General features: G+C 38.9%; 1 protein-coding gene and 1 pseudogene across 4 annotated transcripts; both read right to left on the bottom strand.

Moving 5' to 3' along the window:
* Positions 1–51,707: 51,707 nt before the first annotated feature.
* On the bottom strand, positions 51,708–265,069 carry CCDC192 (coiled-coil domain containing 192). 4 transcript variants are annotated; one of them, XM_047849899.1, is made up of 7 exons: positions 264,941–265,069; positions 260,040–260,091; positions 230,376–230,483; positions 205,665–205,796; positions 204,497–204,553; positions 120,983–121,115; positions 51,708–52,025 (listed from the first exon to the last, which is right to left on the bottom strand). In XM_047849899.1, the coding sequence occupies exons 1-7, from the start codon at positions 265,000–265,002 to the stop codon at positions 51,739–51,741; spliced, it is 831 nt and encodes a 276-aa protein (XP_047705855.1). In that variant the 5' UTR covers positions 265,003–265,069; the 3' UTR covers positions 51,708–51,738. The 4 variants fall into 4 exon arrangements, with proteins under 4 accessions (XP_047705855.1, XP_047705881.1, XP_047705873.1 ...); XM_047849925.1 differs by lacking the exon at positions 51,708–52,025 and adding an exon at positions 68,398–68,436; XM_047849917.1 differs by lacking the exon at positions 51,708–52,025 and adding an exon at positions 113,035–113,101.
* Positions 181,345–181,760, bottom strand: LOC125170568 (peptidyl-prolyl cis-trans isomerase FKBP1A-like; annotated as a pseudogene).
* Positions 265,070–288,358: the final 23,289 nt, after the last annotated feature.

The raw sequence follows: 288,358 nt of genomic DNA, 5'->3' as shown, positions 1-288,358 counted from the left end.
AAAGCAAATTTTCATGAGAGCTTCAAGAATTACAGCACTCTACAGTGTGAAACCCTTATTATATAGATGCAGACCAGCCCTGGAGAGGCTATATGAGTGGCTCAAAGTAAAAAACTCACTTGGTTGCATTGCCAGGATTAACATCCTGTTTATGCTTCTAATACCTTAATTGTGGCTTAAAGGTCAGAACGGCATAGCTTTGGGGGGCCTGAGCTCAGGCCTAGGCCAGAGAACTTCAGGCTCACTGCCCTGTCTGCAAATCAGCACCGATCCCTTTTCTACTGTGCCTTTGAATACCCCTTAGAAAAGAGTTGTGACCACTTTTCCCAGCCCCAAGCATTCTTAGAGCTAGCATTTAATCCAAGCACCAAGACAATGTGAGTTCCTCAGCTTTTTTCTATGGATGAGCCATTGCCCTGGTGACAGAAACCAATCCAAATTAGCTTATGCAGAAATATGTATTAGAATTATAAGATGTGCCTTGAGAGGTCTCCAAAAGACTAGACTAGAAGCACTTCACCTTTCATTAGAATTGTCTGTCTCTCATCTCTGATAGAGAAACATAGCATTGGCTTAATTCTCCAAACCATTCTCTAGGTGGTAGGGACATGGTTACCATAGCTCTAGATGAAGGATCTTACAGCTTTCTGGTTATGTGACACAATAAAGCTGGCTTCTGCTGTGTGCCCATCACTGTCAAGGGGAGTGGGGAGGTATTACCAGAGCCTGTTGTGGGGTAGTAGAGCAAAGAGGAGGATGGAAAAACCAACCATCCCTTTCTATAACAAAATTTTCTCTGACATAGAAAAGCCCAACCAACACCCCCTTCTGGATGAAAAACATAGCAACCTGCCTAGTGTTTAACATCACTTAAAATTTTACAAGAGCTTGTATTTGGCAATACAGGGGCAGTTGTTTACAAGCCATTTTACAAATGAGAACAGTTGGGATCTAGGTTGCCAGTGGTTACATATTTAACAGCTAATCAAACATAAACTAGTAGTGGGCCATTTTGTCTCATCAGAGATTATTTATACATATTTTTCTGAATCAAGGCAAGCAACAGTACTTACTGTTCTTCAGTTTATAGGGAAAAAAAGCATTAAATACAGTGTGCTAGGAACCTGGTTCCTTGAATGAATCAATACTTGTCGAATGAATGAATGTCTTGCCCATGTCAGAGAGCAAAGCCTTAACGAGGTGACAAATAGAAATGAAGGTCCATGCAACAAAGAAGCCCCACTCTGTTCCCTTGACATGTGTCCACCAGCGCTGGCAGTCTTGTTGAGTTGAATGCTGGCTGAGGGAAGTTTTTCCTTGTTTTCTTTCCTGATTCGGGTTGACAGATCCTTGTGTTTGACTTTAAATTGATTATGACAGCATGTCCTGTTTACTTGGATTAGTTCACAATTATTCTTTTTGTCTTCTGTTCTGTAACACAAGGGTTACTTTTTCATACCTGCTGGATGCTTAACATCTCCTTTCTGTGTTTGACTTTGTATAGTTCTCGCAAATATGTTTCATAACCATGTTTAATAACCCAATCAGTTCATAGGATTGGGAGGTGGGGGTAAGGATACTGAAGTTCTACAAGCTCTTTTGTTTGGCTGTTAAAGAAATGATTCATTCCATATTGTGTTACTCAAAACAGTTCTTAAAGAGATATAGTTTACTAAATAGATCAATCATGATGTCCTGAGAGTTTTGGTTTCCAAAATCCAAACTTGATGTAGTGAATAGGGACTGGAGAATACAGTTTTGCAAAGAAACTACTTCTGTTTCAAACCTGGGAAACTGCTGACCAAGTCACAGAGAAGTTAGAACATAAACCGTAGACTCCATAATTATCAGTGAAACCATTTTTTAAAATAATACCTCACCACCAAATAGCCAACAATGGAAGGATTTCATAACTGGCAGCAACTGACCCTTTTCAACTTTAATTGCGATAAGAGCGGAGATCAAATCTGTAGTTTTTCCTTTGAAGCTCCATGCTCTTTGTAAAGAAATGAATTTACTTTTCATGGAAATGAGGACTTGGCCCTAACTATACACTGTGGAAAATTTCCATGTGCCATCTTGTGGAGCTGTTGAATTAGTGCTGAGAGAATTCAGTATATATTCTTACCAGATCTATGACTGCTTATGTGGTTGACTCACTGTGCCACATTCCATTTTACCTAATTATGAATGCACCAGTTGGCTATATAAATACTTGCCTTGTACCTAAATGGAAAACAATTAGCTCTACACTTAGGATCTTATTTCTAGACTCTCACTCATTATCTTTTACCATACTAAATACATTTACATCTCTTGGATTGAGGAGTTTCCCCTTAAAATAGTATAATATCAATAGTTTTCTCAATGCATGTGTCATGTTTGGGGTACCTTTTTCTTTCTACCTTCCTTGTTCTCCTATATAATATTACCTTGCATTTCTTTCCTTGTTTTTTGTCAGTCTTTTTGAAAATGTCTCCTTTTTCTTTTTTCTTTCTTTAAGATTTTATTTTTAAGTAATCTCCACCCTCAACATGGGGCTCAAATTCACAACCCCAAGATCAAGAGTTACATGCTCTACTGGCTGAGTCAGCCAGGTACCCCACATGTATCTTTTGTATAAATTTTCTAGTGCTCTTGGTTCCTATCCATTCTTTTTTTTTTAATTTTATTTTTTTATTTTTTAAAATTTACATACAAATTAGTTAGCATACAGTGCAACAATGGTTTCAGGAGTAGATTCTTTAGTGCCCCTTACCCATTTAGCCCATCCCACCTCCCACAACCCCTCCAGTAACCCTCAGTTTGTTCCCCATATTTATGAGTCTCTTCTGTTTTGTCCCCCTCCCTGTTTTTATATTATTTTTGTTTCCCTTCCCTTATGCTCATCTGTTTTGTCTCTTAAAGTCCTCATATGAGTGAAGTCATATCATTTTTGTCTTTCTCTGACTCATTTCACTTAGCATAATAACTTCTAGTTCCATCCACATAGTTGCAAATGGCAAGATTTCATTGTTTTTGATTGCTGAGTAATACTCCATTGTATGTATATACCACATCTTCTTTATCCATTCATCCATTGATGGACATTTGGGCTCTTTCCATACTTTGGGTATTGTTGATAGTGCTGCTATAAACGTGGGGTACATGTGGCCCTTCGAAACAGCACACCTGTATCCCGTGGATAAATGCCTAGTAGTGCAATTGCTGGGTCATAGGGTAGTTCTATTTTTAGTTTTTTGAGGAAGCTCCATACTGTTTTCCAGAGTGGCTGTGCCAGGTTACATTCCCACCAAGAATACAAAAGAGATCCTCTTTCTCCACATCCTTGCCAATATCTGTTGTTGCTTGAGTTGTTAACATTAGACATTCTGACAGGTGTGAGGTGTTATCTCATTGTGGTTTTGATTTGTATTTCCCTGATGATGAGTGATGCTGAGCCTTTTTTCACGTGTCAGTTGGCCATCTGGATGTCTTCTTTGAAGAAGTGTCTATTCATGCCTTTTTCCCATTTCTTCACAGGATTTTTTGTTTTTTGGGTGTTGAGTTTGATAAGTTCTTTATAGATTTTGGATACTAACCCTTTATCTGATGTGTCATTTGCACATATCTTCTTGCATTCTGTCGGTTGCCTTTTAGTTTTGCTGATTGTTTCCTTCGCTGTGCACAAGCTTTTTATTTTGATGAGGTCCCAGGAGTTCATTTTTACTTTTGTTTTCCTTGCCTCTGGGGACATATTGAGTAAGAAGTTGCTGAGGGCAAGATCAAAGAAGTTTTTGTCTGCTTTCTCATCAAGGATTTTGATGACTTCCTGTCTTACATTGAGGTCTTTCATCCATTTTGAGTTTATTTTTGTGTATGGTGTAACAACGTGGTCCAGGTTCATTCTTCTTCATGTCGCTGTCCAGTTTTCCCAGCACCACTTGCTGAAGAGACTGTCTTTATTCCATTGGATATTCTTCCTGGTTTGTCAAAGATTAGTTGGGCATATGTTTGTGGGTCCATTTTTATGTTCTCTGTTCTGTTCCTCTATCCATTCTTTATAATCTTCTTCACTGAGTCTCCTGGTGTTTTTATTTTACATACTTATTTATTTTCACTCAGAGATTTTTCTTTTTAACTATTTTTTTAATGTTTATTTTTGAGAGAGAGAAAGAGTATGAGTGGGGGAGGGGCAGAGAGAAAGGGAGACAGAATCCACAGAGGATCCAGGCTCTGAGCTGCCAGTACAGAGTACAACATGAGGCTCGAACTCATGAACCATGAGATCATGACCTGAACCACAGTCGGATGTTTAACTGACTGAGCCACCCAGGTGCCCCTCTCTTTGGAATGACAAGTGGTGAAAAAAAAGAGGCATTTATTTGCAGTGGCACTGTGAGGTTTGACTTTTGATCTTCAGAGTCTTAACTTTTCTGGTAGCCGTTTTGATAAGACCTCTGAGTGTAGAGAAAACTTCTCTGTTTCAGGTGGTCCTACAAACAATTCTAAGTTGTATAAATCATGCCATTGTCCTGAAACTTCTAAGAATTAATATTTCCCCGTCATCCTAGATTTCATCCTGGACAAAGGAAAGACTTCCCTCCAGTCTTTGTTATCAAGCCTAGAGCTAACTTAGAGTAAGTGCTTTAGAAGTGGAAGATCCTAGTCATGGCCTGACTTGGGACCAAATAGATCATGTGTCTATTTGACTGCAAGCCACTATGGGTCTTGAACAACTCCAGGTATGGATATTCTGTAATGAAGGCATCTTCTCAAAATACTACTTAAAATAGGTCACTATCATCTAGGTCCTTTTTTTTTTTTTTTTTAATCCATGTTGGTTGAATTCTTCTGCATCTGGGTATTAAGTTAAAGCCATCTTTCCTTTATTCCTTGAAAACAATCTTTTGAACCCTTTCTGTGTTGTTTACCTCTTTTGTGTCTCCAAAAACACTGGGGAGCAAGGAAGAGGCAAGAATATGACTTTAATATCCTAGCAAGGAGAAAAAATGAATCTGATCAGCCCACATTTCCTCTGTCACATGATGTCATCGTTGAAGACTGCTCCCAGGGGAGATGGTGTTGGTTGTACTTATGATGGCTCTGTGGTTCTGTTCTAATCTAGACCTTGCCTAGGACTCTGAGTCCTTAGAAAGAGTCCACCTCTCTGAGTACTAAGTTTCGCTCCCACAGGTACCTTTCAGAGTATTAGTAGGCCTCAGGTGTGCAGGCTTGGTCTGGTCTGACATCTTGCCACTTAAAGCCCCACAACTATAGCTCCCTACTCTCCTTTGGATTCACTGAAAGAGTTTGATTTCCTCATACTAAGAACAATGCTCAACCTCTCTTCTGAGGATACCTCATTAACTCAAAGGTGTTTTATCCTCTAACAAGTTTTTAGAGTGATTCCAAGGTATGCATAGCTGAGGGAGGATCATTGTCCCCAGGACACAATCTCCAGTGATATTAAAGTTGATTTTTATGGCACTTTTCTAGATGACTTTATAGTTTAATTGGTTTCCTAAACTGGGACATTTCTGAAAGGGTACTATTAATAATTACATCAAGTCTTCAGTCATAGATAAGGCAAACTGGAATGTTTGGTCACTATAAACTTCTTTGAATATTGAGGAAAAGGAAAAAAAATCAATCTATGGTGGTCATTCTACTACAATTAACAAGAGTGTACTAAATTGTAAACCTCCACAGAAAAATGAGGGTTTGTCTTCAAACAGGAGTGGGTATTATACTCCTCAGACAAAGTCCCACAACTAAGTCTTCTTTATTTATGTAATCAACATTTACTGAGCAACAACTACTGCTAGGTCATACCAGCCACAGTGTGTGTGTATGCGGGGGGGGGGGGGGGGGTGATACATATATGAATAGATACAGTTCCTGTCTGCTATTTTGAATAAAAAATCATGTCAACTTCTACATCTGCTGTTTGTCCTGTGAAATTGCTGGTGTTGCTTACATTATATTAAAATTATGTTTGGTGCCTTAGTGAATTCTTTTTTTCTTCTTATTTTAAATTTCTTTTCACATAGACAGCAGTTGAAGTAACGGCTTGGACTGGGGATAGGCCAATGTTTTGTTCACCTTCAAAGAGAAGAATGTGAGGACACAGAAGAATGTGCCTCCTAGCTAGCATAACCTCCAGTTATTGGTTATTGTGGTTGCATTCAATGTAAATCTTGCCTAACATTCCATCTTAGAAGACAAAGTGTTCCTAGTTATATGTGACAGGACCTGGCGACTTAAGTTGTACCTCAGGCTGCTTCTGAGTAACTTGTGAACTGATAACCTTGTTCACATTGTAGATTCAATTGAGTATAAGTAGATTCAATTGAGTATAAAAAAATGTCTGGATTTAATTAATGAATTAATTAATTTGAGAATGAGCACCAGTGGGGGAGGGGCAGAGGGAAAGGGAGAGAGAGGATCTCAAACAGGCTCCATGCCCAACACGGGGCCTGAGGCAGGGCTGATCTCACAATCGTGGTCTCAGGACCTGAGCTGAAATCAAGATTAGGATGCGTAACTGACTGAGTCACCCAGGCACCCCCAAAATGTCTGGATTTATTATAACTCTTGTGAAGATTGATCAACAATGGAGGCCATTTTGTTGGCATTCCACAAAAGATGATTTTTTGTAAAGCTTGCTCTGCAGCAGAGATTTGGGGCTGCCTACCAAGATGACACAGCTCGGTGAATCAGTTACCTGGAAAATGATGTAAATTATTCTTACAATGGTAAGGTACAAGTAGGGACAACTAGCAAACAGGTCATTAGCATGCAGAAAAAGCCCTATCTATTAAGGTAGGCATTTAGGTCAACAGGTCATGCTGTGGAGGCAGAGTTATGAGCTTATACTAGTATGCATGTGTGTGAGGGTGTCATGTTCCATACTCCTCACAATGCCTTGACCATAGGCACTGACCACAACCTTAGCTCTGCTAGCTCTGGAGAGGGTGGAACAAGGTAAGTATAAATTTATGATCAATCCTAAAAAATAACTCCCAGCTCTCCAAATGCTAGGACATACCATGTGGCTAAACAGCTAAATTACATGCCGTGTCATGTTTTCCTTAACTTGTTCCACATAGGACAATATTTGGTTTCCAAATAGATAGTTAGAAGGCATCATTGGCGGCAAAACTTGGAATTGTGGGGAGCTCGTGTTACAGTCTTCCCTCCTCTCTCCTGGAATCCTCCACTATGCCCTGAGTCTCCCAGGCTTAATATCATTAGTTGCGTCCCCTTTCCTCTAGTAGGACACCAAACTCCGGCTTAGCCAGTATGACCTTTACAGTTAGGCACATCTGGTTAGAGTTTTACCTCAGTACGTACTGCATGACCGGTGGCAAGTTCGATGTCTCCTGTGTTTCCTCATCTGTATGAGGCTAAAATGACAGGGTGGTTGTGAGGATTAAGTCGAGTAAAGTATTGAAGTGTCTTATGCAACGCCTAGCGCAAGTTAACGGCAAAACAAATGCTACTCTCTTGTACCTCTCCTTCATGTAATGTTCTACCAGTAATTCTACCAGTAATATTCTACCAGCACAGCACGCTATACTCACTGGGGCTTTCCTTAGGCCAGCTGTCATAAATTTCATCTAGTAAATGAAAATGAAGTCTTCCTGGATATGAAAAGTCTTGAGACGACAAGTTTTCCCGGAGTATTCCACAGGGCCTCAAGTGCCTGGGGAGAAGCCTACAGCAATGCCCAAAAAGTAGCGGTGATGGGGCTCTCTGGCCCTTGACTTCCTTTGACCAGAGAAACCTTGTTTTCATCAGTTTTAAATAGTGACATTTTTGTAAGATTTCATTTTTTAGAAATTTTTTTTAATGTTGGTTTATTTTTGGCAGAGAGAGAGAGAGAGAGAGAGAGAGAAACAGAGATGAGTGTTGGAGGGGCAGAGAGGGAAGGAGACACAGAATCAGAAGCAGGCTCCAGGCTCTGAGCTGTCAGCACAGAGCCCGACACGGGGCTCAAACTCACGGACCGCGAGATCATGATCTGAGCCCAAGTCGGAGGATTAGTAGACTGAGCCACACAGACGCCATCATAAGTTTCATTTTTAGGATTTAAAAGTATTCAAGAGAAAGAAAGAGTTGACAAAGCTGCTTTGGCCAGTAACTTCATTTTGTAGGTAAGGAAAAGGGGACTCAGAGAGGCTAGAGATCACCACCCTGATCCGTGCACCCTGCGAAGTCACTGGACTCTCCCCACTGGACTTCTTCCTTTGGGCTTCTTTGATGCCACTTGACCAGACTCTATGTTGAACTGCGTTCATGGAATCCTTGTTCAGTCACGATTGATGAAATTTAAATTCCCTCAAAAGTTTGACAACTATCTAGCATTAAAACCCATCTATGAGTGTTCACATAATTCTTTGTAAGACATTGAGGATTATACCAGGACTCTAAGTGTCATTGATCATTATATTGAAATTTAAAAAGGCGAATGGATCTTTAAAATATTTTAAGAGAATTGCTGAAGTAATACATAAGTATACGTTATGAAACATTCAGACAATGTAGACATGTATAGAGTTAAAAAGTAAAAGTGCTTCTTTACCTCCAAGTCCCTACCTCACTGTTGAACCATTATTAAACATTTAACATACAGCTTACCAGATAGTATTCTATGTATCTACATACGGTCACATATAGTTTTATTCTGCTCCGCATAAAAAAGCCAGACTCCTCATAATATTTTATGACTTGATTTTCTCCCTCCTAACAACATCATAGAGATGTGTTCAAGCAAGTACATATATATCAATATCACTATTTATGTGCTCCTTATCTTTCTATTATATTTTATGATATGTCACTAAAAATGGGCAAGTAGATGGTTTCCTTTCTCCCCCCATTACAAATATTCTTGAAATGAATCTTATTTAAAATTTTTTAAGGAGTTTTTGTTTACTTTGAGAAAGACAGTGTGAGTGGGGGAGGGGCACCTAGAGGGAGAGAGAGAGGATCCCAAGTAAGCTCTGCACTGCCAGCACAGAGCTGGATGTGGGGCTTGAACCCTTGAAACCACCAGATCATGACCTGAGCAGAAACCAAGATTTGCACACCTAACTGACTGAGTCACCCAGGTGCCCTGAAATGAATCCTTTTTATCTCCATGTACACATTTGAAGGGGTATCTCTAAGAATTTTCCAGATACTTATTCAATTTACTTAATTAAGAAAATTAAAGCATGGATATGTTGCCCTCAAAATTTGCATATTTATTTATATTCCCACTTGTAGAGTATGAGAGTATGTATTTCCTCATAATCTCACCTATTACAGAAGAGATTTGCTTATTTTTCTTTTATTTTCAGTTTTACAACTTTACATTTTTTTCCAGTCAGAAAGACTAAAGTGATACTTTGTCTTTATTTATTTGTGGGGCTGAATATTTTGGCATATGTTATTACCCTTTCTAATTTACCCTATCTGTTTATAATGTAGCATATTTTTCTATTGGGTAGTTTATCTTTTTCTTACTGATGTATAGCTTCTTTATTTTGGATATTAATCTTTTTTATACACTCCAAATATATTTTATCTTAACCCTTTGTTGTATACGTTACACATATTTTCTCTTATCATTTAGCTTTTGATTTTGTTGATGGTCCCTTTGATATACAAGATTGACATTCTCATACAGCCACATCCATTGATCTTCTTCCCATGGATTCTTCTCCCAAATCCAAACCCTTCTCTTCATTTTTCTTTTTCCCATTCTTGCCTAAGACACTCTCCCCTCTTTCCAAACCAGGGAAGTAGTCCTGAGCAGCCAGCTTTCACTCTTGCCTCTCTGCAGCTCATTCTCCACACCTGTTCCATTTGAAAATGTGTGTCTGATATTACTCCTTTTCTTAAAATTCTTCAATTGCTTCACATTACATTTAGAATGAAACCCATGCTTAATACCACTCGTTACCTATAAGTCCATTCAACTACCTGTCCATTCATCTATTTAACTATCTGTTCACCTCTCTGTGTACTTATCCACTCATCCATCGCTCCATCTATCCATCCACCCTCCATCTGTCCACCTATCCCTCATTCCCTCTACCCCTCCATCTATCCATCCATTCATTTATTCATCCATCTCTTCTCTTGGACCATGTGACTAATATTTAAAAAATGTATTTACTGCAATTTAAGTGGGGTTTGGGGAAGGAGTAGAACCAAGTATATAGGATTCATTGTAGGATGGACAGATCATTCGTCATTCAAACCGGGGCACTTTGAGAGTAAAATTATAATTACACTGGTACAAGAGATGTAACCTGCAACTGTGTTAAGTATATACTTATCTAATTAACTATGAGTAGTTATTTTATTTAAATTACTGAAACTTCATAACTTTTTATATCTGGTATGCTTTTAATTCCTTTAGTCTTCATTTAATAAGGCTGTTGTCTATTCTAACACTTACATTCTTCATTTTGAACTTTACATTAATATTATTGAATTCATATAACTATGTTGAGCCTTTTTTAGTTGGAATTAAGTTAGATTTTTGGGAGAAAAAATATTGTTAAGAAACATGATGTATTGAATTTGCTCAGAAATGACACTATGAAGAACCACAACATTATATAGCTCCCTTTTATTTTAGCTATCAAGCACATTTCAGAATATTTAACGTTATCCTCATATGAATACTATATAATTAATAACTTTTATTTTAACTGATCTAAATTTGCCATATTTTTTCCACTTAATGTTTTTACCTATTATAGTTGATATGTAGGAAAACTCTTAATATTTGCTTATTTGTTTCATAATTATTTAGAGCCCCACTTCAGATATATTTGTCTTTCATCTCATGTTATTTGTGTAGAGAATATATTTGTGGTGACTGTGGAAGACGTTAGTTTTCACAGATGGCTACAATAGCATCTCCCATTCTGTGTACTCTTAAGAATGTGACCTTACCACTCTAAGAGTCCCATTCTATTGAATCTAGGCTTAATGACTCAGTTGGAACTAACAAAAAATGATGTGTACCATCTGAACCATTCAGCTTCTGACTAACTCTTTGACACACCCTTCTTCTGGATATTCCCTTTGGGGATGCTCATCAATGCATAGATGGTATGCTGTGAGGAAGCCAAACCACATGGAGAGGCCATGGTGTATAGATACTCTCATTTACAGTCTCAGGTGAGTGTTGTAGTTACGCTGCTAGCGTGAAGAAGCTTCTAGAGAATTCCAACCCCAGTGATTTTAGTCACTCCAGACATTCTTTCTAGTTGGGGCCCCAGACATTGAGGAGCAAAGACAGGTCATCCCCTGCTGTGCCCTGTCCATATTCCTGATGCTTTGAATCTATGAGCACTAAGTTTGGGGTTGTTTGTTATACAGCAATAAGTAAACAAAACACTCCTGAATCCGTGCATAGAATAAGAAGTTATAATACCTTTTTCACTTACTAGCCTTAAAACCTTCATCATATCAATTAAACTTTCTTGGAGTCCAGCATTCTTATCTGTAAACTAGGGACAGTGTTACCTGCCTTTCCAAAACCACAGAGAACTGGTGAGAATCAAGTGATAAAATGATGTCAAAGCACTCTGTAAAAATGGATGTGACAGTGTGAAGTGCTCTCCATAAACATGAAGAGATGCGTAAACATAAAGACTAACTTTGAGTCAACCATATAGATATTTTTTCTAAGCTCAAACAGGCTTACTGATTTCCCTGGGCACAGCTGGCCTAACAATATGGGACAGGAGACTTTGATCCCACGCAACTGCATGCTGTGTCTCCAAAACGTGAAAAGAGCTCTTCAGGGTATCAGTGAAACGCAGAAATTTCTTCCGAGAAAGTTAAGATTTGTGTGGGTCCACTGAGGATTGAAGAAATCCAGACATCTCAGACATGACCTGAGCTAAAACCAAAACTGCTAGAGAGACTGGAACCCGTGATGAGGTTTTTCTTGACAAACTAAGGTCACTGCATTAAAAAAAGGTCAAAACCACTTATCAGGTGAGCTGCTTACTGTTACTTCATGGCCAATCAAGGCCAGCCAGAATGGCTTGAATGTCTGACAGAAGTGCCAGACTGACAGAGCCATGCCCCCAAGGCGATCAGAGGTTCATAAAGAAAGCGTTTGACTTTTAGAAAAACAGTGAGAGAGGGATCTCCCACTTGGTTTGACTCCGTTTTCTTGTGAATCTAAGAAAGGACAGTGTTTACAAAAAGTACAAAGACTTGAACTTGCTGATTTTAATGCCTAGGTTGTTTTCAGGCCCCGATGTTAGTAACCCTCTTTTTGGTGCTATTAACCGTGCTATACCTAAAACGAATGGAGCAGGGCACCTGGGTGGCTCAGTCACTTATGCATCCCACTCTTGATTCTGACTCAGGTCTTGATGTCACAGTTCCTGAGATTGAGCCCCATATCCAGCTCCACAATAATAGCACAGAGGCGGCTTGGGATTCTCTCCCTCCCTATCTCTCTGTCCCTCCCCTATTCAAGTTCTCTCTCCCTCTCTCAAATGAATAAATACATAAATAAGTACTTTAAACAAATACTTTTAAAAAATTAAAAGGGAAAATGAATGGAGCATCCTTGCTAGTTGCTGGTTCATTTTAGAAATTTTCCAGCTGTGAATAGGCAAATGAAAAGGATTTAAGGCTTATAGGTGGTGTCACATACTGGAAAGGACATTTGCTTTTTAGCAAGACCTTGGTTCAGATCATATTGTACACACAGTAGCTTGAACTTCAGCTATCTGCCTAAACTCTTAGAAGCTCACAAATGTGGTAAACAGGGGTAATGTTTCCCTCCTCGTCCTACTGTGAGGATTAAATGGCGTCTTTCGTTTGGGGGGGCCAACTCATGTCAACATCTCTATTCCAACTTCACCGGATCAGGTCCTTTACAAACACTAGTGTTGAGTATTCTGATTGTCTCCTTCCTCTTTCTCGCTTTACTCTGGATATTTCTTGAATTTCTTGGGTGTTTGTACCTGTGCTCATGCGTCGATGTCAGGCCTCATAAAGTTGAGAAAAAAACAGTCTCTCAGCTTCAGCCTCTCAGACCATAGGCTTAAGGCTTAAGACTAGACATAATTTCCTCTCCATAATCCTATTTTCCTTTTCCTTCCTTGTTTACCTACATCCTCGTATTCATAACTCCCTCTTACTTGTATGCAAATCAATTCATGATATAGACTTGAGAATCACCAGACTTGCCAGTTCCTGAGCACAACCAGACCCTGAATCCTGACCTGGGCTTACTGGGACACCTGACACACAGATTCTCCCACATTGTCTCTTTTCACCCCAGAAAGGCCAAGTGACCCATCTAATATCGCAGTAATAATTCAAACTCCGGTCTTGGGATAACCACAAAGCCTCATTGATAGGCAGGGTTGGCTCTGGAGCTAGATTGCCTGGCATCAAAGCTGGGATCAGCCCTTCTGTCATCTGTGACTTAGGAAGAGTGTACTCTGTGTCAGTAGATTCTGAGTCTATTTTGAGGCTTAGCCTTGTAGCTGCCCTCCGTGATACTGACCTCTAAAGGTCACCCTGAAAAACCTGTGACACCTTCTTGGTAGGAAAAAAAAAATCACATCTTTATTTTTCAGTCTCGGCAAATATGTGAGTGTACTTTTCCTGAGTAAATAACCGTTCTTTGTGTTTGATTTCTATTGTGTATTCAGTTTCCGTTTATGGGCAGAGTCATGGCTTAAATTAAGCCGACCTCCTAGGATTTCATGTTCAATACTTTGCCTTTCCTCTTACGTGTTGTTAAAGTTGCTGGGATATTTCTGGGGAACGCTGGCAGAGAAGCTAAGTAGTGCTGTCACACACATCCATATAAAACCATCTGGTGATTTTTTTGACCCTCCCCCCAACCAAAGGAGCAGACCAGCTGGCTCCCAGATTAAGGTGCCAATGACATGGAGTTAGTGTTTGTAGGAGTTAGCTAGGAAGCCGGCTGACTCTCATGAACACTGCCCTGTAACTGGGGAAACTGACAGGTTGCAAATCAATAGAGCATTCCTTTCTAGTAAAGAAATTAGTAACTGTCAAACTGTCATAAGAGATGCAGAGTCAGTTAAAATAATCCTTGCAAGCCCCTCTTAGGCGGGAGATCTGCAGGCCTCCCCAAGTCTCGGGCAGATACTTTCTACCTCTGGAGGGTGTGGACCACAGGCAGCAGAAAACGACATGAAGCTGTTGGCTCTGTCCTGGGGACTTCGGAGAACTTAGTAAAAAATCTCACTTGTACTACTTTGTGTAAGAAGAAAGAGGATTCGTGTGAATGGAAAGACCATATAACTATTAAGTTATAACCAGGATGTTTATTATTAGGAATATTTGGTAGGAAATGTCTTCTGAAGAATTTATTTATTCCCTTCCTCATTTATATTAAGATGTCACTTAGTTTTTGATTCTTTTTAGACTTTTGGGCAGGAATTTAAACCAAACTGAAACTTGCATCAAAAACCCTAACTTGTGGGGCCCCTGGGTGGCTCAGTTGGGTGTCCACCTTTGGATCGGGTCACGATCTCAGGGTTCATGGATTCAAGTCCCGCATCGGGCTCTCTGCTGTCAACACGGAGCCTGCTTCAGATGCTCTGCCACTCTCTCTCTCCATTCCTCCCCTGCTTGCATTCATTCTCTCTCAACAATAAATAAAATATTAAAAAAAAAAAAAAGACCCAACATGACTACCAACAAACTTGCTAACCCTGAACCAAAGATAGATCGGTCAATCAATATTTGCTTCAGATACAGGTGAAATGAAAGGGTTTGTTTTAATTTTTTCTTTTGTTCAAGAACATCAAAATATTTTCAGAAATTAACTGAACAAAACACAGGGAGTTTTAAATCCAAGGTCTGTAATCACAAGGACAGATTGGAATCCCTGCTTAGGCTTTCAGAAAGATACATCCTATTACTGGGGACGGGGGAAGATTAGTAAGTTTTTTGTTGCCATGGCTCATTTCTTGCTAGTGCCCCAATTTCAGGAAGTTGCTTATCTGAAATTTGGATTGACTTCTACAACTCTCCTTGTGCTGTCTTGACTAGAAAATCCTTGGAATGGCTAGGAAAGTGTTAACCAATGAAATCATTGTTCTAAGCATTCCTTTTAGCTCCTGAAGCTTATAAAGGAGATTAGGTACAGCTCCGGCTTTCTGAAAAAAGAGAAAAAAAAGTCTCATTTCAAAAGGTATTATAGAAAAGCTCTCCCTCTTAATGCTTGCATTATTTAAAATAATTACTGTAACACCTGCACTTTGCTTTCTCTAAGGAGACTTCAATTTTTTGTACTAGGTAAAAATAAATCCCAGGTCCACTTTGTATGCTGAAATTTGCAGGGAAACGAGACTCTCCATTCAGCCTGACGTTTCCATTAGTGTTCAAATGAGTGATAGTCAAGCAGCTCACATTAGAGCCCTCCAGCCTCCACTAAATGTGATATGAAATTACCCCTGATACTTCAGGGGACAGTTGTTCTCTACCCCCTACCCATCTCTATATACTGGAAGTCCCACTGTGTCATCACCTGTGTTGATTTTGGTTCAATTTGTGCCAGAGATAAGAATTTCCATTTTAAAATAACGAGAATGACTGACATCAATTGAGTGCTTACTGTGTGCCTGTTATTACGGCAAATACTGTGTATATATATTAACTTACATAATCTTTCACAGAACCTCATGAGGGAGGTGACATTACTCCCATTTATTTCACACAAGGAGAAAATAGAGGCGTGTTTTAAATTCCTTGAGTATGCTAAGCTCTGTGAGAGCCTGACTTGTTTTGTTCCCTGCTGTACTCTTTCAACATCTAGAAGAATGCCTGCCTCATAGTAGATGTTCAATAAATATTGCAGAACATGTAGAGGAACAAATGAATGCACAAACTGCCCCAAGGTTGCATAGCTAACTAGGACCCAGATGCATCTGTCTGACCCAACACCTGTATCCTTTGCAGCCTCAGCACATGGTTTCAGGCAGTATGGCTGTCATGTGACCTTGTTCCGTTCAGAAGAAGAAAATGTGGCTACCTTCACACTGACATAGGCTTTTTGAAGTCACCAGCCAAAGCAAGAAGATTTAGGTCCTTAGGGCTGTCATTGCTACTTGTTTGGGTTTAATATAGCTAGGTGACCTGAAGAGATAACACCACATAGTGTGGTAGAATGAGATAGAACTCAACATCTCAATGTTACTGTCCCATCACCTGTAAAACAGAAATAAGTATATTTACTTCATATAGGTATTGTGAGGAATAAAAGGAAAAAAATGTAGACACAGTATCTAGCACCAATGTCCTGCACACAGCAAGCAGCCAGTAATAGTTTACTTCTTTCTTCTATGCAATGTGAGACTATGTCACCCAGTTTTGTGAGTAGGCAAGAAAATTGTCCGCTCTCTTCTTTTCAAGGAGAATATGGAGGGCAAATCCTGAACAAGGACAAGGGCCTTAGCTTATAGAGGAGCAAATGTACTCAATTTGTACTGACTGTTCTCCTGCAGGTATGAATGTTCCTTTGCAGATATTTCAGCCTGTGTGTAAAATATTCTGAGATAATGCTGGCATTCGTGTAGATGGAAAAAAGGCCAAGCTGACTGAGGGGTTGTGGATGCTGGATTAGAGCCTAATTAAATAGGTTATGAAACTTTGTAGGTGATGTACGAAGGCCCTCGCTGTTTTGAGTTAAGGAAGGCAGCCTTTTCAGAATTTTTATTAAGAGGGGGGATTATAATTAAACATTACAAAGGATTTGCATTTTAAGGACCTGGATTTTAAAAACTGTATTTATGGAGCTAAAAATACTTACCTGAAAATATACCTTACAGAAAAAAAAAGTGCTTCCTCAATTTAATGGAAAGGCTTTTGACCCTTTTCTTTGAAAACAACATGTGGCCTGTCTAGGACTGAAGAGGAAAGGAGAGGATTGTGGGGAAAAGAGTTAAGTGGGGAGTTCTTTGAAAGTGGGGTCACCTGTGTTGCCTAGTCCTGAGCCTGTCACCTGAGCTGAGCCCTGCAGTGTGAGCTGATTTGGGAAGTGATTTTGAAGACCTTAGTTGGGAAGAAAAGAAAAAGGATGCATGTGGAAGCGTAGACAGGGGCCCTGAAAGACCTGCTTATGAGCTGCTGCTCTGGCTCACGAGGGCGGTGCTCTGAGTTTGTATCGTGTTGCAGTCCAAATCCAGAAGAGAATGTTACATCCCCAAGAGGACACTCAGCCAGAACTGAAGCACACTTCCCCAGACTGGGAAACAAGCTATCCCCTCTTTTCCTGTTCCCTCCACTGTCGTCACCCAAAGACTCAGCACCGTTGCTGGATCTCTTAAACTGGCTTGGCGAATCCAACAGCTGAAAGAAGGCCTGTAGTGGAATGTTTTCCCCTTGAGATGACGGGTATTAAAGCCAGATTTAGGAATGGGATTTAGGAATGGGAAAAGGAAAGTAAACACAAAGTCCCATTTGTCTCCTATCTCCCACAGGATGACATCACGTAGCAGTATGAGGTGGGGGGGAATGTCTGCTGTGTTTGTGTCTCATTTCCATGGCTACTTTATGTGCTGTCCTTTTGGCTGCCATCTTCTTTTATTCTTTCCTTATCTCTGCCCCTTTTCCAGCTGTTTAAATTTCCATTCTTCTCTTTTTCCCTAATACATTCTTGCTAAACTTTCCAAGCTTGATAGTTTTAGTGATAGCCCTTTTCACCTCTCCCAAAGGGTTAAATGCAAGAGGTTTTTTTTTTTAGAGGTAATTTAAAAGAATACTTCTCTGAAAACTTTTTTTTTTCCATTGGAATCCTTTTTGAGATAAATTACTATGGATTGGGGTGTAGTAAAAGGAGGGCCTCTGCATCCGAACACTGGAGATCTTGGTAGATCCCAAGCAAGGTAAAGTAAGTTTGTCGTCAGTTGGTACTCTGATAGCCTTAGAGAAGATAGAAGTGTAACTTAGATGGGGCTGAACATGTTTTCTGTGAAGACAGCAGCTGAGTAAATTATCAACTTTGTGCCTTCATAATATAATTATCAAGTTTAATAAGAATTTGAAAGATCTCTATTCATGTCTTAGTCCCAGGTACCTAAAACGAACTTTAAATTATTCATGCATAGTTAAACCAAAGCATTTGGCATTCTCCTATCAGCAAGCCCTCATCTCCTTCTATGACATATTTAGGCAAAATCCTAATTATGTTGCCAAATCGATAATATAGTCTCCATAATACAACTGCACGTCTATTTATTATTTTATTGGCTGAGTAACTGTCTTTGGGGATTATACCCTTTTCTCTTTCCCAGTAACCTTGTTCACTTCTTTTTTCTACCCAACCTGACTTGTTCATTTATTTCACACATGCTAAATGCCTGCCAGCACATGGTGCTCTGTGCTGGGCATTAGTAATAGAGTGGTGAGCAGGCAGAAATGGCTAACATTGACGTGTTGCCTCCAGTGCATTGTTTCTTAAAGCATCTCACTGACTTCAAATTAAAAAAAGCTCATTCCTTGACTTGGATATCAAGACTTTCAGACAAAGCAATGCCATTCTGCCAAATTCAATGAATATTACTTGGAGGATGGAACAGTTTGGCTTGTGAGAATATACCTTGAAATCAATGATTTATCAAGCTTTGTAAAATATCTACAGAAAGGGTGCGAATCACTGATTATGGTAAGATACACCCCAAGTAAAATCCAGATACAATTTTAGGGGAATGTATGGCATATATATGTATGTATTTTTACTTTTTTTCTCCTTTTGAGTTAGTTTCATTTTGAAGTTTTTTTTTTAGAGATACAATTTACATACAACAAAATGGATAGATTTTAAGTTGTCATTTTGAATTTTGATAAATGCATATGGTTATGCAATGCCTACCTCTGTTAAGATAGAAAACATTTCCATCAATCCAGAAAGTTTCTTTCCTCAATCTAGTCAATCCTCTACCTTTTCCCAATCCTAGAAACTACCTCTGCTCCAAATTCTCTCACCATGGATTAGATTTATCTGTCCTTCAGCTTGATGTAAATAAAATCAAGACAGTATATACTTTTTTGGTTTCTGTTTTTTTCCTTTATATACTAAGTTTTTGAGATTCATCCATATCATTCAGTATATCAATATTTCTTTCTTCTGAGTAACTTTCCATTATTTGGATATACCACAGTTTGTTTATCCATCCAATTATTGATGGACATTGGTGTTGTCTTTAGTTATTACAGTAATGCTTCCTATCATATAAGTCTCTTTGTGGACTTTCTTTTTGTTTTGTTTTAATTTTTCTTGGGTAAAGGTGTAAAATGGGACTCCTGGGTCATAGAATAGGTTTCTGTTTAACTTTTTAAGAACCTGCCAAACGGTTTTTCAAAAGAGTTATTTCACATTACCATCAGCACTGTATGAAAACTCTAGTTGCTCCACATCTTCACCACGAATTTGTATGTCAATCTTTTTATGGCTGTTTTTATGAACACTTACATACCATGATTTAAGTCCTAAGTTGGAAATACTTACATGAACATTTTTTTCCCAGTCTGTGGCTTTTTCTCATTGGTGTTCTCCCAAATCTGTTGCTATGTGCTATTTATTTCTATGTTTCATCCTCAATTAATTTAGGTTTTTGAAATAGAGGAGCTAAGAATTCAATTTTTCTTTTTTGAAGATTGTTGTAACATCTGTCCTCTGAAGAAAATAAACATAAGATGCCTTTGCTAATTAAAATGAGGAAAGGCCAGGGAGTATAGAGCAATTAGGAGTTAAAATTTTTAATGTTTTCGTATCACATGGGGTTAGAAAATATTTTTTTAAAAAAGAGAATGGAAAGACCTATACACGGTTGTAGACAGAGAACAAAAAGAGAGTGATGGGAAAGACTCTTGAGAGAGATTCATGAGAGGTGAATGACTGATGGAGCCACGTGGATGAAGAAGTGGGAGGAGATGATCCAGGAGATAGAGATGGGGTTTATTTAGGAAAGATACCTGGCACTTGACCAGAGAAAGAGGTAGAGAAGGGAAAAGTGAAAATACAGAAATACATCGAAAGAGAAAAGGGAATTTGTAGGATATCCTGTCAAATGGCTCTGTAGTAAGTATAGGATAAGCCTTTGTAGAGACAGAAAAAAGCATAGTTGGACTAGGAACTTGAAGATGAGGTATTGCAACCGTAAGTCTGAAAGAGATGAGGGAAAGCACTGTCCATCAGAAATTAAGGGCAGTAATTTAAAAGGTGACCCATGGGTTCACTGGCCAGACCATGCATAATACTTCTTTTCAGATAAGGAGAAGGAAGGGGGTTAGTGTATATGTGAGCACTTAAACAGGTAGACAAAGTAGTATAGGACAAAATGGTGAGGAATATCAACTGTTGAAAAAAAAAACCAATAAAATGGCAGACAAAAAGTCTGACTGTATCCTGAGGAAAGAGAAGTTCAAGAGCAGAAGAAGTATACAAAGTTCCTAAGAGCAAATGTGTTAAATGATGTTAGAGTTAGTTTGATTATGGGCAACCATACGTCTTGAAGCCCTATTTCTTTTTTTATGGGAAATTTTATGTAGGTATGGCCGACTCAGACTTTATTATGGCATTGTGGACATTCTCTATTTCAAGAAGGGAATCAAAAATATATTTTTGGAAATAGAATAGAGAAATTTTGCTGTAGTCCTATGAGCTCCAAGTTTCTCTATAATCTTTTATATGTAGGTCTAATAATTATATAAAAATGCAGTCAAGTGAATCCAGAAAAGGACAAAAATCATTTTACACCATGACCCAATGGTACTTATCTCAGGTATGCAAGTCTGGTTCACCATTCAAAACTCAATTAATGTAATCCATCACATCAACAAACTAAAAAAAAAAAAAAAAAACTCACATGATTGTATTAATAGATGCAGAAAAATTAGATGAGTCCAACACCCATCATGATAGAAAGCTCTCAATAAACTAGAAATAGAGGTCTCTCAATCAAAAACTATCTACAAAAAAATGTAGATCACACTTACTGGTAAGAAATTCAAAGCTTTGCCACTAAGATCAGGTACAAGGCAAGTATATCTCCTTTTACAATTCCTTTTCAATTTGTGCTGGAAGTTACAGCTAATGCAAGAAGAAAAGAAAATACAGACTGGGAAAAATGACACAAAATTGCCTTTGTAGATGACATGATGGTCTATGTAGGAAATCCCAAAGAACTGACCAAAAAGAAAGCTACAAAACAAAAACCTAGAGCTAGTAAGTGATTTTGGCAAGGTTGAAGGATATAAGGTTAATATGCAAAAGTCAATTGCCAATCCTATATACCAGCAACAAAAAAGTGGTGTTTGAAATGAAAAGTACAATACCACTTATTTTAGCACCCCAAAATATGAAATATTTGTGTATAAATGTCACAAAATACATACAAGGTATGATGTATGAAATCAAAGAAGAACTAAATTCATGAAAAGATACTCCATGTTTATGATAGGAAGATTTAATGTTGTCAAAATGTCACTTCTTTTCAACTTAATCTATAGATTCAAAGAAATCTTAATCAAAATTCCAGCAAGTTATTTTACAGGTATGGGTTAACTGATTCCAAACTTTATGTGCAGAGGCGAAAGGCCCAGAACAATCAACACAGTTTTGAAGCTGGAGGTCTAATACATGGTACCTGACTTTAAGATTTAGTATAAAGCTACAGTAATCAAACCAGTGTGGTATTGATGAAAGAATAGACAAATACATAAGTGGAATAGAACAGAGAGGTCATAAATAGACCCCTATAAATATAATCAGCTGGTCTGTGACAAAGGAGTAAAGACAATATAACGTAGCAAAGATAATCTCTTCAAGTGGTGCTAGAACAATTGGATATCCATATGCAAAGAAATGAATCTAAAAGACATCATACATTTCAAAAAAAAAAAAAAAAAACCTCAAAATGGATCATAGACCTAAATGTAAGACATAAAACTGTAAAACTCTCAGAAGATAATATAGGGAAAAATCTAGATGATCTTGGGTACGGTAATGCCTTTTTTTTTTTTCAACGTTTATTTATTTTTGGGACAGAGAGAGACAGAGCATGAATGGGGAGGGGCAGAGAGAGAGGGAGACACAGAATCAGAAACAGGCTCCAGCCTCTGAGCCATCAGCCCAGAGCCCGACGCGGGGCTCGAACTCACGGACCACGAGTTTGTGACCTGGCTGAAGTCGGACGCTTAACCGACTGCACCACCCAGGCGCCCCGCGGTAATGCCTTTTTAGATGCAATACCAAAGACACTATCCGTGAAGGAAATATTTAAAAGCTGGACTTAATTAAAATTAAAAACTTTTGCTCCACAAAAGACAATATGAAGAGAACTAGAAGATAAGCCGTGCTCTTGGGAGTTCAGGGGAATGTGTTTTCTTTATCGTTCCAGTATGTCACCCCTGTGTTCAAGCCTCCTCTTTTTAGAAACAGCTTTAGTGGGATGCCTGGGTGGCTCATCTGGTTCAGTGTCTGACTTTGGTTCAGGTCATGATCTCATGGTCCATGGGTTGGAGCCCTGCATTGGGCTCTGTGCTGACAGCTCAGAGCTTGGAGCCTGCTTTAGTTTCTTTCAAAAAATAAACAACCTGATTAAAAAAGGGGCTGAAGACGTTAATAGACCACCTCACTGAGGAAGATAAACAGATGGCAAGTAAACATGAAAAGATGCTCAATGTAATACATCATTAGGGAAATACAAATCAAAATAACAATAAGGTCCAACTACATACCTACTAAAATAGCCAAAATCCAGAATACTCACACCAACAAATGCTGATGAGAACGTGGGACACAGGAGCTCTCACACTTTGCTGGTGGGAATGCAAGATAGTACAACCACTGTGAAAGACAGTTTGACAGTTTATTAGAAAACCAAACATACTCTTAGACCATACAATCCAACAATCATGCTCTTTGGAATTTACCCAAAGAAGTTGCAAACATATGTTCACATAAAACCTGCATATGGCTGTTTATAGCAGCTTTATTTATAATTGCCGAAACTTGGAAGCAACCAAGATGTCATTTAGTAGGCAAAGGTATAAATAAACTGTGGTGTATCCAGAGAACGGAATCCTTTTTGGCATTAAAAGGAGATGATCTATCAAGCCATAAAAAGACATGGACAAATGTTAAATGCATATTACTAAATGAAAGAAGCCAGTCTGAAGAGGCTACATATTGTATGATTCCAACTATATGATAGGCTGGTACAGAGAAAACTATGGAGACAGTCAAAGATGAGAGGCTGCTAGTGTAGGGGGAGGGGCAGGGAGATGACTAATTGGAACACTAGGATTTTTAGGGCAGCAAAAAATACTCTGTATGATAATATAGTGGTGTTTGCATGTCCTTATATATATGTCCAAACCCATAGAATTTACAACACCAAGAGTAGACCCTAAAGTAGACTATGATAAATCAGTGCAGGCTCATCCTTGGTTAAAAAAAATAAGTAACGTACTAATGAATGATACTGTTGATAATTGTTGATAATGGGAGAGGCTATGCCTATGTGGGGGCACTCAGTATATAGCAAATCTCTGTACCTCCTTATCAATTGAATTGTAAATCTATAAATAACTGCTCTAGAAAAAAATCGAGTCTTTAAAAAAGCCAAGTGTGCCTTCCTGAAAGTGGTTCTCTCTTGCTGGTCCTACCCTTTTGAACAATCTTTTCCCGCTGGTAATTCTGTTTTATATTTGGTGCTAGTGAGCTTGCATATTAAATTTCCTTTTGCTCAGCGGCACAGCTCCGTATGTCTTGTAGAAAATGAGATGCTAAAAATAGAGGGAGAAGAAAAGGGAAAGCAAGACATATGGGATCTTTATGGGGCTCTAGGTGAAACAACTTTGTTCATAATGAGGCCCTCCTGGAAGGTTGAGAAGGTTCCTTTAAAAACTTCTCATCTCTTGAACATTCTTCATGCATTCATGTCTTGAGTACAAATTTCTAACAGTCACTGAACAAATTTCATCATCTGCTTGCTGCTTTTAATTTTCTTCAATCTCACAGTAAATACACTTAATTATTTTGCCAAAACATAGTCCCCTGTGAAGATAAGAATAAAAGTGAAGGCAGGAAATTGAACGTACTTTAGCTCTGGCTTGGTTGCAGGAGAGCCTCAATCTGATTTTCCTCTAATACTAGCTGACTATGCTTATTCATTACAAAAAAATTAATAAACCTCTGAATCAGTGTTTGACATGATAATAACCCAGAAGATTCCTTGACTAAATGTTTCCATTCCTCAGTCAATGGTTATTGTTATATGAACCCATGTTTTCCATCCAATTTATGTTTGACCTAGGAGAAGTGGCTTGTCAGTTGTGTCTAATTTGAGAATTTTAGCATCTTTCTGGAGTCTGGTATTATTATCTATCTGTTATCTATTATTACCCCTCTGGAGTCGATTATTATGCTTCCAGCTTTAATTATTCTTTCTTTAGATTGTTTCAGACCAATGGACAAGTCTCCTCATCTCAAGGGAAGGACTTGGTCTTGGGATTTGATCCAGGGAGGCAATAAATTGCACTGTTCCCATTTAATAGTGAGGAGACATGCAAAGTCTGAAAATCTCAGTCTTCAAAGATGCAAGCATCTAGTTGGGAAGGCAAAACGCATGTGTGTGGAAAAAACAGCTAACCCATTAGGTTGTTAAGGACCTCACATTGGCTTTTACATATGTGCTGTAGAAATTTAAAAGCAAGAGAACTCAGTGACGGTTGGAGCATTCAAGAAAGATTTTGTGAAGAGATGAAGACTGGAGGACTGCAGTTCAGGTGGAAGGCATTCCACAAGTACGGCACAGAGAGGGAAAGGCATATGAGTACTTGGGAAATGATGACTGGAACATAAAAGCTAGAGAGGAGCACCTGGGTGGCTCGGCCGGTTGGGTGTCTGGCTCTTGATTTTGGCTCAGGTCATGATCTTGGGTGCATGATTTCAAGCCCTGCATCAGGCTCTGTGCTGACTCTGTGGAGCCTGCCTGGGATTCTCTGTTTTCATCTCTCTTTGCCCTCCCTATGCTGTACTCTTTCTCACTCTCTCTCTCAATATAAATAAATAAATAATTTTTTTTAAAAAAAAGAACAGAAAAGCTATATAGCAAGATCAGAAATTGGGAGGTGAGATTGAAAATCTGAAGTGAAATGAACAGTGGTGGATCTTGAATATTAATACTCCAGGGGATTTGGAGTTTGTTGTGTGAGATGTAGGAGGCTATTTTTAAGCAGGAGAGAAAATGATAAACTTAAACCCACTTTCTGTAGCATTCTCAGTGGACAAAAAATTGCTCTTTTGTCTTCTGTGTACTAAAATCTTCATTTCCTGCAACGTATTATTAAATTTTGTTTATCTGTTCCTAGAATTAGATGCATCTCTGAATCCATCTCGACTATTATTTTAAGGGTACATTCACCGTAATGAGAGCCTTGAGAAGGCATTATATTTATTGTTGTGCAGCTGGAGGTGTTTATGTAAGAACATCTGAGTCAAAAGGCGCTTGGGTGGCTCAGTCGGTTAAGCGTCTGACTTCTGCTCAGGTCCTGATCTCGAGGTTCATGAGTTCACCCATCAGGCTCTGTGCTAATAGCTCAGAGCCTGGAGCCTGCTTTGAATTCTGGGTCTTCCTCTCTCTCTGCCCCTCCCCCACCCATGCTCTGTCTCTCTCTCAAACATTAAAAAATTTAAAAAAAAGAACATTTGACTCAACCGTCAATTATTAAGCTGATTCAATAAGTCAGTGTCCCTGAGGCATGAACCATAGGATCCTAATGCCTGGTATTTAGTTTTATTTTACTATTGTTTTGTTATAAAGAAAGCTTTTTAAAAATTTTTTTTGATGTTTATTTATTTCTGAGAGAGAGACAGTGTGAGTGAGGGAGTGGCAGAGAGAGAGGGAGACACAGAATCTGAGGCTCCAGGCTATGAGCTGTCAGCACAGAGCCCGATGCAGGGCTCAAACCCACGAACCTAGAGGTCATGACCTGAGCCTAAGTCGGATGCTCAACTGACTGATCCCCCATGGGAGCCTATTCTATAGAAAGCTTTTTAAGGGGGTGCCTGGGGGCTCAGTCTGTTGAGTGTTTGTCTTTGGCTCAGGTCATGATCTCACAGTTCCTGAGTTCAAGCCCCACATCAGGCTCTGTGCTGATAGCTTAGAAACTGGAGCTGCTTCAGTGTCTGTGACTTCCTCTGTCTCTGCCCCTCCCCCACTCACACTCTGTCTCTGTCTCTCAAAAAATAAATAGGTGTTAAAAAAAATAAAATAGAAAAAGGAAAGCTTTTTGAAGATTTGGTGAACTCTTCATTGGAAAGTAACAAATCAGTTTTCTTTGGTTGCTGTGAAATCCTCCCATATTGATGATACTAGTGAATCTCAGATGGCCCAACTGAAAACTTCTTGTGTCTCAGAAGAACAGAATTGTCTGAAAGCAGTTGTTCATGGGAAGGGGGGCAGGGAAACAAGGGCATACACTCTTTTGGACCTGCTATCTTTTGCAGTGACTCAATACTGGCAGTCGCAGAGATAAGCAACCTCTTGGTCTTAGCTAGAGAAAACTTCCTTTTTATTTGACCAGCCCTGTACTAACCAGGTCACTGCATCCTGTATTCATGGCTTCACAAAGCCCTGCTTTCATTCTTACTGTAGGCTGATCTCTATTCAGGACCTTTGTTGTTGATGACCACCGAAAGAAAGAACAGAAATCTGATGTTGGCCAGGCCAGTACCATCAAGTGGAAGCCTCTTGGTTTCAAAATGTGCCCTCTCCCAGCCCAAGCATTGCCTCTTGCTTCTACATCTAGTTTCTCCTAAGCTTCAGGTTCTAGAATAACGTTAACCCTGCTCTGTTTGATAGTGAAGCTATAACCCATCTATGTAATTTTGTTGAACTGATGCTCAGTGATTTAAAAATGTCTTCTACATTGGGGTTGCCTCTGTGGTTCAGTCTGTTGAGCGTCTGAATTTGGCTTGACTCATTATCTGACGGTTTGTGAGTTTGAGCCCCACATCAGGCTCACTGGTGTCAGTGCATAGCCTGTTTTGGATCCTCTGTCCCCCCTCTCTCTGCCCCTCCCCTGCTCACATTCTGTCTCAAAAATAAATAAAATATTAAAGTTTTTAAAAAAAGTGTTCTATGGCAGAGGCTGTATATTTGAATAGATTGCTCTTTTGCTGCAGGGAAGACTGTATCATGCAAGCAGCCTCCTTTTTTTTGGGCATGTATAATTTACCTGTCTTTTGACATTTTAGACCTGACAGACTTTATAGGTCATTGATTCTAGTCATCACAACTATTGTGGTGACCAACCAACCATTATGATTTGCCCTCAGCTGCAATGCATTCAAATGCCAAAACTGGGGAAGTCTCAGGCCAATGGGGAGAAGTTGGCTATCCCAACAACCAAGTAACGAACTTAAAATATCAGAGCAATTGTTGATACACTATAGAATAAAATCCAAGATCTCTAACTTCTGATATACAGTCTTTCCCATGACAGCCTAATGCAATAAAAATACTTCCTCATTCATGAGAAACTTATTAAGATTCTGGAATATAATGATCAATTTTACTTTATGTTCTAGGATATTTAGGAAAGATTTCTCCCACTTCTGATTTGGACCATCTCATCCCTAAGAACTCAGCATTAGCACATACATTTTTAACCTAATTTAAATTTAATAAGGATAGTAGGCTATTTCTGTCGTTAGTGGATGGAGAAAAAAAAAATCAATGAAGCATATTAAGGATAGCCAAAGGAAGCATTTGTCCTGGAAATTCATTTAGGCCTATAGTTATGGGATCTAAAATATACAAGGCTTGGATAAAAGGCAGAAGACAATGGATAAGAGTTCTTCATTAATAAAAATGAGGACAATTAACCCCAGTGCTGTTACTAACAATTCTTCCAGCTCAAATTCTTGTGGATGTAGATATAAGTAGTGAAGGCGGTTGATACATGCACCTTTCAGATCACCTCCTGCAACTCTTGTGGCTCTTTGTGATAAGGATGGATGAAATGCTTCAAAACCCTTTCATAAAATGGTTGTTAAAACTTGCTAACCTATGTGAACGCCTTCTTTCATTCCTCCTTAACTATTGGTGATCGGTTGGAGTCCTCTTAACCACCATTTTCTTCTCATGCTACGTGCTGTCTGGGGCGCGACTCATCTTCACCCGTGACTTCAACTACCATTTATAACACGGTGAGTGAGTGCACAACCTGCTTGCTACCACATGTTTATCCTGGCCCATGGCACCCATGGTGATCGCTCCTCATACCCATTCCTGCTCAACCTTGACTTGGTCTCATTGTCCGTTCAAGTGTTTGCCTTCAGCCTGAAACACTACAGACTGCTCAGAATGGGCATTAAATAGAATCTTGGACCACAGTTAATCTTACACCCAGAATACACTAAACTTGTTTATCTAACTGAGACCTCCTCCACGCTGTGTATCTCAATGTTCAACAGCCCATCTCTGCCTGGATGACTCAAGAGTATCTCAATTCCAACATGCCCAAACATGAAATCCTCATTTTTACCGGCAAACCTGCTTCTCGTCTGTCTCCCTTACACCTACCTTCCAATTAGTCATCAAAGCCTGCACTTTATTCATTCTTGAATCTTTTGTGACTCCTGCTACTTTCTATCCCAATTGTCATTGCTTTATTCAGGTTCCTACAAAACTTGCTTGGCTGCCATCTCTGACTTCATTTTCATTTTCCTATTTTCTTTGCACATTGCTGTATGAGGGATTTCTCTCAAACCGCAAATCTGACCCAGTCATTCCTCTCCTTACAAATCCCTATAGTGACTCTCCCATTGCCTTCAAAATACATGTCAGACCTCTTAGGTCAGCATGAAGATTCTTGTCATTCATCGGTGCCTGTCTTTCGAGAGGTGTTGACATGTTACTCATTTTTGTATTTGCTGCGGTTTTCACTAATTGGCCTTTCAGAAAGACAACAGTGATTTATTTTACTACTCAAGTCTTCTTTTACTAATTTGCAGTTTTGTATTTTATAACTATCTTCTTACATTCCTAATTTATTTGTATTTTTCCTCTAATAATTTTCTAAACATGATACTTAGATAATTTATTTTCAGTTTTAATGTTATAAATATTTTCAAGGCTCTGGATTCTCTTGTGCACGTTGCTTTGGCCACATCCTACAGGTCATTGGCATTCAGCTCTGACTTGTTTATACCTTTGAGTTTTACTTTGGTTTTACTCAGGATTTTTTATAGAAAGATACTTTTTTTTTCCTTTTTTGCTCTTCTTTTGTTGTTCATTTGCTATGCGTTAGGGTTAAAAAATGCACCTGAAATTCTCCATTTTGAAATGTATTAAATAGTATATGTGTGTATGTCAACTTAATACATGACCAATTTTTTAAAATATTCCATGAAACTTAAAAAGAATGTATTTTCTCTTACTGTTAAGGATATTGTTCTCTCCACCACACCTTTCTCCTGTGCCCATTCATGGTGATATTCAGATACTGTTTTAGAAAGAGTTTGTTCAATGGTACCTTTTCTGAGTAGGAATACAAGTGCATGCTTCCCAAAAATGTACCTTGTTCTTACCTTTCTGTGAGACCTAGGTTAGGTATGGACTTCTAGGTTCAGTTGGCTTTCAGAATTCTGATGATATTCTTCCTTTGTTTTCCAGCAACCCTATATTCAGATAAATTCAGTATTAATCTGATTCTGTCATCTTACTGATATGCTTTACGTCTCTCTGAAGTGTTTCCAGATAATATCTTTATTTTTGGGTGCTGAAATTTGAGTAGGTTTGAGGCTAGTAAGTTTTGCCATTGTTTTAATTTGGGGCTTTTCCTCTGAAGATTTGGTAAGTATATTTTTATTCTTGTTATTTTTATTGTTTCTTCCCATCCATTCTCACTCTTCTGAGTTGGTTTGTAAATTTAGAATTACTACTAAATGGTTGATTGTTCTTCCAAATCTCTTCTTCTTCATGTTCCTTAGGTTTCCCCCCATGTTACCCACCTCTCTATTTTTTTCCACACTACATGGATGGGCAATCACTTGTCTCTACCACTGATTTTTGACTCTTGAGCTATGTACCTTTTACTATTTGGGCCATCCTATTTTGATCATATTTTCAGAGATCTCCTTCATTGCTTTTTCAATTCAATCTATTCTTTTGAACATAATATCCCTTCCAACCAATTTGAGGAAATTAATTATGTTTATTTTGCAGTTTGATTTCCTGTGTATATATAATTATAGTTTAATTTGCTGCAATTCCATCATTTCCCCAAGGTTCATTCTCCTACTTGTTGAGTTCAGAACTTTGTGATTATTATTATTTTTAAAAATTATGTTTGATGTCTTTTCTGTTGGTCTTCCTCAAACATGTAGACATTCAGGCTGTCTGTTCCCAGCTGTAAAAGTGAGTCCTAACTAGAATGAAAATCACTGCTTATGTAGCAATGAAACAGGTTCTGATTACAGGAGCCTAGCTCCGGCAGTGTTGGTGGAATGGTGGGGAAGCGTGTGTGGGATCTTAGTGCCAGGAGCCCCCATCCCTCCAGTAACCACAGGCTGACTGGAGTATTGCTCTGCTTCTCCAGTCTCTGCTACTCTGGAATTTCCTATGCCTCAACTTGAATCTGCAGACCAGTCAAGAGTCTGTAGCTCTAAGAAGTAACCACTCCCTTCATGACAACAGGGACGTGGGTGGATACTGATGTAAATGTTTTGTCATTCTTAATTAGTCACCTTACCAACTGCCTTCATCCTGCTCTTTCCCCTAGTTCCCACTGTTACTGCTCTTTGGATTATTTTGGGGCACAGTTAGGAAAAACACATGGCGTTTGACCTTTTCTTCCATAGGAGGCTGTGACTTCCTTAATTCTCAAGTTTTACTTTCAACCTGATCTGAAGTGCTGGGTGGGGATCTTCCAAAAATAGAGATGATGGTATCTCTTTCAAATCTATCAATCGAAGAACTATTCTTTTTATATGTACACATGTTTTTCTGTCATTTTAATGAGATTTTTTTTTAATGAGAGTAAACCTAGCATTTAGTTAGCCGTCTTGAACCTGAAAGCCAACTCTGTTTAAGCCTTTAGTATGTAACCACCATTTTCCATTTTATTGTTCCCTCTGTAGAAGACTTTATAACAAATGTCTCAAGGTCATGTCAGAATTATTTTGGGTTTGCTCCTGAATCTCTTCCCTGGTCTTGATCACTCAGAGTCCCTTCTGAGGCACATTTTAGATGTCTTCCTCCTCAGGGTGAGAATTTGGAGACCTACATTATTTCACCATTTAAGGAATATGATTACAAAGGCTCAAATTCAGAAAATGTCTGAAAATCTACGTCACATTTATCTCAGGAAGTTTCAAGACCTTTATACAGCAAGGATTCCTGGTTATCTTTTCATCCCAGAGTTTCCGAGGAGGCTATACAGATCATGTCCCCTTACTTCACTTCTGCTTGTGGAACACTTGTCACTTTGTCTGGACTTCCACAATGATATGTCATTCAAGCATTTTGACACATTTTCTCCATAGACATGGAATATTATCATTTAGCACATAAGGAAATTGATTCAGGCAAGTTATTCCCTAAATTAGACAAAAATGAGGATTCTGTCCTCAAATTGAAATTCTTTTTAAAAACATTTTTTAATGTTTATTTATTTTTGATTGAGAGAGAGCAGGGGAGGGGCAGAGAGAGAGGAAGTCAAAGACTTCAAAGCAGGCTCCAGTCTCTGAGCTGTCAGCACAGAGCCTGACACAGGGCTCAATCTTGCTAAGTACGAGATCATGACCTGAGCCAAAGTCAGATGCTTAACTGACTGAGCCACCCAGGCACCCCAAACACTGAAATTCTTTGCTTGAGTCCTCCTCATGTTGATTTCTTTAATGACCAAGATGAGACCAGGACCCTTAGACAAAAACTGATTTCAAGTCTAGATAAGTATTCTTTAGGCTAGATGGAAATTAAACTAGACTGTAGGGGTTGAATTCAATATTTATTGAGAGCAATGTGTCTGATTATGACAGATTAGGTTTTTATATTATTCTAAAGAATCATAGAACCAATTATTCCTTAAAAATCTCCCCTGAGAAAAACAATTTCAAGCATGACTATAGGAATTATTTTAAGATGTTCAATTAAGTTCATATTTCTGTTCTTTTTCCCTCTATTGAGTGTATCAGTTATTTATTGTTGTTTTTAAATGACTTTTTAAAGTTTATTTATTTATTTTGAGAAAGAGCACAAGCAGGGGAGGGGAGAGAGAGGGAGAGAGAGGGAGGGACAGAAGCCCAAGCAGGTGCCATGTGGGGCTTGATTTCACAAACTCAGACATCATGACCTGAGCCCAAATCAAGAGTCAGATGCTTAACACACTGAGCCACCCAGGTGTCCCTACTGTTGTTTTTAAAGCTTTTAAAGTTTTTAAACCCCTCAAGGTTTGTGGCTTAAGACAACCACCATTTACTCTTGCTCCGGAGCCTAACCGTTTCCGCGGGGCACTTCTGCTGACGTGTCTAAGCTCAGCTGATCTTAGCTGGGCTGGCTGTGGTGTCTTTGTTGAGCTTGAGTGTTGATTGTGAGCTGGCTGCTCCCCTCACGTGACTGGCGACGGGCTGGCAGGCTGTTGGCTGGAGCAGCGTCTTTAATTCTTTGGGCCTTCACAGTCTTGTTCGCGAGGTGGCATCAGCATTGCTACAGAGCCTGTGGAAGCTCACCGGGCTTCCTCAGCCTTAGGATTAGAACTAGCGCAGTGTCACTTCCACTATATTTTGTTGGTCGAAATAAGCCCGAAAGCCAGTCCAGATAGACAGGGTGGAGAGCTGCAAAGTCATATTGAAAGGAGCGCGGACGCAGAAGCGCGGACGCAGAGAGGAAAGTAACTTCTTGCAAGCAAAAACAGAACATTTGTATGCAACCTGCTCTCCCCAGCCATGGTACCAGTGCCTCTGCTGCTGAAGGCCTGCAGATGCCTCTCCTTTTCTGGAGAATTGCCTTCGGCTGAGGGTCTGCCTCCTTCTACCGATTATGCCCCATTTTTCACTGGAGGGGAAGGAGATGTGGTCCTCAGCAAATGACTGATGGGCATTGGAACACAAAAGGCCAACCCCTTCACCTCACGCTGCAAATACTCTGTAGTGTGATGTAAGCTTCAGAAGCTCCCTGTAGAGGCAAGACTAGACTTGACCTGAGACCGTATTTTTGCTCTGCTTTTACCCTTTCCCTGTCGTACTTTCTTCATCCCTTGGCATATTTCTCATGAAGAGTACTCACTCGGTTTATCACAGTCTCCCAGTTCCCTGACTCAGGCCCTGCATCTAGGGGGTCCCTCCCAGGATAGATGTTAATAAAACATGATAATATTAATAAAATACAATAATAAAAGACAGCCGACCTTCACCATCAATACATATTTATAAACGAAGGTGCATGCATATTTTTAGTTTAGTGGCACTCTCGAAGAGATCAAAATGCCCTCTTACACTTTGGGGAAAGAGTAGCAGCTAATGTTTGTAGAGTGCTTATGATGTACTAGGCTTTGTGCTAGGTATGTAATATATATGATGTCATTTAATCTTTACCATGACCATATGAAAGGGCTGCTATTATCAGTTACTATACTTGGAGTTTTTTTGAAATCATTTCATGTCTGAGATTGTGTTGTACTATTCTTTACTCTAGGAACAAAAGACTTCTGAGCCTGCATAAATATAGCCTTTGACACATGACATAAGGAAACACCTGATAACTGTCACAAACCAGAAAGACAAACTTGACTCTCCCTCACCTGGGAGTATCAGGCTTCTCTGGTTCATCATTGAACAGTATTGATAGGAAAACCTGATAGGCAAGGGAACATCCCCGTTCACAACACTAAATCATTTTGTTAAAGTCATTTGATCATTTGCTGTGCAATATTGATGTTGCAGAGTATTTTGCTAAATCATGCATTTGTGGGTCCAAGAGTGTTCGTCTTAGTTTTAAAAAACTTACGTGCTGTCACATTTCCATTAAGTAAGTTCTGTTTACCAATAACAAGTATTTACTAAGTTTTCACCACGTTAAGTATTTTCTCTCTATTTACATTTGTCTATAGATATCTACATAGATAGGTATAGGTAAATATATACACAGGTACATATAACATATGTATAATATATATAACATGCAAGTAAAAATATTAAAAAATGTATAAATATATAAAATAAGTATTGTGGATGTCACAGGAAGATGAGAAATGAGTCAATAGTAACCATTCATGTCAGTGGACCGCTAATTTCAGCAGCTGCAGCAGGAAATAGGAAATCTTATAAAGGGAGGGTCAAGGAACAGGCATTAATTCTTTGCTAGTTGCGTGGCAATGCTTTGTCTTTCTCAGTTTGGGTGGAAATGGCCTCTGACTCCAAGGGAAAACCCAGAGAGGAAGACCAGATAAGACTGTTTGCCATGGTACTAAGCCAGAAACAAAGCCTCGGAGACGTAAAAAGAACCATCCCCTTAGTCACACAGGTAGCAAGTGGTGCCGTCGAGATTTGAACCTGGCTGCTCTGTTGTCTGCCGAAATAGCAGGAAATGAAAGAGTTGGGCTAGGTGCTGTTGTGTGGGGGCGCCTTCTGGAGAGCCACTCATGCGGTGTGGTTTCTTCTATAGTAGTAACAGCGAAGAAGACAGCAACAGGTACCATCCCACGTAGCTGTTGTCATTCCACCAACCCGAACCATGCCTCTGCAAGTTTCATTTTTGAGAGATTTCAACTGGATTTAAAAGTTAACCATTAAAAAAAAAGTTAACCATACTAGTTACTCAGAAGCAGAACAGATACTCCAAGAGAAAGAGAGCTTGAGAGACAGAACTGAATAACGAATGTGTCTCTGAGTCTGGCTCATGTGAAATGTCTGTGAAAACTGACAAGAAACTTCTAAGAAGCTTACACTTTGGAACTTTGGTAAAGAAAGCTTCTCTGGAAAGTGCTGTGAGGACAAAACTCTTTCAGTGAAAACAGCAGAGCCTAATTGAGCAGGATCTTGCTTACCTTGCTCTGTAGGGGACCAGAGCTTAGAAGCTGCCACTGGGACTCCCTGGTGTTGAGCCCATGAGGGGCCCACTGGTTTGCGCACCACACAGGAAGGATCCACAGGAAGAACTCAAGTTTCCAAACACCAGTTGTTTCATCTAAGAGAAACACAGGTCTCTGTGCAGGTCGCTTCTATTACCTAACATGCAGGAGGAACCTGAAAGAGAAAAATGAGAAAAGAAGTGAGAGCATGAGGCAAAAGGACTGGAAAAGATCAAAAAAGAACAATAGGGGCCTGGTGAGCAATCCTTGGCAGGATGCCCAGAGCAGCTTCAGGAGAGGGACAGAACTCAGAAAGAGCATTTCCTGCTCTGGGTTAAAAAAATAAACCCAACCATCCTCTAAGAGGTGGTCTATTCATCCTGGGCAGCATTAGGTCATGAATTTGAAAACTGCAGGTAGTAATAAAAACAGCAGTCGGTTTAACACCTCTGTGAATGGCTTTCTCCCTGTATCACCCTCTGCACACCTGGGTTATTTTAATATTACCTTGTGTGTGAGCAGTTTCCCCAGAAAGTTTCAGTCTTGGTGACAGCCTGAACAGCCTGTTGCTTTCTCTAAAACCTCTCCTATGTTTCCTATCTTTTATTTTTCCCAGCCTACCCTTATCTTTGATAGAAAAGAAAGGGTAATCACTGCAAAGGCTAGGGAGCAGCAATTGTTTATGACCACGATTATTGCTGGATTTAGCAAAATCATAAGTCTGCTTTTGTCACAGAACCCAAAAATGACTTCATGTTTTCCCTGCTCTTTAAAGTTCATCAGTCTCTCTCATCAGCAGTACTTTGGAAGTTTACAAAAACGCTTCACCCTGTCAGTCTCAATGGCTTTCCTTCAGGAAGCTGGTAGGACTGGCTTTCTCTTTCCAGTTTGTCAGACCAAGAAAGAAAACTTGGACTTGGGGAGAGGATTTGCCTTCGACCTCCAAGTTTGTTACTATGAACCATTTTCCACGTAAAATTCCCCTGATGCTTATACAAACCTGTATAAGACCACAGTCCTTTGAACTCTGAGCAGGTGTATGGTTTTACAGCGCAATATTTTAAGATAGAATTTGTTTTAATCTCCCAGTTAAGCCTCTTTATGCAAACAGAACTGCCAAGAGAACAAATACAATTCACTTACAAGTTGTTTGTCTAGTTAACAGTAAGTACGCAAATCAGTTTCCTGTTCAGACAAAGGATTTTCTTGTGTTTGAAATCTTTGACCAAGGGGACATTGGCTTGGATTTTTATAGGGAATTCGCAATGTTAATGATCTATAGTACTCTGTGCACCGGGATGTGAGGTGACTTAGCAAGCAGCTGGTTAGCACCAAACAAATATGTTGCTTGAACTTCTGAAAAGGACCTTTGTGTGTGTGGTGCAAAGGCATCACAAAGGGTCTACATGGAAATAGAGGTTCAGTGCACAGTGAAAGATGTCAGGAAGTTGGAGGACAGCACAGACGAAAGGAAAAGGAAAGTCTTACTGTCAAGATAAAATTAAGACAAGGGTTTGCAAATGGCCCATTTCCCTCAGGGTTTGTGTTCAAGGTTTTCCTCTTTTTTTTTTTTCCACATGTATTTCTTCCTTTCTCTTCAAGAAGCATGAAAACATTCACATTCATAGGTATTTCAAAGAGTCTCTTCTGTCTTGAGGTTCCTGGCAGGGTTAGATTATTCTTGAAAGACAAACTGTATACAGCATTCACAGCTGAAGACCTGCCTGCTTTCAGAGGGATGGTGTCTTGGGAGCGCTGCTGAGTTATACCCTTGATACGATACAGTGCTACTTTATTGGTGTGATCCTCACCCACCAATGCATTAATTGATGTACTTTGTCCTTTTTGCTAGGTTCTTTAAATCTCTTCACTTGTCGACTCAAACATATTCCCCTTCAGCCCAGATAAGTTAGAAATAAGGTGCCTATTGCCTTGGGGAAAGGAAGATATATAGAACCTGAAAAACAAAGGTAACATATTCTTATTTCTTATATTCAAAACTGCTGGTTTGATGGAAAATGGAAAAATTTACAAGCATCCATGTAGAACCAGTTTCTCTTGAGACCAACTCTAGGTGGATACAGACATGAAGGAACCACTTATAAATGTGCAGTTTGGAAAGTAGAGACTTACAACCAGGATTCGGACCAGGAAACAGAAATTGTCAGGGCAGTGACACTTTCCCCCAACCATGCCATTTTCATGTGACAGCTGGCAGGTATCGGTGAAAACTGGCAGCACAGCAGATTTGGGTAGGAGCGGGGGCATGGTGGGGACAGTTTCCTCAGTTTTAGGTGCACTTGAAGTTGTGGATGAAGATACTCAAAGTACCCCAAATCTCCAGAGGAGATCACTGTTGTAAGCTGAGGGGAGCCCTTAGGTTCTGTAGGTCTAATGGCAGGAATGAGAGGTCATTTCATTACCAGGAGATTGAGGCCACAGTTAGCAGATAGATGCCAGGTTGCTATGTGGGAGCCAGATCAACATTTGCAGCCCCTCTAAGCCCCATGGAAATAAGATAGGGTGAGCAGGAAGCCAGGCCGGATGGGCCTGACACAGAAGTAGAAGCCTATTGCCTCCTGCTGCTTACATCCTCTCAGGGCTCATTAGCATCTGCCCCAGGAGGAGGATAAAGAAGAAACCATCCAGAGTAGACTGAGGTTTTTTCCTGTTAAATTTTTTATCTGAGATAATTGAAGATTCACATGTGATTATAAAAAATAATACAGAGAGATCTTGTATATCTTCTACGCAATCTCTCCAGTGGTAACAGGTTGCAAAGCTAGTATAATGTCACAACCAGGATGTTGACATTGGTACAGCAAAGGTGCAGAACATTTCCGTCACCATAAGGATTTTCATGTTGCCTTTTTGTAACTATCCCGACTTTCCTGTCCCATCCTTAACATCTGGCAACCGCTAATCTGTTCTTCATTTCTATGATTTTGCTATTTTTCCACCTTTCAGAATAATATTGCTGATATAAAATGCTAGGTTGGAAACTTGTTTCTTTCAACAGTTTAAACATTGCACTCTATTCTCTTCTTGCTTGTGTGGTTTCTATTGAGGAGCCCAGTGTAATTCTACTTGTTTCTCTGTAGGTAAGGTGTTTCTTTGTTTGTTTGTTTGTTTTTGTTTTTGTTTTTTTACTCTGGCTTCACTCAATGTTTTGTCTTTTTTTTTTTTTTGCAGTTTGATATGATGTGTGTGTGTGTGTGTGTGTGTGTGTGCGCGCACATGTGCATGCATGCACATGTGTATGTTTTACATTTATCTTGGTTGGCATACTCAGATCTTACTGCACTTGTGATATGGTGTCTCTTGTTAATTTTGGAAACTTCTTGCCCATTGTTACTTCAGTCATTTTCAAATGGTTCCAGTTCCTTTCCCTTTACATATTTTAGAACAATCTTTTCTTTCTTTCTTTCTTTCTTTCTTTCTTTCTTTCTTTCTTTCTTTCTTTCTTTCTTTAAATGTTTATTTATTTATTTTGAGAGAGATACTGCACATGCAAGCAGTGTAGGGGCCAAGAGAGAGAGAGAGAGGGAGAATCCCAAACAGACTCCATGCTTCCAGCACGGCATCCAACACGGGGCTCGATCTCATGAACCATGGGATCATGACCTGGGTCAAAATCAAGAGCTCAATGCTTAACTGACTGAGACACTCAGAGGCCCCTAAAACAATCTTTTCTATATATCCAAAAAATCTTGCTAAGTTTTGATCAAAATTGCATTAAACCTGTATATCATTTTGGGGAGAGTTGGTGTCTTTACTATGTTGAATCTTCCAATCCATAAGCACAGTGTGTCTCTCCATTTATTTAGATCTTCTTTGATTTGTTTTCTCAGCATTTTGGTTTTCGCATATAAGTGTTATACATGTTTTGTTAGATTTACATGTAGAAATTTTAAAAAAATTAAGTAATTTTTTTCGATTTTTATCTTGTATCCTGAAACCTTGCTGAACCCAGGAATTAGTCATGGGACTTTTCTACACATCTGCCCTAAGGACAGTTTTATTTCTTTCTTTCCAGTCTATAGGTCTTATATTTCCTTTCCTTGCCTTATTATACTGGCTATAACTTCCAGCACTATGTTAAATAATAGTGGTGAGACTGGACAGTCTTGTCTTGTTCCCAATCTTAGGGGAAAAATGTCCAGTTTCTCATGACTAAATATAAAGTTACCTATAAGTTTTTTTTTGTAGATGCTCTTAATCAAGAGAATAAATTCTTCATAAGAGAACAAGTTGAAAAGTTACCCTCTAGCACTATATCTCTGAGAGTTTTTAATTGTGAATGGGTATTAAGTTTTCCAAATGTTTTTTCTACATTGGTTAATATGGTTGTGTAGTTTTCTCTTTGGCTTATTAATATGGTGGATTACACTGATGGAGTTTTCAATACTGTATCAGTTTTGAATCCTTGGAATAAATCTCACTAGGTCATGGCATAATTATTATTCATTATTGCTAAATACTGCATTGCCAATATTTTGTAAGAGTTTTCGAGTCATTATTTATAATGGCTATTGGTCATAGTTTTCTTTGGTTTTGACGTTTTCATATAAGTATGAACTTTATAAAATGAATTGGAAAGTGTTCCTCCTTGTGATCATTAATTTCCTATGTCAATGTGGCTAGTCCACAGCACTCTGGTATTTGGTCAAATATTATCTGAGAAGTTTCATTGGAAGTGTTTTAAAACTTAGATTAACATTAGGGTGCCTGGGTGGCTCAGTCAGTTGAGTGTCCGACTTCAGCTCAGGTCATGATCTCGCGGTTTGTGAGTTTGAGCCCCGCGTCGGGCTCTGTGCTGACAGTTCGGAGTCTGGAGCCTGCTTCAGATTCTGTGTCTCCCTCTCTCTTTGCCCCTCCCTGCTTGCTCTTTTACTCTTTCAAAAATAAATAAACATTTAAAAAACTGAGATTAACATTTAAATCTATAGACTTTGAGAAAGCAGATTATTCTCCATAATATGGGTGGTGGGCCTCATTCAAACAGTTAAAGGCCTTAATGAAAGAATATTGACCGTCTTTAAAGGATGTGGAGTTTTGCTAGTAGACTGCCTTTGAACTTTAGTTGCAACATTAACTCTTCCTGGGTCTCCTGATTGCCAGCCTACACTGCAGATTTTGGACTTGCCATCCTCTTTAGTCACATAACTGAGTTCCTTAGAATAAATCCCTCCACCTACACACACACACACACACACACACACACACACACACACACACCCTGTGAGTTCTATTTCTCTGGAGAACTCTGATACACTCCTGTATTCTGGAAGAGATTGCATAAATTGGTGTTGATACTTCTTTAAATATTTGATAGAATTTGCTGGTGAACACTTTGGCACTCCTCTGTTTTCTTTCTCTTGCTTTCCTTTGGGTTATTTGAACATTTTTTAGAATTCCATTTTGATTGATCTGTACGAATTTGAGTATACCTCTTTGCATAGCTTTTTTAGTGGTCACTCTACATATTACATTATATATATAACTTAACAAATTCTTTTGTTTGAAGGGGGGAAAGTATTGCACATTATCAAATGCATTTTAGATGATAGTTCTCTGAATCATGTGTGGATTATTTTCAAAGTGAGAAGTATGAGTGCCATTTCATTATTGAACCCATTGTGGGTTCAAAATTCTTTCAAAGAAATTTTATCCATTGTGATTCTCTAAAATTCTTTCGAAGAAATGAAACAGAATGAAGACTCTCTTACTTCAACTGGAAGGAAAGTTAAGTTGTTTATTTTATAAAGCTTCCATAATACTTTTTTAATTTCAATAAAACTGAGGTCACCAGGAAGAATGAAAAAGCATCTGTGATGACCTAACATATATAAGACATGTTCTTTCTCAAGTTGTCTCACTTTATGGAAAATTCTAATTCACTTTACTCTGGGGAAAAATTCCACCAAATTCTTCTTACAGCAAACCTCACTATTACTAGCGTTGGCTGCGAGTGATATAAAACATGAAGTTTTCTCTTTCCCTGTAAGTGGGGAAGGGCTAAGAAGTTCAGATTGGCAGTTGCCTGTCCAGTCTTTAGCTATCATGCTTAATTATGCATATTCAAGACACATCTGAAAGACCCATAACTTAATCAAACATATAGATGGCTAACTATGGTAGTGCCATTGGCTCGGAATTGGGGGGACTTATATCTCAATTTGTCCTTTAGTAACCTAGAATTTCTCATTTCATCTAAGGACTTATTACTCCTACAGAATGTTCATTAAAGCAATAGAAAGTTTGTGGGGACTTAAAACTCTTACAGATTTGCCACACATTTTCTTGGGGGAAAAATAACACAAATACTCCAACCTGTTAACGGTTAACACTAGTACAAAAGAGAACAGGATTTTGGGGGAGGGGGTTCATCCTCTGAAAGGGCTTTCCATCCTTGGTTTGTAATTCAAGTATTTTTTTTTCCAATTTTCATTACTAAAGAAAAGAAATTTCAATATAGACACAGGCTTACTTTTTAAATCTAATTCTCTTTTCTTAGTATGTGTTGAGTTCTCCAATTCTTACTAAAAAAGTTAACAGATGGGAATTTGTTCCCTGAAGTTATACATCACTCCAGAGGCCTATTCAATTTCAATGTTTGATTAGGTCCCAAGGATCTGTCAATATTCTCTGATGCTTGAAACAGTTCCCACCATTACAGATACCCCCTTCTCTGAGCCTGAGCTCCTGATTCTGGTATTTTAGGAGATAACTGCTGTGTTCCAAAATTGTAAAGTGAATAACAAGATGGAAAAAAAAATTTTTCTTTCTTAGGATATCCGTTTGTTACAGTTCTTAGCAAAAAGCAATCTAGAAAAACAACTGCATGGAATGGGTCTAAGTTTCTATGGTAAAATAGTAGGATTGATTATCCTCCCAGAGGATAATCAGATTAATTTAAATTCTTGGCATCTTTTTGAGGTTGGAGGTAAAGTGAACAAAGGGAACCACATCCCTTCTCCATCTGGAGACTTTCCTGTAAGCTTCTGAATCTGTAATCTAGTTCAGATTGCACATGGCCTGCCTCTCTGAAGGTCGTTCACTCCTGCAAAGGAGCATTCATCCGCTCAAGAAAGTCCATGGAGGGTTTAAAAAAATACCTCCCACGAATTTCAAATGTATTTAGAAAAGGAACTGTGGCAGAGGAAACCTGCCCCTCTCCTGATTTCTTTTTACCAGCCATTTCTTGAACTTATTATTTAACAAACTTAACAGGTACAGCAAATGCCTCTGAAGCAGTAATAAGCTCTGTATTTTTCTGTATATATTTGGGCTAAATCTACACATCTGATATGACTGATCGAGCATACAACAAGGACAAGTTCATAAAAAGCATGCAGTAAGTGTCTGTTGAGGAAGGGAAAATATACTTTGGATATTAATCTATTAAAAAGTGGGAAATTTTACCAAAAATGAAATGTGGGGAGAAGATTTTGACAGAGCAGTGGTATTGCTCTGTATCGTCTTCTAAATGGGAGAAGATGGTATGGCAGAGAAAGAGACTTTGTTTTACTATAAAAAACCCCATCTAAATTAGCAGCTGCATTTCTAGTGTTAGAATTTTAGTTCATCTTCGGAGAATCCTTCCTGTATATTAGAAAAATCACAAAAAGGCCCTTTAATTATAGGAATGTAAAGCCAATACCCAGTCTTCTTTTTTGAGGATCAAGTCACTGTATCTATGACTATAGATGTGCAGGCTAAGATATGTAGCATTTTATGAAGTAGTGTATATATTTTTTTACATTTTTAATGTTTACTTATTTTTGAGAGAGAAACAGAGTGTGAAAAGGCAAGGGGCAGAAAGAGAGGGAGGCACAGAATTGTAAGTAGGCTCCAGGCTCTGAGTTGTCAGCACAGAACCTGATGCAGGGCTTGAACCCATGAGCCGTGAGATCATGATCTAAACTGAAGTCCGACGCTTAACCGACTGAGCCACTCAGGCGCCCCTGTAAAGTAGTGTACATTGAGAACATGTCCTCAGGTATAGAAAGTTATAAGCCTGTCGGTATCCCACAGAGAGTGTTATTTAAGCTTGAATAACTCAGGTTCTAGGACATACGGTTGGAGTCCTTGGAGTCAGACCACACCTTGTAGGTGGATGGAGTTATGTCCAGAAGAAGAATATTGTCACAATTAATCATCCTGGGATTCCAAATGAACAGCTTTGGGTTGGGTGAACTGGTGACCTGCTCCTCTCCCTGAGGAAGGAACAGAATGTCTGTAGTAAAATGCCAACAGTAGTAGCAAAGCTGATGTCCACCACTTGGAAAGAACATAGCAAGAACTTGAACTAACAGTGTAGTATTTTGCACCATGTTTTGGTTATTCCCAAGAATTTAATGAAGTTTTGTTAAATACCCCAGCCTAATATATTTGTTTATGTTTTGGAGAGTTGAGGAAGGTGCTTCTCTTTGAGGCCTGAGCCCAACCCGGTACCAGTGGAGGCCTGGGGGCAGGAGGCAGGCAGTCATAACATGGCAGGGGGTGACAGCCGTTCTCTGAAACAGCACAGGTTCAGGGTGAGGATGACAGACTGAGGTGTTGAGAATGGTGGGATCTTCATAAATTGTTAGGGGAACAGAACTCAATGGAATGTTGACTCCAGCAGGAATTTTTGGATAGATATATGGAGGCTTTGTGATTTGAATTTTTAATGGGGACTTTTAATAGTATGGCTCATGTGAATCTCAGTCTGCAAACTCATGTCTGGACTAGTTCCTTTTCTTTCTTTTCTATAAATTATTGGAATGTTGACTCTAAGTCCTTAACCCACTAGGGAGGCAGGAAGTTTAACCTCAGTCATTTTACTATTTTTTTTTAATGTTTATTTATTTTTGAGGCAGAGAGTGGGGAAGGGGCAGAGAGAGAGGCAGATACAGAATCTGAAGCAGCCTCCAGGATCTAAACTGTGAACACAGAGCCTGTGCTTGAACTCATGAACCACGAGATCATGACCTGAGCCAAAGTCAGATGCTTAACCGACTGAGCCACCCAGGTGCCCCCCAACCTCAGTCATTTTGAATCTTCCATTTTCCTGGCCCTATGCCAGGATTCTTGGTTCTGAGATCATTCTCTGTCACCTGATGATATGAGTTCCCTGTCTTCTCAGTCAGCTTGGTCTCCTCAGGTCTACTGCTTGGTCATATCCAAGGCACACACTGGTATGGGCGCTTAGCAGGGCCTAGCATCCTGGGCCTTCAGAACCCAACCTCCTTGGTCCTTCTGAGATTCTGCTACATCCCTAAAGCAATGTCCCAGAGCAGGGTCAGGCTCCTGCTGCTGCTGAGACACACATAACTCTCTTGTTCTCCTTTCAGCAGTGACAAGAACTGCCTTCCCTGTCTCCCAACTTCCTGTCAGAGGCAAATTTTCAGTCATTCTTTCTTCAGTGGGCTTAGTCTTTGGAAAGAAAAATCTAGAAAGGAAGTATCTCAAGGTCAGCTTCTCCTTATACTCTGCTACTTTTACACAGAGCTTCTGGGTCCTAGGCAAGTTCACACAGAGCAAGCTACCTGTCTATTGTGGGAATAAAATAGATCCATACTTGGAGAAAAATGTATTAATAATCTGAAAAGGCTTTCTGCTACAGGACAATAAAAGACATATGAGCCTATATTTTTAGCCATAGTCTAGTGAGATTTGAGGACTCCTGGGTGCATACAGACACAGACACACACACACACACACACACACACACACACACACACACACATATATATATACACTGTATGTGTGTATGTGTGTGTGTGTGTACACATTTTTTATAAAGCCAAGTTGAGAATGAATCTGTGTAAAAGCATTAGTACTCTGATCACAAAGAATACTCCAACTGGAGTGAGAAAATCAGACTCAAGCCTCATTCTGAAACTTACTAGCTATATGACTTGGAGTATTTATTTAAATTTACCTTATTTTTATTATAAAGTCTCAGATATTTAGGCTTGCTGGCCATAGGTCTCTATCGTAACTACTCAACTTTGCCACTATAGCAGAAAAAGAACCAAAACAATATTTAAATGAATGAACATGACTGTTTTCTAGTAAAATTTATGGACAGCAAAAATTGAACATCATAGAATTTTTGTTCCACAAATCTTACTCTTTGATTTTTTGTTGTTGTTCAATCATTGAAAGATACAAAAACTATTCTGAACTCACTGGCCCTGCTAACAAAGGTGGGAAACTGTATTAGGCATGCTGACTTCTGTTGTAGACTCTAAGATTGTAATTCTAAAGTCTAGAGTTGTGTTTCCCACTTGTAAATGAGAAACCCATAACTCACAGGGTTGTCAGGATAAACAGAAGCATAATTTTTTACTTTGATTTATAAATTTAAGGCATAATTGCTAAATATGCTAAATGTGCTGAGGAGACCTAAAGCCTACCTTTTTGTCGAAGAAGGAGACAAAAGCAGGTAGAGCTACAACCAATAATCTTTGCAGATGTCACTGAACTGATTTTCTTTCTTTCTCCATGTACCATAGAATCCATGCCAGTGAGTTGAAGGGAGAATTTTGTTGTTTTAAAGAGTAGACTGTCTAGGGGCACCTGGGTGCTTCAGTTGGTTAAGTGTCCACCTCTTGATTTCAGCTCAGGTCATGATCTCACAGTTTGTGAGTTTGAGCCCTGCATTGGGCTCTACACTGACATCACTGAACCTGCTTAGGATTCTCTCTCTCTTCCTCTCTCTCTATGTCTGTCTGCCTGTCTCTCTCTCAAAATGAAATAAACTTTAAAGAAAAAAAAGCAAGTAGACTGTCTATGTGTGGGATTCCTTCCTTTAGAAAATTTCAGTTCTGATAATCATTTACCTACTTACTTGTGTTGGTGGTGTGGACAAGGTGACTTTTTACCATCAGTATTTCCTTTATCTATACAGCACACACATCAAAACAGAAAGATTCAGAAACTGTCTTGACCTCATGAGGAAAATGCAGTGGACTCTGGGTTAGTTACTTTCTTTAGGTCTTTGTTGTGTTGTCTCTGTTATGCAGAGGAGAACAAGCCTTAACACTGGAAGTGGGATATAAAATACTTTGAATGTATATATTAGATTATAAATCAAAAGATCAAGATGCTGTAATTTTTGGTGGCAACCACAAATTACAAAATTCACCTGGTATACACACTGTAGTTTGGGTAGGAATTCTAAACCCATTTACTTATAGGCCAGGTAGGTAAGATAAAGATGTTAAGCAGCCTTAAGGTATGTGACAACTAGAAATGGTGAGGCCTAGTGGGGTCTGTAGAAGGCAGCCTCATCTTCTTAAAAGCATTTACTTTAAAAGAAACAAAGAGGGACACTTGGGTGGCTCAGTCAGTTAAGCATCTGACTCTTGATCTCAGCTCAGGTCTTGATGTCATGCCCTGCGTTGGGCTCCATTTTGTGTGTGAAGCCTAATTAAAAAAAAAAATGGAAGGGAGGAAGGAAAGAAGGAAGGAAGAGAGAGAGAAAGAGAAAGAAAAAGAAAGAAAGGAAGAAAGAAAAAGAGAAACAAAGGAAGGAAGGAAGGGGGAGGGAGAGAAAGAAGGAAAGGAAATGAGCAAACAAAACTCAAAACCCTGTTCTGGCTAAACCCAGTAAGTAGGTCAGTTGAATACAGACAGCTTTTTGACTCTTTGTGTGGAATAAACCTGAGAAAGAAGGTACCTGTAGAAAATTCTTTTTCCTATAAATGGAAATGAAGACTGACCTGGGAAAGAGGTATAGATGGTGAATGTGTTTGTTTCTGTAACTACACAGAGATGGTGAGTGTTGGGAAAGTTCTGCGGTCCTGGGGGCCACAGGTCTTTGTTCTGACATCACCTAGTTGTAAATTTGAGATTATTTAGCTAAAACCTACCTCATGAAGATTAAATAAAATCATCCTTTTGAAAATACTTTAACTATAAATTGTAATGTAAATGTTAGGTATATTCCTATACACATAATGGATGGCTAGTAAATGCAGATCCCTAACAAGACAGTAGGGCTTCCACTGTTTGTGGTTTCTTTCATACCAATTTGATTTAAATAGCAGCTAGGTGTTAAGACATACCTTGTTATTATAAGATCAACACTTTTGTTAACAGCTTTTTTTTTCCTTTTCTTTCTTTTTTTTAAAGTTTATTTATTTTGAGAGAGAGAGAGTGTGCACATGTGCACACTCAGGGGTGAGTGAGCAAAGGAGGGGCAGAGAGAGAGAGAGAGAGAGAGAGAGAGAGAGAGAGAGAGAGAGGGAGGTAGAGAAAAATCCCAAACAGGCTCCGGACTGTCAGTGTGGAGCCCCACCAGGGGCTGATCCCACGAGATCAAGAGTCTGACATTCAACTAAGTCAACTACCCAGGCACCCCAGCTTGTTTTGTTTTCTTTTAACAAGAACTCACTGTTACCATTGTTTGCACCCCATGTGACAAAGAGTTAGTGCTAGGATAAGTCTTTCCTCTCCTATTCTATCATCCTTTGCCTATGCTAGCATCATACTGTGGAAAAGGTGATACCAGCTAGTAAACTTTTGGCGAGACTTATTTGTGAGATTTAGGAAAAGGGATTAAGGAGTTATTAGATAATATGTCATGTGATTTTCCCATACAGGAATAAAGAATTGGGTGTTTTGGGATTTGAGTCCCAAAGGTCCTTCTTGGTTAAACAAAAAACAAATGAATATAAACCTTATAGGTGAAAATGATCAGACAATTAAATGTCGTTTTGCTGCAGGTTCATATTCCTTCTTGGTTAAACAAAAAGCAAATGAATATAAACCTTATAGGTGAAAATGATCAGACAATTAAGTGTCGTTTTGCTGCAGGTTCATGTTGGGAATGTATAGAGGATCTGACTCCAGATGTTCATTTTCTTTGGGAAGCTGGGAATAAGAACTGTTTTTGGTTTTGTTTTGTTTTACCATAAAAGTTCTCATTTCATTAGGTAAGGAAAATGTCATGGCCAGCCCTATCTTCGGCTGTGAACTTTATCCCAGTGTGCTAGTGCTTTTATTTTAAAAAGGTTATTTCCTACTTGAACTGGATTCTCCTCTGTTAAGCAAAAAGGTCTCTTGTGTCTGGGAAATCTTAATAAAAGATGTTTTTGTCCTAGCAGGGGAAATTGTTCATAAAGATTTACTCTTTACAATTTCCTTTTCCCTTTTTTTTTCCTCTAATTTTTTTCAAATTTTAAGAGTCACACTTAATCAATCTCAGCTGGTTGATTTACCAAGTCCTTTAAAAATAGTTTTCTTCTATCTTTTGGGATAGTTTTGTCCCTGAATCCCTATACTTGATAATTGCCAATAAATATTAATTTGACTTAATCTGCAACATTCATCAACACTTCTCTACTTGCTGCATTAAACCAAAAATTCTTTGAAGAATTCTAGAAGAAAATGATTGGATTTGGGGATAAGCAGGGCAGAGTGTAAGAGACAATGAAAACTTGATTCAATTCATTCTTTGCCAGAAATACATTTAGGGAGAAAGCATTATCATTTCTTTGCTTTTGCTGAACTTCATTGAATCCAAGGGTCCCGCCTTCACATTTCTGGGCTGGTTTCTCCGATGGCTTGCCCTCTTGATAGTCCTTAACAAGTCCTTTGCTGTAACTGCAGCTGACCATGAAAGTATTTGGGAGCACACCCACATAATAATGACACTAAATTATGAAAGCCAACATTTATTTAAATTAGACATGCCACACATTCAGTTGTACTTTCTCTCTGAGAAAAGTTAATGACTGGTGGAAAAAAGAGCTAAAACTATGCATACATTTCCATGAATGTCTTTAGAATGTTAGAGAATGGCTTGAGTTACTTGTTAAATGTTTTAATTTTTTTGAAATCTAGAAAATTACTTTTTCAAGCAGGTATGTTACCTGATGATTCATCACATTTCCATTAAGGAAAAAGGTCCTCAGCATGCTACTTGTCTCATGATATTTACACCAGATATTTGAAAGATTATCAGGCTATTTCAGCAACTTAGCATGTTTGTAAGCAAATAGACTTTGCTCCAGTGTAGGGGTATAATCTGATACTTAGTTCATCTGAACCAGGGGTTGGCTATTTGGAGGAATGGCAGAAAATGGAAATGAACTCTGAGGGCATACACTGGTGTAAATATCCAGCTAGGAATATGAATTTTTTACTTAGGAATGCATCAGAAGCCAGCAATACCCCATCTTAAAATACCCCTTCCCCCAGCCATCCCCATACCACCCCATAAAATTTGGATATTTAAAGAATCCTTGTTACTAAGATGTCACTAGTAGAGATTAGTCTTTTCATCTTTGGGTGGAATCTTCTCCCCACTTCAGATTTGGACATCCCCTGGATCTGAGTCTAGGTAACCCAGATCAGCTTCTTGAAAGGATGGTTTTGCCAGGGAATGGGAGCCTTGATGCTTTCTTCTTCATTGACTTGTCTTAGATATTTAGAGGGGACAGGCTCAATTAATTATTAACAGAAGTTCCAGTTCCATCTATTATTTTATCTCCACTATCAGTCTGCTTTCATACTGATGGCTAGCCAGGGCATTAGCCATGGGAAATTTACCTAGACGTTAATATCTGCCTATCTGGGATGTGATGGGATTTTCTTTTCTCTCTTTCCATATTTTCCTTCTATGTTACACCCCCACCCCACCCCCCATATCCCTTGGGATTAAGACAATCTCTGGTAAAATAAAGGGATGGAAACTTGATTATGATAACAGATCAAAATTATGGAGATAGTGGTTTACCTTCGAGACAGTCCACTCTTTAGAAACTGAAAGGTTTAAAGCTTTCTTACAGAAATACACAGTGAGGACTTGCCAACTGTCAGCCATGTTGTAAACAACAATGGGCACAACCTCAAGGCTGGAAAAGAGAGATCTAGTCAGGGCCAGATACATAGATCAAAGAGATCTTGGGGTGGAGGAGATGAAAAGGAGAAGGGAGCAGAGAAAAGGGATTTCTGAAATGAATTTGGTAAGTGCTGAAGCACACTCTCTGGAAAAGGTTCTTTTGGGACCATGGAAAAGTGCCTTGAGTCACTTTTTGGGGGAGGTGTGTATTCATGATCTGGGAGTTGTAAATTGCTTTTATTTCTGATCATGGAGTGCACCTGTACATACTTGCTGACCTTGCATGTGAAACTCTGAGATTACATACAAATATAGGAAGATTCTAGCTTTGTATGAATCTATGTTTTGTTTTGTTTTGTTTTGTTTTTTTTTTTCAGTGAACATCTAGAGTCAATATCATAAAGCTATTAGGAGCCCAAAACTCAATTACTTCCTTTTTCTTTTTTTGAAGTCACATTTGGAATCTTTGTTTTGTTGATAGTCAGATCCATAATTAGATTATGGGCTGGTTGCATTTGGTAAGAGACTCCTCCCACTGGTTTGCAAGGAAAAATCTCCTTCCGGGATTACCAAAGACTGGGAATATGAATTTTTAGTGATTACTCACTAAATTTGAGGACTTTTACTAAAGCAGTGCTAATCAGGTTTACTCTGTGTTCACCCACATTCCCTCTTCCATTTCATAACTCCCTTACATTTGAGGAGACTCTTGTGTGTCTATAAACTCTTGGATGATAAAGATGGTGATTCTCATATTTGCTATGATATTTCTAACATCTATTGTTGTCTCTTGTAGATAGAAGGGTTTCAGGGAGTATTTGTTGAACTGGTTGAATTAAATCAAGAAATAGTGATACAGTCAGATTCACGGGAGAGCTGGAGCTATTTGTCTGAATCATACAGTTCCAGAACAGTAAGAATTAAGTACCAAAGTCTTCCCCAAAGTTAGTGCCTAGCTGCTCCCTTTGTGTGGGAAAGTTTATTTGAGGGGGCTGCATAAAAGAGGAATATGGTTTGATTTCTTGCAGTCCGTTAATTATAGGGTAGCTTTCCTTTGCCCATCCTCTATTTTTCCTGACATGATTTTGTACTGTCCACACCTCCTTGTTATGATAATAACAGAACAGTATATTTTGCTTTGGTCTTAGTTTTGATCCAACAGGAAAAATCAGTGTTGTCTCTTTTCCCAAGGAGATGTCCCAGGACAATTTTCCCAAAGGACCACAGTACTGATTCATCCATTCTTTATTTATTTTTATTGCTTTGATTTTATGTCATTTCTACTCTTGCTAAATGTTAATAAATTACATGCCATGAAGAAATATATTCTAGAGGACATGAAAAAACAGACCTCATGGCTGTTTACTCTCTTGGCAATGATTCCACTCTTCATTACCCTAACATTCCCCAGTTTCCCAGTTGCAAGCTTGCCTTCCATGACAGTTTTCTGTTCACGATGAGCCACTTACAGATACAGGATTGGTGGTACCTTGCAGTGTGACAAACCTCTGGTAAGAAAATGATAACTATGTTCTTTAGCCATCTGTCTACTTGTGTGTTTTTCTCTCTCTCCTACAGTTATCTGGGATGTCTAAAAATGTAGTATTCCACAACTATGTGGGTTACCTGACTGCTAATGTCTGAAGGGGAAACATTCAGGCATTGGTTCTGAAAAGTTCCCTTTGTTTTCCAATAGGCACATTATAGGATACATTCAAACCCATCATCTTGAAGTTGAGTTCGACAATGACGAGACTAGCTGGGTTCTGGACTTCACACACGTGACCCTTAATAAGCATTTATTATTTTCTTAATGGGAATCCTTACATATCCTCAGGAGAGACCACAGGGGTGACATTATTGTTAAAGAAAATTGGGGCTTCTTGTAAACATTCTGGAGACTCCTCAACTTCTTGGAAAGGATGGGATCCCCGCTCAGCTTCCAGCTGCTGAATCTTCCTTTCCTTCTCCTCTAAAACTTCTTCCAGCTGGGTGATCTTTTCAGTCTGAAGGGAAACCTGCATCGACAACTCCATAATCAGGTTAATTTTTTGATCACCTTCTTCCACAGGCGGGAGACCGCCACAGGACTCTTCCCGAGGGTTGTCTTCTAAAGCAAACAAGAAAAACAAAATCTGAGCAGTTTTAATTGGATTTCCCAGAACTCAAAGACAGGGAAGATGGAAAAGCTTTATTTCTCACGTTCTTAAAAGGGAACACAGATGTTGCGTCATCTGGTCAGATAGACCAAGAATGGAATCCGGGTCCGGTGAGGGAAAAGATTCTGGGTGCTCATGAAAAAAGAACTTGGAAACCTCTAGAGAGGGAGGAGAATCAGTCTTTGCCAACTCTTTTTTGTACACATTTAACTTTTAATTAACCATGGGAATGAAGCGTCCTTGAAAATCAAATCTGTAAACAACAGCATCCGAAGTTTCATGGTATCCTTTTGCCTAAGAATCTCACAAGAGTGACAATCAAGAAGAAATGGCCTTTAAACTGAATTTTAACTCAAATAGGAAAAAAAAAGTTGTCATTGCCCCTTCTGGGGGAAGTGATGAAAAAAGACATGTTACTTAACCCAAGTCAGCTTTAAAGTTGGCAGAGGTATAATTTGAGGGGATCTAGGAAAATTTTTAGCCTAATATCTTCCATAGAGATTCATTCTCTCTCTCTCTCTCTTCTCTCTCTCTCTCTTTTTCTTTCTTTCTCTTTGTCTTTATGTCTGAAGGGTTTATAGCATTTCTTTCATAAAATCTCAAATATCCCCTGTATATAAAAGTTTATGCTTTATAATTTCTGACCCTTCAGATAAGGATAAAAGCCTGAATAAGGAAAGAGAGAGGCTTCAACAAAGAGATAAAATATTAGTGGCTGAAAGCAGGGAATCCTTAAAAAAAATTCTGGTAGACCATCACAAAATTTACCTGCTCAAAGAAGCAGGTAAATCCTATTAGACTTAAGCAAGACCACCCTCCTTACCACTCTCACCCAGAGAGTGAGATTTCCACCATAAAATCATTTCTCTGAGTTATATAGAGGGAAGACGTGAACTATAAAAGGGATGTCAACGACTTGGGTATCACTGTAGGAATACTCGAACTAATGGTGTATGAATTAATGGTATTGACAGTTAATCAGTATAATTAAAGGTTCAGCATTTACTCAGTCCTCAGTGTAAACCAACCGCACAGCTGCACCCAAAGGCAACATAACTGCCAGTCCAGGATACAAATGCCTGCTACTATTGTATACCTATACACCTGCTAAAGATAGGGCACCTGTGCTGTGATTTTCCATGTAGGTGGGGAATCACCCCCTTCTCAGCAAATAAAACTAATTTGCAGGGTTTTTTTTTTTTGTAATTTTCCCAAATGATCATGAGACAAAAGCTTGAGCATGTAATTACACAGTGGGCAGGATAGTTTTGGCCTCACAAAAGTGATAAGAGGAAAGATGAGATGTTTTCTGCTCTTAGAAATTGTTATTAGCAATATACTACATTTCAAGATTCCATGGGGATGTTTTTGTTCTGAATATTGAACTTTTACCATAATATTGACGGAGATGGTAGTTGATGTACCTTTCTCTAAAAACAATGAAAAACATCTCCATGTCTCAAAGGAGCATTTAGTTTGTTGCCTCTGCAATAGGCTTGTGCTTTTAGGCCCAGGAGAGTTAGTCCATTTGGCAGGAGGCCTTCATTATCTGCCGTTACACCAGGGCCTCACCTTTCGTTTCATCTGACCAGAGCTATGCTGTCCGATACAGTAGTCACTAGCCACATGTGGCATTAAGCAATTAAATGTGGCTATATGAAATGAGATGTACTGGAAGTATAAAATACACATTTGAAGGGATCCTGGGTGGCTCAGTCAGTTAAACATCTGACTTTGGCTCAGGTTATGACCTCATGACTCATAGGTCAAGCCCCACATTGGGCTCTGTGCTGACGGCTTGGAGCCTGGATCCTGATTCAGATTCCGTGTCTCCCTCTCTCTCTCTGCCATCCCCTCTCACACTCTGTCTCTCTCTCTCTCAAAAACAAAATAAACATGACAAAAAATAAAATGCACATTTGATTTTGAAGACTTAATTTGAAAGAAATGTGAAATATCCCATTATATTTTAAAAATTGGCTATATATTAAAGCAATAATATTTTGGGGATATATTGTGTTAAACAAAGTTTATCTTATTTTTCAGAGAGAGAAAGAGCACAAGTGGGGGAGAGGAGCCGAGAGACGGGGGAAAGAGAGAGAGAGAGAGAGAGAGAGAGAGAGAGAGAGAGAGAATGAGAATGAGAATGAATCTTAAGTAATGTGAAACCTGATGTGGAGCTCAATCCCATGACCCTGGGATCATGACCTCACCTGAAATCAAGAGTCACATGTTTAACTGACAGAGCTATGCAGGTGCCCTAATAAAATATATTTTAAAACAATATTCACTCATTTATTTTTACTTTTTAAAAAATGTGACTACTAGAGAATTTAAAATACCAGTATCAAATGTGGCAGGCATTTGTGGCTCTCATATTTCTGTTGATTAGTGTTGGGCTAGAGTTTCTTTTGGAGGAACACTTTCTAAAACCCACATAGATGGGTTCCTCATAGATGGTCCTGTTTAACATGTACAGTTGTTATTTGGGAGTGAGGGCTGTTGAGGCTTTCAACCATTAGCATACAGATCATTTCTCTGTTACCATTGAAGGTGGATGCATGGAAATCTGGGCTGGGAGAATACATTCTTAGGGGTTGAGGTGAGTTCCTACAGAACAGGAAAGAAAAGACAGGAAGCGGAAGTAATAGACAGTGAGAAGACAGGAAGGAAAGGAACAGTGAGCAGTATAGGGAAGGCTGGGCATTGGTGAGGCTCAGGGATGGAGAAGGTAATCAGGAGCCTCCCTCCCTGATATATGTGCCTGTCCCCTTTCTCTTTGACCTCTTCTTCATTCATTTCTTGCTCTAGTTGTTCCTCTGTTTTCCAGAAGAGTTATTTTCCACCAATTTGCATAATAAAGAAAGGAGTTTAGTGCCATTACAAAAGGCAAACTGGTCAAAAGTGCCTGTCTTGTTTTGTTTTGTTTTTTAATAATGCAATATAGGTGGAATAATGTGTTCATCTAATTTCAGTGATAAAGGGGTAAAAATGCAACAGGATGCCATTACATAGGCCATCACTGTTACTAAGTCTATATCCTCTGTCTCTGCCCTCCCAGGAGAGAATAGTGTAGACAGAAGGTAGAAAGAGAAGCAGGGTGTCTTGGTCAGCCTAGGCTGCCATAACACAGAACCACACCATTAACTTGGTGGCTTAAATGACAGAGATTTATTTTCTCACAGTTCTGGAGGCTGATGGTTTGAGATCAGGGTGCCAGCATTGTTGGGTTCTGGTGAGAACTCTGCCTGGTTTACAAAGAGCCACCTTCCCACTGTGTTCTCACTTGGTACTGAGAGAGACCATAAGCACTCTGATGTTTTCTTTTAAAGGCACTAATCTCATGACCCCACCCTTATGACCTCATTGAAACCTATTTACTCCCAAAGGCACCATATCTCCAAATCCTATTACATTGAGGTTAGGGCTTCGACATATGAATTTTGTTGGGGATACAATTCATACTGTAGCACAGAGAAAAGACAACCGAAAAAAGAGAGAGAACCTGAGGGCTTTGATTCCCTCTGTATTGTTTTCATGCATTACGTGAAAATGCTGATAAGGAGATAAGCCAAAGTACATATATACACCAGCTCCTTTAGATTCCACATTTAAGTGATATCATGTAGTATTTGCCTTTCTCTATCTGACATATTTTACCAAGAATAATGTACATAAGAGCTGAACTCATAGAAAAAAAGTTGAGTGGGGGTTACTAACAGGATGGGGAGTGGAGGAAATGGAGAGGTGTTGGTTAAAGTGTGCAAATTTCTAGTTAGAAGCTTCTGAGTATCTATTGTGTTGTGTAATGATTATAATTAATAATACAGTATGGCATACTTGAAAGCTGCTGGGAGAATAGATCTCAAATATTCACTCCACACAATGGAAATGGTAATTATGTGATGGGTTGGTGTCCTTAGCTAACACTATGGTGGCAGTCATTTTGCAAAATACACATGTATCCAGTGAACACATGGTACATTTTAAACTACACAATGTTCTATGTCAATTATATCTCAATAAAACTGGGATGGGGGGGCGCCTGGGTGGCGCAGTCAGTTGAGCGTCCAACTTCAGCCAGGTCACGATCTCGCGGTCCGTGAGTTCGAGCCCCGCGTCGGGCTCTGGGCTGATGGCTCAGAGCCTGGAGCCTGTTTCCGACTCTGTGTCTCCCTCTCTCTCTGCCCCTCCCCCGTTCATGCTCTGTCTCTCTCTCTCTGTCCCAGAAATAAATAAACGTTGGAAAAAAAAAAACTGGGATGGGGGGTAAGTATATATACCAAGAAGGGAATTTCTCATACAGCTGTATTTTACCATTCAGTATTTTATCATTTAATGACCTCTTCACACATAGAATAAAAATATTTTTGTTCCATTTTAAACACATTACAAATCACAAAAGTGTTTAAAACCTCTTCAGTAAAGTGGGGGTCTCCAGGAGTCTCACATCCTGTTTGTAGTGGAAATAGCCCAAGACCACCAGTGATTTGTCCAGAGTCCACCACTAACCTTTGCATGATCTGACCTGCTCTGTTCTCCTGCAGTCCAGGCTCCCTTATCTGAAAGCTCCCCACAGCTCTACACGTCCCCACATCTCGAACACTGGTGGTCTTTCCAAGATTTTCACTAGCAGATCAGATAGTCTTGCCAAGGTTGGGTCTGCCTGAAGCATGGAAGGTTCTGTCACCTGACCAGATAATCGAAGGTTTATCCCCATACCCAAGGGTTCCATGAGACAGAGAGCAAAGATAAATTCTTCTGCCAAAGGGAGGGAACAAACCTGATTAGCCACAGTCAGGGTATGAAATCATAATTGCTATAGTTGTAGAGGTTTTTACCAGCACATGCCATTTTTCATGATTTCCCGTTTTTCTGCTTCAACTTAAAGTAAGTATGAATAAGGATGATGGCTTAGGGTCATGGCAAAGAGGAGGCCAGAGAAAAGATGGTGACAGTTGTGCGTGCTTAAAAAGGTTCAGAAAGAAGACCGACAACAGGAGCATTCTTCTTTCCAGAGCTGGGGCAGACTGTGCTCACTATTTTTTCTTTTTTTCTTAAAATTTGATATAAATCCAAGCTAGTTAAGATAGAGTGGAGTAATGGTTTCAGGAGTAGAATTTACTGATTCATCACTTACGTGTGACACCCAGTGCTCATCCCAACAAGTGCCCTCCTTCATGCCCATCACCCATTTAGCCCATCCCCCCACCTACCTCCCCTCCAGCAACGCTCAGTTTGTTCTCTGTACTTAAGAGTCTGTAATGGTTTGCCTCCCTCTGTGTTATCTTATTTTTCCATTCTTTCCCCTGTGTGGATCTGTTTTGTTTCTTAAATTCCACATATATATGTTCACTTTTCCACGTAGCCTTGAAAAGACAAAAGGCCCAGAAGAAAATGTGACATTTGCCTTTGGCTATTTCCAACTTCTCCTTTTTAATACCCTTAAAATTTTCATGCTCTTAGCAAAGTGCCACATGACAAGTTATGTCAAAAATACTAATAACTAGGGGCGCCTGGTTGGCTCAGTCAGTTAAGCATCTGACTTTGGCTCAGGTCATGATCTCACTGTTCATGGGTTCGAGCCCCACATCAGGATCTGTGCTGACATGACAGCTCGGAGCCTGGAGCCTGCTTGGGATTCTGGGTTTCCCTCTCACTCTCTGCCCCTCCCCCGCTCACACTCTGTCTCTTTGCTCTCAAAAATAAATAAACATTAAAAAAAATTTTTTAAATGATAATAACTAAATAGATAACAGCAGAGGTATTAATTCTGTAGTTTGGGTAGCTTAGAAACTTAGACTTCTCTTAGAATGTGTATTTTGGGTCCATCTGATCTCACCTGTATAGGCATTATATCTGCAGTATCCCTAATGTATGCTTTTCTAAGGGAGTGGCTCTCAGGCATTGGGGTCCCTCAAGCTCTTTGTAGGTCAGCTGCCACTTGTAATCAATGAGCAAAATTTGCATTTTACCTTCAGTGCAGCTGCACGTTGGTAGAGAAATATCTGGTGGGTAGAAAGCTGTAATGGACAGACTGGAGAAGAACAGGATACAGCTCATTAATTAGAGAAAGGACATGGGGTGTAACGCTAGGATGGAAGACCTCCATCATGTGAAAACGTGGCTTCGTGCGTCTGGGAAGTTAATAGTCTCATGTCAACAGTGATAAATTATTGAAGGTTGACCCAGTGAATGTCTGGGAGGCTGTTTTTAGATTTTCTAAATACTTGTATCTAAAAAGGGATGTTCGCCTTTCGATCCCTTTGCTAATGCCACCGCCCAAAAGCATTCAATGAACACAGAAATGCTAAGAACCACTGATCTAGTTTCTTTTTTCTTTTTCTTTTCTTTATTTATTTTGAGACAGAGAAAGAGAGTGAGAGAGAATCCCAAGCGGGCTCGGTGCTGTTAGCACAGAGTCTGATGTAGGGTTCTATCTCACAAACCGTGAGACCATTACCTAATCCAAAATCAGGAGTCAGGGGCGCCTGGGTGGCGCAGTCGGTTAAGCGTCCGACTTCAGCCAGGTCACGATCTCGCGGTCCGTGAGTTCGAGCCCCGCGTCGGGCTCTGGGCTGATGGCTCAGAGCCTGGAGCCTGTTTCCGATTCTGTGTCTCCCTCTCTCTCTGCCCCTCCCCCGTTCATGCTCTGTCTCTCTCTGTCCCAAAAGTAAATAAACGTTGAAAAAAAAAATTAAAAAAAAAAAAAAAACAACCAAAATCAGGAGTCAGACGCTCAACTGACTGAACCACCTAGGCACCCCTGACCTGGTTTCTGCTTCACATGCCTCGAACAATGGGAAGCACACTTCTCCCTGGTCGGATACCCATGGTCATTTTAAACATTAATTCACCTGTAATTAGTCTCTGGGACCCTGCACATAGAGAATGAGTCAGATGTGTTGTTGACTCCTGTAATCACCATTCCATGGCTGGGTAGGGGAGAGGCGGCTAGGAGTTAGGCCCAAAAGGACATTCAGGATTTAGCCTAAACAAACATCTCCGCTGGATACTACCACGTGTACGTTTACTTTTCTCTCTGCTTTTCAAGCTAATGACCAAAGCTGCCAAGTATTTACTCAATAAGAGAGACTCTTCCCAGTGAGGTGATTAAATACCTTATTTCATCAGAGCCACCCAGGATTACTGTTTGGCCTAAAAGACTATGTCAGCTTCCTCCTCTGTACAAATGCCCATCACTCTGACTCACCTTCATGTGGTTTTGGAAGCTGTATATATTTCTCAGTAACCACACGGGAGTCCAGTTTCATCTATTGCCATACTTGGACTTGCAAACTGGCTCATCCTTGTAAATATATTTCTATCATTACTTGAATAATAAACAAAACTTCAACCATAACCTTCATAGTTTTCTGTCCTTCTGTAGATGTTCACAGTTATCATCTGAGAATAGTAAGTCTCTAAAATAAAGGATTCCCGCCACCTTTTTTTTTTTTTTTTTGCATTCTTATAGGACATGTTTTTATGTCTTAAAAATCAGATTAGTCTTGGGGCACCTGGGTGGCCCAGTCAGTTAAGCATCCAACTCTTGATTTCAGGTCATGATCCCAGGGTCCTGGGAACAAGCCCTGCATCAGAGTGAAGACTGCTTGGGATTCTAGCTCTCTCCCTCTGTCCCTCTCCCCTGCTTGCATGCTTTCTCTCTCTCTCTAAAATAAATAAAAAATAAATCAGGTTAGTCTTACTACTTGACGTTTCCTCTCTTCAGTGTTTTTATTTATACATGAGATCATGATCTGAGCCTAAATCAAGAGTCAAATGCTTAACCAACTGAGCCACCCAGGCACCCCTGCCCATCTTAGTGTTTACTGAAATGGTTAATTCTCTCTTGCCCAGCACCATGTACTACAGTTTAAGTATTGCAATAGCTTTATGTCTGGTCAGACTGCCTCTGCTACTTGCCCTTTCAATTTGGTTTCTTCTCTGCTCAGAGAGGTCTCATTGAAATACAAGTTGGGTCTTAATAGTCTTTCATCTAAAATCTTCCAATGATTTTTCATCTCATATAGACTCAAAACCCACCTGCTTATATACACTATATAATCTGGTCCTCTTTTGCCTCACTGACACATCTGTCCTTCCTTTCATCGTTCCTAGCAGACCAGGCATGTTTCTACCCAGGGCCTTTATATTTGCTATTTCCTCAGTCTGGATAATTGTACCTTTGATGCATACATGACTAGCTTCCTCAATTCCTTCCAGTCTCTCTTCTCCAAAGTCAACTTCACCCAATAAAGCCAAATTCAAACCCAGCCCCCACTACTGGACAAGTCAAATCCCTGTTCCCTGCTTTGTTTTTTTCTGACATGCTAGATCTGTTTCATTTTTATCTTCTTGGTCATATCTCCCTACCTCACGAGAACAAGAGCTCCATGAAGGCAGAATTCTTTGACTGCTTTGTTTACTACTGTAATTTCTGTACCTAAAGCAGTGCCTGGCACATGTGTTAGGTCATTTGTTAAGTGAATAAATGAATGAAAGTTAAGTGTATATATGATATAAAACCATTGTAGGAATGGCCAGTCCAAATGTTTCCACTGGTGCATCACTAGGATGCTTCCTAGATTTCCTCCCCAGGTACCTATTTTCTTCACACAAAGCTTTTCACAACTGCATTTTCCCCAGATAATAAACTTTTGTCATTGGACAACATTGCACTTAACACCTATGAATTTAAGTTTTTGTTTAAATAGAAAGTTGGAAAAGTTAGAATAGATCTCTTCCAGATCTGACTTAGCTTCTCTGAGCTATAAAAATGGTTCTCCATGCTGGCACCTAGGGACTTGCATCAATACAGAGAAGCCAAAGTCTCACTGCTGAAATTCTGCTTGAGCAAATCTAGGAGGGTGTCTGGGAATCTGTGGCTTTACAGGGCGCCCTAGGTGATTCTGATGATCGGCCAGGTTTTGACAGTTGAATTTCTGCTGACCTGTAATAGGCATGGCAAACTAAATTTTTGGCTAAATCCTAAAAGGTAAGTCGGAAATCTCCCAGGCATGCCTCTTCTTGACAAGGTTGCAGTACACACAACAGAAGAGCAATCACATCTTTTATACTCTCACTGCCTCTCCCTTGTTACCTGACAAGGCTCTGCCTGTGAATGTTACCAGCTGACAGGCTGTATCCGTGGTCCTCCCCTCCCTCCCCCCACAATTTGCTTAAATCTCAGCAACATCTTGCCAGTTCTCACTCGGCTGAGTCATCTCCAGAATCCAGAGAAAATGATGAATGTTTGGAAGTTTGTTTGTATTTGTTTTTGCTTTTGTTTCTGTTTCTCAGTGGATAGATGGATGTATTTCTTCAAAAATTGACCTGGAAAGGAAAAGTCTCTCTTAGGAGATTTCTCTGCTTGAGAGATCTTCCCTTGGGGGCAAGTAAAGTGAGTCACAAACTTTCATAAGAGTTTAACATTTGCAACCACCACAGAGGGGGGCAAGCGAAATCCCCTTCTCTAGATCTGAATCCAGGATTTTCTTCCTGGAACTTGATGGAGTCAATTGATAATGCCCAAGAAGACTTAGAGAGAGAGAGATGAAGGTACTAGCTTGGGAGGTGGGAGGAACTTGTTGGTGTGGAAAAGCAAGTGAGGACATCTCAAAGATGATGCCACAAAATGAACATAGGCTGCTACGTGATGGGAGATGGGGGAAACACCCAGTGGCCAGATGTTGGATGGTAGGCATAGTGCCGCTCTGTGTCTCACTTTCCGTCTATACCACTAGGGTAAATTGTTATATCCGGGTAAAGGTAGGACAATGTAGGACAACTTAGTCCATTGCTGCCTTTCAGGGCAGGTTGCCTTCCCACCCTCTTCAGGGTCTCAGATCATACCAGATTATTCTACAAGAAGGAGTTCTTCAACACGATTGGGGAAACAACAGAAACACTGTTAGCATCACAATGCATGTGAGTTATGCCAACAGGTAGTCAATCTAAGTAGAAGGAAGGTTTTTTTGGAACCTCTTTTACCTTTTCCTACAAGTAGGATCTGAAGTTCCCTCCTATAAATCTGCCTCCTTTGAAGAGGATAGTGGGTTAAGCACAATGACCGGCAGCCTGGCTAGAGGCCCAAAAGTGAAAATGGATCCTGATAGGAGAAAAGGAAATTCACAGGAGGGAGATATGTAGGAGAGTATGAGAAAAGAAGAAAAAGAAGAGATAATATTTGAAGGACTATTTCTGTGCTTATCTGCAGGATAATCAGTATGGACTCGAAGTTAATTGGAGGAATCAGTGTAAAGATGATTATATATCATTTGGACTACATTGTTGCACTAGGGTCTAACAGTGAGACTCTTCCCTACTTTTCTTCTTGATGCACAGAGGTTATATGAGGCTAATTCTATAGAATGAAGAATGCCAATTTAGTAGTTTATATTGATTTTCAAATAGTTCTTTGTTATAGTTTCTGGTATTGCATGGTTTTGGAATTTATATGGTGACATAGTAAGGATAGTATTGGCAGTATTATTCTTAGAAAATGACAATAAAAATTGGTGATTTTTTATGGAGAAAGATAGGATAAATAATTCTTCATTTCTGCAGATCAGGATTTTGCTTGTATAAACTATGCAGAAGAATGGGTTTTGTGGACAGGAGGTGCAAGTCATTTTGATAGAGTTGACGGTGCCATTAAATGTCCCTCACAAAAGGACACTTGGATGCAGTCATTTTTCTGTAAAATTTTGAGTAACATGGCAGCTAGACCTCATAACATAATGGCTTCTTCTCTTCCTTAAGTTTTATTGTGGCCCTCATTTTCTTCCTTTTTTTTTTAGCCCTGGAATGATCATAATTGCATCACTGAATTTTACCAGCCTCCTAGGTCTAGACTCAGCCCTTGTTGGATGAAGGTAAGAAATGTATGCTTAAGAGGTAATAAATTGCAAAAAATACTATAGTGACAAAGACTCTATTGACCAAACTTTGTTTAGGTTCTTCTGATCCCTTTTCTCTATTATTCCTCATCCTTAAACCTTGTCTTCAAGAGCCGGTGGCAGAGAGAATTCTGCTAAATCACTTTATCGAGAATCCCCACCCTTTGTGTCTGATCATCCTCCATATCTGATCAAATTCCTCATCCTTCACCACAGCCCAGGTGACATCCCGTCGCCTTGGCCTGCCTTCCCTCACATTCATTTCCTCTCAACACCATGCCACCCCTCTGCTATAAATCCCAACTTGTGCTTGTCATATTCAGCATCCTCTCTCCTCCTATTGTGTTATTCTCAACACTAATTTCAGTAGTCCTCAATAAAGTCTTCCTTATTTTTTTTAACAAATGTCAGGATAGTTTTTTTTTCCCCCTTAAAAAATACCAGTTGAAGGATCACACAGGATTGATTTAAATTGTTGATTTATTTCACCCTGGAACACTAAAAATGATAAAATCACCTGCTGCTGGTACTGGCCAGGTTGAATCTTTACATCATGCAGAATAGTTCTCCAAGTGGTGAATGTTCCTTCATTAGAGAATAACATTGATGAGTTTAATTACTGAGATTTTTAATTATGTAAAGCATCAACCAGAGGAAGCTCTTAGGGCTCCATCCATAATTCTCAGCAAGCTTGTCAGAGTACTTTAGAAATAGGGAGATATGGTAGTCAGAATAGTGCCCTCCCCCCAACAAAGGTGTCCACAAAGTTATACAGAATAAGTGACCCCAAAGATGTCCCCCAAACTGTGAATATGCTATCTTACATGACAAAAGGGACTTTACAGATGTGTATAAGTCAAAGATTTTGAGATGGGAAAATTATTCTAGATTATCTGGGAGGATCTTACATAATCACAAAGTTCCTTAGAGGAAGGAGGTAGAAAGTCAGAGACAAAGAAATTCCTGAAGATGTTACTGCTGACTTTGAAGACAGAGAAAGGAACCACATGCTAAGGGATGCAAGTGGCCTATAGAAGCTGGAAAAGGCAAAGAAACAGGTTCTACCTTAGAGCTGCTGTAAGGAACACAGTCTGTTGATGCCTTGATTTTAACCTAGTAACATCTGTTTTGGACTTGTGATCTCCAGAATTATAAAATAATAAACTTGGGTTGTTATAAGACACTAAACTTGTGGTAGTTTGTTACAGCAGTAATAGGAAGCAAATATAGAAGGGAAAACTAACAAGTATCTGAGTAATGAGAAAAATCTATCCATTATAGGATTCCCAGAAAGCTCATTTAGGTGTAAAGTCACCAAAGACTTGGATGTCCACAAAGGGCAACTGAAGGTGTCCAAACACCCAGAGAGTTCTGGATTCCAGACCTTCTTGCATCCTCCGGAATCCTATACCATTGTTATTCTCTCTTCCTTAGAAATGTCAACCTTCCTACTGGCTCCAAGCCATTATCGCTTAAATGTACTCATCTGGTACCATCTTAAAAAGGAAATAAAACCCTTTCAGTGCTTAATGCCCTTTCATCTATTGCTCTATCACTATTGTCCCCTTTACTGTCAGAGAGTTGTCTATACTCTGACTCCCTTTCCGCATACCTTTCTCATTGTTAACCCAGTGCACTCTAGCTTTTGTTTTCCATTACATTATTCACTTTGGCCTTGCTGAGTCTACTGGTGTTACAGAATCCATCGGACTTGCTTTAATGTTCATCTTGAATGGCCTCTGAACATTTGCAATTGTTGACAGCCTCCCATAACACTCTTCCCTTGACTTCTGTAATAGGACACTCTGTTTTCCTCCAAACTTTCTGGCTACTCCTTTAGTCTCATTTTGTGGGTTCCTCTTCAGAGTAATTACTGCTTGGAGATCCTTGAACTCTTGGTCTTAAGCTTTATGGTCTTAAGCTCTCTATGGGTGTTCTCTGTGGCCTTGGTTGCAATCTATTTGTGTGAATGCTGCCCCAATTTACAACATGAGGTGAGACCTGAGCTCTGAACTGGGGCTCCCTCCATTGAACTCATTATGTTACTTCCAAAATTAATTTCATTTCTGTATTCCCTAGCTGAGTAAAATGGCAACATCACACATCTTCCACTAAAATCAGAAATCTGAGCATTATTTTGGATTTCTCCCTTACTCTTATCCTCTTCCATCTCTCTTGTCACTAAGTCCTCTTGATTCATATGTCTAAATAGCTCTTAACTTTGTCTAATTGTCTCCATACTCATTAGATAAGGCAATATACGCTTGTAACATCCTTCAGCTTGTCCTTGTCATTCAAAAACTGTGTTCTTAATTTCCATAGAGTACTCTTTTATGAAGAACTTTCCTAGACTCCATTATTTCTTCATGTTAGTCACTTTATGGAAATATAATAGATGGCCATAAGGAAATAACGGTTGGTGGTACTCACTTTTCAGATGATACAAATGGACTTTACAGTGACACACCTGAGAATTTGGACTTCTATTGTTGGGATCTCCAAGGTCCAGCTCAGAAGAGATCAGGAAAAATGTGGGTTTTAGAGAAGAAGTCCTGTAGTTAGTTGAAGTGCATGAGAGACAATGGCAGAGTTGAAGTGCGTAGGAAAATATCAAAGTGCATCCTTGAGAGGAATAGTTCACAGAAACAGGCACTGCTTATCAATCTTACCTCCTGTACAAGTGTAACTTCTTTTTAATTGTTTTTTTACTTTTATGCAACTTGCCTTTGGTTTACATTTCACAGTAAGAAGATAGCAGTAAGAAATGGACTCAGGGAAGGGTGAATGCCCAGGGATGTCTCTGCTAAGGTAAATTAGAAGCATAAAAAAGCTCTGTTCTTGGGGCACCTGGGTGGCTCAGTCAATTAAGCATTTGCCTTCAGCTCAGGTCATGATCTCACAGTTCATGGGTTTGAGCCCTGCCTTGGGCTTTGTGCTGGTATTTCTGTGCTGGCAGCTTGGGACCTGGAGCCTGCTTTGGTTTCTGTCTGTCTGTCTGTCTGTCTGTCTCTCTCTCTCTCTCTCTCACTCTCCCCCCTCCTTGGCACTCTGTCTCTCTCTCAAAAATGAATAAACATTAAAAAAAAATCTCTGTTCTTGATGACAGTGTATGGAACGAGGTTCTTTCAATTCCTCCTAATGGAATGCCATTCCAATTTTATCAGCTTGATTTTATTTTTTTAAATGTCAAGATGTAATTTCATCTTCAAATTACAAAACATAATTCAAAAGTGATGGAGAAATTCCCCATGAGGGAATTCAAACAAACTTTTCTTTATTAGGAAATCTTTTGATATTTGGTACAAATGTTAATTTTCATAGATATTTTCCCCACTAGTTACCTCTTTCATCACATAATTTATATGCCTTCAAAACATTATCAAAGCTAATGGCAAAGGAGTTATTTTCAGGGCGGGCTTAAACTGAAAGCACTATAGAGAAGCACAAAAAGATGCCTAGGCAACTATTGAAATTCTTAGCAAAATGCTTCTATTCTGATACTGGAAAGTTTTGTAATATTTTTTAAATGTATTATATGTTAGTATTTGAAAAATAATATATATAATTTTTAGAGGTGTCAAATAACTTACATAACTATGATTTCACTTTGTCTCCTCTTTCCATATCACTCCATTTCATAATTGTAAGAAATGAGGGAAAGAGAGAGAAAAGGTAAGTGAGAAAGAAAATAAACATTTACATAGCACCTACTGTGTCACTTTACTAAGAACTTGCTCGGCAAATCACACAAAGCACAATAAATGTTTATATCTGGGTTTCATTATTACAACCAATACCACCACAATTCTTGGATAGGCCATGGGTATGAAATACATTGGCCACTTTTTGTCCTCATCGACCCACCTACCCTTACCATCAGGTACCCATGCAAGCCCAATGTAAGCCCTGTCCCATTGGCATCTCCTCCAGGTCTGGAGTCACAACTTATCCTTTGGGAAATATTCTGAGCATTTCTCAGTTGTTTATGGAATATTCCTGGCTTTGAAATAAGAAAGCAATAGGCTGGGTGTCTCATTCATTTTTGTTTCCATCTATTATTAATTTCTGATCCAGAAAAATGCTAAGATAATAGGAATGCTAGGAACTGGCAGCAGGATTACCATTAAGACTTGTGGGCATTTATTCTGGCTACTTTCCAAGATGGCCCTCCCAGTGTCTTCTGGTTCTAACCACCTGGATAAATAAAAGCTTAGGGGCACATTAGTTTTCATCAGGGTAAGTTCTCATTTTGTCTCTAGCTTAAGATATATCATTTAATTATTATTTAAATTATTTAATGTGAACTAATTAGTCAGCTCTTTTCTTCACACCACTTGAAGTGAATCTTCAAGTGGCAAAGTATACCCAAAATTGTGAAAGTATTTGTTACTTTCTTTTCTTTGTGAAAGTATTTGTTACTTTTAATTTTTTTTCACTGTTAATTTATTTTTTGAGAAACAGAGTGAGACAGAACATGAACAGGGGCGGAGAGAGAGAGAGGAAGGCACAGAATCAGAAGCAAGCTCCAGGCTCTAAGCTGTCAGCACAGAGCCCGATGCGGGGCTTGAACTCATGAACCATGAGATCATGACCTGAGCCAAAGTGGTATGCTCAACTGACTGAGCCACTCATTTGCCCCAAGTATCTGTTACTTTTTAAGACTAAGTTTGGATTTAATAAATTATGCAAGATTATTTTTACTAGGAATTAGACTCATGGAATTAATATTATATTATGAATACAGATAGTACTCCAGTTATAATGGCTCACCTTTACAGTTTTTGACTTTATGATGGTGTGAAAGTGATATACATTCAGTAGAAACCATAGTTCAAATTCTGAATTTTGATCTTTTCTGGGGCTAGCAATATGGAGTATGATACTCTGTGATGATACTGGGCAAGGGACTGTGAGTCATAGCTTCCTGTGAGCCACATAATCATGAAGGTAAATATCTGATATGTTTACAATCACTCTTTACCCATGTAGCCATTCTGTTGTTCACTTTCAGTACAGTATTCAATATATTACATAAGATATTACAAACTTGGTCATTAAGTAGTCCTTGTGTTAAATGATGTTTCCCAGTTGTAGGCTAGTGCAAGTATTCTGAGCACATTTAAGGTTGGCTAGGCTAAATAAACTATGATGGATATTCTGTAGGTGAGTTCTATTAAATACATTTCTGACTAACAATGTTTTTAACTTAGAGTGGATTTATCAGAACATCATATCATTATAAGTCAAGGAACATCTGTACATGAGTCAGGGTGATTTCAACTCCAAGTAACAGATCAGGTGACTATTACCAACTTAGACAATGGAGAGTTTATTATTGCATGTAAGGTCAAATCTGGGGAATTGCAGGGTTAGCTCACTTTGTGGCTCAGGAAAGCCAGGTTGGCTTCTCTTGTTTGTCCTTCCTATTTGCAAGATGGCTATATTCTTCACAGGATGTTGTCTAAAAGTTGGAAGAGAAAGGAGTCTTGGTCTGCCCTTTTTAAGTATTAAACTTTCCATGATGCTCTCAGCAGAATTTACCTTATTCACTTTAGTCCATAGTTATATCATATTCCTAAAGAATCCCTTGACAAGGAAATAGAATGACTATGATTGGTTAAAACTAATAAACATACATGTTCCTTGAAGTACATTATCTGCCTAAATGATGAATAAAATTGGAGTTGTATTAAGAAGGATGACGAATAATGTCTTTTATGCAGGTGACTAATAGCATCTACCACAGTTAACAAAATTGTTAAAAATGCCATAGAGGGGTTCCTGGCCGGCTCAGTCAGTAGAGCAAGTGACTCTTGATCGCAGGGTCATGAGTTCAAGCCCCACATTGTGCGTAGAGCTTACTTAAAGAAAAAAAAAAGCTAATAATAGTGTATTATTCAGTAGTTTGTATGTGTCCAAAAAGTTGAAAGCCTAAGTCTAAGTGGCTTAAGTAATAAAGAAAATGTATTCACTCCAGATATAGGGCTAGTTTCTGAAAAGAATTGAACTAGTAGTCCCAGTGATAGAACTGAAGATCATCTGGTCTTTCTGCTCTTTGTTTACAATGTCTGCTTCTTCCTATGCCTAGCACTACTCTGGTAGCCAGATGACTGCCACTGTCTTCCTGGGATGACTCTCTTTCTTCTGTCTAGGGTCTCTACCCTATCTACTAAAGAAAAACAGGAGGTTTTTTTCCCCCTTAATCTTAAGCAAATATCCCTCACATCCCATTGGCTTGGATTACTAGCTGATCTCTCAACCAGTGGATGGGCTAAGCAATTGGTGTTTAAGCTTATAACATTGTAGTACATTTAAAGCAATGCTATTTATAACAATAATTTTCCTTCTTTATTTTTAAAAAAATATTTAGTTATTTTTGAGAGAGAGAGACAGAGCACGAGTGGAGGAGGGGCACAGAGAGGATCTGAAACAGGCTCCAGGCTCCAAGCTGTCAGCACAGAGCCCCACACAAGGCCCAAACTCACAAACTGCTAGATCATGACCTGAGCTGAAGTCAGATGCTCAACCAACTGAGCCACCCAGTTGCCCCATATAATATTAATTTTCTGACAGAAGTGGAAAAAAGTCAGGAAGGCAAAATGTATGAATGAACGATGAATAAAGAAAGACCTCTCTCTCTATGGGGCGCCCGGGTGGCGCAGTCGGTTGAGCGTCCGACTTCAGCCCGGTCATGATCTCGCGGTCCGGGAGTTCGAGCCCCGCGTCGGGCTCTGGGCTGATGGCTCGGAGCCTGGAGCCTGTTTCCGATTCTGTGTCTCCCTCTCTCTCTGCCCCTCCCCTGTTCATGCTCTGTCTCTCTCTGTCCCAAAAATGAATAAACGTTGAAAAAAAAAAAAAAAAGAAAGACCTCTCTCAATTATTAGGAGTTTAATGTTGTAGCCATTTCCCTGGCAAGAGTTTCAATAAATTGAATAATTCTTGTCTGGAAGATAGCTTAAAATTAAACACATCATAAAAAATCAAATGGATAGGAAATATCTAGTAAAAGCACACCAGCATCAAAATTCTAGCAGAAGAAGAAGCTGGTTGTTCTGGATGCAATTTGTTGGTTTTGAGAAAGATGTCCAAGAGCCAGGAAGTGAATTACATAACTCAGGAAGGGAAGGGAGAGTAGCTCACAAAAGATGCAGGAGGAAGGTTTGGAGCCTACACCTACATAGATCATCACTGTAATAAGTACTTAAACTTCTGGACAAATCAGCCCCTCTTTGTATCAGCCTCATCATTTATAAAACAAAAATATTAATCTATATAATCGATGAAAATTTTGTTTTTTGATTCTAGAGTCCTCTGATTGTATTAGGGACTTTGAACTTCTGGGCGTAAATTCTAAACTATTTTGCATTGTTTACATGTTGTTAGTTTACATGTTGCCATTTAAGCTCCTTATGCCTGGTATAACAACCCATACTACATCTGTATTGCCCAGTAGCGGGTACATGATAAGTGCCAGGTTCTTGCTGAGTTAAATTGGAAACACTGATGGTGACTATGACTCTGTCTTCTTTAAAAATGGATGGGTAGGAGTGAAGGGCTTATTTAGTATTCTTCTAATGTCACGATGACCCCAAAACTTCTCGTCAGTCTTTTCTTATAGAAAAATAGCCAAAAGGACCAAAGTTGAGCAGAAAAAATACTTCTTAAGGTTTCCAGCTTCCTGGAAATTATGAGCCCTATTCATGGTCAACCACAAAGTTAGATATTTGCATATGAGCATGAGTCTCTCAAATGTGGAAAATAAGAATGCTGCCAAGTAAGAATTTCAATTAAAACTGTAAGGGGCGCCTGGGTGGCGCGGTCGGTTAAGCGTCCGACTTCAGCCAGGTCACGATCTCGCGGTCCGTGAGTTCGAGCCCCGCGTTAGGCTCTGGGCTGATGGCTCAGAGCCTGGAGCCTGTTTCTGATTCTGTGTCTCCCTCTCTCTCGATGCCCCTCCCCCGTTCATGCTCTGTGTCTCTCTGTCCCCAAAATAAATAAAAAACGTTGAAAAAAAAATTTATAAAAAAAACTGTAAAAAAAAATTTTTTAAATTGGTTCTATATTAATAACTGCTATAATAAATGTTATTAAAACTTAAATCTTCAGATTATCTTCTCTCTGCAAGGATGATACAGGGGTGCAGGTGTGTGTGTATCTGTGCTTGTATAAACAAATGTCTGTATGGTACAAAAATACCAAAGAGGAAGTAGATAAGGTGACATGGGAAGTAATAGAGGGTAAGTGGCTGCTATCCAATGGGGAATCTTTCATCTGGAGTTAGCCCACCTGAAAGTCGAACTCTCTGTCTAAATAGCCCATGCTGCCTCTGTAGTACAGGGTATATAGAAGTATAGAGAGACAGAGAAATAGACAGAAAGAAGGAGAGAAGGAAAATGAGACCTAGAAAAGGAGCCTAGTAAAAGAAAAAGCTACAGGACTGAGCATTTGCTGGGCAAATTTTGCAGAGGATGCTTTGGAAAATAGTGACTCTTTCTGGGTGTTGTATGGAAACCAATTTGACAATAAATTTCATATTTAAAAAAAAAAAGAAAATAGTGACTGTTTAAAGTCCCTGCACAGTCTTGTGCAGTAAACAAAGTAGAATCTGCTATAAAACTTCAGTGACAAAAAGACTCTGTGCCTTGAGAGAGAACCTGGTACAACTGGAGATAGGGAGACTGGGAATTGTATGCTTTGTGCACAGAAGCTCTGATACGAGAGAGTGACTCTACCATGTACAGTCTGAAACTGGGACAGTGCAAGGGGTAGGAAAGAACAGGGAATCTTGCAGGTCAATGGTAATGGTGCAGAATATGGGCAGGAACAGGAAGGAGTTGTTTCCTTATCCACAAATTCCTTAAATTGGATTGGAAAGTAATACAAGAACTACATGGTTTGCCGGGGTGGGGGGTGGGGGTGGTGGTGTGCCTGGTTGACTGATGAGTAGAGCCTGTGACTCTTGATCTCAGGGTTGTAAGTTCGAGCCCCACATTGGGTGTAGAGATTACTCAAAAATCTTTAAATAAAAAAAAAGAACTACATGGTTTACTGAAAGTGACTTTAGAAAACTGTATATAGTGTGTCCCATACTTGGATTTAGGCCTTCCCAATCTTTCATCTTGACAATGTTCTGAGTCAAAGAACCCTTTAGATGTTGTTAGAGATAGGCATGGGAACCAGGTGGAAGCATCTGACTCTAGCAATCAAGTATCTAGAGTGGTAGAACTGGATGAGCAGCATCATTTTCCAAGTGCTGGTGGAATCAGTTGTGATCCTATCTGGATGTGTCACACATTCCGTGTGCATACGTACATTCTATATACACATACAGATAAGCGTGGCCAGAAGTCTGTAGAGACCAGGAGAATAATACAATCCACCCAATGCAAGGTTGTTAACTGCCTTTCCATCAGTGCTATATACTTCTACCCAAAAATAAATGAACATAAAAGTTTGATTTCATAAAACATTGTAATGGATTAATATTGATGGGGAGAGAAGTGTAAACAAATGGAATAATATAAATTAGCATTTCTGAATGGGGCTTATTTGTTTTGGAGATTTGGACAAAGTTGTTTATCCTGAAAAGTGCCTCTTAGGCCTTAGGGATAAAACAGTCACTAGAAACTAGTCTACTCTCAGGGGAAAATACAAATAAATGCTCATTTCTCCTTCTGTTATGTGTAAGAAGTTTGTTTGTATCAACAATCTGTTAGTTGTCTAAGTTGCAAGACCAAGAATTGCAAATATTCTCTAACACCACATACACTCCATGATGAAAGCAAGCATTTTGAGAAGTATTAGAATAATTTTACATGTCATATACCCACCTTTGTTTCCTATAGAGTTAAACAGGATTGTGGGTAGAATGATATGTAAGAATTGTTTTCTTTCTGTGGAACATAACACTATAGTGTGAGTATTTATGGAAAGGAACAATCTTTCATCAAACTGGGGCCCCTCCAATGAACTTGCTGTATCAGCTTGGCAGAATGACTAAAACTTACTGTGCTTCAGTTTCTTCATCTGTAAATAGGCCTATCAATACATCAATATAGTACCTCATAGGGGCGCCTGGGTGGCTTGGTCGGTTAAGCGTCCGACTTCGGCTCAGGTCATGATCTCACGGTCCGTGAGTTCAAGCCCTGTGTCGGGCTCTGTGCTGACAGCTCAGAGCCTGGAGCCTGTTTCAGATTCTGTGTCTCTCTCTCTCTCTGCCCCTCCCCTGTTCATGCTCTGTCTCTCTCTGTCTCAAAAATAAATAAACGTTAAAAAAAATAAAGTACCTCATAGAACTGTAAGAGAATTATGTGGGTTAATAAATATTAAGCTCTTAAGGTAGTGCAGGCACTACATAATAGTTGCTAAAGAAATGTTAACTGTAGTAGTATTATTGTATATCTGCAATTTCTAAGCACACCCTGAATGAAAGTTTCCTTGATTATTATCTTCCTATAAATTAGCTGATGTTTCCTTTTAATAGAACAGTCAAATAGAAGTTTCCATTTGTATAGGTTGACAATTCCATAGCTCTTTTCCCAAAATCCTAGAAGCTCTGGAAAAAGAAAGTTTTTCATAGCTCATCTGGTGGCAAAATCTGACCTGACCTGATCTGAATTCATTTGGCAGCAAAATCTGATCTGAGCTGATGGAAAGCTATTTATAGTACTTAGATAACCCATTCAGTGTAAATATTGTATGAGTATATTTGATTGTGGAATATTGTCCCTGTTGGGATTACCTTTCAAATTTGAAAAAATCTGCATTTTGAAACATATTTGGTCTCCCAGTTTCAGATAAGAGATTGTAGACCTATACTAGTCAGGATAGACAGTATAGAAGAAATTTCCATCTGTGGCTCTGCAAGGCAAGATTTATTAAGCAAGGTTGTGAGTGTCTCCAATTATAAACATCCTGAGCCAATCAGCCTTCCAGATCCAAAAAATGTGAAACTTATTTCCTCCATGACATTCATTATCACTAGATCAGTCTTCTCTCCTACTTGTCCTTTCTGCTGTAATTTCCAAGGGGCAGTTATTTTGGTATTGGAACATTTATTCTAATAATTCTACTCCTTCCAATTGTTTTCTCTTCCTTACCTTCTCTAACCTCCATCCATATTCATACAAACACACCAAAAAGTACAAGTCAAAATAAATTCAGATGTTGTGCAGTCACTAGGTTATATACCTGAAACTAATATAACATTTTATGTCAACTATACTTCGCTAAAAAAAAAAAAAACAAAAAAAAAAAGAAAAAAAAAAACACCTCAAATTGTTGGTGGTAGGTATATATTCCCTCAACCGTATTCTTGATTGCCTTTTCCACCTTCCTCAACTTGGGCTAAGTGAAGAATTTCAGACGGATGAGTCTTGCTAACCATATTAACTCCCATTTTGCCCTCTAGCAAATGTCCTATTAGTGCGAGCCATTGCTTGAAGAATTGTCTGGTCTTCAGGCAATTCATCTGGTTTTATCTCAGGAAGTTGACTGGCGATCTCAATCTAAAAGGCCTGTAGTTGTTAATGACTCCTAAAATCTTCAGAGACGTCTAGGAGAAAATTCTACACCTCCTTCCTCTGTGTCTCCAGGGGACCTAAAGTCATGTGACTTACAAGTCTCCAAAATAGGCCATCTCCACATCGGATTTAACTACAGTAACTAGAGCTAGGTTTCAAAATTTGATCTCATAGTTCTTATAGAAAGCAGCAGTCTAGGTGGAACTGAACCTGAAAATCTTTTTGTTCCAGTGTGCTTGGGAGGTGTTCTGTCTTTTGTGTTCAGAGAGGCCTCAGGATGTAGAACTACTTAGTTACCAACAGTAAAGAGGTAAATGCAGGCTTATAACAGATACTAATTCAAAATAGTGAAGCATTCAAGTCCCAGTGAAGTAAAGATTCAGTTTGGAAAGAAGTATGGTAAAGTGTTGTCTGTATCTGAATACTCTCTGGGCCATTTACTCATTATGTGTCCTGGAGTAAATGACTTCTTCGGACCTCATTTTCTTGGTCTATATAATAGGCATCATAATACTGGTTTTATAGAAACCTGCCCCCCCCATCACAACAAAAAATTACTCAGCTGGAATTCAAATTAGATCTGTTTTGACTCCAAAACCACTGATCTCATTCCTGCATCTTGCTATCTCTGGAAGGTTCACACATGAAACAGAACATTTCTTCTCCTGCTAAACACCATAGCTAGGTATTAATGTAGCATGAAAGAGCTTTTGGACAGTATAGCTTTTGATGATAGGACAAGGTATTTGATGAAGGCAGAATACGGCTTTACTAATATTCAATTTTCTTTTAAATTTCAAAGACTACCTTGTCCTAAGTAACAAGCTGACAGGAGGGACAATCTGGAGCTGGTTGTGGTTCTTTCACGGTTAGGTGTCAACCTGGTTATGTGGTACCACAGAGCAAGCCTTAAGAAGTCTTCTAGGAAGCATTGCAGAACTCAATGAGAACTGAACAGGGGAGAAGAAACCGTACCAGAGATTTTAGTTACTTATAAAAATCTAATCAGAGAGTGAAAAATCCTTCTTCCCGAAAATACCACGTATACTGGATATGACAGCTCCATTGAACGCCTTATTTATTACCCGAAGGGATCTGATCCAGATAAGAGGCTGCACCCATTATCAAGGAGACAGTTTTTTCCTGTGCTTTCTGTAAATGCACAAGCCGTTGGGTTCCTGGAAGACTTCAAGTTCCACAATCCCTCTATATAAAGTTTAGATATCATGCTTAAAAGAAAAAAAATGGGGAGTACAATTTTTTTTCCTATCCCCAGGAACTTGTTTCCGTTGGTCATAACAGGAGAACAGCTATACAACCTGTTGGTAGACCCTGTCCATGAAAATGCACAACTTAGGCTTGATAGGGAGCCTACTGGAAGGGCAGCCTGAAGACACCACCTTATGTTAGTAGCATTTCCTTGCTTGATATTTTCTTGTTTCCTGACAAAAACTTTTTTTTGGTAGGAGGTGGTGGAGGGTGGGAGATAAGTGGACATAGGGCTTAAAATAACTGGGTAAAGCACTTAAAATGAGGCAAGAATAGGGAATTGTGGTATTAATACACTCCCTCCTTCTCTACCCTATGTAGTCATCCCCTCTGTGGTCCAAGAAGACAAAATTTCTCTATATGTGAATATCCGTCCATAAATATAAATCATGGAGCATTCCAACTTAGGCTGAGAGGAATACCGTACATGCGTGCATTTTTAGCTTCCTACGATCAGTGTATGGGAGAAGGTGTAGGAAACGTCCATTTCAATTACAAGTAAGTGACAACCTCTGGAATCATGAAGAATTCCCAAGTTTAAATAATAGCAGCAGGCTTATTGTCCAGTTTTTCTTCAGGCATCGGAATGCAGTGGACAATCTTTAGTATTTGCACATCTACATCTGTGTCCTCTCCTCTGGCATGTAAGCTCCTTGGGGATAGAGATACAGTGTCACCTGGCTCCCTGTCTTCAGGGATTGCACACTTAGTGGTTCATACTGGTGTTTCACAAAGGTTGGTTGATGTCTTCACAATATTGTAGGGCTCAACGTATGCCTTGTGAAATTTAAGAAAGCGATCTCCGTTGTCGGATTTGATGATGGGAGTAGTTGTAAAGGGGCATTGTTCAGAACTATTTTGTGTCCTTGTTGGATGATGTGCTATATATAGCTTGAAGGTCACATTTTGCATAAAAGTAAATATCTCAGCTGGCTCCTATAAGCCATTCAGAGCAAGTTTGTTTATGTCCAATAAAATTACACAATGCATGAAGCTACAGGAAACTCATATTCTATCTTCATTTTCCAGCTAAATTAGGCTTTAAGAAAGGAAATAGGCTTCTCTCTCACAGCCTACCACTTTTAAACAACCTCAAAGGCCTATTCCCCATGGGTTATACTTTGGCAGAACACTGATGTTAGCTTGTATATGGGGTCATGTGAAATAATGTGATCTGGACAGTCAGTGGTCCACTGTTTACTACTGGATACTACCTTTCTTATGGCTCCTGCATAAGAACAGAAAATCCCATGTTTACCGCAATGGGGAAACAATGGGAATGGTAGGGGGAGTTGCGTTACACACAACTATTTAAACTCCTGTATATTTATTCGGTTCTGAACAATTACTAGATCAATGCTGGAAGTTTACTGTTGTCTAGATTTCCCTATTACACACAGAATCATTTAGAAGCACAAATGGAAGGTTCCTTTTATGTTACATCGTTCTGCCCCACTCCCTTGCTAATAATAAAGATGGATACGTTAACCAGCAAATCTGAGAAAGGTACAGCACTGGTTCATTTGAACATGACTTCTTTGTAATGACTTAGGAAGCCAGTATCAAATGCTGGCACCCTTCTTATCTTCTGAGCTTTTGAATTTTCTGTTAGGTGAGGTTGCCAAAGGCTTCTAGGGACCCAGTACATAAGGATCCAGTTTAAAGAGAAATCAACAGAGAATTATACTGCACATCATCTTGAAAGCCATACAGGCATATGTCATTTTGCAGATGGACAAGCAGGACAGAAAGGGTCTAGCCTCTAGCTTCAGGGAGCAGGTGCAGACCTGAAATCACCTTGGGGCTCTGGAGATGCAGGAAGGTCAGCTTGTCTTTGTAGCACATGCTGATTGTCTCCATCATCTTAGCGTCACTCCCTCTGTGTGATCTGTTTGACGTGTCTCTTTCACACAGGTGTTTGGCTTGGCAGACCCAGCGGAAGTAAGGAAACTGTGCCAAAATTAAAATGAGCACGTTTTGAAAATACTGAAATTTGATCCTTGTACAGATGTTCTTTAATAGGAGAGCTAATAAAAAACATCTCAGAGATGAATTGAGATTATGGTCTTCCGTAAGAAATGAAATAATATTTATAAGCCATTTTATCAAGGCTTGAGCTTTTCCATTTCTCTCTCTTGACCAGAAAAATAAAAATAAAAGAAACCATTTGTCATTAGTACAATAAAATTCAGTGTATCATCATCTTTGCACTTTATAACTAAAATTTAAAACCAAAACAAAACAGCCTCTCTTTATGAGAAGGCACCTTTGGACCTTCTGGTGTCAGAAAAATACAAGTGCTGCATCCAGTTCTTTCGTTAAGCAGCCATATGATGAGGGACAAATTGTTTAACTTTACAGCATGTACAGCTGTTGAGATTGGGCCCATCGAATACTAATGGCACAGAAGACTACAAAGAAGGCAGAAAATCAAAAAGTTGCAAACAGGTTCAAAAGGGAAAAAAGAAAACGTTTCTTATATGCAACCCATCTTGAAGAACATATTTATCCATGTCTAGTGTGGTATGCCTCAAAATTTAATTGATTTCTTGTTTTTTTATCCATCTCCCATTGTCACTTGGAAGCCAGGGGAAGATAATGAACCTGAACTTGCCCGCTCAGGGTTTTTACATCCCTGTAGTTGAAAACTGTCGCCTCTCTGTCCCCACAGCATTTAATTCAGTTCTGGGGTCTTCTCGCCATTTTATCTGATACTTTGCCATAGTAAACACCACACTGCTGAGGTTTGACAAAAAGGTGCCTGATACTTAGGTTGTCCTGCTGTGAGGTCACTGTTGTCCCCATGCTTTCTTGTATCCTTTGCTGATTGCTTTCGGTTGAGCTGGTTTCAGCTGCTTTTCAAATGTCGCAGTGGAACTGGTCATTGAGGACCCTGGTGTCTTCTCTACGTCTCAAACCAGTCTCCTTGCCCCAACCCTAGCTCTCATGGAGTTTCAGCTCTTTAGTCCCTCCCTCCTCACCCCAGATGGGGCATAAGAGAATGCCTGTATTTCCTGGACTAGTATCTGAGATATGGGGAATCAGAGATGCTGGCCGGTCAGTAAGGGATACCTAGGAGGACAGACTCATCAGGCTATGTAGTATAGCATTGAATTCACCACAGTTCAGTGGGGTGTTTATACTACTGCCCATTGCTTTCTCCCAGGGGTTTGGCCTTGTGTCTTTGTGCACACATCCTTCTCTCTCTTCTCTCTTTGGCATTTCCTTGTCAGGACAGTAAAGTAAGAATTATTTTTATGCCACATAACCTAATCTCCTTTTCTTTTCTTTGGTGCAATCTTGAGCCAGTTCTCCAAGCTTCTATTCTTAATATATGTTCTAGGATGAAAAATAATAGATTTCCTTTCTTATTGGTAAAAAATGATTGAATATTAGAGGTTCCAACCTTTGAAAAAATAGGATTTTGAGAGATTGAGAAAATTACTCTTCGTATTCAAAGCGTGATTTTCAAAACTACTATCTTCTTATGGAGCTTTCAAAAATCTCAGTTTGGGAGCACCTGGGTGGCTCAGTTGGTTAAGCATCTGACTTTGGCTCAGGTTGTGATCTCACAGCTTGTGAGTTCGAGCCATGTGCTGACAGCTCAGAGCCTGGAGTCTGCTTCATATTGATTCTGTGTCTCTCTCTCTCTTTGCCCCTTTTCTGCTCATGTTCTGTGTGTGTCTCTCTCAGAAATGAAGACTTTTTTTTTTTAAATCTCAGTTTGAAAGCCAAAGTTAAACAATTACTCTTTGTACTATACAGTTGCCACTGCCTATTTTGTGGAATAAGTCTTAGTCTCAAGGTCTACACTTAATGGCAAAAGGAAATCCGAGGAGAAATAAAAGTAAATTACTAAAACTAGCACTTATATCAGGGTATTTCAAGCCCCTTTTTTAGTACTACAAAAATTCAAATCAGAAACCAGTGTGATATTTCTAAGTTTTCCTTGAGCAAGTGATATGATAGCACTAATGTACTTAAATTTTATCAGGGTGTAGTGATGTTAAAACTTACTTGTGATCTACTTGAAGTTTTTATTTTGTTTTGGGAAAGTGAAATGAAAGATGAGACAAGAATGACTGAAAATGTTTTAGGAATAATTCTCCTTTATACTTCTGTAAAAATTGAGTTTAGAAAACCTCTTCTTGTAAACTTTATTTCATTTAGTACTTAATAGAAATCTTAGACCTTTAAGTTTCTAAGGGAAAACCTGACCTGGCCCAAATCAAAGAGTTCTCAAATTACATCACCAGGCGAAATGGTTGGGCTTAGAGTATTAGTGTGTTTTAAGTATTTCCCTCTTTAAAATCATCTGTCCTGAGAACCATAAAGTTTGCTGTTCTAGGGATGAACAAGCAGTGAGATGTGTATAGTCAGTGTGTGTGTAAGATGAGGCATCAGATGGCATGACTCTTCTTCAGAAGAGCAAAATGATGGCATTAAGGCAACCTGAATTGTGAGTATATTCTTACAAAGCACCAATGCTGAGTAGACAAGAAGCACCTATATTCCCTCCCAAATATACTTCCTAGTTATTACAATTTGATTGCCTTGTCTGCAGAGTTAAAATTTTTTTTAATGTTTATTATTATTTATTTTTGAGAAAGACAGACAAAGTGTGAGCAGGAGAGGGGCAGAGAGAGAGGGAGGCACAGAATCCGAAGTAGGCTCCAGTCTCTGAGCTTTCAACACATAGCTCGACACAGGACTCAAACTCACCAACCGCGAGATCATGACCTGAGCTGAAATCCCAAGCGTAACCAAACTGAGCCACCCAGGCGCCCCACTGCAGAGTTTATACGCTGTTGCTATTATGTCTAGAAGCGCTGTGGACTATGAATCAAATATCTAGATTTTAACTTCATATTAACTCAACTGGTTAAACAAAAAAGGATAAGGATTATTATAGGTTTCCTTGGCCATGCTATTTAGAGAAGAGTCACCACAATACGAAAGATTTTGGTGACTTAGTTTTTTCATGTTTTACCACTAGTAATAGATTTAATGGAAATTCAAAATCTCTTGAAGTAAAATTAAGGTTAAATATTTATTTGAGATAGCTAATTAATAGAGAGCCAATTTAAAGTAAAAACAAGGGGCGCCTGGGTGGCTTGGTCAGTTAAGCGTCCGACTTCAGCTCGAGTCATGATCTCACGGTCCGTGGGTTCGAGCCCCGCGTCGGGCTCTGTGCTGACAGCTCAGAGCCTGGAACCTGTTTCAGATTCTGTGTCTCCCTCTCTCTCTGCCCCTCCCCTGTTCATGCTCTGTCTCTCTCTGTCTCAAAAATAAATAAACGTTAAAAAAATTTTTTAAAAAAAAAGTAAAAACAAGAAATAGTTGAAAAAATGTTTTCAATGTAAATTACTTTAGATAAATTTATAATCTAAATCTAAGGTTGTAGGTTAGATGAAACAATTTGTTCTAAAAGAGAATATTTGAAAACGAATGTTGCCCCATATAAATGAATTATTTATTTGTCTCACTTTAAAAAGATTAAAATGCTAACATGTACATTAGTTCAATATTGTTCATTGGTAGGATTCCTCTTGTAAGCAGCAAGTCAGACATTTTTAATTTCAGAAAAAAAATGGAGCACACACACACAGCCAGTGGTAGGATTTCTCAATGGTAAAAAGATGTCATTTTTTCCAAAACCACAATGAGATAACATTTCATACATTAGGATGGCTGTTATGAAACAAACAAAAAACACCCCCCAAAATACCAGAAAATGCCAAATGTTGGCAAGGATATGGAGAAACTGAACACTTGCACATGGTTGGTGGGGGTGCAAGATGGCACAACATCTGCAGAAAACAGTATGGCAATTCCTCAACAGGCAAAAAAGAAAATTACCATATGATCCAGCAATTGTGATTTTAGATACTCCCCCCCCCCCAGATTGAGGGGGAAATTCCAACAGATATTTGTACACAAGTAGTCATGAGCAGTGTTACTCAAAACAGCCAAAACATGGAAACAACCCCAATGTTCACTGACTGATGAATGGCTAAACAAATATGGTAGATGCATACGATAGAATATTACTCAGCCTTCAAAATGAAGGAAATTTTGACACCTGCTCTAACATGGATGAGTCTTGAAGACACTGTGCTTAGAGAAACAAGTCAGTCACAAGAGGACTAATAGTGAATGCTTCCGTTTACAGGAAGTACCTAAAATAGTCAAATTTATAGAGACAGGAAATGGAATAGTGGTTACCTAGGGCTGGGGGAGAGGAGTGAGCAGTTAGTGGGCACAGAGTCTCAGTCTGGGATGAGGGAAAACTTCTGGGGCTGGATGGTGGGAATGTTGTCATACCACAATGCGAATGTATTGTGATGCTACCAAATTACACACATGAAAATGGTTAAAATGGTGAATCGTATATTGCGTATATCTTACCACAATTAAAAAGATATGACTTTCGCTTACTCTTAACAACATAACTACTTTCTGACTGCCCTTAGATTTGCCCTCAGGTATAATCTCTGTTCCTGTTGGTTGCTGGCATATATTACCCAATAGTCCTCAATTTTGTCTTCCATCCACTGAAGGAGAGGAATTGGGCAATCTTTCTCTAGCTCTTCTTAAGCTGTTATTATCACCCTGGATGATTAAATGGAAAATATTAAGTCATTACTCTATTTAAACTTGACTATATTTTGGGTTTACTTTTTTTTTTTTTTACATTCTGGTTCTCTTAGGATAGCATTTCAGATTGAGAGTTTACTTTTTCATGTCAGTTAAGACCTTTTGATGGCCATTAAGTGTGCAGTTTTCCTGAAATTCATTAATATCTTTGTAAATGTATTTTTTTAATTTTTAAAACATTATTTAATTTTATCTGAGAGAGAGAGAGAGTGCTTGAGAGGGGGAAAAGGTCAGGGGAAGGGAGAGAGAGTGAGAGTGAGAGCAAGAGTGAGAGAGAGAGAGAGAGAGAGAGAGAGAGAGAGAATCTTAAGCAGGTTCCATGCTCAGAGCTCTCCAATGCCAAGTTCGATCCCACAACCCAAGTCAAAATCAAGAGTTAGATGTTCAACTGACTGAACCACCCCAGGTGCCCCTTGGCAAATGTCTTAAATGTAAAATTTTGGTAGAACAAAAGCAATTTTCATCATACAAATACAAATCTTCATCGTATAAACTTACCGTGAAAGCATAGAATCTCCATTATCATTACCAGTCAATGACAGGAAAATGAGAATATTATTTCTCACTTAAAAAAAATACAAAACTTCTTTTTATTTTCTAAATTAAAATACATTATTGTATGATGAAAACAACACAAATAAGAGGAATATTTTCCCACATGCTATATAAAATTATATATCTCCTAATTGTATGTACAGAGAAATTGAAACATAAATGATACAGCTTAATAGGTTAATAAGAGAGAGGGAATTAGAAAGTAGTTTCCATAATAAACTTGATAGGTTGAATCCTCTGTTTCCTGAAATAGCATTATTCCAAGTAACTCTACCAGTCAAGATAGTCTTGATAAGTCTGCAGAAACAAACAAACCTGGAAATGCCGATAATTTAAAATACAGAACTTTATTTTTCAGTCGTGCAAAATGTTTTGCAAGTCTAGTGGTTCTCCAGGCAGCTCCTTTTTAGCAAAATGTCAGGTATCTGGGCATATGTTTGTGTCTTGGGGCACCACTGTTTAAACAAGAGCCTTCCAATTTGCCTGGGGAAGAGAACTAAAGAGCTGGGCAGGGGAAGAGCAGGGGCATTTCGTTGTCTCAGCCTAAGACGTGGAATATGTTACTTAAACTCAAAATCATATGACTCTCTCTGACTGCACAGAGCCTGGAAAAGTTTGGTGACACATGTGCATTCAGTGAGCATGAAATGTCTCTGCTAAAATGAGGTCTTCATTCTGAGCTATTCCAAGTGGTGTGAACTGACCACGTCCTGAGAATTTAGGCCACAGGATATGTCAGAGTGCCAAAATAATTGCCGTATTAGTTTTCTGTTCCTGCCTAACAAATTGTCACAAACAGCAGCTCAAACAACACAAAATTGCTGTCTTAACAGTTCAGAGGTCAGAAGACTAATAGAGGTTTCACTGAGCTCAAATCATGGTGATGGTAGGGCTATGTTCCTTCTGGAAGCTATAGTAGATTATCAGTTTCTTGCCTTTTCCATTTTCCAGGGGCTGTCTACATGCCTTGGCTCCTGATTGCTATTCTCTGTCTTCATCCTCAGTAATGTTACATCTCTCTGACCCTTCATGATGACATTTTTCTCTGACCACAGCCAGGCACGGTTCTGTGTTTTTAAGGAGTCATGTCCATATGGCCCACCTGGATAATCTAGTATAATCGCCTCAAACTCCTTAATATTAATCACATCTGCAAAATTCCCTTTGCCATGCAAAGTAACATATTGACAAGATCCAGCGTTTAGGATTAGAATACAATTGGCAGGTGGTGGGGATGATTCATTATCTGTTCCGGCCACTTTTTGTCATGATGAAATTCACTCATTTGAATTTAATGTTAATAACTGGTTGCCATCTTAGAACAAAACAGTTTTCAATAGAAGTTTCCATTCCTCTGGATTTTATTTCTTTTTAACAACGATCGGTTTAAATATGGTCCTGTAAATCAGGACTTGAGACCAAGTTTTTATCGTATCTGCTTGCACTGTCTAGCTATTGTGTGTTTGTCTGTTCCTGTTAGTGCTACTATTAGGAAAACCATTTCAACTTTGTTGGGGTAATTTCCCCTTTTCTGCTCTCAGGCTATATAACTTGGGTGCAGCTGACCTTGCTGAAGGGTCCACTGATGCCCACATAAACCAAGCATACCCACCTAAAAATTTGCATTATCCAATCATAACTGTTTATCCAAAAAAATTCCCTCCAGAGAGTGAATTGCAGGACTTAGGTGAGACGGCTCTGAAAAAGGAATTCTTGTCCGACTGGGGTTGCTGAACATAGATGTTGGAGGTATGGAGCTGCTGGTGTCCCCCTCAATCCAGCAAGTGGGGAACAAACCCACTGTAGAGGAAAGTAGGGTTGGAAGACAGAGACAGAATCCTGAATCCCATTGACATTATCCAGACATCTCGATCTAGCCACGCTTGAGATTTTTATTACAAAAACCTATGCTTGAACTCATGACCCTGAGATCAAGAGTTCCCCTGCTCTTTTGACTGAGCCCATCAGGTCCCCATTGACTCACCCCCTTAAAATAAGCCCTGAAGGACTGGGATACTTCATAGCCTCTGCCTGCCCAGAATAACTAGTGTTACCATTTATAATTCTCTCTGTAATGCCACATAAACCCAATATTGCTAATAGTTCTGACAAGCAGCAATCTTTGTGGGTATTTACGTCTCACTTAATAGTCATGCCAGGTGTTGAATGCTCCGTAGACAACCAGTCCAACAATAGATACATCAGTTGGCTTTTACTGCCACATCTGATCTGTGTTCCACAAAGGCATATAGAGGTATGTGAAAATGGGGGAATCATCAAGTAAGCAATGCTTATGAAAGTCATTTGAAAAGCATTTAATAAACTGAATGATGGCAGAAAGGTTTTTTTTTGTTTTGTTCTGCTTTTTGTTTTTTTTTTTTTTTTCCCTTAGTGAGCATGTTGTCCCTGTCAGGATGCAGCTTCAATAATGGAAAAAAAATGTTATAGCTTCCTGCTGTTACTAGATTTTTAAGTTATTGTTAAAAGAAAGATTTATATTCCTCAATGATTATGCTCTTGTATGTACATTTTATTCACCATATTTGGGATCCCCATAGTACTAAAGTTGGAAAGATTTTATTAAAGGGGCACCTGGGGGGCTCAGTAAGTTAAGTGTCCAACTTCAGCTCCGGTCATGATCTCACAGTTTGTGGGTTCGAGCCACACGTCAGGCTCTATGCTGACAGCTTGGAGCTTGGAACTTGGAACCTGGAGCCTGCTTTGGATTCTGTGTCTCCCTCTTCTCTCTGGGCCACCCACCCCCCCCCCCCTTGAGCTCGCTCAATCTCTCTGTCTCTCACTCAAAAAAATAAACAAACATTAAGAGCTTAAAAAAAGACCTTAATAGCAGAATACAAAATAGAGTATTTTGATTATAAAACTATATATGTATATAAGTGTATTTACTTAGAAAGGTATTATGAACAAATAATTTGGGACAATAAGATGGGTTATTTTTATCTTAAAAATTTAGTTAATATTATTAATGAAATAGTCATTAGGTACTGTATTTTTGGTAGAGGTAATAATAAGCAGCTTGTCTGTAGAATGCTTATCTAACTATGCTCTGATTGTGTGGATATAGGTAAGAGTTTCATGGGTAATTGATGTTAAGTGGACTATCATTAATTTTCAAGCAGTGTTGCCTTTCTCTTACTCCTATGACATTTTCTCCTGACTTCTGTTTCCCAAGGGTCAGAATTAACATGGTCTTGGGAAAGAATCCTAAGGTCACCTCTGATATTCCCTAATGACTTCTCTCTCAGCAGTTGTAGAAGTGACATAAAGATAGTTTATATTGATCCCCTTGTTCCAGCCATCAAAGGATAAGGCTCTGGGAGTCACTTCTTAGACAGCTTCCTGACAGCAGTTTGGTGTAGAGAGACGGGTCATAAGCTTTCCCCAAGTCCCAAGAGGCTAAATGTAGCCATCCGTCATATTAGAGTCACTACGTTTCTAACTTTTTTTTTTCCTGAACTGAAGTAAATTGGGCAGAAGAAGTTTCCGGAAACATCTCTAGCAAGTCTGATTTATCAAAGGCTGCTGATCACGTACCTCTCATCACACAACCAGGAAGGCTTTCAACCATGGGTTGAAAATACAAACTCCTGTATGGACCAGTCAGATAAATGTGAGTGAGTCAAAGGGGCCAGTGAGGATTGTAGTGAACTCTGGAACACAGACCCAAAGAAAGGGGGCTATCCAGCTATGCCTTGCTGTGCACCAAAGCAGCCTCGTGCATGAAAAAACACAAAATCTGAGAATTGCTCGGAAGCTTGTTGAACAGGTGGATTCCAGGCCCACCCCAGATATTCTAATTTAACTGGTCTGGGATAGGCCCAGGATTCCACATTTGTGTCTCTCATATCCAAAGTTACTTTGATGAACACGATCCCAGAATCATTCTTTGAAAGACACTCTTAAATGATACAGACTGCACGAATGAACAGGAGTTTTCAGGTTTTAACTCGTAGCTAGTGAACACTGCTTTGGCATGTTGGTTATTTGGAACTGAAGGAAGTTGAGAAACAGCAGATGGAGGAAGGGCTTTGTCCTCTCCCTCTTTCTCACTAAGAGCAGAGTGTAAATATCCCATGAGAAAGGTCCCTTCCTTGTACCAGCCTTATCACTGGGGAGGGAGTTGATGCTAAGCTGAATCTGTACAAAAAAACCTCACTACATGACCCTAATCCTTCATTAGTTTCCCATATATATTTACCTTCCCACAATTCACTGCTTCTAAAGGCCCAAACCCATTGTTCTTCGTCTCCAATGTATCAACCTTTGTTAAGATGATATCAAAGCTCTCAGGACTAACCACTTTCAGGTTTTCACTTCTTTCCTATGAAGCCCCGTATCACGTAAAAGCATTAACATAAAATACATTTGTATGCTTTCCCCTATTAATCTGTCTTTCAGTTATTACTGATAAACTAATCAGTTTATTTTTTAATATTTTTTAACACTTACTTATTTTTGAGAAAGACAAACACACAAATGGGGGAGGGGCAGAGAGAGGGAGACACAGAATCTGAAGCAGGCTCCAGGCTCTGAGCTGTCAGCACAGAGCCTGATGTGGGGCTCAAACTCACAGAGTCGAGATCATAACCTGAGCCGAAATCTGACGGTTAACTGACTGAGCCACCCAGGTGCCCCTATCTTGTTTCAGTTAAATTTACACCCTCCAGTTACAAAACCTAAGAGGGTCGAGATATAGCTTTTCCTCCCCTATGCTAATCTTCACGTAGTTAAGGAGTAAGCTATCTGCCAGCTCCTTGGCCACCTTGCCTAAACCATTTAAGACCATTGTCTACTTTTGGGGCAGCCCCGGGCCTCCAACGACCTGAGTAAGATGTGTGTAGGCAGGGAGGTCAGGCAAAACTGAATTTTCTTTATTTTTGCTGGTCTAAGGCTAGAGATGGTGCCGGTTGGGATTGTGCGTTTAAATCTATGGCTTTGGTGCAGGAATGTGCTCCAAGAATCTTTATACAGAACACCTTGAAGGAATTTCATGAAGCAGATTTCATCCTGCTTGCCCTGATACTCTCATTTGTAGCTCATTCCACTTGACACATTTCCATGTTTAGAAAACAAGGTTGCTCATCGCTCCTCTGACTGTGTGTGGTTGACCAACTAGTCCTAAAGATTGACTGCTTACTTTGGGCACTGGGGAGTTGGCACAAAGCTTGCAGATATGACAGTTATGGAATGATAGAGAATGCAGCATAATCAAAGGCTAAATAGGAAGCATAGGATCAGGACTATAGGTCAATGAGGGACCAAGTTAAAATAGGATTGGAATGTTGGAATAGCTTCAGGGTGGTGGAGTTTGAGATGAGCCATCAAAATTGTATGTGGTGGGGATACATGGAAGGTGAGGAGGGCCTGATTTAGAGGATGGAGGAAGATTCTTGGATGCCAGCCTCTTCTTGCCTTAGACTTTCTTTAAAACTGGTGTACAAACTCCCTCCTTCTCTTCTTTTATTCTTTCTGGTCTGGGACAAGTCAGGATTCCACATTTGTGTCTCTCATATCCAAAGTAATTTTGATGAAGGTGATTCCAGAATCATTCTTTGAAAGGCAGTCTTAAAAGGTACAGACTGAACGACTGAACAGAAGTTTTCATTATTTTTGGCTTTATTTTTAATCGTGTTTGCCTTTCATATCTAAACTAATGATTATGATTTCTCTGTTAATTTTCAGACTGTTTATATTTGTTTACTTTTCTAATCAAATTCAGTAGGGATGTCAATATAGTTTTACAAGATACGCAGCACCTCACACACATATTTTTTTCATCAGCAAAAACTTTTACAAATCATTAATAAAAATGCAAATGAGACATCAATCTGGCAACAACCTCCTAAGCACTCTTTATTTGGCCTAGGTCTAGCCAGAAGAATGACAAATCATGGATGATTATTCATGCCATTTCAGTTTTTGGAATGGTTGATTTTGCCATTTGGAATGGAGCGATTTTTCATGCCATTACCTATCAATGTTGTCATTTAACAAAATGGTTTAATTTCTTCAGGAATATTTCAGTGAAACAACACAGAATGAGTTTCACTACATAAGCTTCATGAAAGCACGGAACTTATTATCTGTGCTGTATGTGTTGTCTGGGGAAAAGTTTTATTCTGAACCCAGAAGTTAAAGTTTTTTCTCAAATCAGTCCTTATGCAGAAGAGATACCCATTGTTTAGTTAAGACTTGAGCCACACAGCAATATCAGCTTTTATATAGTACTGCTTTAATAAAAAGTAATTTGAAAAAAAACCTAATTAAATAAAAGGAAATGTTCTATCTCTCGTATTTGATACCTAAGTCTGTAGGAAGCCAAGGAATTATGTCCATGAAGTCATGGCTCAGAATCCGTATCAGTTTATCTGAGTCATAGGTCCATTTTTGAGAATGTTTTACAATATTTAATGTGCTTTTCTCTTTTGTCTTCCTGAATCCAAAATCCTTGTACTCATTCACTCTAAGTATTTATCTTCCTGAGGAGAAATTGGAATTTGTTAAAAAGAAAATGCCAACAGACTATACTCAGCTTTTGACCTTCACACTTTGGTTATGCAACAAGTCATGTACCACTGACCATATTTGCCAAAGATGGCCACATCAGTATGTCCCATCCCACATGCTCTTCTGAAACATAAGCTGACTGGGGTGCCTGGGTGGCTCAGTCGGTTAAGCGTCCAACTTTGGCTCAGGTCATGATCTCACAGTTCATGGGTTCAAGCCCCTCATCGGGCTCTGTGCTGACAGCTCAGAGCCTGGAGCCTTTTTCAGATTCTGTGTCTCCTTCTCTCTCTGCCCCTACCCTGCTCATGCTCTGTCTCTCTCTGTCTCAAAAATAAACAAACATTGGGGCGCCTGGGTGGCGCAGTCGGTTAAGCGTCCGACTTCAGCCAGGTCACGATCTCGCGGTCTGTGAGTTCGAGCCCCGCATCAGGCTCTGGGCTGATGGCTCGGAGCCTGGAGCCTGTTTCCGATTCTGTCTCTCCCTCTCTCTCTGCCCCTCACCCGTTCATGCTCTGTCTCTCTCTGTCCCAAAAATAAATAAACGTTGAAAAAAAAAATTAAAAAAAAAAAAAATAAACAAACATTAAAAGAAAAAAAAACATAAGCTGGCTACCCCCCTCAAGTGGAATCTCACTTTCCTCCCCTTGAAATTGTACTGGCCTTAGTGCCTCTTTTGTAGCTAGTAGAATAAACATAATTCCACTTGACCTGCACCACTGAGTTTGGAATGAGTTGAAATAAACCACACCACTGTATAGATGTAGCATCTCTAGGAGAAAGAGACACTTCCATGAAAAGGAAGTGGTGTGGAAGTTTCCATATGTTTTGTTTTTTTTTCCCCAACAAACTCGTAACAACACTATTGCAGTTTTAGAGCAATGAGGAACCTGAGGCACAACCAAAATACTAAGATTAGCACAGCTGGGATTCAGATCCCTGTTTTTCATTTTCTATTCGTCTCCTGAGAATTAGATATTCCAGGCAAATGTTAAAATGTCTCTGGCAAATAACAGGTAAAATTTCACATCATATTAAACACCTGTGAATGCAGGTGCTTATTGGATCTGGATGGACAGTTTTCTCCGGGGATCTTAAGCCACTACTGATCATCAGTGGAAACATGAACTTAAGGGTAACCACTAAGGAGACCTGCTATCTCATCCAGAATTTAGAGCCCATGCCCCCTTGTTATGCCCATTGCCATCCCTTTGCGATGCACACACATCCATGGGATTTGGGTAAATATTCAAAGATAAACATGCAGGTTATTTTGAGAACTTACTATAATTTTGAAACCACTGCAAATAGTGAGTCTGCTCCTGCAAGATCACGATCAAAGCTGAGTCTTCAAGCTGGGTTATCACAAGCCCACAAGTGACACTTGAATCTGCAAATTCTCTGCTAGGTGATTGGCCTTGAATGGATAGTAGGTGAAGTCCCTTTTTTCTCATTGATCCTTTTTCTTTTCTCTTTCTTTCTTTCTTTCTTTCTTTCTTTCTTTCTTTCTTTCTGTGGGAGGGTGTGTAAGGCAACCTTTCATATTTATGGATGGCATTTGAGAAGCTGTGTATATGCCTTGTAAGTTCAGAAGCAGGCCTTATGCTCGTTGACATTGGAGCTTTATGACTAAGCCAGCCCTTTTTTGTTCCAGATACTCTCTCCAAACATTTCCTTTTCTACAAACATTGTGTGAGGTGATGGGGGCTCAGTCAGAAGCCTCAGAGCAGGGCCTGTGTTTCTGTTTCTGAAGGTATCTTAATCTTCCCACTGCTTGTCTTGTACATCTTTTCTCCTCAGGCAAATGTCTATTTAGAACGGTTGCTTGTTAGTCCTCTTTTAACCTCTGTCTGAAAGCATTTCATTTGTTTTAATGGAAAGAATTCTCCCCTACCCTACCTCCCTCCTCTAAAAAAATGCAGAACAGAAAAATAAAGACATAATTCTTTTACTCTGGTGTTTAAAATCACCAGCATTCTGTAACATTTGGAACTAAATTTCAAAACACGTCTATGACTCATGACTCATTCATAAAATTTTTGCTTTCTTCCTAAAAAGCTAGCTGCCTCTATGAAACCCACTCTCTGGATGTTATCACTTCCCTGGAATCCAGAGCAGGCACCACCGAGAAGGCACAGCTGAGGTCAGGGACCCCTACTCACAGAGCGAGTCTGTCCTCCGTAAATATGACCCATGTGCCCGAGAACCCCAAGTCTTGTTTAGAAACCATAATTCTGATCTAAGTACTGAATTGCTATAGACTTACCCTGGAATCTTTTAAGCCACAATGACCTCCGTCGTTCTCCCTCCTTGCCCTCCCCAGTCAGCTGGTAGGACAATGCTGAGGATGAAGCTCTGAGAAGGGGGCTCCCCTGTAAGTCTGGTCCTTCTGTATCCTGGGTATTTCATGGGTCTAAGCTCTCATGCTTGCTGTGCTGTGTTAATGTCCATCTCCTTCCTGTCTATTCTACCTGTCCATTCTTCCCCCACTTCATCATTCAAAACAGGATTACTTATTGCTGCCTAAAGTAGAGCATATTTTTTTTTCTTTTCTTAAATTTCTGCACCTATAAGTAAGCCCTTTATTATATAGGGAACTCTGATTCTAGGAACTAACCCACCTCTCCTTCTCTATTAACTAATATTTTGGACCATATTAGGATTCTTTCAGGCCAGGAAAATATTTGCTAGCATGTTTTAAAGCTATCTGATTGCTAAGCTCCTATGTTAATGATAAAACTGAAATTATTACTTTTTTATTTTTTAAAAATTTTTTTAATAAGAAACTTATTGTCAAATTGGTTTCCATACAATACCCAGTGTTCATCCCAACAGGTGCCCTCCTAAATGCCAATCACCCACATTCCCCACCCTCCCACCCGCCATCAACCCTCAGTTTATTCTCACTTTTAAAGAGTCTCTTATGGTTTGCCTCCTTCCCTCTCTGTAACTTTTTTCCCCCCCTTCTCCTCCCCGCTGGTCTTCAGTTGAGTTTCTCAGGATGCACATATGAGTGAAAACATATGGTTATCAGTCTTTCTCTGTATGACTTATTTCACTTAGCATAATACTCTCCAGTTCCATCCACATTGCTACAAATGGCCAGATTTCATTCTTTCTCTTTGCCAAGTAGTATTCCATTGTATATATAAACCACATCTTCTTTATCCATTTGTCAGTTGATGGACATTTAGGCTCTTTCCATAATTTGGCTATTGTTGAGAGTGCTGCTATAAACATTGGGGTACAAGTGCCCCTATGCATCAGCACTTCTGTATCCCTTGGGTAAATCCCTAGCAGTGCTATTGCTGGGTCATAGGGTAGATCTATGTTTAATTTTTTGAGGAACCTCCACACTGTTTTCCAGAGCGGCTGCACCAGTTTGCATTCCCACCAATAGTGCAAGAGGGTTCCCGTTTCTCCACATCCTTGCCAGCATCTATAGTCTCCTGATTTGTTCATTTTGGCGACCCTGACTGGCGTGAGGTGATATCTGAGTGTGGTTTTGATTTGTATTTCCCTGATGAGGAGTGACGTTGAGCATCTTTTCATGTGCCCGTTGGCCATCTGGATGCCTTCTTTAGAGAAGTGTCTATTCATGTCTTCTGCCCATTCTACACTGGATTATTTGTTTTTCGGGTGTGGAGTTTGGTGAGTTCTTTATAGATTTTGGATACTAGAGCTTTGTCAGATATGTCATTTGCAAATATCTTTTCCCATTCTGTTGGTTGCCTTTTAGTTTTGTTGATTGTTTCCTTTGCAGTGCAGAAGATTTTTATCTTCATGAGGTCCCAATAGTTCATTTTTGCTTTTAATTCCCTTGCCTTGGAAATGTGTTGAGTAAGAAATTGCTGTGGCTGAGGTCAGAGAGGTCTTTTCCTGCTTTCTCCTCAAGGGTTTTGATGGTTTCCTGTCTCACATTCAGGTCCTTCATCCATTTTGAGTTTATTTTTATGAATGGTGTGAGAAAGTGGTCTAGTTTCATTCTTCTGCATGTTGCTGTCCAGTTCTCCCAGCACCATTTGTTAAAGACACTGTCTTTTTTCCATTGGATATTCTTTCCTGCTTTGTCAAAGATTAGTTGGCCATACATTTGTGGGTCCAATTCTGGAGTCTCTATTCTTTCCATTGGTCTATGTGTCTGTTTTTGTGGGTTTTTTTAAACATTTATTCATTTTTGAGACACAGAGACAGAGTATAAGTGGGGAAGGGGCCAAGAGAAAGGAAGATACAGAATCTGAAGCAGGCTCCAGGCCCGAGCTATCAGCCCAGAGCTCAATGTGGGGCTCTAACTCACAAACCATGAGATCATGACCTGAGCGGAAGTCGCACACTTAACCGACTGAACCACCCAGGTGCCCCAATTTTTTTAACCTTTTTACAAAAGTATTACATACTACCCAGTACCTGAAGCTTCTCCTTTGACATTAGGGAGGGCTAAATTACTGGATAGAATCATGTCAGGTAATGAATTCTGAAGAACATTAACCTGTTTTAGTATTATTTTAAGTTTGTTTATTTTGAGAGAGAGAGAATGAGAGTGGGCAAGCAGGGGTGGGGTGGAGAGAGAGAAACTTAAGCAGGCTGTGTGTTGTCAGCACAGACCCTGACTCAGAGCTTGATCCCAAGACCCTGGGACCGTGACCTGAGCCAAAAGCTAGTCAGAGGCTGAACTGACTGAGCCACCCAGGCACTCCCCTATATTTTAGTATTATAAAAGTTACATTTGAAGTAAAACACATTAGAAGTTGAAAGACTCAGTATTTTCATATTCTCAAAGAATTTCATAAAGGGCTTTCCTAAAGTAAAACATCTATTCTAATGCAAAAGTTTGAAAGGTAACATGGGAATGAGAAAATTCTCTAAAGTCAACACCTAGGATGAAAACTGAGAAAAGAAAACATTACATATGACCTTTTCTTAATACTCTATAATTCCATGCAGGCATAAGTTTGGTTTCCATTAAACGATATTAAAAAATCCTCCAAAGCCTTCCTCTCCTTAGAAGGGTGGCCTGATTAGATATGCCTGCTTTTACATCAAGAATTGCTCTGTTGTTAGCATTTAGAACCTGAGAACCCGAATTTACACTCAGAACTACCCTACTGGGAATTCAGCTTCGATGAAATTTTTCTTCTTCTCCTTATCTGCTTTAATGTGGTGTTCCTTCTGTGGAATTTCAGTGTGGATTAATTGGCGATGGATACTATATCCCTTTTTGGCAACCTCTTCCAAGAAACTAATTTTTTTATTTTCTTTTTCATTCTTTACTTTTTTTTTGGACTGAATATAGAATTTTTCTCTTTAAAACTGCTTCAAATAAGATAAGCTTAAGTGGATTCTGCTATAATATAGCATATGAAATCTCGTGCAACTAGGTGGAATCAAATGCGAGAGAAGTACTGTATAGCAGTTTGTATTTTGCTTGTGTGGTTATATTAAAACTATTTATAAAAACTATTTTCTATTTATTAATTTATTTTTTATTGTTCCCATTTTTTTTAATATGAAATTTATTGTCAGTTTGGTTTCCATACAACACCCAGTGTTCCTCCCAACAGGTGCCCTCCTCAATGCCCATCACCCACTTTCCCCTCCCTTCCACCCCCATCAACCCTGTTTTTTCTCAGTTTTTAAGAGTCTCTTAGGGTTTGCCTCCCTCCCTCTCTAATGTTTTTTTTTAATCTATTTAAGAGGTGTAGGAGACAAAGTATGAACCCTTTAAAGGACACAAATTTTAGGGAAGAAGCACAAAACAAGTTGACATGAAGTTTCAAAGCATAGTTTCAAAAAGTCATGGTCCACTTGGTTCAGAAAGGATATTTTTTTTTTCAACTCGAGTTGTATTTTTTCAATTCAAAGGAAGCATTCTTTAGAAAGAGGAGCCGAATCAGTAGAGTGGGTGGGAGATACTGTAATTATTAACCTAGTCACCATGGAAAAAAACATTCCAATTGAGCAATTACATTTAGGCAATTTTATTCAGATCCCTCATACTCTGTCAGTCATATCTTCTTTTGGTTTTTCTTTTATAAACCACCAGGCAGAGAACACAGAAAAAATAAGGAAAAGAATGTAGGGACCACAGTAAACTTCTTTTCTCTGAGTGAAGGGGACAGAGGCACGTGATGATGGTCTGGAGCTTGAGACTAGAACTGAATATGTGAAAGTGACCTCTTACTCTGATGAGTAAGTATAATAAATTACCTGTGATAGTCATCAAAAATGCAAATTCCTGCATTTCACCATAGACACACTAAGTCAGGGCCTCCTTGAAAAAGGGCCTAGGAATTAAAATTCCAGTAATTCTCCATGTGACTCCTAATGTATGTTGACATTTGACATCCAAATAAAGCCAGTTTAGAGATTAAAAAAAAATTATGGGAGCCAACTGCCTGATAATAATTAGGACTCCTTCTAAGAATATCTTTGTAACCTAAGATTAAGCTAAATTGCATCTGATAATCAATAGTATTTTTTCTCTGGTGCCATTACTTTTTACCAAGGTGTTTCTTAGGGTTACTGCTCTGGATAGTATTTTATATGATCTCTTAGGAAGTAGCCAACACACTAGTAGTCATGAAAGACTTTCTAAAAGGGGAAAATAGAAGATCTGGGTTCTGGAGCTTGCATCAGTCTTTTGATCTCTCTGGGCTTTGGTTTTTCTCATCTCTCAGATATGGTTTGGACTTTATCAGGAGCTGTGAAGGTAAAGTCAGCAGGTGGAACTGGCCTGGTGAAGCCCCTGAGGAGAAGTGGAGATGGGGACACTGGGGAAAACTCATTGCATTGAAGTGGGCCACCACTGTCCAATTCTCACCAAAGATTGGCAGGCAAGAATTGAGACCCAGGATTGCCACAGTGTCCAACTTTTCCAGAGAAGCCAGAGGTCCCGTTTATAATGTGAAATATCCTGATTGTGAAATGGCTGAAACTAACACAAAATATCTAACATATAGCACAGGCCCATACTTTAAGGGATAAATAGAGCACGTTGGTTCCCTTGATTTAGTCCATAGGCCTTAACATCCTTTCTAGTTATAAAATCCTTGGCATCTCATACCTTTCTCACCTCTCCCTAGATCTAAGTTATCATATTGGCAACTCTAGGCACATACATGGAGACAACCTAAATGGTAACTAGGAGAAACCAGTAACAGGGTATTTCCTTAAAGACTTAACCCTGTCTCAGCATAAAAGATTCCTATTCAGATTCCTATTCATTTTTTTAACATTTTATTTTATTTTTATTTTTTTAACTAATTAGTTTTTTGAGAGAGACAGCGAGTGAGCATGAGTTGTGGAGGGGCAGAGAGAGAGGAAGAGAGAGGATCCCAAGCAGGCTCTGCACTGTAAGTGCAGAACCTGAAATGGGGCTAGAACCCGCAAACTGCAAGATGATGACCTGAGCTGAAATCAAGAGTCAGATGCTTAACTGACGGGGCCACCCAGGTGCCCCAGATTCATATTCATTTTTAAAGAAATGATCCTAAGAGTGCATTCAACATGGCATAAGCCTGGCTGTAGAAACTTAAATTGTCCCTCCTCACTTAACATGTCATGGCTAATGACTCTGTCTGTACAGGTAAATTAGAATTAGGACTAAGGGGTCTCAGCAACCAGGTTGGCTGTGATTGATTAAGTCTATTGTGTCAGTGGTAGGGCCTATATTTCCACTTTATGTACACTTACAATGGAGATAGCTGAAGATCAATGTTTCAGCTGTGTCTCACTCTTTGGCAAATCATAAAGTCTTCAGGAATCTTCCTTTACCTCCCTATAAATTCATTCAATCTTTGAAGTTTTAGATTTTGTTTTTCTATCTTAAATGTTGTTGAATTAAAATCTTGTTGAATTTGGGGCACCTGGGTGGCTCAGTAGGTTAACCAACTGACTGTGGCTCAGGTCATGATCTTCCAGTTTGCAAATTCAAGCCCCGCATAGGGCTCCATGCTGCTGGCTCAGAGCCTGGAGACTACTTTGGATTTTGTGTCTCCCTCCCTCTCTCTCTGTTCATTCCCCGCTGTACTCACTCTCTCTCTCAAAAATAAGGATAAAAAGATTTTTTTAAAGTCTTGTTGAATTAAAAAAAAAGGCCATGTGGGGCGCCTGAGTGGCTCAGTCAGTTGAGCTTTCGACTTCGGCTCAGGTCATGATCTCACAGTTTGTGGGGTTGAGCCCCATGTCGGGCTCTGTGCTGACAGCAAAGAGCCTGAAGCCTGCTTCAGATTCTGTGCCTCCCTCTCTTTGCCCCTTCCCCATTCTCACTGTGTCTCTCTGTCTCTCAAAAATGAATAAATGTTAAAAAAAAATTTAAAAAAAGGTCGTCCTGTACTTACAAAACCTAGTTTGACATCCATATATGCAACATTGACACTCCATCCCCACGCATATTTAAGTATGAAAGATTAAGTTCAGAAAGATTCCTTCAGTAGTATTTAGAATGTTTTCACCAAGTTATTCGATTTCTGCTCCTTGTATTCAACTATACTTTGCTATGTTGAAGAACTGGAAAAATTTGTAAGTTCCATTTGGCATTTTATACAATACTGACTCATTAAATATTTCCAGATTATTAAATGCCCAAGTGAATGAATGGTATCATTCTCACCTATTCTTTACTGGGGGGAGGAAACCTGACTGGGCATCTCTGAAGGTATATTGAACATACACTTAGATTGAGGTGATCCAGTAATCCTAGCATGGGGGTAGTAAGATTTAGCATTTGTTGGTTCTCTCTGTACCAGATATTTTATGAATTTTATTTCTGAATTCATCACCACCTTCCAAAATAGTTATTCCCATATTATAGTTGAGGAAAATGGGGCTCAGAGATAGTAAGGCCCAAAGAAAGTAAGTGACTTGTCTGAGTCACTAAGCCAGGATCCAAATCTAATTCTGTATGGCTCCAAAGTCCGTATTTTGTCCATTACTTGCTGGAGTCTCCCAGTGCTACAGAGTGGAAAGGGTTTTCTCGGCCCCATTTTTCTCACTGGTAAAACATGGGAGTTGGACAAGATGATCACTACCTTCTGTTTGACTTCTAACATCCTATACTGATGTTTTAGGGCTTTCTGCTGCAGAGAGTATGACTCATTCTTAGGCGAAACCCCCTTTGGATGTTTTCAGATACCTCTGATCCTGGCTAAGATTTTCAAACAGGATGTTGACAGATGTACTTAGTATTAATCTTGTCTCCCGTGGCATTTGGATGTCTGCCAATTCTTTGTCACTCTGAACAATGGAGAGCATTATTTTCTCTGTTGGTTTATTTTCACGTCAACCTACTCTCTACTGTTTCTTTTCCTAACCCTGAGCCATGGGTTTATATTTAACTAGACGCTTGAGTTTGTTTTTTATTTTTTTTAATGTTTATGTGCCCGTTTGACCAACTCTAACAAAGATTTCTAATTTTTTTAAACAAAATCCATAATTATCTAGGTTCTCTTTAGAACATCATGTAAGACAATGCCACATCTTCATAAAACTGGACACAAATGATAACATGATGTCAGAGGACCACTGCTAGTTGTCAATGAACTGTTAGATTAATGAAGATTAAGTTCTCTATATATCACAGACATAACTGAAATCTACATACACACTTGGAAGTACTTCTCATTATAATAGGAACACATTTTAAGTTCCCATAGATTATTTTAAGGCATTTGGAAATCTAAGCTGCATCTTCAACTAATGTAAGCAGCTTAGATACTAAACCAATTTTGATAAAAGTTAGAAATGACTACATCAATAATTTTCTTTACTGCTAGTTTCATTTCAGGAATTGTTCTTTGTGATGATTATATTTACATGGTCACAAAACTAAACAATGGACATAGGAAAAAAAAACAACCCCTTAATTATTTCAGTATTGTCTACCTTTTCTTTTGATGTAATAAGTTCCTATGATGTTTACTCTGTCACTTGGGGGCTGTCTCCACTGCTCCAAAACTGTAATAACATCAGATAATTATTTAATTCTGATATAAAGAACTCAAAAACTTCAAATTGGGTTGCCTGGGTGTTTCAGTCAGTTGAGCATCTGATTCTTGATTTTGGCTCAGGTCATGATCCCAGGGTCATGAGATCTAGCCCTGCATTGGGTTCTGCAGTGAACATGGAGCCTTCCTGGGATTCTCTCACTCCCTCTCTGCCCCTCTACCCTGCTCACACACACTCTGTCTCTAAAATAAAAATTTTAAAATCTTCAAATAATAATTTTTGGAACCCATCCTTTATAGCCTCTTGCCTTGTTTTAGGCTTAGTGATTGGCATAACCATTTTTATTCCTTTTCTTAACAATGATATTCTGCTAAAACCAACACATGTTGACCATCTTCTTTATGCAGGGTGACAATACTGGGTATGGTGGGAGGATACAAATATACTAAAGATGTAATACATGCCTTCAAAGGGCTTATGGTAAATAGGTAAAAAATGGGCAAAAACTGTTATATAAGCCAAAGGAGGGTAAATGCTATTAAAAAAACATAAGTAAGTGCCTAAGGAGCTTTGAAGAGTTGGCATTTCACCTGAGACTTGAAGATCAGGACAATTTTAGACAGGGAAATGAGGAATTAGGGAAGGATGTTCCTGGTAAAAGAAATAAAGCAAAAAATATCATGAATTTTACCATTTGATCCTTTCTTTGAATTTTCTTCTGTATCCAACCTCTTCCCATGCATTGCTCTCTACGTGGTTAATTCACATTTAGCGTTTCAGACTCAATGGAGACCTCATCCTTCTGGAATCCTCCTCCATCCGGTAGGTTATGAATTCAGTTTGGGATTAAGGAATGTCTTTCTCAAGTGTTTTCCATTTCCATAAATTAGTCTTCTACAACTTAATTTCACAAGCTAGAATCCTAGGAATCATCCTTTTTACCTTCATCTCCATCCCTACATCCAGTTAAACATATGTCTCACTAATTCTATTTCCAAAATAAAGATTAAATGGGGCGCCTGGGTGGCTCAGTTGGTTAAGCGTCCAACTTTGGCTCAGGTCACGATCTCACGTTTTGTGAGTTTGAGCCCCAGGTCAGGCTCTGTGCTAATAGCTCAGAGCCTGGAGCCTGCTTCAGATTCTATGTCTCCCTTCCCTCTGCCCCTCCCTTGCTCATGCTCTCTCTCTTTCTCTCTCAAAAATAAAAATAAACATTAAAAATATCAAAATAAAGATTAAATAAATTTTAGATAAAGTATGTGTCAGATACATACAATGGAATATTATTCAACCATAAAAAAGAATTTTATTTTAATGTTTTCTATGACATGGATTGACCTTGAAAACATTATGCTTAGTGAAATAAGCCAGACACAGAAGGATAAATATCACATGATTCTACTTATATGAGTACTAATAATAGGCAAATTCATAGAAACAGAAAGTAGAGGAGAGATTACCAGGGGCTGGAAGGAAAGGGCAGCTATTGTGTAATAGGTAAAGAATTTTTGTTGGACACAATGAAAAAGTTTTGAATATTTATAGTAGTGATGGTTACACGACATTGTGAATGTACTAAATGCTACTGACTTGTGCACCTATAAATAGTTAAGATGACAAATATTTTATGTATATTATATCACAATCAAAACATTTTTTAAAAGTTAATTAAAATCCTTTCTCTGAAATTCTACTTGTTTTGTCCCAGTCACCACTACCTCTCACCTGGACTACCAAAATTCTCACATTGGATCTAGTCTCCACCTATCTGTACACACTCATTGTCTGCTACCTTTCCCTTCATTTACTTCTCTCTAGGGATACTCAATTTGTTACTATTATGAAAATACACAAAACTGTTATTCTGAAACAGTTGTAAACTTGCCATTTCCTTTTGGAGTATGCTTTTCCTCTGCCTCTCTGTTTGCTTGACTCTTTAGCATAATTTGTATTTCAATTGAAACATCCTTTCTTTCTTAAGGAGGTTTTTGCTGATCTACCTCATCAATGTGTTCTCTACTTCTTTTCCAACCTTTATTTTATATCACAGAACTCCATTTACTACTGCAGTGATCTCATTCTGTAGCTTTTCTTTTTACCAATGTATTTAGCTTGAGTAACCAAAAAGGTGGTGATGCCATTGCCTAACATGGGAGGAGATAGGGAAAGACCATGTTTGATGCACAGTTAAGTTGGAAGGTTAGATAAACAAAAGGAAGGATAAAGTTCACCTGCATATATATGAATCCGGAGTTCAAAGAGCAAAAGATGGATTGGAGATACAAATGTGAAAATTATTAAACTCTCCGTGATATTTAAGGCCACGAGAATGAACAAAATAATCCAGAGAAAAACTGAAGATTCAGAAGAAGAGGAGGCCTTGAACTAGGTCTTGAAGATCTTTAGAGATTTTATAAAGCAGAATTCAACAAATTAGAGAAGTAACTATTAAGAACAAAACCCAGAACTCTGTGGTTTGATGTAGGCCAAGAATGGAAATGTGTCAAGAAGAAAGGAGTGGTCCTTTGTGTTGTATGAAGCTCTGGATTCAATTAAGGTGAACACAGCAAAGTTTACACTCAGTCTAGTGTCATGAAGATTGTTGTGGACCTTGATTAGAGTGCTTTCAGTGGAACACCATCATCTGAATAGGGTGGACAGAATAAGACCATGGTGGAGTATAAAGCAAATCAGAAGGAGGTAAGGAAAGGAAGACTGTGTGGAATTGTTTACCTTAGAATAAGAGTAGGGAAAAGTGAGTGATGAGAAATCACAGGTTTTTGCACAGGTGTGAGACACCAACCTGTTCCTATGAGAGGAAGGAGCTGCAAGTGTGAGGTAAGGTAAATAAGTGACATACCTAGAAAGGTGACAGCCACAGACTTGGGAGCACTAGTAGGAGAAAAGAGCCTTGAATGGGAGGAAGCATGCTTTTTCCACTGATACAGAAGGCAACCAGCAGAACATGTGACAATATGAAGCAAGAATTTAGATTTGATAGTGGAAAGAGGAGGGAGTCCCCATTTGACGACCTGTGTCATCAGTGAATTGTAGGCGAGGTCATCAGCTGGGTTTACATGTGGAGGAGGGGAGTGAAGTTTGAGAAGACATATGAGGATACAGAATAGTTGTCTTGGAGAGTGAGAAAGCCATCTCCTGGAAAAAGAATTGTGGCAGTTTTGCTGGGTAGAGTTAAATGCTCAAGTAAGGTCTATAATCAGATGAAGTGAAACCAATCAGGCAGGTTTTGCTACTTTGTAGGCAGGAGTGGAAACCAGAGATGGAGGGCTTCGATCCCAAGTTTTGTCAGGCAAGTGATGGAGAGAGGGAATACGAGTTCGTAAAAGAAAATGTTAAGAAATAAATCTAGAAAGATGAGCTGAGGCCAGTTCATGGAGTGCTCTGAATGTCAGGCTAAAAACATGAATTTTATTTCATAGGCAATGGGAAGCCATTGATGTTATTTCTGACTATGGAAGTGACATTACCCAAACTGTACTTCTTTATAATTAAATCTTCTTTTAATGTAAAGCGCTGAGATGGTTGAAGGACAGGAATAAATAAGACCATTTGTGAAGGACCAAAGATTAGATAATCATGATCTAAATGAAAGTAAGCAAGAGTTGACTTGAGCCAGACCACTGAAGGATAAATTCCTAAGAGATCTTGGTATCTATCTTACATCTTGGTATCTAAGACCAGCTTTATGGGAGCATTAGGTCACTGGGGAGAGAATCATAAGGGCTAGGGTAGGATTAGGCAGGATATTATCTAAATATCTGTCTGGAATCTGTCTATTAACTAAACAAATGTGTGGAAGCTCATAGGCATCAAATGGTATACTGATCAATCACTAAATGAATGAGAGCCCAAGATGTCATCTGGAGTATTGAAACAAAATAAAAAATCATACAGTTGTTGACCAGTAAGGAAGCCACAGGATGTCAGGAAGAATTCAGGTAATGGTATGCAGGATGGGCAGGGTCAGAGTGGCTCAAGGCATAGAGTATGGCTAATACAGAAATGCTGGGTACTGGTCCAAAGTGCTAAGTGGAGCAGGGAGATGAGCCAGGTTAAAGAGTAGATGTAAGGGACTTTGGAACTAACGTTCAGTTCAGTTGTACAGGATTGGCCAATTTAATGACAAACTTCTGACGTGAACCATGAGTGTGCCAGATTTTAAACCATCTAAGTATATGTACATGCTAGCGTTAACAGTTGAAATGCTAAAATGAAAAGTCACAAAAGAGCACAGTTGGAGATACGTCAGAATCAACTGGCTATGATACAGAGTTCAACAATCAGTAATACTTCAAATCAGTCCTAGGATTTGACACTCTATTTCAACCTTGAATCCAGAAGCTGAGCTAGTGTCCGCATGGGTATCACTGGCAATCTGAAAGTACAACTGATTTTCTGGCAAATCTGTGATGCAGGTTGGTTTTGAATTTTTCATTTAATAAGCAAACTCATTCCATAACCTAGCAATTCATGAACATACTAAACAATAGAACACCAGGACAGACTCCCATTAAGTTTTATTCAGGATCCATTCATCCATCCAACATTTCATGACTATCAGGCATCAGGCACTGTGCTAGGCTATGGATACAAAGAAAAATAACTATCTCTTGTTTCTCTTCAAGAAAGCTCTAGTCTGTTAGTTAAAAAAAAAAAGAATAAGCAAAGAGATGTTTATAATAGATGTTATGACTTTGGTGTACACAAGTTTTATTGGTTACGTAATTCATGGGAAGGCCAAGGAGTGGTTGGGGAGATAGTAATGGTGATGGAAATAGTTGCAAAAGACTTTGTGAAGAAGGATCAGAAGAAAAAGGGAGCAAGGGTAGGGATTTGGGTAAAAGGTTATGACATCTTATGAAAAGGATATAGCTGGTGCAAAGCCTTTAGGTACAAGCACAATGGTAATTTGTGGGGAGGGAGGGAAATTCCTAGTAGTTGTATATGGCTATAGTATTTCAATTATGTTCAAATTTGGCTCATTCCATGTAGATTTTATTTTTCTAGTGTAATCTTTTTATTATATTTTTTCCCTTCCTTGATTTGAAGTTCAATCAAGATTTTTTTTCACTCTTGCTTAACTTCCATAAGCACCAAATAATGTTTAAAATAATGGATGCATAGGGGCACCTGGGTGGCGCAGTCGGTTAAGCGTCCGACTTCAGCCAGGTCACGATCTCGCGGTCCACGAGTTCGAGCCCCGCGTCGGGCTGTGGGCTGATGGCTCAGAGCCTGGAGCCTGCTTCCGATTCTGTCTCCCTCTCTCTCTGCCCCTCCCCCGTTCATGCTCTGTCTCTCTCTGTCCCGAAAATAAATAAACGTTGAAAAAAAATTATAAAATAATGGATGCATATAATAAATCCAGGAATAATATAAATAAAGTTTCACCAAAATAGAAATATACATGTGAAACCAGTCATTAGAAATGGTAAGAGTATTTATTTATTACTTTAAATTAACCAGAAGGGAAGCTCATGTAATTGAGGCAATAAAACACTGTAGGTCTATCACTTTTCTTTGGGAATGTTTTCAAAGAACCAAAGCCTTTGATATAACATAAATAAGAGTGTTCATCAGCATGTGCTCATGGGGAAGGAAAAAATAAAACCTCAAACCAGTTTCTATTTCCTTAAGAATTTATTCTGAACTGAATTCTTACCATCTTGGTACTGCTTTATTGACAAATAAATGAAGGCACTTTATTTTGTTTGCCAATATTCCCACATATACATCATTGTTTAGAGGCCACAGCTTCTGCTAAATAAGTTACTTCCCTTTGGCTTTAGATCAAAAGCAACTTCAAAAGAAGGACATCTTTTCTCAAATTCAATTACTGGCTCTTGGGACTTATATGGAAAAGTTATGATTATAAAAAAGAAAAGATAATTTGCTTGCATCTGGAAATGTTTATAGTATTAAGATAGATGGATTGTATAAGGTCTGGTTCTAATATCTTCTTAGGATACAATTAATGAAAGAAAAGCCCAAGCCTCACTTGTAGAGTAGGGAACTCTGTATTTCTCTCAATGTCTCCTGACATTCTCCTGGATTTGTGGTGTTAATTACATTCCACTAACTTTGTCTTCTAAGACCCCACTGCTGTTAGCTGAGAAGGTCCTCAAGTAAAATCAATTAGATAAATGTGGCTTCCACTATCTCATGAAATCCTTTTTGAACCCTAGGTATAGTGATCATATACCTGGGATTCCATAGCATAATCCTGATTTCGCATATTTTTTGAGTATGAATGTAAATTTATATACTAGATCTTATGTCAGTCAGTATCTTGATTTTTAGTTCTAGTATTACGATCACTATAGATAGGTGAGATCTTACAACTTTGAAGTTAAAAGTTTATTTTAAAACTCTTGGGGCGCCTGGGTGGCGCAGTCGGTTAAGCGTCCGACTTCAGCCGGGTCACAATCTCGCGGTCCGTGAGTTCGAGCCCCGCGTCGGGCTCTGGGCTGATGGCTCAGAGCCTGGAGCCTGTTTCCGATTCTGTGTCTCCCTCTCTCTCTGCCCCTCGCCTGTTCATGCTCTGTCTCTCTCTGTCCCAAAAAATAAATAAACGTTGAAAAAAAAATTAAAAAAAAAAAAAAAACTCTAGGTAATCTTTGAAAGACAGTAAACAAAATTAATATATGGATTAATATTATATGTAGTCTTTAAATGAAACTAGTGTCTGGTTGTGGCATACCTTATAAAAAATAAAAGCATATTGAAAATTATCTACCTTTTTATCAGAAATTTACCTAGCAACCTAGGATAAGACCGAAGATTTTGGCACTCATCCAGAGTCATAAAGACGTTTTTACTATACAGTGCCATCAAAATTGTTTCTCTGTAGAGCTGGGATAAAGAGACTGGAAGGGCCTGTTTGTCAAATAGTTTGTTGACCTACTGGGATTGGCTTAGAGGATGAGACTTTTACTTGAAGTCAGAATCCTATTATACATAGCTCAGTGTGATAAAACTTTTATTACCTATTGTGTTATAAACTTAGGAATATTAGAGTTAAAGAAATGTTACGATTTTATACAACTGAGAAAGTTTTATCCTATTGACCTGATTCTTTTAAGCACTTTTGCTGCTCTTGAGGACTCATAATAATTCTTGTTTTTGTCCATACATGGTGTCTGTGTGTCTCTGCACCATCTCTCTTGCATCCTTTTATTTCCTTGGCCTCAGAAATTGACCTTTTTGAATTCTCATCAGTTTATAACAGTACAAGTTCAGTTTGTGACTGAGGGATCTTCCCACCTTTGTTTGCCAGGTTCTTTTCAGAATCCCCTGGAATGGGAACAGAGCTCTTTCCTTATTCAATAGGGATGGCCAATTAAAAAATGGGCCCTTGGACCATGTTTAGACCATCTTTGTGGAGCAGATGTTCTTTTCTTTTTTTTTTCATTATATGAAAGTTATTGTCAAATTGGTTTCCATACAGCACACAGTGCTCATCCCAAAAGGTACCCTCCTCAATACCCATCACCCACCCTCCCCTCCCTCCCACCCACCATCATCCCTAAGTTTGTCCTACTTTTTAAGAGTCTCTTATGCTTTGGCTCTCTCCCTCTCTAACCTCTTTTTTTTTTCTTCCCCTCCCCCAGGGTCTTCTGTTAAGTTTCTCAGGACCACATAAGAGTGAAAACATATGGTATCTGTCTTTTTCTGTATGGCTTATTTCATTTAGCATCACACTCTCCAGTTCCATCCACATTGCTACAAAGGACCACATTTCATTCTTTCTCATTATCACGTAGTACTCCATTGTGTATACAAACCACAATTTCTTTATCTATTCATCAGTTGATGGACATTTAGGCTCTTTCCATAATTTGGCTATTGTTGAGAGTGCTGCTATAAACATTGGGGTACAGTGCCCCTATGCATCAGTACTCCTGTATCCCTTGGGTAAATTCCTAGCAGTGCTATCGCTTGGTCATAGGGTAGGTCTATTTTTAATTTTTTGAGGAACCTCCACACTGTTTTCCAGAGTGCTGCACCAGTTTGCATTCCCACCAATAGTGCAAGAGGGTTCCCATTTCTCCACATCCTCTCCAGCATCTATAGTCTCCTGATTTGTTCATTTTGGCCACTTTGACTGGTGTGGGATGATATCTCAGTGTGGTTTTGATTTGTATTTCCCTGATAAGGAGCGACGTTGAGCATCTTTTCATGTGCCTGCTGGCCATCCGGATGTCTTCTTCATAGAAGTGTCTATTCATGTTTTCTGCCCATTTCTTCGCTGGGTTATTTGTTTTTTGGGTGTGGAGTTTGGTGAGCTCTTTATAGATTTTGGGTACTAGAGCTTTGTCTGATAATGTCATTTGCAAATATCTTTTCCCATTCTTTTGGTTGCATTTTAGTTTTGTTGGTTGTTTCCTTTGCTGTGCAGAAGCTTTTTATCTTCATAAGGTCCCAGTAGTTCATTTTTGCTTTTAATTCCCTTGCCTTTGGGGGTGTGTCAAGTAAGAAATTGCTACGGCTGAGGTCAGAGAGGTCTTTTCCTGCTTTCTCCTCGAGGGTTTTGATGGTTTCCTGTCTCACATTCAGGTCCTTTATCCATTTTGAGTTTATTTTTATGAATGGTGTGAGAAAGTGGTCTAGTTTCAATCTTCTGCATGTTGCTGTCCAGTTCTCCCAGCACCATTTGTTAAAGAGACTGTATTTTTTCCATTGGATGTTCTTTCCTGCTTCGTCAAAGATTAGTTGGCCATACGTTTGTGGGTCTAGTTCTGGGGTTTCTTTTCTATTCCATTGGTCTATGTGTCTGTTTTTGTGCCAGTACCATGCTGTCTTGATGATGACAGCTTTGTAGTAGAGGCTGAAGTCTGGGATTGTGATGCCTCCTGCTTTGGTCTTCTTCTTCAAAATTACTTTGGCTATTCGGGGCCTTTTGTGGTTCCATATGAATTTTAGGATTGCTTGTTCTAGCTTTGAGAAAAATGCTGGTGCAATTTTGATTGGGATTGCATTGAATGTGTAGACAGCTTTGGGTAGTATTGACATTTTGACAATATTTCTTCTCCCAATCCATGAGCATGGAATGTTTTTCCATTTCTTTATATCTTCTTCAATTTCCTTCATAAGCTTTCTATAGTTTTCAGCATACAGATCTTTTACATCTTTGTTTAGATTTATCCCTAGGTATTTTATGCTTCTTGGTGCAATTATGAATGGGATCAGTTTCTTTATTTGTCTTTCTGTTGCTTCATTATTAGTGTATAAGAATGCAACTGATTTCTGTACATTGATTTTGTATCCTGCAACTTTGCTGAATTCCTGTATCAGTTCTAGCAGACTTTTGGTGGAGTCTGTCGGATTTTCCATATATAATATCATGTCATCTACAAAAAGTGAAAGCTTTACTTCATCTTTGCCAATTTTGATGCCTTTGATTTCCTTTTGTTGTCTGATTGCTGATGCTAGAACTTCCAGCACTATGTTAAACAACAGCGGTGAGAGTGGGCATCCCTGTCGTGTTCCTGATCTCAGGGAAAAAGCTCTCAGTTTTTCCCCATTGAGGATGATGTTAGCTGTGGGCTTTACATAAATGACTTCTATGATGCTTAAGTATGTTCCTTCTATCCCAACTTTCTCGAGGGTTTTTATTAAGAAAGGTTGCTGAAGTTTGTGAAATGCTTTTTCTGCATCGATTGACAGGATCATATGGTTCTTATCTTTTCTTTTATTAATGTGATGTATCACGTTGATCGATTTACGAATGTTGAACCAACCCTGCATCCCAGGAATGAATCCCACTTGATCATGGTGAATAATTCTTTTTGTATGCTGTTGAATTCGATTTGCTAGTATCTTATTGAGAATTTTTGCATCCATATTCATCAGGGATATTGGCCTGTAGTTCTCTTTTGTTACTGGGTCTCTGTCTGGTTTAGGAATCAAAGTAATGCTGGCTTCATAGAATGAGTCTGGAAGTTTTCCTTCCCTTTCTATTTTTTGGAATGGCTTGAGAAGGATAGGTATTATCTCTGCTTTAAACGTCTGGTAGAACTCCCTTGGGAAGCCATCTGGTCCTGGACTCTTATTTGTTGGGAGATTTTTGGTAACTGATCCAATTTCTCCACTGGTTATGGGTCTGTTCTAGCTTTCTATTTCCTCCTGATTGAGTTTTGGAAGCGTATGGGTGTTTAGGAATTTGTCCATTTCTTCCAGGTTGTCCAATTTGTTGGCATATAATTTTTCATAGTATTCCCTGATAATTGCTTGTATCTCTGAGGGATTGGTTGTAATAATTCCATTTTCATTCATGATTTTATCTATTTGGGTCATCTCCCTTTTCTTTTTGAGAAGCCTCGCTAGAGGTTTATCAATTTTGCTTATTTTTTCAAAAAACCACCTCTTGGTTTCATTGATCTGCTCTACAGTTTTGTTTTGTTTTTTGATTCTATATTGTTTATTTCTGCTCTGATCTTTATTATTTCTCTTCTTCTGCTGGGTTTAGGCTGCCTTTGCTGTTCTGCTTCTATTTCCTTTAGGTGTGCTGTTAGATTTTATATTTGGGATTTTTCTTGTTTCTGGAGATAGGCCTGGTTTGCGATGTATTTTCCTCTCAGGACTGCCTTCACTGCATCCCAAAGTGCTTGGATTATTGTATTTTCATTTTCGTTTGTTTCCGTATATTTTTAAATTTCCTCTCTAATTGCCTGGTTGACCCATTCACTCTTTAGTATGGTGTTCTTTAACCTCCATGCTTTTGGAGGTTTTCCAGACTTTTTCCTATGATTGATTTCAAGCTTCATAGCATTGTGGTCTGAAAGTATGCATGGTAAGATCTCAATTCTTGTATACTTATGAAGGGCTGTTTTGTTACCCACTATGTGATCTCTCTTGGAGAATGTTCCATGTGCACTTGAGAAGAAAGTATATTCTGTTGCTTTGGGATACAGACTTCTAAATATATCTGTCAAGTCCATCTGATCCAATGTATTATTCAGGGCCCTTGTTTTTTTTTTTTGTTTTTTTTTTTAATTTTTTTTTCAACGTTTTTTTATTTATTTTTGGGACAGAGAGAGACAGAGCATGAACTGGGGAGGGGCAGAGAGAGAGGGAGACACAGAATCGGAAACAGGCTCCAGGCTCCGAGCCATCAGCCCAGAGCGTGACGCGGGGCTTGAACTCACGGACCATGAGATCGTGACCTGGCTGAAGTCGAATGCCTAACCAACTGCGCCACCCAAGCGCCCCAGGGCCCTTGTTTCTTTATTGACCTTGTGTCTAGATGATCCCTCCATTTCTGTAAGTGGAGTGTTAAAGTCCCCTACAATTACCACATTCTTATCAATAAGGTTGCTTATGTTTGTAATTGTTTTATATATTTGGGGGGCTCCGTATTTGGCACATAGACATTTATAATTGTTACCTCTTCCTGTTGGATAGACCCTGTAATTATTATATAATGCCCTTCTTCATCTCTTGTTACAGCCTTTAATTTAAAGTCTAGTTTTTCTGATATAAGTATGGCTACTCCAGCTTTTTTTGACTTCCAGCAGCATGATAAATAGTTCTCCATCCCCTCACTTTCAATCTGAAGGTGTCCTCAGGTCTAAAATGAGTTTCTTGTAGACAGCAAATAGATGGATCTTGTTTTTTTATTCATTCTGATGCCCTGTGTCTTTTGGTTGGCACATTTAGTCCATTTACATTTAGTGTTATTATGGAAAGATATGGGTTTAGAGTCATTGTACGTCCGTAGGTTTCATGCTTGTAGCGATGTCTCTGGTACTTAGTCTCACAGGATCCCCCTTAGGATCTCTTGTAGGGCTGGTTTAGTGCTGATGAATTCCTTCAGTTTTTGTTTGTTTGGGAAGACCTTTATCTCTCCTTCTGTTCTAAATGACAGACTTGCTGGATAAAGGATTCTTGGCTGCATATTTTTTCTGTTCATCACATTGAAGATTTCCTGCCATTCCTTTCTGGCCTGCCAAGTGTCAGTAGAGAGATAGGTCACGAGTCTTACAGGTCTCCCTTTATATGTTAGAGTGTGTTTATCCCTAGCTGCTTTCAGAATATTCTCTTTATCCTTGTATTTTGCCAGTTTCACTATGATATGTCGTGCAGAAGATTGATTCAAGTTACGTCTGAAGGGAGTTCTCTGTGCCTCTTGGATTTCAATGCCTTTTTCCTTCCCCAGATCAGGGAAGTTTTCAGCTATTATTTCTTCAAGTACACCTTCACCTCTCTCTTCCTCTTCTGAAATACCAATTATGCGTAGATTATTTCTCTTTAGTGCATCACTTAGTTCTCTAATTTTTCCCTCATGCTCCTGGATTTTTTTATTTCTGTTTTCTCAGTTTCCTCTTTTTCCATAATTTTATCTTCTAGTTCACCTATTCTCTCCTCTGCCTCTTCAATTCGAGCCGTGGTTGTTTCCATTATATTTTGCAGCTCGTTTATAGCATTTTTAGCTCCTCCTGACTGTTCCTTAGTCCCTTGATCTCTGTAGGAATAGATTCTCTACTGTCCTCTATACTGTTTTCAAGCCCAGCGATTAATTTTATGACTATTATTCTAAATTTACTTTCTGTTATATTGTTTAAATTATTTTTGATCAGTTCATTAGCTGTTGTTATTTCCTGGACATTGTTTTGAGGGGAATTCTTCCTTTTCGTCATTTTGGGTAGTCCCTGGAGTGGTGCGGAACTGCAGGGCACTTCCCCTGTGCTGTCTTGAATAACTTGAGTTGATGGGCAGGGCCACAATCAGACCTGATGTCTGCCTCCAGCCCACCGCTGGGGCCACAGTCAGACTGGTGTGTACCTTCTCTTCTCCTCTCCTAGGGGCGGAATTCACTGTGGGGTGGTGTGCCCCATCTGGGCTACTTGCACACTGCCAGGCTTGTGGTGTTGGGGATCCGGCGTATTAGCTGGAGTGGATCGGCAAGGTGCACAGGGGTGGGAGGGGCAGGCTCATCTCGCTTATCCTTCAGTGATCTGCTTTGGAAGGGGCCCTGCGGCACCGGGAGGGAGTCAGACCCACCGCCGGAGGGATGGATCCGCAGAAGCACAGCATTGGGTGTTTGTAAGGTGCAAGCAAGTGCCCTGGCAGGAACCAGTTAGTTCCCTTTGGGATTTTGGCTGGGGGATGGGTGAGGGAGATGGCACTGTCCAGCGCCTTTGTTCCCTGTCAAGCTGAGCTGTGTCATCCAGGGCTCAACAACTCTCCCTCTAGTTGTCCTCCACCTTCCCACTCTCTGAGCAGAGCTGTTAACGTATAACCTTCCAGATGTTAAGTCCCGCTTGCTGTCAGAACATACTCCCTCCGGCCCCTCGGCTTTTGCAAGCCAGACTCGGGGGCTCTGCTTTGCTGGTGGGCTGCCCCTCCGCCCCGGCTCCCTCCCGCCAGTCCGTGTAGCGTGCACCGCCTCTCCACCCTTCCTACCTTCTTCCATGGCCCTCTCGTCTGTGCTTGGCTCCAGAGAATCCATTCTGCTAGTGTTCTGGTGGTTTTCTGGGTTATTTAGGCAGGTGTAGGTGGAATCTAAGTGAGCCACAGGACGCAGTAAGCCCAGCGTCCTCCTGCGCCGCCATCTTCTTTTAATCCCTCTGGAGCAGATGTTCTAACAGCGGGCCTCGGTCAAGATGGCAGCTTGACGTTGCAGGACTTCTGGGTCTTACCAGAAAAGCAGAGCAACATTCTCAGCTCTTATTTCTGGGATGAAGGAAAGCACCTGTAGAAGAGCTATAATGTTTTCAGATCTTATAGGCACCAATTATTATGCCAGCATAATTAACACACTTCTCCTGGTTCCAGTTTCATATTAAGCAAATGAGGACTGATGCTGTTCCTCTTACATTCACTGTTTATTTCTTCTCAGTTATATGGGTTTTTTTGTTGTTGCTGCTGTTGTTTTTGTCTAGCACCAAATTGTGATTATATTTGATTGAGGATTTAGTAGGATAATCTGGTACAAGGCATTATATCTTTAAAAATAAATATTCTTACAGACCACCACAATATGCATAGGGGTATATATCTAATACATACCCAAGCGTATATATCTAACACTATCCTACTACCAGAAATCAATCCTGTGCCTTCAAAGAGAAGACACCCACTTTGTTCAGCAGACTCTTGTTCTATGCATTCTTTCTAGAGTATTCATTCATTCCTCCAAAGTTATTCATATTACCAATATAGTTATTCTCTAACTTCAGCCTTGTATCAGGAAATACTGAGTCATCAAAAGAAATAATATTGAGGTTTCTGGGGAATGCAGGAGAGAACATCATTCACTTTTTCTACTTTGGCATCAAGATGTTTGTACCAGGAACAGCTCCAGTGGTGTTCCAACTCTCTGACAATTGTAACCCACAGATTCTCCCATTTATCTTATGTTGACAAATATCCATCTGCCAGTGTTTGATAAGGGTTCAACTACTTCTCTGCAAATTTCTAGGAGGAAACACCTTTCTTCTCAGCTCTAGTCTGGGTTCTTTAACAGCATTGCCAAACAGCACATGCCCTTCTGGTGATCATAGCAGTCTCCATGGTTAAGTAGGAAAACTTTGAAGTTGATCAAGTTCCAATTCCCATGTGCCTTGTTTGACATTAGCTGGCGTTTGCGCTATTATCCCACCTCTCAGGATACAGAAGCCAGGAGACTTAAAAAAAATCCTAAGGGATGGATAGAAGGAAGGATACCATTTCCTGATAATAGTATAATTCCAAAATTAGTCTTACAAACAAAGGAGGGAGGGGACCTTAACATCATTGAATTCCCACAGCTGGTATAGCTACAAAGGTCCAAATTTTGGACCCCTACCAAAAATTTCAGAATGGATCTTCTTACCCTTTGTTAATTATAAAATAAATATATTTCCAGACCTTTTGCAAAGGAAGGGCCTAAATACGCAGTTGGGAAATGATACAGAGAGAAAGAAGATACATTTTGTACTTCACTGACAAGATAGACCTTATCTTCATCTCCTGGGTAATTTCTACAAGTTTGTAAGCGTAACTAAGGTAGATTAAAGAGGACAATGAGAGGTTTTTTTGGTCTTCTGTCCAGAATGTTTTCCCATCTTTTTTTCTGATACCATTTCCTAACCCTTGACCTCTGGCATGTGACACACTTGTGGTCCATGAAAAGATCCCACTGTCTTGGCCATAGCCATCAATCCATGGGTAAGAATATGATATAAGTAGGGTCGATAAAATTCCTGTGTAAGATTCTGAATAGATTCTGTGAGAAAGAAGTTCTGTTCCCTGGAGTTGGAAATAAATTTAGGTTCTTTAGCTGCAAGTATTATAAGCCAATACTGACTACTTAAAGCAAAAAAGCAAAAAAAAAAAAAAAAAAAAAGAATGCTCATTAGGAGAGTAAGATGGCAAGTCACAAGGATCTTCCTGGGCAGGAGGAAAGGGACATTGTGATTAAACGGTCCCATAGGACTTCAGAGAATGGGAGAGGAACACATCTCCCAAGGAAAATCATGCTTCTACCAAAGACAGAAGGAAGTGGCTGTGAGCAGGCAGAAACAGATGTTCACTATAGACCAGGGCAGCCAGGTCGTCTCTGGATCTGTGCCTGCAGTAGCTCAAGTAGAGCTAGTATCAAAGAAGAGCCGAATGAGCAGTCCACGAACCCTGTGCTTCAGCCTGCTGAAAATAGTTACAGTTTGGTTTTTGTCACTTGAGCCCAACAGAGTCTGGAGCAACACCTAGTTTTCATGGGAGTGATTTTCAGGACTAGAGGTTTCTAGAATGTCCTTTTGAAAATTAGAACCACCCTAAATTTGCACATAGTTAATAAGTCACATTTCTTGGGATCTTCATGATGCATCCCCAAGCTTTTCAGACTCCTGGCGCAGTTGCTTTTCCTTGAGGGGACTTCTGAAATCAGACTTCGGCTGTGGAGTTCTATTTAAGGAAGCCAGCCTATTTCAGGAAGACTTCAGTGGACAAAGGAAGAGACAAACTGACAGGCAATCTCTGAATGAGACCTAGAGATTATAAAGATGAATATAAGCTATTCTCTGCCATAAATATTAAAACTCCTTAGGAACTTCTTAGAAAGTACATCTCGAAGTTACCACTCCTACACTCTCTCGCTGTCCCTATTATGACTTGCTAGTGTTTCATGGTCTACATGTAAAATATCTCACCTTGGAATAGCTTCTGGTATTTGAGGATTCAGTGGGAGTGCTTAACAGAATACTCTTTTCTGCAGATGCTGGGATAATCATGTGTATGTTTGAGGGGGAAGATATCTACTTTTTGTTTTCCCAAGTTCTTGTCAGTTTCTGTGATGGCAGTAACACCCTTGACAGCAGTAGGGAAGTACAGGCAGTCTGTTTATGCTTTGACCAAATATCAGACTGAACCCCGTGCAGTCTGATGAAATGGGTGGTGAACAGTGCATTTCAACAATGTTCGAGCATTTGCAACAGTGAGATCCCAGGGCCTTCCTTGTTACATTCTTCGAAAACTCTGGTAAGATAAACATCTGTGTTCAGTAGTGAATGAATGTTGGTGTAGAACTATCGATCAAGTAATTTGTTCTTAATATGAAGAAGGACAAGCTTATGAAGAGCTGTGCTGAGAGAAAGTCAAAAAGGGCAGGATGGCATTGTTGAAAAAAATCTGGACACAAATGGACAGCTACTCAAGATTGGCCTTACTCCAGCAAATCGGATTATAACCTCTCTCTAAATGCTTGGAACTCCACCAAGTCAAGATTTTATTTGGGCCCAAAGCACTCATTAAAATACACTTAAACTTGACAGGGTGTTAGTCATTACATCCCAGTGAGGATTGTTTTAATCACTGTTTTTTTTTCCCAGTTGAGATTTCATAGAACATGAAATACACCACATTAACCACCTTAAAGTATAAAATTCATTCATTTTCCTATATTAACAATGTTGTATAACCACTGTTACTATTTAATTCCGTAATGTTCTTATCACCCTCAAATCCCAGGGTTTTTTTTTTGTGTGTTGTGTTGTTGTTATTTTGTTTTGTTTTTAACACCAAGTTTCTATAGGAGCTTTGATCCAAAGAAGTTTACAGGAAGAGAGAGAATAAGAGGGTTGAGTCCTTGGGGTGGACATCATGATAAAAGATACTCTTGAAAATTTTGGTCCCAGTTGACTGATAGAGTTGGTTGATAAAGACATAAATCTCTTAAATTTTATTTGAACAATATAGAACAGCAATAGTCTAATCCTTAAAATGACTAGTGTTTAAAAACAGTCTTGTGCCAAGTGGGTGATGGGCATTGTGGAGGGCACCGTTGGGATGAGCACTGGGTATTGTATGGAAACCAATTTGACAATAAATTTCATGTATAAAAAAACAAACAAAAACATCTTTGTGTCACTGAATATCACTGAAATGTCATTCCTTTTCCATGCCTCCTTGAACACAATGGCTAGCTCTATTCAGACACTGAGTCCTGGACAAGCTTGTCCTGGGATCTACCTGCACTAACTGGGAAAATCTTCTGAACAGGAGTAAAATTGAGAGATGACTTAGAATTGATATTGCCATCACTGGGGCAATGGCAACTTGTATGTGTAAGCTAGATACCTTACTTGGTATACTAGCTGTGCATATTAGGAGAAAAGAATGAAAAGGAAAAAAAAATCCAGAACAGTACATTTGTACACTGGCTTGAAATCTCTGAACCAGGTCTCTGATGTTCTGTTAAAAGATAGGTGTTCCATCACAGCAAGTGATTTCATGCTCATGTACCAACAAGGGGACTTAGTCACCATTGTCTTTTGCATAGGAGCTTTGTCCTTTTAAGCAAAGGAAGCAAAGGACACAAAGATTGTTTCTGAAACTTAACTTTAGGTTCTTGTGTACTAAGGTTTACCCAAAGGCGAGTCTTAAGGGGTACAGTAGGCATTTTAGTGAATTATGGTGGTAAATAAAGCTGTAAGCACTTCAGATGCAGGCTGTGGAAATGACGGAAGGAATCTGCCTTGGGCTGTGATTATTTGCACAAAGTAAAATCCACAAACAACGCTCAGGCTGTAAGTTTCCTGCTGTGCCAGTTTTATAAGAAAGGTGTTTTTCTTTTCGGTTGAACTTTCCATTGACTTAAATCATTTATTTCCTTGGAGGTAATTTAAGTACATAGCCAATGAAGTAGTTTACTGTGTTGATGTAAAATGAAAAGGAAAAAGTTTGGTAACTCACTGTTTGATCCGTGAGAATATGCTTAAAGGTATTCCTAATATTCTGATCAGGAACATCCCTCTGATCAGAAGAGCTGAATGCCAACCTACTATAGATACAGATTTATTTAGAAAATGAACCAAACGAGGAAAAAAATTGCACACTTGGGTAAAAAATATTCTAATTTATTTGGAAATATCTCCATCTGCTTGTTAGAACTACAGACATAATCTGTAATTATAACAGAGAAGTAGGTTTACGTCAATCCAAGTAGCATGTCATTTAGAATAAAAACTGTTTTGCCCTCTTGCAATTTCAGTTGTTACAATAAGGCAGGCCTTTAGAGTAGGCACCCATGATGACACTTGGTGGAGGATGGAAGGGGATTCCTTTCCCATAGTAGTTTGGTTCACTCTCCATTTTTATGGGGTCTGAAATTGTACCATTGGGCATTTATTTCTTGGATCATGAAGTCCTTTTGTTCATCAAGAAGAATCTACTTAAAAATTGCCACTACTCATGGGTGGGTGACTCATGAGGCAAGCATTGCATTATATTTTAACTTGACCACTAGTTGAGACTCTATTGGACACGTTGGTTTTGTCCCTTACTCTTTCTTTCTAGTAATGGGTTATCCCTTCCTTTAAGGGAGTGCTTCTCTCCCAGACCAGCCCAGTGCTTCTGTTGGGAGTTGCCAGTCAGAACATTCTTCTTTTCCACCCTGATTTCCCTCTATCATGCCACCCAGTGGCAGGGTGCATGACCGGAACCTTGCCCAACCGTAGTACCCCACCCTTGGCCACAAAGATTGGGTCATGTCCCTGCATGGGTATCCAACTCAAGCTAGGAAAGAATGCTTTATTGTACTTTTTCTAACTGGGAGTTGGTGGAAAAATGCTTTCTTTTCTCTCTGGAGGAAAGATGGGGACAGCCTCTAGTTGCTTATGGCCACGTTTCCAGTCTCTCCTGACATCCCACTTGAGAGAGTGAAGTCTCAATGGAGACAGAAGCAGAGATGAGTGTTGTCAGAATGTTTTGATAGTGTCTGAGACTCTGTATCCATTGGACTATAAGGCTAATGGCATGCCCTTTCTTAGTTTGTTTATGCCAATAAATCACCCTTTCTCCTTAAGCTATTATGACTGGGACATCTGTCATTTGCAAACAGAGGTCTGAGAACTGAAAACAAACATTTTATAAAACGATACAAGATAACTAGAGGAGGGCTATTGTTCTGGTCTAGACATGTGTGTGGGAGGTGGGTCAACCCTAACTGGTGTGTGTTTAAATGGAGGGCATTGTGTGTTAAAGCTACCGACATCTTTGCAGACTTTACTTTCAAGTGTGTTAAGACGTAGGACAAGGTGACCACAGTCTCTGCGAATGAAAGCCAATATGACTCTGGGGCCACAAGTGCTTTGACAGTCTCCTGGACTATTGAATTCAGGTTGAGGAACATGGGAGTAGTGGGAGAGCAAGAAAGTGCAAATATTTGATTTAAGTCAGTCCACTGACTCACTTTTTCGGCCAAAAAAGGAAGCAACATATAGGTCCAAAATGAGTCACTCTTTTCATCCCTGATTGACCTTGGAACATCTGCCCTTATTTAAATTTGTAGCTGTTCATAATGCATTCAGGTTTTGTGGATTTTTCTTCTAGTAGCTTAAAAAAAAACAAATACAGAGAAAAAAATGGGCACAGAAGGTGGGACTTAATGTTTTCTACCCTCTTTGAACCGTGAGAGTCCCAGTACCTCAGGATAATTTAATTTTGACCTACTCAAATATCAAAAGGACAAAATTAGACAGGATTTGTCATTAGACAGGATTTGTCATTAGACAGCAAATGATATTTTTGTCAACGATGAGAATTATATACCCTGCAGTATTATCTCTTTCACTAGATGAAAAATATAGTCGGTAAGTTGAAAGCTTCTCTCAGGTGAATTGGAGAACTTTCTCCAATGTGCTGTACAATTATTATCAGTTTCTTATTACACAACTAACCTGAAATCTGGCTATGGTGCCCTAGGATAAAGACCTTTAAATGGATAATATCGTTGAGTGGATTTTATTCCCTAGGTTTTCATGGTGGCAAAGCAAATTCATAAGCTATCATTATGTTTTGTGGAAAGAGAAAAACAAATTGACCTTCAGCATTTTTTTTCAAGATGACTGTGTTCCATGCCATTTCATCCCCAGGATAGCACTTTTCAAAATAGAAAATTAAATGCAAACTCATATTAAAAGCTTTACCACATGGCCGGGATGCTGATGTGTCTCCCTTTCTGAAGCCACCACATCGCCTACTTTCCCCTCCTCCATTTATTTCCACGGTCCTCCTCTTTTTCCAGAATTATTTATGAATAATAAAGGAAACCAGAGGAAGAATAAGGGCATGTTTCTGGTTTTACAAGAATGCCACACACGAGAGGAAGACATTTATCCAGGGGCCCACGGTTTTGCAAGAGATCCACCAGCAGAATGAGGATGGATAGCCCTTCTGTAGAACAGAGACAAAATAGCCTTCTGTTCAGAGGTGCATAGGCACACTGGGTAGTGTAAGTGGCTGTCTGGAGGCTCATGGCCTTAGGTGTTGCTCACACTAATCTAGGGCAACGTAACCAACATCCCTAAGCCTCTGTTTATTCTTTGGGGATCCATAAACGTACTTACTTCAGAGCTTATTCTGAGACTTAAATTCATGTGAAGTGCTTAGCAAAATGCCTGGCACAAAGTATTAAATGGTAACTCATATCATGGCTAAAGATGACGGTCTGAGGGGTCTTTTTCCCCAATGTGTGTTTATAGTCTCTTAGAGAAGACTTGTTAAAGGTCTACACCAAAGCGGCTATTAAAATCTTTCTAAACCACCCAGATTTCCTCCTCTCCCAGCCTTGCCTGCTTGGTTCTGGCTCATTCACCTATTGTTTAAACGCTTTTTTTTTTTTAACTTCCCTGGGCCTGCCTTAGCCTACAGGCCTGTCCACACTCATCTCCTCGCTCCACTCAAGAGCTTCATCCGTTGGGTCCTCCTTTGGCTCACCTCCCTCACTGCCGCCCAGCTTGTGCAGAGATGCTTATCAGTTCTACCAAGTCCAGCTCTTCAGCCTCAGAGACTTTGCTTTAAGGAACTGCTTATTCATTCTCTGCCTCACTTACAGTGAAAGTGAACCCAGCCTGGAGTCAGTAGTTTGTGTAATGTCACTATTCATGTGGAAAGGAGGTCAGGCCAGGCCAGACCTGCATGCTGTTGGGCCAGTATGCTGCCTGGCACTGTGGCCCTGCTTTTAGCTCTGTTGCCAATAAAACCATATATCTCGCAGGATAGAGGGCTGGCGTGCAACTGTCACGTGGTAATACTGACCTCTAGGGGCTGGCTTTCCTTCACACAGAGTCTTTATCTTCTCATTCAGTTCCAGGACTGTGATGGCAGCCTCTTGCTTAGCTGTTGCCAAATCAGTTTGCAGCTTTTTCAGTTTCCTTTTGTGCTTTAGTTTCTTTAAAAAAAAAAAGAGTTTCCATCACTAGAGACCGATGCATCAAAGGAATAAAAAGAACTGATGAAGTCAGGACAAATATGGCCTCGAAACCCAGCTTACATGAACTGCTCTTGGATTATCTAGCTGAAGACCTTTCTGAGGTCTGTGACGTGGAGTGCTTGTGACCCTGTTGAAGTATTGCGGTAATAAAAGCCACTCTCTACATTCGAGTATCTTTTACCCTCTTGAAAGGTTTTCATGTGCATCCGAACCTTGTATTTTGGTCACTTGTAATAGAGGCAATTGGAGATCAACTTTAGTTGGCGGTTGGCATTTTACCACTGAGGTGCCAGTGCCTAAAAGGGTCTGACTTTTTTTCCCAGTCTGCAAGTAAACTCCCATGAGATAGAGCCTTGTTTCTGTGTCATGTTCCACTCTAACACCATAATGGTTTGCATTCAAATAAACTCTGAAGAGTGTGATGCTAGCATGAAATGCTGATGTTTGCAGATATTTACCATGGTATCTATACAGGGAAAGTGATCAGGGGTACAAATGGTTAAGCAGTAGAAGACAGGAATTGCTTGCTATGAAATAATCTGATTGATGACATCTAAACCTTTGAAAGAACTACTTCAGGAAGGTGTTACATAACCCAAGGGTTCACCTTGAGACTTTATGACAACTCCTTTTATGGGTGGCAGAATGAATTTGATTTGTCAAAACCAGATGTAGCTGTCACTACAGAGAAGCCATCTATTGTGAAAAGTTTCGTATTTGCACTTGGGTGATGCTATCTTTCCACTGATGGGCTCACTTTGCAAGTCTGTATGGACTGGTAATTAGGAATCCCAGAAAATAAATGACTAACATTTCTTATCAGACCTAAATCTTGAGATAGAGGAAAAGAATGGCTTTTGCAGACCAAGGAAAACTTCACATAGAAAACATCAGGTGGTAGGGAATGGCTCCCTTTTTTTTTTTTTTTTTTTTTTGAGAGTGAAGCCAGTAAAATCAGTTTTTCAAATATGGGATTAGATAGTCATGGACATCCCATTTCATTCATTCATTCATTCATTCATTCATTCATTCATTTTTTTAGAGAGTGAGCTGGGGAGAGGGGCAAAGAGATAAAAAAAGAGAGAAAGAATCTCAAGCAGGCTCCACGCTGAGCCTGGAACCCAACACAGAGCTTGATCCCACAACCCTATGATCATGACCTGGGCTGAAATCAAGAGGTGGACACTCAATGGACTGAGCCATCCAGGCCTCCCTAAGCCCCCCATTTTAAAGACAGATCGTCTTTTAGACTGAAGCAGGATTAGGATTTCACGAAAGCTGAATTAATGACATACATATGGCTAAGACAGAATGTGTTATTCAAATGAGCATGGTAGTCATGGAACTTCTAGGGAGTTGTAAGGGTAGAATCTGGCATGGTTCCCCAGCACCGTTCAGTTGAGAGGTGCCCTGATCCACAACGTGAGTTCCTGGCTGGTTCAGCAGTTCTCCTAGAGTGTAGTTAGTAATCACAGACTCATTCCATTATGCTAATTATGAAGCACCCTTGTGGTGTCAGTCATGATGCTGTCCAGTTGTTGAAACATCATTGCTGATAAGGCTCCATGGCACTCACAGCTTCTAACTACTTCCATGCCTCTGAGTCTGTTCATCGAAAGCCTTCACCATCTGGCCCACCCTTAGGGTTAGTTCAGGGAGAAACTGAGCTGATCAAGAAATGCCTGGGTTATTTGATAGCTTTGTTTCCTAAAGTAAGTTATTAGATTGGCATGTTCATTGTTACCTCCCTATCTTATCAGTTGGTTTCTCTTTGTTCATGAGGACCTCATCCATTGCAGGTCTGGGGTGATAATGCCTCTGAGGCCCTGTGTGATTTTCCATGTCCTGTCCTGATGCTGCTTCAGGACTGTTCCATGCTCAGATTTTTCACCCTTTGTTTTTATCATTTAGAACTTAGGGGTAGAAAGTGGGAGGAATGATGTTGAAAGTGAGAAAGTAAAGGAAATGAGGGAAAGAATGGCAAAGTGATTCTTAAGACAGTATTAACTGAAAGAGTCAGAAAAAGGGGCACATGGGTGGCTCAGTTGTTTAGGCATCTGACTCTTGATTTTGGCTCAGGTCATGCTCTCTTGTTTCGTGGGACCAAGCCCCACATCCAGCTCTGTGCTAACAGTGGGGAGCCTGCTTGGAATTCTCTCTAACCTCTCTTTCCTCCCCTCCCCCGCACTCTTTCACAGCGCACATGCTCTCTCTCTCAAAATAAATAAACTTAAAAAAAAGTGTCAGAAAAGAACCAATAATGGCATGCGTGCTGACACATTAGAGATTAAGCGTGAGGGTGAATGTACCTTACACTGACCTATATAAAAAAGTTAGGGTGGGGCGCCTGAGTGGCTCAGTCGGTTGGGCAACCGACTTCAGCTCAGGTCATGATCTCACGGTCCGTGAGTTCGAGCCCCGCGTCGGGCTCTGTGCTGACAGCTCAGAGCCTGGAGCCTGTTTCCGATTCTGTGTCTCCCTCTCTCTCTGACCCTCCCCCGTTCATGCTCTGTCCCTCTCTGTCTCAAAAATAAATAAATGTAAAAAAAAAAAAAAGTTAGGATGATGGATAGAAAGAGTAACCAATAGACAAGTGACAAATCAGAGTTAGCAAAACAGTAATTTAATCTAGTTATTAAGTATATAGATGTTTACTGTAAAAGTCCTTCAACTTTTCCATGCTTGGAATTTTCTATAAGGAAATACTGAGAGGAGTAAGAAGAAAATATTTCATTTCATCACATTGCTTCTCCCTTAATTCTTTTTTTTTTATCACTTTAGGTTGTTTTATTTTGTGCCCCCTCCTCGCTCCCTCCCCACCAAAGAAAAAAAAAAAACCACCCCACAAATCCTCTAATAAGAATTGCAGGTGGTTTTCTTGGGAGGTAATGAGAAGCAACACTTTGAAGATATATAACATAGAAAGAAAGTAAAGGTTGTGCTAATGAATGGATTTCCACTGTTGTCAAATTGGTCTCTGTCCTACTGGAAAACTTCTTTTTTTTAAATTCGAGTTAGTTAACATATAACGTAGTATTGGCTTCAGGAGTAGAATTTAGGCATTCATCAGTTAGATACAACACTCAGTGCTTATCCCAACAAGTGCCCAAACCATTGCCCATTTAGTCCATTCCCCACCCACCTCCCCTCCAGCAACCCTCAGCTTGTTCTCTATTGTTAAGACTCTGTTATGGTTTGCCTCCCTGTTTTTATCTTATTTTACTTTTCCTTCCCTTCCCCTATTTTCACATTTTGCTTCTTAAATTCCACCTTTGAGTGAAATCATAGCATACTTGTCTTTCTCCAACTTAATTCACTTAGCATAATATACTCTTGTTCCATCCACATTATTGCAAATGGCAAGATTTCATTCTTTTTGATTACTAGTAATATTCCTGTGTGTGTGTGTGTGTATGTGTGTGTGTCTATCATATCTTTATCCGTTCATCAGTTGATGGACATTTGGGCTCTTTCCATAGTTTGGCTGTTGTTGGTAATGCTGCTATAAACATTGGGGTGCACGTTCCCCTTCAAATCAGCATTTTTGTTTTCTTTGGATAAATACCTAGTAGTACAGTTGCTGGGTCATAGGGTGGTTATATTTTTATCTTTTGGAGAACCTCCATCCTCTCTGCCAAAGGGACTACACCAGTTTGCATTCCTACCAACAGGGTAAAAACAGTTCCTCACCAACATCTGTTGTTTCCTGAGTTGTTAATTTTAGTCATTCTGACAGGTGTGAGATGGTATCTCATTATGGTTTTGATCTGTATTTCCCTGATGATGAGTGATCTTGAGTATCTTTTCATGGGTCTGTTAGCCACCATGTCTTCTTTGGAAAAGTGTCTATTCACGTCCTCTGCCCATTTCTTCACTGGATTTTTTTTTTTTTTTGGTGTTGAGTTTGATAAGTTCTTTATAGATTTTGGATATTAAGCCATTATCCAGTATTTCATTGCAAATATTTTCTCCCATTCTTTTGGTTGCCTTTTAGTTTTGTTAATTGTTTCCTTCACTGTACAGAAGCTTCTTATCTTGATGAGGTCCCAATAGTTCATTTTTGCTTTTGTTTCCCTTGCCTCTGGAGACATGTTGAGTAAGAAGTTGCTGTGGTCAAAGTCAAAGAGCTTGCTTCCTGTGTTCTCCTCTAGGATTCTGATGGTTTGCTGGCTTCTCCCTTAATTCTTAATAGATGGTATTCACATTCTGAAATTCATTTTGCAATGATTCATATGCAGATAAGTATTATTTTTTGAAACTTTTCTCAAAGTAGGCATTGATAGTAAATAAACCTAAGCAAAAACTAAATGTAACTTGGAAAGACTCGGTGAGGTGGCCAACAGGGGCTGGCATGGTGTCACCAAGAAAAAGTCTTTATCAAACTACATTTCTGTTTTGACAGGATGAATTGGTGGATAGAGTGACTTGATGAATAAGTGTCAGTGGAAAGACATAATGCTTCTCAGTATCAGTTCAACATTTCACCTTTTCAGTTAAAAGAACTTCATTCCTTAAAAAAAATCAAATTTCCAGACCACCTTTTTATCGTCCTCTTATGGTGATTGTATGTTTTGCCTTTATTATTGTTATGATATTTGTATATTTGCCTTATGATCTGAAAAAGTAAGTGAGGATATTTAGTTTGGAGAAGACAGTATACAGGAGAGTCATGACATGTGACTTCAGTGATCTAAGGTACTATTCAAGAGGAGAGGAAGTTGAGTTAAACAGTATTATTTTAGAGATACCTGGGGAACAATGAGTAAAGAAGTCAAGAGGAGGCAGATTTTGGCACAACGTGAGAAAGCACCCTCCAATAATCAGGGCTGCATTCATAACAAGGTAGGATGGGTCCTGGCAAAGGCCTCCTGCTCTGGGAATGATCAAGCAGAGACTGGATGAACATCTTCAGGCAGGCCCATGGTAAACTCTGGGACTTGGGTCGGGAGGTAATTAGAGGTCTGGCTTACCCCCAATTCTTTCCACCTCTGGCTTCCTCCAGTCTCTTAGGGGCACAGCACATTTATGAATGGACACCTCAGCCCTCAAAGTCTCTAAGATGGGTACAGGTTTCAGGGATCCCTTAAAAACAGCTCTGGAATTTGTGAGATGTTCTGTAGGATGGCCAAAAAAGGCCTGTGGGGCCCTTATTCAAGGATATTATCCTTATTCAAGGATATCCTTATTCAGGATAATGTGACCCAAAATGTGCAAACTTCATTATTTAGCTATAATGGAAAGGGGAAGGGAAGTTTAGATTTAAACAAAAAATTGAAAAAGAACCTTGATTTGTTCTATTGGGATCTTTTGGTTGTTCAAACCAGTTGTTAAGAGTTTAACAACTTTGTCTTTTCTTTTTTTTTCTTTTCTCCAGACAGAACTGCTGTATGCTATTAATTCATAGATCTAACCAAGCCCTTTGGGCATTTCTAAAAATTCAGTTTGCCAACATGTTTTTTATTAGTCATAGACATCAAATGATTTCAGCAATGATAATATTTTCCTTTGCTTTTTTGGCATTCTTTAGCCAGGCAACCCAAGTGTTGTACTTGAACGTAATTGAGTCTGTTATTGTCTCCTTAGTAACTAGGAACTCCTGTCCATGATTACTGAAAGGACAGGAAGGCTTTATAGCTTGGAGGTAAATTCCTATTACCTTGCTCTTTTCCTACTTCTCCTACAGGGCGGACAGAAGGAGGAAATCATGTATTTGTGCAATGTTTTGAAAAGGAAATATCTGTCCATATCACATTGCTGAATAGCTTGCATTATACCAAGTCATCGGGAATTAGAAATCATCAGGGAACTATTTATAGATGAGTTTCATCACAAAGTTGCCAGCATTGTTTAAAATTTCTTGGTCTTTGCACATACTTTGAACTGTGGCCTCAGATTCTAAGCCCAGGCTTTGTCAACTACTGGCCATGAGAAATTGGGCTGGGCTTATGACATTTCCAGGTCCCTAATCCCATGTCACATAGCTGGTGGAGAGTCATTGACATAGCATACAAATGACAGTATCCAGTTCTATAGTTGCAAAGTAGTAGATAGGTCTTTCTCTTTTGTCGTTATTCCTTGAAACACATCAGGGAAACTCTCGACCCTCCACGAAAAAACACTAAGGTCTCCTTTCTAAAGATGTCTTTGTCACGCTTTAGAAAATGAAATTTGTTCTTTAACAAGAGCAAGATTTGTCTTCTTTTCTTTCAAGATTTGTCTTCTTTTCTTTCTCCTTTCCCATCTTCCTCCACTTCCTCCTCTTTCTTCTTCTAAAGCAAGCTTTCTGCATAATTGTAGTGATCTTCTCCTCACTTTGGATGGGTAGACAAAACTTAATGTCCTGAAAACAGATATGCAAATAACCTTGATCCATTCCGCTGCCAGAGCTGGCCGGATGCCTGGCAGAGTAGGTGGCTGCCTTGGTGGAATGATGTGAGCAGCTTTCTAAAGCCCTGCCTCTTGCTGCCTGTGGCATCTCTGTCAGGCTTGCCGGAGCATAGCTTCTTCCCACCTTGTCTGAAATCCACCCCATTCAGTCCCCTTCGTTACTTAGCGGAGATAACAAAGACAGGTTTTGTCTCCAGAGGCCACTGATAAAATGCTCACTACCAAGAACATAAAAGAGAATTTGGTTTGAATACAGAACATAGAAGCAGATTTCCCCTTTCATGCCTTTTCTGTAATAGCCCATTGTTAATAACAAAACTAAAGTGATGATAGTAGCTTTTGGGTACAACTCGGCTTAAAAAAATCAATTTTACATCTCTTGTTTTGTATGTATGCCATCCTTGGGTAAATATTTTAGAAGTCTAGGAATGGCAAATAGGTGCCTTGTAGTTTCCTTTCTACTCCATGGCAGGCCCTCACTTTGGGGATTTTTTCACCCCAGTTTGCATCAGTGACTTCACAATCCTTAATCCACAGTCCCAGCAGCCACTACTCATTGATGAAACCTAATTGTTATTTATGATCTTGTCTCTGTTTTGTAGGTAAGAGAGTTGAGGGCCCAGGAGAACTTGAGTAGATCATGGTAACCATAATCTCTTAGTAAGTAGCTAATTTGACTTGAACTGAGTTCTTTTGATTCCAAAGACTGATTTTTCTTCTCAGTGGTAGCATAAAGGTTCACTAATCAATAGCACCATTAATTTTTAAGTTACTTAAAGCTAACTTTGTTAGTGACACTGAGTGTGAGTGGCTCTGCTTAGTGGAAGTAGAAAGGCAACAAAACAGACTTGGTTATAGAAGAGTGATGCTGAAGTGTGATGGTGAGGCACTTATAACATGGATTGCTATGATATCACTAGAGAACCTAAGAAATAAAGGAAAGATGTAATGAACCCAACTAAGGGCTGTCTGTGCCAGGTGTTGCTCTGAGCTCTCTTAGTGTCTTTCAAAAAAGGATCTTGGATTGATCCTGGTGATTGTGACCATTTTGTTAGGTCATCTGAAGTGACAAAGAGTAGATCAGATGAAACTTATTCACAAAACACCTTGAATGAAAGACCAATCACAAATGCGAAACAGAGCATAGTCTCCATTCATTTAACAAGGTTACGGGGATTAGTTAATACACAGACCTTTAGGCCTCATCTCACCCTTGACCAAGAGTCCGGCCCCACGTAACCACTGTTGATGTTTCATGACCAATAGTCAGACTTGGGAAATCATAGCTGACACTTTACAGTTCTCTAAAGTATTCCTCCCATCTGAATAGCTTATTTTGTGTTAAAGCATACTATAGAAATAAATATTATTTCTGTTTCCTACTCCCAGAGGATTTGGAAGTTGTAATAAAAAGAAAACAAAATCCCAGTAATTAATTAGACAAACATCTTGAGTCACTACAGAAGAGTTTACCTATAGTTGGAGCCAAGTCTCAGTTCTTTCCCTCTATGGGATAAATAATTCTTAGAGACAGAGGCAAAGTTTGCCAGTAGATGTCCTAGTTTACAGAAATGCCTGTGCACGTGTTTATGTAAGACAAGTAACAAATTAATACAAGATAAAGAGAGAACTTAGAATTGAAATGAAATCCAATGATAAGGTACACATGTGTAACAATAGAACTGTCCAAAAGTTGAAATCATTTTTCCAAGGACCATAAGCTACCCTTCCTTGCATGTAGTACACAGACTTATTGAGAATGTTCAAGAGAGAAGCTAATGCTTACCATGTATAATAAGCCAGGCACAGTTCTGAGAAGTTGGTACATTTATATGTTACTACTTAATTTCTTTTTTTGTAGCAAACCAGTGAAGTAGAACTATTATCAATTCCATGTTTAGAGGCAAACGCTGAAGTACATAGATCTTTAAGTAACTTTCCCAAAGTCAAATGGTGACTCACAGTTCAAATCTGAGCAGTCCAGGGGCGCCTGGGTGGCGCAGTCGGTTAAGCGTCCGACTTCAGCCAGGTCACGATCTCGCAGTCCGTGAGTTCGAGCCCCGCGTCAGGCTCTGGGCTGATGGCTCAGAGCCTGGAGCCTGTTTCCGATTCTGTGTCTCCCTCTCTCTCTGCCCCTCCCCCGTTCATGCTCTGTCTCTCTCTGTCCCAAAAATAAATAAACATTGAAAAAAAAATTAAAAAAAAAAAAATCTGAGCAGTCCAGCTTTAGACTGTCTCTTCCATTCCTATGCCATGCATGCCTCAATATCCTACTCAGGGTCCTACATTGTGAACTGTGTAAATGAGATGGCATTTTATATTCTATAAGTCCATTTCTTAAAGCAAGAAGTGTTCAGTTTCTGATCATGAAGCTTTGAGACATGGGCTGACCCCTTAGCACAATTTAGGAAATCAGATAGAATCACTGAATCCTACGTGACACAGAATTGAGTACAATCTTTGAAACCGAATTGCCCAACCCTAGCATTTTAAAGATGTGGAAGTATAAGCAGAGAAAAATGACATGATTTGGCCAGTATCATAGCTAATAAAACTGCAAGAGGCAAGACTCAAAGTCAGATTCTCTGACTCCTCATTTCAATGTGTGTGTGTGTGTGTGTGTGTGTGTGTGTGTGTGTGTGTGTTTCCCCACTATATCATGTTGCTCCTTGGCCATACAAGCTGAAGGGCAGTGAAATGAGTATATGACTGAAACTTGGAGCAGTAACTAAAACCCCCAAGGTGTAAGATCCCAGCGTCAAAAATAGCAGTTATTTAGGCAGGTACTTTACCTTTAGTCTCTTGTCACACAGGGAGCTATAAAGGACTGGATTCAGGTCACTCTATACAGTACATATTGGGGTTACATTTGACAGAAAGCAGAATTGTTAGGGGTGCCTGGGTGGCTCAGTCGGTTGGGCATCCAACTTGAGCTCAGATCATGATCTCACAGTTTGTGAGTTTGAGCCCCACATAGGGCTCTGTGCTGACAGCTCAGAACCGAGCCCACTTTGGTTTCTGTCTCTCTCTCTCTCTCTCTCTCTCTCTCTCTCTCTCTCTTTCCCTCCCCAACTTGTGCTCTGTCTCTCTCTCTCAAAAATAAATAAACATTAAATATTTTTTTTAAAAAAGAAAAGAAAGCAGAGTTGTTAGACAATTGAGATCCCTTTCACTTCAAAGAAACAAGCTGGACCCATAAGAGAAACTTGCCCTCATATAGCATTAGAATATCTGTACTCAGTCAAACAAACTCACTCCTAAGATTAAGGGGTGCTGCCTGCCTGTAAGCTCTTTTTTGTGTGAGTGTAACCCTGCCTTATCATTCTTACCCAGTAAACATTAATCAGGCTGACAACCAAGAGTTTTGAGAAAGAAAGAACCTACAGTGCAATAATTCAATAAACAAATTTTCATACTGGCTGAGCACAGCACAAAATAAAAACTGAGTGTTCACAAGGTCTTTCTCAAAAAGAAAGTGTAGCCGGTGCTTGGTAAAGCCCAAATCCGATTTTTGGTCTTACAGTCTCAAATCACACCCTGAGAACAGAGAGAGAGAAGTGCCTTGTCACACCTAACAGAGCCTCCTAGGAAGCTGTTTTCCAGTCCAATCTTCCCCGGGGACAGAGAGAACCCAAAGGGCCAAAGCTGTACATGAAGCAATTTGACTTTCTCAGCCCCACCTCTACAGGTATTGGTATCATTGGCAAACTGCTATAGAAAGTGACGTGGGTGGAAGAGAACAGAAGCCAGAGTACAGAATATAAAGGTGGGGGAAAAAGAATTCCCATGTCTGCCTTGTGAAACTGCTGCCAAGCTCTTCCAACATGATTATAAAATTATGAAAAGGTTTTTCTCTGCAATGACTTTATAACGGGGCACATGCTTGTTTTTGTTTTCTTTTGTTCTGTTCTGTTCTGTGCCCAGAACTCCTTTCGAACTTGACTAAGGCAGCCTTCTGAGCGGAAATTGGCAGCTATTGGCCATATATGACTTACCCTGAATCATAAAGCAAAGACATGTGTTTGAAGACTGGAAAATTGAGATGCTGAAGCACCAAGGTGCTTAAATCACCTTGAAGGTTTTCTGGTGTGGTAAAGAGAACCTAATTAAGTTAACCTTCTCAGTAAATCTCTCCTTCAGAAATCCCACTCTGCCTGGAAAGCAGAGAAATGACAGGGGATACAAGCTCAGTGAGTGTAAGAGTTGGCCTTAAGATAACTGACAAAAATGATAAGGAACTCTAAATAGAGGAAAAGAGAATAGTCATAAGAGGAGAAATGATTCTCATATAGCATGATCAAGCTTTGTACAGTGTATAAGAAAATAGAGAAAGCAGCAAAGTGGGAAGCTTTCTGCAATATGTATTTTTCCCATGAAATACCATATTCAAAAAACTGCTCTCTGAATGCAGAATTAACACATTTTTACAGCATAAACTTGTAAGTTTAAAGTTAAATGGACTTGATTTCATGTAAAACAATGTTAAAACTAATAAAGTGAGTGCATGGCTGAGTGTTTTGTACATTGTTGAGTGGCATGACATTAGTTAATATTGTTACTGCTATTATTATCTTAGAATCTTTACTCTGAGAACTTCTGAGCTAGTGGTTCTTAAAAATTAATTATTGAACATAAGTCCTTACAGTAATATCTGTTAGTTGAGTATTATATAGCTGCAATTAAATAAGTAATTTGTCTATTCTTTAATTTTTTTCTTTTCTTTTTTATACTTTTATTTTATTTTTAATGAGTAATTTGTCTATTTCTAATTTTTCTTTTTCTTTTCTTTTTTTTATTTTATATTTCAGCAGCAGAAAAGGGCAAAAGGAGAGAGAGAGAGAGAGAGAGAGAGTGAGAGTGAGTGATAGAACCTCAAGCAGGCTCCATGCTCAGCATGGAGACCAACACAGGGCTTGATCCCATGACCCTGGAATCGTGACCTGAACCAAAACCCAGAGTCATCCACTCAATGCACTGAGCCACCCAGATGCCCCTCTTTTCTTTCTCTCTTTTTCTTTTTCTTTCTTTCTTTCTTTCTTTCTTTCTTTCTTTCGAGAGAATGTGAGCATGAGCAGGGAAGGGGCAGAGGGAGAGAGGGAGAGAGAATCCTAAGCAGGTTCCATGCTCAGCACAGAGCCCAATGCAGGGCTCAATCATATGACCACAAGATCACAACTTGAGCTGATAATGAGTTGGACACTCAACTGACTGAGCCACCAGGCACCCCTATTCTTCAACTTTTCAGTTGCTTTAATGTGGTGTATGTCTAGAAACAAAAGTGGTTTCATAAGAGTCAAAAATCTCAAGCCACGTTTTCCCCTAAGAAACTTTGAAGCGTCCAATTAGGTTTGTTGTTAACAATGTTTGACACTTAGTTTGATCAAGGACATTTAAATATGTGTGGAGAAATCACCAGAAATTAAAGCATTGAACTTGGCTCCTTGCTCAAGATGTGATTTACCTTTCTGACTCTTTCATTTAAAAAAAAAAAAGGATTCGCTTGAATATTAGACTAATTGGGCAATATAAATTCAAGTGAATGGAATAAATTCATGAAGCAGATGGTGGGAAGTCACACACATCTAGCGCTACTGACCCACAGACCAGAACCAATGATAGAAAGTCTTGCCTATGTTGACACCAACTACTTTTATCTAGAACATAAGATAGTGTTTAGCAGTTCAGTTGATACTGCTACTCTAAAAATTCTCTTTTCTTGATTTTCCTCGTCTCCGTTTCTTCTCACCCAGTCACTGTTATAAAGAGGAGGTCATATTATAAGAAAGACTCCGACAGCATAGCAAGGATCACTAAAACAGTGTCTTGGCCTTCAGTTAGAAAAATCAAGTTCCTCAAGATGCTGGAGATACAAAGCAAAGAAAACAGTTGGTAATATATAAATTACAAACATATAGTCTTGACAACACCTATAACTATAACCCAGTGACTAAAACTGAACTATCTTGAAGTTCCTTTGCCCATGATTTGCAGGGCAAGGTCACTCTGGTAGTCTGACTGCAAAGACATTTTGTAGTCTCCTCTCCAATTCTGTTCACATTCATGCTATCTGATGAATGTCTACTGAGGAGGCATGCATAATAGGTGACATTTTATCTAGTAATGGTGACATTGTAGACTGTGTCCATTTGATCCCACGCACACAAAACTCATTTCCAACAGTGCAACAAAATCTCTATTTTCTTTTCTCAGAGAAAACCTTTCAATCTGACAATGTTAGCTTAGTATCTCTGTCAGGGTTTTCCTGCAATTCCTGCCCCTTCACCACTGAGGCAATGCACCATAAACCTTTAAAGATGAAAGAAGAAATAGCAGTGGTTTGCCACATCCGAAGACTTCCATACTGAAAAGTGTCAGTCCTGTTGTGTGGAGGGATCTTTTCACAGACCCGGGGAAATGGTCTCAACATTAAGCAGTATTTGCAACCTAAATCTAGTTTCATTCCTCATACACAATGTTCCAGCTGTGACTTTAGTTAAATATTTTTATCTTGTCCTTCTTCACTGTTTAGAGAAGCTGTCTCGTCTATGTCATGAAGCCATATTTCACAGGTAGAGAGACAAAGATATTTAGATTTATTTATGGTTCTTTTCAATATTCATTAGAACAAAAGATTAATTTCAGAATCTGACCTTATGTGTGAATTGGGTTATATGTGTGCAAGACAGGGTTGTAAAGGCATAACCCAGTAAAGGAAATATTAGATGCTTGTGAATCATATGTAGAAAGTCAGAGAGGGAGGCAAAGGTGTGGTGATTATGTAAACTCTTGCTATGTAGATATTAGCAAGTTTCATATTGCATATTTTAACAAGTCTAGACAAACGTCCTTGTCATAAAACAAGTCATCAAATATAGATTGTTGCTTGGTTTTGTTGGACTCAAGAATCTGTTACTCTCATTTCACTCTTTAGCAAAATACTTTCTCTGCTTCCATTAAGAAAGCTAGCAGTGAAAAGACAGCACCTGAATCTGAACTCTCAAACAGAAATCTTTGATTAGATTTCAGAGTCCTATCTGGTAGACCTCCAAGCCTGTTCCCATCAACATACCTGCATCTCAGATATGCAAGGATAATGGGTAGGGAGGGGAATATGTGGACTGGGCTTAAAGCCACTTTGCCTCATGTCTTGCTAGTGACTAGTGGTGTCACAACTTCCCAGAGTCTAAGATTGTAAGATTTAGGAGTAATCAGATGAGTTGTTAATCAGGAACAGGTTGAAGGTGTCCCAAGGTAGACAAATGGTGAGTTGTCTATTCTAGTCCTGACCCAGAAAACGTTCAGGAGCCATATTTGATCAGTTCTGCTTTAGAGAGGAACTTTCAGGTCATTGTTAGTGATAATAGGAACAACGTTGTACTGATAGGAAACCATTCAGATTTGAAAATGTCAGGACCCCAGAAAAATATATACTTGGGACACCTTGGACTGAATCTGATCCCCACCCCCAGGTAAGAATGAGGCTGACCTGGAGCCAGACAAACTTCTATAAAACTAAAGTTCAGGAGATACACAAGAAATAAATCTTTTTGACAGTCTGAAAGAATGAATAGATAAATAATATGCGTCCTAATTTTGCTCACATACCATGTATCAGAGTCTAAGCTGACTTCTCCTTCCTTTAATTTCAATTCTATAGTGCCTTATGTCAACTGACAATATCAATTACTGAGTCTAGGCTTTTCCACTGAAGATATTTTTAAAAAAATTTTCAATTACTGCAAAAAAAAATGCATGGCATGAAATTTACCATAAAACTATTTCTAAATGTACTGTTCAGTAGTGCATGTAACTTGTTGTGCAACCAACTCATAGAAATTTTTTTCTGGAAAAATTGAGACTCTGCACCTATTAAATAACAGCTCACCATCTTTTCAGACCCTGGAAACCACCATTCTACTTTCCTTTTTGTAAATTTGACTACTCTCATACCTCATATAAATGGAAACATATAATATATATCTTTTGGTGACTTATATCACTTAGTCTAGTGTCCTCAAGCTTCGTCCATGTTTTAGCATGTGACAGGATTTCCTCCCCCCTTTTTTTGTCTTTTAAGTAGGCTCCATGACCAATGTGGGACTCCTTCCTTTTTAGGGCTGAATAATAGTCCATTGTATGTCAATATCAAATTTGGCTTGTCCATTCATCTCTTGATGAACACATGGGTTGCTTACACTTCTTGGGTCTTGTATGGAAGACATTTCTTGAAATAGTGATCATAGCTATACAATAATTATAATACTTGCCTTTCCTAGGTGACTGAAACTTTTCATCTTCTCATTACAGATTGCATTTTTGTCTCCAAAAAAATGTTTACTTTTGTTTTTATTGTCAACAAACTACAGTGGTTCTAAAGTGAGAAGACATTGAGAAGCCATCTCAGGTCTTACAAAGTATTTTGGTAAGACAATTTCTATAATAGATCTCTAAAATTAGAAATCGAATCCTTTCCAATCCTAAAATCACTCCTTTTATGTCTGACATTGGGTCTTTTTTTTTTTATGAAGGAAAGGTCTATACTAGTATCATTATGACTTACAATTCTTTTACTAGGAAATGGAAAATTCCCCTGGCAGACAAACAGGCCTGGAGTCACTAGCATACATAATTCAAGAAAGCAATAGCCTAAGAAATGGGTAAAAGTTGATACATATCATTTGTTGTTAGAAAAGAAACACATAGGGGCGCCTGGGTGGCTCAGTCGGTTAAGTGTCTGACTTCAGCTCAGGTCATGATCTCATAGTTTGTGGGTTTGAGCCCCGTGTTGGGGTCTGTGCTGACAGCTCAGATCCTGGAGACTTACTCTGATTCTCTGTCTCCCTGTCTCACTCTGCCCCTCACCTGCTCACACACACACTCTCTCTCTCTGTCTCTCAAAAATAAACATTAAAAAATAAAAAAGAAAAGAAACACACAGGAGAAGGTTATTATCAGAGAAGCCAAGTCAGTGATGAGCTGCTCTTTTTCCTTCACTGACCTTGCAGAAGGGGGCTGTTAAGACTTCACCTCCTGTTTTATACTTTGACATCTGCACATCAAATCCACCTGAGAAGTTCTTGAGCTCAGCTCAAGTTTCTTTCCAGGTCTACTCAATCAAAATTTGAGAGAATTTGGAACTGGCTGGGTAATCCAGCTTTTAAGCTTTTTGGTTGGTTCTGATGTGCACATCTATAAAGGTCAACTAGAGGAATATCTACAGATAAGAGCCAGGTGCTGTTTACAAAGACAGTATGAGTGTCCTAAGGACATATGTGTGTTGTATGCATGACGCAGGCATGAGTGTGAGTTGGGAAAAAGGGGAAAACAGCAGAAAAACTCCAGAAAGATGGAGAAAACTCCAGAAAGTTGCACATGTGGAGGCTTGGTCTATGTAACATGTCTGCTATTTTTTTCGTAGATGACTAATTTCAGCTGTAGAAAGAAAGGAATTAATTGGAGCAAAAGAGTATCAGGTTCTGGGAATAATACTATGATATGGCAATGCAGTTAAAGAATTTGTGGAGTATATCAGCTTCCTTCCTTAGGGTACATGTGAAGAGATTGTAATCACAATGCCACACTTCAACCAAGCCATTCGAAGTTCCAGCACTCCTTCTCTCTCTGACTTGGAAAAAAACCCTCAGTCTTTCTGATCCTTATTTCTTACCCCTGAGTCCTTTAGAACTCTTTTCAGGTCACAAAACTAAGGAAAGTTCCCATCTCTGCTTTCACACTCATTGCATTATTCAAAGTTATTTCAATGACTTTCATAAGCTTCAAAGAGTTCTAGCAGGAACATTCTAAGTCCTGTTCTCAATTCTGTCAACAACACAGTAATGTGAGGCGAGTGCCTGGTGTTCACTTTCTCTAATGACAAATGGAAATTTTTAAACTACCTCAGGGTTTACATATGGATGAATTAACTCATCCTGATTAAAACCTCTGAGCCTCAAATGTTCAAAATGAGATGGGGAACAGAGACAATAAAAAGGATACTTCAAGAAAACCTTTTTTTTTTATCTTTAAAGTCATATTTTATATTTCGTGTATAAAAGTAACTCAAGATGTTTAAAAAAGGTAACTCGTGCTTATTAAATGCTTTAAGTTCCTTGATAATCCCTGTGAGCACTTAACACACACACACACACACACACACACACACACAGCTGAAAAGGAAAAGAATTGTCATTTTTGCAGCATAAAATATCTCAAAGATTTTTAAGAGGTAGCCTAATTTTGTCCATTATGGGTGGAAAATTTTATAGGACCTCAAAGTACTCCAAGGTATTCCAGTATATGAAAAAGAGGAATGTAACGTAGTCTAAAAAGGTTTGATGTGGAATGTAGTTATTATCAAGTCTTGGCTCATTTGTGTTATTTCAAGTTTTTTTTTCTATAATATCACAAACTGGAGTCACACTGTGCATATTTTTAAGGAGATAAAATATCTATTATATCTAATTATTTCTTTGTTACTTTCCTCAATTGCTTTATTTTTCAATAGGACTGTTATTACTATTTTCTATGATAGAGTAAATGGGGAAAAAACTGTAAATTAGATAAGGAATTATACTAGAAATGCTATTTCTATAAACCTGGCAGAGCCAAGAGAGCATATCAACAAGAGTTGAAAATTTCTACTGGCCTGATCCCAATTTTCCAAGCACATAATCTACTAAAAAACTTCTTAGATGAAGACTTTTGAGGCTATGTTTTTCTGACCAGGTTAAACATTCCAAATCAGATAAAAATTTAAGAGAGAATCCAGCTCATTAGAAAGAGCTGTTTTTCTGTGATTCTCAATAATTTAGTTTTGTTCAATAAACACTGTATTAGGTGCCAGCCTCTGAGGCAGATTTTGGGAATGGATAAAGCATAATCCCTTCTCTTTGGAAGCTCTTTGTCTTGTGAGAGAGACAAGTACATTAACTTCTAGTGTAATATTTGGTGGCAGAGCATGTATAGAGTCGGAGGGGGTCCTTAGCCCTCCCTTGGGGGAGGGGGTCAAAGACAGTTTCCTAGGCGAAATATTGCATGACCTGAATCTTAATACATGTATTGGATAGATTAGAAAGAAAGAGGTACAGGACAAGGTCATTCCAGTATGCATAAGACTAGTATTCATAAATATTGTCTATATAGGAAACCTCATGAGGTCAAGTTCAAGATAAAAAGCAGGAGACATATAGCCTAGAAAATAGAAGATCTTTTATATGGTTCTAGGAAGTTTGGCCTTTATCTTGCAGGAAATGGAAGAATTTTAGGCTTGGAGAAATACATGCTATAGATAGATCACCCTGGTCATATGAGGTGGGTACAGTTTCATGAGAGAATATTTAGATGCAGGAATTTCAGTTATAAAAGCATTTCAGTTTGTTCCAGTAAATTGGGGACTGAAAGACAAGAATATTTAGGAAGTAAATTGAATCTGAGTGATTGGTTACGTATTTGTGAAGTGGGGAGGGTGGGAGAGTGGGGAAAAGGAAAGTTTTGGATTCCATAATGTTGTGATTTTTAAGCTCTAGTGTGTGTAAGATTTACCTAGTGTTAAAAATGTGAGTCGAGACTGTTGATCAAGATGACAGATTGGATTGATTTGGGGAGACACCCTTCCCACACAAACTGTATGGTAACACAAAACAATATATTACAGATCCAAACACATATGTAAAAGCCCCAAAGGAGAAATGTGAACTATCTGGATATTAAAAATGCAATGGAAACTCAAATCAAGTGATCTTGAATAAGAGTGGGAAATGAAGCAGATTACAGGGGTATTGTAAGCAGACCTCAGCCTTAGGGGTAGCAGTTTTCATGGTCATTTAGGAATGGGAGTCAACCCTATAGGCCTTCTGCCTAAAAGGGGCTGGGATAGGGTTGCCCTTTTCCTGCATGCAAACCGAGCTAGGAAGAGGCTTTTCATTTGGCAAAAATGGTAAAAATGCATCCCTCATCAACTCAGGGACATCTCAAGAATGCAGGAAAGACATCCTGGAGAAATTTACATCTCAAATCCATGTTGTGTATGGCTTGTGGTTCTGATTCGTATTTATCTTGTCATACAGAAACCATTAGCCAAAAATATATTTTAAAAATGGTTCAGAATTAATGAAGCATGAAGAGAGGCAAACTTGGAACAGTGTATTAGGAACTCCCATGGAAACAATCCCCACTAAAGATAAGCTCACAGTCTAAAATTACAAAGCACAGAAGTTGAATCCCTGCAGTGAGAAAGAAGGAGAGTGTCAGCATACACAACCAACAGAAGAACCATACCTAGAAACTCTTAATAATGGAGGAATCTAAAAGGGTTTTAATGTCCAAAAATAATTTTAAAAATCAAGAATAAGTCATTATGGGGAAAAAAGAACAAGTACGAAAAAAAAACAAGTAAAAATTTGGAAATAAAAATCATCAAAAAATATATGGGTTAAACCAGAGAATAGACAAAGCAGGTAAAAGATCTAGGACATTTGTGGACAATCTAAGGGAAAATCATGAGAATCTACAGAAGTGAAGAGATAGAACATATGGAAGACTTTTAAAAGACATAGAGTACAGAGAGGAATCTCTAAGTCTAAGATGGTTTCCAAAAGAAGGACAAGAGAGGTAATAAATTTTATATTTGAGGTCATTGTTGAAATATGTGAGGTATTTGAGGTAAAATGTGGAGAAATTTCCAGAAATGAAGGAAGACATAATTCTCCAGACTTACAAATTACATTGAGTTCTGGAAGAAAAAGTTTAAAATGGGCATCTTGGGTCCTACTCTTAGAGATTCTAATTTACAAACCAGTATTATCACAAATCTTTGTAACCTTCAATATCTCATGGCACACCGGGAACCCATTCTTGGAACACCTAGTATTCTGGCACTCCAGTGGGTAAATTGTGGGTAAATAGATCGTTAGCTCAGTCATGTGGGCTCAAGGCAAATCATTTTATTTAACCAGGAGCTTTGTGGTCATATGCAAATGTTGAAAGAAAGGATGTAGTTGAGAGGCGTGGTTTAAATTTACCAGAAAATAATGAATAGTTGAATTTCTAAGATTCCTGAGATGGTGGGTGAGGATTAGCTCCCAAACCAGGTAAGTGTTGGCCCAGAAGAAGCAGGGATGCCTATGTGTGTGCTGGCAGAAAGGTAGAGTCCTGCCTGATAACATTTCTAGGATATATTTTAAAAATGTTTTAATGTTTACTTGTGTGTGTGTGTGTGTGTGTGTGTGTGTGTGTGTGTGTGTGTGTGACAGAGAGAGAGAAGGAAAGAGAGAGAAGGAGGGAGGGAGGGACAGGGAGACACAGAATCCAAAGCAGGCTCCAGGCTCTGAGCTGTCAGTACAGAGCCCGACACGGGGCTCAGACTCGTGAACCACGAGATCATGATCTGAGCTAAAATCGGATTCTTAACCAACTGAGCCACCCAAGCGCCCCATCTAGTGTAATTTTTAGTTCGATATGATGGATGTACCAGCATCAAAGCACTCCCCATCCTGATCCCCGCTCAACAATCTTATTTGTAAACCATTGAGAACCAATGTAAATACAAAAAGCTTACTACTGAGAAACTTAGAGGAAATCAGACTGTGAAACAGCGTGGACACTAGGGATCCCGGCTTTGCAGCAGCCAGCCCAACAACCAAACTCACTGGCAGTACTAGGCTAGAGTTGTAGGCAGCGCCCCTCTTACAGAGCGTTTACTGTGGCACTGGGTGTTGAATGCATCCTACAGCTCCTGCTACTTTTGCCTCTGCTTCTTTGGAAACTGGATTTTGCTCCTGCTCTGAGGAATTCTCCCTGCCCTTTTCTGTGCATCTCCAATCCCCAGTTCACAGTACAGGAAATGTGCATGTGATTTGTCATATTACTTCACCCAGGCTGCAGGGGGGCCTGGAAAGTTATCTGGCCTGCTGTGCTTGGTGGGCTCCATTTCTCTTGAAGATCTATGTACTGGAGAATTCCCCCATTGTAGGTAAGGGGATCAGAATTCTGAGCAGTGCAAAATGTCCCCCAAGGTTGCTGCTACGTCCCATGGAGTACCTACCTGTGTGGGAGATACATAAAGATGCCTACAGAGGGAGATGCATCTTTGTGCATCAGCTGATGGAGTATCTTTGAGTGGATTTTTAAAAATTTTTTAGTGTTTATTTATTTTTGAGAGAGAGAGACACAGAGTGAGCAGGGGCAGGACAGGGAGGGAGGGAGACACAGAATCCGAAGCAGGCTCCAAGCTCTGAGCTGTCAGCACAGAGCCTGGCGCAGGGCTTGAACTCACAGTTCACGAGATCATGACCCAAACTGAAGTTGGATGTTAAAATGACTGAGCCACCCAGGCGCCCCTGAATGAATTTTTTTAAAGTATGCTTTCCTCTAGAAGGGTCCTTTCCTGAGCCAAGGTGCTCAGATAAGCAGAATATAACTGGAAGTTAGTCCCCACATGCCCTTCAGCTCGGCGTCCTTGTTCACAGCATAACCTCCCCGACTGTATATGATGTTCTTCAAGGCTCCACGAGTGCCAAAGACAAAGAGATTAAATGTGATCACAAAACCACATGCACAGAAGTGGCAAGTTTAGGTGACAGCACTGATCCCAAACTGTATAATCAATAAGGCCTTTATTTTACAACTGTCCTTACAGCCATAAACAACTGCTCACAGTCACTTGGCAGATGTAATCACAAAAGGCAGATAAACTCTCCTCCCTTTGTTTTTCCTTTTGTTGTTGCTGTTTCCCAGGTCCTGATCTGAGTAAGTGCAGAAATCTGGCCAAGTATGATAAATCCAAGTGGTCTTGTTTTCACTCAAGATTTGAACGGTCTTATTTGAATTTTCTGAGTCTGTGTTGACAGTGTCTTCTTCACAAACAATTTCTTTAGCCTAGGAAACCTGAGCTATCAACTGATTGAGTCTGGGAAACAGGACTCGCTTTAGGAAAATGTATGCTGAGAACCTGAAGATTTGTTTCCACTGGCTCCACTTTCTATGTCTCCCCGCCCCTCATGGGTCTTATGTGTATATAAACCAAGTCGAGTGTAAATTAATTGTATACCATGGGCTGGCTGGACTCTTTGTGACTGCCCTAGATCAGAGTGGGCCCCCCAGCAGTGAGCCTGATTCAGTCAGTATCCAGCCACTACGGGCTGTGGCTGAACTGGAAGGGCATGCAGGTGAAATTGTAGCTAGAAATTGTGTCTATAGCACTAGGGCACAGTAGGGTAATGTATACTTAACTGATTTCAACTCAGTTCAATGCAAGATGTCGAGAAGGGTTTCTAATGTTTATCCAGAAGCCTTTATCTCTGGGTAGGTGGTAAATTGCCCCTATTGTATATTCCATGTGAAAGTTACATAACTGGAGTTACTGCAGTTTAAATAACTGCCTTTCCTCCCAGGATGAACTAAGTATCTCTGAAGTAATAATGAGAGTTGACATCTCTTCATTATTTTCTCTGTCAGGTACTATCCTAAGCCTTTTACATATATTAACTCATGAGAACCTCCTAAGAATTCTCCATGGTAGAGACATTTCTGTAATCATCCTTTTTTTTTTTTTTTTGCACTTGAGGAACCTGAGGCACAGAAGACTGTCTAAAGTGAGTGGCAGAGTTTAGGTTTAAGAGTCATACCTACTAAGTGGCAGGGATGGGTTTTCAACCCCAGAAGGCTAGCTCAAGGTCTAGACTTTTAGTTGCTATGCCAGATTGACTCCAGGAAAGAAAGCACCTGAGGTTTTTCAGGAAGAAAGGATGAAGGCTAACGGAGGTGAGTTCAGGTGCTGGATAGCCAAAAGATGTGTGGTAAATGTGGACAAAGAAAAGGAGAGCCTTGAAATGGAAACCCCCTCTGGGAGCTAGGGGATTTAGAGTTCACTGTCAAGTTCACTGTCCACTTGGATGATGACTGAACTCCTCTACAGCCCACCTGTTGTGAAGTTGTGTGATGAGCCTCAAAACAAAAGACTGGGAGTGTGCAGCCATGTTGAGGGTTTACTACAGGACCATTCTACAGGACCTAGAAATGTTTTCTGGTCTGTAATCACAAGAAAGAATCAGGTCTGTGCTCAGGAGAAGCCAGGGTGAGGTGACTGAGCAATCACTGAGCACTTGAGCCATCAAATGTATGAGAAGACGATCCACTTAGAATAGAAAAGAATAAAAGAGATTTGTTTTATTTTACAGTCAAGTTAGTAAAGGAAAACCAATTACACTGATACATGTTTTCCTTCTAAGTGAAAGCCCCTGTGTTCTGTGCAAGTCAAGTTAAAAATAAAACACAACCAAAAAGGTCAGACTTCCCTTTGTCGCTTCTCTTACTTCCTATGATTTGACCCTTTGGTGAAGATGTCAAACTCAGGTCCTGATGAGCCTTAGTACTGGCTCCAGAATTTCTAGTTTAGAGACTTTGGGGACAGTAATCCAGATGATGTCTTTGGCCAGGACACTGGTCTAAGCCTGTTTGTATAGAAAGCACACTCTTTTAGCTCATGTATTTTTCATGGAGGATTTGAGGGGTGAGGAAACTACTTCCCAAACTACCCTTTGGTGCTTCCACTGAAAAGCATACCGTGGAAGGAACGTCTTTAGTTTCCCCCTGGCTTCTTATAAATCTTCACAAATATGGTCAGCACATATGTATTCACGCAGGTTGCCTGAAGACAAATCCTGTTTCATGTTTCCTGAACAGCCACTACAAATGTTCTGGCTGTGGATAACTTATTCACTTGAACCCTTAATGGGCCTTTTACCTTTTTTTTTTTTCCTTGAATCATAAACCACATTGTCCAGAAGCAACAAATCCACGGCACACAACCAAGATTTATTTACTGAAGCACCTACCATTCCCATTAAGACCCCATTAAGAGCCCATTCCTGTCTGAATCTCAATTTCTAATAAGGAAAACATGGGGACAAGTGAGGAGTTAGACATTTGGGGCCCATCAAGGGGCAATTTCATAAACGGGGTCGATATCTGCATCAAAACATTTTAAGGGTGTTAATTTTCCTTTCTCCAAGCATATGCCAACTTACATTCTTGCAAGCTATTTAAGAGTGCCCATCTCCTAGCCTATCTTGTTTTTTATTTTTTTTTTAAGTTTGAGTTTCTTCATTTAAGTAATCTCTGCACCCATTGTGGGGCTCGAACTCATGACTGTGTGATCAAGAGTCACATGCTCTTCTGACTGAGCCAGCTAGGCACCCCATCCTGTTTTTTAATTCAAACTTATATATTTTGCCAACAGGAAATGTATGAAAGAGTTTTTTGTCTTATTGAAATCTAATTATAAAGTCAAATATCCTATCTGCTAATATTTTATGTCCATTATTCTGTGTTTAAATATTAATTTTAATTTTGATTTGCCATTTTCTCTTAATCTTTTATGACTGCTATTGTTATATAGCTTTTAAAAGTAGGGTTGTTGTTTTTTGAGCAATACCATCAGCCATAAAACATTATCTAATTAGTTACTGCATGAAATTCAAGTGACAAAGTTCGTTGGAAGATGAATTAATAATGGTTGGAAACTGTGAAGAATAATTATGATTTTATCATACGGGGTAGAAGGCAAAGAATTCTCAACAGAGCAAGCCGTACAAGAAAAGGCATACAATTATGAAAATATGGGTCAGTTCTGTACCGCACAAGTGCAAAATGGAAAGAGACAAAACCCAAAGTGTAGCAACGGGTTAGAGTTTGAAAACTCTTAAAGGCCACACTAAGGAAATGTATTCTGTAGAAAATAATGGGTCCTATTTTTAGTCAGTGAATGGTTATTTGGAAATTACACTGGACCAGCAGGGGGGAAAATTTGGGTCAGTGAACCTAAATATAGGAGCAATGCAATAATCAAATTGAGAAATGATGAAGGCCTGCACAGAACAGGACTGTGGGAATGCCGGAAGGGGAAAGTGTTGATCAAACTTTTTCCAAGATAACATTGACAGGACATAGGAACCAGCTAGTCCTAGAAATGAGGCATGGCAGACGGGGTGGTTCACTGGTCTTTCGCTGTTTTGTCACTTTTGTTGACTAGGTAGATGGCAACATCATTACTTGAAATAACTAACACAGAGAAATAGCAGATTCTTTTGTGGGGGTGGAGGTGTGGGGAGGTGAGAATGAGTACGAAGTGAGACCCATTTTGACTTGAAGGTATCTATAGGAGGTCACGGGGAAGACTCAGCTTTATTTAATGTATTTGCTCATTCAACAGATATTGGAATGCCTACTCATCCAGGTTCGGTTCCAGGTTCGGGGATACCGTTGTAGAAAAGACAAAGTCTTGGCCTGTACAGAGGCTATATCCTAGTGAAAGTAGCTAGAGTGTTAATTTCAGATGCACAGTGTACTCCCTATGTACATGGAGGTACATGGAAGCCTTTTGTATAGGTAATATGTATACCACATATATGTCCCTCTTGACTTAGCATATTTTTTTGTATATTAAAATGTTTAGGAAGATTCATAGTTTTATCTCCTTTTGTTACATGCTGCTTCTCCATATCTGTTGATGTCTTTGAAGCCACGGTTTTACTCAGCAATGAAATCCTCATTTATTACAAAGTTCATATAGGAAACTGGGAAATGCATTATAACGATTTGATGACAATCTTCAGAAAATCAGAGGTTACACATAACCTCCCTAAGCCTCAGTTTCCTTATTTGTTAAGTAAGGGGATTGAGTGCACAGATGATTGCAAATCCTACCTCCCTGAGCTCAGATGAGTGTGGCTTCATGTCCTGTCACTTTACCTGTCTTCTCAGTATCCTCCACACGTTTCCTCCATCATCCCATGCTTCCCTTGGTCCTTGTCCCTCTGGGACCAACATTCGTGCTGCTGAGTTCTGTGGGAGAAGAACCTCCCCACCTTGCATTTTAATGACACTCCATAGTCTTGGTTTCTAGTATCAGTGAGTTCTCAAAATAGCCTAACGATCCTTCAGAGCCCTTTCTGCAGCTTGCTCTCATTTCCAACAGTGGCTAGGTTAGGCCCTCATTACTAGTCACAAATCTCCTAAACAGATTGACCTACTCTCACTCTCCACAGATGACTTTGCTCATCTGTTACACAGACAAAAGAAAAAACTCACTTAGGGAAACAACTGAGACAGGAGGTGCCTCAAATTCAGGTCCCAAAGTCCACGGTTACTTGCTTTGGCATCCGTCCCTCCCACTTGCTGTGGCATCCGTCACAGAGGAAGAGGTGCCCTCCATCTGTACATAGCTCATCCCTCCTATTGCCTTTATATGCTCTGGATCCCATCTCCTCCCACCTTCACAGGGACTCTTGCTGTCTCCCATGCTCCTTCTCCCACATCTTCAGACAATCCCTCTGTAGGGTCATCCTTAACAGCTATAAATATGGATAGTATTTCCCTTTCATAAAAACAAATTAACAAATGAACCATCTTATTCATTCCACATCTCCCTCCACCTGTCACCTTCTATTTTCTTCCACAATCAAATTTCTTGACAGGCCCACACTTACTGTTTGTACTTGACATCTCCCACTCAGTCCTCAACCCTCTCCAGAATGCTGCCACAATCCATGACCCATCCATAGGTGTTGAGTGCATGAAGATATGTTTGACTGATTGAATGAAATTAAATATCCCTGGTTACTTTCCAATTAAAAGAAATGACGAGATTCTAAGTTAACAAGCTTGTTCCATATAAAGTATACAAGAACATCGTTCTTCCTTGGGGACAATTTACATTGGGTAAGTTGTCCCAAATACTCCATTGCATTCTTTTATCTAAACCATTTCTTCTCTCTGAACTGTTCATTTGATGAAATTCAAATGGGGTGAGGGAGACTATCCTTTGATAGAGCAGGTTTTGACTGAAAATTGACTCCATTCCATAGACCCAGTATTTTGAAGTAAATATGGATATGGAGTTAAACTGCGGATGGTTAAAATTGCTTTCAACCTCAAGCGATTACCTCTCTAGTAGAAGTCACAGATAAGCCCACAGGATGCTCCTATTTTGCACTGTGGTGTTTTCCACCAACAGAACAAGGCTGAAACATGTAGGTAGATAGGAAGAGTCTACTGGTCATATACACAATGACTTCCATATCCTTATCGCAGCCGGATGCTGAATGCAATCTTTCTTACGATCTGTGTGCGAACACCACGCTTCCCTGAGGAATAACACACTTGCTACACCAAGAGGTCCTAGACAGGTGCCATAGCGAAGATAGTGGCTGTTCCTTACAGTGAAAACTTCTTCTTTTCTGCTTTGCTTGGATGTTGACGTTCACTTGTTTTATTCCAAAAGTGGTCTTTTCAAGTCAGTCCAGCTCCCTCTTAGTATCTTGGGGTTATTTACCTTCTACACATAACCCTTAAGAACAGAGAAAAGCAGTGGAATCTTGCTGTCTTCAAAGAACCACGAAGAATAGGGTGGCACCCTTTGGTTTAAAAATAATAAACAAATAACAAAAGCCAATGCCCTGTGAAATGATGGCATGAGGCCCTATGTGACCGCAAACATTACTTCCTCCTGCCTTCCCAAGCCTACTTGGTATTTTAGGGGCACCTGCTGACGGTATCAGCTGGCAGAATATTGCTGGCACTGCATGGTACGAAACAACAAAGGAGCAAACATAGGGCACTGTTGGCCTGGTGGCCCGGCAGTCTGCCACCATGAATGCACAAAGAGTAGCCACGCCATCCACATCCTGCTGTGTTCCCAAACATCTCACTTGTCTGCCACACAGCCTTTCCTCCCCAACCTTTGTCTCTGTAAGAAGGAAATCCAGTCTAGCACTGGGCATAAAAAATCCACTGGCTTGCTTAGAATGACCTGGGGAAGAACAGACACCCTTACAGGGTAGGGTGAACATACCAAAAAATAAAACAAAACAAAACGACCCCCCCCCCCACCAAAAAACAAAAACAACACCTGCTTAAATTAAATCAAACCCTTAATCTGGCTGGGACTAGGCCTCCATTATATTTAAAGCACAGGTTGCTTGTTTTTGAGAGGGTGCTTGGTAGTCTGTGACACCTGTTCCTAAAAACACCTTTCTTATCCACCACAACCTTTAAATTTCTACTACTCCATTAAGTTGTTTAATCTGTTTTGAAAATAAGACTTTGAGGTATACAGGGATGACCTGGTTATGCTAGTGGCTTCACATATAAAATTTCACTATTAGAAATGTAATCATTGCCTGTTGCAGGATCTGTCCAAGTACATATGCAATTACTAATAGTCCACCAGAGTTCTTGTAGGCCATAGAACAACACAGAACAGGACAGGGAGAAAGATCTAGTAATGGGGGCATGAAAGCAAAGAAATAGAAACTGGGGAACTCTTGAAAAGAGAGGACGTTGTTTATTTCACATTCTTAAAAATAAGTCTAGATCCCCACACAATGAAAATTCCTAAAAATAGTCAGTCTCTTTACTGTCTGGCAACCTAGGAATGCATTCTTTTCTAATGTACTGATGATAACGGAGATTAAACGTCAGGGTGGAAAATGATTATACATTTTCGCATGCTATTTTCCCTGCCTCTTACATCACATAGAGTGTTACCAAAACTGGTGGCGTGAAAAAAAAGAGGAAAACAAGAAATTGCCCACATAAAAGTCTGCAGCCTTTGGGTAGGATCTGGTGGTGTTCATCCTGCAGTAGACTGGGTCCTAGAAGTATACAGACTAGGGCTTGGACTTGACTTGGCTAAGTCAAGAGGTATTACTTGGAAAAATGAGTATGTAAATCATAATAAAATTGATGGTGGCTTAAAATCACTTAGGAAAAAGTATAAGTCACCCAAAGATGAAACAAACTTTCTTGGCAGATCCACCATCCAAGAAACCGAAGTTCCAAAGCAGAAAGTATACACTCTTACAGATGCCAGAAAACTCACATTCCTTGAGTATGGGAAGTATGTCCAGGAAAAGCTCCCAACAGACCTAGTAGAGTGGGTGTTCTATATGACAGCCTGTGTTTCTATTTTCAGTCCTTGGGACTGTTCATCATCCGGAGGATAAGGGGATTGACCAGGTTGCATCAAAGATCTCACAGCTGCAAGTGCTAAAAGTCTAGGATAATCCCTGAGGTGAGGATCTACAGGATTAAAGTCTGTTGCCCACTCCTAGGAGCAGTTAGTTTGCAAATGTGTACCATTCACTACATTTTGAAATTTCAGTTGCCAGTGTTTAAATACTGGAATGTATTATAGAAAACTACAGATGCACACACTGATTTTCTTGGAAACAGGACATGCTACATCATTTTGGAAATCCAGAGCAAAAGCAAAATTCTTATTCAAACGAATAAGAACATACTCTTATTCAAAAATTATTACGAAATTCATGACCGGGACAAACAGAGTGTGAAAGCAGGTGTGGGCCCTTCTAAGAGCAGGCCCGGGGTGACCGCACAGGTTGCATGCCCTGGAAGCTGGCATCAGTTGAGAATTCAGAGGAGCCCACAACAGGTGCACACTCCTCAGGCAGCAACCAGGAAGAGCCAAGGGGTGGCTGCCCCTTTAAAATGGAGCCTGCCCTCTCCCAGCCACCATAGCCTCCTTCAGCCTCTTCATCTTCTCCATTGAGGCCACGTGTTAGTTAACGTTTGTCATTGCCCTTGCCCGATTGAATTTTTAACCATGACTTCACTGAGCTCATTTGTACAACCGGCCTAGGCACTGTAGAAATAATGAGTTTGCATCCTCTGGTCCAAAGGTTAAAACTGCCCACACAAAGTCATGCTTACTGATCACCCAGTGGGGGCAGTGACCCACTACAAGGCTTGTATTGCTAATTGAGAATGGGAGTCACCCACATACAGGTTGGACAACTCTTTTTGTTGTTAGACAGTGCAGTCGAGGGAGGAGGGTGAGAATATACCTTAAGAAGGAGCTCAGCATGACCCACAGTGGCCTCCCACCTCCATGACCTCAACATGCCTTTCTCCCTCTAGGAGAATCACAGGGAACAATGTAAGACTAGAAGATGGGTGAAGCCCCTTTCACTCTCAGATTTGCAAAAATCTCTCATTTTATGAAGACCCTCAAGATTGTTCTGAAAAGAGAAAAAAAGGAAAAAAGAAGAAAAAAGCCAAGCACAAATACTTGATTTAAACATTACCCTTTTGGGATCAATAGCCATGCAAAGTGTTGAATACTAGTCATTCCCATTGACCCCATCTGATGTACTTCGATGAATCTTTCTCCTTCTGAAAAGAAGAAATCATGCTCTTTGGGAACTTGGAGGATAGATGTAAGGCTTAGCTCTTCCCAAATGGTAGTATATACCAAAATGATGTGATTGGATCTCTTGAGCCTCAAAATTCACCCCAAGCTTGAAGTTTGTTATGGATCCCACTATACCTGCTGTTCTGCACTCTAAAACTCACGTGGCTGCTAAATGCACACAAAAACTGAAGGAATATCTTTCTATCAGCAGTTCGTTTTTCCCTTTGTTTGACCTCGATATGATTCCTGGCACCACAGACTATTTCATTTTTCTGGACCGTTTCCAGGCCAGGCCTTGTTTCTATACAAAACCTGAGAAGGTTCAGTGGTCAGGGTTCTGGTTGACTCATTCTGCCAGATTTCTCCCACTTGGTCAACATTCTTTCTTTCCTGGCAGTAGCTTTTGCCTGCACTTTTGCACTCATGTAACTTAAGCGTTTGCATGGTAAATATTTGCTAAGTACTTTATATGTGAGTAAATAAAAACAAATAGGTTTATCCTTCAAGTGACCAAAATGATGAAACATATTGGTGTTTAATGTGTTTAATAATTCTCTTTTGTTACTCTTGCTCTTAGGCCAAGATCATTATGAATGCTCTTTACGTTAAGTCACTATAGGTTCTTTTAAGAAATATTTGAAGAAAAGCGTTAATTTCCTAGAGCTTTGTTGCTCCAGAAATGTGTGACAATTTAATAAAAACTTATTTTCAACCTATCTCTGTTTTTGCATTTGTCTTTATTCAGTACTACTGTAATATACACAGCTAGGCATGTAAATTCCAAGTATTGCTACATGCATAGTTTAATTTTGTTCGTTTGTTTGGAAGGTCTCTAGGAATAGAGACCATGAACATACTTTTTTCTTGTGGCTTTCTGTCCACTATACCCATGCAACTGCAAGGCTCTCTGTGTCCTGTGGTGACTTAATAAATATTAGGGATGAATAAAACAATTTGATGACTGCAGTACTTAAAGCCATTCAACCTCAAATTTTCTGCCTCTTCCTTGTCCCCTTTTCTCTCTTCAAACCTCAACTTCTTACACAGTTATTGGAGAGATTCAAGTTTTAGGACCCTATGTAATATTGCTTTCTAAAACAATGGCTCTATTTTCTACTGGTGGCTTTCACACCTACTTAAGCAACAGTAAGGCACCTGGCTTCCGGTCTTCATGACTAGGGTCACTCTCCCCTAGTGTTCAGCTACCTGCACCCTTTTCTCCATGTCAGTGTACTTGCCATCCTCAGACCTCTCAAACTAAAATCTCTGCCTTCCCTCTCAGGGTCTGTCTTGGCTATCTTAAGTGAGTCTGCCATAATGGCTTACATTTGTTAAGCATTTATTAAGTGTCATTGACTTTTTTAAAGAACTTTATGTAGATGGTATTCAATCCTAACAAAGGTATAGGGAGTAGGTACAAATAATACTTTCATCGGCGCTCTGACACATTTGTTTCACACTCTTTTCTTTTCTTTCTTTCTTTTTTTAGAGAGAGAGAGAGAGAGAGCACAAATGGAGGAGAGGGGCAGAGGGAGGGAGAGACAGACAGACAGCCAGACAGGCTGTCCACGCTCAGCCTGACATGGGGCTTGATTCCACAACCCTGGGATCATGACCTGAGCTGAAATCAAGAGTCGGATGCTCGCCCAACTATTTGAAATTTCCTACATAGGAGTATGGCTTAAAAATGGAGTATTGGCAGCATTTTAAAACCTAATATTGGCACATAAAATGGTGGTGTATGTGTCTCAGAATCCATGGAATCTTAAATTTGATGAAATATAGTATCCTCATTCAACTGACAAGGAAACACAAATTCAGGGAAGTTAATCTAAGGTAATGAAGCTGTAGGGTGTTACTGCAGAGCCCAATCTCTTGACCACTTCTCTGTAACTAGGGCAATGATCCTTTGTTTTGTTTTGTTTTTTCCTTTTCTCTCTAATTTCCTTTTCATAATCAGATTCAAATGTATAATGTTATAAACCAGTGATTATTTTCATTTTGTGATTTAAAAGTGAGCATACATTCATTGTAAACATTTAAAAAGCAGAAATTTAAGGAAGAACTACAAATCGCCTTGAATCCTACTAAGATAGTGCTATTGCCAACTCTGGTGTATATCTCTCTGGCTTTTTTTTTATATATATAGCATTGGTAACATACCAGCGATGCAATTTTGTGTCCCTCTCTTTTCATTTAGGATTATATGGTGAGCATTACATGGTGAGCATGTTATTACATGTCCAATGAGCACATGACTTTGGCCATCTATCTTACTATTGTACGGTTGTACTATAATTGAACACTTATATTGTTGCCAAGTTGCACTGTAATACATGTGGTGGGCAGCCTTATTATTGCCCTAGGGTTTCAACAACTGTTGACACTTCCTGTTAAGTTATCATGTTATCCTTAGCTTATCAGTAGAATTAAGGAAGGATATCTGCCTTCTATACAGATGAAGAGACGGGAGCCTGAAGTACCTGAAAACACCAGAGCTCAGTGGGAAACATTTCCCTAAAGAGAACACCGCTGGCTTCTTGTAGAGCTACTACTTGGCATTGTTTGGCCTCTTTGGGAGGGGACTTCATCAGTACTAGAAAACGCCCAGGTGGTCGGTGTGTTTGAGGTTGAGTTACCATAGCAAAAGGGTCTTTGCTCTATCCAAGTTCTGGTCGTATCCCTGAGGTGGAGGCTACAAATGACACTGCTTTTACAGCGTTGGGTTCTAGAAACTAGATATGGGAACTAGTGACTAGGCAGTCTGCTGTAAATATTTTTAGGGTTCTTCATTTTCTTAGCCTCATTTCCTTTTTCCCTCTTCTCAGTACTGACAAGAGAGAAGGAAAATCAGCAATAAATCATCATAGCCAAGCTTGGTCTTGAGAAAGGTCATAGTGAAATGAACAAAGAGAGGTGTTAAAAGGCCCACGGGAGGACTGAGCCTTCCTGACAGCACATCCACTAATCCCCAGAAAGACATTTTGTACATAGTCCCACCTTCAGAAAATAACCACTTCAATTGTGGCTTTTATTTCCTGGGTACATTCACGTTTACTCCCGTGATTACAGTGTATCTTGAAAATTAATGTCTCTTGAAGACTTCGGTATTTTCTCAGTATCCCTAATTGAAAGTCTTCAGTAACAACTTTTATTTTTCAACTGAATGATCTGTACGCAGTTAAGTAGCCCTAAATTCCTCTAAATGAAAGTAAAGCACTGCATTATCTCTAACTATTCTTTTCTCGTCAACATTTGTTACATGTCACCTCTGTGTGTGACCCTGTGCTAGGTGGCCTATGGACTAACAAGTACAGATACTTCTTCCCCAGAGGCTGTGAGGCGAAGTTTGAGAGTGTGTTAGGTATCAGAGAGATGAACCAGAAGAGTGAATGGAGTTGCTTACCTAAGTCGGGGTGACAGTCAGATAACATGAATTTGTGTACGAAATGCTTTCTAGAGTTCACATTTCAGAAGCCTCAGTAGGGATTCTGGCCTAATTCTTCTTCTTCAGTATCAAATAATGAATTTGTTGTGCGACGTGGATGCCATTTTCCAAGGTGACTCTTAAACCCAAACAAAAGTGTAATCCCTATGCGCAAGGTATTTACATTCTAATAAGGGGAGAAAGATTTGTTCAGAAGCACCATAATCCAAGGTGTTATCTGAATTTTCTCTTTAACATTTTAATTTAAGTAAGTGTACCACCTATTTGGAAATCCCTCTGAATTTCCTGTGGAATGATTTGGGGGTGTATGTTTACCTAATAAGGATCATAGGACCAAATAAAAAGAAGTAAGGTTTTGTGTGCATGTATGATTTTTTTATTTGTTTGTTTTATTATGTCTGTTAGCTTAAAGAGGATTTAAAGGCATGATCACTATTTATAATCTCTCCTTTCAAGTTGCAGATGCTTATTGAGACAGCTGGTAGACTGGCTGGAGAGAGAAAATGTTTTGGAACTATGTAGTTTTAAATTTTTTATAGCAAGTTCACCAGTAATTTAAAATCTGCTTTTCTCTGCTTTGTGAAAGAAAATTGTACTTGGGCTCCTTTAGGCTACTGGGATGCTGAACAACACGTTTACCTGCATTTTATTATTATGCAATCACATTTTCTTCACTCATTAGATGATGATGTTTTTATGGGTTCAAGACACTCACAGCTGTTTTACTTGCACTGGAGACTCAAGCAATTAGCTGCTGACCCTCAGGGTTGGGATTGTTTGACTCTACCCAGGAGAGGGAGTTGTTTGCACAAAACAGTCGATCCCTTTAAAAAATTCTTGTGCTAATGATTTTGTATTGTTTTTCAATTTGAAATCCTTGCCGGCAAAGATGCTGTGGTTACAAAAGGGAACATGTTTGTATGGTTTATAAAGTTTGAGCAGTGTAACAGTTCGCTGACATTAAAGTTTCATTTTTTTGTTACAATGATTTCCATTTCTTGGTTTCTAATTAATTTTCTCTTAATTTTGACTGCATATTAAAATACGTGTAAGTTTTTTGGTTTGTGACAGAAGAGACACTTTCTATCTAAAAAAATGTTTGTTTTGAGAGAGAGAAAGAGAGAAAGTGCTTGTGCATGGGCAGGGGAGGGCAGAGAGTGAGAGAGAGACAGAGAGAGAGACAGAGAGAGAGACAGAGAGAGGGAGAGAGGATCCCAAGCAGGTTCTGTGCGAACAGTGAAGAGCCCACATGGGGCTCAATCTCACAAACTGTGAGATCATGACCTGAGCAGAAATCAAGAGCTAGATGCTTAACCGATTGAGCCACAGAAGACCCTTTCAAGGTCTCTATCTTGTTTGGAAATTAAGACATTTCCTGACAAAGAATTCAATTTGTTTTTACACAGTTTTATTCTAACACTATTATGTAGCTAAGTATAGTGATTTGATCTTACATGGCTAAAATATCAGCTTTTTAAAACAGGTTTATTAATTTTAGGAGTACAAACAATAGATCATCTGCAAAACAACGTACTGGTTTTAAGCACCAGAACTCTCTGAAGGCCCGTAGATAGAGAGCTTTGCTTTGGTGGAGAAAAAAAATAAAAATGCTCTTCTGCCTAAGCAATCATTCAAGCAATATGAAGCAATTGCTCTATGTAGATATAGTAAAATGTGGGAGCAGAGTACAAAGAAGATAATATCCCTGCCCTCCAACAGCTTGCTATTCTGTATTTATAATGTAGTATAAACAGAGACCTGAAGAAATAAATCAAAGAATCTCAAATCATTATGTATTTATTGAACACCTAATGTGCATAATATTGGATTCTAGGACAGTGAATTAGAAGCTTAAATCATTTTGAAAGAGATGACCACTTTAACAAAATACAATTTTAATGAAATAATCCAAATAATAAAAGTACTAGAGTACAGGGATAAATTAGGTGCTATGGAAGAATTAATTAGCTGAATCATCTACTACCAATTTATCAGTGAAAGAGAACAAGGCAGGAATGTGCAAGGAGAAAGAAGGGGCAGATGAGAATGTTGACACTTGAATTGTGCTCTAAGCCATATTTTCTCACTAAGAAGTACAGGGGGTGGGGGTGGAGAAGGAACAACCGAAGAATAAGATTATCACTTAAGAAAAGGGCAAAGCTTACAGAGAAAGACAGGTACCATATGTTTTCACTCTTATGTGGATCCTGAGAAACTTAACAGAAGCCCATGGGGGAGGGGAAGAAAAAAAAACAGGTTAGAGAGGGAGGGAGCCAAACCATCTGAGACTCTTAAAAACAGAGAACAAACTGAGGGTAGATGGGGTGTGTGAGAGAGGGGAGGGTGGGTGATGTGTATTGAGGAGGACATCTGTTGGGATGAGCACTCGGTGTTGTATGGAAACCAATTTGACAATAAATTTCATTTAAAAAAATAAAAATAAAAAATAAATAAAATAAAAAGAAAAGGGCAAGCCTTTTAATGAGGCCATAATTAAATTTTTCCCTCAAATTCTATCTGCCTGCAGAATAACCCCTTTCTTTGTCTGATTGAGAATCATCGCTTGAAAAGGGTAGCTATTTGGCCTCCATTTCAGCAGTCAGAAGGTTCAAGCCCTAAGAGGGCCCACAGTGGCTTGGGGTTTGGACAGAACATGCTGGCACATTTGAGATAACACATGTGGTCTCTAAGATAATTCAAAGATGCCTAGACTCTGAAGAACCCTGGCTTGGCTTGGAACCCCAGCCTTGGCCTGGCTTGGCTCTGGTGTTCAGCTAGATATGAACAAGACATAAATATGTAGCTTGGTTTTTTGTGATTTGGTTCAGAGGCAATATAAATTACCATCAAGATGGATGTATCATTTATGAATATTACCAACAAGTTTGAAATCTACCATGTTCCAATCCCCTAGTTATAAGTTCCAAATTCCTCTTTTCCCCAGATGCAACTACTACTTGGAATATCTTAGTGATTCTTTCAGATTAAAATTTTTTTTATTGTGTTATTTTATTCTTTTACATGTACTTTTACTGTAAGCATTTTTATGCCACTGTTTTATGTGGTTTTTTAAATTCCACATTAATGCTGTGATACTATCTGTAAAAGCATATGTATAGCTCTATCTTTGTGAATCTCCTATATCTTCAGTGATTTTCCTGGTGCAAGACATTCTTTAAGAAATATATCCGGAGGGGGCGCCTGGGTGGCTCAGTCGGTTAAGCCTCCGAGTTCGGCTCAGGTCATGATCTGATGGTTTGTGAGTTTGAGCCCCACATTTGACTCTGTGCTGACAGCTGGGAGCCTGGAGCCTGCTTCGGATTCTGGGTTTCCTTCTCTCTCTGCCCCTCCCCAACTTGTGCCCTGTCTCTATCAAAAATAAATAAAAATTAAAAAATTAAAAAAAAAAAGAAATATACCTGGAGGAGCCACTTGGGTGGCTCAGTTACGCATCTGACTCTTGATACCTATTCAGGTCATGATCTTACATTCAGGCATGAGATAGAGCCCCCATAGGGCTCTGCACTAGGCATGGAGTCTGCTTGGGATTCTCTCTCTGCCCTCTTCTCACTCTCCCCTCTCTACCCCTCCCCACCTCAAAATAAATAAATAAACTTTTTTTTTTAAAGAAATATACCCAGAAGTGTAATGGAAGGGATTTGGACATAGGCATTTTCATCTGTATTAGGTATTGCCTGATGCTTCTAGCATGAATACACCAATGTAAACTCTTGCCAGCATTTTGTGAGATGTTGGGTTTGTCACAACCTCTCCAATATCTGATGCTTTTTCTATTTTATCCAATCACATGAGTATGAAATTGTATCTTATTGTATTAATTTTTATTTTCCTAATTACTAGTGAGATTAAAGATATTTTCATATATTTATTGGCCATTCAGTTTTACTTGTAATTTTTTTCATACCTTTGCTGATTTTGTTGTCTTTTTCTTTAAGAAAAAATTGACATGTAGGAGTTCATATTTTTTTTCTATTTTTTATTTGATTCCTTCTCTTTACTGGAATTTACAATTTTATTCTTTATCTAACCTTTTAATATTAAAAGTTAACTGATATTATTTTTAGTTTTTAAGAAATAAATGGAGTTAAAGTTATGATTTTCCTTCTAAATATCACTTTAAGTTATATTCATGGGTTGTTAAGTATACTATTCTTACATTAATAATTTTCCAAGTGTTTTGTGTCTTCTGTGATTTATTTTAATCTCCTATGTTGATGAGGAGGAAGTGAGTGTGTGATGTCAATGTGCATGTGTGTGTATGGTTAGTTTTCAAATGTGTTTTTAACTTTTTTCATTAATATATTTGAATTTAATTCCATTTCAGTGAGATCATAGCCTACAGGATAACTGAATCATTGGAACATTAGCCACTTTTTCAAAATGTTTTGTGCATGTTTGAAATAATATACTTTTGCTAATTTATAGATGCAGAGTTCTACATATTAGAAAAAGTGTGTCGGGGCGCCTGGGTGGCTCAGTTGGTTAAGCATCCGACTTCGGCTCAGGTCAGGATCTCGTGGTTGGTGGGTTTGAGCCCATCAGGATCTATGCTGACAGCTCAGAGCCTGGAGCCTGCTTTAGATTCAGTGTCTCCTTCTCTCTCTACCCATCCCCTGCTTGGGCTCTGTCTTTCTCTGTCTCTTGAAAATAAAAATAAACATTAAAAAAGAAAAAGAAATGGGGCGCCTGGGTGGCGCAGTCGGTTAAGCGTCCGACTTCAGCCAGGTCACGATCTCACGGTCCGTGAGTTCGAGCCCCATGTCGGGCTCTGGGCTGATGGCTCAGAGCCTGGAACCTGTTTCCGATTCTGTGTCTCCCTCTCTCTCTGCCCCTCCCCCGTTCATGCTCTGCCTCTCTCTGTCCCAAAAATAAATAAAAAACGTTGAAAAAAAAAATTTGAAAAAAAAAAAGAAAAAGAAAGAAAAATTGTGTCAGTCATATTTTTGAAATGTTTTATACTCTTTGTAACATTTTTTTCTGATTTACCCATTGTTTCTGAAAGAAGTGTATTGAAATACCCAGCTGTAATAGTGAATTTATCTCTTTTTCTTTGTAATTCTATCAGTATACACATTCATATTCTCTCTCTCTCTCTCTCTCTCTCTCTCTCTCTCTCTCGGTCACAGTGAAAGACTGTTTGTGTTCATTGGGTGTTAAGATCTTCTTGGAAGATGGTTTACCATTCCTAGTATTTCTTTATATAAATCTTTATATTTACTTATTCAATGCTATTTTGCTTTAAGTGTGTATCAGGTGAGCTGTACAGAGCTGGGTTTTATATTTTTTAATCCAGTCTGTTCATCTCTGACATTTAGTACTGATGTTAATATGTTTGCCATTTATTGTGATTTATATTTGGACTTGTTTCTGTCATCTTATTTGATATTTTCTACTACTTTATCTTTGCTTCTCTTTTTTCCTGTTGTCATTTCAGGCCTTATGCTGGATTGGCTGAGTTTATTTATTTCTTTTTTCTCCCTCTTTTTTTTCCTGTCAGAATTCTCTCATGAGATTCTCTCTCATCTCTCACTTTTTTTGTCTTATTACTAGTTCAGCAGTTCCTCTATTTTCTTTTTAACTCTTATTTTTTAAAACACATTTACCTAAGCTAACAAAGTCTATTGCTTTCTTTATGTCACATTCCAAATGTTATGAGCACATTAGGATTCTCGAACCCAAATCTCACCCCAGCGCCTACAACCTTTCGTGTTCAGATTGTATAAAATGATAGTACATCTTGGTTCACTACGTCCCCAACTTTTTATTTTGACCGATGTCAAACCTGCAGAAAAGTTCAAAGAAAAGTACCATAACCACCATATACTCTTCACGTAGATTCAGAAGTTAGCATTTTGCCACCTAGACTTTCTCTCTCAAGAATGTTGCTCACATCATGGAATACTCCTCACACAAACTTCAGCAAGCATCTCCTCAGAAAACAACCTTCTTCTGTATGATCACAAAGCTGCCCTCACATCCAGGAAATTCATAGCGATGTAGGAATATCATCCACCATCCAGTCCATATTCTAATTTCTCCCCTGGCTCTGGAAATAGCCATTATAACATTTTCTTTTCTAAACCCAGCATCATTTCGAGGATCATACCCTGGATTTTGTTGTCATATTTCCTTGTTTTTAATGTTGGTTTATTTTGAGAGAGAGCACTTGTGAGCATGTGGGAGGGGCAGAAAGAGAGGGAGAGAGAAAGAGGGAGAGAGAGAGAGAGAGAGAGAGAGAGAGAGAGAGAGAGAGAGAGAGAATCCCAAGCAGGCTCCATGCCATCAGTGCAGAGCACGATGCGGGGCTTGATCTCAACAACCATAAGATCATGACCTGAGCCAAAATCAGGTGTCTGATGCTTAACCAACTGAGCCACCCAGGTGCCCTGTCATATTTCTTTAGTTTGCTTTAATCTGGAGCAGTCCCTGTTTTATTTTCTTTCATAATCTTGACATTTTTCAAGAGTTTGAGATAATTGGCTTGAATAATGTCAGACAGTCAGGACTCATTTATTTTTCCTCATGATTAGATTAAGCATTTTGGACAAGAAGACTATATACATAAAGTTTTGTATTTTCTATCAGGAGGCACATAATAACATATAGTCCAATTAGTCATATTGCTAGGCTGGATCATGTACGTGGCCAAAGTGGTGTTTTCCAGATATAGCATTATTGTAAATGTCTTTTTTCCCCATTTGAAATAAGTAAGTCATCTGTAAGAGCTCCTATCCTTTTATTTATTTTTTTTATTGCAGAAAACTGTGTGGAAGAAAAGTATGTATTTTATTAGTATGTTGCCTAGTGGTTTCACAAACTGAGTGCAACTGTGCAACTCATTGGACTCCACCCTGAGTTGTAGAATATCTCCATTACTCTAGAAGCCCCCCTCATACCCTCTTTCAGATATTTCTTCCTTCAAGTAGAACTACTGTCTGAACTAATATCAGAAGTTGATTTTGCCTGATTTTACACTTGACTAAATGTAATCACACAGGATGTATGTTTTTGTGTCTGACTTCTTTTGCTCAGCATTATATTTGTGAGGCTCTTGGGTATTGTTGCATGCTGGCTATATTTTTGTTCATTCTTACTACTGTTTAATATTCCATCATATGGAGATAGAAATTATTTATCCATTATCCTGTTAAATGTTTTTGTGAAGTTCCAGTAGGGATATTATAAATAGAGCTTCTGTGAACATTCTAGGACATTCCTTCTGGTTAAAATTCCTTCTCTTGATATATTCTAGCACAATGGATTTGCTGGGTCACAAGGAATGCTTAAGTTCAGTTTTCAAAGTGATGGTTTTAATTTACTTGCCTACAGGAGTGTTTAAGAGTCTTAGTTACTTTTTATTTTTGGTCAATACTTGATGTTGATCTCTTTAATTTTAGCCATTCTGGGGGGGGGGGTGTATAAAAAGGAGTAGTAGCTCGCTGTTAAAGCTCTCTAAATTAGTCTATTGAAAAACATTTTTAGAGGTGTCTGGGTGGCTCAGTTGGTTAAGCATCTGACTCTTGATTTCAGCTCAGGTCATGATCTCAGGATCATGAGATCAAGCCCCATGTTGGGATCTGCACTAAGTTTGGAGCCTACTTGGAATTCTCTCTCTTCCTTTCTCTCTGCCCCTTCCCCACTCCCTCTCTCTGAAAATAAATAAAAAAGCATTAAAAAAACATTTTTCAACAGTCAGTACTAAATTGTATATGCCAAAATCATGTCTGTCACCATTCATGTTTTCATTCAGCTACTGCTTTCTTGATTTAGTTTTCTTCTTGATGTGGAACTTGAGAAGTTCTTTCCATGGGAAAATTACATAATCTTTCTGATTCCATTTATCTTGTTTATTTCACTTTCACTTGAGTGATAATTTAGTTGTGTCTGGAATTTGGAGATGACAATTATTTTCTCTTGGCCCTTTAAGGATTTTTTTCCCATTGTTTTCTTACAATAGTCATTGATGAATAGTCTGCTATCAGTTTGTTTCTTTGCAGACAATATATCTTTTCTTTCTGGTGGCTTTTGAGATTTTCTCTTTTTGACATTGATATGTTAAAAGATCACCTTATTATCTTTTGCCATGCCACTACAATGGGGACTTTCATTTTTTCTGGCCAAAAACTTGACGAAATCTTTTAATTTGGAGATGTACACATTTCTTATATGCTAAGATATTCCCATGCATTATTACTTTGAATATTGCGTCTCTACTCTCTTTAAATGCTGTGAGCTCTTTCATTCTTTTTGCCTTATATCTTAAATTCTCTTTTATATTTTTTCATTTACTTATTCCTCTGTGAAGGATTTTGCATGATTCTCCTGGATTTCTTTCTAATTCACTTAATCTAATTATATTACTCTACTATTAAATTTGCCCTTTCGAACTTTAGAAATTATAATAACTGTTTTTACTTCTAGATTTTCTGTTGTTTCAAGTCTTCCTCTTCTTTTTTATACCACCCTGTTTTTGTCGTACAGCTTTCTTTCTTTCTGAACATTGTAAATACTTGGAAGTCCCTTTAAAATTGTTTCATTTTCTCCATTACCAATGTATTATATAAATCTTTCATTTGTTTGTCAACTCATTCTTATATGGTTAATTTATTCAGAGAGGTGGTCATTTTTTTTTCAATTATAAACTCTTCTTCCATGGGGTTCAGCCCAGGGCAGTTCTATTTGCACTGATCTCTGGTAAATTTTTTATGTTAATTTCTCAGTTTGAAGATTTAGTACCTTCTGTATCACATGAATTCAGACCTCTATCCTTGAACTCTGTTAGGCTTAGGTTTTCAATTTCTTGTGGTTGGTTATATTTCAACACACAGCAGTGGGTAAATAGCAAACTTCCTTCTAGTTATTCCAGGAATTCCTTGTTTCCATTTCATTTATGAAACAGTATTACTTGACTTCTAGCTTTATGCAGGAAGCTTAGTTACAGGTCCCTGCTCCCAGGATTCCGCGGTCTAGTGTCCCTTCCCCATGTAATCCAAGTCCTTAGCCATTAATCGATAACTTATTCCTCATTTCCCTTAAGCCTCTTGGCATTGACTCCAACTTAGCATTCTTATTTTGAGGCACTCAGCATGTCTGGTATCTGAGAATTTCGCTCTTTTGGTTTCAATCTAGACTATGTATTTAAACTCTTTTGCGGGGGTGGGGAGATTGTTAAATATTACCCAATATTTCAACTTCTGTACAGCAGCTTGGGAGATTTCCTTATCCAGTATGTCATCTACAAATGCTGAAAGCCCTGGGTCATTGTGGTTGACAGACTACGTCTTTGCCTTAGAATCTGCTAGGAGAGTTACTACTAAGATAGGTGGACTAAGTATCTACTTATTTCATAATGCCCATCTTTACTAATTCAATATCCTTTTGTAATGAAGGGAAATCTTTGGAGCACTAGGAAACTTGAAGCTTTGACAGGTGTCACTGACAGAGGGAGGACACCAAAGATAGAATTTCCTCCAGTATGCCATAATATTTGAAATTCTACCACTAGGGAGTACTTTTACGTAGTTATTTTTTTATTTCCAAGATTCTTAAAAATCATTATGTCATAATCAGTGATTAATACTCACTAAATATTTTCCTTATTGGCATTATCTGATTATTTTCTAGTAACTGTCCAAAAACCATGCACATGCATACAATATAGGAGTGTTGATTTTGATGAGAAGAAAGGTATGTGAGAAAGCTCTTACTGTTAAAAATGCCTCACATGCAACATTATTTGCTCATTCCATGATTGAAGACATACACGCACACACATACACAAATGCATGCACAATATTTTTTAATTTGAAAGCATGATTTCTTATATAATTACAGATTTTATTTTAAAATTATTTCCTATTTAACTGCATTTAGTGCTAAATACCTGTGAACCTGAAAAAAATAGCATTTCTTAATATTTGACAGGACAAGAAATAAAAAAAACTTTGGGACATAAGAAATAATAGAAGTTTTAGGTGAAAAATATTTATTTTGCTGTTAGGACTTACCTTCCAAACTGTCAATGAGATTGAGAAAGTTTTTAGTGCTTTTACAAAAAACATGAGGTACAGTTTGTACAATTTTAGAAGTGACATCCCTCATTACTAAATGTAAACAACTCACCAGCCCTGGAGGTTTTGCCTCTTTGCTAAGTTTGCTTGGTGAGTTTGCTGAAAACCGTACATTAACAGATACTCTATTATGATTTCCATAGGTTGCCAAACAATGTCCTTAAGCTGTCATTTAGCATTCTGTATTTAGATAAATTTAAAGTTTTACTTTTCCATAAAGACGAATGTTTTTATGGGAGACTGAGTGGCTTAGTTGGTTAAGTGTCTGACTTTGGCTTAGGTCTTGATCTCATGGTACATGCGTTGGAGTCCTACACTGGGCTCTGTGCTGACAGCTCAGAGCCTGGAACCTGCTCTGAATTCTGTGTCTCCCTCTCTCTCTGCCCCTCCCCCACTTTCTCTCTCCCTCTCTGTCTCTCTTTCTCTGTCTCTCAAAAATAAATAATAAATATTAACAAAAGTTTTAAAAAGAATCTTTTTAGTTAATTTTTGGATTGTAAAGTTACAGGCATAGGAGGAAACAGTGTTCATTTCTTCTTGCCTGTTGGTGTTCTTACTCCTCTGCCTGAGAATTGGAGGCAAACAAGGTATTATGGGCTCAAATGTATCTTCCCAAAATTCTTATGTTGAAGTCCTAATCTTCTCAGTATCTCAGAATGTAACTGGATTGAAGCTTAAAATGAGATCTTCAAAGAGGTAATTGAGCTAAATGAGACCATTAGGGTAGACCCCAACCCAGTCTGCCTGGTGTTCTTATAAGAACATGCATTTGTGAAAAAGAAAGACAATGTGAGGACACAGTGAGAAGGTGACCAATGCAAGACAAAGAGAGAGACCTCAGGAGAAACCAACTGTATGCCACCTTGATCTTGACTTTTAACCTCCAGAACCATGGGAAAATAAACTTCTGTTGTCTAAGCCACCCAGTCTGTGGCATCTTTTTTTAAATGGGAGCCTTAGCAAAGTATTACTCAAACTAATCACCCCTTTTGTTCATAAATGTAGTAATAAATGAAAACCCTTGCCAGATGTCACTTTCTTTAGTGGCATTAGCGGCCTGGTCAAGACAAGAATGTATCTACCAAACTCTTGGGAAAAAAAAAAATCAAGACTAAACACACAAGCGCACTAAAAGAATCCTTTATTTTCTTGAGAATGCAGAAGGCACCTGTGTATCTTTTGCATATGAGTAGTTTTTTGGTTTTTGTTTCTTTGCTATATAGAATATATTACTGATCTGACATTGTAAACTGCTTTAAAAACCGTTTGAGTCTCAGAAATAAATTTGGAGTGAATCAAAGGTAAATGAGAGATACAAATTCATAGTTTATTTTTCATTCCACTTCACAATGTAAATTTAAAATTTTTCAAGGAAATGAGTAATGTCCTGAGAAGAAAGTCCATTTTTTCATGATTCTAGTCAAGCCACCAATATGTTATTCTCCGTTGCCAAAGATCCCCGTTTGTGTCTGAGTTATCATTAGTAAACAGTTGTGAGGGCTACAGAAAGGCTACTGCTACCCTCCTTAAGTAGGTTAAGTGGCCACCACAGAAATGGACAAAGATACAAAGCACAGATTCTGAAAATTATTAATCTGAGAAGTAGAGTAACCTTTAAAAAACTGAAGAATAAAAACCCAGTAAAATATTGTACTTCTTTCATGCATATAATTTTTATTGCAAATATTTTATGAAATTGGAAATATTTCATTTTTTATATGTTTAGAATACATCTCACAGGGTAGCTGTTTTTCACCTAATTCTCCTATAGCAGTCTCTCTTGTTCCCTGCTGTTTTTTCTCTTTGGTTACAGCAGTAATGTTAAAAATAAACAAATAAACTCACGAGAAATTATAGTGCTGTCACAGATATTTGAAGGACAAAGGTGGGAGATTGTTTTCTTCTTTGCAGATTCAGAAGTTTATAAAGTTAACTACCATAAGACAATTCTAAAAATACATATAAAAAGGGGATCTAAATTTCTCATTTTGATTACTAGCACTTAAAACTGTTTCCAGGCCTGTTCTCATTTTTCACCTTAGACCTGCTTTCTCAACTTCAATCTTAACCATGTGCATTTTACATGTCCCACAGGAAAATCAAAGGCAGTGTGTTTAAAATCAAGTTAATCATCTTGCCCCCAACCTGTTCATCAACAGCTTCCTCCTCCAGTGACTGTTACCAGCTGCTAGTTCCTTGCCCAAGCTCTCACTTTGTACCATTTTCTCCTGTGTGCCTTCTGTACATTTCCAGTCTCTCACGGTCCAACCTATGTTGCCTCCATTTTTGATCCCCATGGCTCCTGTCCGAGGAAGACCATTAGCTTCCATCTTTGGGCCGTATTCTCCAGTTCACTTTCTACACTGCCCCTAGTTTGACATTTTTAAAATATTGGTCTGATTATGTCTAAAGCCATTCAGTAGCTACCAACGGTTCTTACCAGCCTTTGGCCTTATTTCTGGACACCTTTCTATTCCAGAAAATGACCATTGTCCTTTTTGAAGAAATGAACATCATACCTACCTGCATGATAGTCTGTCTCACCTATATTTCTATGTACACTTTGGATCTCAATTGTTAGGACATTTCTTCCGGGAAAACTCTCACCTGCCCTCAGCCTCAGTTAAGGGTTCTTCTCAGGTGTTGTCACAAAGATGCATATTTACCCTATCTTACTGCATTGAAAATGTCTTAATTGTGTCTTCCACCAGTCTGAAAGTGCCAGAAAACCAAGGCAGTTTTTATGTTGTTCATTGTTGTATGTGCACAGAGCCTCCACATAATAGATGATTAGTAAGTATTCATGAAATGAAGAGATAAAAATTAATCAATAAACAGAGATTACACTCTTTCTGATGGACCTATTATTTTCACTTTTTGTTTGAATGTTTTACTAATTAATATAAGCGATTATTCAAATATGCTTAAAAATCCAAAAGTTACCTTAAGTGAACCTTTATCCAATTCCTCCTACAACTCTCAAGGATAGTATGATGATAGGGAAGGAAAGTTAAATGGCACTGACTCCAAATGCATCAAAACGTTGACTCATTAGGCCATTTCTGTTACTTAATAATAGAGCAAATAAATAAGTGCCTTGACTCATTGTTCTTCTCCAGTGTAATGTGTTTTTCCCAGTGGTTTCTAATTACCCAAGAGAAGTCAAGCCTTTTCCAAAGTTCATGTATAGAAGGTGAAGGATACTTTAAATTTCTCGAAAAAGGAATGGATAGAGATTTTAAAATGACTTGATTATAAAGGTATATACACACCTCTTGTTTTTCTGTCTGGAGCAGTGGGGATTACTCCGAAGAAGTAAGAAGTTACAATCTGAGAGAAAGATCAAGTTGGAGGCAAGAATCCCTTTATCCTTTATTGTGTTGACATTTGTATGTTGGTCCAGTATTTTAAGACAGGCCTTGTGTCTTGCACAGCTGTGTCCGGTGCAGGGAAACTTGCCAGCATTAATGACAATTACCAGCACAAGGCTCTCTTCTGCTGACCACACCTAATTCTTTTACCCTGATTAAATATTTAAGAACAGAAAGGTTCTGCGTTTAAAAACACAGTAAACTATGCCAGTCTAAATCAAAGTTTTAAGCCGTCGGACAACTCCAAGACTTGAGGCTAATCATTCACCAGTAGAAAGATAAAATTTTCCTAAACTGAAACTGAGTTTGTAGATGCTGCGTTAACAACATCTGAAGTGGAAAGAACTTGAGGGCAACATTTTCTTCTTTCAGGATTTATTCCCAAAGGACACAGTGGCTATTATGTTGGGCCTCAAAAACTGAAAGCACTAAAAATTACTCTTTGAAGTTTACTACCAGAACCCAGCGTCTTGACAGACTAAATCGGTAGGTGGTATCTGGTACCTTCTTTCTTAGAAGAAATGAAGGAAAAAATTGACTTTTCTGGAAAAGGCTTTGTACCTGAGGAAATTTTATGGCTTACTTTGTGGAGCTTCCCAGCCTGACACATATCTTGGCTCTACCCTTGCCAACATCTTGGAACACAGGCCTTGGAGAGACTGCATAGGTGACTCTGTTCATCCACCTCACTAATAATGATGTGTTCAGCCTTTCTATTTTACCTTGATTCACCATATCTTAAAAATGAATATAAATATTTTAATATTTGATTTCAAATTATCTTTACAAAAGTACACTGATCATATTTCTTTAAAAATATTACTTCCTTAAAGTTGTCACTGAGATGTCATCAGGATGTAAAAGGTAAAAAAAAACCTGAGAAGCAGTCTTTATTCTTGTTCTCTAGTAAAAGGAACTTATCTCGAAGGTCATTAAAAAATTAAGTTCATGGGGCTCCTGGGTGGCTCATTCTCTTGGGCATCTGACTTCAGCTCTTGTGTTTGGGCCGCACGTGGGGGTCTGTGCTGACAGCTCAGAGCCTGGACCCTGCTTCAGATTCTCCGTCTCTCTCTCTCTGCCCTTACCCTGTTCAGTCTCTCTATCCTTCAAAAACAAATAAATGCCAGAAAATTTTAAAAACAAAATTCAGTTCATGATTACTGTGGGCCAATTTTTGTTCAACCTAGTATTGGAAGCCCTAGACACAGCAGTCAGACAAGAAAAATAAATTCGAGGCATCCATATTGGTAAAGAACAAGTTAACCTGTCACTATTTGCAGATGACATGATACTATACATAGAAAACTCTAAAGATGCCACCAAAAAACCACGAGCAATGATAAATGAATTCAGTAAAGTTGTAGGATGCAAAATTAACACCCAGAGATTGGTAATGTTTCTATATACTAATTATGAAGTAGCAGAAAGAGAAATTAGAGTAACAATTGTATTGATAATTGCACCAAAAAGAATAAAAATACCTAGGAATAAACTTAACCAAAGAGGTAAAAGACTTGTACTCTGAAAACTATAAAGCCCTGAGGAAAGAAACTGAAGATTGCACAAACAAATGGAAAAATATTCCATGTTTGTAGATTACAAGGATTAATATTGCTAAAATGTCCATATTACCCAAATCAATCTATAGATTCAATACAATCCCTGTCAAAATAACACCACCATTTTTCACAAACTAGAACATAAAATAATAAAATTTGTATGCAACCACAAAAACCCCAAATAGCCAAAGAACTCTTGAGAAGGAAAAACAAAGCTGGAGATATCAGTCTTAGATTTCAAGACATACTGCAAAGCTGTAGTAAAGCAGCGTGGGACTAACACAAAAATAGACACATAGAATAAAGAGCCCCAAAATAAACCCACTATTACATAGTCAATTAATTTATGACAAAGGAAGCAAGATACACACTGGGGAAAAGACAGTCTCTTCAATAAACTGTGCTGGGAAAACTGTACAGCTACATGTAAAAGAATAAAAGTAGACCACTCTCTAACACCCCCCCCACACACACCCTCAAAATGGATTAAAGACCAATATGTGAGACCTGAATCCATAAAAATCCTAGAAAAGAACAAACAGTAATTTCTCTGACATTGACCATAGCCACATTTTTCTAAATATGTCCCCTATGGCAAGGGAAACAAAAGCAAAAATAAGCTATTGGGGTACATCAAAATAAAAAGCTTTTGCACAGTGATGGAAACCATCAATAAACAAAAAGGCAACCTTCTGAATGGATAAGGTATTTGCAAATAATATATCCAATAATGGGTTAATATCCAAAATATATGAAGACTTTTTACAACTCAACACCAAAAGAAATAAACAACTTGATTAAAAAATGGGAAAAGGCCCTAAATAGACATATTTCCAAAGAAGATATACAGATGGCCAACAGACAAGAAAAGGTGCTCAACATCACTAATCATCAGGAAACACTAATCAAAACAACAATGAGATATCTGTCTTATACTTGCCAGAATGGCTAGAATCAAAAAAGACAAGAAATAACAGGCATTGGGGAAGATGCGGAGGAAAAGGAATGTTCACACACTGTTGGTGGAAATGTAAATTGGTACAGCCAATGTGGAAAACAATATGGAGTTTCCTCAACAAAACTGAAAATAGAACTACCATATGATTCAATAATTCTCCTTAATATTTATCAAAGAAAGTGAAATACTAGTTTGAAATGATATATGCACACCTTTGTCTATTGCAGCATTGCATACAATAGCCAAGCTATGGAAGCAGCCTAATAGTCCATCAATAGGTGAATGGATAAGGAAGACACACACACACACACACACACACACACACACACACACACACACACACACTGGAGTCTTACACAGCCATAAAAAAGATGTAATCTTGCCATTTACAACAACAGGGCGGACCTAGAGGGTATTATACCGAGTGAAATAAGTCAGAGTGAGAAAAACAAATACTATATGATTTTACCCATATGTGGAATCTAAAAAAAAGAACATAACAAATGAATAAACAAAAAGAATCAGACCTGTAAACACAGAGAACAAACTGATGGTTGCCAGAGGTGATGGTGGTAGGAGGGTGGGCAAAAAGAAGTGAAGGGGAGTGGCAGTTTCAGGATTCTAGGTATGGAATGGGTAAGTCACAGGCATAAAAGACACAGCATAGACAATATAGTCAGTAATATCGTAATAGCAATGGATGGTGACATATGGGAAGTATACTTGTGGTGAGCATAGCATAGCATAATGTTTAAACTTGTTGGACAAATATGTTGTATGCCTTAAATGAATGTCACATTGTGTGTCACCTGTGCTAAAAAAATGATTACTATGGGCCAAAACTCCCCAAGGAGAATGACTTTCAGAAGACACACAGGTTGGGCACAGGGCAACCAAAAGAAGAGAAGAATTTTGCAACTTATTTGATTTCACCTATGCTAAAATGCTCTTTGGCAATCTGATGATGTCCCTGATAAAAAAGGAAAAGGCTCATGGTTACACGTCTGTGACTTTAATACATTTCAGGGTGTGCTGTGGTTGAAAGAAGTGATTCAGAAAAGTGGTTCTTCCACTTTTTTTTTTTAATCATGGCCCACTTTAATGATGGAGGATAGAGAGAAGCTAAAATTTCTACTCCATCTACCTCGTTGCTTCCTCCTTTTCAACTGAAAATAACTCCTTGATAACAAAAAAAGAACAATTTTCAGCTTGAGCTTATATATGTGTGCTATAAAACAATGCCCCCTAAACAAAACAAAAAATCCATTTTATCACATTTATCTTGATAGTATATCGAAACTCACTCATCTGTATAAATTCAATTAGCGCATCTACCAAACAATGTGTATGTTATTAGCCATTTGGTGAATGTTGGCTAAAGTGGTGGTGTGCGGGTTATATCCATCTTCTTTAGCATTAGTGACCTGGATGATTCTTATTTAAACCTTAACTTGCACATATTTTAGTACCTATCTCTTTAAAAGATATTGTAAGCCAAAAATACCACTAATGCAAATACTTGTTATCAAATAATAAGCAAATTATCTCCAACCAAATGATCTTCAATAACCAAAAAAATGTTCAGTAAATTGAAAATGATAAAGATAAATCAATATCAATTTCTAAGTACAAAGCAAAAAAAAAAAAAGCAACCATCAAAAACCAAAAATCAGCCACAAGATTAACAAAGTTCTGAGGACAAAGCATCCTGACTGTTTTCATGCATACCAGTAGCTTTCCAGTAACAAACTACTTATAAAGTACCTCCTTTCTTAAATTATTTTATTTATTTATTTTATTTCATTTTCTAGAGAGGTAGGAGAGAGGGGCAGAGAGAGAGAGAGAGAGAGAGAGAGAGAGAGAGAGAGAGAGAATCTTAAGCAGGTTCCACGCACGCTCAGCGCAAAACCGGCCGGGCTCCATTTCACGCCCTGGGATCATGACCTGAGCCAAAGTCAAGAGTTGGATGCTCACAAACTGAGCCACCCAGGTGCCTCACCTCCTTTCTTAAATTATACCAATGTGCTGAGTTGAGTTTATGGACTGTTAATATTAGTTATCTCTACTAACTCATTTTTTATTTAACTAGTGAAAAATCATAGTTCTATGTAAAGGTGAATATATATAGAATTACACATTTTGCAAATGAAAGAAAGGATTTGCATTTTTGGATCACTTGGAAGCCCACCAGAAGGTCCTCCCCAAAGCACCTGGGGGTGTGAGCCATTCCTTTGGGCAACAGCTGTAGCTTCTTTGACTTTGAGTTGAAGGGCTGCTGAGCTGCTGAGCACCAGCCTATTGAATAGAGACAAGCCTATTGAATCATATCTGGTCATCCTTCAAGGACTGGAATGGGATCCTTCAAGAGCATGGACTTTGTACCGTATGGCCTCTAAGTGTCCTGCTGACCCTGGAAATCACCGTTTATGACTGATGACGAGGTGATGACGTGTGTTTCTGCTCAGAGTTTCAGGTACACATTTTATTTCAAAGACAGTACTCTTTATGTTTTAGAAAGAGTTACCACTAATATGACTTGTTGGCTTCTGGGCTGTGTCTCTTAACTGTTACTCTGATGCCAATGAGGGTTTTTATATTCGTTCTGAACTGGGAATGAGTTTTAGTAGATAAAATAGAGGTAAGTGCTATTAGCAATACCTTTCCGAGTGACTAACATTTTTAGTCAATCCTCCATAAGGCTTTTCAAGCTAATGAAGAGCTCAAAATGAAGGTACTTTGATTTTTAGGGTTTTTTTAAAAGTCTGCTTATTTGTTTATTTGGAGTACATTCAAGCGAGGGAAGGGCACAGAGAGAGAGAAAAGAACCCCAAGCAGGTTCTACACTATTAGTGTGGAGCCTGACATGGGGTTGGATCCCATGATTATGCGATTATGACCTGAGGCGAAATCAAGAGTTGGATGCGTGGGGAGCCTGGTTGGCCAGCGTGGTCAGGCTGAGCATGAAGTCTTCTTGGGATTCTCTCTCTCTCTCCTTCTGCCCCTTCTTCCTGTGTGTGTGCGCGCTCTCTCTCTCTCTCTCTCTCTCTCTCTTTCTCTCAAACATTAAAAAAAAGTCAGATGCTTAACCAAGTGAGCCACCCAGGCACCCCATTTTTAGTTTTATAAGAGTATCAAAATCTGGTCAAAGAGCTGGACAGCTCTGTTGTGGTGTTCCTGTCTAGATCTCCAGATTATCTGAAAGAACCCCCTCACGTGCTTGAAAAACTACCAAACTTATCCTCTCCCATATTAAAACCTTCTCATGAAAACATTCATTGTTTCTCTGGAAACGAGTGTTTTGCTTCAGAGATTTGGCATTAACACAACCTCATTTATCTCAACATAGGTGGTGAAAAAATAGGCTATTTCATAAGGACCTCTGTGACTTCCTGAACATTCTCTTTTCATTGAGGAAGTGACCCTAACTGGAGGACAGCATCTCCCATGGCAGCAGGAGGAGAGAAGGCAGGTGAGTAATGAGGTGACCCCTTATTCTACAGAGCGCACAAGGGTTCTGTCTCCATGAATCACAATAGATTTCCTAACGCAGACTTGGATATCATCTTAATCGATCTAAGACAGTGGTGAAATTAAATGGTGTCCAAAATCTTGGCAACAGTATTTTTGTCCTAGGGTCTGTGAAATTCCATGAGAAAAGTGTTCAGAAAGAGCTGCATTGAGTGAAGGATTTGGGAAGTTGGGGAATTATTCAAACAAAACCAGTTTAATTTATATGAACCCCCCAGTGAGGAAAGCATTGAGAATGGGAATTTTGAAATAAAAATTTTCCACATTACTTCACAGGTTCTGCTTCCTTACTGAATGTTGCTTGTTTGCTTTTATAAATAATATCTCCTCCAGCTGGCACCCTTAGACAGGATCCATTCAGATGAATGTCATGGGGCATTGAGCAATTCCAGTACCTTTCTCAATGAAAACTTAAAGGTTATGTTATTCTCCCTATCCTTTCCTTTTGAGTGGCTATGAAGGAAGTTGTTGATATTATTGTTAATGTTTCAAAGAAAACTATAGCTGCTAGTTATTTTCTTAAGTGAAGCAGAGCTCCTGGGTTTGGAAATGCCCTTGAAGATAGGCTTTTTTAGGTGTTACTACTACTTCTCAAAGAGTAAAGGATGGGAATAGAAGTCTTTAGTCTTCCATTAGTTTGCTCTCATTTCTTTCCGGAGTGTGATTATGGTTAGGTATCTTGCTCTTGGGTGGAGGTATACACAGCTAGTTTGACAACCTGGTTGGCCTGAGGTGCTGAGGGGTACAAGGAGTCAGAATTTTGGAAATGCCCATGATTTCCATCAGCAAAGAAAATATTGGCTAGTTGGCAACTGAGGGTCAAATCAATAATGATTCTTTTGTGTGGGCACAGTTGGAAAGGAATGCCTTTCACCAATTTTAATAAAACCTCTGAAACGTAATTGTAAAGGGGCATTGGGGAAAATCCTGTGACCTATTTGGAATGTATAAGAAGGACTCTCAGGGTGACCCTGGTGGTCAGAGAGAGAATGGAGCTCTTTGGATAGATCTAATGAGAGCAATCCTACAAGCTCATTGACTGAGAAATAAAGCAGAGACTTAAAGAATTAAAAGAATTTATTGGCTAACATGGGGCAAAGTTAGACAAATATAGGCTTGTAGCCTTTAATCCATGTAGTGCAAAGAGGCTGGTTCATTAGGAAAATCATATTTCGTATGGGATTGGGAAAATAAGTAGAGAGAAGAAGAATATGTTAAGAACACAGTAGAATGTGAATTTCAATACTAAGGTGGCCTAATGGAGACTTCTCGACTATCCCAAGGGCATATGGATCAACCAACCTGGCACTCAGTAATAAAAAACAAAGGGACTCTTTCTGACCAAAGACCTTGGCAGATGGTAGGGGGAAAGAGGTGTGGTTGCAAACGGCCCAAGGCTTTTTCAACATCAACTGTATCCACAGACTTGAAAAGACTGACTTTGCCCAAACAAAATGTGAGAGAGACATCTGTATGATCAGATTACCATCTACTAATGCTGTCAGGAACTACCCAGAGGACAAGTATAAACCAACCAAACACCATAATAGACACCTTTTGGAGAGGGCGGGTGTGGGGGTTTTTCTATGGCCATGCAGAGCCGATAGGCAAGGGGTTTTGCTGGATTCGGGAACTTATTGAGGAATATTGACGGACACTGGTTCCCCCTCTCCTTGGAAATTTTACCTTCCAGCCCAGCACCAAGGAAAGCATCCAGCATGCACCACAGACATAGTCTAAACCTGAAACTGTCATTCACTGTGCTTGGAGACCTAAGGGAGTTTGAATATTCTCTGACTCTGCAGGAGCACTTCACACTTGAGGGCCATTTTATCTGTCACGCTTCAGAACTTTTCATCTGTAGAGGTCTGTGCTCTGAAACCAGGCATGTGGCCTTGTCACTTCCTGGAGCCTCTAGTAGAGTGTCCTTTCCCACACAGTCCCAGAGCTCATCACCTGCTGTCTCTGCCCTGATGACATCTTACCAAGTAAGGCCTTCTCCTGTCACTCTGTATAAAATAAAACCTCTCTCCTAGGATCCCTATCCCCTTTTCATATTCTGTTTGACTCTTTAGCCTTTTTCACCCTCTGTTACTTTATATATTGGCTAGTTTATCTGCTTGGCGTTTTTCCTGCCCCACTAGAATATAAGTTCCACGAGGGCAGGATGTTGTCTGTTTTGTTTACTGCTTCGTCCCACCACAGGTATCCTGTAAATATTTTGGAAATAAATGAATTAGGCCTTAAGCAGAGGTTTTAAGTTTATCTGGTCTCTTTCAATTTCTTCATCCCTGTGGGCTGTTTGGGCCCCATAGGGGAGTAACAGATGGAAAGGGCTTTTTGCGAAGGGTGTAACCGAAACTAATTAATGTACCCAAGCACAAAATGAAAGTTCTTCACTCTGAGAAGGACACACAGTTGTCAGTCATTGTTTCTTGATTATCTTTCCAAGGCAGGGTCCTACCAAGTCCAGAATGTTGTCTTTGGAGTGGCCATGACAAGTTTCTGGTCTTTAAGGAAAAAGTAACAAGACAATTGTTTCACAGGTGCCTCTGGCACATGCCAGCACCTAGTAATGATTGACTTGTCTCTGGATTTTAATGCCTTTAAATCATCCTGTTACTGTCCTTTGAAACCAAGGCAGCCAAGAGAGCTTAGGAAATACTTATTATCTTAAAATTAAGTTAACAGAAAGATTCATAATTGACTGTTAGCCCTTCGGTTCCATGGTTTCTGAGTATCATCTTGTATCTGAAGGCTTTTCTGGCAGTTGCATTCTGCCATGGAGAAAACTTGTCACCCATTAGAAAAGCTTCTTCAGACATCAGTGGGCTTGAGGACCACCTGAGTAGGTATTTGATCTCTCGCGTTCTTTCTTCTCGGTAACTCCAAATTCCAGATGTCAGGGACAATCGATTTGAGCTGGGTTTTATGACCTACTATGGGATTCTTGGACAAAGTTAGTTTCAACACTAATAAAATGGAGATAAACACATCAAGTCTGTGAAAACCTGTTTGCCAACTCCACATTAATTGCAGAATTTAGAAGAGACTCATGGGATCATTAGAAAAATGAGTTCTCCAATCTTTTGTCAACTGTGGATCAAGAAAAGGAGTTAAGATAACTTTTTGGATTTCTTAAAAAAGAGGCTGGTCTTTAAATGAATCTCTCTATCAGCCCCAGGATGCCCTATACAAGCCACAGCCCTTTCTTCTCTCAGTACCATAGCCTCTGTCTGTGACATTGTGGAGGCAGCTCATAGAGACATGTGAGAGCAAGTTGTCAGAATTTCAGGAAAGTTGGGAGCTGGTTGATCTAACAGCAGTAGCTTAAAAAGGGCCATGGCGGGAGGAAGTAAACCACTGAAATAGGCCAACACTGGGAATCAGGGTTTCTCCAGAACTCCAGGGAGCTGGTTGTTAAACATTCACTAGCAAACCACTAGCCCTCAGTATCCTTCAACACTGCAAGAAGTCCTTTGCCTGCCTGACGTGTGTGTGTGTGTGTGTGTGTGTGTGTACATATACACATGAAATAAAAAATATTTAAAATATTTTGTAAAAACAAAAAAGGATAAAAGTTTCCCAGAAAATGGAGATGAAAGTTGCCCGACTGAGTACAAACACCTCATAGACAATGGACTATTCATCTGTGCTGAGGAACTGGAGCCTAACCATCGTTCCGCATACTCCAGGTGTGACACCAGTGACTTTTCAATCTTAGACCAGCTGTTGAATCTCCCTATAAGTTCTGGGGATCCAAGCAGAGAGTAACGTCTTTGTGAAAACGTATCAGCAGGCATGAGGCCGTATACAATATACACATACTATGAATATATCTAAAAAGAAACAACCATCAGAAGGCCTGGATCCTTTGCTAACTTTCACTCTAGAGTTAAATATTTGCCAAGAAGTAAGCTTCTTCCACTTCAGATCTTTAAAGTTACGTTATAGAAGTGACCACCCAGCCTCAATAAAAGAGAATATGGATTATCATACCAATGACTACACCACGTGAGATAAAGGCAATCTCCCTGCAACTTCAGATATTCCTCTGGAAATAACACGCGCATTGTTTACCCTACCTGAGAACCACCTGTATTTGTATAGCAATCACAGTTGAAAGATACTAAGAGTACAGGGCCGAGCCCCAAAGGCAGGGTCTGTTGACATAATTAGGTGGTAACTCTCCAACTCCCAAAGTTCTTTTGACGATAAGAAAGAAAGAGACACCTCTTGCTCTGTAGGAAACTCCTTTTCAGTTTGTTTTCTAGTAATTGCCTAGTTTATTCCCTTCCTGCTGTTCAGTGGTTACTTTATTTAGGGACAGTAGAGGATTTTTACCTGGTGCCATAGGCTTAAACACTTCTGGAAAAGTGGCTGAGCACCTGCACCCGAGACGAGTAGATGCGTATTAACTATTTTATAAAACAAACGACTCCAGGATGGCTTGCAACTGCTAATAACCTCCCTGGAACAGCCCAGCACTGCTGGATTGTCCCTTTCCACTGTTAGTTCATATGCAAAGTGGTAGGATATTGCCACCTTTGCTCAAATGCAAGAAAATCAGAAGATGCTGTGACCTGAAAGTGCTGGTACTTCCAGCTCCAGTTGGTTTCAGAGGAAACTTCCGGTGGCTTTCACCGGCTAGAAAATAGATGACATGTGTCTTGTACTGTTTGACTTATTCCTTTCCTCAAGATAACACTCAGGATCTTTCACTTCTCCTTGCCTCTGAATAGGCTGCTCCTTCTCTTAGATCTCTCTCGTGCTCACCTCCATTTTCACTTGGCCATATTGGAATCGTCATTCACTTCCCCATATTGGAATCATCAACTCAGCTATCATGCCATGCCTGAAGGCTTCCCTGAGGAATCCTCATCTCCAGCCTGGGTAAGGGATGGTTCCTCTGAGTTCTTACAGTAATTTTTGATGATTGCCATCATCCCATATGGCATAATGTGCAGTATATCCTAGGTATGGTTAGCCTCTTTCTTAAAGCAGTGGTTCTGTATTTGGGTTATATGTTAGGATGATGTCAGTACATAGCCCTTTACATTATGTTGGACTCACCACACATGTAACTACCATCTGCTCCACCCAAGACTATGACAATGTCATTGAGTACATTCTTTATGCTGTGCCTTTTATTCCCATGACTTACCCATTCCAGAGTGGGAAGTCAGTATCTCCAACTCTCCTGCAGCTATTTTGCCCATCACCCTGTTTCCCTTCCCTCTGGACACTTATCAGTTTGTTCTCTGTGTTTATAGGTCTGATTCTGCTTTTTCTTTGTTTACTCATTTGTTTTGCTTTTTAGATTACACATGTAAGTAAAATCACATGGTAGTTGTCTCGGTCTGACTTATTTCACTTAGCACAACACCTGTCCATCCATCATCCTTTCTTATGGCTGTGTAATATTCCATTGTGTGTGTGTGCGCGTGTGTGTGTGAGAGAGAGAGAGAGAGACACAGAGACAGAGAGAGGGAGGGAGGGAGGGAGAGAGAGAGAGAGAGAGAGAGAGAGAGAGAGAGAGAAAGACTTATATCAGTGGACACTTAGGTTGTCTCTATGTCTTAGCTATCATGAACAATGCTGTAATAAACATTGGCATGCATAAATCTTTTTGAATTACTGTTTTTGTTTTCTTTGAGTAAATACTCATTAGTAGAATTATTGGGTTATATGGTATTTCTATTTTTAGTTTTTCAAGGAATCTCCATATTGTTTTCCACAGTGGTTATGCTAATTTATATTACCACCAACAGTGTATGAGCGTTCGTTTTCCTCCACATCCTCACCAACACTTGTTATTTCTTGTCTTTTTGATTTTAGCCAGTCTGACAAGTATAAGGTGATATCTCGTGGTTTTTATTTGGATTTCCCTCATGATTGGTGATGTTGTGCATCTTTTCATGTGTCTCTTGGCCATCTCTATGTGTTCTCTGGAAAAATGTGTGTTTAGGGCCTCTGCCCAGGTTTTTTTGCTTGTTTGTTTGTTTTTTGGTTGTTTGTTTGTTTTTGAGAAAATCAGAATAAAGCACTTTTATAGTGGTAATTAAAACTTGAAACTCATGTGTAGTTCAGGGAGGTGGGTGTGTGGGAGGTAGGCAGCAAAAATTTTCCTCACCAAATCATTACAAGGGAGAGCAAAGTGTTGAGAGGGGGAGGAAAAGCCAAGAAACACTGAAATCAGCAGGGGGAGCTGAATATCAAAAACCAGGAGATACTGAAGCTGTGATGACCAGCATCATTTCCTCAAGACAACACTCAAGGGTGTGTCAGGATGGCTGGGCTTTCATCAGGTGTTAAGTGTCTACAAACAGCACCTTCAATTTAAACTTTCGATTAAAGTTCTTAAAATTTAGGAAGCAGAGCTTGGATAGCTACGAGATTACAATAGTCCTGAATATCCATTAGAAAAACCACAAGGTGGGAGAGAAAACAAAAAGTGAGGCCACAAAGGCGGCTTCAGAGGTCCCTGCAGGCCAGGGTGTAGATCCGTGTAGTTTCCAACACTGCAGTGAGAACTATCTGTCTTCAAAAGGCAGAGGGTTTGGGGCACTTAGGTGGCCCAGTCAATTAAGCATCTGACTCTTGATGTAGGCTCAGGTCATGATCTCATGGTCCGTGAGATTGAGCTCCATGACCAGCTCCAAGCTGAGAGTACAGAGCTTGCTTGGAATTCTCTCATTCCTTCTTTTTGGCCCTCCCTGCCTCCGTCTCTCTCTCTCTATCAAAATGAATAAATAAACTTTAAAGAAAAAAAGGCAGAGGATTTAAGGGGAGGCTCGGGTGGGGCAATGGAGGCAAAGGCTCTCCCCCTCTCTGCTTCAGTTTTGGGTAGGGCTTTTAATTCCACCTATGTACATCTGTCAACTTAAAGAGGAATTTGTCCCTCAACAGCATCTCAAAATCTCTTACAGCTTTGTATGGCAGCAGAAAGAATGTTTAATGAATAATAGATAAAAATTTCACCCAGAAAAACAAAATAAAATAAAGATTCTTGCATCCTCCTTCCCCCACCAATTCCTATTCTGAAGTTAACCCATTACTTGTGCTGTTAATACTTGACTAATACTTAAATGGAAACCTAGATCTAAAAGATTGAAACTGAAACTTCACCCCAACAAGAAAATGAAAGAAAATGAATAACTTGAGGTTTATGGCATATAGTTTAGGTCAACACACGTATGAGGAGAAAGAGAAAGAGCAAAGCCATGGGGACAGAACACTTTCATTCGGTATCAATGCTTATCTAAAGAATGTAGTGGATGGGGCTCCTGAGTGGCTCAGTCGGTTAAGCATCTGACTTTGGCTCAGGTCATGATCTCACAGTTCGTGAGTTCGAGCCCCACATCAGGCTCTGTGCTGACAGCTCAGAGCCTGGAGCCTGCTTCGGATTCTGTGTCTCCCTCTCTCTCTGCCCCTCCCTTGCTCATGCTCTCTCTCTGTCTCAAAAATAAACATACATTAAAAAAATTTAAAAAAGAAAGAAAGAAAAAAAGAAATGTAGTGGAACAATCAGGAAAAGCTCCACACGACTGGCAGATTCGTGTGTGCACCTCTGGAGGCACCACATCCTTCCATGGCACATCCAAGAATGGAGTGCTCAGGGAAGATGCCATTCCTGTCATTCCAATTTCAGAAGCTCCATGTCAAGGACAAAAACAAGAGTGGCATTTGGTGGGGTGATGGCTGGGTGCCTAGGAGCACTGTAGTCATAGTCTGGGAGATATTTTGGCTCTCTGACCCATACTTATGGGGGCAACGCCTTCTTTCTAGTCTCAGATCATCTCCTGCTTCCCTAGCATAAACTTAAAGCGCTTCTTTCTGTTCTGGAATGGATCAAATTTCTTTCTATCTTCAAGAATCCCTGTGTCGTGCACCACACAGGTCTGGCCATGCTTTGGGACAGTAGTCCATCTCTGGGGGAGATAGTCTCCACCTGCACGTTCTAAGACTGCAGTGGTAAGGGATGCTGGGAGGGCAGGCGAGCCACATGGACAGACAGCAGACCTGGAGGTGATTCCTGGCCTCATGACCCATGCTCACTTTTTAATCATCTAGTTGTTTATTTTTTCACTGTTGAGTTATATACATTCTTTATATATTTTAGATATTAACCCCTTACAGGATATATTATTTGCAAATGATTTTGCAAACCTTCATTCAGTAGGTTGCCATTTTGTTTCATTGATGGTTTCCTTTGCTGTACAAAAAAGTTTTATTTTGATGTAGCCTTTGCTTTTGTTTCTTTGCCTTAGGAGACATATCTACAAAAATGTTGCTGTGGCCAATGTCGGAGGAATTACTGCCTGTGTCCTCTTCTAGGATTTTTACGAATTCCAGGTCTCTCAGGAATTTAGGTCTTGAATCCATTTTGAGTTTTTTTGTGTAGGTATGGTGTTAGAAAGTGGTCCAGTTTCATTCTTTTACATGTAGTTGTCCATCTTTCCCAGCACCATTGTTTGAAGAAACTGTCTTTTCCTGCAGTGTATATTCTTGGCTCATTTGTCATTGAGCATAGTGTTTTCAAAGTTCATCTTTCTTGTAGCATGAATCAGTACCTCATCTCTTTTTAGGGCTGTTACCAAACTGGTAACTACTAAATTAGTATAAATAACTGATAATATCACACTGTTGCCTTTCTTTAACAGATTAAATTCAGGCATAGCAAAGGACAAGATTTTTAAAAAAAATTTTTTTTTTAACGTTTATTTATTTTTGAGACAGAGAGAGACAGAGCATGAACGGGGGAGGGTCAGAGAGAGGGAGACACAGAATCTGAAACAGGCTCCAGGCCTTGAGCTGTCAGCACAGAGCCCGACGCAGGGCTCGAACTCATGGACTGCGAGATCATGACCTGAGCCGAAGTCGGCCGCTTAACCGACTGAGCCACCCAGGTGCCCCGCAGAGGACAAGATTTAAAGAAACAAATAGCAAGGAGTAACTCAATCACTTTTCCCAGGCTATGGTTGAATCTCCCTCAATTTTTTGTGTCTCAGAACCCACAGCTGACCTAGTTAAGCCCGCCGAAGGACCCAGATTCTGGGTTTGGCAGGTGTTGTGCTATTCTTTTTGCCTTCCAGGCATTTTGAACAATTTCCTTAGGGTAGAAGTTTCCCAACTTTATGGGTCCTCACCTCAAGCTGGAAATCTAAAATTCTCTTGCCACTTTCCTTGCACCCTCAGGTCAGACTTGAGACCTCCTCTTCACCAGTTAGAAGCATCCATGCCACAATTCATGTTAGAACCATTTCAGATGCCCTCCACTCACAGAAGAAATATCCTGTACAGAAGGAGGTTCTACTGGAAGCTTCCAGGGCTGGCCTCAGAGTTACTAGGTGGGGTGATGCAGTGGTGGACACTTCCACTGGGAAGTTCTGTGGTACGATTAGAGCATCATCCCCAACTTTAGTTTCCAAGCCTGGTCCTCTGGAAAGAACCTTCTGGAGAGTCTTGGGAGTTACTCCTGATCTTCAGTTAATTCTTTTTTTGCTTAAATTCATTAGAATGTGTTTCTGTTAAATGAGAGTAGGATTGCTATCACAGGACTCTGCCTTAGAAACCGTGTTGGTGTTGAACTGTGAGGAGAAGATTGCCCCCTAATTCACTGATTAGCTTTAGGGCCATGACAGACCTCTTTTGCAGAAAAGCCCTTGTTTGCATGGCTTAAGTTGACAAATACTCTTTATCTCTCAGAATGTAAAAAATTTCACAGGTGCAGTCTGAATGATTGTGATGTTTGACACTAGTAAAGTATTAATCCACACAACAGTATATTGATTTCTGAGATACTCTCAGCTGACCACTAACTCTGAATCATAATTTCTTTGCCAAGTCCATCAGGCTTATAAGTTCAGGTAGTCTTATCTCTTAATCACCCTCCTCAACCCACTACCTTTGTCAAACACATATGGAATGTACCACAATGGCCTTAAAATGCATTGTCTAATTGCTATATCTGAGCATCAATGATGGATGGAAAGTTTTGAGAAAAAATATAAATCTGTAATTTTTGAACTTTGTATGGACATGTTTTGTAGTTAATAACATCTGATAAGAATATGCTGAACCATTGATTTTGACAAATTCCTTCTTATACTTTTCTATATGAAGATACTCCCCAGACTCCAATGGGCAATGTAGAAGGCCTATAAGGACATAGTTTTTGTGATGCTAAAGGTAAATTCCATGCAGGAACCTGTCAGTATATGGAAATTATGTTAAACCTCATTATCTCTCCACCCCCCTCCATCCTCAAATGGACTACTGCACTGATCTAGCCTTATGTACCACCTTTGGAGTCTCTTAGAGCATTCAGAAATGAAATCCAGGAGGAGGAAGGTAGTATTTCAGTTGATGTTCTGGTATTTTCCCTTTATCTACCTTAGGTTTATTTTGCTTTGGCACGTGTGACAGTCCACAGAAAATGTCAAAAATATCAATCAGCTCTCCCTAAAATATATTGAAGATGATGATACAATAGCTTCCAAGGCACATGGCATATGCATATACCATAGGAGCCTAAGAATACACCTGTGAACATACCATTTCAGAGTGAGAAACACTTGCCTGAAGTCTTACTACCATGCATTTTTAGGGTGACATGTGGGCATTGCGAGAAGAGAGACCCTGTTGTCATAATATTTATTCATAAGGCTGTAGGAAATTATGTTTTTAGGTTAAAAGTTTTCTCAGATCATGGTCTCAGACATAAAAATAAAACAAATAAAAACCCATCCATGAAGAGGAATCAAAATGAAAGCATCTTAATAAAATGAATTTGCCATACTTAAAGAAGATTTTGAATATGGTTGTTTATCCTTAATACTGTTTGAGGGCACACAGATACATAAGACATAAATGGGAGAGCAGTGGGAGCCAAGTAGCATGTGATCTCATTGGCATGAATTTCCAAAGGGGTCAGACTTCAAACCGACCAGCAAAAGATCAATTTGCTAGGAAGTCATTTTGAAGACTAAGTTCTTACTTATCCTAAGATCTATGGCCAAATGGCAAATTAATGCCCCAGGGAACACACTTTTGGAGAGGTCATAGAAGCATCCTCTGAGTCCCTCATCAACTAAACTTTGACCTTGTCCAAATCATACATGTCTGAGCATTTAACATGCTAGTTGGTCAGGCTAAAATCCACTTCAATCCTAGGTTTCCATCCAGGGTAACTTTTATCTACAACTGTGACTAGCTGAACATAGCGGCCCTTTAAGGGTTACCGTGATCCAGCTCTTTAATTACTTTGGTTACTGCATGAGCTCTATCTCTGGGGATGAGTGTGTTTCAGGCATGGAATATTGTTGAGGGGGAAACATTCCCATGAGCTCAAGCTGGACATAACTTGTTTTTAACACTTAATGTAAACATCTAGTTGTATTCTCATTAGCAATTCTGCAAAGCAGAATAATGCCTCCCATTCTCATTTCCACCTATTCCCTCCTCAGAGCTTCCAGTCTGACTGTATGCATTGTTCTGGCCCCCACTTCTACCCTGGTGTATAATGCATTTTCCCCAAGGCCAGCAAGAGCCTCCCTGTTTGATTGCCAAGCCTCCTCCTCCTGCTTCTCTGAATCCTTCCTCTTAACCAGTTCTTCCATGAGGACAAACCATAACAATTTGCACCCAGGGCTCCCTGCACCCATGAAACCTGAAGCATATGAGACTGGCTTGTACGATTAGCAAAAATAGTTGAAGAATGAACAATTAATAACTATTTCTTATGGTTTTATATCCCCTAACCTCTTCTTGAAGTCTTGTGACTTACTTGTATCCTTTCTATGAGAAGCTCAAGTCCTCCTTAGATCCTGTAACACAATATAGCCATACATTTTGAATGAAAAAAGTTTAAAAGGTGTGGAGTTATTATTTTAGGTTTCATTTTTGAAATGACTCATACCTAAACCATTTAGCAACTCTGTGGCCTGTTATCCTTCTTGGAGAAATCACACCCATTTAGATGAGTCTGTGTAAATCATTTATTTATATGGTTGCTAATTGTTGTTACAGGTTCCTAGGCTATGACAATACCTTTTCATTTATAAAGGCTAAAGAGAACTCTCCTGGACATTTTTTCCTCCCTGCAATCTCCCAGTGGGGTTTATGTCAGCTCTCAATTAATGACATTTAAAACAAAGGGAAGAGATTGGGCAAAAGATAAAATTATTTATATTTGAAACATTACGAATGATAAACATCTGCACATAAGCAGTTACTTTAATTACCATTTAAAATTAGAAACAACTTCCCTTTTTTATTTTTCAAAATAGGCTATTGACATCATCAGTAATTTCTAGGAAACTATATTAAAATTTATGTTTAAAAAGTAAATTCTTAATAATTCTGAGGTTTCTCATTCAACTCAATTGTGGGTGCTTCTGTTCTAGCGGAATTCTTGGCAGTTTCTGAGAAAGGGAAGGCTAAACAGAATAAGGACAGACTAAAACAAGGCAAACTGGTGAAATCAGGAAAGTAAAGAATATAACATCAAAAAGGTGTGTGTTCACTGACTCTCCTCTCCCCTCCACTGGTTTTCCCACTAGATTTACATTAATGTTTCCAGAAATGTGCATCCAAAAATGAATGTCAAAGAAACTTTGGCTAAACCAGTTGCATTTCATTTAGCACTACACAGGAGGAATATGCATACTCAAAACTCCCAGTTGGGATTTTTTCCTTAAGGGGTCAAGCAAGCATTGGACAGAATCAGGTAGGATGGCATTTCCTTGGGGCTGAGAAAGTAAAGGTTAGAAAGTCAAAGGTGGAGGGACAAGAGTGTGGTCAGAATCGCCTCTAAGCTTCATAGATGATCTTTTCCAGTTGCAAAATTTCTCAGCAGTAGTTTTCCATTCCCTGTGGCATTGACATCTGCCTAACACAATCACTGTGTTCTTGCTCAAGCAATGGTGAACAGAAATGCCTGTATTAGTTCCTCTGGGCTTCTCTAGGCACATGAAGAGGGTCTCCTACATGCCCTCCTCATGCACAAAGAATAAGTTCTCACAAGTCCTTGTAAGAATAAGTTCTTTTTTTTCATGGACATGCACACACACACACACACACACACACACACACACACACGTGTGCATGTGCGGAGGTGGGGCACAGGGGGAGAGAGCATCTTAAGCAGGCTCCATGCTCAGCACAGAGTCTGACACAGGGCTCCATCCCATGACCCTGGGATCATGACCTGAGCCAAAATCAAGAGTTGGCCACTCAGCCAACCGAATGAGCCACCCCAGCACTCCAAGAAAAAGTTCTTATATGCATTAACACTTCTTTGGGTCAACAGAGACATGTATTTATTGTGAATACCATGGAGTACTTAAGACTTAAACTCAACAAAATGGATTCTGGTACTGTTAGATAAATGTCAAAAGCATATATTGCAAGTAATGATAGGGTAATCAACAAGAGCAGGTGCAGTAATTAACGTCAACCTTAATGAGGGTGGCCTATGCCATAGGCACAATTCTAAGTCCTTTTCTTTTATCAACTTACTTTGTCCTCTCAATAATCCTATTAAGTTGGGTTCTGTGATTATTCCATTTTATAGATAAACAGGGTGTTGAATTTTCTCACCAAGAATGCCTTTAAAATTTAGCACTGAAGAAGCCAGAAGAATGTTCGCTGGGTTTTGTTTTTTGTTTTCATTTTTTGATGCTGGTGTTGTTTTTGTTGTGTTTTGTTAGTTAGCAAGCACTTATATAAAATTTACAGCATGGCAGTTACTGATCTAAGAATTTTCTAAATATGACACTAACTCTGTTAATCCTGATGACAATTTCATGAGCTAGGTTCATTTATTATAACCCTTTTGAAGTGGTAGGAGTTGAGACTCACGGAGATCAAGCAACTTACCCAAGGTAACATGACTAGAAAGCTAATAGCGTGGTGTCCTAATCCCAGGTAATCTGTTCTGAGTGTGCAGTGGGAAAAAGTCCTTACAGAAACAGGTGATGCTTAAGCATTTCTTGAATATTTAACCAACATACCCAATTTATTGGAGGGAGGAGGAGTGTGTGGGTCATGTAAAGGAGAAGTTGAGGAGAGAAGCATGAGTGCTTATTCTCTCTCTCTCTCTCTCTCTCTCTCTCTCTCTCTCTCTCTCAGACCTTGCTGGTGACTCTATCACACCTCATGATTGGTGTGAGAGCTCACATTTTCTCTTTTGGATGTTAATGCCTAGTATACCTAGGAATGTTGAAAGACTAATCTCTGGGGATTAGAAACTATCTGAGATATGAATGAACAGTCAAAATCAATCTCAATGCTAACAGCTACAGTTAACAGTTCAGATTTTATTTTAATCAGTAATCATCATACTTCTTCACATTTAGCAACAAAATAAACTATACAATTCATGACTTTTCTACTTAACTATCCAAATATACATTTCCCTAGAACTCTTTAGGTAGTCTATAAATTTCAATAAATCCAAACTGAAAACTCATTCAGTCTCATAAAGAGAAGTCACCACTATGCCAACACTGGCAATACCCTTGATCACTATAGAAAGAGAGGAAGTTAACATTCATTGATGAAGTTTTGAGCATCTGGAAAGCTTTTGGTTGAGAAGCCTGGTCTCATTAATAAAAGAACCTAAAAATAACTCAAGTAGAAAAGGAGTAGAATCTGGTGCTTTGAAATGGAAAAGAAAATAAACAAACCTGAGAGCAGGAAGTTGATTCATCCAAAACAAAGAGGGTGAGGTATTGGGTGTTCTTCAGATGGCAGGGAGAGTACTCCACTTCTACCTAGGTCCTTTGGGTAATATGACCTCAAATAGGCAGGTGTGCCAAGGGAGACTTGGCCCTGAGTGCTATATATAGTACAAGAGTTCCCACAAATCTTCTGTTAAAACTTAGCACTGAACGACAAGAACCATAAGTCTTTGAATGGGTCCATAGGCATTCAGAACAGAAAAATAGCAGCCACAATGAACTAGAATATAGTGTCTGTCCCCTCTCCACTTTGGATAGTAAAATCCTTGGGGTACCTGTGCAAACCTCAGGGAGGAAAGAAAACCATTCTTCCTAACAATAACGGAGACCAAATTTCTGGCTAACAATCACAGTAGGGGCCTGAATCAGACTTGATTTTATTTAAGCAAAAAAAAAAAAAAAAAGTTATATTTTGTACATTGAACATCGTGAAATTAGACATGGAGGCAAATTGTACATTCTTTTCAGACCTTTTGATTGTCTGGTATTTAATGCATAAACTTTAATCTCAACTTTTACCCGGTTTGGTGATAGTAGTGGTAGTAATAATAATGAACCAATTTCTGATTCCTCTGGGGTCCAATTGTAAATACTTACAGATCCAGGTGAAGACAAATGACTTAAACACTGGTGTGGCAGAATCTGATCCATACTTCCCACTTCTTCCTGGGTGTAGAGCCAGACTACCTTTCCTGGCATTCCCTGCCATTACTGTGGCCTCACAACTAAGCGTTAGCTAATGAACGTGAGCAGAAGTGAGGTACACCACTTGCAGTTTTGTAGTTCCCCCGTATCTGTGGTTTTGTTTTCCATGGTTTCGGTCACCTGTGGCCACCCATGGTCTCAAAGCAGCTGATCCTCCTTCTGACATATTGTCAGAAGGTCAGGAGTAACCTGACGTTACATCACAATGCCCATGTCCATTTACTTCACTTCATCTCATCATGGAGGCATTTTATCAGCTCACATCATTACAAGAAGAGGGAGTACAGTACCATAAGGCATTTTGAGAGAGAGAGGGGGAAAGAGAAACCATATTTACATAACTTTTATTATATTATTGCTCTTGTTCTTACTATTAGTTATTGTTGTTTATCTCTTTCTATGCCTAATTTATAAATTAAATTTTACCATAGGTATGTACGTATTAGAAAAAAACGTGGTATATATAGAGTTCATTACTATCTGTGATTTCAGGCATCTACGGCGGGGAGGGGGGTGGTCTTTAAACATATCCTCCACAAGATAGGGGCGGGGTGGGGGTGGGATTACTCTGTAGACCATTATAAGCTTCTGAAGCACACACCTGCATGATCTCCTCCCTTCTGGCCCACTAGAATAGAGACGATCCCAAATCGGAATCGGAATCTACATGTGGAAGATGTCAGGGGCTTCATCAGTCTTTCAACAAGTGACCCTGAAGAACAATGAATGAGCAGAGCCTACATACCAAAAAGAGTACTCACAGTAGAATGTAACTTGAATAGGCAAGAAATTTCTCTTGTGCAAAGCCACTGAAATTCTGGGGTCTATTTGTGACAACAGGTAGCATTGTTGTAATAAAATTTGAGTAGTTAAAACAACAACTACAAAAACAAACTAACTCCTTCCCACCTACAGTCACCACACAATCGTGTCCTCTGTAGGGAACATCTTTCAAATTATAGAAAAGATGTAATAAAAGAGTTGTTTAAAGTCAAAATCCAAGGTAAGGTTCATACTTAGGATATCTATAAATCTGTTTCATTTGCCACACAAAGTAGTCTATTTTATTTTAATTAGTTGCCAACATTTATAAGTGGAAAAATTTCCCACAAAAATCTAGACTTTCATCTTCTGAAAAACTTGGTAAGTTGAGCTTTATTCTCCTTCTTATATATGATATGCACCCTGCAGACCCACATGACTTGTTCTGGCCATACTCCCTCTTTTGCATTACTTATTTGGCCTTTGAATGCAGTTGTATGTTACTGCTGGATTATCAGAAATAGCTGGGGATTTAGAAAACACACAATACCAACTAGACTATAACTACAATGAGGAGAGCCTACTTGAACCATTTACATGTTATATCCTTGGCTGCTTTTGATGGGAGTCCTAGAAACAGTCACATAAAATTTATAACTGCATTTGTTGATTTGAGATTACTGATATTTTTTGCCTCATAACTATCTCTCTCAGTATTCCCAAATGAAATCCAACATAAAGTCTCGTTTCAGAATTAGCTCACTAGAAAATAATTAGTAATATCTCCTCCACCAATACAATAAGAATTACTCATCTGTTATTTTCTCCATTTTGCCTTTACCATTAAGACCATCATAGTTATATTTCTTTCAAGTATACTCTATGGAAAGTTATGACTTAAACTTGCAGGTTCTACTTTTTCTCCTTTCATTGCTATTTTATTTCAATATGTTTGTTCTCACTTATAGTTATTTATGTACTTAAAATTCATCTGTTTCATACATACATTTATTATAAGCCACCTCAAATTCTTTGTGAAGTTAAATAGAGTATAAATAAATAAGTATAGTTAAATTAAACATTATTGTTAATATTTAATAACAGTATAAAATTATATCAGGAGAACATAAAATTTAATATTCGTATCCATTTGAGATATATTTTTTGTTTTTGTTTCTTGCCTTTTGAAAATAGGGGAATATTATTAATAATTTCTTAGAATCTTTTCTAGATGATTTGCTGCCAACTAGAGGAGCATACTTAATTTGCTGTTGTTTCATTTGTTTTCTAAAATGCACATAGAGAAGCAACTATCATATACACATAGATAGGTTCTCTTATTTACTTGGTCATTTGTTTAACAAGGCATTTACTGAACACTTACTTTGTATCAAGAACTATGTGAGACTAAAGCCAAGTCTCGGAACTTGGGGACTCAACTATTACGGTGGAATAAAGAGTAAAGAAAAGATCGGTAGAATATGCACTGGAAGAAAAGACAGTTTCTGCCTCAGGAGTCAAGAGAAGCATGTCACTTGAGGGAGATGCACCTCAGGTTTTGAAAGGCATGCAGTGGGTGAAGCACAGGGAAGGGTCCACCTTGGGAAGGGATGGAACCTAGAACCTAGGAGAATCTTGAGTGAATCCCGGATCCTCAAAGCATGTCCTTGCTGAATGTCAATTGTCAGTAGAAGGCAGGGGACAAGGTCAGGAGGTTAAACCATCAAAAAAAAGTGGTAGGGATCTGGTCAAGGTCCTTTCTTGACATGATGGCCAATACCCTGTTATTGTTAATAAGCAGTCATTGAGAGATTTAAGTAAAATACTTATATTATTGGATCGGTGTAGTCAATGGAACAAACTCTGGAATCAGTCTGATTACTTCCTTTATGATCCATTGATTTAACTTGGCAATTATGCATATCAGAAAAAACTTAGAATAGCTTGAAAAGGTAAATATATTAAATTAGAGGCCACTAAAATAAATTTGAAAGATGTAGTTAAATGAATTTAACGGCGAGAAAATAAGATGGGGCAAGTGAGAAGTTTGGTTCACATTGTTCGTGTCCTGACATCCTACCTAAATACTTGTTAGAGATGAGGCACAAATAACTTGACCATAGACTTTCTTGGTAGTTAAAATAACCATTATGGAAACAAGATCCATGGAGTAAAAGCAAGCCCAGTGCTTAGTGAAGATACCAATATTCATACAGCAGAAGGCATCCTCTCTGATATAATAATAAATGTCCTCAATAACAGTCTGACACCAAGTAATAATAAACTTGATAGGACAATTTTCTTCATTTTTCTTTTTTTTTAATTTAAATTTTATTTGGTTAACGTCTAGTGCAATATTGGTTTAAGGAGTAGAATTCAGTGATTCATCACTTACATACAATACCCACTGCTCATCACAACAGGTGCCCTCCTTTGTACCCATCACTCATTTATCCCATCTCCCACCCACCTCCTTCTGTCAACCTGTAGTTTGTTCTCTATCATTAAAAGTCTCTTGGGATTTGTTTTCCTCTATTCTCTTCCTCCCCCACCCTTCCCATATGTTCATCTGTTTTATTTCTTAAATTCCACATATGACTGAAATTGTATGGTATTTGCCTTTCTCTGATTGACTTGTTCACTTAGCACAATACATTCTAGCTCTATCCACATCATTGTAAATAGAAAGATTTCACTCTTTTTGACTGCCAAGTAATACTTCACACACACACACACACACACACACACACACACACACACATCTTCTTTCTACACTTACTGTTTATGGATATTTGGGCTCTCTCCATAGTTTGGCTGTTGTTGATAATGCTTCTATAAACATTGGGGTGCATGTATCCCTTTAAATCTATATTCTTGTAGCCTTTGAGTAAATACCTAATAGTGCAATTGCTGGATCACAGGGTAGTTACATTTTTAGTTTTTTGAGGAGACTCCATACTGTTTTACAGAGTTACTGCATCAGTTTGCATCTCCACCAACAGTGCAAGAGGGTTCCTGTTTCTCTGCATCCTTGCCAACACCTGTTGTTTCTTGTGTTGTTAATTTTAGCCATTCTGACAGGTGTGAGGAGGTATCTCATCATGGTCTTGATCTGTATTCCCTTGATGATGAGTGATGTTGAGCATCTTTTCATGTGTCTGTTAGCCATCTGGATGTCTTCTTTGGAAAAGTGTCTATTCATGTCTTCTGCCCATTTATTCACTGGGCTATTTGTTTTTGTCTTTTGGGTGTTGAGTTTGATAAGTTCTTTATAGATTTTGGATACTAACCCTTTATCAGATATATCATTTTCAAATATCTTTTCCCATTCTATAGTCTGCCTTTTAGTTGTGTTGATTGTTTCCTTCCCTGTGCAGAAGCTTTTTATCTTGATGAAGTCCTAATAGTTCATGTTTGCTTTTGTTTCCCTTGCCTTTGGTGATGTGTATAATAAGAGGTTGCTGTGGCTGAGGTCAAAAGGTTGCTGCCTTTGTTCTCTAGGATTTTGATGGTTTCCTGTCTCACATTTAGTTCTTTCATCCATCTTGAATTTATTTTTGTGTATGGGGCATTGTGTCATTCAAAGCCATTATTTTCTTGTTGATGTTCTGCTTAGATGACCTGTCCGTTGCTGTAAGTGGGGAGTAAAAGTCCCCTACTATTATTGTATTATTATCAATGAGTTTGTTTATGTTTGTTAGTAATTAATTTATGTATTTGGGTGTTTCAGGTTGGGGGCATAAATATATACAATTGTTATATCTTCTTGATGGATATACCTCTTAATTATGATATAATGCCCTTCTTCGTCTCTACCTACAGTCCTTGTTTTAAAATCTAGTTTGTCTGGGGCACCCAAGTGGCTCAGTCGGTTAAGTACCCAACTTCAGCACAGGTCATGATCTTGTGGTTCATTAGTTTGAGCCCTGCATTGGGCTCTGTGCTAAAAACTCAGAGCCTGGAGCCTACTTCAGATTCTGTGTTTCCTTCTCTCTCTGACCCTCTCCTGCTCATACTCTTTCTCTCTGTCTCTCAAAAATAAATAAAACATTAAAAAATAAAAATAAATAAAAGCTAGTTTGTCTGATAGAAGTATGGCTACTCCAGCTTTCTTTTAATGTCCGTTAGCATGATAGATGGTGTTCCAACCCCTCACCTTCAATCTTCAGGTGTCTTTAGGTCTAAAATGAGTCTCTTATAGTCAGCATATAGATGCATCTTGTTTTTTTATCCATTCTGACAACCTATATCTTTTTATTAGAGCATTTAGTCCATTTACATTCATAGCGATTAATGAAAGATATGAATTTAGTGCCATTGTGTTACCTGTGTTTCTGGTGATACTCTATGGAATGGGACATTTTATAAATATTCCAAAACTAAGTCATTAGCATCATATCAAACCACTTCTCCCACATTCAATGAAAGCAATTCTAGAGCAACTTCATACAGTCTGGGAATTGGCTCTCTGCTGACCTCATTTACTTGAAGAATTTTAGGGTAGCTCTGTAAAAGAAAACATGAACTATATTTCAGGTACTACCCTGTGATATACTTTCTCTCATCCAAGCTTTTTAAAGCGAAATATCAAGTGACACTCCAGGTTAGACCCTAGAGTACAGTTAAGCACAGAGCTCTCTGGTAGAAATGCCCAGGTAGGCTGGGGCTAGAACTGATATCTGCTTTTGGAAATTGTGGGCCCTGAAATAATACTTTTTGAATTGAAAGAAGTATCTGCCACTTTCTGCCACTTTCATTCATCCATTCAGTCATTGACTGACTGACTGAGTCATTTAACACATACTTATTGAGAACATACTATGGGGAAGACACCATGAATTAGATGCAGGCTCTACTATTAAGAAATTTATCATGTTGGATAAAGACAGAGAAACAGAAAAATTACAAGGAGATGTTTCTACCAAAGGCTTAAAAAGACATTCACCAGGAGAAGAAATGAGCTGAATAAATGTTGATAGGATATAAGATTGTCTTCAGAAAGTAATTTTCTCTTTAACTTCCTATAAAATAAACTGAATGTAGTCTAATATGAGGTACTTTATTCCATAAGTTTATTAACCACAACCCTATAAAAATTGTGGATCAGTTTTACTGAAACAGTTCATTTTGTAATAACTTTTAATAAGTTTTTTGAACCTTTGTGTCAGGCACGTTGCTATTTCTTGTGTATCACCCCACTTCACACATTTGTATACCTTCTTAAAGCACCCTGTGAAGCTAAGTAATGTTATTAGCTTCTTACCACAAATAAGAAGAACAGAACTTGCGGAACCTTTGTCAGGTCCTTCAAGCCCAGTGCCTAGTTCTCCATTACTACCCTTGTCTCTGGCAGGAAACAGATAATAGGACCTTTTAAACTGCCCTCATGATCTATAACAATAGCTTATCTTTCTTTTCTCTACAGTGGGAGGGCATGATACTCATCTTAAATCTTAAGTGGTTTTAATTCTTAAGAAAAAAATGATTAAAATATTACTTGTATTAGATTCTTTTAGCAATAGTATAGGATGAGTTCTGTGTGAGCATTAATGGCTAGGTTAATGCAGCTCAGAATCAAAAGGGGGAAAATGCTGTGAATAATCTTGCACTATTCTCATTTGATTTTTTTAAAGTTTTTAAAATGTGTATTTATTTGTTTTGAGAGAGAGAGAGAGAGAGAGAGTTGGGAAAGGGCAGAGAGAGAGGGAGAAAGAGAATCCTAAGCAGGCTCCACACTGAGTGGAGCCTGACACAGGGCTTGATCCCATGACCCTGGGATCATGACCTGAGCTGAAATCAAGAGTCAGACACTTAACTTTCTGAGCCACCCAGGTGCCACTCTAATTTGATTTTTTTGACAAGCAGATGGAGATTATAATAATGATCTGTACTAGAATATTTGGGACTCTAAAATTTGTACATTCCTTTAATAAAATGTTGGTGTGAGAAGCCTGTGATTATCAAGTAAGGCACCAAAATAAGTACTTGAAGAAATGCATAGGTAACTAATAAATATTCACAAAAAAGTGAAAGGACTATACTCTGTGTCCAGTTAGGTGGCTAGACAAAGATCAGGCACATGCAATGGTCCTAAAGAGCGGGGGTGGTTTGGGTGTTTATTCAGCTTAAACTTAGTCATCATCTATAGAAAATGAAGAAACAGCATGAAAATCTGGTTGAGGAGAAAGTGAACCTCCTGGGTGTTGGCCAGAATCTAGGCTTGGAAGATGTGATTGACCAAATTCATGCCTTAGGTCTATGTGCCTGCATCTGCCCTCACTAGGAGATCCAACAGCTAAGATTAGTGCCTCCCACAGTAATTTATTGTGCCTTGGATTTCTAGGCAAAATTTAAAAAAAAGAGAGAGAGATAAGTTTAATAACATCCTGATAGAGTTCCAAAGTTTTATTTTGAATATTGCTTTGTCAGTATGCTAGAAATTAGCTATTTAGCCACGTCTTACTGGGCCAGGTCTGCTAAATGGCTCACAGTTCAGAGAGCACCAATTCTAAGTTATGAGCAACTTGCTGGTATGAAGTGAGAGCTCAAACCCTTTCCTCTTCCAAGTCCTCAGAGAAGTTTGGCAGTAACACTCACCAATGGGATTTGAAAGCCTCTGTTATTCTTCTCTTTTAACCTCTCCAGATCAAGCATATAGGAGATGAACCATGGAATAACCACATACAGGGTTCAAATGAGGGGCCAAATAGTCATCCATTCCAGACAAACTAACCAAAGAAGGTAGACTGTAGAGAGGGGTTGAGTAAAATATAATCAACTAATGCAGTAAAAATATTCCTGAGACTTATCACACACGGAGCCATGTTGTGTTCATAAATAATCACTGAGGGATCTTCCATTTTGATAAACATGTCTGCCTCTAAAAGAATGGCTCATAGGACAAGAATTTCCCCATTCCTCATTGGCTTCAGGTAGGGCACCATTAGATCCTACTACCAAAGTCCCTCAGGGTGATTAACAGCCACGAGGTCGATAGAATACAATAAAGTTAAAAGATCGTAAAAACCAATTTGTTGACACACTGGCTTATGTGTATGTGCATACGTATTCAGCAAAAATTCTGAATTAAAAGTGAAAAAAAGTGAAATTAGGGCTGCCTGGGTGGCTCAGTCAGTTAAGTATCTGACTCTTGATTTCAGCTCAAGTCATGACCTTACAGTTCATGATATTGAGCCCTGCGTGGGCTCCGTACTGAGAGCATGGAACCTGCTTGGGATTCTCCGTCTCCCTCTCCCTCTGGCCTTTCTCTTCTCATGTACTTGTGTGTGTGTGCTCGCTCTCTCTCTGTCTCTCTCTCTCTCTCTCAATCAATTGATCAATCAATCAATAGTGAAATCAAACTTATGAAACAGGGGTCCTAGAGTCAAAATATCTATAATTCGAGTGTTTGCTTTGCTACCTACTAAATGTTGGCTGTGAGCAGGCTTCTTACTGTCTTTGACTCTCACTTTCTTCATCTGATAGAAGAGTAGTAATGCCTGCTTCACAGGATTGTTGTGAAAAATAAATGACATAGTGTGGTGGGAGCATTTAGGAAACTATAAATTGTTAAATGACTCGAAGCTGTTATTCATTACTGTCACTTTATCGTAGCATTAGTCATGACAAACTTCAGGAATGAAATGATACTTTTAGAGTACATGGAAGTCTGGGCTTTGGTTGAGAAGAGCAGGGAGACTGTTTCTGTTTGGCTCATCATTTGAACAAACATGTCCAGTGTGCCACATTCCCAGCTTGCTGTACTAAGAATCAGGCCTGGAGATGTTTCTTAGAATCAGGAACATGAGGACAGAGAAGCTGACCCCCAACAGCAAGATGCTAGTCAGGACCCATGGTTTTGGTAAGAACAGAGGGTCTAGGCTGGAAGTGGGGGTTTTACTGGACAATACAGCACTTCTCAGACATCAGCCATCATCACAATTACTGGTAAGACTTTAAAAATACATACTGCTGGATCACACTCCCATTGCTTCCGGTTCTGGTGGTATGAGATGAGGCCTCAAAATTCGCAATTCAAACAAGTACCAGTGAGTCTGATGAATCTAGTCCAGGGACCACTCTTTGAGAACTACATGGACAGCATAAGAATTACAGCTTCTCGCCTCTAAAACCCTGATCTGATTCTCACAAGTTTAAAGGAAAAGGGAATTTCCTTTAAGCTAATTAGGATTGTTGGACGGTTCCTAAAATGGACAGGAATCAGATTCATAAGTAGACTGGAACTAGAACAATTCTGGTCCCAAGAGCACAAACCCCTTCATCATGATGCCTGGGCATCTCTGGTAGGATCTATCAGTTCCAAATGTTCTTCGTCTCTTGCTTCACCTGAATTAATATTCAGAATCCAATTGGCTTAGAGAACATGCCCACTCCTCAGCTACTAGATGATAGGGTACTTTGAATTACAGTTCCAAGACAGTGCATCATGGAAGAGACACAGCTGAAAAGGATATCAGGGTACTGTTTCCAAAGATGTTAATGTATGCTCATGTAGCCAAGAAACAACATTAATAATGAAAACAGTCCATGTCTTCTATCACAGTAGGAAAAGATCAATTAACAGAGGGCCTGGAATTCTAGGGAAGAGGAGTTTGCACTTGATCTAACCTGAGGAATCCTGTAGATTCTTAGAAAGTAGTTGATAGCTTCCTTACTGGAGGAAAGGAAGAAATGAAATAAAGTCTTCAGGAAAATTCTCTTAAGCACTCATGTTGGCACCCCCCCACCCCATGCTTTTATTTTCCTGACTCTGAGCTTCACGACCATTGCTTCCAGGTTTAAGTATGTCCTCAGGAACTATAGATCAGGAACTTCTGTTTTCAAAGACACACTCATCTAACCTACAGCTTGAATCATGCTGTACAGTTCATTGGAATGGTTCCTTCTTCTAGATATTCTTAACTCTTTTACTTTATTGGAAATATTTCAAGCATACAAGATAGTATTAAAAATAACATAACACTCCAGTGTCTATTTCCCAGTTAGCCAGATTTCTCTTTTTGAGAAAAGAGCCATGGTCGGGTCTGGGGAGTAACCAGATCAGGAGATGGGCGGGCCATTGAGATGGAAGTAAGGCAAAGGGACAAACCTCTGGGTTACTGCAGATATTCAGGGCGTCAATGACAGAGTGGATAGACAAGGATGACTACTTATACTCTCAAATACTAAAAATAGTGAAGCAATGGATTCAACAATTTGGAAGACATTCATTTTAAAAGGATATTTTTCCTTAAGATACCTAGTCCTGGCTCAAATTGCCCTAACATGAACAAGTACCTTTGAGCAGTTATAAACATTTGCTTCAAATATTTGTTAATCCTATGTAGGTTTCTAAATAGATAAGTAATCGTGTGGGAAGGATTGATAAAAACACCTTGGGCAGACTAGCCCTGTGGGTGCCTCTGAGTAGGTACCTATGTGTGCACTCATGACCGTTTGTAATCTTTGAGAAGTATAAGCTGTAACTACATAAAGTTAACGAGATGAGATTTTAATCTTCAAAATATTAGCAGTGATAACTCAGTCTGAAATGTTTAGGCTTCTGTCTTCTCTCCATTTTATAGCTATGAATTTAATTGTACAAAAATATAGTTCAATTCTTGGGTTTTAGACAAGTGAACTCTGAATAAAAGGAGGCCTCAAGGTTGTTACTTTTCATGTAAAGATCATCATTTCCTTTAGGTGTTCTTTTTACTTCTTTTGAAATAGGGGTTTCCCAGAATGGTGTTTACTTTTGCTGCTGCTTTTTCATTCTATTTTCATTCTAAGATATCATTACCTTTTGTCCCATCCATGTTACACCTTGAAACTATCAATTTCAGATTACAGTAGCACCTTATGTAACTGGCATTTTTTTAAGAAATACAATTTCAAAGCAGGCTCTTATCAATGCCAAAATCACTTTATTTTTAATTTAGCCATTTCAGTAATTCACTTCAGTGAAATATGAACAAGGCATTGAACCAGACACTATGCAAAGCATAAAGATAAACAGACTTGCTCCCTGTTCTCCAGGAGCTCACAGTCTTGGGGAAGAGCTAGCTCATCACTCAATTCTCTTGTGGGCCATAGTGTGACAAGTAACAAAAAAGAAGTGTAGAGATGTGCTGTGAAAGTGCCAAAGAAAGGGAGATTACTTCTGGTTTGATGGTCAGGAGAAACTTCCTGAAAGGAAAAATTTTGATAAAGAATGGGGGAAATATGTCATTCTTCATTAAAATTGTTGGTGGGGACAGACATTCCAGGCAGAGAGAAACCATGAGCAGAACCCCTAGGGCAGGAATGCATGGGCATTCCTGGGAGTCATAGATGTGTGATACAGAGCAGGATGGAAAAGGGGACACGCTCTCATTTTCAGTGTGATAAATGCCACGGTCAGGAGGATGGACTTTATTCTGGAGTAATGGGTGACCATTGTCTTACTCTAGGCTTTGGAATAGGGGAAATTACACAATTAGAGAAAAATTCAATTCACTTTAGCAAATGTATTGAGTGGCTGCAATGTGCCTGGCCCTCTACTTGAGATAATGGATGCAGAGAACCATTCTTGATGGTGCCCTCAGTGACCTTCAAGTCTAGTAGGAGACAGAAATATCAACAGATAATGTCAATAAAAAGTAGTATTTTGAGCTAAAATAGATGTATATACAAGAGGCTGTCAGAGCCCAGAGAAGGTTTTCTGGGGGCTAAGGGAGAGCTTAATCCCTGATATCAGTCTTGCAAGAAGAGTAAGAATTATTTGGATAAAGAGCAGAGGGAAGGATAGTCCAAAACCAAGACAACACAGAGAGCAAACTCACAGGGCACCAACTGACATGGGATGTGTAAAGAGAGACAGCAGTGTCATTTTATTGGCTCATTCAGTGGGAGGCAGAGAGAGGTTGGGGAAAGAAAGAGGGAGACGAGGGGGTAGGGATGGTCCTTTGGAAACCTCTTTCAGAGTAGAGGCAGGGAAGCCAGTGGACTACTACACGATCATATCCTACAGTAGTGTTACGTTTAGGAGGTATGGTCTGAACAGACATTCCACACTTTACACATGACTCCCGAACAGGGCGATTCAAGTTCATACTTGAATAATGTATTCCTAGTATTAATAATACTGTATTCTCAATATTAAAACTTCCAAGAAACTTCCAGTGTCCTATTCCAGAAGGACCCTTCCCCATCTGCAGAGTTCCATTCTACCACCTTGGTCCTTCACTCCCTGTTCTCTTCTCTGGTACTCCAAACGGTTTCATCCTCCCTTTCAGTGTTACTCTTTGGCTCTGTTTGGTTTTCTGCCCCCACCCCGCAGACTCACACATGGATTTTATCCTTTCTCTCCTCTGCAAACAGAACTTGATGGTGTGAAAGCAAGAGGGCTACGTGGTGATTTGGGTTGTGGTGAGGAACAGTGGGAGGTCCTGAACTCGAATATGTTAATAATGTGGGGTCAGTAGCAGTAAGATATAAGATGATCGTGAAGAGTTAGAGATAGGGCAGTTTGATGGCAGAGCAGACACAAAAGTGAGATAACTTTTAGAAACATACTCACAGCCTGACGACTAACTAAACGTGGAATGAAGACAGAGAAAGGTAGGATTTTAATACTGTTTGGTAGTTTGGATCTAGAATAAATAACAGTCGTGCAATATTATTTGCCATGACTAGGTTTTCAAAAAGAGGGGCACATTTAAGAGATAGGATTAGAAGATGATAAATTTGACTTTGTATATGCTGAGCCTGGGGTGTCAGCAAGATATTCAAGTCATATTTAGCAAGCACAGTGCTTTAATTTGATGCAATATGCTAGCAGTCTCCAAACTTGTGTGATTAAAACAGCATTTATGGTCATTGGAAAACAACATACTATTGCCCTTTCTTTAAGATTGATTATACACTGGTAAGTCTTACAGCCACTAAACCCATCTAATTTAACTTCATTTCCAATGTCTCTCCCATTTATTTTCCAGAATACCTCTTAACATCATTTGGAATGTTATTTTCAGGAACACTGTCTTAAGAAATGCTCATTACAGCACTAAGGAGGTGTAATTAGGGGATGATTAAGATAGAAAGAATTTGATGGGGGTGGTGGGGGTTGTTTATTTGTATGGAAGTGAGAGTTTAAGCATTATGAACTGATGAATCACTCAGAGTGAATGGAGAGAGAAGGAAGATTGCAGAAAGAACCTCTATAAACACCATTTGATATGTGAAATGGCATGTGGAGAACATAATTTGGAAAGACAGCAAAATGTAATAGCAAAAGCATGGGTTTCAGAATTGACATGTGTGACAAGTGATCTAAGCTTGATTATTCAGTTTTATTACCTGAAAATAATGCCCACCTTGTTGGGTTGTGTCAAGATTTAAAATAGAAAATAGGTGAAGCATGTACCACACAGTTAGACACATAATCTACTCTCATAAACACTATTAACTAATATTTTCATTTAAATCTTCTTGATGAGTTGAAGCAAAGCTTCTGTGATCACACTGCTCTATTAAAATCTGAACATGGAGCACTTACACAGAAGAGATCTCAGTTGTTGATGTTAATACCCTAATACAAGAAAGAAATCCCAGCTCAGACAAACCTGGGCCAGGAACAGCATGGTACAGGAATAGAATCTGCAGAAGCTAGGCAATGGAGGAAGACACCACAGGAATTTCCTGAAGGCGTCTGTGACTGTTTCTTTAATCAGCTTTTCATGAAGAGATGCTGGAAGCTAATATCAGAACCTTACTGAACAATCTGCTCTCCTTAAAAAATTTCTGAACTCAACCCACCCTGGGCGAATGGCTGTAGGTATCAATCTGGCATGAGGAGACATCCTCTGGCAATAGTAATTATCTGTCACCCTCAGGGTCAGCTGGGGGAGGCATCTGCAACAGAACACTGAGCTAATGAGATATACTTGTGTTTGAATATGTCACCATGTCACAAATGCAGGCTTTAATCATTTTTACTATTGGTCAGTTGGACATACAAGGCCGAAAGACATTCTGAGGTCAGAGCTAAAAGCAGATTAGCTTTTGTCTATCCCAGAAAAAAAAAAAAAAAAGGCATTTACCGTGATTTTATCCTGATTAGCTCATTTCAAATTTCAAAGGGATGGTGACCAGAATTTGTTATTTTGCAGTCTTTTTCTGCAGGACTTCTGGACTGTAGCCCCTCAGGTCTCAAATGGGTCTGAAAAGTTTATTGTTCAAATTGGCCATTTAACATGACTGGCCATTGTTTTTTTTTTCTTTTAATGTTTATTTATTTTTGGGAAAGAGAGAGACAGAGTGTGAGTGGGGCAGGGGCAGAGAGAGAGGGAGACACAGAATCCAAAGGAGACTCCAGGGTCTGAGCTGTCAGCACAGAGCTCAATGCAGGGTCCGAACCCATGAACCGTGAGATCATGACCTGAGCCAAAGTCAGAAGCTTAACCGACTGAACCACCCAGGCGCCCCTGGCTGGCCAATGTTCTTGATCAAGAAGTCATCCCCCCTGGGACGCCTGGGTGACTCAGTCTGTTAAGCATCTGACTCTTGATTTCAGCTCAGATCATGATCTCACAGGTTGTGAGTTGGAGCCCAGTGACAGGTTCTGTGCACTGACCCCTGAGGACCCTGCTTGGGATTTTCTCTCTCCCTCTCTCTCTGCCCCATCCTCACTTGTACTCTCTCTGTCTCTCTCAAAATAAGTCATCTCTTAGCACCCAAGATAAATAGAGGAGATTGCTGAAAAGAAGGTGAGCAAGTCTTTGAGGAAAGGTGTAAGGCATCGGGATTGTTCAGATCCTTGGGAAAGGAAAGAGGCAGGGTGACAGGTGGTTTATGTGTGTGAACACACAAGGGTATTGTGGCAGATGTTCGTTAGTTGCTCTCTGCATGAAGATAGGCTAAAATATCAGTGAAATATACCCTAGGAGTTCATAGAGTCTCCCTCAGGGGAGTACTTGCAAGGAAAATGAACAGTTGTGTACCTGATTTGTTTATATGGTCATTTGCCTAAAAATCACAAGACTTGGGCAGAATGAATACATGTAACACAGTGCTGCTTGTAATATGGTCCAAAATTGGCAGCATCAGCATTACCTGAATGTGGCATCATCTAGAATTGTCAATTCTCAGGTCATATCCTAGGCATGCAGAAAACAGAATGTCCAGGCAATTTGTTTCCAAGTGTTTTTTAAGTAATTCTTGATATACTGAAGTTTAAGAAGCACTCTTCTAGGCGTGTATTCAATGTGCCAGTCATTTCCACTTCTATTCACTCACTCCACTAGCCTGGTTTCCACGTCTTTCTACCCTTAGTTTCTGGTTCTCTTATCCTGATGGTACCTGATTAGACCATCTGGTTGTATGTGAGAGATAAGTTTTGTAGTTTTTATCCTGAGCATAAATCAGAATTCTACTGATGGAAAGCAACTTTGTAGAGGCAATAACAATACTGATTTTTAGCCTGGTGATTTGGTTAGCAGCAAGAAGACCATGGTTTTAACTTCTGAGGAATTACCCTTCATTCCCAGGGTAACAGTGGTATAAATTAAGGGATTAAAAAAAAAGGAGAAAAACACTTACATGGGCTGTAAGTTGCTCCTGGGAAGCTTTCACTTCAGCTTGTAATTTCTCAATGCACTGAAAAGGAGACACGTTTAGAAACAAAATGTATAACTCTTCGTCTAATATAAATTATTTCAGATATATGCCAGTTCTCAAATCCTGTGAATGGCAGCACTGTCTCAGCTAGGTGCTTTGGAAATCATCATTGAGAAATCTTCACTCCCATCCCTATCTCACTTTGATTCTATGAAGAGCCCACCAACAAAGAACACAAAGATGTTAAGACTTAGGAAATGAGTAGGAAAATAATGTTTCCTTGATGTACGGAAGGTAATGCCAACCTATCTTATGACATATATACATATCTATATGGTATCAGATGGGTCTGATACTGTTTTTGTAACATATACATGTGTTTTTATGTGAATATATATAGGGATAGATAGATAGATAGATAGATAGATAGATAGATAGATAGATATCTCAAAGGTAGTTACAAACCCATTTGAGTTGACCAAGAAAAAAATTTATGTAAATGCCCAGAGATTCAGAGATTAATAACTTTTTATAAAATCATTGATTAAAGCATATGCCAAGTTTTTGATCCGCTCATTTGACTACACTGAAAGAAACTATTCCTTGACTAAGTTCGACCTTAAAAACGAGGAGACATTTGGGGGCACCTGGGTGGCTCAGTCAGTTAAGCGTCTGACTTTGGCTCAGGTCATGATTTCCTGTTTGTGGGTTCGAGCCCCCTGTCAGGCTCTGTGCTGAGCGCTAGGAGACTGGAGCCTGCTTCGGGTTCTGTGTCTCCCTCTCTCTCTGCCTCTCCCCGCTCACCCTCTGTCTCTCTCTGTCTCTCAAAAATAAATAAACATTGAAATATTTTTTTTAATGAGGAGACATTTGCATAGTTAATACCACTTACAAAATAAATAGCATATTCATATAATATGATTCAAAGGATACATATCAAACAAACTTTTAAGATGTTACTAACAAAATTAATTATTATATGTGAATATTCATCAGGGAGTAGTTATATTTAGCCGACACAAATATTATTTACCATCTTGAACTTAAATTTGAATTTCCAACCTAGCCAGAAATGACTGCAGAATTCTCATTTCATAGAAGTTTAGGTAACTTTTTGAGATAAACATTATTTTTTTCTTCTCCAACCTACCTGGTCTTTTGCAAGAACCATTTTTTCGTATGGCTCACCACTGTCTTCCTTATGATCCAGAGCCCCTAGTTTTTCCTCCAGCCAGGAAACTTGCTCAAGCAGTTTTGATTTTGTTCCTTCAGAGGCTGCAAGCTAAAGACATTTCTTGTAAGGGCATGTAAGTACAGTGATTTTTTCAAAGCTCCTTTCAAAAGTCTAATTGATACATGAATTACCTGCCACCAATATCTATTAAACATGAAAATGGCTTCTGGAATATTCCTCATAGCTGAAAAAGATTAGTATAGAGAGAAAATGAAATAATGTTGACTTTATATTCAGTAATAAAGATCTTTCTGGGCAAGAGATGAGACTACATAATTACAACAGGCAGAGAGATTTCTAATGCAGCAACCTCAATGCTCATCCTTTTATGTTTCAAGAATGTACTTTGTTTTTACATGTGAAATCTGTACTGTTTTTTTGTATATAGTTCTTGGAACTTAACTCTTGGGGGACCTACAGCTCTTGAGAAAAAATAGGAATACCGACACCCTTGAATGTTCACCCTTTAAGCAGCTGAAGGGAAATGCAGGAATTTCAAGTTAAAGTCTGATTAGAGGCAGATCTAAGCTAAACCATCACTAGAAAATGTCTAAGGATGATGAGCTTTGTTTTACTGTTTGTAGATTCCTCTTGAGGAAAGGGGAGTTTGATAGTGTCTCATTCTTGAATTCCCTTGGAGAGCCCCTGGACTAGCATTTCCTTTCATTCAGACAGCTTATTGTGCATTTTTTCTATAGCTCAGCAACAATTCTGAGAGTCTCTGGAAAGGGACACACACCTTGTATTCATTCCAGTTCCCAGTGTGTCCTTGGAGGCATGAATTACCTTTAAGTATCTCTTTCATACTATTCCAAAAATTCTTGCGAAGCATGCTGTCTCATCTTGAAAAGCGCAGTAAGTTTTTAAAGCTAATTTACCAAATGGGGAAGCCTAAAGAAGTTGCTCCGTCACGGAAATAAAGTGGGAACGTCATATATAAAGTGGCATTGATCCACACAATCATTCACTTGCAATTATTTGTTTAGTTGGTGCTTCGCAGCCATTCTGTTATGTTCTGGAGATTATAAAAGCACAATGTGAGAGCCAGAGGGAACACATATGTCATGAACTGTTGGCTGTGCCTCTCAGCTCTCAGTGACCTTGGAGACCTGTTGAGCTCCTCATGGACAGTGACAAATTTCAACCGAGTACATGATAGCTTGGAGATGTAGCCTGGTTGTTCCAGGCACCCTTCTATTTTATTACACAGTACAGAGTGTAATGGCTAAACACTATGTGATTGAGGCAAGTTTCTCAGTTTCTACAGGCTTGATTTTCCAATCTGTAAATGGGAACGGGGATGAAAAGAATAGTACTTAACTCACAGGTTTGTTTTGAGGATTTTATGAGTTTATGTAGAATAATGCTTGAAATATTTCCTGTACTTAGTAGCTATTATTATTATTATTATTATTATTATTATTATTTCTTCTACCTCCTCTAGATTACACTATTGATAAAAGTCTTATTCAAATATTTATCAAACTATAAAACACAGTGTCTGAAGACATCACAGCACCTTTGAGCTGGTTACCCTAAACTCAAACTGTATTCGGTTCACTTACTTCCTACAACCACTCTAGTGTTTAGGGAAAAGACCTCTCTACATCTGGCATTTTCTTTCTCTCAAATACAGTCTTTCTCAGATTGGTCAATTTTGTTCCCATATTCTACCTGACTTATAACTCATCCAGTTCCCATCTGGTTGTCTTTCTTTTATATCTGCCTTCTATTATTTTCAAGCTTTTATTCATTCATTCAACACTCATTTATTCACTCATTTGTTATAGAAATATGTTGGGCATTTATTAAAAGTAAGCCTTCAAAGGTAAAAAATGAGAGTGGCATTGCTTATATGCTCAAAAAGCTTGCACTTTACCCAGAAAGGCAAAGAATTTTAAAACTATTATGTAATATGAAAGTATACAGTTGAATAATAGTAATGACCCTAACAATTTACTGGGTATTTACTATACACCAAGCCTTCTGCAGAGCCTTTTGTTTTCATTATTATTTGTGTATCTGAATTCATCTTCATTCCCCTTTTGCAGATAAAGGAATTCACTAAGTTTAGTAAAGTTGTGTAACTTGCCCAAGCACAGAGCGAGTTATGTGTTACAGCCCAGGTTTTCACTAGTGGGCACTGGGTCTGATTCCCTAAAGCCCAAATTTGACCCCAGCTCCTGAAGTGGGACCTGAGAATCATGAAAATCCCATCCTGTTTTCTGCTGATTGGTTCAAGAATCAAAGTCTTAAACAATCAGAGTCTGGTTTTTCTTTGGCCACAGTTAATAAATGCGGATATGTGATCCACTCGTACTGCTCAGCAGGAATTTTGATGATTTGGGGAAGCATTCTCTCTCACCTACCAGATATGAATGCTGATATAGCCATCCTACAAACATCCAGGAAACCCGTATGTAATGAAGCTACACTCTGAATGGAAGAGTGACCAACATTATTGAAATACTGTATCAACAAATCTTGAAGCACATCCTACCTTGGACTCACACATAGTGAGCTAGTAAGTTTCCTTATTATCTAGAAATTGAATTTTCTGTTACTTACTACCATAAGCATTCTATTCATGTACTGTCACATTCCAAAGCCCCATGCTCTTGACCACAAATAAGTAAATTCTATGGAAAAACAGCAGTAATTAACATTTATTTGGTAGTTACACCATACCACTCATTCTGGGTGCTGTCTGTACACAAGCTACCTTAGTCCAATGCTCAAAACTCTATAAGGAGTTTTGGTTTATATTTTTTATTAATTATAACCATTTTAAAGAATAAGAAACTAGATGCTTTTAGGAGTGAATTAGCTTGCCCATAGCTAATAAGGAGAGGTTGGTTTTGGATCTTCAATGGACTGCCTCCAACTCTGGGTCTTACATTATTTCCAACCCTAATTCTAAGGCTGCCTATAAAGATGAGGCCTGTGGTTTTTCCCTCCAATAACTACATGGCCTTCAGCATTATTTCTCACATGTTTACCTATTTACCTGAAAGAAAATTTTTGTCTTTTTTTCCTAAAACTCAAGAATTCTGTCCTAACATCTTGCTTCCTTTTTATATAGACATCAACCCCATCTCTTTCTTGCCCTCTTATAAAAGGTCTTTGTCTCAATATCCCTTTGATTCAGATATATTTACCTCAGGCTTAGCTTTCCTCTAAGAAATCTTGACTTGGAGTCAGGGATCTATGTGTTAGTCTCAATTCTACAACTCACGGACCCTAGGACCTTGGTACCCATAATAGGATTTTATATGCTATGTTGCTATGTTTTTACAGAGTATTTCTCCAGCCATATGTGTTCAAACTGGACTGTAAATTCCCCAGAAGGAGGAATGGAGAATTCTGTCAAAACTTACAAGACACACTCAAACTGGTCCGGAGCAATCTTTGCTAAGATCATTCCACTTATTAATTTTATAAACTTAATTCTCATATGTATGTATCATCACCTCACAGCAGCCTGATACAGGGATCGTATTCTTTCTTCCATATATGGATACATTAGGGGCAAGATCTAGTAATTTCTTGTTGCATTTTATTTTATAATGATGAAACTATTTATTTGCATAAGGTGATACTGAGTCCCCTTTGAAAATAACCCATCAAATAGGACTCATAATCCAAAAGGGTAGAAGAGAAAAGAGATGAGAAGAAAATAAAATAAAATGAAAATCATACATCAGTTTTTTTTTTATTCTATTTTAGCACCGTCTGAAAGATTGTGCTCTATTGCTGAGTCACAAGATGTTAGTTGCCATTTTTTTCACTCCATTGTTTTGATGGATGTTTTAGGACTTTTTAATATCTAATTTTCAATTCAGGAAGCCTTTAGGAATGCTGCCTAAATCCAAATTCAAATTATGAGATGAAAAAAAAGGCATCAAAGTAAAAGGAAATCCAAGTTAGCCTGAAAAATACCATAATTGAATTTTAAAACTCTGGGGACCTTGGTCATTTCTTCTTCTTCTTGTTTTTTTTTTCTTTTTTTTTTCTTTTTTCATAAGAATGGCTTGGTTTTATAGAGTAGAACCTTGTTTGGGGACGGATAGAAAAAAAGTTTAGCCCAACTTAGTATCTACTCACAAAAAGAGATTAGAAAAACTGGACATCTGTTATTGAAATGACTAATCTTCATATATCCTAACTAGCCACTTTTTAAAAAAATTTTTTTTCAGTGTTTATTTATTTTTGAGTGACAGAGAGAGACAGAGTGTGAGTAGGGAAGGGGCAAAGAGAGAGGGAGACACAGAATTCAAAGCAGCCTCCAGGCTCTGAGCTGTCAGCACAGAGCCCGACGTGGGGCTCGAATCCATGAACCATGAGATCGTGACCTGGGCTGAAGTCGGACGTCCAACCGATTGAGCCACCCAGGTGCCCCCTAGTTAGCCACTTTTGCTGGAACATAGGTTCACAGGATGCTGGAAGGCTCATTTTCTACCTCTGACTCTTTTTGTCAAGCAGATCCCCTTCTCTTCTACCAATAGTGTCAAAAAGTTTGGAGGGAAGAAATGACTTAAAAAATATGAACAACAACATTTGTCTTCAGAATTAGGTAAAACAAAGAAGCAACTTCCAAGTCATATCTTCAAGGCTGTGTAAATCCACTAAAAAAAATTCAACTTTCAATATTTACCCCAAAGTTAAATAAAAAATCATTATAAAAGTATTGTAATATAGCTAAAAGTGAAAGAAGCGTAAAATTTTATCCATTGTACAGTTTATTGATGGAGTCAAGAAAGGGTACTGATATATTTTAGAATTGTATTCAAGATTGTGGTTAAAGCAAAATGACTTGGACTTCACAGAAGATGGCATGGTGGTCCTTCCATGTAAATAACTACTAAGCTGGCAAGAACTGTCAGAGCCAATCAGTTCAGAACTCTGGAGTCTAGTAGGACACCTGCATCCAGGAAAATACTGGAGGAAGAAAGAGACTGGCATTGAAAGAAATCTCTGTCAGGTCACTGGCTAACTGCAGAGATAATGGCACAGGAGACTTTGGTGACCACATGTGAAAAGAAATATAATCTTTGGAAAATTAATTAGGAAAACTAAGTAAACATACAACTGCAGTCTTCAACAAGCAACAATGGTAATTCTTAGAGAGGAGTGGGTGGAGAATCCGATTTCTAGAGTTACCACATTACAATACTTGTCTAGTTCTCAATGAAAAATTACAAACCTCACATAGTTAAGTATGGTGCATTTATTTAAAAATGATTAAAACTGTACCTGAAGAAACTCGGACATTGAAATTTTGGACTTACTGGACAAATATTTTAATCTTTTTAAATTTTTTTTTTCAACGTTTATTTATTTTTGGAACAGAGAGAGACAGAGCATGAACGGGGGAGGGGCAGAGAGAGAGGGAGACACAGAATCGGAAACAGGCTCCAGGCTCTGAGCCATCAGCCCAGAGCCTGACGCGGGGCTCAAACTCCCGGACCGCGAGATCGTGACCTGGCTGAAGTCGGACGCTTAACCGACTGCGCCACCCAGGCGCCCCTATTTTAATCTTTTTAATGTTTATTTTATTTTTTGAGAGAGAGACAGAGCATGAGTAGGGGAATGATAGAGAGAGAGGGAGAGACAGGATCCAAAATAGGCTCCAGGCTCTAAACTGTCAGCACAGAACCCAACAGGGGGCTCGAATCCATGGTCTGCGAGATCATGACATGAGCTGAACTCGGTCCCTCAACAAACTGAGCCACCCAGGTGCCCCTGGTCAAATATTTTAAATTAACTGTGTTAAATATGCTCAAACAGCTGAAAGAAAAAATGAGGAGAAAAAGTAAAGAAAATCAGAAGAGTGATGTATGAGCAGATAGAAGATATGAATAAAAGGGATAGAAATTATAAAAAGAAACTAATTAGAAACTCTGAAGTTGAAAAGAAAAATAGTTAAAATGAAAAATTCGCTAGAAGAGTTTAACAGGAGATAGAAGTGGCAGATGATAGAATCAATAAACTTGTAGGTAGACCAACTGAAATTTCCCAGTCTGTGGAGCAGGAAAAGAAAAGTAGGAAGATAAATGAACAGATCTAAGGGACCTGTGGGATACTACCAGGCACATTAACACACACATTATAGGAGCAAATAAAAAGATACAAAATAAAGTGAATCAAAATGGTATAAAAGGGGGGCATCCGGGTGGCTCAGTCAGTTGAGTGTATGACTTCATTTCAGGTCATGATCTCGCAGTTCATGAGTTCAAGCCCGGCATTGGGCACACTGCCTTCAGTGCAGAGCATGCTTTGGATCCTCTGTTCCCCCCCACCTCCCCCACTTGCACTGTCTCAAAAGGAACATTTAAAAACAAAAAACAACAACCAAAAAAATGATATACTAGGAAAAATCAAACACAGAAGAAGGCATCATTGGAGTAATTAAGAGTAAGAAAGAAGTAAGATACATAGAAAACAAATAGTAAAGTGGCAGAAGTGCATCCTTCATTATCAGTAGTACTTTAAAAGTAAATGGGTTACAAGGGATACAGGAGTACTGATGCATAGGGGCACTTGTACCCCAATGTTTATAGCAGCACTCTCAACAATAGCCAAATTATGGAAAGAGCCTAAATGTCCATCAACTGATGAATGGATAAAAAAATTGTGGTTTATATACACAATGGAGTACTACGTGGCAATGAGAAAGAATGAAATATGGCCCTTTGTAGCAACATGGATGGAACTGGAGAGTGTGATGCTAAGTGAAATAAGCCATACAGAGAAAGACAGATACCATATGGTTTCACTCTTTCGTGGATCCTGAGAAACTTAACAGAAAACCATGGGGGAGGGGAAGGAAAAAAAAAAGAGGTTAGAGTGGAAGAGAGCCAAAGCATAAGAGACTTAAAAAACTGAGAACAAACTGAGGGTTGATGGGGGGTGGGAGGGAGGGGAGGGTGGCTGATGGGTATTGAGGAGGGCACCTTTTGGGATGAGCACTGGGTGTTGTATGGAAACCAATTTGACAATAAACTTCATATATTGAAAAAAAAATAAAAGTAAATGGGTTAGACCCACCAATTAAAAGAGATTTGTGGAATGGATAATAAACATGATCCATCTATACAGTGCTTACAAGAGACTAACTTCAGACTTGAAGAAACAAATAGGTTCTAAGTGAAAGGATGAGAAAAGATATTCCATGCAGATAGTAGCCAGAAGAGAGCTGGGGTGGCAGACAAAATAAATGCTGAATCAAAATTATTACCAAATGCAAGGAAGGGTATTGTATATTGGTAAGTGCCACTTAATCAAAATTATATACATACATTCACCAAACAGCAGATCTCCCAAATATATGAAAAAAACATTAACAAAATTTAAGGGAAAATATTAGTAATAAACAGTAATAGAGTAGTTCAAGACTTCACTACCCCACTTTTAATAATGGATAGAATGTCTAGACAGAAGATCTAAGGAAATCAAATTGAACAACACTACAATCTAAGTAGACCTAATAGACATATACACGAGAATTCACCCAACAACAACAGAATACACATTCTTCCCAAGTGCAAATGGAACATTCTCTGGGATAGACCACATTTAGACCATAAAATAATTCACAGTACATTTAAAAGGATTCAAATTATACAAAGTACCTTCTCCAACCAGAATGGAATGAAGCTAGAAATCACTAACAAGAGGAACACTGGAAACCTTGAAAGGAAATAAACAACACATTCTTAAAGAATAAACAGGTCAAAGAAGAAATCAAAAGACGAATTAGAAAATACTTAGAGACCAATGAAAAGAAAAGCACAACATACCAAAACTTGGGGGATGCAGCAAAGTCAGTACCAGAGGGAAATGTATAGCTGAAAACAGCTGCATTAAAACAAAACAAAACAAAACAAAGAAAACACATCCAATCACCAAATTAACTTCACACCTGAAAGAAAAAGAGCAGACCAAACCCAAAGCCAGTAGAAGGAGCAAATGATAAAGACTAAGAAGAGATAAACAAAACAGAGAATTGAAAAATAATAGAATTGATGAAACCAAAAGTTCGTTCTTGGAAATGATCCACAAAGTTGACAAATCTTTACCTATATTGACTTTTTTAAAAAGAGAGAAAAGGCAAAAATAACTAAAAAGAGAAGTAAAAGTAGGGACATCTCTACCAACCTTACAGAAATTTAAAAGTTTAGGAGAACGTACTGTGAACAGTTGGATGCCAACAAATTAGATTATCTAGATGAAATGGGAAAATTCTTAAAAAGACACAAATTAGCAAAACTGAGTCAAGAAAGAGTGGGAAATCTCAACTGATGAACAAGAGAGTGAATCATTCTAACAAATATAAGGAAGAACTTATTGAGAAAATGCAGGAATGAATATAGCTTGTTGTGCAACCACAGTTCACCTGTAGAGTTTTAGCCAGTGGAAATTTTCAAGATGTCATACGTTTCATTTCCTTCCTTTTTTGTTATTGATATGTGACTTTATACATCTGCTTTTGTAATTTTGGTTAATAATTGTGTGGGAAAACATGGAAATGTTTCCTAATTCCAAAAAAGAAAAGAAAAGAAAGAAAAGGAAAAAGTTCAAGAGCATGGCATTGTTCAATGCAAGTCAAAACTGCAATGAGATTCCACTTCAAAGCCACTGTGATGGCTATAATTTAAAAAAATGGAAAATGGAAAGCACTGGTGAAGGTGTGGGGAAACAGGGACCTTGTACATTGCTTTTGGGAACACAAAATAATACAGCTGTGGTGGGAACCAGTTTGGTGGTTTACCAAAAAGTTAGAGAATTACCAATATGACCTAACAATTACACTTCTAGATACACACCTGAGAGAAGTGGGAGCATCCATCTACCCATAAACTTGTATACAAACGCTTACAGCAACATCATTCATACTAGCTTAATGATGGAAACCAAATGTCCATTAACAGATGAAGGAATAGAGAAACTGTGTTGTAGACATATAACGAATATTATTCAGTCATAAAAGAAATGAGGTACTGATACTTGCTATACCTTGGATGAACTGCACAAGCATTAGGCTAGATGAGAGAGGCCAGACACAAAAGGTCACCTACTGTATGATCCTTTTCATACAAAATATCAAGAATATCCATATCCATAGAGGTATATTCTTAGAGACAGAAAGGAAATTTATGGTTGTTAGGGGATAGGATGAGGGTTTGTGGGGAGCAGTTATTTAAAAGGTACAAAGTGTTCTGGGGTGAAGAAAAAGTGTTGAGACTTGAGAGAGGTAGTGTTTGCACAACATTGTGAATCCATTAAATGCCACTGAATTGCATCCTTCAAAATGGTTAATTGTATGTTATCTGATTTTCACAAAATAAAATGACTTTCTAGTTAGCTGTCAGTGGTCAAGAAAATTATTAGCATTATGTCATTTCCTTGAATGCTATTAGAGAAAACTAACAAAATTGGATTGACCGTTTTCATTTTAAAGTAGTGAACATAAACCTCGGTGTTGAGTACCCCTCCCCTGAAATCAAAATATCATTCTATTTTTCTTTTAGTAAATTTTCTTTCCTCTTTTCCGAGATAGTATGATTCTCTATGCTTTCCTCAAATATCATTTCTTACTTTCTCTCTCTTCAAAATTCCACTCTCCCTCCTCACCCCAAATGGCTACCTCATCAATAATTTACTGACTAGAAGCTGCCAGATGGCTACTTCCTCACCTTCCCACCAGCCTTACTCTATGAACCTTACTGCAGCAGGCACTGCTAATCTGTTTCCTGACAGTTGTTTACCCATTTATCCCCTGCTACCAGGCACCCAATTTGGATTAGCTAGCAGCCATGTGTTTGGGGAAGTTTGGCCTTGTCCAGCTCCAAGGAATGAATCACAATTAAACTAAACCAGCCATGTTGGTCTCATTCCCAGGTATGAAAGATTATTTTAAGCATGAGCCTGCCATCCAGGAGAGGCCCTTGGAGCCCCAGGAAAAGGGTTTTACCAGATTTTTTTAAAGACCCATGGGAGGAAGTATGTCTCTTTTTTTCAGTATCTTTTAACTGCATTTAATTCTTGAATTAGGACACAGTTAACACTGAGGATGATGGGGCAAAGGGTAGCACCCCTGTTCTTGGTGACTTTCTTGAGCCACTGAATTAACCAACTTGGAACTGTTCTACCTCAAAACCTATGTTTTGCACATAAACTTATGTTTTGCACGGCCCTTCTGTGCTGGCCTTATTATAAGACTTTAACTGGGAAAAGCATCCTTATTAAACAAATGGAAAAGATATTCTTTTGTCAAAGCCCAGCCCTTTCACTTGGCTTTGAAGCCCATCTTCTAGATCACAAAGCCTTGACCCCTGTAATTTCTGAACTGCGCCCCACCCCCCACCCCCATTCATTTCTGCATTATCTATCTCACCCTTTCTGGTCGATCCTTTTTAGCATATAAACATGTTAATAGTAATTCTCGTGAACAAAAGATGTCCATTGATGGCTTAAAATAATGACTTTTCTTAAAATAGTTGCCTACCTACCCTGTTGTCACTTTCTTAGAATATTCCAACGATTTTTGTAAGGAAAAAAAACTATTGGCTTATATAACTGGGGACACAGAAGTAGATTTTTGTTTCACTCACAACTAGATCCACAAACTCAGATGAGGTAATCATACTCTGTCTCTTTTACCTCTGTATCTTGGTGCTGTGCCTTTATGTTGGTCTCATTATTTCCCAGTGCAGACAATCTTTCTTCACACAGTGGGAAGAAATGTTACCTAAAGCCTTCCAGGTTCATGACCTCAATAGTAAGACAATTTTTCCTCCAGTAACAGACTGAAAAAGGACTCTGTTTAGCCCATCTTAGTTCATGTGACCTCCCCTGGGTCAGTCTTTATGGCCAGGAAAATGGAGTGCCATAATTGATTAGAACGTAGGTCATGTGCTTAATGATCATTTCCTGTAGGTAAGAATACTATGATTGACAACCACAGAATTATGATAAGATTGGAGCCAGGAAAAACATTTCTCCAGAAAAGGTAGACATAAAAACAGAGGCCAGTTAGAGTCCATGCTGTAGGTGTTAAGTAAGCACAATTATACCATTATGCTCAGAAGCATATGCATTTCCCAAAATGTACCTGCATAATATGATGCATCTGTTCTACATGAATCCTAAAATGCACTCACCTCTCCACCAAAAGGAGATAACCCAGAGTCATATCAAGTTACTTCATTTGTTCCACATTTAGATCTCCAAATTACGTGCATTTTCCCTCAATCGCATGCAGATGAGACACATCATAATATGATACCTAAAGATTAAATAGAAAACATACCCTCCCTAAAAACAGGGTATTTACAATATAATTCTCCTTTTTAAAAAAATGGAAAAGGAGAAACAACGTCTAGTTGTCACTGGCCACTGCAAACACCACCTTGTACTGGCTAGAGGTAACAAGGCCTGTCCTGGCCGTGCAGTGAGTGAACGTTTCTGATGTGTTTGTGTCTGCTTCTGACCCCTGGGAATGTTCATTGTCCTTTTCTTCCGTGACCACAATCAAGAAAACATCTAGAGGATGTTGCTTTGGTGGGGAGTGGTACTGAGTGTGTGTTTCGAGTATGTCACCAAATTCCTGTATTTGTCAGAACCTTTTTGGTTACGTTACAGAAACCCAATGCAAATTGGCTTAAAAAGAGAACTAATTGGTTTTTTAACTAGAAAGTAGAGGCACTTCTTGAGTCTTACGTTAGATTCTCAGAATTCTCTCACTTCACCATCCTTGGCGCGCCTTCTCTTTCTCTCTTTCTTTTTCTCTCTGTCTCAAACTACAGGGAAAAAATTTCCCCAGGGGCTGGGAAGAAGACTACTCTGAATTACATTTCTCTCCTAATCTCTTTTTAAAGTGCCTTCTGCCCTCCACTATGCTATTGACACTGATCTTGACCAGATTACCTAGATCCTCATTTTACCAAACATAATGCACAGATTTCTAGCCATGTCATTCAATCTCCCAGTAAAATATTACACATCTTAGTACTCCATCTAAGTACTTCTTGAAACACTCTCCTCTTTCTGTTTCCAGGACATGATTCTCTGGATTTATTCCTGATTCTCAGTTTCCTTGGCAACATTTTTTTTTCCTTTCAATTCTTTAAATATTGCAACCTAAGGGTTTGGTGTTGGGCCCAACTCCCTCCTTTATCTATGCTCATTCTCCAGCTGATCTCATTGGATGCTATGGTTTAAACACTAGCCATTAGGTGCCATAGTTTAATATTTTTAATGTTTATTTATGAGAGAGACAGAGTGCAAGTGGGGGAGGGACGAGAGAGAGAAGGAGACACAGGATCCAAAGCAGGTGCCAGGCTCTGCACAGTCAGCACAGAGCCCGACGTGGGGCTCAAACTCACGAACCGCAAGATCAAGATCTGAGCCAAAGTTGGCTGCTTAACTGACCAAGCAACTGAGCCACCCAGGCACCCCTAGGTGCCATAGTTTAAACATGTTGGTTACTCCCCCCCCCCTTTTTTTTTTACATACAACCACTTAGCTTCAGGCTAAAGTATATGTATATCCACAACCTTCTTAATATTGTCACCTGAATGTACACTAGTCATCTAAAAATTAATGTATTCAAAATGAAGTCCACATATTTTATATGTTCCCCAGACTTCTGTCTTGAATCACCCATCTATATGTGTAAGCCACAAATATATTCCAGACTTCCCTTTCTCTCATCATCCACCCAATTCATCAGAGAGTGCAATTAGGGAAACCACCTCATTAATTAATTTGAATTCTCATCTTTATCTCTTCTCATTGTCTTTTCTCCTAGATCTCCGACACAACCCACACACAGACACACAGCAAATAATACTGCAGGAGAGGTTTCCAGGGTCATTCAAAAACAAACTGAGTCTCAACAAATCTTGCAGAGCTCATACTACAGAGAAAGGAGTGATTTCATTTAAAAACAAAGGCTTCCCTTGTGCTAAATGCTCTGTAAGCTGACTTGGACTAGTACTAAAAACTATGAAATTCTTTGGCAATAAATAACAGATGCAAGCACTTTATAAATTACCTCTTCTACCTGTGGAATGGGCAGGAACCACTATGTCTGAAGATACACTTAGTTCACAAAACTGGTTTTGTCTCGTTTCAGTTTTATAGCTGAAAACAAACAACACATTCCTCATCCTACCTCCATCCTGGACAAAACAGACTTTTACATTTATTAATATTTCTGCCTTTAAAAATCTATTTCCAGCCATTTCTAGGTTCAAGCACATCTTAAAATAGATCTGCAGAGGCCTATAATTTAGAAGCATAGTTACCCCTATATAAATTTGCTAGGGTTGTTGTAAAAGGGTACCACAAACTGTGTGGCTTAAACATCATAAATTTATTATCTCAGATTTCTAGAGGCTAGAAGCCCAAGATTAAAAAGTCAGTAGGGTTGGTTCCTTCTAAGGAACCTTCCGAGGAACTTCTTGTACACCTCTCCTTCAGTTGCTGGTGATTTGCTAGCAATCATTGGTATTCCTTGGCTTGTAGATGCATCACCCTGGTCTCTGCCTTTGTCTTCCTGTGACTTTCTGCCGGTATGTCTGTGTCTAAATTTCTACTTTTTATAAAGATACCAGGCATATTGGATTCGGGGCCCATCTTACTCCACTATGTTCTCATCTTAACAAATTACATCTGCAACAATGCTACTTTCAAATAAGGTCATGTTCTGAGGTACTGGGAGTTAGAACTTCAACAGTTGAATCTGGAGGGGACATAATTCAACCTTTAACACCCCCAAGTTTTGGGAGGAAAGAAACTCTGAATAATAGAGGAAAGTTTAAGCTCTGAGTGAAAATAGAAATATTTACCAAAGATCAATCAATAATTGAAATATAAAGTTAGGGTTGCAGGCACAGAGATTCCTAAGATTTCTTTAATCTCCAAAAAAACTCTCTGGGTCTTATGAATGGATAAGAATATCAGAGAGAAATGAGACATGGGAAAAAGTGAGGCAATTAATCATTGACTTGGGTATAAAGGTCAAATGTTTGGATGTAAAAGTCAAAAAACAATAATATCAGGTTCTGAGAAATTAAAGTCAACAGCTGTAGTGGCCTAGGACTGACTCATTCCTAGGATACCCCCAGTCTGTCCAAGTTCCAGCACATTCTTAGAGCTCTTTCATGGAACAGAGCTCAGACTCCCCCTGCTGGTCGGACTCAGAGTTGACTCTGCTCTCTGGCTTGGGGGAAATGCATTCTGCCATTATTGAGTTTCTCTCAGGAGTTTCCCTTTCTTCCCTGACCTCCTCAATGTCTAGTTTAATACAGGGCAGCTGGTTTCACATACCTGCTCTGTGTTCAATCTTTTCTTGTAACATCTGGGAAACATCTAGTTGTTAAAGAATGATAATGGAAAATGCCAATAATCTGTTAGTATTATTATGCTCATAGTTTTGATTTTGAACATCCTCTAAGGAATGTCCAGAACTGCCCTGTGACTATACATCCATTCAATGATGGCAAGAGACTTGCATTTATACAACTTGAATTTTAAACGTTAAACTGTTCCTGAGGTTAATAAATAAGATCTTCATACACAAACCACATGACCATCTGATATTTTTACCTTAAAACCCCAGAAACTGACAAATGAGAAGAAAAACCTATTTCAAAGACATATATCAAGGGTCTGATGTAATATTAAAGGACTACAACATTCATAAGACCTAAGTGAGGAAATCCAAATTACAAAGCTTTGAGAAGAATCCAGAACATACGTGGGGCAAATTGAGCTTACATAGACCCTTCCAAAGGAAATGAATCACCTTTAATATTTAATGATTCAAATATTAAGGTAGTTGGGGTAACGGTTGATCACCCAGTCACCTAAAGCTTGAGATTTGTCTTGGGTACTACTTTTCCATTAGTTAACCACTAAATCCAACTCTTAAGTATTTCTTGAGTCTATCTTCTCTTCACCACTGATGGGCACTTACCATTTCCAAATTGAATTTTTTCAAGAGCTACACACCGATGTGCCTGGCTCTGGTCTCCTCACAAATTTGTCCTTATGAGTACCCTCAGAATTTTTAAGTGCAAATATGAATATGCCCTATTTAAAGGTTCCCCATTGCCTATCAGTCAACTCAAATTGCTATATTGGGAAGGGCATGAGCTTTGACATCAGAGAGAGAAAGTGGATGGATTGTAACTTGATTTGAGACTTCAGGGAAGTCACTGTCGGGACTTCTTCCATGAGGCATATGGTAAAGTAAGGTAATTATAATTGGTGGTGGTGGGGAAGTGGGTGATGGATTATGAAAGAACCTATGAAGGACATCTAACCCAAACTTGAAGGAAGAAGAAAAGCATTTTTGAGGAAGGAGCATCTAATTGAAGATCTTAAAATAGGAGTTTGTTGGGATTTTGTGGATAATGGGAAAGAGGGTAAGAGGAAGTAGCGGGAGCAATTATAGGTAGAAGCAGAGGGAAAAGAATATATTAAATAAAACTTGGCTCTGAGGAACAAAGCCTTTTGTTTCTTCTTAAATGAGAAAAGTAAGGGAGAATACGGCATGTACAAGGAATCAAACGTGGTATGCAGGGAGTGGTGTAAGATTAAACTGGAGAAACAAGTAGGGAGTATCTGACTACTAATGATGGAAGGATCTGTTAAGGAATATAGATTTGCCCCTGATGGTGTAAGGGGACTAATTTAAGATTTAAGCCAAGGAGAAATATACATTGTGGAATCTTCCCTCTGGGTGTGGTATTGAGGACCATAATGAAACAAGGACCATAACGAAAGTTTCTGCAGTTGGTGGCCTGAACCAGGACGATGATGGGAGAGATAGAGAAAAGAAGATGTATTCAAGAACTATTTGAGAGGCATCATTCATAATGCTTAGCAGTTGACTGGATGTGTGGAATGAGGAAAAGGAAAGAATCAAAGCTGTCTAGATTTCTAATATGAACCACAGGGTGGCTGGGGGCACCTGTCCCAGCTTAGGGACAAGGAGGAACAAATTTGAGAGAAGGAACAAATTTGAAGCAGGAAGCTAATTAACAGGTAGATTTTGAGTTGAATGAGAACTTGGATGGCACTATGCAGTAGGCAGTTGGATAGTCAGGTCTGGGATCATGAAGAAGATCAGGACTAATGATGAGGAGGTGGCTCTTCTTGGCACATTGTGTGGTTTAGGGCAAGTCACCAAGGAAGAAATGTATAGAAAGAGCAGATAAGGGACTGCAGTCCCACAGAAGAGCTTTGTCATTTGCAAAATGGGGATAAGACTTTCCAGGACCTTTGGCTAACATACATAGGAGTACCTAGAAGAATGCTTTGCTCACAGTACAGGCTTAGTAAACATTAAATGAATAATTTACCAAAATCATATACCTGATTTACTAATTTTCTTATAAAGATTAAGGAAAGTAAAAGTTTACCATCTCTGCGAAACCTTATAAAGAAAATGTCCACACAAAAAACACCTGTTCTTATCAGCAGAGCCATGACTCATAAGGGATAAGGCATTTTGCTTTTTCTTAGACAAGAAAGTCACATTTATTAGTGCCCGGTCAGCTATTTAAAACTGACCTCTATTTGATCTTGACATTTATAAGCAAAAGGAAGTCTTTAGTTATGTAACAGGCCAGCAGTCCATGTGTCCCTCCTGTAACAACAATAGTAACAGAAGCCCATTTTTCATTGTGCCTGACTCTATTCAAAACAACACATCTCTTCACCAGCTCATATTTTTTCCCTTACATTCTCTGAAGCTCTCACTTAATGCCCAACAATCCAATAAGCAGGCAGTGGGGGGGGGGGGGAATTGGCATCTGCTTCAGTAAGAGGGAATGTGGTTGTGTGTTAAGAGGGAATTCTGCTGTAAAATCAACCAGAAGCAAAGTGTTAAATGAAATTTCCATTAACTAGGTTTCATGGTGTAAAGAAACCCATTCCAGGTTAAACAGACTGCTTGTGACTTTATGGCATTAAAGTAGCCTTCTAAATAGATTGGAAAACAAAAACTCATTCACAAAAACTCATGATTTCAGATTGGCACATCAAGCATAATTTCTGAGCATTTGCAGAAATGAATACTCCTACCAAGGGCACATTACTTATTTCAAATAAACTTGACATCAAGGGATCTACTGTTGCATTTCAACAATGAAAAAAGAACCAGAATATTTTGGGAGAGCAGTCTCAGTATGTATTGAATCACTTTTAGCCATTCAAACACATATCTAGCCTCTAAAAACTTGCTGAAGATCTCTATTCTTTTTCTATTCCCAAAGTTAAAGAAAATATAGATTGAATACTAAGAAGCAAATAATGGGAGTTTATTTTAGAGTCTTAGGTATAAAATGATGAATTATTTTGGGTTATTAGAGTGAAACATACTAGTCTTTTGTCTTTGCTTGCCTGCTTGCTATACCAAATGCTTAAGGTGAAGGATCACTTAGACGATTCATTCTATCTCCAGCTATTGCATAAATAAGAGAGGTCCACTACCTTCTCACAATAAGCAAGTATCTTGGTAAAGTACCCAGAAGACCGAATCTAAGTTTCCACTCAAAAATTTACCTGGGGTTTCCAACCAGAGAGTCCCTGTTGAAAGTCACAGAGGTACAGAGCAGTGGAACAGAACTGAGAGTCTACAGACTCATACATCTATGAACAATTGATTTTGACAAGGCTATCAAGGCCACTCAGAGGAGAAAGAATCAGCTCTTCAACAAACGGCACTGGAAAACCTGATATCCAGATGTAGAACATTGAAGTTACCAGGACAAAGCACTATGTGCAACAGAATGGTTAAGGGGTTGGATGAGCAAGGCAGAGATCTCCATTTGCCAGCCTAATCTCCAATACTCCCATTCTTAGTAAAAGAATCCTCATACTCCTAGGGTGGCAATGCACCTAGCTAAATATTCATATTTCTTAGCCCCCAGGTAAATAGCAGTGGTTAGGGATATAAGAATTTTTTAACTGAGTTTTTGAGAAAAGTTCTTAAAAGGGGTTGCACAGGTGGCACTTGTCTGCCCTATTTTGCATTTGCTTTTTCCTTCTTCGTATTGCCTGACCTGTGTATAGAATGGCTGCCTCTGCAAGTACGTCTTGGATGTTGGAAGCCGTGTTTGTGAATGCATGAAGAGACTAAGCCCAGGCTTTCGAGGGTTGTGAAGCTACCAGGCCTGTCCTGGGCTGCTTGTGTCTAGACTTATATTCTATGAGTCTTGTTTAGGCCACTCTTTTGGGGGGTTGTTTGTTTTATGTACCCAAGATTAATCCTAATTGATTAAATCAGTCTCTTTGCTGCTGGGACATGGGACAGGGATGAAGAGAACCCTTTGCCTGCAGATTTGGATGAGGCCTGGAACTTCAACTTAGAGTGGGAATTTGTAAAAAGGAAAATCCTTGGGGCGCCTGGGTGGCGCAGTCGGTTAAGCGTCCGACTTCAGCCAGGTCACGAACTCGCGGTCCGTGAGTTCGAGCCCCGCGTCGGGCTCTGGGCTGATGGCTCAGAGCCTGGAGCCTGTTTCTGATTCTGTGTCTCCCTCTCTCTCTGCCCCTCCCCCGTTCATGCTCTGTCTCTCTCTGTCCCAAAAATAAATAAACGTTGGAAAAAGTAATTAAAAAAAAAAAAAAAAAAGAAAATCCTTGGCCCCACCCCAGATCTACTGAATCAGAAACTCTGGGGGGTAGTGCCCACCAATTGGCTAGAGCGCTCCAAGTTCCAGTTTGGGAACTGAGATAAGTTTTTGTTCAGTGCTGCTTGAACAGGAAACTTCTTTTATTTTCTAATTTTTTTTTTATTTTTTAGGGAGAGAGAGAGAGAGAGAGAGAGAGAGAGTGTGTGTGTGTGTGTGTGTGTGTGTGTGCGTGCCCAAGTGGGGAAGAGGGGCAGAGAGAGAGAGACAATCTTAAGCCCACTCACAGTGCAGAGCCCAACTTGGGGCTGGATCCCACAAACCTGGGGTTGTGACCTGAGCCCACATCAAGAGTCAGACGCTCAACCAACTGAGGCACCCCAGGAAATGTCTTTTAAACGGTTTTGGCTTATGACCATATGTTCTTACGAATAGGAACCATGATGGGGTGCCTGGGTAGCAGAGTCAGTTGAGTTTCTAATTCCTGATTTTGGCTCAGGTCATGAGCCTCCTAGCTCTTGCATCAAATCACATCTCTTTACTAGCTAGAGTGTATGGCACACTTCATATGCAACCAATATTTTTTAAGTATGGTATCCCTAAGACACATGAAGCTAATTCTGACTATGTAGTTGTTAGTGGGTTCACCTCCCTGGTGAAGGAATGATCACAGATTTCCCCCATTCCTCAGTTTCCCCATAAAACCCTGCAATGGCCACATACCACCACTGCCCATTCAGCTCCCACTCTGAGCAAAATCAGAGAATGGGCAGAAATAAAAGACCCAAGAGATGAAGCAGAAAGGATGGAAAAGGTTAAAGGACTGAAGTCCCTTTACCACAAGAATACCTTGAAAAGAGTGGAAGAGAAAGCTCGATCCTGAGAGAGCCAAGCTAGGACAAGGGAACTAGGGTGGGAGGGGAGGTTTCCTGCTTGAGAGACTCTAAGAGGGTGAATGCTGAAGAACTGCTATGTTGCAACTTGGGTGTCTTTCGAACTTTTTGAGAAACACCAGTAAAAAAAGAAGCTCCTTATACACACACACACACACACACACACACACATGTTAGCCCATGACATGTGACACAGAGAACCACCCAGTTTTGTTTTCTTTTGAGAGGTAGCGGGGAGGTGCGGAGGGAAAAGGAGAGAGATCATCACCTGAACCAAAATCAGGAGTCAAGAGTTAGAGGAGGCTTAACCAACTGAGCCACCCAGGAGCCCCTATATAGTTTTGTTATGACCACTAAAAGTGGAGATAAATGAATCTTTATTGAGAAACTACTAAGAGCCAGATACACTTGTCTCATTTCCTCTTCACAAGTGCCCTATGATACCAGTTTGTTTACCCCCTTTTAGATAAGATAGCTGCGACTCAGAGAGATTATATAAATTGCCCAAGGTCATTAATCTAGCAAGTAGTGGAGCCTGGGCTCTTCTGGGTCTGCTGCTAGGAGCTGGGAACTAGAAGCTGCTGATGAATGGGAGAGACATGGGCCAAAACTGTTGCCTGAGGAAGTGTCTCAGGAACTGCCCTGCCGAGTCGCTCTGCACTGGGAGACCTCTGGATCTGGGTTCCATTGTGAAACTGTGGCTTTTCCTGACATTTCCTTTGCACAGGAAACAGTTGGATCTCAGCACAAAAGTTGTGGGATCTATTTGTTTGTGTGTGGTCACAAATTGCAGCCCACCCAAGCCCCTTTTTTCATCCCTCCCATCTGCACTGCCGATAGAAACCAGCACACATGCAAAAACTGCTTTTTATGGTCCTCCAGAAGCGTTTTTACTCCTTTGTCTCTAGTCCCTAACACTTTCCCTTGCTTCTACTTGGTCCTCTTGGTCCTTTATCTACTACCCAATTTCCAGGCATTTCCTCCCACTGATCTCAACCTACTGGAAATATAATCAAGTATTTTCTTCAGCAAAACTTGGTAATGTTGAGTTATTTACTGTATTACCTAGGACAAACGTTTGATTCTCATGCCCCTTTCTCACTCTGGCCAACTGAGTTGCTGCAAACTTCTTACAGCTGTAAATAGCTCAGATTATAAATCTCAATCGCCAATTATCCTGATCTCATATTGCTTTTATTTTTATAACAGAGACATGACTGCAGAGAAATAAAGAAAAATTGTTAGCTAGAGGGAAACCAACAAGGAATTCTGTTTACTGTGTGATGTCACAGAGGAAGTGGACACAATCTTCTCATTTTGTCACTGTTTGTAGGTTTCTTCTTCATAGTGAACCAGTAGAAACTCTGCTGGAAGGGACCTTAGAAAGTTTCACTATAAGTAAACTGAGGCACAGGACCAAAAGATGCTTTCGTGTACATGAAGCCCTAGGCATCTATACTTTCCATTCTCAGTAAATTCTATGTTCTTCTCTAAGAGGCAAAGCCAGGAGGTAACACTTTGGCTAACGGTGAAATTTACCCTTTTCTCAAAGGCAGGATCTATTAGTTGACAATACCATGAGCTTCCACTCCTTGGTTCCAGCACAAATCTTTGTCCTCTCCATTACCTCTGCTTCCTCAACCTGTTTCTGGGCCACCGGACCAGCCTGTCTGGCCAATATTCAGCCATAGGACTGACAAAAATAATTTGGACTACCAGTGAAAGCCGGCTAGTATTTTCCACTATCCTTATGACAAGTCCTAAATTAATGATATTTAAAAGAAGCTTTAACAGGCATACTTGGATATAGGAGAAAATAGCCACCCCCCCCCCCCACACACACACACACACATCATTTTCTTGAATACTAATGACAACTTCTGTTTTTGTAATCACTCAGTGGCATAGCCTGGTAAGGAAGACAGTGGCACCCAGTGGACAAATGTTTGATTGTTTGACACAGGTGTTCGATTCTGAAATATTTTCCTATCTCAGCCTCACGGAAGGTCTTTTACTTCCCTTGCCTTTCCCTATTCTTCTGTCATCACATTTTAAAACTATCTACTGAATTTAAATATGGGGGGAGGGGAATATTCTCATATTTTTTATGTTTTCAAGAATAAGACTAAAAACTAAAGTACTGGAGGAAGCAAAATTTTCAGGATTGAATCCTCTCAGCAGTGTCTCTATTTGATTAACTCTTCAACTCTAATAGTAGAGACAGCCAAATCTAATAAAATACTCAATTAAAAATGTAATGTTGAAAATGCCTGTAATATGGTTATTTTTTTTTTCAATGAAATTCACTTGGTTATACAAATTTGGCAACTCCAAAGGCAATTCAGGAAAGGAATATACACAGACCCTGCAATTTAGTGCTATTGTAGAGTTTATCTGGAGCTATACAAGTACGTATTTTCACTCACTTGCTCTTTCTTTTTCTTTTTTTTTTAACGTTTATTCATTTTTGGAAAAACAAAATTTATTTTTGAGAGACACAGTGCAAGTGGAGGAGGGACAGAGAGAGAGGGAGACACAGTATCTGAAGCAGACTCCAGACTCTGAGCTGTCATCACAGAGCCCGACACGGGGCTCAAAATCACGAACCAAGAGATCATGATCTGAGCCAAAGTCTGACGCTTAACCAACTGAGCCACCCGGGCACCCCTTACTTCCTCTTTCAATGATTCTTTTGGTTGTGAGCTATTTGGGTACAGAAGCCCTGTTTATATATCTTTCTTCCCCAAACATCTAAGTAGCATCTTACTTACTGTAGGTACAGAGAAGTTGAGTAACATCCAGTTAGCATTTTATATACTTAATCTGCAAATACTTTAAAAAATGGAACTAATTGTTTGATATTACAGAAAGGATCATGGAGCTAAGAATCTTCAGTGTTAGGGGCTGGTTGTTTTTATTGTAAAATCAAAATATTTTATAAAGAACAAACGGAATGATTACTTTTATGGGCGAATCAAATTTTATTGGTTTAAATGTGAAGACATTAAAAGGCCTTCAGTTACAAAATAAACATATATATCTTCTCCGTGCAACCTAATACTGGCCAGGGTGCCCTCTTTTCATTAGTCATTCAAAATCTCTTCCAGGTTTGGAGGCTCTTGTCCATCACTATATTCTTTATAACTCATAATTTTGCTACAGTTTGAGACTTGTTTTTACTTGTTTTAGAAGCAAGACCCATTGGCAAGCCAGGGTTATAGCATGTGGCTGACATAGAAACTTTTCCAAATGGGTCTGGGCCTAAGGCAACACCCTTTCATTAACTGACACAAGTTTTTACATCAACCACACTTAGTAAATAATAAACACATCCCTAAGGAAGAGATGCACTTTTTCGGTAAATTGGAAAAAGAAATGGAGGCCATTTGTGTGTGTCATTACATTACATGTTAATTATACTTCTTGTAATATATAACACAAGCACCATCTACCCTAGTCTCTCCAAAAAATCTTATTTATTTATTTATTTATTTTGAGAGAGAAAAAAGAAAGAATGAGAGAAAGAGAGAATGTGTGCATGCGGGCGCGTGAGCAGGGGAGGGGCAGAGAGAGAGGGAGAGAAAGAATCCCAAGCAGGCTCTGCACTGTCAGCGAGGAGCCTGATGTGGGGCTCGAACTCCCAAACTGTGAGATCATGACCTGAGCCGAAACCAGGAGTCAGACGCTTAACCTACTGAGCCACCCAGGTGCCCCTCCACAAAAATTCTTATAAAATTCTGATGTAAGCAAACTTTGCTAGACAGACCTTAGTACGCAAAAAAAACTGAAAACTTCTTCAAAAGTTTCTAAAAATATATAACAAAATGTATCAATTCACAATAAATCAATAAATGTTTATAACATTTCTGTCCTTTTTCCTCTACTCACTATCTCCAGGAGTGACTTTGCTCTCAAGGGCCAAACCCCACTGCCCAGGAGGAGAGGCAACAATTAACATTGGGGTTTGTGCTGTGCACTACACTGTTTACAAAGTATAATATTGGGAAACGGGCCAGTCCCTGGTCTGAGCTTTGCTGATTCCCACAGTCACCATGTCTGACATGAAAGCCCTGCTAGGTCATCTCTAGAGCGTCAAGTACAGCCCACTACTGGTTGGGCTCCACCGCTCCTATGAGTTTTAAAGACCCAAGAGGGAAGCCAAATCTCTGTTTCCTCCAACAGTTTGAGAAAATTGCTCCTCTGTGCTCCCTGGAGGTTTTATCTGACCTCTGGTCTTATCTGATGTTTGCAATGCAAATACACTTCACTGATTCAGGAGAACTACTTGCTTAAAGATGGCTTGCCTAACTCATGGGCTAGGGTGAATGGAAATCAAAATACAAACGTAAAAGGAGTTTTAAAGGCCGGAAAGATCCATGAAGACTGAAGTAATTATTGTTATACCTAAAATGAAGCCCTCTGTGTGCGTGTGTTGGTGTGTGTATGCATGCATGTATGTGCATCAATAGGGGCAGAGGTCAAAAGACAGACTTATTTAGGGGCACCTGGGTGGCTCTGTCGGTTAAGCATCCGACTTCAGCTCAGGTCATGATCTCCCAATTCGTGAGTTCGAGCCCCGCGTCGGGCTCTGTGCTGACAGCTCGGAGCCTGGAGCCTGCTTCAGATTCAGTGTCTCCCTCTCTCTCTGCCCTTCCCCTGCTCACGCTCTTTCTCTTTCTCTCTCAGATACAAAATAAAATATAAAAAAATTTTTTTAACAGATTTATTTATTTATTTACTTTGAGTATAGTTGACACACAATGTTCCATTAGTTTCAGGTGTACAACATAGTGATTCACCATCTCTATATACTGTGCTGTGCTCACTATAAGTATGGGTAGCTTCTGTCACCATACCACACTATTACCATATCACTGACTTTATTTCCTATGCTGTGTCTTTTCTTTCCATGACATATTTGTTCTATAACTGGAAGCTTGTACCATTTTGTAACACCCCCCCCCAACTTTATTTTGGGAATTAACAGTTTGTTCTCCTTCTGTTTTTTTTTTAAACAAGTATTTAGATTTACATTTGTTCTCCTGCACCCTTAAGGAACATACATTTCCATTGTGAACGACAGGTATTACCTGTTCAGATAAGGTTTTAGCCTTTTCTTCTGCTTCCTTCAGGCAAATCTCCAAGGCCTCAAGTTGTGCCAAAGTAAACGCCATCTGTCCAGTTTCCAGGGACTCTTTCTTTAAAACAATAATCAAATATTATTTTGTGATACGGATAGCTTCCTGAGTGCATCTCAAACAACTTTATGGGCTAAGGATAGAGTTAATAAACTCACACAAATCATCTCTTTTTCTTCAACACAGTAATTTAAAAGAGTGAAATGTTATAAAAACAATGGTCTCACTCAAGAGTTTAGTGTCTAAAAGGAGGGTAAAAAAATGCTTATTAAATTGTGACAATGAACAGCTTTAGAAAGTTAGACTAAAATTATCCACACTGGAGTTTGGTTAGTTTGCAGCTTTTTTTTTTTTTCTTGATACAAACAGAACTTTCCTTCAAGAGGCTAAGACCAAAATTTCACATTCCTAGTGAGAGATGTCACCTAGAGTGCCTCTATTTTTAGCCTTCACCTCTCCTGAGGAATAGAACCATGTAAACTCAGAGAAACCTGCTTCCTCTGATTGCCACCTTCCCATCCCAAGGTTCATTCAAGCAAAGATACCACAGGGTTTGGAATCGGCTCATTCTTGCCCAGAATATGGCTAATAGGATTCAAGTCAGCAGAGGTATATGTAGACTTTGCCTCTCCAAGTTGTTCTGAAGTTGCCCTTTCTCATCCACAAGCAGGAGAGTATACACAATTGGTAAGGAAGTATCAGTCACAGGCCCTCCCCAGACAAAAGCACTTCCTAACTACTCTGGCTATCCCGACAATTAATAATTACACAGCAATATGGAAACTTGAAAGGGGAGACCTCATATGTGCTAGGATTGTGACCTTCCTTGTGAATTCCTTATGAATGCGCAGGCTCCTCTAACTGCCTCCAATTAACCCCATAAAAAGAAAGAACTTTGTTCTTTTTTTTTTTTTTTGACTGGTGCTTTGTATTTTTCCTTTGGTCTAGGATCCCACCATTTTTATACATGTGTGCATTTCCTAATGATACAATAGAGCCATCTGGTGGTAAATGGAACCAGCCATAAATATCGTACAATTCAACCCTAGGACCCTGCCATGGGCCTTTGATAAAATGAAACTCCATAGGATGCAGGCCAAAGAAATGGTGCTATGTTCCAAAACAGCCTGGTTCCTAGATCACACACGGCTGCGTAATCCCCCTCTCACACACCCCCTGCACCAATCAGACTTTGGGGGATGAACATCTTGGGCTAGAACAATGATATTTGGAATGAATCATTAATCCTCAGCATCCCATAATGATTCCAATACATTTCAAAAGTCAGTCCAGAAAAAAAATCTTAACAAAATTAGCCTCAAAACAATATTCTTATATATCTACACCTGTAGATAATTCATGCTGTGAAACATTTTATGCAGAAAGGGGAAATTTCAAGAGGCCCAAATATTCCAAAAAGATTGGGATTTCCAGATCTAGTTGCCATTTCCAGGGAAACTCTTCCTGTCTAACATTTGATCTCAAAAGGTAGTTTCTTAAATTTTTTGTGAGTAGATCAAGTAAGATCAAACTAATCTGTTTCTCTGGGTCTTTCTCTCCAAACATCCCAAATTTCCCTAGCCAAAAAGGACAATCATTTCCAGTAAGATAAAAGCATTGTAAGTCAAGGCCAAATGAAACAGAATTGATTGAAGACTGTTATTAAGTAGCATAGGACTTTTTATGCAGATAGATTTAAGAAATTGCCATGTGTTGTGAAGTAGGGACAGTCCTGAGCAAACTGTGAAGAAGGCAGTCTATCGTCTGCATCCGTACTCCAGTGTAAGCTGTCACTCTCCTGCCTTCCTATTCTCCTTCCCCCTTAAGGGAAAGAGCCATACGTGTATCTACACAGAGGTAAAAATGGTTTATATAAAGGTAAGCAGTCTTTAATGGAAGGCAACCCCCACTTACCAAACAAAGGAATACAAATTCAATCAAGAATAATTTCAGGAATAAGCACATACGTAGGGTTAGATGTTTTAGAGATGTGTGTGTCATTTCAAGGACCCTAAAGAAGTTAGTTGTCATTAGTCCTTATCCTAGTTTTTCAGGATACAAGGGCAGAATACCAGCAGATGAGATTTCTACCATTAAGTTTATTCTTTAGGCACTTCTGGGCACACCCCATCTAAAGCCATTTGTGTTTATTATGAACGCAATCTGTCTTGGTAGTTAAAGTAATTGATGAGTGAATTATACAAGTCAAAAGTCTGTTAAATGCTGTCACATGTATGATTTATACAGGTGTTTGGGTTTTGAACCTGTCTGTGGATTTTCAAGTGGTGAATTCCAGCAATTCAATGGGAGTTCCAGTTTTTAACTTCTGCTTTTGCCTTAAAAATGTCTACCTAAATATCAAACCAGTCATTTCAGTACATGGACCTAACATAACAAAGATGATTAAACTAAAAGAATGGGACAGATTAAAAATCCAGTAAACTTTGGGGGCACCTGGGTGGCTCAGTTGGTTAAGCGTCTGACTTCAGCTCAGGTCATGATCTCGTGGTCCCTGAGTTTGAGCCCCACGTCAGGCTCTGTGCTGATGGCCCTGAGCCTGGAGCCTGCTTCAGATTCTGTGTCTCCCTCTCTCTTGGCCCCTCCCCTGCCCATGCTCTGTCTCTCTGTCTCTGAAAAATGAGTAAACCTTAAAAAAAATTTTAAATAAAAAATAAATTTAAAAATCCACTAAACTGTGATTACAGTAAAGACACTAGAGCATTATGCATGTGTGTTCAAGTTAACAGTCTTCTAATTGACAAATCTTATACAAAATTATAACAGCTAATTCTTGTTTAGTTGTAGAGTTTCCTCACTTGAGGATCTAGAGGAAAATCTATACTTTTTTTTCTACTTTAAATTTTCTCGATGTCACTAAGCCATCTCAGTATCTTTTCATCATCCCCTTCCTTACTTTTAAGTACGTCAGTATTCCTTTATCTTCGCATGACCTCCCTCTTCTTCCTCAGCCATACACACTCCTTCCCCTCCTCAGGACTGGTTCAAGGTCTCTGACCCAAATCCTTCCCCTGCCTCTGAATCCATATGCAATATGTAGAAAGGCCCATGCCTGCAGAAACCAGACTAAACAGCACTGAGCATTTAGTAGGAGCCCAGTAAGTAGTCATTGATGAAGCTGCAGCAGGCAAAGTTGGTGGTTACACCAGAGGGGCACTGGTTACACCAGTGGTTACACTGTTACCCTCTCTGCTAACAGTGGCTTCTTTGGGGAATATTCTCCATGTATCTGGTCTGGGACGCTGACAGAGATCAGAGCACTGGGGAAATTCTGTTTGCCAAAGACCAGGTACAAGCTAGGGTAGCAGAATGCAAGGAGATGGCCATGGAATTGGGTGATGCTTTTTGTGCAGACTAAATATGGTAAAGCAGGTAACTTAGACAGATGAAACGCTCACTTAATGTGATTATTGGTCATTCCACTGCCCCAACTCCTTTAAAGAGAATCATGTGCTATTAAAACTTTCTAGCTTATTTTTAAACCCTAATAAAGAGAATGTCCTCAGAGAGACACTTAAGTAAGAGTAAATGATGGAATGATAACAGTGGGAAATTCAAGTATGCAGCGAGAACAAAGTTAATAGGTTAAATATGTACATGTGTGTTTATTTAAAAGTAACATGGCTGATTAAAGGTGTGATTATAGCAAATAGCACTTTCACAGAAGAGCTTTTTGACATGGGTCCAGTTAAGAAGACTAAATATTTCCAGCAGTCTAAAAGTTGTAATGTCCAGGGTTCCAACAGCGGCCTCTCCTCAGTGACGCAGTAACTTCATGCCCGATAAACCATGCTTTCAACACATTTCGCAGTGGTCAAGCTTCAGCTCAACGTCTCTTCTATTTACTACTGCTTTCCCCCCTGCTTAACAGGCCCTGGAGGCTCTAAACTTCTTTACACTTCTACAACCTGCTCGTATCTCTCATGCTGATGAAACTTTTTCCCTAGGCTCCCACCTCAGCCCCTTACTCTGGACAGTTTATGTCATCCCAACCCCATCTTTGGTGATCAGCATTCATTTTACAGTGGAAATTTCATCATCCTTGTGTCCTTTTGTGCTTAGCTTTTGCAATAGTTTCTTAGTCTCGTTTGCCAATTTCTACTTAAGCAGCAATTTAAAAAACTCAGTTTTTCCTGATTCCAATCCATTCTAATGGAAACAGTATTCCTCTGTTTTCGAGTTGCTGAAATAGTCTGCTAATACGAGGTTTTTTTATTTAAAACTTGAACAAACTACAGTTATTGCCAAAGTCCAGTGAAAAGATAGTTCCAGAAAGTGCCTATCAGTATGACTGGGAAGAAAATAGCCATCGGGAGGATGACAGGTGAGCACTGACTAAGGACAACACTGTTTGTAATCTGGAAGGCCATATTCTGGACCTGACCACATGACCTGAGCTGTGTGACATCTGGGCTTTACTTCTTGGGGCCTCAGCTTTTCATTTTTAAATGAAAAATGTGTTGGGCACATCTCAGCAGGAAACAGAAAGTCATTCCAAAGGAGCGATTAAGGGGAGTTTAATGAAGGGACTATTTACAAACATGTGGGCACAGTTAAGGGCATGGAGAAAGGATGGTGAGACACTCCCAAGAAGTGCCAAAGATTACCTTTGCCTCATCTTGACCTGAAGGGAGTCAAGAGCCTGAAGAGATAATGGCAGAAAATTATTAGAGAAGCTAGAAAGAGAGCTTGAGGAGGGGGCCATGTCTATGAGCTGACGGCCTGGGTAGAGAAATAGAACCACAGCCAACCTGTGCTTAGTCATAATGGTAGATGGACCAGTGGAATAAATAGCCTGACCTCCCCTTCTCTCACCCTGTGCTCTTCTCTGTCTCCGTTGGGCTGAGTCTACCATAAAACCAGAGGGCAAGAGCTCCTGAATGACAAGTTCAGAGAGACCAGCTTCCCCAGAAAAGAGCAGAGTGGGGGGAGGGTGGAGACTAGATCTGGAAGTGGAAACGAAGAAACCTCAGACCACATGAGTTTAATTGCATTAGCACTTCCCAAATGCTAGCCCATTGATCAGTATTGGTTTGTGATAACATTTCCACCAGGAGCAAGAAAAAGACGGAAGTAAAATTCTTTAAAAAAATATGAATTTTTCATGAAGCCAAATGTATTCCATTTAAAGAACTGTCCTTTATTCTGAGATTTTGATCATTCTATATATTTTGGTGTTAAGAGCATGTTTCTTTAACAAATGATGGTGATAATATATGGAAATTATTCTTTTAGTGTTTTTTTCTTCAGAAAAATTGAAAAGTTGGCAGTGCTATAAGAACTAATCCCAATTATGTTGGAGGTGGAAATTTGTGTGGGTTTAGGAAATCTAAAAGTATAGAGACCCTCTGTCTAAGTCATCTTTGTTAAATTATGAATTGAATGTTTTATAAGGCAGCCTTTCCTGAACTTTGGTCTCTGAATTCCCCAGGTCTAAGTCCAACATGGACCTGTACGGTCTATCAAGTTGCCATCGCAAAGTTCCAGGATACTACTTTTCTAGAAAAAACACACATTTCTAAAGGTCAACCTTTCTTCCTGTGTAAGGTTTCACTACTTTTTCATTTCTATAGCATCGCTGATAGAAAAAAGAATAAAAGAAGAGGGATTCAAAAGGAATTTTTCACTCAGATATTAACTTATAAAAAGACTGTTGCCTTGGAAGTTAGAGAAATGACCATGTGACATTTGATAGCTTCATAAATAACTAAATAATGGCTTACCTGAAACTCTTAACAAGCTAAAGTGTCATTTTAGTTCAGTTCAAAGCATTTCAATTCATTAAATTCAAAAAATATTTATTAAAGACTCACTATTTGCTGGATACTATGCTAAGCAATGGAGAAACTGGTAGTAACAAGACCGACAGGATTAATACCCTCACCAGATTTCTTAGGCTTAGAATTTCTCTCCAGTACAAAAATTGAAGGATTTTAGTTTTAATGTAAAAATCAAAGAATGTCAAAAGTTTGGTAGTTAATTCAATATTTTTATGCTCACTCATAATATACAGTTCTTTGCTTTGGGGACTTGCTCTTTTCTCTTTGATGAGGACTCTGATAGATGTTAGAAGGAGGTGAGTGGCAGTCCTAACCTTTTTCAAAGATTCTAGATCCATCAGAAATCACATTGCTTTATAGCTTCTTACCATCAGAGGAGAAAAGGTCCCTAGTAAACAGTGTATCTACCATTGTTTAAGGGAAAATTAGCCGGAAAGCAGGGACTGGGTATGAGGATACCTAAATTTGGGTTCATATTATGTTACAGAATTTGTTCTGTGACCTCCACCATTTTGATTTTATGGGACAATTTCTTAGATATGAGAGCATCACAAACCTCTTTTAGAACCTAGTAATATCTATGAATTCTCTTATTAGAAAGAAAAGTGTACATGCATGTTTTGCATGCATGTTCACGCAAACACACACACACACACACACACACACACACACAGCACACATGACCACCATTTTGCATGTAATTGTAGACTGTTGAAGCCACATTCTCAATGCTATCCCTATAGCCCAAATTAGGGATTCCTTGTTTAGGAATTGATTTATATTCTAGCTACCTTTAATTTTTATTCTAAAATAAAATACCAAATTTTAATGAATGAGAATATCACTATGTTCTTGCTGCCTCTACTGTACATCACACAGGTGAATAAAAAAATAATCTTTTTTTTTTATGGGGCGCCTGGGTGGCTCAGTCGGTTAAGCAGCCGACTTCGGCTCAGGTCATGATCTCGCGGTTCTGTGCTGACAGCTCAGAGCCTGGAGCCTGCTTCAGATTCTGTGTCTCCCTCTCTCTCTCTGACCCTCCCCCGTTCATGCTCTGTCTCTCCCTGTCTCAAAAATAAACGTTAAAAAAAAAAATAAAAAAAAAATAATAATCTTTTTTTCCTAGGGCTAGGGAAATGCCCCAAACTCAAAACCTAGTTTGTCTTTCTGGAAGGTAGAGCAGGAAGCATACCTTCCCCCGAGGCCTGGTTCTGGCAACTGCCGACTCACAGCAGCCAGTGTTCACCTATCCTACCGAACATTTTAAGTTTAATAATGACATCGTATTTCACTCACAATAAAAAATTTTAAAGAACATAGGTAATTTGCTATTAAAAACGGATTTTGATTTCTTAAAAAAAAATGAGTGAGAGAAAAAATAGAGACATATTTAATGGATATAGAGTTTCAGCTTTGCAAAATGAAAACGTTCTGGAGATTGGTTGCACAAAAATCTCAACATGCTTTGCACTACTGCCCTGCACACTTTACACATCATTAAAATGGTCCGTTTTATGTCATACATATTTTACCACAGTTAAAAATAACTTAGTATAAAACAAATGTATAAACAGATAAATAATGGAGTAAAGAAATTAGTTGATGTTAAAAGTGGTTCAAGTGTTGTTTACCTACTTCACAGGATTGTTGGGAGAACAAAATGAAAAAATTTGGATGTTTATTTCTTTAAGAAAAAATGCTCAGAGGATACTGTTTGTTTCTAAATAAAATTTTTGTTAAGTGGGACATGATACAAATACCTTTCCCAACAGTAAAGATAGTGTTTTGAATCATTGAGTCTTTCTGGACAGGATTATTTAATTTTTTCGCACATCAGATGTAGGTTTAGACTTTGAGTACTTTGAAATATTAACCAACAACGTTTTCATGTCCCCACTCTATCCCAGTGTTTTAGGAAATGCACTTGCATTTTCTGGTTAGGATTTTTGGGTTAGCTTATAGGGGAGGTGATAGCCTTTTACTGCCCAAGTTAATTGTGGCTTTTCACACTGTTTGGTGAATAAATTATTGCTATACCATGTAAAACAAACAACAACTGTCTCACAATTGAAAGTGTTGGGTGTGAAGGTAGTTTTTTTTCCACCAGTGAATTTTAGGTTCTAAATAAGTAAACTTTAAAAAAAATTCAAGAAAAGTAACTGTAATGATCAGAACTTCAGTACTCTAATGATATTGTTCCAGAACCTAGCTAGAACATCCTCAGCTGTACTTGATGTTCCATGAGAAACCTTTTCCATGAGAAGCCTTCCCCTGCCCCCAACATTTGTACACACTCCTCTCTTTACCAAGATCTAAAGGAGAAATGTCTCACGGATCCTTTTAGATCAGATAAAAGTTCAGTAACAGTTTCCATAGTACATTCCAACATGATAAGGTAAGCAGAGGACAGATGGCAGATCTCTCTTTTGCTGTGAATTTCCACTTCTTTTAAGGCCTCTCAGTCAAAATATGACTAAGGAGCATGGCCAGAATATCTAAGAAGAGGGCACAGCATGGCCAACATTAGCTACCCAGTAGGCTCCAGCTTCCTCATCTATGAAATGAGAAGACCATTATAGCTAATTCATCTTGCACCCTGAGGTAGCCATTTATCATGCTGTCTCGATGGCCTAGTGTCCTTCTGTTTTTGGAAAATTTCCCATCTCACGAATCCCATCTCTCCAAAGTGAAAAAGCCAGGAACGCCCTCCCAAACATCCTTTGCATCCAAGATGTAGGCGTGTGACTTAGGCTCCACCAATTAGACGCACCAGCCTGAGCCTTCAACGTGGAGGAGAGTGGTATGAAAAAGGTGCCAAATAGAACAGAGTCTGGGCAGGTAGACAGGGTCATCCTGTTTTCAGAGGCTGAAGTGACAGAAGACTTAGAAGTAATATCTCATATTCAGGGGAAATGACAGGTGAGGTGGGGTCTGTGCCCAGTGGCAGCAATAGTAGGTACCTCAGCAGAATCTGGTGTGATGAACTGACCATGGTTTCCACACCTAGTTCTCTGACTCTCCTGGACAACCTGTTGAAATACCTAATATCCTTCAGTAATTCATTTTCCACTTAACACTAACTAGAATGGATTTTGTTGATTTGAGATGTGGATCTGACTGATTATTACTTACCGTGCGCATGACTTTAAGTGAGCAAGTTAATTATTCTGAGCCTCCATTTCCTCATCCATAAAAGTGGAGAAAATGATAACTTGGTGGAGGCTGCTGTGATAATTAAATGTGGTAATTCAGAAAAATACTTAGCGTAACCCCTGAGCCATAGAAGAAGGTTTTTTCAAAAATCTTCCCCTTTTTAATCTCTGGGTTTTTGTTTTGTTTTGTTTTGTTTGTTTGTTTCATGTTTCTTTTGTGTAGCTTCTGGGAGCTTGCAGCCTAGGTAAGATGCTGAGGTTTGATTATGAAGGCCAGAAAGTCTTAGAAACTTGACTGGTCTTCCTATTATATGACTGTACCTAGCCTGATTACTCCTCATTAGAAAAAATAAGTCAGTATGCATACTGTAAGAGCAAAAATTCAAAATGCAGTAGAAGAAGGCTCTGCCTCTATACCCTCTTCCACCTGCTAAAGCAGGTTTTTACTTGGCTGTCTCCATTTCTTCTCTTTTTTGACTTTCTTGCTAGCCTTTTCTCTTTTGAGATGAAAAGCAGAGAGAAGAAGAGCAAGAATGTGGACTAGGACTATGCAAAAAAGTTTTCCAAGGATTATTTTTAAGTTTATCTTTTGTAGTAATCTCTACACCCAATGTGGGTCTTGAACTCATAACCCAAGATCAGGAGTCACATGCTCTTTTGACTGAGCCAGCCCAGGCACCCCTCAAGGAATTTTGGGGGCAAAAACTTGAGACAAGCTGTCTTGTGAGATAGAAACTTATGGAAAAAGATTTAAAAAATATATTTATCTGTGAAATTTCTCCATATATACTAATTAATGCAATTTCATTTTCAATATACCATCAGAGTTCATTAGACCCAATAGTAGTTTTGAGTTTCTTTTTTTGAGCTCTTCTATTCTTAAAAAATCTATACTTCATGGTTTTTATCCTATTTTAGAGATTTTTACAAAGAACAAAGGGAACAGGTACACTAATTTTTAAAATAATAAAACTCATTATATCTGGCAATTATCAACACATCCACTGGAGCCTTTTATAAAGCTAACATATATTGTGTGATCTTAGTGATCTTGTTTTTCCTGCATTTTAAACATATTGCTACTGAATCATTGTGGGAGTTATTTCTTATCATCACTGATCAATTATTTCCAACTATGATTTAAAAAAAGAAAAGGCTAAAAAATGAAGCCAAAGAATTGTGGAATTAACTGGAGGTACAATGCAATGGTAGAATTAATAATCATCCTTCAATTTCTTACTGTGATGCCGAAATCACGGCATCATCTCTCAAGGTATGAAAGGGGAGATGCTATTTCTATATTTTTGGCTTTCAACTAAACATGGTTGAGAATGCTGAATTTTTCATTTTCCATTCATAATGCCCAAACAAAAGAAAATTGACAGAGGAGTGCATTTCCTAGTTCTGAGACAAGTTAGAAGATGAAATAAAGAAAGGCACTCTTGATCAGCACGGTCCATTGCGCTAGCTACTAACACTATGTGGTTTTTGAGTACTTGAAATGCGGTTAGTTTGAAATGAGATGTAAGTGTGAAATATACCTAAGACTTTGAAGACCCAGCCCAATATATGAGAATGTAAGATATCTCAATACATTTTTTAAATAATTTTTTAATGTTCATTTATTTTTGAGAGACAGAAAGAGAGCAGGGTAGAGGCATGGAGAGAGGGAGACACAGAATCCGAAGCAGGCTTCAAGCCGTCAGCACGGAACCAGACGCGGGGCTTGAACTCGCAAACAGCGAGATCATGACCCGAGTCGAAGTTGGACGCTTAACTGACTGAGCCACCCAGGTGCCCCTCGTAATACAGTTTTTAATTGAGTACGTGTTAAAATGACAGTATTTTGGATATGCTAGGTTAAATGAAATATTACTAAAATTTACTTTCACCTATTTAAGTTTTTAATGTAGCCCTTAGAAAATGTAAAATACATAGATAACTTGCACTATATTTCTATTGGACAATGTAGCTCTGGACACTAGTGTTGACAATGGAATTAATCATGTAAGTGAAATAGACTGTACATTGTCCGATCAGTGACTTCTAGAGACTCAGATGAATATCCTCAAACTCATGAATCAGTGAGCGATAAACCACATTTCTAAGGACAAAATAGGAAATAGAGTATTCTCATAAAAGACAGAGTAATATCACACAATGTCTTGTGACAACTTGGACTTTCCTTTTTTGTTAAGAGGGTGTGCAACCATATTTTTCTTTTATGATTTTTACATGCCAAAATTTTTTCTGGATAACAAAGGTATTGACTATGTTCAAATTTTTATCAAAAATTTTAATGAGTTTTTTAAGTATTTATTTATTCTTCAGTAAATTATTCAAAAAATGACTTTAGGGGCACCTGGGTGGCTCAGTCAGTTGGTCCTCAGATTTTGGTTCAGGTCATGATCTCTCAGTTGGTGAGTTTGAACTCAGGTTCTGTGCTGACAGTTCAAAGCCTGGAGCCTGCTTCAGATTCTGTGTCTGCCTCTCTCTCTGCCCCTCCCTAGCTTGTACTCTGTCTCTCTCTCTCTCAAAAAGTAAATAAATATTAAAAAATGACTTTAAAAGTAAAAAAATTTAGTTGGGTTTATTTGATCCAGATGGTAAATGATGATGACTATTTTCCTTGTATACTAAGGGTTAGGAACCTGAATAATTTGAAAGTTACCTTGTGGGTACTAGACTGTTTCTTTTAAACCACAAATTAGTTTTGAGATTGGACCATTTGGATCTCAGCATTACATGTTAAGCAGTCACAAAGAAAGTTATTATGGGAGGCTTTTTTTCTGGATTTTCAGAGACATGATCATCAGAAAAGAATGTCAGAACACATCTGAAAGCAAAAATCCCAAATGCTGTTTTATTCAGAAGGAGAAAAATTAACAGGATTCAGAATATAGTCACCGTGGACCTAGATATTTCTATTTTAAGGAAGATTCCAAGTAGAAATAGCCCCTAGGGAAAGCGGGCTGTTCTAGAATTTATAGCATTTTCCTTAGGCATTTGAGGGAAGCAAAACAGAGCTTACTCCTTTCCAAAGAATGTTTCTGAACCACATTTAGTTTAAAAATATCTTACAATTTAATTTTCCTTTGCATTGAGTGTATGATTCAGGAACATTTTCTTCCCTAAGTGAAAAAGAAACTATATGTCCAGTTTTTCAATAACAAACACATGAGAATCATTCACATATTTATTGAGCTCCTTTTATGTAGAACCCAGAGCTCAACCCCAGGGGATAAAGATAAGTTAATCAAATTCCCTACCCTGCAGGAGCTCATCATGTGATAGAGGGTGAGAAAAGAAGGAGAGAGAAGGTGGAGTTCAATTTTATGGAATAAGAAAGGAGAAAGGAGAAAAGACATGTATTGAGATCATCTCTGCCATGGATTTTTCATATATTATGTCCTAAAACTTCAGACATTAGAAAAGGTATAAAAATAAAGTGAAAACTATCCAGATTCTTACAACCCAGAGATTGCTGCATGTTGTGGATTGAAAGTGTCCCCTGCCCAGTCAAATTCATAAGTGGAAGTACTCACTTCCAGTGTGATAGTGTTAATAGGTGGGGCCTCTGGGAAGTCAAAGGATTTAGACATAGTCATCAGGGTGAAGTCCTCATGATGGGATTAGTCTCCTTAAAAGAAGAAAGCAGAATACTCTGTCCCTCTTGTACCTTTTCTCTCTCACTCTCCTCTCCTTCCTTCCTTTCTCTCCCCCTGCCCTCTTCCCTCTCCCCACCCCAACAGTAGGAGAATACAGCCACGAGGCCATGATCTTCAAAGCCAGGATCTAACCATGCTGGCACCTGTCTCTGACTTCTCAGCCTCCACAACACTGAGATGAATGTTGTTTAAGCCACCCAGCCTGTGGTATTTTGTTATGACAGCCCAAGCAGATGAAGACCACATTTGGCACATTCCTTTCCTTTTTTTTTTTTTTTTTTTTTGGTGCATTACTTTCTGGACTTGTGTGTGTATACCTGTAATATGCACAATGTGTAAAATATCGATTCACACTATACACGGTTAGACATGATTAACTTGGAATCTTTTGCAATTAACACTATGTCCTAGGTATAATCTATACTTGAACGATGATAGATCTTATATTCCATATATTTTTTAAGTAAGCTCTACAGCCAACATGTGGCTTGAACTCACGACCCTGTGAACAAGAGTCACATGCTCTATTGACTGAGCCAGCCAGGTGACCCATATTCCATAATTTCTAATATTTAAAAAGACCACATATTTCAAGGTCACAATAAATTTTACTGTTTGCATATAGCTTTCCCTGCTATTAGAAAACCCTGTACTAAGCATATTTATACATCTTTATGGATTTGTTTTTTATTTTCTTAATATAACTGATAGAAGTGGTACTGGGTTTTAAGGAGTATATACTTGATACATATTTCTGATTACATCTCCAAAATTAACACTCTCCCCAAGAGTATATGAGAATCATAGTCTTCTTACAACTTTGCCAATAATGACATCTTCAATACTTTTTTTGAGGTGTAATTGACATATGATATTAATTTCATGTGTACAATAAAGTGATTTGACATTTATATACATTGTCAGCTGGTCAGCACAATAAATCTAGTCACCATCTGTCACCTTACAAAGTTAATACAATGTTATTGACTGTATTCCCCATGCTGTACATTACATCCCCATAACTTATCTATTTTGTAACTGGAATCTCGTACTTACTAATCTTCGTCACCCATTTTACCTACCACCCAGCCCTCATCCCCTATGGCAACCACCAATCTGTTCTCTTTATCTACAAGTCTGGGTCCTGTTTTGATTGTTTTTTAGGTCCCATAGATAAGTGAAATCAAATGGTACTTGTCTTTCTCTGCCTGACTTACTTCACTTAGAATAATGGCCTTGAGATCCATCCGCATTGCCCAAATGGCAAGATTTCATTCTTTTTAATGGCTCAGTAATATTCCATTGGATATATGTACCACATTTTCTTTATCCATTCATCTGTTGATAGACACTTAGGTTGTTTCCATATCTTGGCTATTACAAATAATGCTGCATTGAACATGGAGGTGGTATATATCTTTTTGATTTAGTGTTTTCATTTTCTGTGGATAGATACCCAGTAGTGGAATTGTTGGATCATATGGCACCTCTGTTTGTAATTTTTTGAAGACCTTCATACTATTTTCTATAGTGGCCGCACCTATTTACATTCCCATACACAGAGCACAAGAGTTCCCTTTTCTCCACATCCTTTGCAACAGATGTTTTTATTTTTTTTATAATAACTATTCTAACAGGTATTAGATGATATTGCATTGTGGTTTTGATTTGCATTTCCCTGATGATTAATGATCATCATGTGCCTATTGGACGTTTCTGCTCTTCTTTGGAGAAATATTTATTCACATTCTCTGTCCATTTATTAATCAGTTATTTTGTAATTGAGTCTTATGAGTTCTTTACATATTTTGGATATTAAAACCTTACCAGATATACACTTCACAAATATCTTTTCCTCCTCAGTAGGTTGTCTTTTTATTTTGTCTTCTTGTGCAGATTTCTAGTTTGATGTAATCCCATTTATTTATTTTTTGCTTTTATTTCCTTTCCCTTTGGAGTCAGATCCCCAAAAAATCACTAAGAATGATAGCAAGGAGCTTACCCGCTTTATTTCTCCTAGAAGTTTTAAGGTTTTAGGTCTTAGATTTAAATCTTTAATCTACCTTGAGTTGATTTTTGTATTTTGTGTAAGATAAGAGCCCAGTTTCATTCTTTTGCATATAGCTGTCCACTTTTCCCAATACCATATATTGAAGAGACTGTCTTTCCCCCATTTTATATTCTGGCTTCTTTGTTATAAATAAACTGACCATATTTATATGGATTATTTCAGGGCTTGCTATTCTGTTCCATTCATCTCTGTGTCTGTTTTTATGCCATTACCATACTGTTTTGATTACTGTATTTTTGTGGAACAGTGTAAAATCAGGGAGCATGATACCTCCAGCTTTGTTCTGCTTTCTTAATATGGTTTTGGCCTTTTGGGGTCTTTTGTGGTTCCATACAAATTTTAGAATTTTTTGTTCTAGTTCTGTGAAAAAAGTCATTGTAATTTTGATTGCATTGAGTCTATAGATTGCTTTGAGTAGTAGGAACATTTTAACAATATTAACTCTTCCAATCCGTGAGCGTGAAATATGTCCATTTTTTTGTGTCATATTCAATTTCTTTCATCAGTGTCTTACAGCTTTTAGTGTAAAAATCTTTCACTTCTTCGGTTAAATTTATTCCTAGCTATTTTACCCTTTTTGATATGATTGTAAATCAGATTGTTTTCTTGATTTCTCTGTCTGATATTTCATTATTAGTATGTAGAAATGCAGCATATTTCTATATATTAACTTTGTATCCTGCAACTTTACTAAATTCATTTACTGGTTCTAACAGTTTTTTGGTTGACTCTTTGGGTGTATCATGTCATCCACAAATAGTTTTACTTAGTCCTTTCCAATCTGCATAGCTTTTATTTCTTTTTTGTGCATAATTATTGTGGCTAAGACTTTCAATATTCTGTGAGTAACTTTGGGAATGTGGCCATCCTTGTCTTGTTCCTAATCTTAAAGGAAAAGCTTTCAGCTTTTTACTGTTGAGTATGATGTGAGCTATGGGTTTGTCATAAATGACCTTTATTATGTTAAGGTACATCCTCCATATCCACTTCATAGAGAATTTTTATCATAAATGAATGTTGAATTTTGTCAAATGCTTTTTCTGCATCTATTGAGATGATCATATGATTTTTATCTTTCATTTTGTTATCTTTTATTCAAATTGGTTTGTGGATTGGAACCATTCTTGCATCCCTAGCTAGAATAAATCTCACTTGATTATGATGTATGATACTTTTAATGTATAGCTGAATTTGCTTTGCTAAAATTTTGCTAAGGATTTTTGTATCTATGTTTATCAGGGATAGTGGCCTATAATGTGTGTGTGTGTGTGTGTGTGTGTGTGTGTGTGTGTGTGTGTGTGTAATCTCTGGTTTGGGTATTGGGGTGATCCTGGCCTGCTAAAAGGAGTTTGGAGGCTCTCCCACCTCTTCAATTTTTTGGAGAGTTTGAAAACGGATAGGTATTAAATCTTTGAATGATCAGTAGAACTCACTAGTGACGCCCTCTGGTCCTGGACTTTTGTTTTGGGGAGGTTTTTGATTATGGATTCACTCTTCTTACTAGTAATTGGCCTCTTCACATTTTCTATTTCTTTATGATTCAGTCTCGAAAGATTATAAATTTCTAGGAATTTATCCATTTGTTCTAGGTTGTCTAATTTGTTGGCATTTAATTGTTCATAGTAGTCTCTTTATGTTCTTTGTATTTCTGTGATATCAGTTGTAACTTCTCCTTTATCTCTTATTTTATGTATTTGAGCCATCTCTCAATTTTTCTTGGTGAGTCTAGGTAGATTGTCATTTTTGTTTGTCTTTTCAGAGAACTAGCTCTTAGTTTAATTAGTCTTTTCTATTATCATTTTAGTATCCATTTCATTTATTTCCACTCTGATCTTTATTATTTTCTTCCTTCTACTAACTTTGGAGTTTGTTTTTTCTTCTTTTCCTAATTGTTTTAGGTATAAAGTTAAATTGTTAATTTGAGATTTCTTTTGTTTCTTGAGGTAGGCCTGTATTGTATTGCTATGCACTTCCCTCTTAGAACTGCTTTTGCTTTATCCCACAGATTTTGGTGTTAATTTGTCTCTAGGTAGTTTTTTTATTTATCCTTTGATTTTTTTCTATGACCTGGTAGTTGTTCAGTAACATGTTGTTTAATACCTGTGTATTTGTAGTTATTCCAGTTTTCTTATAATTGATTTCTAGGTTCATGCCATTGTGGTATGAAAAAAAAATTCTTGATATGATTTCAGTCCTTTTGAATTTATTGAGAATTATTTTATGGCCTAAAATGTGATCTATCCTGAAAACGTTCCTTGTACACTTGAGAAAAATGTGTATCCTGTTACTTTTGGATGGACTGTTTTATACATTTATATATTAAGTCTATCTGGTCTAATGTGCCATTTAAGGCTGATGTTTATTGTTGATTTTCTGTCTGGATGGTCCATCCATTGATGTAAGTGGGGTGTTAAAACCCCCTACTCTTATTGTGTTGCTGGAAATTTTTCCTTTTAGATCTGTTAATATTTGCTTTATATTTTTTGGTGTTTCTATGTTGGGTGTATATATATATTCATAAATGTTATATGTTCTTACTGAATTGACCCATTTATCATTATGTAGTGCCTGTCTTTGTCTTTTATTACAGTCTTTTAAAAAGTCTCCTTAGTCTGATATTTGTATAGCTACACCTGATTTCCTTCTTTTTTTATTAACACAACATATATTTTTTCATCCTTTCATTTTCAGTTTCTCTGTGTCTAAAGTGAATCTCTTGTAGGCAGTACACAGATGTGTCTTGTTATTTGCCCATTCAACCCCTCTATGTCTTTTGATTAGAGAATTTAGTCCATTTACATTTAAAGTAATTATTGATAGATATGTACTTACTGCCATTTTGTCAGTTGTTTTCTGGATGTTTTTGTAGTTCCTCTGTGTTCCTTTCTTCTTTCTCTCTCTCTTCCCTTCTGGTTTGATAACATTTTTAGTGTTATTTTAGATTCTGTTTTCATTTTCTTTCGTGGATTTACAAATAAGTTTTTGCTTTTTGGTTACTGTGAGTGTTGCATATGTCATCCTATGTATCTAACAGTGTATTTTAAATTAGTAGCAATTTAATTTTAAGCATATCCCAAAACTTTATATTATTGCTTCCTCCACATTTTATGTTTTTGATGTCATTTTTCACAGCTTTTTCTTTTATGTAATGCCTAACTAATTATAATTTTCATTAATTTTACTACTTTTGTTTTAATCTTCTTAGCAGCTTTATAAGTGGTTAGTCTACTACCTTGACACTATATTACCTTTTCTAGTGAGATTTTTCACTGTTGTATGTTTTCTTGTTTTTAATTAATGCCTTTTCTTTTTAGCTTATGGTAGACCCTTGAATACTTCTTGCAAGGCCAATTTAATAATGATGAACTCCTTTGCCTTTTGCCTGTTGGAAAAAACTATTTCTTCTTCAGATATGAATAATAGCTTTGCTGGGTAGAATATTTTTGGTGAGGAGTTTTTTTGTTTGTTTGTTTGTTTGCCCATCACTTTGATATCATAAGCCATTTCCTTCTGGCTTGCAAAGTTTCTGCTGAGAAAATTGCTGATAGCCTTATAGGGTTTTCCTTTTCTCTTGACACTTTTTCAGATTCTGTCTTCATCTTTAACTGTTGACATTTTTATTTTAATGTGTTTTGGTGTGGCTCTCTTTGGGTTCATTTCATCTGAAACTCTCTGGAATTCCTGGACCTGGATGTCTGTTTCCTTCCTTAGCTTAAGGAAGTTTTCATCTATCATTTATTTCTTCAAATAAGTTTTCTGTCCCTTTCTCTCTTCTCCTTCTGGGACCTCTATAATGGAATGCTATTCTTTATGTTGTTGTGAAGGTACCTTAAATTATTTTAATTTTTTAAAATTCTTTTGTCTTTTTGGTGCTTTGTTTAGGTGAGGTCCACTACCCTCTCTTATAGCTTACTAATCCATTCTTCTCCTTTATCCAGTCTGCTATCAAATTCCTCTAGTGTATTTTCCCATTCAATTATTGTGTTCTTCAGGTCTGTGACTTCTATTTGGTACTCTATGTTTTCTATTTCTTTGTTGAAGCTCTCACTGCATTCATCCATTCTTTTCCTGAGTTCATTGAGCATCTTTATGACCATTACTTTGGATTCCTTATCAGGTGGATTACTTCTCATTAAGGTCTTTTTCTTTTGTTTGGAACATATTTCCCTGTTTCTTCATTTTGTTAGACCCTTTTGTTTCTTTTTTTAATGTTTATTTATTTATTTATTTTGAGAGATAGCGTGAGCAGGGGAGGGGCAGAGATAGAAGATGAGAGAGAATCCCAAGCAGGCTCTGCACTGTCAGCATGGAGCCCAACATCAGGCTCGAACCCCATGAGATCATGATCCTGAGCTGAAACCAAGATTCTGATGCTTAACTAACTGAGCTACCCAATCACTCCTACTCTTTGTGTTTATTTCTATGTATGACGCAAATCAGCTACATGTCTCAGCCTTGAAGGGGTGACCCTGTGAAGGTGATGATCCTTCTCCTTCAACCTTGTCGAGCTCTTGGTTGTCTCTTGAACCTTTTGATTCTCTTAACTGCCTGATTTATTCTTGACACACCCCCAATGTTAGGTGTGTATGAAGACCTGTCAGTGATCCAAGGGGAGGAATCTTATTTAGCACCTGGTTTCGGGTTGATTGGAAGTCAGACCCTTCAGCAGCAGGTTTTAAAGTATGCGAGTATATACAGTCCTGTGGGACTGCAATTGTAAACTCTGCTGGCTTCCAGACCAGGAGGTCTAAAGGTGTCCCCTGGATAAGAGTTGCAAAACTCAGGCCTCCAGACAACCATTTAAGTCCCTTTCTGAGAAGTCTTATCAAGCTGTAGTGAGGCTAAGGGGATACCCAAGGATGGTGTCCCCTTGCTTAAATTCCCTGGATATACCTCCTTAGCTCTAGATGAGAAACTCGAAGCCTATTCTTCAAACTGAAGCTCCAGAGTAAGAAAATAGGCATTTTTCAAGGATGACTGGGGCTGTCTTTCAACCTGCTGTTTGTACAGTGCCCTGAGGATGGTGTCTGACCAGCACTGTCTTTCTGATTGTTACAGTCCCTTGGAGCTCTGGAGCATCAGTCTTCATGTGCCCCAGGTGATCAAGAGGTGTCCCCTGTCTGAACTGCACATACTCTCTGGCTTTAGCATGGCTGCTCAAAAGTGTAGTAGACAGGGCTTCAGAAGGGCAATGGGAAAATGTCTTAACTGCATGCATTTATGGGCTTCAGCAATACAGCAAGAGAGTTCCTTGTCTATGAGAGTGTGCTAGCTTTAGGCTGGGAGTAAGAGAACGGTACAACTGTTTGTGCTTACCTACTCCAGCTAGAGGTCAGGGAGCCTGCAACCAACTGTGCTTTCCGGCCTCAGCAAATGTCCCAACTGCTCACCCTTGCCTATACCACTGGGCATAGGAGAATAAACCTGCACTAGCGGGCCATGTGGTAAGTGCAACAATGGTGTCCCCAGTGCCTCCATCGCTGAGGGACATCCCAGCCATCCCCTACCCCTCCAGCCAGTGCCCCTAGGTCAGCAAGTGAATCTGTCTCAGATAGAGGTTAGGTACTTTTCAAGACTTTTCATTGGGTCTTGGGGTGAGTGAGACCACATGTGAGCTCTCCAAAAGCAGAACTTCAGTTTCCCATGGCGCTTTGGGACTCCTGGACGTCTGCCCTGTTGGTTTTCCAAGCCACATATACTGGGAGCTCATCTTACAGTGCAGATCCCAGGGGCTGGGGTGCTCAATGTGGGGCACCAATACCTTGCTCTTCTAGGAGATGTTCCTGTCTGGTGAGATTCTTCCCTATTGTGTTTGTGGCTAGGGGTGCGGGGCTTACGAGACTGTTTCTGCCTCTCCTACCCACATCATGTGGTCCTTTGATGCTTTGTTATAGAAAGCAGTGCATCTAGTTTTCACATCTTTTCAGAGGGAAATGATCCATATGTAGCTATAGATTGGGTGTCTTTGGGAGGGCCTGAATTCAGGATATTCCTATGCCTCCATCTTGGACCCTTTCCTCCTAAATACTCTTTGTATCTGTCACACTTAGAGATAAAATGTGATATCTAAGTTTTAAAATTTTTACTTTGTTTGCCTTCTATTATTTGGACATATTATTTGACATTTGTAAGTTTGGACAGCTTATTATATATCTGTATGTCTTAAGACTTTTGTAAATTTTGATGTGTCCTTTGTCCAATTTCTTTTTAAAGGCTAATTTTTTCCTCATTGATTTATATGTGACCTTAATATTTTAAGGATGTTGTAATAGATGTGACAAATATTTTCTATTACTTACTCTGAATATTTATAAATGCTTCATAAATGGATTGAAATAGTGGTAAGTGGTAAGTTTTCTTACAAGGTAAAGAATTTTCAGAGTCTAAATTAGCTTCTCATTTTTGCATATTATGCATAAATTTGTCCAAGGAGAGTCAACTTTTTGAAGAAACGAACTCTAATCAAAACTTGGAGAAATATTTGATTTGTCCAAGCCTCATTAAGTACAGATAACACATCACATTGGTTCACATTATTAGACATATTTTCAAAGAACCAATTGACTCTGATACTTGATCTAACACAAACAGCTCTGCTATTGACATGACGCCCTGGGGCTATTATTCCCAGCCGCAAATGTCAGTTATCAAAACAAATTAAACCAATGTTATCTAATCTGCCTGACAAGATTGAGGGCAGCCAGAGGCCAAGCTTAATCCCCAAGATCCTGAATCCTTTGTGCTTCTTCCTCCCGGATCCCTCTCCCTGTCCCAAGGAGACTTACTTCTTTGGGAAAGGCTAGATTGAGTAGCTGTCCTAGCCCTTTGGGAGGATATTCTCTCTTGGGGAAAATCTGAAGTTTTGAGAAGTATTTTTCTTCAGACTGCAGCAACTGAAGTGTGTTCTCAAAGTCAGACTCATTGATTAGATGGTCCCAAAATACACTTCCCCTTGCCTGTCTTCCTTTGATCTAAACATTCAGGTTTTGGAAGTTGAGCAAATTTTACGTGAAACTTGAGTTTATTCAGAATATTAATTCAGAGTAAACCTGGAAGCAAATTAAGTATATGTACTTAATTTGTATCTATTTAAATATATATACATTTAACTTCTGTCCCCTTTTGGTATTTCACAACGTCCTTCTTGCCACACATACAAACTTCTCAACATTTCCACCCTCACAGAAAATAAAATGTGTCAGCACTACACAGCACAAATTGGCGTGCTTTCCCCAAATAATGCCTGTTGTTTGAAAGTTTTTGCCATTTAAAGGAGCCAAGTGGAGGGGAAAAAAAAATGTCATGGGCATTTGATGAAACAAATTTGCAGACATTCAAATGCTTTAGTTTATAGAGGCCCTTTGCGCCACTGATGCCTCTTGGGGAAATTCTGAAAAACATCCTATCTGTAAACAATCTGTTTCAGTGCCACATGTTTTCTGAATTTCTTTGCCTGCTGACATTTATAAAAACCAAAGGAGCACATTTGCATGTGAAAACAGGACCTTTTGTTTCTTATACGTTTACTCTATCATAGAAATTAAAATGAAATAGATCATCCTGCCCAATTGCTTGTGAAGGATCATTTTCTAAAGAACACTTCCTAGTTCTTTGGCCAACCTCATTTTGAACTGCTAACATCTTTTTTGTGGCCTCTGTTCTCAAGTTAAATAGAGCTTATTATTAAAATAAGAAATTCTAGAACTAATGTTTTCTTTTGCATCTATCTCTAGCATTTCTTTTTATTTTCCTTAGGTTTAATTCTTTTTTTTTTTAATTTTTTTATTTTTTAATGTTTATTCATTTTTGAGAGACAGACAGAGACAGAGTGCGAGTTGGGGAGGGGCAGAGAGAGGGAGACACAGAATCCGAAGCAGGCTCCAGGCTCTGAGCTGTCAGCACAGGGCCCAAGGTGGGGCTCGAACCCATGAACTGCTAGATCATGACCTGAGCCGAAGTCAGATGCTTAACTCACTGAGCCACCCAGGCTCCCATATTCTTTTTTCTTTCACATCTGGTTTTATAGTGCTGTAATTTTTGTCCATCAAAAAACGTTTTTGAAACTTCTTCTAGGCTCATGATGTGATTTTACTTCCTCAGCTTTTGAAGCTGTTTTAAGCCTTGTGTCTTCTTTGACTTAATGGCATAGGAGTGGAAGTAGTGCATCTAAACTCCAATTTACCCCTTCTTCCATTGCTGCCCGCCCAGACCAAAGAAATGCGTTCCCAGGGAAGCTTCCATCCAGAGGGTCTCTTAATAACTATGACAAATAGAGTGTTGTGAAGAAGTAAATTCTTCAGCTAAACAAAATAATAAGCCATTTGCCCACTGCAACTGATAACATGCATAAATTTTAATGATCATCAAATAAAATGAAGTTTTGATCTTTCTTGATAATAACCAAAGGAAAAAATACCTTTTTCACCAGTTATAGGTCTATGATGATTACCATCATTCTATGCACTGCTAGACCCAAAATCTCTGTTGAAGTTGCTTCTGTGATAGAATTTAGGCTATAGATTTAGGTTAGATGAACTAGAGTTGATTGCCCAGGGACAGAGTGGGGATGGGAGCAGGAGAGCATGATACGGATCGGCCCCTCATTTATTGCAAGATGTCAACATGAAAGAAGCTATACGAGAGGTTGAACAATGGCTAAACACTCCAACTAACATCTCACATCCCAGCATCTGGGAGATAGCCTCACTCTTCCAGAGTCATGTTAGATACCATCTAGATAACTAGCAGATATTGCTAGAAGTAAACATTCAATTTCTTTACTATTTGTGTTCTTTTGTGGGAAAAAGCCAATTTTGTAGATGGACTAAATAGACAGCATCGTACTTTATTAAATACAAACTTTTGCTTCCTTAAAGTCTGCAAACATACATTCATTAAATCTTTTATATGAAGAAAGACTTCTCTGAAAGGGTATCAGAGTCACAGTGACAGTTTCTCTTCACATCTTTTGCCGTGCCCTTAGTGACAGCACAGTAGCTGTTTTGCATTTCTTATGAGTTTCCATTTGCAAAACCTTATTCGTTCCCTTAGACCTATTTTGACTTTTTAGGTTAGGGCCCCTGGGGAGCAGCTTACTGGAGGTGGCTCTTGGGAGCAACACCTCTAAAGGAAAAGAGATGCAGAATGCAACAGCAGCCTCAGAAATTCTATGGGGGCTGTGGATGGGGTCTGGCCTTTCAGAATTGTCCTCTGTCTAAAGAAGGGGACCTGGTCCTGAGTCCCTGCCACAACCATTCATTGGATAATGGTTGATCCCATGAAGATGGATGGCCTTAGAGCCTTGGAGCTCCTTTAGCTGAGGGAGATTCCTTGAGAGAGACTCAAGCTTTGAGTCATCATCAAGCATGATGAACTCAAAATAAAGCCTAGATCTAAATGTAAAACCTAAAACTTTAAGACTGTAGGAAGAAAACAGGAGAAAATATTTGTGACCTCGGGCAAAGAATTTTTAGATAGCAAACGCATGAGCCATGAGAATACCAAGTGATAAGTTAGACTTCATAAAAATTAATAACTCCTGCCCTTCTAAAGACACGTAAGATTAAGAGTAACCACAGGCTGGAGAAAATAGTTTCAAAACATATATCTGAAAAATTTCTTATCTCTAGAATACATCAAGAGCTCTAATCCAATAATAAGAAACAAAACAAGTTAAACACAAACTAAAGATTTCAGTAGATCCTTCACCAAACAAGACATAAAGATGGCAAATAAGTACATGAAAAGGTACTCGACACCATTAGCTATTAAGGAAATGCAAATTAAAACCACACTGAGATACTACTACTACATTAGAAAGGCTAAGACTTAAAAGACTGACCCTACCAAGGTTGGAGAGAATGTGGGTCAACTAAAACTCTCACACACTGCTGGTGGAAATGTAAAATGATGCTATCACTTTGGAAAAACTGTTTGACAGTTTTTAAGAAAGTTAAATTATCATATGATTCAATCACTTCACTCTTAGGTATTCACCCAAGAGAAAAGAAAGCATAGGTCCACACAAAGACTTGTTCGTGAAGGTTTAAAGCAGCTTTGTTTGTAAGAGTCAAACACTGGAAATAACCTAAATGTCAGTCAACAGGTAGAGGGATAGACAAACTGATGGGTTCAATACAGTGGGGTCCTATTCAATAAAAATGAATTATTGATACAGACTACAACATGGATGAATCTCAAAATAATTTTGCTAAGTAAAAGGAGCCAGTAAAAGGGGGTACATACTGTATGATATGTTAATATATCACTCATGCTTTAAATCAACATTTCAAGTGCTTTAAAGGAAATCTTCCTATTTATTCTTATCATGAGACCAATATAGAACTGCATTAATATATCACATACTCCATTTATATAAAGCTCAAGGAAATGCAAAATTATAGACAGTGGCATAAGGCATATCAGTGCTTCCTTGAGAATGGTATATAGGCAGGTGTGGAGAAGTGGGTGGTAGGGATTAGAGAGGAGCCTGAGAAACTCCTGGGGGTGATGGGTAGTTTCATTCTCTTGACTGGTTTGTATGTGTATGTCAAATTCAACTTGTACATTTCAAATTTGTCAAGTTGGCTTCAGTAAAAGACTAGAGAGAGAGAGAGAGAGAGAGAAAGAAAGAAAGAAAGAAAGAAAGAAAGAAAGAAAGAAAGAAAAGGAAGCAAGAAAGAAAAGGAAGCAAGCAAAGGAAGAGAGAAGGAAAAAAGAGAGGAAGAGGAAAGAAAGAAATCCAAAACAAAAATTTTGGCACATCATTTCTCACTTATTAAAGTGGGAAAAATAAATACCTAAATACTCCATTTTCTAGAACATCCACAAATCTTTATATTTAAATATGCATAGAAATGCAGTTCTATATTGATCTTATTCTCAGAATAAATAGGAAGATTTCCTTTAAATAACTTGAAAGGTTCATTGCAAACACACGTGATATATTAACAAATAATTTGAAAGTTTTCTCCGCAATGGGAAGGATTTTCTGAAAGCCATTTTAGAATATAAAAATTTAGAAATATCATAATGAGACCAAATACATGCTTCCTGCGAACATAATACCATATCATACCAAGTACTAAAAGAAAAACAGAATTTATACAGTTTGGCACAATTTAAGGCATTGCTTGTCTTTCCCCATTTATCAGATGCAAAATATTTCAGCTCCTTTAAGTTAGTTTTGGAAAGCTGACGTTCTTTGTAGTGTGCTATGAATTTGACCTCACCAATTACAAATAAAAAAGTGCTTTCATAGTTTCGGCACCTAGAATAATGATTCTTTAATGAAGTCATCGCTAAATTATGACTTGAAAGCCAAATGGTTTCTGAGGTTTTCTAATAAGCTTAGTTTTGCACAATGAGTGAAATACTTCATACATATTCTAGCATTAATGAATTCATACCCACACCATCACTTGTGGATGTGCCCCTCCACATAACCACTGACATCATGTGTTTTACATAATTCATTTCTGTGTGTCACAGTGGGTCAGGAATAGTTCAGAGGGAGAAATTCGGAGCCAGGTATCTGGCGCAGGTCAAGCCTCCTTTCAATATAATTTCTGTTTCCTAAACAGTTTCAAATGAGGTTATTTATATGCACTAGCTGTTCTCTGCCAGAAGATCTTAAAATGCAGCAAGGCAACAGTTTAAATAACATTCTAATCCTCCAATGGGCCCAAAAGAATAAGGTGCAGATAAACAGGGACAGCCTCGCACCTGAGATGTGGATCTAAAGAAAGTAACACTGCATTATCCCATAATGTTCCCGCTATCTGGTGAACACAGATTCATTAGTCATTCAACATCTGAAAACTTTCTCAACCTCCCCAAATCTCAATTTCTTAATTTCTCCAGTGTTAATAATAAGAAGAAGGGTATCAATATGATAGTGATGATTCTGAAAACCATGGCCATCTGGTGCTGTAGGAATTGGAGGGATAGCATCTGTCCATCACCTAATACCATGCCTGGGGCTCAGTCCATTTGTTCAGTCCAATGGACTCAGACAGTAATGACTGAGTGCTATTTTGGCAGCAGAGACTCTATCCTGGGGACACACAGATGAATAAACAAAGGCCAGTTGATACTCTAAGGATGCAGTTTACCAGAAGAGTTCAAAAATTAAAGGCGCAGAGAACAGTGTAGTAAAGGCGAATAGGGAACCACCATTTTCAGATAGGTAGCACAGGTTTCATTGCGTTTGGGTGGTCAAGATATCTTCACAAAATTACACAGGTTTCATCCTTCAATTTCCTTCTCTTCTGTTACAGCAAACTGCAGCTATTTTAAAAGAGGCTTCTGATGGGGTACCCGGCTAGCTCAGTCGGTTAAGCGTCCAGCTTCAGCTCAGGCCATGATCTCACAGTTTGTGAGTTCAAGCCCCGCATCTGGCTCTGTGCTGACAGCTCAGAGCCTGGTTCAGCCTGCTTCTGATTCTGTGTCTCCCTCTCTCTCTGCCCCTCCCCCACTCGTGCTCTGTCTGTCTGTCTTTCTCTCTCAAAAATAAACATCAAAATAAATTTTAAAGAGGCATCTGAGATCTACTTGCAGTTTGGTTCCTCATGATACATAGCAGAATCAGTTCTGCTGAGTGACCGTCCAAGAGTTCCGAGATTCGAAAGGGATTGTCTGATGAGGAGACAGCCCTAACTGCGGATATCTTATGGCCTTGAGGTCCCTAATTCTAACCTCCTTCAGCTGAATGTATTCTTTTAGAAATGTAAAAACACAGCAGAACACAGCAGAACCAACTACTTCCAACCCTGGGGATCCCAACTGTATTAAATGTAAATTGAAAGAAGTAAGATTCTGAACTCCAGGAAGCTAATTGGGAGCCCTGAACAGAAATCCTAAATGTGGTAATTGGCACCTTGTCCTTTTCAGTGTCATAGGCAGCCAACTAGAGGGTTACCTCTAGGGTGCTAATTGATTAGCCTTGTTAGAGGGAAAGGCAGTAAACAGAGATTGGTGAGCTGAAGTCTCTCCAAAACTGCAATTTAACTGCTAACCCAAGGGTTCCAAGCAGAGAAAAAAATGTTTTTATACGGTGCCAGTGAGGGATACTTTCTCTATGGGCAACAGAATTATAAATGGTTCCAATATATACATTTAAAAACCTTCATTATTAGGCTTTTTTTTTTTTTTGCTAGCTGAAAACACACAATATAAGATTAAATAACAACTACACTCAGAAAGAAGATTTTTAATAAAGTTCATATTCTACCACTCTAGATTGGTCTCCCTTGACTTCTATTTCTTTAACAAAACCCCTCCTGCTGAAAATAATTATGGATTTGAGAGACAAGTTCAGTCTGTCGGGAGTCAGGTTAAATGAACGTGACTTAGAAAAGAGATGTTAAGGGGCGCCTGGGTGGCGCAGTCGGTTAAGCGTCCGACTTCAGCCAGGTCACGATCTCGCGGTCCGTAAGTTCGAGCCCCGCGTCAGGCTCTGGGCTGATGGCTCGGAACCTGGAGCCTGTTTCCGATTCTGTGTCTCCCTCTCTCTCTGCCCCTCCCCCGTTCATGCTCTGTCTCTCTCTGTCCCAAAAATAAATAAAAACATTGAAAAAAAAATTAAAAAAAAAAAAAAAAAGAGATGTTAAAAATAATATAAAAAACGGAGGGACAAAACAGAAGAGACTCATAAATATGGAGAACAAACTGAGGGTTGCTGGAGGGGTTGTGGGAGGAGGGATGGGATGGGCTAAATGCGTAAGGGGCATTAAGGAATCTACTCCTGAAATCGTTGTTTCGCTATATGCTAACTAATTTGGACGTAAATTTTAAAAAATAAAAAATAAAATTAAAAAAAAGAGATGTTAATGTTTTGGAACAAAAATAACTGCAGGAGTGAGATTCTGGATATACAGTTCACTAGATCATTTGTTCTTAGCTGGGGATGCTGAGATGGGATGGGAGTGGTAGAGTAGAACTGGTGAATCCAGAAAGAAATAGAGAAACCAAAGAGTGAGGTCCCTAGCCCATAGGGGAGCCCATTTGAATGCTGTCATTACCGAATAACTCTATTTCCATTTACTTGTGTGACTTCACCCACCATTTTCATATCCCAAACGTCTTATTTGAGGTAGACTATTAAAGTTCATCATCCTCATTTCATGGATGAAAAATAAGATCCTGAGACTTTAAATGACTTGGTCATTATGACTGGGTTCTTGTCTGGGTTTCAGGATTGTTCTAGAAACATCTATGGTAGAGTCTGGGGGATCCCCTTACTAAAACTGAATCAGGAGTACACAGATAGCTTATTTTTTCTTTAGGGGAAATCCTCAAATTAACATAAAAGTGGAGGACTAGTGTAATGAACTCCCATGTCCCCATCACCCAACCTCAACATTTCTCAACAGCCTGTAATTTGGCTACCTGAGGCTTGGGCAGGTACTAACTGAGGCTCAGGTAAAAAGGACCTGACTATCCCAGGGTGTAACAGAGCTCATAGAGGAGACAGGACCTCAAGGGTCAGAGCTAGGTCTGTCATTTGCAGATTTGTAAGGGTGTGAATTAGAAATATCTGGAAAAGACTGTGATTTAACCCTTAGCCTAAATAAACCAAATAATGTGATTTACCCAATCTGTACCTTTTTTGAATACCAGAATTTCCTCCTGTATAAGCGAATACTTTGAGGTAACCATGATGTTCATGATATTGGGGGGCCACACCATTGCTCACCTAACTTCCCTACTGCCCAGTAATATCACTTAGCTGGCACTCTACCCACTTTGCCTCATTCTGCAAGATAAAGAACACTCCATGTTTTGTTTTTAAGATCTTTACTAATGAAATGTGAAAACAAAACTATGTCAGGAAAATCTCAACATTCAATAGGGAAGTTAAAGTTTTGTTAACTGTAATGCTTAAAACAAAGAAACAAGAAAGAATTTCTGCAAACTTCATTTCTTACCAGTGTCCTGTGTCTTTGTTGTGTATTTGACTCTGAACTTGCAGATGTGGTGCTGAAATAAAATAAAAGTTTAGAATTCCAAAATTTTATTTCAGAAGTGCACACAGTTGTACACACACATACACACCCCACATCAAATAGATCCCTACACTGTGACATTGAAGATAATTGTTCTAAAGTATTTCCTCCAAATGTCAATTTCTGAACATTTCTAAAGGAAATCAAAACTATGGAATGTAAACTTCACTCAAAGAAGATAAAATAGCCTTTAAAGGTTCTCTTGAGAATAAGCAGTCTGAACAGTACAGTCTGTTCTGAAAACCTGCAAAATCTCTTCTTTCAACTAAAAAAAGAAAAAGAAAAAGTGGAAGAAAGCATACCGTCCTGTGGAAACAGCAGACTTGGGGAATTCTTTGTCTCCTACACTGTTCCTCAATCAATCTCTCTTTCTGGGATCATTCCCAGTAGTTTACAAACATGCTGTTATTTATTGCATCTTGAGGTCTCTTAACCCTTTTCTTTCTGCTTGATTACTCTGACCCCCTTTATAACGAAGCTATATCCTCATTGTCTCTAATTCCTTCCCTCCTTGCAGCTCCATTCACATTCTCCTAAGTACCACCCATATAAATTGCACTTAGTTCATCAGCGATCTCCACATCACTGTTACTGCTATGATCATTTGTCACATTTCACATTACATGACAGCTTTTGACATGATTCATCACTTCCTCCTTGACATGCTCTTTTCACTTGGCTTCCTAAGGTCCCAGGTTTTCTTCCTGTCCCACTTGGTGCTCCTTCTCAGTTTGCTTCAGTGGTTCTTTGTCTCTCTCTGAGCTCTCACTTTTGGCATGTTCCCAGGCTTCCTCTCTCCCCTACCCATATCCGCTCCATTGTCGATGTCACCCATCCTCATGGCTTTAAGTTCATCAATATGCCGATCACTGCCAAGGACACATTTCCACACTTCTCCCTCAAATTCCAGATTCATTCATGCAATTGCCTTCTTGACATCTCCACTGGATGCCTAATAGATATCTCAAGTTTCAACATTTTCTAACGTACCTCCTAATTCTTACCCCCAATCTTCTGCTCACACTCTTCCCCATCTTAGTTGATGATGACAATATCCTTCCACTTGCTCAGGCTGACACCTTGACTCTCTTTCTGTGTCCGATCCCATAAGCAATTTTAACAGGACACTCTTGGCTCTACAATCAAACTATATCCAGTATCTGACCAACTCTTACCATCTTCTCTTAACACCCTAGTTCAAGCCTCAAGCTACTATCAGCTCTTGCTTGGATTATTGCATGAACCTCCAAGATGGTACTGTCTGCATTCTATTTTCAGTACACCTACAATAACGAATATCATTTCACTCCTCTGCTCAAAGTACGGGATCTCATTTCACTCAGAATAAAAGCCAAAACCTGTACAATGGCATATGAGGCCCTACAGGTCTCACCAAACCACCCTTCCCATGTACTGTAGGACTTCCTACTCCCTCCTTCCCCTTCCCATACAAGTCCACCTTTGCCCCTCTGAATTCATCTGATACTCTCCTCAGTCAGTCATGCTGGCTTCCTTGCTGTTCCTCAACCTTCTCATCTAGGCTCCCATTTCAAGTCCTTCTGCCAGGAACACGTACTCCATACTTGCCTGCTTGGCTCTTTTCCACTCCCTTCTTGTCTTTGTGCAAATATGCTTTCTCACTGAGGCCTCCCATATGTGCCTCCTTTAAAATTGACCTCTCCACCTTCTCTCCATCCTCATCACCTTGTTTAATTTTTCTTTGCTGTACTTACCACCTTCTAGCATCCTGTGGAACTTGTTTGTTTATTATATTTATTGTGCCTCCTCCCACTTGAAAGTATAAAGTTCTTGAAGATAGAGAATTTTTTTCTAGTTTGTTACCCTTTCTCTAGCATCTTGAAGAAGACTAGAATGGTCCATAAATATTTATTTATGAATGAATGAATCCATGGATGATTTAGTAAATATCTAGTCTTAATAAGTCTTGTTCTTCTGCTGTCAACCAATAAGCCTTACTCTAAAATCCTAGGGTACTTTTATTATTTTCTGTCCTACTATCTCCCTCGCGAATGTGTTATTTTTTTTCCATGTTATTGTGCACGTCTCTCACTTTTCAAAACCATATAAAACCATTTAAAATGTTCGCAAAGTAATCAGTGACAATTGAGAAAAGTTAATTAGATTCCCACTCAGTGGAAGGACACACTGGGGTTTTGAGAGATGTAATTGCTCTTCTCACATCATATCAAATCAGCAAAAACCAGTATTTTGGTGCTTTGTACTTGACAGTATCTCTTTATCGCGAAATGGAAAACAAAGTTTTGCCATCATATTGCCGGGCAAACCAACAAATGGTTTTGAAGGACCTTAATAAACTGCCCCCTCTTACCATCTAATTTTATCATCTATCAGTGGATCTTGCAAAAATGCCACTTTCGTCAAACCGTACTCCTCAATACTTCCAGAATATATGTTTATCCTTTTCGTTGGTTGTTTCCTCAGACAAGAATGCTCTTACTCTCTTCTCTGTTTGTGAAAATCTTACCTATTCTTCATTCCATGACTCAAATTCTGGCTCTTCCTGACGCTTCTTTGATCCTACCAATCAAAACTGTTTCTTGCCCCCGTGTCCACAAGCAGTATTTGGATATCTGTCTCTTCAAACCCTGATGCCATTTAATCATGTAAATAATTATTTGTCTACCTATGTTTTTGTACATCTCAGTGACATCTCCTAGAGGACAAGGAATATCCTTGTTTATTTTTCATTCACCCAATGATATACCAAGCAAGAAATTAAAAGTTGGTCACTGAATGAAGCCAAAAAAATAACAAAAACAAAAACAAACAAACAAAACATTGTGGGTACAGTACCCTTAAGTGCATCTTCAGATGTACAACAAATGTTCAACTGAAACCACCTTCTTTTAATAATGCCTGAAGCAAAACTACTGATTTAAAAGTGAAGGAGCTTTGGCTGCCTGACAATAATATTTAAAGGTCATGAGTCATGGCCTCAGAGTAACCATAGCTACTCGGCATACACAGCACAAGTCATGTTTATAACATAATTCGGGAGAAAAAAGCTTTAGAAAGCCTATTAGCCTTGAGAGAAAACAAATTAGAATTAACAAATGTATTTATGAAGCTTGTTTTTATTGCACTGGTTTTGTTTTACTTCAGGGTTCATGGAAAAACTGAGAAAATTCTTTAAATTTCTATCAGCAGGGAGTATTAATATGACGTTTTGGCTTTACAGTAATTTTTTTTCTTAGTAATTGATAAGAAGTTAAGTATTTCCTTCCTTTAAGTGAAATATCTATCTGTTGTCCAAACTTTGTACACTGTTTGTTTGTTTGTGTTGGAGTAGTGATCAGTTACCACTTAGTCCGTGTGATGAACAGATGTTGATAAAACTGGTTTGGAAACAGCTACTGAGCAGCCGAATCTTATGGGGAAGAATTTCCTGGGAAAATGCCTTTTTTTAGTCCCTGGGTTAATTGCATCCAAGGCCTAACCTTCTTTTCTCAGACAAGCAGAGGAGCAAATTCCCATTTGATGTCTATAAACTATAGACAGGATTTCCCCCAAGGGCCTGAGAAGAAGAGGGGAGAGAGAAGTAGGGCAGACGACCAGGCACATGTGACCATTTTGCTCCTGCTTAGAAGTGAAGAAGCTGGACTGAACCCATCTAAGGGTTAACCAAGGTAGCATGTCCTCAGCTGTGTCCTACATCAAAGCCCTGCTCTCTACTTGCACAGAACACTCAGTTCCATATACCAGAAGAACAAAAACACCAATGATAATTTGCAGTGAGAGCAAAGTCCTGCTTTTCACTTGGTTTCCCTGCTGGTTGTACACTTGGCTGTTCATTTCAAAGTTGTTAATCACAGGGCATTTTCTCTTCAGTTGGTAACATTATGTTCACCTCTCCTATTGTCAGCACATTGACATATTATCTCTTTAGGTGCTGTGTTCAGGGAAATTAAAAGAACATAGGTGTTTGATAAATTTCATTTTCTTTAGCAGACAAAAGACTCCCTCCTCCCAAAGATTGTTCATCTTTTGAAGGTCACAGAACTTCTGCACCTAGAAAAAACATTTCACATAAAGTTTGGGGGGATTTGTGAATATCCCACAGCATCTGTGGTCCATAGACCCAAGGTTAAAAACAAATAAAAACAAGACCCACACCTTTCATGCAATAAAAATACGTTTTAAAGCCTAAGCAGTACTACAGTTACATGTGTACATATCACAGGACACCATCCTCCACAGTCCACCTCTTTCTACAGAGGAGGTGTGGTCATCTCCTATGCTAGGCTTAAAAGAAAATGCTAATTGACAAGGTATTTCTATATTTGAAGGGAAAATGAGTAATGTCCCAACATGCAGATTTTCCAGTGATTAACTGTAGATCAGTTATAAAGGTAAATTTTACTTCCATATGTGTAGCAAGAGTTGGTTTGGGTTTTTATTTGAGGAGCATTGGAATGACCTAGCTTCTTTTGTGGATATCTCCTGGCAAGGGAGCAATGAAGGTGACATTTCATTACAGTGGTTCTCAGCCTTCCCCTTCAATGCCAATAAAATGGTTGGGGTGAGTATGTGATTCTGAGAAGAGCAAGTAAGGGACATTTTATTCATTCAACAAATATTTATTGAATACCTATTGTGTGTCAGACCCTGCCCTATGAAAGCACCATTCAAAGAAAGGGGTCATTTCCCTGGAACAGGTGAAAAGACTGTTTGATATTTTTCCCCAGGCTTTAAAGAAAGGTTTCCTTTGAAGCACTGAGTAAAGTCCACTCTATCTAGAAATTTCCAAGAATTCTTTGGGACAGAAGGACCTGGGAACTCACCTGCTTCTCCCTGGGGTTTCATACCCTGGGGCCACAGATTTCTTGCTGTAACATTCTCCCATCTCGTCAGGACCACTGAGATACCCTGTCCATGGGACAGACGTCAACTATCTCCATGCCTTAGTTTCAGAATCCCTGTTACTGCTCTACTGTTTCCTGTTGCTAGGCAACCACAATGGCTGTGGGAAGAACAGTTAACTTCCCAAAGGAAAAAAAAAAAAGAGCTCAATTACAAAGCCACAGTAACCCCTCACAACATTTCACAAATCAGATCCAGGCATGAGTATTCATGAGGAATCACCACATATTCCTCATTTCTGGAAAACGCATTCAAAGTGGGCCAGAAGCAGTGGTTTTGTGCTCAAGCCATGGCCTGTTTGCATCTAGAATCAGTGCTGACGGTCACACTGCTTGTCTAAGAGGGGTGCATACACAGAAATGGATGGGTTTACAGGCTAGCAGTAGTTTGGCACAGACTACCCCCAGCTTGTGATGATATTCGTTACCTGGGATCCATAGACCCCAGACAGAAGATCCCACCTGGCCACCTCCTAACTAAGGCTTCTTTCCTGATGCAGGATTGCAGAGGTGGTAAATTGTGCCTGCTTAGCTGGCATTCTGCTCACTGTCATAGCTCGTCTGCACCACTCCTCCTTCTTTCCTTTGCTTGTCTGAAGGCAAGAGCCATTTTCTCCCAGACAGTTGTTACAACTCTCCTTGGACGTATTTGTGGACCCTGGTTAGCCCGTATTCTTACTTACTCCTCTTACTGCTCTGGCAGGAAGTACATGTAGGACTTCAGCAGTCTAATGATCAGAATCACTCCAGGGTTTGGATCCCTTATGTCCTAGGCTTACCCAAACCTCATCACACAGCCCATCTCAAAATAACAGACTGCGGTTTTTCCAATCACAGAATTTGTTTCTAGAGATAGAGCAAATTAGATCAAATAATTGCAATAGTAGTGAAGATAGTTGGACTTAACTAGCTACAAAGTGTAACTATGAGCAAAATTATAAACTATGGAGCTATGGGTGCTCTGGGTGGAAAAATCACCACTAACTAGGTAAGTGTGGAAATACAAAGATTGGCTATTGGCTTTGTATGCAGTGTATAGCCTCTGTGGAATATAGAAAATCTTACCTTTCTCTTTACACCTTGGGGTTTTTATTTACAGAGGACTTACGTGAGTTGTGTCTGTCATCCCTTCCAACTCTAATATCCTGTTATGTTCCCTTAGCCTATCTTATTAAAAAAAAAAAAAACCACAAGGTGGATTATATTTAAGTGCGCCTAGGAGGAATGTGCAGATGTTCAACATGTAGTCGGTTCATACCAATTTATGAAAAGAAGGTCATCTCAGTGATGGCTGGTGAAAGGCAGTGTAAGCACTAATTATTTATAATGGTTATTAATCTTATCTTACATCTCACTGATCAAAAAGAGAGGTGGGGAGATATGGCTGGTACAAAAACAGTCTTTCGAAAAGTCCTTGAAAAACAAAGTGACTTTTCCACTGTTAATCCTCCGTAAATGAATATTATCAGAGAAGGATTTCGGAAGGAGGTGGTGAAGAACTTAGCAGGTTTATTGAAGACATATCGGTCTGCAGAATTCTTGTGAACAAGCTAAATATCAACAACAACAAAATGATCCTGGTTTTTATGATTAAGTTAAGGAAAAGTCCCTATGTATGCAAGTCCTTGAAATGGTCTCATTTTTAAAAGCTGGACTGAATTTTTAGAAAAACCATGATTTGCCCTCTAGTTTCAAGGAAAAAAAGGAGTGTTTTAACAAAACTTCTAGAAATGTATATAAATCATTCGTGCTCCCACCAGCAACAATATTTTAAACTAAAAAAAACTAGAAGCTCCTCAGGGCTCTTATAGACTACTACAGACCTTTTTCAAAGTCACTTTGTGATCCGTCAAAAATGCATCTTTCCCTAGAATCAGAAATCATATATACGCATACAACAAGAAGGCATCTTAATGCTTATACATACTTTATGTGCTCTTGTGCTACCGCTTATCAGGAAGCCTTCTACAGCTTTGATGAGTAAGTGCCAGTAAGACCAGAAAGGAGGGCAGAAGAGGAAACATAGCAATGAGGAAAGAGCTCGAACAGATAGTGATACAGAAGTGGTGCAGCTGCAGAGCGGAAAGAAAGCCACCATGGAGGTCTTTACAGGCCCTGCTGGGGATATAGCCCTTTGGCCTTCATCAGTCCACTCACTTTTAACTGTTTATTCACTTGTTTGCCACATATTTTTTTTGAAAACCCATAGTCTGCTAGGAATAGTGCTAGGCATAAATGAAACTGATACTGTCCATGTTCTCATGGAGCTGATCATTCTATCAAGGTTATGGTTCTAGTAGGCATGAATGTCCTATTGGGAAAAGAGTAAAGGAAGCAGATCTTAGATTTCCAAAGGGTTCTTCTGACTGAACAGATCCCAGGCATCCAAGTGAATAAACAAAGGAAAGCAAACAGGAAAACCTCATAGTTATTCCTCTTCCAGTGATACAATCCTGTGGAGATAAATGACCGCTTTCACAGAGCTGACCCAGGGAGGTTCACTAAGCTTTCACCTTGGGTGTTGGACTCAAGGTGACTGTGCCGATGTCTGAGAGTCTGGGTGTGTCTTTGTTAGGAGAGGACAAGGGGAGAGGGAGAAGATGAGACAGAAACCAAAGGAACATCACAGAAACAAGTACACATCAATCCATGAACCAGAACAACCAAAGCATCTTTCTACTGATTGCAAAGGCTTTCCTTTGTTTCTCTCAAGAATTATCCAGCTCTCTTGTCATTGTTTTTTGTGACCTCTTCACTGTTTGCTGATTGCTTGACACAGTGGGTCTAATTATCTCTAGGCGTCCAACCTGTTTTAATGGAGGGGAAAGTTTATCTGTGTGAACGGAAAGACTCACCTACCAGTTGGTCCTAAAGTCTTTGCTCAGGAAACACAGGAATAAATTTGAAAGCTGTTCAATGGTGAGTAGGAGTGTAAACTTTTCATTTATGGCTTTTTTTTTTTTATGGCAGGAAGTAAACGTTCCTTTTTCTTCCTTACAGTTAGGTACTGCAGTAAGCATTTGTCATTTGGGGATCCCAAATAGTGTCAGGTTTCCCTGTGGAATTGCCTTTCTCCTCTCACATTCAGTTGTAAAAAGACAGTAAATTCAGGCAATCAGCCCCCAACATAGAACCCAAGACAAGGCAGGCCCTGTCCAGGCAAAGGGTCTGCAATTGGCTCTTTGGCAACTTGATCCTGAGACTTTGAATCTCAAACAGGTGATACCAGAATGAAAGAAACCACTGAATTTCTAGTTATCCATTTACTTATTTATCCCACAAAGATGTCCTGAGAGTATACTCTGTGACAGGTATTTTTCTAGATGCTGGTGGTACAGTACTAAGAAAGACAAAGTTGCTGTTCTTCTTAGTTTCGTATTTCAGTTGGTGAAGGTAACCAAACAAATGAAGAAGATATTTTCAGATAGGGACAAGCAGTGTAGAGAAGATGAAACAAGAAAATATGACCAAGAGCAGGAAGTAATGTAAGAATGAGATAGAAAGGAGGAAAAGGAACCAGCCTAGGGACACTTGCAGGGTAGAGTGTTCTAGCCAATGGTTTAGTCCCATCATCATAGAAATTTACTAAGTAGTAACATTAAAAAATAAGAAAACCTCTCTTGATCTAATATCTTTCTGTGCTTCCCTTCATAGAAAAATTCATCAAAAACAGTCACTGATTTTTCTATCCCTCTCTAATGTCCTCCAACCAAAGGTTCATAGTCTCTGCTGAAATGACTTTCATTCAGGTCACCACCCACCTCCATCTTGTCACCTCCCTTAAATAGCTACATTCTGACTTGGATTGTCCCTACTGTGAGTCCTGCTTCCTAGTGTCTGGAATGGCCCTTTATTGCTACCCATTCCTAACCCTAACTGCAGCCTCGGCTGATCTCATGAGCCCTAGTAAAACACCAATTAATTCCCTTTCTCTTTTCTTAGCCAGAATTGGCTTCTATTGCTTCCAACCAATAAAAACCTAATCTTTGCATTTACATTTTTCTTTTCTTTTTTTTTTTTGGATTTTTACCTAGGAAACCCAATTGTTTAACTTACAGCACAATCCTCATTTATTCTTTTGCTTACATTCATTGCTTTCCTTACAATCCTTCATGTTTTTCTCATGCTTTGCTATTTTGGGCTCTGTAGAATCCATGACCTTTGTGTCTGTATTAAAATTTGTTAGAGATTTGTTAGCACTAAAAGTAAATATAATGTATCCAAACATTATATTTTCTTTAGTTAATAATTTTCTTATACTTCCCATAAAAAATTTAGTCACGAGTCAGTAAAAGCAAACAAGGTGACAGTAGGGAAACGTAAGAAGGCTTGTATCAGAAAAGCCATCTTCATCAGGATTTTCTCCTGGCTCACAGTCAAATGGATAGCCATGTTTTGGTGGATATTGTACTCTGAAGGATACTTTGAGCTACACGTACCAGAAGAGGGAACTCATAGGAGTTAACTCATAAGGGAATTTGCACACTCATGTGACTAGAAAGTCCAGAGGTTAAATGTTCTTCAAGATCAATCAGTGATGTTATCAGCACACAGTATGTTTCCATCTCACCAGTCTTTTATTAACTGCCTTGGCCTCTTCTGAGGGCTTGTTTTCTTCTTGGGCAGAGAATGGCCTCCAGTAGTGACTGGGACTTGAGGTGACTTTGTGTCTACTGCTGAGGTGACAAAAGTCCAATATTTTGTTCTCACTGGGAAATTTGAAATAGCTGGATCACTATGGCTGGGGAAATGTTTGGGGGTTTTGTTTGTTTTCCCCAGGTGCCACTGTGAAAATATTGATTAGCTTAAATACAAACTCTATGTTCTCCCCCAAACTAAGCACTGTCGCGGTGGGAAAAAGATCTCTTAGAACCCATCCTTAGAACTGGGAGTAGGATCAGTGCCTTTCGGATTCCATGAGTACTACATAGTAGGGAAGTGTGGTAGATTTTTGAGGGCCTCTAACACTACTCAATACAGGTGTACCTTTGCCTATAATTGGTATATAATTGAGATATGTATTTCTTATTTTATTATGGATTAATAATCACATCTTACTAATATAGGGTATTTCCATATAAGTACTTTTTCACATATTGTTTTTCATATGATCTAGACTAGGAAAATATTCAGCAAGATTGACTTACTATTATAACACTTAAGATCATTATTTCTGTATAGTTTTACTATTTCTTGGTAAAGTATATACCAGCAAGGGAAACAAAATGTTAAAGAAAAGGTAAGGAAAATACTTAAAACTATGATATGAAATATAATTGGAGAATCACAGTCTTAAAACTATGAAGTTCAGCAGTAATCACCTACTGGTGATTTATATATAATTTATATATATATTAACTGGTGATTTATATATAATGTATATATATAATTTTTATATATAATTTATATATAATTATATACAAACTGGTGGTTTACATATAATTTATTTTTAGAATATATTTATATTTAAAATACTTTGTACTCACTAATCTAAGTACATTCACAGAATTACAAATCACCTTGTAGCTATGGCTTAGAAATTATTTTGAAATTTTTGTATGTAATAATGTGTTTATTTAACTTAGAAGAGACATCCATCTTAATCTCTCTATCCCAAAGAATGATGAACATTCATATTTACCTTCATAAACCAATAACAAATCAAAACATCTTGATCAGCCTGAAAATTCACTGAAATCTTCCTTCATATTCTTTCATACTTCAGTGTAGTTCATTTCATTAGTTATTCCTTTATTTTTTCAAGTATTCACTGAATTCATTCACTTGAGTATTTCCTCTGCACCAGGCTCTCCACCCAGCACTAAATATGTATTTGTGTGTGTGTGTGTGTGTGTGTGTGTTTGTGTGTATATTTGGGTGTGTGTGTGTGTGTGTGTGTTGCTTGCACAAATGGACAAGGATTTTGAAAGGTTTCTATAACCTTTCTGAAGTACATAGAACATTGAAGGAGAGGTCAGAAGATTCAGTTGGGATAAGGACAGGAGACAACAGACGTGTGATAAAAGTTCACCTATTTCCTTTACCAAAGTGCTAATACTAGGCCACTGAATAACAGGAAAGAGTTCTCAACTCCATATACCAGAGTCTGAACTTGACAAACAAGTCACATCTTTAACCCGTAGGTCATATCTTCATCATTGTCCTTCACTAAGAAGACAGCACTTTGGAACTTGATGTGAACGGGAGTTGAAAGCAAATGACAGGTAGGAAAGACAGTCAGCTCCATTTGTACTTGTTCAATGCAGGGGACAGAAGCTTTTGCTGTCCTAGAAGTAGGAATCAGCATGAGACATCAGTGTGGTGTGTGGGGAATAAGCTTAGAAATTCCCTGAGTTTATACCAATGGATTAACAAGGCATGAAGAAATTCAAAGCCATAGGATGCTCACACCTGAGTTTGGGTAAACAAGATTGGCACCCCAAGAACACTGAGGTGCAAAGGCACCAAAAATAGAAAGGTGCAGAGCCCCCACAATAGAGAGGGAGGGGCAAAGGCCCCAAAATAAGGGTGCAAAGCTGCCCAATACATAGGTATGTGAAACAAACAAGATTAGATATTCAGGGTGGAATCACCCCCAATTTAGTACTATAGCAGAAAGCTGCTTTCAACAGGAAGAAAGGACCAAATTAGGTAAACAGGTAAATTGGGCTGTAGACCACTGAGTTGCAGGTGAAGCAGCCCAGAGCTGGGATGATTAACAAAAGAAAGGTGCCTTGTTAACTCTGAGGTTACTTCCCCTACCTGTTTCATCCCGTAGGCTAGCTAAGATAAACAGGTGTGGTGCCTCATGTCTTCTGTAAACAACCTTCTGTCAGACTGCCCAGCATCAGGATTTTGTTCTGTATTAACCCAAACCCCGAACCCCGAATATCTTTAAGACCGTCTTTCCCTCATGTCCACAGGTTAATGTTCACAGATTCATTGTCTCTTTGTGCATATCCATTGCCATGTTTGTAAGGCTTCTGATCCTAACAAAAACGGGCAAGTACCCGTATTTGGAGCTCTCTTCTTTTCCCAGACATTAACCATCTCTCGTTTCTCATCCTGAGTCCCGTTCTTTTGCTACACAAGAGAGAACTTTAGACCCAAAGTCTATGACAGTGGTGGAGAAATGATTCCTCTTAGAATCTGCTCATTTTAGTCAGCATCAGGCAGTATTTGATTCATAGACAACTTGGGAAAATTTTCAAAAGTTCAGGTAATCCTGAATGACTGAAAAGTCTTGAGAAATGTATTGATGGTTTTAATTTGGGGGAAGAAAAGAATTATTAACTGCAATCTAAGCCGAAGAGAAAAAATTTGAAACTCAAGATGTTGAATGTGTGACAGTTCAGAAACAAGAAAAGAATTTTTTAAATAGTCCAACTCAAAAAAATCAGTTTTGTCATTGTTCTTAGCATTAAGTAGGAGCACTCAACCTATACCACACAGGGAAAAAAAAGCTCACAGTCTGCCAGACACATCTCAACCAGTGAATTATTGCTTGTCCTTGTAAGACATTGATGATTATTTTATTATTCTATGAGAAGGTTTGTGAGATACTTGCTAAATCTAAAAGCAATTCAGCAATTTAGAAGTGGGTAAGATAGAGCTACCTACCCACCTTCAATATGTTGAAGGATTATTTGGGCCATTCTGACTTGCATTAGCAAAAGAACTTACATGAATAGTAAATCTGAAGATTGGGTAGAAATTATAAATAAGAGAAAGAAGATAATTTAAGAGAAGTGAAGATGAAAAGCATAATTAAGTGCATTCTTTTTTAAAAACAATTTTAGGTATTTATTAGAGAGAGAGAGTGTGCGTGCACAAGTGGGGGAGGGGACAGAGAGAGAAGGGGACAGAAGATCTGAAGCAGGCTCTGCACAGACAACAGAGAGCTTGGTGTGAGGCTCAAACTCACAAACCATGAGATCAAGACCTGAGCTGAAGGCAGACACTTAACCAACTGAGTCACCTAGGTGCCACATAGTCTTAATTTTTATCTACAATTAACATTATTTGCTTTCATGTAAATGCTCTGATAAAAACACAGTATCTTCTGAATTAATTTCTATATTCTAGTTACTAAATAAATTTTGGCAAACTATACTACAAGTATAATGATCACAAATAAATATGTAGAGAAATAGCAGTTATATTGCCAAGCATCCTTCTGCAGAAGCGTATTGTAGGGGAGCCTGGGTGGCTCAGTTGGTTAAGCACCGGACTCTTGATCATGGCTCAGATCATGATCTCACGGTTCCTGAGTTCGAGCCCATGTCCAGTTCTGTGCTAACAGTGAAGAGCCTGCCTGGGATTCTCTCTCCTTCTCTCTATGCCCCTCACCTGCTCATGCTCTCTCTCTTTCTCTCTCAAAATAAATAAATAAACTTTTTAAATAAAAGAAGCATATTGTTTACAAATAAAAATGCCATATACATTATTACAAAGATTTACTATTTAAAATTTATCAGTTGACTATGCCCAGCCTTCCAGGAAGCATCTTGCAAGCTGTGCTGGTGGAAACAGACAACAATCAAATATTTAACAGTAAAGTATCTTCTTTACAATAGAAAACATTGATAATAATAAAACAGCATTGTTGACTGAAGACCCCTCTCTATGTAGCAGACATTAGCTGTCCCTTTAATCAAAACACAGTGTGATAAGAGGGAGGCTTTCTGGAGACTACTCCAAGAACAAAAGTACCCTCATGATAGAATGGTTCCCAAAATAAGCTGTCATGTTTGGCTGCTCTCTGCGGGTGTATCGAATTTCCTGAATGATCTTGCTGTCATTTCACCATGGCAGATGCAAAATGTCAGCAACCAAACAAACTTCCTGCCAGTGCAGTTATTTCTCTGCTGCTGCGGAACTGCTTGTATTTGCCTCTTGATTTAGCTAATGCCATTAAAAGCAAAAAAATCAAAAACACCGTAAATATCATATGGATTATCTAAGTCCTATCGCTTATGAAAAAAGAAATGGGGGCACCTTGGTGGCTCAGTGGGTTAAGCGTCTGACTTCAGCTCAGGTCATGATCTCACAGTTTGTGGGCTCCAGCCCCATGTTGGGCTCTGTGCTGACAGCTCAGAGCCTGGAGCCTGCTTTGAATTCTGTGTCTCCTTCTGTCTCTGCCCCTCCCCTGCTTGCTCTCTGTCTCTTTCTGTCTCTCAAAAAGAAATAAATGTAAAAAAAAATTTTTTTTTAATGAAGCTAACAATCAGACTCCATTAGTTGACGTTTGGAGATGTAGAGGAGATCAAAATCACAAATGAGACGATAACTCAGGTTATCCTAGGGTGAGAACCTCTCCTTAAATTACTTCCCTGGCTAATTTAAGATTTCAAAAATGAAAATTTTAAAGTTGCCTCATAGCTAAACTCTATCGCCTCAAGATTTTTTTTATGTCTTGCAGAACATAGCTTTGGACATATATTCAAAGGTATCATTGTGATTTGTTTTTATTAGCAGGAGTATCAAATTTTGCTGGCAGGGAAGTCTTTAGAGTCTATTAACCATTTGTTATTTTCAAATATTGAACCACCAGATTACATTAACTTTAATATGATATCCAGTCCAGGAGCGAAGCCAAGTATTTAGTGGTAAACTTGTCACCTTACTGATTGATTTTAAGATCCAAATGTTCAATTACTCCCAGTAGATACTGATATGCTAGGAGAATAAATACCTTATTGTAATTCTGGAAGATACTTACTGAAAATATAAAGTTAAAAAAAAAACTCTTCTGAGAGAAAAACTTCACGGTGTTTTGTGCTTTTTTAGCATAGAAAACGCATTAACCGAAAGTATTAATCAACTTGTGTGTTTCAATCGTAGCCCCTGACAGTAACACTGACAGTATACCAGTGAGTATTCACTGGATAAAAATCTGCTCCGTACAGCATGAATAATAAGCCTGGGTTTAAGATCATTTTATCTAGCAAACGTTGTGACATTAACTTCGCTTCAGACCCCATTAAACAGCAATAGTGTATATGAGGTACTTCACTAAAATTCACTTTTTGAAAATTTGAGTTTATACAACAGAAAAATTAAAGGTTGACTTATTTGCAATATTGAATGTTTATTCATTTCATTACAAATCTCAACTTTGCTAGGGGAGGTCCATGTGTCCCTTTAATTATACACAAAGTTTTGTGCACATAAGGACTTGTGCTTTGGGTCGGAAAGAGGACACATAGCTATCATGAGATTTTCAAAAGACTCTATGTTTCAATAAAGTTGAAAAATTCTATTTCTTTAATGTAATGCTCAGCCTTCATTATCAAAATGATTTGTTTTGCAAGAGAGAATATATCCACAAAAGAGGAAAATGCTGCCATAAAATGAGTAATACGTATGTGTCTTAATTATGAAAATGAATGGAATCAGAACTTTAGAAATATCATTAAAATGTATTCCACGATTTCTATTTTTAAGCAATTAAAGGTGCATCAAAATTAGCAATATAAGCAGAGCCATGATTTATTGAGATCTTATACTGTGCCAGACTTAGTTCTTTTTATTATTACTTCATTTGAAGTCTTAAAACTCTGTGGTTGACAATCATTATGATTATTGCCCTTTCACATATGAAGAAACCAAGACTTGTGCGAATCTTTTACCCAAGATCTCACAACTAGGAAATAAAGATCCTGCAGCAAACATGTACATTTCTGGAACTAAAATCCATACTTTTCACCAAAAATCTATAGTGCATTTCCTTTAGCCCACCACACACTCAAAATAATGTGCACATCGTAGGTCATGAAGTAGATAGAGTACTCAAATTCATCCACTGAGTGTTTATAAGAAGGTCTAACTGTCTCAGTATATACTTCGGGAAACTGACAAGATTCTCCTCCCCCCGCATCCGACTGCCTCACATCTTTCCCAGAACAAATATTAGTTAGTCTCCCCTCATACTTAACCTTTTTTTACAATTACTTTCTGTAGAATGCAAAAAACTTGGTCACTTAATTCAAAGGTTGGTTTCTCCTAAGACTCATGTCATCAGAAAGGATTGTCATTTATGTAAACATCTAGCCAGGCTTATTTTAGTTGTGTGTGTGGTAAGTGAAAAAACTTTGCAAGGCTCTTCTGTGCCAGGCATATCTTTAGATGTATCCTAAGGGAATGGAATGGAGATTCAAATCCTTCCTGCTGCCTATGAGTGGCAGAGTTACAGTTCTGTCACGGCATCTGTGTTTGGACAACTGAGTCATGCTGCTTCTCTTAAAATGTTCTGGAATTTATACACACGTAGCAATAAAAACTGCAAGTGTAATGTAGAGAACAAGATAGTTCACACTTTTTATCTCCATGGATTTCAAAACAACATGGTGACATTATTACTGGTGAGGAAACTGAGGTGTCAAGAGATTTAATGAGTTGCTCACAGAGGTGGAAATACTGGGTGAAATGTAAGTGTTCGATTCCAAATTATGTCTTCTATCTCTATCATCCTGTGTGACGTATCTGTTCATTCTGAAAGTCCTCAAAAGAAGAAAGTAGAGGTAAAACCCTGACTTGTCCCTTCTTAGATATTAATGACGCCTCAGGAAAATTCCCAGAAAGCCCATCCTTTACTCTGTAAGTGCTCTATGAATGAGGACCTCAGCCTCTCTTAGTGGATCATTCCCCGTCTTCCTTCTGAGATGTGTATTCTGTTGAGCTTTCCTATGACACCAGTCTTTCCCCTTGTACTTATGGCGTATCTGCAAGTAGACTAATCTCTTCATTCTTCCATGGGAAGCATCATAGGTTTTATTTCTTCTGACTTGCCAAGGCTGAGAGCTCTTTTAGCCTTTAACACCGGCTTTTGGACTTCTCTTAATAGAATAAGATGTTAAACCAAAAAAAGATGGTACAAGTTGGTAAGAAGAAGAAGGACTCTGACTTTGGCAGAAAGGAAGCAACCACTCTGTTTTGTTTAAAACACAGTCGGGCTCCTGGGTGACTCAGTCGGTTGAACATCGGACTCTCGATTTGGGCTCAGATCACTATCCCAGCGTCACGGGTTCGAGCCCAGCATTGAGCTGTGCACTGACAGAATACAGCCTGCTTGGGATTCTGTCTCCCTCCCTCGGCCCTTTCCCCCATCATGCTCTCTCTCTCTCTCTCTAAAATATAAATAAATTAATTAATTAAAAATAAAATAAAATAAAATAAAATAAAATAAAATAAAATAAAATAAAATAAAATAAAACAGAATGTATAGTGGTCACTCAGACATGGCTTGATTGGGGTTAAAATTGTGAATGAGGTTGAGGCACCTGGGTGGCTCAGTAGGTTGAGTGTCCGAGTTCAGCTGAGGTCATGATCTCACGGTTCATGAGTTCAAGCCCCGTGTGGTGCTCTTTGCTGACAGCTCAGAGCATGGAGCCGGGATTCTGTGTCTCTCTCTTTCTCTGCCTCTCCGCTGCTTGCACTCTGTCTCTGTCTCTCTCTCTCTCTCAAAAAAAAAAAAAAAATGAATAAACTTAAAAAATCTTTTAAAAATAAATACATAAATAAAAATTGTGAATGAGGTGATATGTTCCCCCTTCATCCCTCTCCCTTCTGAACTCTTCTCTTGGCCCACATCAGTCCACCTGTAGCTCTCACCTTTCAAATTCATGTGTTGTCCCCTTCCTTTGTATGAGAAAAAAATACTTGGCAGATAAAAACTTACACTTGTTTGGTTCACTGCTGAATTTGCCATTTTGTGATTTTCACTTAGTGAATGTGTGAATATAGTTCGTATAAGGTGTTATTAAAATTTTCCTCTAACTCTCATAATTAATAGACATTTAACGGAGTAGAAAAAAATAGTTACCCTTCCCCATGACAAAGGAATCCCTTGAAGTGGCATTTTAACGTGGTGAAGGCAGAAGTCAAGGAGTCAAGAGAGGTGGAAACAGTGTGGAAGGGGAGGACAGTCTTTCTCTTTCCCCGCCTAAGTTACAATTTCAAGATCCCTTACTGTGCCTCATAGACAGAGGGCCAAATGAGACATTAATACATTCCTTACATTAATTCCTTACATTAATAAAACTCTTTAAGTTTTTAAACACTTTCACACACGTTAACATAGAAATGTTGAGGGACAAGTATTGTTATTCTATAGGAGAAAACAGACATGCCCTCAAAATCTTTGGAGACAGAATGGGTATGCCTTTATACAATCTAGTTGCTCCAACAAACATGTCCCAGAGGAATTATCATCCCAGGATCAAGAAGTAAGATATTTACCTTTTTTATCTTTCACAAAATCTAGACAAGTCTGGACGTATATAAGTCCATGTTCAAACCTATATGAATACAAGTACATGTGGATATATTTGGTATAGAATTTCCAATCTTTGTTGTGAAATCAAAGCAGAAGAGAGTCATTAAGAATCCCAGCGACAGCTGAAAAGCAAAATGTTGAGAGGGTATCCAGTAAGTCCTGTAACAAAAATAACAGGCACAAACACAAGATTTGTTGTGAAAAGTAAATAAATCTCAGACCACATTTCCTTTTGGCTATTCTAAAATCGCCGTATTGTTATAATAGTCTATGATAACGTGTTTATATAGGAATTTCAAAATAAATATTTGATCCTGATACTGTAAGATACAATATGTTAAAGTCACATTTCTGTACACCAGAAAGTCCACATTATAAACTTGGGAGATAAAACGTGCCACGGAGGGAAGCTCATTGTGAGACAGTATGATAGAAGGCACGGGTATAGCTGTGGCTGGAATCAAAAGCGTTGGCCAAGCCTCAGGTCGCATCTGAAGATGTATCTGGGAAAAGATCCACTTTCCAGCCTGCGTGATTGTTGGTAGGAGTCACTTCCTCCAGGGCTGTTGGACCGAGAGCATCAGTTCCTTGCTGGCCTTGGCCAGAGCCTCCTGTTGGTTCCTTGTCACACTGCCTCTCCAGCATGCAGCTGCTTCATCAAAGCAAGCAGCCAAGGGAGGGAGAAACTGCTCACGAGACAGAAGTCACGTTAGCTCATAACCTAATCACAGACGTGACGTCTACTCCCCTTTGCCACACTGTACTGGCAATACAAAGAAGGGAGTCACAAGGCCAGCTCACCCTTAAGGGGAGGGATTTCAGAAAGTTGTGAATACCAGAGGGCTGAGATGGGAGCCACGCTGCTTACCGTCCTAATGTATTTTGGAAATTGTTTAGATAATGACTTAAATATTTATAAGAGGTCAAAAATACACTTTCTGGCAAAAGAATAAGAGATAATGATGTCTAAGAGCCAGCTTTAAATTTTTTTAAGCTGAACAGAAAAATAAAGATGTTAAAAACACAGGCAAATTAAAACAACATATTATTTTTTTATGTGTCAAGTTGGAAAAGCTTAAATATTGAATTGTTAATACCCATTGTTGGTGAGGATCAATAGGTACTTTATAATCATTCTGCTTGTGGGTTAACTATTTCTGAGGAGAATCTGGTAATATCAAGTTTGGCATGCTTTTTCATTTATCACTAGTACTTGGACATACTTATTTTACAGAAATAATGAAGACAGAATGCAAAGATTTATGTAGAGGTGGGACTGGAGGTGGTGGTATTACAATGAAAGGTATACTTCTAGAAAAATGGAGATGATTTAAAAGTCCACCAGGAAGGGCTGACTAAATAACATATGTTATTACAACCACATAAAAAACTATATTACAGCTATTAAAAATAATGGTTTGTATGTACATTTATAGTCCTAGAACTCTGTCCATGGCATACTTTTAAACAACAGAGACAGTGCAAAAACTCTATATAAAAATATCTGCGAGGAACTGTACCTGTATGTGCTGGTATATTGTTACCCAGGGCTGCAGAGGAAAAAAATCTGAAAGGATATATATCAAAAATATTAACAGTGATTATCTTTGAGTTGTGGGATTATGGGTGATATTTATTTTCTTTTTCCTACTCTTCTGTATTTTTCATTTTTTGTATTTTGAGCATATTCACATTTTATAATAATAACAATAAAAGTATTTCCAAAATATTCTTTAATATAATTTCCTCCTATACTCCTATGTGGGAATGTTTTCAGCTTTCATCATAATATACATTAACTGAAACATAGCATCATAAGATTTTTTTCAATCTGACTGCATTAGCTGGTTTTATCGATCAATGAATGTATTCCAAGTCTTCTTGGCAAATTATACTCACTTAAAAAAAAAGAAGTCTGGACTTTTATATACACACAAATATCATCAATCAAAAGGGAACTGAATATTAACTGTCAGGTTTCCCCTTAACAAGGCTATTCTGGAAGAACACGTCATTGAGGGAGCAGCACTGAAGACTTTGATTAGTTAAATAAGAAAATAAATCTTTGGTTGTCAAAGCTAATCATTCACTTATTGTTTATTCTTCATACCCTCAACATTTCTGATTATCTACTATGTGCCAGGAATTAAGGTGAGTGCTGGGAATGCAACAGTAAATCAGAAACACACAGTGCCTGTTTTCACAGCCTAATAAAGACAAATCAAAGCATTTCACTGCTGACGATGTTTCAAATATTTTAGTCCAGAATTCCCCAACCCCCAATTCACACGCTCGAGAGGCACATTCTTACCCTTCCTTCTTTACCCATATTGTTTGACAGTGACTCTACATATTTCTCTCTTCCATCCTGTGCCAGGCAGAGTTCTAAGATGGCCCCACAATCTCCCCATCCCCCGCCCCATTATTATTCCCCTGATTGTGTTATGGTGAAAGCGATTTTGCAGAAGTGAAGATTACCAATCAAGTGATCTTAAGATAGAGAAATGATAAGGGTGGCCTGACATAGTCACATGAACCCTTTAAAAGGAGAATGTTTTCTCTAGATGGTAACACAAGAGGAAGCCAAAGAGATTCAAACTGTGAGAGGGAGTCCATGTGCAGAAGTCTCTTTCTCCATTGCTGGGACAGAGGGGGCCCACAGGACAGGAAGCTGAGAACATTCTCTAGCAGCTGAGAGCAATTCCCAGCCAGAAAGTGGCAACGTCAGTCCTGTAACCTCCAGGAACTGAATTCTGCCAGTAACAGGAGTGAGCTTGGAAGAGGACACCCCAAGAGGACACACTGAGAATTTGGAGAGCTGCCATCTGGATTTCAGCCTTCGGCAGAGAATCCCGCCATGCCATTCTGGACTTTGGGATTTCAGAACCGTGAGATAATGAATGAGTACTTTTAAGCCACCAAGTTTGTGGTAATTTGTTACACAACAATAGAAAACTAATACATACTCTTTTTCTTTTGTGTGTCATTTTGGGAGACTAGGTAGCACACTGTAGTATAAATGGAGCTGAATGAAATATATGGGTTTCAAATACCTTCCCTATTGTTCGGGTGGTGAAATTGAGGGCCAGGGTTTCTAGCTATATTGGCCTTTTGCTCTCTTTTTTATTAATTGATTAATTTTTTATTTTGCAACAATCTTAATCAGTCAAAACGATCTTATAGAAAAGTTGGAAGTATAGAACACAGAATTTTTCCCCGTAATTATTGGGGTGCGTATATTTCTGATATGGTGCTCCATTACCCCAAAAACCTTTAGTGCATTTCTTATAAACAAGGGTATTCCCCTCCATACTTAAAAGATGACCATCAAAATCTCAATTCATCTCTTGGGTCCCATTCAATTTTTCTGCAATATTCAGAAAATATCCTTTATAGCCAAAGGTCCTGTTTGGAGTTCCACATTGTGTTTAGTTATCACCTGTCTTTAGTCTACTTCAACTTGGAACAATTTCTCATTCTTTTATCATCTTGAAATTTGGAGATTATAGACCAATTATCTTGGAAAATCTTTCTCACTTTGGATTGGTCTGGTTTTTCTTCATGACGGCTGTGCGTTTACGCAAGAATCAGAAATGGTATCGTGTTCTTCTGATTGATCGCTAGAAAAAAGCACGTTATTTCAACTTTTATGATTACTAATGATGTTAACTTTGATTCCTTAAGGTAGTATCTGCCAAGTTTCTCCATAATTTTTTTCCTTTTTTAATTGAGAAATATTTTGTAAGAAGGTCTCAAATTTGAGACTATGTAAATATCTCATTCTTCACCAAACTTTGAATTTACCCATGTATAGTAATTACATCACTATGCGCTTATGACTTCCTGTTTCATTCAATGTTTTATAATGTACTGTTATCATTATTTTGATATTCAAATTGCCAGAAATTTGGTCACATTATTTAAAGCTGGCTTTGCTTCAGTGTAATTTTGACAAGTCCTGTGTATTTGTTGAGCACTTTCTTACTGGTCTCCTCTTGTACTTGTCCTTCCCCAGCCCTGGAATTGGCCATTTTTCCAGGGAGTCCTGGTTTTTGTTAGTAAAGAATGACATTTAAAAAACAAGAGCCACACCATTTTTAGAGTTGTTGCTGCTTCCAATCACATTGTGTTTTCTTTAACTTTTCTAAAACACCATGCTCTCTCCTGCCCAAGGCTTTTGTACATGTTATCCCCTCTATCTGGAATACTCATCCTTCCTCCTCATACAGTGAACTCTTCCCATTCATCATCCTTTAGGTCTCAGCTTAAATCTTGTCCTCAAGGACACCTTCCATTAGTGCCCAGATTGGTTAAGGTCTCCTGCTATAGCATCATGTCCCTTTAGAGAAGTTTATAGTGTAGTTATTATTTGATAGCATAGGTTTCCTCCTCACTGGACTAGTAAGCTTTGGAGGACAAAGGCTGTTTTTTTTAAATTTTTTAATGTTTATTTATTTTTGAAGGAGAGAGATAGTGTGAGTGGGGAAGGGGCAGAGAGAGAGGGAGACACAGAATCTGAGGCAGGCTCCGGGCTCTGAGCTGTCAGCACAGAGCCCAATGTGGGGCTCAGTCACAAACTGCGAGATCATGACCTGAGCTGAACTCAGACGTTTAACCCACTGAGCCACCCAGGTGCCCCTGGCTGTTTGGTTTTAATCAACATGGTGTCATTAGTGCCTGGCACAGGGCACAGTACACAGTAGTTATCAACAAATATTTGTGGAAAGAATGGGTGAGTGAGTGAACAAATGAATGAGTGAGTGAATGAATGAATGAATGAATAAACAAATTAATGAATAAAGGCATAACTAGATCCCATTACTTTCCCAGTTATTCCACAGTGGATACCTAAAACCTTTAAAGGTAAAGAACTCACTGAAATAGTCCTCAGTAAATCCTCAGACATAAAGGCACAATTTGATTCTTTCTGACAAAACCCTGAATTTTGCACACTGGATCAAATAATTTTCCACATTGTTTCTGAAGTTAGTTCTTGGAATGGATTCAGACAAAAATGGAAAACTCAGAACGCTCTGAAAAGGTCATAGAGTTTGCCACCATTGATTTAATCACTTGGTTTTATTCTCCATTGGATTTATTATATTCTGAGTAACTTTGCTAAGTTGTTAAGAAAACAAAAAGCTGTAGACGAATATTTAATTTGATTGCATAATGCTAAATCTTGCCACCTCCTGGGTCCCTAATTAAATCTTGTTTTTGCACGGTGCCTTGTCCTTGAGTATGGGCTGCTCTGAGAATCTCAGGAAGGGAATTTATGATAGAGGAAATCTAGAAACTTGCTCTGAGACGATGTGGAAGTCTAATAGTACTACCATTGTCTCTACAGGAAGGCCAAACATACAATTGTCCTCTTGGCTTGATGCTTTTATGGTTTTCCTCTGGTTTTAAGTCAGACCTAGACTCAACAAAGACGTACCTAGGGTTTCTGCCTCTCACCAGTAGTAACTCCATCAACTGTGCCTGGGAATTATGTCAGACCTTTGGGCATCCCATGAAACATTTGATTACTGAATTCTGTTGACTCACTAGAAGGAAAGTAGGGTCAGAAGGACAAGGCTAAAATAGCTATAGTTCTTTCAGTCCTGAGAGACACATTAGGAGAGTTTTCAAAAGACTTTTTCTGATTTTACATTTTCTGAGATGGGCTTCTGGGATGTTTGTTAATTTCTCTTCCATTCATTTTATATTATGTGGTATTTATTATAAAAACAGAAGCTCAGAGCAACTTATACAAAAATGGTCATTCCACTCTTTTTACTTTTCCCTGACTTGCACTGTGGTTTTCTCCCATTCTGATATGTCTGGCAAACGTGAAGATCTCATTGAAAAGAACTACCTGTGGTTCTGTTCAGATCATCTGAGATATGCAGAACACTACCCCATGTGAATTAGGAACCTCTGCCTTTCTAAGATTGCAGTAAAAGAAAGATTGTTGGTCCCATTGAGTCTCCTGTAACTTAATATTTTAATACTTCCCCACCATAGAACCTAACCAGTATTTATCACTTCAAGAAAAATCCCTCTACTTATTAGCTCCCTTCCAGGAGTATATTCTCCTCGTTCACTTAGTCATGTTTCAGATGGTTTGGCACTTACTCATGACCCATTTAATGTGGTTTTAAAAAGGAACTATTATTAGTATATCACATCTCAAAAATAAGTGTGATGGTAGCAATTCGTGGATGCAGTTTCATTTACTAGAACTCTTTACCTGCACTGAGAAAACCATAATGTGGGCTTTACTAAGCAAACCAAACTATCCGCACCAGGACCCAACTGAGTATTCAAAGAATCAAAGGCAAAGCATCAAAGCAAGCTTACAAAAATCTCCTTTAACGAGAATGCTGTTTGAAAATACATTGTTTGGCTTTGAAGTAAAAAAAAAAAACAAAAAAAAAAAACAAAAAAAACTGAGCAGCTAGGCTCTAACACTGTCTAAACAGAGATACATTTTAATTGTGGGATCACTTTTGAATTTTCCAAGGGACATGGATTGGCACTTTATGTGCCGTTTCTAGCACAGGGAAAGGGAAGGTCTTCGGGATCTTGTGCACCACGCCTTCAGTAATTGCCCAGAAGAGGCAACTACAGAAGGCCCATTCTTCCCTCTCATACTGTGTTTCATTTGTCAAAATAGGATATCAAGTCATTCCTAATATTTAGTAATATTCTCCCAGGTCAGCTGAGCACCACTGTGCAGCAGACCTTAGCAGAGTAGAGCACAGTGCCAAGAACAAACATGCTGGTAATATTCTAGCCTTGTCAAATGACCATCTTTGGCCATGAAGAATGTTTGGTGGGGTTTTGTTAAATCACCCAAAGAATTATTAGCTATCTGGTTTGTCTTTCTAGAGATCCTTTTTGACATCCTACCGAAAGCTATTTAAAGTGAAATTATATCCTACAAATGGCATCTTTCTGGGAGGACTCTAAAATTTCTACTACCTGGGGTGCCTGGGTGGCTCAGTCGGTTGAGCTTCTGACTTTGGCTCAGGTCATGGTCTCGTGATTCATGCGTTTGAGCCCACCAACCCCGTCGGGCTCTGTGCTAACAGCTCAGAACCTGGAGCCTGCTTCGGATTCTGTGTGTCCCTCTCTCTCTGCCCCTCTCCCACTCATGTTCTGTCTCTCTCTGTCTCTCAAAAAATAAACAAATGTTAAAAAAATTTTAAATGTCTGCTATCCACCAGGGCAGAGAGGCAAAAGTGATGTTACTAATGGTAGGTTTGTATGTTTCTGGCATAAATGTTTACTTGCCTCTGCTTGTCAACAGTTGAGTAGTTTCTCTGACCTCCCGCTTGGAGTCATATGATAGCCAGGGAACATCACCTCCCTTGGAGGCTGCGGGTGCTTACCTTCCAAGTGCTAATATTAAAATGAAGCTCTTAATTCAGATGACAGTGAGTGAGCCAGGGGATTTCTGAGAATCATTTCTTCTCGTCTAGTATCTCAGAGGCAATTATCTTTAAAAAGTATAAATCATTGCGCTATGTCTTTCAACACAAATCCAGGTGTCTTCGTGGCCACAAGTGAAAATGCAAATACATATTTAAAATCAAAGTAAAAAATATTCATATATTTTTAAAGTCCCATGCCCTTTTGAGCACGTTCACAAAATGTTTTTTTAACTCTTATTTAAAATGATTTTTAAAAAAGTGTTTACACAAATAGAGCCAGTGAGAGTCTCTCAGATGCCTGAAAATATTCTTAATTTGATTCTAGTCCTTTCTTACATAGAAAATTAAGTCATTCTATAGAATTAGAAACTCAACTTTGTAAGTTCTGTGAGAACAGAGACCACTATAACCTCAATACCTAGCAAGTAGTAAGTAATTAGTAATCATTTGCTAGATGCATAAATAGAGTATTGACAAAATCTTATTAGTAAGATACAAATAATTATAGATTAATAGTATAAGTCATTTTTAAAGTTTTTTCTAAGTTTATTTTGAGAAAGAGAGAGGGAAAACACAAGCCGGGGGGGAGAAGAGAGAAGGAGAGACAGAATCTCAAGCAGGCTCTGTGTCATCAGCACAGAGCTGATGTGAGGCTTAAAATCATGAACAGTGAGATCATGGCCTGAGGTAAGATCTAAGTTGGATGCCTTACTAACTATGCCACCCAGGTGCCTCTAATATAATTCTTTTTATAATTGAACATAATTTTTATTTACCCAGTGGTATTTTTAGTGAATTTATCTTTATCTGAAAGAAAGACATTCTGGAAAATTATTATGGTTGGTATCAGCAATGTATCTAATTATTCCTTAGCACAAGTCTCCGTATGAATGCTGTAGTGGCCTTTCTTCACTTTTTAAAATATATTTTCATACCTATATCTCATAAAGAGAACTTGCAAATGTCAAGGACAGCAGACTCTGAAAACAGTGTGAACATGCTGAACATGCTGAAAAAGAGTAGTAGTAAACACAGAAGCCAACCAGACTGTTTACCTGGCAATTTTGAAAGCTTGTCACATCTGTGATCATCATTTTGTTATAAGTCATGTGGTCAAAATTTAGAAAATTAGCAATATTCATTTCTGTTTTTCAGAAGCCTGTTATGTCTCCAGGAAACAGAAATCAAACTGTTGTCAAAACTTAGGAAAAAACCTTCCATGTTTCTTTTTAAACCATTGTGGAACAATGAATCAGTATTTAGCATCAACTCTGTACCAGCACCATGCTAAACACTTCACGGTGTAGGGCATGATCACTACATTCGTGTAACATATTTCTTGTACGAGAAAAAATACAATGTTTAAAAAAAAAATCCCTGAAAACCAATCAAGTAAATTTCAAGACCTAATTGTCTTTATTCAGTGATTCATGAGTTGGGCAGCATCTCTGTGTAACCAGAAGGAGCTCCGAAGAACTACACAAAATGGAAGACTTTTCTAGGCAGAGGGAGGTGGAACAAGGAATTATTAAGGAAGAATAGATTATTTCATGCAAGGTCACCTTCCTTTGGGGGACTGGAGGGGTCTATCTGGTGGATTACTTCACTATCGCTGACCAGGAAGTTCCAGACCTACTGGTTAAGATTACATTCCTTGGGCTAATACCAAAAACACAATGGATAAAGAATATGTGATATGTGTGTATGTATGTATATATATATACATACATACACATGTATATGCATGCACACACATATATATACACATATACATACATATATATACATACACACATATATATACACATATATATATACATACACACATATATATACATACATACATACATGCAATGAAATATTACTCAGTCATTAAAAAAATGAGATCTGATGACAACATGGATGGACCTAGGAGGTATGTGCTGAATGAAATAAGTCAGACAAAGAAAGATAAATACAATATCATTTTACTTATATGTGGAATCTGAAAAGCAAAACAAATGAACAAACAAAAAGCAAACAGACTGTTAAACACAGTGGTTATTGCCAGAGGAGAGATGGATGGGGGAATGGGCAATGTATTAGTGGGGATTAAGAGGTACAGACTTCCAGTTATAAAATAATTAAGTCATGGAGATGAGAGGTACAGCCTAGGGAAGATAGTCAGTAATGTAGTAAAACGTTGTATGGTGACAGATGGTGATTACATTTAACATGGTGAGCGTTGAATAACGTATAGAACTGTCAAATCGGTATGTTGCACACCTGAAACTAATATAACATTTTATGTTAATTATACTTCGATAAAGAAAAGATTAAATTCCTGGCGGAAATTAGGTTAGGTGTTAAGTCTTGGTTTGGAGATGTGGAATTAGCACAAGTGACCCCATTTCAGGACTCTTGGCTCTTTTTTAACACTAACAATTATGAAACAAATAATAAATAACTCAAAATAGAAGGAACTACATCTTAGCTAGAAAAGAAAGATGCATGGGAAAGATGTCATAAGGTGCTTAAAGCTGACCTTATGTCTTATAGATAAGATCCAGAAAAATGAAGGGAGGTTGTGAGCATGTGAGTCTGTGGACAACAGGGACCTGTCAACAGAGGGGAATGCACATTGAATGAATAAAACCAGAATACTGG

Source organism: Prionailurus viverrinus, chromosome A1, assembly GCF_022837055.1.
Source record: "Prionailurus viverrinus isolate Anna chromosome A1, UM_Priviv_1.0, whole genome shotgun sequence".
Lineage (NCBI taxonomy): Eukaryota > Metazoa > Chordata > Mammalia > Carnivora > Felidae > Prionailurus > Prionailurus viverrinus.
This window is presented reverse-complemented; position numbering and strand designations above follow the sequence as displayed.

Bases quoted from the DNA above. Each gene is read 5' to 3' on its own strand.
- CCDC192 (XM_047849899.1), bottom strand. From the start codon at position 265,002: ATGGGAGAATGTTACAGCAAGAAATCTGTGGCCCCAGGGTATGAAACC. The intron at 260,092-264,940 runs GTGAGTTCCCAG...ATTTTATTTCAG, and splicing joins GAAACCCCAGGGAGAAGCAG to CACCACATCTGCAAGTTCAG. The intron at 121,116-204,496 runs GTAAGTGTTTTT...TTTTTTTTAAAG, and splicing joins AGGAGCAACTTACAGCCCAT to AAACTAAAGCACAAAAGGAA.